The sequence below is a fragment of the Amblyraja radiata genome, chromosome 3 (assembly GCF_010909765.2).
Source record: "Amblyraja radiata isolate CabotCenter1 chromosome 3, sAmbRad1.1.pri, whole genome shotgun sequence".
Taxonomy (NCBI): Eukaryota; Metazoa; Chordata; class Chondrichthyes; order Rajiformes; family Rajidae; genus Amblyraja; species Amblyraja radiata.
Window position 1 is genome coordinate 82,923,697 of NC_045958.1, and position 288,358 is coordinate 83,212,054.

The 288,358-nt window shown below is 42.6% G+C and overlaps 1 protein-coding gene and 1 long non-coding RNA gene across 2 annotated transcripts; both read right to left on the bottom strand.

Moving 5' to 3' along the window:
- Positions 1–33,302: 33,302 nt before the first annotated feature.
- Positions 33,303–159,753, bottom strand: lingo2 (leucine rich repeat and Ig domain containing 2). The gene is made up of 2 exons (XM_033018221.1): positions 159,624–159,753; positions 33,303–36,141 (listed from the first exon to the last, which is right to left on the bottom strand). The coding sequence occupies exons 1-2, from the start codon at positions 159,738–159,740 to the stop codon at positions 34,288–34,290; spliced, it is 1,971 nt and encodes a 656-aa protein (XP_032874112.1). The 5' UTR covers positions 159,741–159,753; the 3' UTR covers positions 33,303–34,287.
- A 61,692-nt stretch (positions 159,754–221,445) lies between these two features.
- LOC116971231 lies at positions 221,446–227,997 on the bottom strand. Its single transcript, XR_004411442.1, has 3 exons — positions 227,960–227,997; positions 221,873–221,876; positions 221,446–221,544 (listed from the first exon to the last, which is right to left on the bottom strand). It is a non-coding gene; the product is annotated as an uncharacterized LOC116971231 (long non-coding RNA).
- Between the last annotated feature and the right edge of the window lie 60,361 nt (positions 227,998–288,358).

The window sequence follows — 288,358 nt, forward strand, 5'->3', positions numbered from 1 at the left end:
GAGAGCTGATCATGATTTATCTGAATGAGTGGTTTCAAACTGACCTGGACAGCACAATCAGTGCACTTAATTAACTTATTTCAGAAGTAAATACTCATTGATACATCAAATTGAATGGTTCTAAAATATTCTAAAGGCGGTGAGAAAGTGAAAGGCAGATTGACAAATTCTTCATTAGTATGGTTGTCAGTGGTTAAGGGGAGAAGGCAAGAGAATAGGGTTGACTTGATGGGCTTAATTCTGCTCCTAGAATTTATGAAATTATGACATACATTAGAATGAAAAATATAAGGATATGGGGAGCATTGGTTACAGTAATAGGGCAAGTAATGGCCTTGGAGAAAAGGGACTTGCTCTGTAAGAAATAGTATTGGTTCAGTGTCTGCCTGAGGAAAAAGCAAAACACTAAAAAAAAAAAAAACACAGAAAGGTCTGGAAATAATCAGCAGATTAATAGCATTTGTGGAAAGAGAAGCAAATTTAAAGTTTCAGTTTCATAGCCAGAAATGGAAAAATTAGTATGTTTTAAATAGCAGTGCAGAGGGTGGAGAGAAGGAATGCCAGCGAAAACTTACAAGAGAACAAAGGGAATGTTAGTGATATGGAGGGAAGAGAACAAAGTCTGAGAACAAGATCTGAAATAATCTTTTCCTTAGTTGCTTCCACAACATACTGATATAGAAATCCACTTTGCATACATTGAATTTATCCTCCACCTTATTACTAATCATTCTGTTTACCCAGTCTGCATGTTATGTTTCCCATGACTACTGCAATACACCTCTATTTTTCTGATTTGATACCACAATATTACTTTGTGCCCTGCAAATAATTCCTACCGATTTCTTTGGTCCACTCAAAATAATTATAGTTCTATATCATTAACTCCCAACCCCAGATCATTTCTCACTGTGAAAGTGGTCTCTCACCTCAGTAATGACACACAATCATTTATTTTGCCTGCCATTCCTAAATGTCAAATGTCATAGGAAGTTGAATTCCCAGCTTTGGTTACCATTGAACCGTGTCCCTGGTGGCATAAAGACCCTGCAATAATTGCAGTAAGGCATTGTTAGTCATTCACACACACGCCACTTGTTACATAGACCACCATAATCTGCCTTCCTAATCTGTCACTGCACTCAATATTGGCAGTGATCCTGGTTGGGGTTTCTGAGTGATGCGTTTTGGCCCAGCAAGTCCTATACATCACTTATATAACATTAATAATGAGCAATGTACAGGGTCCAATTAACCTACCAAGCCACACATCTTTGTAATGTGTGAGGAAACTGCAGCATCCAGATGAAACATACACAGTCACAAGGAATATGTGCTGATTCATGGCACCATAGGGGTTTTATTAGCTGTGGCCTGTTTTCAGTGTTTAATCATTATTTCATTGATGTGCCCTGGCAGTTCTGTGCAAATGTTTGTCAAACTCAGCCAGGAACTAACTCTCAAGATCACAGAAACATTGCCAGGTTACAGTGTGCTAGAGGCCATTCAGCCCCTTCCCTTCTTGCCAGTTCGATGCAGCTAGCCCCACTTCCTGCCCTGTCCCTGTAGCCCCGCCTCTCTGCACCATCATTGCCTGGGCCAGCCCTGCCTCTCACAGTATCACAATTCAGACCCAGCCCATCCATTGCATCCCTGCCCCTTCTTTTACCTCAGTTAAAAAAATCCTCAAATTTACTCTCCTTAAACCTATGTCCTCTGGTCTTAGCTTCTCAACCATAGAAAAGGTTTCTTACAACCTACCTTATCTATACCTATCATAATTTTATGTACTTCTATCAGGTCTCCCCTTGGTCTCCTCTACTCCATACTCCAAACCCAACTTATCTATTCTCACCTTATAACTGCAACATTCCTTCCCAGGCAACATCCCTTTTGCACCTTTTCTAGTGAAATCATGTCCTTCCTTGAGTGTGGCAAGCAGAACTAAAAACAATATTCCAGTTGTGGATTAACCAACGTTTTACAAAATTGTACCATGATCTCTCTGCTCTTATATTGCATGCCGCAGAAGATGAAGGCAAGCATCCTGTATAATTGCTTCACAACCCCGATCTGCCAAATTCGCCCCGATCTGCCAAATTCAGGTATAATTGGACGTACACCTTTTGGTTATTACTATTCCCCAAAGATTCACCATTATTTGAACACACAAACTGCAGCATCTCACATTTATCAGGATTAAGTACTATTTTCCCTTATCCTGCCCAATTTACCAGCTGATCAATATCAATCTGCATCTTAAGAGTTCCCTCACAATTATCAACGCCTTTAATTTTTGCATAATCTGCAAACTTGTTAACCTTAACTCCAATATACACAAAATAAGTATCATAACGATCCGACTGTTAATGTACATAACTAGAACATAAAGGTCCTACTTGATCTGTGTGGTAAACCGTTGGCCACAGGCTTCTAATCAAAACCATTATCATCCACAATCAATCTCTGCCTCCTGTTACCATGCCAACTTTGGATCAAGTTTGCAAACCTGGTTTGGATCCCATGGATCTAAGCTTTATGACGTCTTACATAGGAGACCTTAGCAAAACCCTTCCTGAAGTCCATGTGAACCACAAAAAAACACACTGCCCTCTTCAAAAAGATAATTTGAATTACTCAGACTGGATCACACGACAACAAATCTGTGCTCATTAATCACTCCCTTTCTAAGAGTACAATGATCCCGTCCCTCTGAAAATTTTCCAATAATAGCTCCAGAAGAAAGAAATGAAATGGTCTAAGCAACACTAGTCAGTATACAGAAATCACCCACACAGAGAGAGAGAAACAGTTAATGCAGAGATACCCCTATGAGAGGATCTAAGAGACATCAATGCATAATTATCACTCTGAGAGCGAGGGACTCAGAGACACCAGGGTCCAGCTAATCCCCTGACAGCGATGGACTGAAAGACACTGGTCATTGTACATATATCACCATCAGGGAGAGGTACCAAGAGATGCCAATCAATGTGCAGATATGCCCCTCAGGCAGAGGGACTGAACCATGTCATGACCAAGAGAGTGGGACAGAGAGTTGCCAGTCAGTGTAGAGATAACCCCCAGAAGCACCAATGTACAAGTATTCTCCTCATAGTCCGGAAGTGGTCAAGATGAGAGTTTTAGTAATGGTATAGATAGAAGATGTACGGGGATCGCTGGTCAGTGCAGACATGATGGGCCAAAGGGCCTGTTTCCACCCTGTATCTTTAAACTAAAACAAAACCAATTGGAAATTATGCAATTAAAAAAAGCATGATGTGAGACTTCCGGTGGCGCTAAGTTGGAGTAACCCACGCGCCAGCTAGCTCCGTGTCGAGGGGTGAGTGACGTCATCAGACCGCAACGACGGTTGTTTAATGTCGACTCAAAGAAAGTACAGACAAGGAAAACCCGGGTTAAACAGAAGAAGTAGGTCCGAGTGAAGCTTCAACCTCAATTTCAGCGTCGTCCCAAGAAGAAATTTCTAAACAGGGTCAGAAGGTAAGATCTAAAAAAAACGGAATGGAGGAGTTCCGTAACATTATTTCAGAAGAAATATCTGTCATAAGGGAAGAACTGAACATTTTCAAACAATTTAAACAATTTTTAACAGATTCATTTCGGACTGTCCACACCAAAATTCTGGAAGAATTGTCTACCTGGAAGGACGAAATAAGTGGAAAAATAAACCGACATATGGAAGAGGTAAACACTAAATTTAATAAATTGGAATCCAAGCTTAATTCTAAGTTGGATCCAGTTATCAATACAGTAAATCAGCATACTACAGCTATAACTGAATTAGAGTCAATTGCTCAGACAAGTGCTGACACTACAAATAGGGTCTTAACTGAGTCCAAGCGTTTATCAGAATTATTGAATAAATCTCTGAAAATGTATTGATTTGGTGGGACGTTCGAAACGTCAGAACTTGAGAATCGTGGGAATCAAAGAGGGCAGCGAGGGAAATAAAAACCCTCGTGAATTTGCTGCCGATCTTCTACAAAAGGTTTTAAATTTAGATAAAAAGCCTCTACTGGATCGTGCACATAGGGCATTGAGACCACGTCAGAACCCTAATCCCCCCCCCCCAAAGACATCTGATACTGAAGGTGCATTATGACCATGTTTTGGAAGACATTTTGTTGAAAATTGCTGGCATCAGAAAGCTATCATTTGAAGGCGACAATATCGGTATTTTCAGAGACTATCCCGCAGAGGTTGTCAAGAGAAGAGCGCTTTTCAACGAGACAAGAGGAATTCTCAGGGAGATTTCAGACCTAAGATTTGGACTGTTGTATCCTGCAAAACTCCGAGATACCAACAAGCATAAGGAACACTTCTTTACCGATCACAAGAAAGCATTTGAGTTCGCCCAGGACATTGAGAAATCATTGGAGTGATGAACAACATCGCCACAGGGTCAACACTTGGTGGAGAACAAATTGAACATTAAGTTGTTATACTTAAATGATAGTTGAGCAGTTATCTTGTTATTAATTTACAACTACTATTATTATTTAGTAGTAAATATTACTAATTATCACTAACTATTATTAATTATTATTAATAAGTTATTTTTAGAATTAGTTACAAATAAGATATGTAATCAATACCTAACACAGGTATTTCATTTTATTCTTTTTTTTAATTTTAATTTTTGTCAATAATTGACTAATAATTGACTAATATTGGACTAATATTTTTTTATTAATATTTTTGACTAATAAAAAAATCCCCTTCACTGGATTAAAAATCCCTGACCTAATTCTCTCTTTTTTCCCCCTCCCTTTTACAAATTGTTATTACTGAGAAACACGGAACTAGTATTTTTTTTTAACACGTCCTTAGAATTCTAGCCACGCTAGTGTGGTTATCACTAACTACACTTACTGTAGTTGTAGTTTTTCTATATTTTTGGCACATTGCTAACTCTTTATCTATCTATCTTAGTTTTAATTATATAAATGTTAAATTTAATTATAAGATTTTTTTAAGGATATATGTTCGAGATGAAGATCCATCAAATTTAAAATTCAACGATCCTGTGTTCGGGTGGAATACCAGATGCAAGGTGTTGAACCATTTGCTTCTTTACAGGCCATCCTATCCATAAGATGCAAGATGTTAATATGAAAATCAGATAATGATGGTAGATATATTATATTGGTGGGTGAATTATATTCAGAAAAAGTAATCTTCCTTAATGTTTATGGTCCATATTTTGATAACTCACTGTTTTTTAAGCAAACACTTAATGCTATTCCGGAACTTCCACAATGCAATCTGATAATTGGTGGAGGCTTAAATTGCACATTAGACCCTCATTTAGATAGATCATCAAGGCAAAGGAAAATAAAATCTAAGGCAAGTGAATTTTAAATTCATATATTAATACTACCAATTTTAAAGATGTCTGGAGAATAGAAAACCCTACTATATGAGAATATTCATTTTACTCAGCAGCACATAAAACGTACTCAAGAATTGACTATGTTTAGTGGACTCCAAACTTATCCCATATACATACAATTCAAAATATCATAATATTATAATTCCGAATCATGCACCTTTAACATTCATGGTTAAATTAAAAGGTATAGATAAGAAGCAGAAACCCTGGAGACTCAACCCTCAATATTTAAATGATAAAGCGTGCTGCGAATACCTCACAACACAGATTAATATGTTCTTTCAGACGGACGATCTCCCTTCTGTGGGAAACATTTAAAGCATTTCTACGAGGAGCGCTTATCTCCTCCCAAGCCTTTCATAATAAAAAGAGTCGAGCTAAACAATATGAACTAGAAATGGAAATAAAGCAATTAGATATTGAAAACACGATAGTTCCTTCTATGATAAAACACAACAAATTGGTGCTCTTAAATATAAATTAAATTACATATATTCAGACCAAATTATAAAACTTTATCAACATACTAAACAATTACAATCTGAATTTGGTGATAAACCACAAAAATTGCTTGCTCGTCAACTTCGCAAGTTAGATCAGGAAAAAACAATTCATAAAATTGGATCAGATACGGGAGAAACACTATCATTGCCTAATGACATCAATTACAGATTTTTAAAATATTATCAGACACTTTATTCAGCCAAAAAAACAGATTGTACGATAAGTATGGAACCATTCTTAAAGAAATGTAATCTTTCAGGATTAGATCTGAGAGAGAGAGAATTATTAGGTGCTGAAATTTAAATGAAAAATATCGAGGAGTCCATTAGATCCTTGAAAAATGGAAAGGCCGCAGATGGTCTAAATTCTGAATTTTATAAAAAAAATAATGATTTGATCTTCCCACACCTACAGACATTATATAATTATGCTTTTACACAGCAGGTATTGCCAGAAACTTTGTGAATCAACAATAATACTTTTACCAAAACTTGATAAAGATCATGAAGACCATGGTTCATATAGAGCAATAACTCTTTTAAATACTGATCAGAAGATATTAACAAAAATCTTAGCACACAGATTAGTTTAGTAATTCATAAATTAATACATTCCAATCAAATAGGTTTTATCCAAAAACGCTATTCATTGGGACGACAGATGGCACAATGGGCTAAGTGTTCGGCTGGCAACCGGAAGGTAGCCGGTTCGAATCCCGTTTGGAGTGCATACTGTCGTTGTGTCCTTGGGCAAGACACTTCACCCACCTTTGCCTGTGTGTGAATGTGTGTAAATGTGTGTGAGTGATTGGTGGTGGTCGGAGGGGCCGTAGGCGCAGATTGGCAGCCACGCTTCCATCAGTCTGCCCCAGGGCAGCTGTGGCTACAGAAGTAGCTTACCACCACCGAGTGTGACTGAGGAGTGAATGAATAATTCGATGTAAAGCGCCTTGAGTATTAGAAAGGCGCTATATAAATCCCATCCATTATTATTATTATTAGTATTCTATAACTTGAGACGATTGTTCAATATAATATACTCAAATAGAATAGCTAATGTAGATTTAGCAGTCATCTCGTTAGATGCTGAAAAGGCAATTGATTAGGTAGAATGGCCTTTTCTGTGATGGAAACATTTCAATTGGGTGAGAGGTTTTGTACATGGGTTAAACTGCTATCTGCTAATCCATCAGCTACAACATTGACAAACCAAATGTTATCACCTAACTTCAATCTATCTAGAGGTTGTAGAAAATGATGCCCACTTTCTCCGTTACTATTTGCTTTAGCTATTGAACCACTTTCAGACAGTATCAGAGCTTGCAGAACCACTTGCAGAAAGTATCAGAGATATATTACCATATATATTAATGATTTGGAAGAGGGAATTAGGAGCAACACTAGCAAGTTTGCGGATGACACAAAGCTGGGTGGCAGTGTGAACTGTGAAGAGGATGTTAGGAGGTTGCAGGGTGACCTGGACAGGTTGAGTGAGTGGGCAGATGCGTGGCGGATGCAGTATAATAAAGATAAACGAGAGGTTATCCACTTTGGCGGCAAAAACAAGGGGGCAGATTATTATCTCAATGGGGTTAGGTTAGGTAAGTGGGAGGTACAGCAAGACCTAGGCATCCTTGTACACCGGTCACTGAAAGTTGACAAGTACAGCAGGCAGTGAAGAAAGCTAATGGAATGTTGGCCTTCATAACAAGAGGATTTCAGTATAGGAGTAAAGAGGTTCTTCTGCAGTTGTATAGGGCTCTGGTGAGACCACATCTAGAGTATTGTGTACAGTTTTGGTCTCCTAATTTGAGGAAGGACATCCTTGTGATTGTGGCAGTGCAGCGTAGGTTCCTACGAGATTGATCCCTCAGATGGCAGTACTGTCATATGAGGAAAGATTGAAAAGACTAGGCTTGTATTCACTGGAGTTTAGAAGGATGAGGGGGCATCTTATAGAAACATATAAAATTATAAAAGGACTGGACAAGCTAGATGCAGGAAAAATGTTCCCAATCTTGGGCAAGTCCAGAACCAGGGGCCACAGTCTTAGAATAAAGGGGAGGTCTTTTAAGACTGAGGTGAGAAAAAACTTTTTCACCCAGAGGGTTGTGAATTTATGGAATTCCAAGCCACAGAGGGCAGTGGAGGCCAAGTCACTGGATGGATTTAAGAGAGAGTTAGATAGAGTTCTAGGGGCTAGTGGAGTCAAGGGATATGGGGAGAAGGCAGGCACAGGTCATTGATAGGGGACGATCAGCCATGATCACAATGAATGGCGGTGCTGGCTCAAAGGGCTGAATGGCCTCCTCCTTCAGCTATTTTCTATGTTTCTATGTTTCTAGCTCATCCAGAAATTTATGGGTACAATACTAAAGATACAGTTAATAAAATGTATTTATATGCAGATGATGTATTATTATACATCACAAACTCAGAAACTAGTATTCTGAATTTATTAAATCTTATAACGCAATTTGGGTCATTTTCGGGATATAGAATTAATTGGAATAAAAGTGAAATTATGCCAAATTTATAACGGAACCAAACCCATATATATTGCAACAATCTCCTTTTAAAATAGTTTACGAAAAGATTTAATACCTTGGAATTTATGTGGCTATGAAATATGCGTCTTTATTTAAATCCTCTACTTAATAAACTACATAAGAATATTCAATATTGGAAAACACTCTCCATTTCAATGTTTGGTAGAATTAATGCCATAAAAATGATTTTCCTTCCCCAATTACTGTACTTATTTCAATCAATCCCGATCTTTCTTCCAAAACATTTTTTTTTTAACCTTGACTCTATTGTTACAAGTTTTATTTGAGACTACAAGAATCATAGAATAAGTAAAAAACACCTGTGTCAATCTAAGATGAATGGAGGATTAGTTTTACCAAATTTTCTATTTTATTTGTGGGCGGTTAATATCAAAAATATGAACTTCTGGTTGGAAGATATGGACCAACAACCAGATTGATTAAAGATGGAAAAAGAGGACTGCCTACTTTTTGAAATTGGCGCGATTTTGTTAACACCTACAAAATTGATTTAAAAACTTATAGTGGAAACCCGATAATACATAGTGGTATGGGAACCTGGAAACAATTAAAAAAGACTCTAAAATTGGATAATTTATCACTTCTTCGTCCTATCTTAAATAACCCCTCTTTTAAACTGTCTGTGTTAAACAAAGGATTTGTAAAATGGAAAAACTATGGAATTACAAAAGTGGGACACCTTTATCGAAAGGGGATCCTTCTTTCATTCCAGTAGCGACAACAGAACTATGGACTTCATCAAAATAATTTTTTTAGATACTTGCAATTTAGAGATTATATAAAATCACATACACAAGTGTATAGAACTAAGGACCCAGAAATCCTCGATCATGTTTGAATAAACACAGATAAATTAATATCCTACATTTATAATATCCTGTTAGAAACAGAGGTCCTGTCGACGGAACCACATAGACAAGCATGGGAAAATGAATTGGCTCAATCCATAATGAAGGATATATGGGATGAAAGTGTACAACATATACATAACTGTTCGTTAAATGCCATACACTCTTTACTACAATTTAAATTATTACATAGATTATGTTACTCCGAAACAAAATTAAACAGAATTCTTCCATATATCTCACGTAACTGTGATAAATGTCAATACCTAGATGCCAACTTAACACATTACTTGGTAAATTGCACAAAAATTAAAAATTTCTGGATGGATATTTTTTAAATTATTTCGGAAGTTGTTAATATTCAATTGGATCCCGATCCAAGATTAATAATATTGCGAACATCAGAACAAAGTATAAAACTTACAAATCAAAGAAATGTTCTTGATTACAGTATAATAACTGGGAAAAAATTAATACTAAGATATTGGAAACACCCAACAACCCCCACAATTAAAATGTGAATTACAGGTCTGAGACCTTACATTTGGAAAACAATTGACTTGTCTTAACTGACAAATCAGAACTATTTGCTAGAATATGGTCTCCATTTATTGATTTCTTAAAGAGGTAAATTGGTTCAACACAGAAACTGGACTGAAACCTGAGCTCAGGATTGGATGAATAATCTACGGACCTATCTCCAAAATTGTTATTGGTAATTTTTTTTGTTTGTTTTTCTTGTTTTTTTTTTCTTCCTATTAGTTTATAGACCTTTCTTTTCAGTTCTATCTTTCAAAAAATTCTAAAAAAAAGAATAGAAGCTTTGCATGAATGTAATTGATCAACAAACTGTGTTGTTATTATGTGTTTACGCTTCTAATAAAAATAATTTAAAAAATAAAAAATAAAGCATGATGTTAGTTTATGAACAATAAAATTGCAAATATTTGTGTTTTCTGAATGCAAAACATCTTTAAATTAACCAAAATCACTGAACCATGCAACAGGCGAGGTCTGTTTAACGCAGTTAATTATGATAGGCGTAAGGAAAAGATATCCATTTGTCCTAATCCTCTTTTCTTTCCTACGGTCCAGTAAACATACTTTATTTTCAAGCTTATATTTAATTCCTAATTGTGTTATACTAAACCTGCTACGATCAGACCTTCAAGCCGATGCATTAGTAAAACTATTTTCTTCTCCCCTCAGATTCTATTGCTAATTACCTTAAATCATAAACATCTTTATATCGCTAGCCTATTCCTAGATAAATGAATGCTGTTTTTTATCGTAATTTTCAAAGCAAAAACACCTCTCATGCCATTGAAAAACTTGAAAGTTTATACCATGAATCATACATTTATTGAAACCTATAAATCATGTTCATACAAACTGTAAAAAAAAGCTAGAAAAACCATGGATAAATCTGCACTATGAAGACATATTGCTAAGTTACATTAATCATTTTTGTTTGGGAAATTCATTGCAGTTTTATGTCTTGTTATTCTCAATTTACTAATGTTCAATTTATGATATTTTGTGAAAACATCATTGACTCCTTTGTGCAGGTTTTCAATCCATTTTTACTTTGGTGCCATATTCCATTCAAACTATGTAGCAAGAATTTTACCAGATAGCCTCATATCATTGTTGACTGTATTTTGGTTATGTTTAATTATAGGAAATTATGCAGTCAAGTCAATTACAGCAAACTTCCATAAGCACCAAAGTAGAAATGGCAGATAAATTGTTTTAGGGGGCGTCGCACGATGGCTGTCTTGCCAACGGTCTGTCTTTGTCTTTTTCATTCTTTGTGTTTTCAGTTTGTTGTAGCATATCTTTAGTTTTTGTAGGTGGTGGAAACTTTTTTTATCTCTTTCCTCGACGGAGATGTGATTTTTTCCATGTCATATCTCCATCTGCACTAGGGCCTAAAATCGTGGAGTTGGCGGCCTCTTGTTGGGACTTCTAGAGCTCCAACCGCGGGAGCTTGCAGACTTTAACATCTCGGAGCAGGCGATCCCTTTGCCAGGGCTGGGCCTTTGGTGCTCCAACTTGCGGGAGCTGCGGACTATAACATTGTGAAGCTCGCGGTTCCTGGTTAGGGACCGATTTCGGGAACTCCAAGCCGCAGGAGTTTCGACCGTCTCAATGCGGGAGCTTAGACCGCCCCAACATGGGAGTTCGATCACCGGCTGCGGATGGTTCGACCCCCGACCGCGGGAGGAAAGGAGGAAAGAAGATAAGACTTTATTGCCTTTCATCACAGTGGGAAATGTGGAGGTGCCTCTCTAGTGGATGTTTATATCAATTTGTATGTTTGTCTTGCTGCTTTTTTGGTATGAACGTATGGCAAACCAAAATCATCGTATGTTGCAAAACATACTTGGTTAATATATTACGATTACGATTATGATTATGGTAATATCCAGGAAACGGGGTGAAGCATTAAGCCAGATAAATTTGTAATTGCTTCCAACCACTGGATATGTGATAATAGAAACATAGAAACATGGAAAATAGGTGCAGGAGGAGGCCATTTGGCCCTTTGAGCCAGCACTGCCATTCATTGTGATCATGGCTGATCGTCCCCAATTTATAACCCGTGCCTGCATCTCCCCTTATCCCTTGATTCCACTAGCCCTTAGAGCTCTATCTAACTCTCTCTTAAATCCATCCAGTGACTTGGCCTCCATTGCCCTCTGGCAGAGAATTCCACAAATTCACAACTCTCTGGGTGAAAACGTTTTTTTCTCACCTCAGTCTTAAATGGCTTCCCCTTTATTCTAAGACTGTAGCCCCTGGTTCTGGACTCACCCAACATTGGGAACAATTTTCCAGCATCTAGCTTGTCCAGTCCTTTTATAATTTTATATGTTTCTATAAGATAATAATAATAATAATGGATGGGATTTATATATCGCCTTTCTAATACTCAAAGATGCCCCCTCATCCTTCTAAACTCCAGTGAATACAAGCCTGGTCTTTTCAATCCTTCCTCATATGACAGTCTCGCCATCACAGGGATCAATCTCGTGAACCTGCACTGCCTCAATCACAAGGATGTCCTTCCTCAAATTAGGAGACCAAAACTGTACACAATACTCCAGATGTGGTCTTACCAGAGCCCTATACAACTGCAGAAGAAGATCAATCTGAATGTTTTATAGAAGTGAATACAAATGTTATAAATGACATGGATTAAGTGCTATCAACCAACAGTAAATTTCTCCCATGTTATTAAATTCAGCAAGTTGCAGTAATCCCATATAAAGAAGAATGTGAAACGATTTGTCAAATGGCTGATCATTTTCTATAATTTGGGCCTTCAAAATCCTCAATTAACAAGAATAGAAGTACATATGCTATGCATGATGAACCATGGGATTTAGAAATTGGATTGCCCTCTAACATGTTATTGTAAATCCAACCAATGAATATAAGAATTTAAAAAATCCTGAACAAAGTTGATTTTGATAAAATATTGCAAGCTTGAAAAAGGAACCATTCAGTAACTGTTATCTATATTACTAAATTTCTGATCTTGACCGCTTTTGGCCCACTGTGCTGCGATTTCCGACAGAACGTCGCCACCTACGGCCGTCATTTTTGGCCACCTCGCTCAGAGTCCCCCTCCGCCTTACGGGTGCGGAGGATTTTTCCTATCAATGACAAATCAGAGAGATTAAAGTTTAAAACAAATTCACCATTCTCTCTGCTGCCCCTGCTGGAGGGAGGGAAGGGACTATAAAACCAGGAAGTGGTGTGCCTCACTCACTTTCTGCAAGATGGATGAAGCCAAGGGTCACGTCTCTCTGAGCTCTGAATAATACTGAACAAATGTCTACACAACTGTGAGTACCCTTAATGTGGTTTGAAAATGAAAATATGGTTTGTTTGAAGCAAAAAGGCACTGCCTGCAAATGGTTGTTTGGGTGCTTTGGCTTGAAGTTGAAAGGCACTACTTACTGCAAATGGTGGGTTGGGTGCTTTGAATTGAAGTTGAAAGGCACTACTTACTGCAAATGGTGGATTGGGAGCTTTGGTTTAATGTTGAAAGGCACTACTTACTGCAAATGGTGGCTTGGGACCTTGGCTTGAAGTTGAAAGGCACTGCTTACTGCAAATGGTGGCTTGGGAGCTTTGGCTTGAAGTTGAAATGCACTACTTACCGCTAATGGTGGCTTGGGAGCTTTGACTTGAAGTTGAAAGGCACTACTTACTGCACATGGTGGCTTGGGTGCATTGGCTTGAAGTTGAAAGGCACTACTTACTGCGAATGGTGGAGGGTGATTTGGCTTGAAGTTGAAAGGCACTTCTTACTGCAAATGGTGGCTTGGGTGCTTTGGCTTGAAGTTGAAAGGCAGTACTTACTGCAAATGGTGGCTTGGGTGCTTTGGCTTGAAGTTGAAAGGCACTACTTGCTGCAAACTGTGGCTTGGGTGCTTTGGCTTGAAGTTGAAAGGCACTACTTACTGCAAATGGTGGCTTGGGTGCTTTGGCTTGAAGTTGAAAGTCACTACTTACTGCAAATGGTGGCTTGGGTGCTTTGCTTGAAGTTGAAAGGCACTACTTACTGCAAATGGTGGCTTGGGTGCTTTGGCTTGAGGTTGAAAGGCACTACTTACTGCAAATGGTGGCTTGGGTGCTTTGCTTGAAGTTGAAAGGCACTACTTACTGCAAATGATGGCTTGGGTGATTTGGCTTGAAGTTGAAAGGCACTTCTTACTGCAAATGGTGGCTTGGGTGCTTTGGCTTGAAGTTGAATTGCACTATTTACTGCAAATGGTGACTTGAAGTTTAAAAAAACACCATTCTCTCTGCTGCACCTGCTGGAGGGAGGGGGAGGGACTATAAAACCAGGAAGTGGCATGCCTCACTCACTCTGCAAGATGGATGAAGCCAAGGGTCACATCTCTCTGAGCTCTGAATAACACTGAACAAATGTCTACACAACTGTGAGTACCCTTAATGTGGTTTGAAAATGAAAATATGGTTTGTTTGAAGTAAAAAGGCACTGCCTGCAAATGGTTGTTTGGGTGCTTTGGCTTGAAGTTGAAAGGCACTACTTACTGCAAATGGTGGCTTGGGTGCTTTGACTTGAAGTTGAAAGGCATTACTTACTGCAAATGGTGGCTTGGGAGCTTTGGCTTGAAGTTGAAAGGCACTACTTACTGCAAATGGTGGCGGGTGATTTGCTTGAAGTTGAAAGGCACTACTTACTGCACATGGTGGCTTGGGTGCTTTGGCTTGAAGTTGAAAGGCACTTTTTACTGCAAATAGTGGCATGAGGTTGAAATGCACTACTTACTGCAAATGGTGGCTTGGGTGCTTTGGCTTGAAGTTGAAAGGCACTACTTACTTTACATGGTGGCTTGGGTGCTTTGGCTTGAAGTTGAAAGGCACTACTTACTGCAAATGGTGGCTTGGGTGCTTTGGCTTGAGGTTGAAAGGCACTACTTACTGCAAATGGTGGCTTGGGTGCTTTGGCTTGAAGATGAAAGGCATTACTTACTGCAAATGGTGGCATGTAGTTGAAAGGCACTACTTAATGCAAATTGTGGCGGGTGCTATGGCTTGAAGTTGAAAGGCACTACTTACTGCAAATGGTGGCTTGGGTGCTTTGGCTTTAAGTTGAGCGGCACTACTTACTGCAAATGGTGGCTTGGGTGCTTTGGCTTGAAGTTGAAAGGCACTACTTACTGCAAATGGTGGCGGGTGCTTTGGCTTTAAGTTGAAAAGCACTACTTACTGCAAATGGTGGCTTGGGTGCTTTGGCTTGAAGTTGAAAGGCACTACTTACTGCAAATGGTGGCGGGTGCTTTGGCTTGAAGTTGAAAGGCACTACTTACTGCAAATGGTGGCATGAGGTTGAAAGGCACTTCTTACTGCAAATGGTGGCTTGGGTGCTTTGGTTTGAAGTTGAAAGGCACTACTTACTGCAAATGGCAGCTTGGGTGCTTTGACTTGAAGTTAAAAGGCACTACTGCAAATGCACTTACTTCCCGTTTGCTCTGTATATTCATTTTAGATACAACGCTACCACTTACGGCTGCGATTTTTGGCCAACTTACTCAGTCCCCCCTCCGCTGAGCAGGTGTAGAGAATTCTTCCCATCAATGAAAAATAAAAGTGTTATTAGTGTTTAAAAAATGTTGAGAATCTCTCTCCTGTCAATCACGCCCTGAAAGCCACACCTTTTCTGGTGGGAGGGGGAGGGGTTAAAAAACCCGGAAGTGTGGGTGTGGCTCAGTCTCTGCATGATGGGGGAGGGAGAGGTCATGACTCTGGCTGAGCTGTGAATCAACTGAACACACTGAATGTCTACTGAACTGTGAGTTTGGTGTTTTGTGTGGTTTTATGTTGGTTTCACCCTGCATGAAATGGTATGAAGCTGCATTTGAATTTGGTGTCCTTCGACCCTGCTTGAAGTGGAATGAAACTGCACTTGAATTTGGCGACCTTGCATCCTGCTTGAAGTGGTATGAAACTGCACTGAATTTGGTGGCCTTGCACCCTGCTTGAAATGGTAGGAACATGGATTTGAATTTGGTGGCCTTGCACCCTTCTTGAAATGGAATTTCAAGGAATAGTCATGAGTCAACAGCCAGCCCTCCAGCCGTGAGTGAGCTGCCAGCAGATCAGGCTTGAGGGACTGAGCTGCCACCCCAAGAACCCATACCAGCACTCCAGAAAGCACCCCCACAGGCCACCAATATTGGAATTGGTGGAGAGGTGGAATATTGCATCGGGGGACCAGCCCTCCCTTGTGAACATGGGGCCCAACGGGTCCCACTTAGTCTAGTGGAATATAAAGGGATGGATCTGTTTCCATTAAGTAGTCAGTTGCAAATCTCTCAAGGGAAATGATCCATTTGCATGTCTCATAGAAAGAAACGGTTTGAAGATCAGAAAAGAGGAAAGTCGTTGAAATTTTAAAGGAATAGCATAAATAAATAATTGCCTCATGAAATGCTGAAATTTTCCAGAGGTAAAAGCAATCATTCGGCATACTTGAAAGTTTGTTTTCAATTCGAACAATGACATGGGGAAGGCCAACATTTATTGCCAGTTCCCAATTGCCCTTTATAAATAGTGTGAAACACAGCCTGTGTGGAAAGACAGAAAAGTGAGAAATTACAGGATTTGATCTATGATGATAAAGGATGATATATCTTCCAAATCGTAATGTTGTGAGTTTGTTGGCAACAAGCATATTTCACTACTGCTGATGGCCATGTCCTTCATGCAATTAAAGATGTGCATCTGGGAGAAGTTACTGGCCGGGGGCCAATGGATACTCTCACTTCTGAGTCAGTAGGTTTTGAGATTATTTCACACAAGGAATTTAAACTCGCACCAATGATGACACACTGGTATAGATGGAGTACTGCTATGTGGGAATTTTCATTGGTTGATTTAAAATCAATGGCTATAAACATTAAGTGTAAGAAGGAACTGCAGATGCTGGTTTACACCAAAGATAGACACAAAGTGCTGGAGTATCTCAGCGGGTCAGGCAGCATCTCTGGAGAGAAGGAAGAGGTGACATTGCAGGTCAAGACCTTTCATCAGACTGAGTGGGTATTAACTATTTTGTTCACCCAAAAGTACTGACTATCCCAGTATTTCCTTATTTGGACCTCAGATGTCCAGCATTCATTTGTATCTGGTGTACTGGTGTGCGTGCCTTGGAAATAAAACAATCTGTGAGAGTTTTATTTGCCTCTCAAGGCCAACATAATTGCTTTTTCTACATGCAGCATGACAAGTGAGACACTTATTTTGGCCATATTTCCTGATATACCTATCCCGCATACAGGAACAAATGGAGGGCAGTCTGTTCTCTGACTCATGTCTGTTCTCTGACTCAAAAATGTACAGCATGTCCAACTGCTGTACATTTTTGACAACTACAGTATGAGCAAATTGCAGTACTCAAGTCTCACCATCACCCCTATCGTCAAATTAAAAACTTTTCCATTTCACATTAACTCTGGCAATAAGCCAGTTTGATTCCCTTGCCCTCACAGTGCTGAACTACCATCTTGGTGAACGGCTGCTAGCCAGCAGCCGTCCGTCTTAAATTCGTTTTTTTTTTAGTTTTTAGTGAGTCCTGTTTTTTTGTTTGTAGGGGATATGGTCTTTTAATGTGGGGGGGTAGGTGTTACTTTATTTATAGGTCCCTACCTGGTCAGTGTGGCAGCCTTTTTTCCGGGCTGCCCGTCGACCCGTCCTCGTGGCCTACCAGCGGGCTTGGAGCGCCGTTTCTTGGCGGGAACCACCCAGCACCTCGGCCTGGGTGGCGGCACAGCATTGGAGCGCTGGAGCGGAGCGGAGCGGGCGATGCCTTGCCTGGGTCGCCGCGCTGGAGCTCTGGCGAGCTGGACCGCCGTGAGCAACATCTCCGGGCTGCGGGTTTGCGGAGCGGAGAGGCGGCGTGCGGAGAGACGGCAAGGCGGCAGTGCGGAGAGCGGGCGCCGACTTTTTCATCTGGAGCCTGGGAGATCCAAACCGGCGCGGCCTTGTCGGCTTCGGCAGCCGCGGGCTCCAACCAGGAAGCGGCCGTTCCAAGTGGCCCAGCCGCCGAAAGGACTCTCCCGACGCCGGGGCAAGACCACCCGGTGAGAACGGCCAGGGACATCCGGCCTCCGTACAGGCAATTGCGGTGGCCAAAATAGGCCTGACTTTGGGGTGATCATGGGGTGGGGACTGGACATTGTGCCTTCCTCCACAGTGCTATCCACTGTGGGGGGATGATTTTTTTGTCTAATTGTAGTCCTGTAGGTCTGTGTCCAAGATGGCTGCCGTGAAGAGAGAGTGGACGCTGGCGCGCTTTGGCTGCCGCTGCTCTCTTTTCACACTGTGTTTTTGATTTTCTGTTTTTGGATTGAATTCTGTTTTTAATTTGTGTCACTGTGATGTCTTTAATTACTTGTTTTATTCCGATTATATGTTTTTATTCCGATTACTATGTAAGGTGTCCTTGAGATGTATGAAAGGCGCCCATTAAATAAAATTTATTATTATTATTATTACCTCATTGGTGACCTTCGCGCTATCCTTGATCGGACTTTGCTGGCTTTACCTTGCACTAAACTTTATTTCCTTATCATGTATCTATACACTGTAAATGGCTCAATTGTAAGCATGTTTTGTCTTTCTGCTGACTGGTTAGCACACAACAAAAGCTTTTCACTGCACCTCGATGCACGTCACAATAAACTAAACTGAACTGAACTGATGTAGGAATTTATAATTAACGGCTAGAAACATTAAGTATAAGACGGAACTGCAGATGCTGGTTTAAACTAAAGATAGACACAAAATGCTGGAGTAACTCAACGTGACAGGCAGCATCTCTGGATAGAAGGAATGGTGAATCTCTCAGTCTGAGTTTCTCAGTCTGAAAAAGGATCTTGGCCCGAAATGTCACCCATTCCTTCTATCCAGAGATGTTGCCTATCCCGCTGTGTTACTCCAACATTTTGTGTCAATGAACTGAAGTGATGCCATCCCAAGGTGTTAAAGAATCCCATGCTGTCAAGGAGACATCTGTATATCCATAAAAGCCAAATTTTGGCAAACTAGTTTTGATCTCTGGAACAAGAGCATCAGGGCCAAATTTAAACGTATTATCTTGTCCTCTTTTAATGAAGCACAATGAAACATGAGAAGTTTATTCATATTATAATGAAAAACTGAACCACTTTCACTTGATCAGTGATCATTGGATTAAAAGCAAGATCTCTGATCCCAAAGGTAACATGTCAAACGTAACTTGATGGAAGGTTACAATCGATACCCTGCTGTTTACTAACTTAAGTGGTAAGCTTGAATTTAAAACTTTTCAGTATCTTGTGGCGGCACCTGGTGGCAAGCCATGGGCACAATGAACCCTCGGCTCTGGAGGGCTGCGTCTCGGTGTGGGAGGCGCTATTCATGGGGTTTGTACCTGATTTGGTATTTAAGGCCGGGCAACGCCCGTGATCTTGGAGGAGTAGGGAGCTGTATCGGAGAAAATAAACACGTCTCCTGCACGCAACTTGTGTCTGCTTAAGCCTCTGGCCCACTTACATGTCCTTGGCACGCTAATTACGCGACACCGTGGCCGCGTTGAGCCGCGACGGTACCGCGAAGGCCGCGCGCGATTTCATGGGCCCGCACAGCCGTCCGGAGCGCGTGACGTCATTTGAAGATGGACGCATAATGCAGGAGTAACTCAGCGGGACCGGCAGCATCCTGGAGAGAAGCAATGGGTGACGTTTCGTGTCGAGACCCTTCTTCAGATTGAAAGAAGGGTCTCAACCCGAAATGTCACCCATTGCTTCTCTCCAGAGATGCTGCCGGTCCCGTTGAGTTACTCCTGCATTTTGCGTCTAACTTCAATTTTCTAGGCCCCGCTCTGCGAGTAGAAGTGGGGGCGGATCCGGACTGCAATGGCCGTGCGCCCCAGACCGAGTTCGGTGATCGTTTGCCTGCTTCTGCTGCTGTTGGAGGTGAGACATTGCATCGCGCCAGGGTCTTGGGCCTGTCCCACTTTGGCCGTCAGTTACGCGACAGGCTGTTGGCGTGCGGAGATTTCGTTCGCTACAAAAATTTCGGAGCCCTGCATACTCCTCCGTGCTTCTTAGTGGGACTGGCCCCGCACGGCCATACGATGCCCGTGTGCCTCAACGTGACCACGAGGTCGCGCAATTTGCATGCCAAGTACACGTAAGTGGGATAGGCCCTTTAGTTTTCAGCTGGACTCCTGTGAGTCACCGCTACAATCTAACCACTGTACCAATTGAGAAAAACAATTGGCCATGCATAATGATCTACAGCTACTTGAAAGGGAGGGGAGGAGGAAAATACCAACCCACTGCATGTCTGAAATAACTATGACAGCTGACTATGCTATTCCACAAAGCTTTGTATAAAACTTGACATTCAAAAATTAATTACAATTAAATGACTAAAACTTTGAAAATAAAACATAATTTAAAAAAATTTAAAGCACTTTAAGTAATTTAAACCATTTAAGAAAACACAACAAATTAAAAATGTGAATGACTTTACACCGACAGAGGTCCAACTCTGCTCCACTTCACTGTGGTTTTACTGAATGGGCTTACTCCCCCAGCACTGGTACTGGATCAACAAGTAGATTGCTCATCATAAGTGCAGTCAGTTTGCAGGCTGCCTTTGGAGTTCATGGGGACTAAACATTAGATGGGTGTTTGGGAATCATCAGCAAAGGATAACTGGCAAACCTCTGAACCTAATCCCCACTGATTTCTAGCCCATTATCTCTGCTTTTTTTGTCTGTTGCTGTTTTATTATAGACTGTTAGCATCTACACTTGCCAGTGTTGTAGTACAAACAGCCAAAAGGTAACTTCTGCGGAGATGTTCATGGGCATTTATAGCTACAGGGGCAGCAAAGTGGCACAGCGGTAGAGATGTTGCCTCACAGTGCTAGAGTCCCGGGTGCAATCCTGGCTGCGGGTGCCATTGACTTCGGGAACTATTGTAAATGTAAGATAATGCTACTCTACGGGTGATTGCTGGTCTGAGCTGGATGATATTTGTGGATGAAAAGGCTGTGCGATGCCAACTTTGAGAAACAGCAAATGGACAGGAGTTCATTTAAGATAAGGAAACTTATCAAGAAACAGCCATCAGTCTGAAGAAGGGTCTCGACCCGAAACATTAACTATTTCTTCTCTCCAGAGATGCTGCCTGTCCCGCTGAGTTACTCCAGCATTTTGTGTCTAGCCACAAAGGCACCTTCACCTTCTCCACGTGAGCTTACTAAACACCAAAAGAGAAGAAGTAAGCAAAATCCTCATCTCCAAGTAAAAACCAAAATAACTGAAGATGCAGAGATCTAAAATAAAAACATAAAGTGTTTGAAACATGCAATGGGCTTGGCAGATTTGTAGAAAGAAAAAAACAAGTTGTATATTTCAGTTCAAAGCGTTGTTAATAGAAGTGGGAAAATGAAAATATAAATTAGTTTTTAAGTTGCAGAGAAGGTGGGGAGTTAAAGACAAAAGAACATCTCTTTGCCCAGGTGCTACACGGTCTGCTGACTATTTCCAGCATTTTCTGTTTTTATTTCAAAACTCTGGATATACACTCCTGCTCAGCGCTGACCATCTGAGCAGACCTTGAATTGGCGAAGAATTCATAGTGGGAACTGAGGCATTTATTCTTCCTTTGCCAACTTAGAAGGCAGCAAGAACCAATTCCAAAAATGGGAAATCATTTCAAATGCAATCTGTGCTGCAATGAAGGGCAGTTTTCTTTTGGTCCATTAACCCTGGCACATCCTATAATGGGCACTGCATGGTTGCAAAACATTTCTAGCTTTCTATCAAGCTTACCTCAGCAATGACCCTGGCCCATTTCATCCCCAACCCAGATGGGTAACATCCCAAAAGATACAAAATAACTGCATAGTCATAGAAGAATAATTCCTGAATTGCTCTCTGGCCCAAATGTCCATTGGATCGAAGCGGGCCGGTCTAGCGTTTCCTTTGCACCATGCACTGTGCAAAGGAATTGAAGCAAAAATGGTGCTCTATATCTGCTGCCTGTCCCGCTGAGTTACTTTCTATGGTGGGAAATCTACTTTGTTCCACATCATGCTTATGTACGACATGATAATGTGTGGAAACATATCCAATGCGTGTTTTAAGCTACTTCTGTCAAATTCATGGGCAGAAAATAGTGTGGCGATTCATGTGGATCAGTCCTACACAATGCAGTTGAGGATCAATGCAGATGCGGTACAACACTAGTTTAATATCATGCACTCCTGTGCAAACACCCATCTATTTTAACATTCCTTTTAATATTCTACTCCCTCCTTCCTATCCTTAATCCCTTTCTTCTTCAGACACCGTCACCATCAATCCTGCCCTCTTGACATTAACACCTTCCCCAGGATCCTGACTTCCCAACCTATCACATCACCCACAATGTCTTCACAACCTACAAGATCCCAATTCTTCGCCCATCTGTTTAATCCATCGCCATCTGTGACACTCACCATTACCCGACCCTCTAAGAACTGTGACGTTGCCTAACTTCCTCCAGCTTTTCTGCAAAAGGAGGCAGCATAGGTCTGAGCGTTCCCCTGGGCAGGACTGACTCCATCCTAAATGGTGCCTAGGTCTAAGAAAACAGAAAATTGCAGCTGGGGCCCCAAGCACCAAATAAGTGTGGGTCCACTTGTTTAATCTGCATTTTGAGACAGAGAACAATTTTAGTCTGCCAAAGGTTATCCTACTGAATCCGCACCGACCAGCGATCCCCGCACATCAACACTATCCTAAACACACTAGGGACAATTTACATTTATATTAAACCAATTAACTTACAAACCTGTACGTCTTTGGTGTGGGAGGAAACCGAAGATCTCGGAGAAAACTCACACTGTCACGGGAAGAATGTACAAATGCTGTACAGACAGCACCCATAGTCGAGATCGAACCTGGTCTCTGGCGCTGCAAGTGCTGCAGGTGCTGCAAGGCAGCAACTATACCGTGCCGATCCTAGTTTGGATTTTTTTGTTTTGAATTCTTCATTTTTACATGCATATTGTTTGGACTAATTAAACTGGAAGAAGTACCAGGGAAAATGAATTTGTGGAATATATTAGGGATGGTTTCTTAAAGCAGCACGTTGCAGAAATGTACCCAGGAATACTCTGGAAAAATAGGCTAAAGGAATGGTCAGTGAATGTGTAGCGGCAGATATTTAAGCAGCTATTTTGCAATGCTCAGCAGAAAATTATCCCGGTATAGAAGGGGAATTCCATGAGAAAGAGGAAATCATCCCCAGCTAACAAAAAAAATCAAGGGAAACATTAAATGAAAAACGAGAAAGTGTGAAATATTTTTTTAAAATCTACCATGAGGGTACTGAGAAAAAATAATGGAGCTAAAAAAAGACACGGTCTGCATTTCCAAGGAAATGATTGTGGAGATAATGGACCCATCTCTGAAGATCGGGGAACATAGAGCTTGAAAAGACTTTGGTGAGATTGCATTTGGAATATTGTGTGCAGTTCAGGTTGCCATATTACAGAAAGTATGTCATAGCTTTAGAGAGGGTGCAGAAGAGGCTTAGCATATTGTTTCTTGGATTAGATATTAGCTACACAGAGAGGTTGGACAAACTTGGAATGTTTTCCATGGACCTTCAGAGGTAGAGGGGAGATCTCATAGAAGTATAGCCAATTATGAGAGGTGGAAATGCCAAGGACTAGTGGGCGTAGCATTAAGATGCGATGGGCCAAGTTTAAAGGAGATGTATGGGGCAAGTATACATATCTGTATGTATGCATCTGGAGAGTGGTTGGTATCTGGAACCTGGGGTAGTGGTTCCAGCGTCTGAAGAAAGGTCTCGACCCGAAACGTCACCCATTCCTTCTCTCCAGAGATGCTGTCTGACCCGCTGAGTTACACCAGCATTTTGTGTCTATCTTTAGTTTAAACCAGCATCGGCATTTCCTTCATACACACTGGGGTAGTGGTGGTGGCAGAGACAATAGTGACATTTTAAATGTTATTAGAAACATTGGCACACATGGAATGGAGGGATATAGACAGAGGACATTAGTGTACACCACAGACATTGGGCTGAAGGGGTGATTCCTGAATTGTACTGCTCTCTGTTCTATGTTCTAGTGGATTGGAAAACTGCCATGTGATTCCCTTGTTTAAGAAGGGAAGGAGACAAAAAGAATGAAACCTTAGGGATGTTAGGTTAACATTTGCTGTTGGCAAGATGCTGGAGTCTATTATCAAGGAAAAGGTAGCTAGTCACTTATGGTGCAACCAAACCAAGTCAACGTGCTTTTATTAAAGACGCATCATGTTTGACAAATTTGTTCCAGCTCTTCATAGTTCTCACAAGCTGAGTCAATAGAGGAGAACCTGTAGAAGTAATTTTATCCAGAAGATGTTTAAGAGGTCTGACAAAAAAAGAATGGTGCTTACGATAAGAGGTCGCAATACTGATGGAACTTGGTTAGCATGGATTGAGGAAGTGAGACGTGGAATAAAGTCACACTGGAACTATGTCGTTTGTGCACTATATCCTTGGGAATTATTTTTGGATCTCAATTAGTTACAATCTACATTAATGACCTGGAGAAGAGGCAAAATGTAAAGATTCTGACTTTGCTGATATGAGCATAGGTGGAAGGGCGTGATGCAATTATATCATTTGGGCTTTGCGATAAGATATAGCAAGACTGAGTGAGTGACTTGACAAATAGAATGTAGTGTGGGAAAATGTGAGGTCTTACACTTTTGCAAGGGGAATGAAAAGGCGACCAATATTCAAATTAAAGGGAGACTATGGATGAGTGATATATAGATGAATCTAGCGGTTCTTGTGCAGGAACTACAAAAGGTTAGCAGGCAGGAGATGCAAATAGTGTGGTGGAAAATTGCAGTGGGTTGGACTTTAGAAAAAGTTGAATGTGATTACATTGTACAGGAAGTTACTGAGGCTACACATGATGTACTATGCACAGTTTGGCACATTTATTTAAGAGATATACCAACAATGGAGGCAGTCCAGAAGGTTCATTAAGCTGATTCCTGGAATGAGAGAGTTGACTTATCATAGATGATTAAAGATGTATGATCTGCACTTAATGGAATTCAGAAGAATGAGGACTTGTCTTCTTGAAACAAATAAGAGCCTGAGGAGATCACAACAGCATAGATGTTGAGATTTTTCCAGTTGTGGAAGAGTCTCAAATGAGGGAACACAAGTACAAGATAAGGGGCAGTCATGTAAAACTGAGGTGCATAATAATTTTTCTCACAAAGCGTGTAAATCGCTGAAATTCTCTACCCTATAGTGCTGGGGAGGCTAAATTATTGGACATATTTAAGGAGGAGATGAATACAGTATTGAAAAATTGGGAAATTAAGAGATAGGTGCAGTTTCTCCTGTTCATTCAAAACAAAGGCTAGAAATAAAAGAAAAACAAATTAGAAGCTTTATGATAAAATACTATCACTTTATTTCAACATGCAGTAAACATAATGGTTCCAAAATGTTAAAAGCCCAAACACATCTGAGATTTATTTAATTCTGATGTTTACAACTTCAACATTCATTTAACCTGTACTGACATCACTGGAGGTGATGTATGTTTCAATAAGAAGAAGCATTCTTCGCTCAATTTGATTACAAAAATAATCAGCTGTGTAATAGCTTCAATTACCATGACATCAGCAGCAAAAGTAAGATGTGTTCTTACTGCTGCAGTGTATAATTGCAATTCTCCCTCATTTTTCACAAAATCAAATGCACACAATCCATAGATGGTTTCTTTAAAGGACAATGTTCATGTGTCGGACATAACCAATGATGCGTGGAGCTCATTGACAAATCACCAAGTTGAGGTACACAATTTTATTGATTTTAGAATCATTTAATTTCATGGGGCTATTTGCAAATTGGCAAGATGACCACATAATAGATTAAACTCATAAACATGTATTTTTACAATTATAGATTTGGCTGGGAGCATATGGAAATGTACACTATAAACTCTGTGGCTTCTGCAACTTTTAACTACTAATGCACTCAAATCCTAATACTCCCTTCCAATAAGATTTTGATCAAGCTTTTGCTATGTTGTTATGTTAAAAGCATGTTAAAGACGTTAAAAAAAATGGAATTATACAGGCTTTTATTTGTTCAGTCATAGTTTAAAGTAACTGCAATAGTGCATTACCAGTTTGCATTGTTACATTAGAGAAGAATTGTGCTCTGAACAACTTTTAAAATTTGGCCTCAAGATGTGTATCATACTCTATGTTTAGTATTGTGTGTGACAATGTATTCTCATGTAGGTGCTCGTATTTAAGTCAGATAACAGGGACAGTTTTATTTTACAAAACTCACCATGATAAATAAATCAAATATAGCTGAATATAAAAATTCAATTGCATCAGCTCTCTTAGCAAGTTGTGTGCCTTGCTCTTTCAATATATTTTCCTGTTTATGTAATGGTAGGTTGAAGTCATGTTGACAGAGCAATAGAAAACAGCTTGGTTATGTACTCTAGTCAAGTGAAGCCAGCTTCTTTATCATTCTATCCTCCCTGCACACAGAAGCATGGTGATATATATCTTTATGTCATCAAATTCTGCTAATCCCATTTTTATTTCAACTGTATCTTCATTGCTTGACCTATTACAATATATTTTTTGTCCTGTACCACCATCATCTATCTTCTCTGTTTTCCATAAACCCTTTTTAATCTCTGCTTGCTGTGCATCTTAAATGTGAGATTCTTCAAGCAAATGGATTTTCTTCAGAACCAGAAAAAATTATTCTTCAACTCAACTCAAGGCCATTAGCTTGAAATATTAACTCTGTCTCGCCACAGATCCTGCCTGACCTGCTGAGTAATACTCTATTTTTCTTTTGTGCTCCATCATCGATCTCAGACGTAAGGCACAACTCAAGACCCCCCTACTCATCTCCGGCGAACCCATATCCACCACTGACTCATTCAAATTTCTTGGCACTCACATAAGCAATAACCTCAAATGGAAAACCAATTCAGATCACATTTATAAAAAAGCCAACCAAAGACTCTTCTTTCTCCGTCAGCTCAAGAAGTTCAGAGTGAGGAAACATCTCCTAATCCGATTTTACACAGCTATCATCCAAAGCATGCTCACTTTTGGTACAACAGTCTAGACACTCACTCCCGTAATAAACTACAGCGCATTGTCAACAAAGCATCCAAAATCATCAGCACTCCCCTCCCATTAATAGAATCACTCAATTTCAAACGGTCCGTGTCAAGGGTGAAGAAAATCATTTCTGATCCCTCCCACCCAGCTCACCACATCTTCCGCCTGCTGCCCTCAGGGAGGCGCTACAGCTCACTGCCTGCCAAAACATCACGATTTAAAAACAGTTTCTATCCATATGCAATTCGAACTCTGAACACTCTATGATAATATCACAAAGTCACCTCGTGCATGTACTGTATACTGTATGTTGTTTGTGTTTTATGTTATGTTTGACGGGAATCAGCCTATTGTGTAACATCCTGTACTGAATATGAATTCCACCAGCTTGACTGTGTGGTCATTAAATAATCTTAATCTTGATCTTGATCTTGATCAAATTCTCAGTCAGGGCCTGGCTTTATAAATTATCAGTACGATTCCTAACCAAGGTAATTTATATTACCCCAGCTGCTATTTCTACTGAGACTAAGTTACATCCTGAACTTGATTTAAATTTACTTTTTGTTAACACTAAACATGTTGTCTATGGTTGTGTCAACAAGGCTTTAACCAACCACTTCATTTATAACTTCACTCTAGACAATGTAATTGGCTTCATTTCCTCACACTTGATTTTACCAATAATCCAGCCAAGATCCTCTCGGGTGGCAGAGCAGCCATATTAAACTGGAATGTTAGAGACTGTTATCACCAGCAGAGGTTCAAGTAAACATTACTGGTTGCATGATTTTGTAAACCTGAATCACTTTCCACCCTGGGGTGTATTTGTCACTTTTCAGACTTTAATTACCTTTGAAGGAATGCAAGAATATTATTTTACACTTCCAATCTCTTTTTCCTAATCCCTTATCAGATAGATTATATCAAGAGGCATCAATAAAATATTCCCTTTGAAAATTTAATGGGTTGCATGCATTTCAAACAAGAATAAATGGATTGTCTTTCTAGTGTAACATCCCAAGAATATTATTGGAGGTGATCCAAATACCTTATTAGCACAATATTATTAGGATCATTTTGTGGCTCTATACTGTAAGCTTTATTGTTGTTCGTTCACCAGCTAGTTGATTTGAGACTCCTTGACCATGTTTGGCACTTGTTTTGTAGGGAGCTCAAAACAATGATGGGTGATCTTTATCAAATTCCCAGTATCTCAGGCATAAAGAGGTAAAACACTAATTCAGATTGTTCGTGGAATATAAATTGATGCTAATCCTAGACAATTATTTTTTGTTTTTATTGCAGTGTGTGTTTAAATCAATGTGAAATATCACAGTCACACAACTTGCAAGAGCAGCTTGCATTTCGGTGGATCTTTACTTGGTAAAATATTTGAAAGCTCTTCACAGCTGTGCATCAAATTAAGGTTTACTGTTGGTATCATAAGGGTCTGTTAGGAAGTAGGCCCAAAAGTACGGTAAAAAAAAAAGATTTTTTGGGTGTTCTTAAAGCAGAGAATTTGAAGCAGAGAAGGTGAAGAATTTGAGAGGTACAGCTAGTGTCTGAAGAAGGGTCTTGACCCGAAATGTCACCTTTTCTCCAGAGATGCTGTCTGACCCGCTGAGTTACTCCAGCTTTTTGTGTCTATCTTTGGCTAGGGTTCTCCAGAGTTCGGATCTAGGCTGTTGAAAGCAGTAGCTGGGTGGGCTGCCAATAGCTGGGTGGAGAAATGAATGTACCCTGAAATGGAAGAATCTGGAATGTTCACAGCAATTATAAAGTCAGGGAGGAGGGAGGCCAGCAAGGGATTTGAATATTGGAAAGATACACATAAATTTGAGGCATTACTGGTCAGCATTAACCTGTGAGCACAGGAATGAAAGCACTACCCAACATCCTCTGACACATCACATATTGACTCACACTGTCTTATTTATTAATGGAATTCAACAACTACCCCTTGTTTTTCATTCAACTTCTGAGTATCCGACTGCAGCTTTCTTCTTTTCAACTTTAGCAGATCTTTCTGTTAAAAGGGCTGTTTAACAGCTTTGAGCCCTTATTTACTTCTTCACTTCCTGACTAATGTTTACAAACTTCTTCCAAATTCAACTTCAATATGTTTTTGTGCTCCTCAAACTCTACCATGGGAGGTCAACAGCCATTTTCTAAATTTTTTGAAACCCCATTAAAATACGATGAAAATATATTGCTGTACATCCCAAATTATAAATTTTATAATTTTTGAGGAAAAAAGTGTAAGTGTATCCAGGATTAATTTTAGATGAATAATTTATCATCTTCAGGAATATGCGACACTTAACCTCATCTGCCACTTCAGTGTCGTGCTGAGGGTGCCAGACATATATACAACTGTAACCCAAGCCTTGCCTCCCCTTCCAGGTGGTTAGAAAATAACCCACAGGACCAATTTGAAGGAATTCTCAGTGGTGTGTTTGTCAATAAACCTTCAACAAATCTCATTAAGTCAAGTGATCACGTCACCATATCATTGCTATTTATGGGGAAATCCTGTCAACAGACTGGCTGTTGCGCTCTATACCTTGCAGAGTACACCTGAAACAATAGACAGAATTAATTGTAAAGCGCTTTGAGATCTCCTGACGTCGTGAACAGCACCACAGAAATATGAATTTTATTCAATCTTCGTGTAAAAGAAACTTTCCACCATATGGTCCCTTGAAAAAAGACATCAACAATTTTGGACTGACTTCACCATCACGTAAAATCACCATTATACCCCACGTCTTTGTTATAATCAGATGTAATACATATTTTGTGGACTGTGTGGGTGGAAATTTTGTTACAATTGAATAGATGTGGGAATAATGCAATCTAAATTGAAACAAGTCTCAGGAATTGACTTCTTTCTGGAACATCCCACTAGAGAGCTGGACTCCAAACATTACACATATTGAATCTTGACATGTGGATTAATTTCAAAACAATATAAAATATGATTACACTGCACGACCATTAACAGGCAACCCTAAACCTCAGAAATCTTTGTAACATAGGTTGGATAATAAGTACACATCCAATGAGATTTATCCATATGTTGTCAGTAGCTTGCAATTTCTTCAGTTGAGACAATCTATTTTACAGTCATGGCTCAAACATGGTCAAATCACAACGAAAAATAATCTTACATGTATTTTTGGTATGACTGGGATGATCCTATGACACTTTAAGAAATAAATTTGTAAATAAAAATACGATTTGTAAAGCACATCATTACAACAAAATGTGTTACATACAGTGTATTTGGAAATTGGATAGAATATTTTGTGCTAGCAATCAATGCAGCCACCTCACCCACTACAGCATCATTTAGAGAGTAACAATATGAATAGGCAGTTAATTCATTTTGGATGGAGTGTATCATAGGAGGAAAATTGACCAAGAGAGAAAACAAATTCCCTATCTTCAATGGGAACTTTAGTTTCCATCAGAAGTACCGGGACAGATAGTTGGTACCAAATCTTAACTACTTTCACCAATGTATCATTCATGCAAACCAGCAGGGACTATGGACCAAAATTATGTGGATTCGTTCTGGAAAGTGACTTGGATGGCCTAAATGTCGGAATGTAATTTTTGCAATATCACAAACATTTTGGGGTGATTTGGGTGGATGTTTGTGCTGCATGTTGCAGAGATTTAGTGCAACAAAATATGGGCAGTGGAAATAGCTAAGATTTATCCCTCAAAAATTACTAAAATAAATAATTTGGTCTTTATCATCTTACTCCAGTGAGCTTTGCTGTGTGCAAATTGGTTAGTACATTTCCTACATTACAACATGAGCTGCAATTCAATGTACCTCATCGGCTGCAAAAATCTGTAATAGTTTCAAAGATGTAAAAGTTTGTATATCATTACAAAATTCACCTTTCTTAAAAAAATGCGATGTCAAAGGAATGTAAAAATGGATTTCCTAATCAGTTACCTGTGACTCTGAATGAAGATGAGGTGTATTTGGTATCCTTCATGAAATGCCTCAAATTTATACCTAATCTGACAAAATAAATGACAATGCGGTAATTTCCATTTATGATAAACCTTCTAATACGAGCAGCATTTGAATTGTACAATAAACCCTCGTTATTATGGGCCTCTTTATAATAGTAGACTATCTCTTGAAGAACACAGGTTGCTAGTGACACAGTGGATGCTATTGAACCTGACAAGCAATTGAAATTGACAAGCCATTGCTTCAATTGACACTTAACTCTATTAAGCAAGGTAACAAACAGCCTTTAGTATTTTTAGCTTGCAGTAACAAAAATACATGACCGACAAATGAGGATGGACCACGTGGAAGTGAAGACACCGCTGCTGGGGAAAGGAACAAAGGAGGACTAGGCTTGGGGGGACCACCATGTGGGAGGGGGATGGGGATGGGAATGGGAATGGGAATGGGAATGGGGATGGGAGGGGAGGAGAAAAAGGGGGTCCTGGCACAGGGGTACTTTGTAACTTTGTAAGTGTCCACGATGTGGCAATGATTTGCATACATTGGGTATGCAAGCAAAGAATGTCATTGTGACTTGTCACGTGTGACAATAAATCATTAATTAATGCTTTATTATCACATGTGACACTTAATCAATTTGATTGATTGATTTTTACCTATTAAAAATAACTTTGTACACAGCCTTCTTGGGCGGCTGTTGTATTTGTGGTGAGGGAGGTCCCACTGAGCTCTCAGTGATTGGGCTCCAGGATTCGGACCCAGTGCCAAGCAGTGATGTCAATGGGGGGGAAAGCATTTACTCGGTAACAGTAGACAATCGGCAATAACGGACAACATCCTCTTCCATGGTCCGTTATAACGAGAGTTTACTGTATTACTAAAATCCTACATGTGTGGTTTGCTTGAGTTTGTAAGATTAAGAATTTGTATTTTTAAATTAAGAATTAACTTAAATGAATATAAACTAATTTGCTTTCTGTGAATCAAGAAAAAGAGAACCTGGTAGATTAGTGCTGGTCCCTTCAATAGTGAAAACCACCAACACTTTTCTGTGATTTGCCATGCAGATGGAACCCTTCCCCAAAATTGATGTGTTTGCAGGAAAACAGATTGTTTTCAGAATATATGAATTCAATGGAAGTAAATGGAAGCACATTAAAATAACTAAATCATGAGTCTGAATACTTGCTTTGAATTCAAAATAAGTTTGTTGATGGATATTTAAAAAAATTGAATCCTACCTAATTTATCAAGGTGTTAATATATTTGTTTCCTGTGTGCTGCATTAGCTTGTATAAATGTAATGGTCTTCCGCTTCAATTTTACTCAAACATGACTGCTCCTTCTTGGTGTGAACTACTTTTCCTCGAAAGTATAAGCAATTTTGTGTTTGCTTCCAACTTGGATGAGGTATTTTCTCAAAGATATTTGCAGTTAGCCAAAACAATTTCAAATCTCTTTTAATTTAAGCCTCCCTGCATTGTCTGGAACTAGTGTTTGGACAGTTCACAATTATGGATGACAAATACTACATCAAGACAGCTGAACGCATAATATTCTTTCCATTCACAATCATAATTTGGCTGATGGTATCTGAATATAAATCATGCTGTTTCCTTAGGCTTGCTGAGGTTGGGTTTCAATTTGTTTGGAGAAGTAGAAAATATACAGGTCCCTGCTTTCAATGTGAAGACAACTTATAAAGGTTATTTTTTTTTCCCCCCAAATTCTTTGCTTGTTCTCCCAAGATACTGAATCATACTAGGATATGTTTCAAAAGATACCAACAGTACTTAACAACCTTCTGAACCTTCTGAATTTTTGTAGTTGGCAAGACAGTACTCTGCATATCGCCAACTTGGGCAATTTTACATTTTTATCAAGCCAATTAATCATGCCAATTAACCTACAAACCTGTACGTCTTTGGAGTGTTGGAGGAAACCGAAGATCTTGGAGAAAACCCACGCAGATCACGGGGAGAACGTACAAACTCCATACAGACAGCACCCATAGTCGGGATCGCATCCCGAATATATATGAAAAAATAAGCAGGAAACTGTCCCTTCAGAGATGGGCTTGAGATGGCAAACAGCAGAGCTCTGGTCATTTTATGGTTATTTTAATAATATGCAGTGGCATTTCTAGTTGGACGCTTCTATCATAGTCTCCACATCTTATGACTTGTAACAAAAATTAATAGTGAGAAAAAAAAGACATATATATATATAGGTGATGCCAGTTTAAAAAAAAATCTTTACTAACTTTTCAATTTTGTATTTGATTTTACAATGAAGTTATAATTTTACATCGAAATAATGTCATTGTAAGTCAGCCTTATGAATTTAGAAGTATACAAAGCATACATTTTGGGGCATAATATAAAGAGAAAATGCTAGGAATATTCAACACGTCAGTCAGAATCAGTAAGGCAAGATATTTCCAATTGATTACTTTTTATGAAAAGCATTTGGATTATCAGTCAGTGACTGTAAATGTTAACTTTATTTATTTTGCCAAGGATGCTTGCTGATCTGCTGAGTACTTCCAGCACTTTCTATTATTCTAGATGTACAGTATCTGCAGTTTTTTGCTTATTGAACACATTTTGGGCCAATGTTTCCGCACTGATTTTTATGCCCCAAACAGAATCTGGCAAGTCTTGTACACCAATGAACACGTTATTCATATTGCTTAAAAAAAATGACTTCCGTTAAAAACGAGGGCCCCAGTCCCACCCTCCATTTTTTTTCCTCACTTCCCAACCTCCATCCCTCAGTATTTTGTAATTAGATCCTCGCTCATGTGGAGTTCACCAACAGTGATATATTTGCCCCTTGTGGAAACCTGCAGGTAGCTTTGTAAGGGCCTACTCCTTCCAATTCTTCCCGACTGTTAAGGTTTTGTATAAAATGTCTAATGATTTTTCTCTTTCACTTGACCAACTGGTTCAACAGTGAGATTAGTCTTTAGAGAGGTGCAGTCATTAGTGCAGGAACCCAATTGTTCAATGGCACTTCCTCCATTTAAATTCAAGACATGGGCACCATGAAAGCAACTCCAAATCCCCAGTGGCCACCATTTCCCACATTTTTTGTATCGTTAGCTGTTGCAGACTCTCTGGCATGTCAGAGAACTTTAGCTAAGTGAAGATTTAGCCCCATAATGAGCAGCTTAAAGATTATCTTTCATTTTGTTAAAAAAAAGAGTACAGCCTTTTGCCATTGGCATTAAATCATCTTCATGTTGAACCTCCGCGGACCTCCTTGCTCATTTTCGACTGTGGCTCCGTTGCTCTTGCGGGGAATGTACTCAATATCGATGTTGCTCTTGTGCTTACCCTTTCCCCGACTCCAGACGAAGAGGAGCAGGAAGCAGAACAAGACCACACCGAGGAAGGTGAAGCAGCCCATGGCGGTGGATACCAGTATCGTCTTGAGGTCCAGGGCCACGGTCATGTGCACCTGCGTCCCATTGGAATGGGTGTCGTTCAACTCGGTCAGATACTGAGAGGTCCTGTTTCCACGCAGGTGCTCAGAAAGTCCCTTGACCTGCAATGTGGCCGACGTGGTGTCATTCCCGGCCGCATTGCTTGCGATGCAAAGGTAGACTCCACTGTCGAGAAACTGGGTGGACCGGAACTTCAGGGTGCCGTCTCTCAGGACAGTCATCCTCCCGTTCGACTTGAGGGTGATTAGCCTCCTGCGCGGCGATTGCCAGGAAATAACCGGGAGGGGGTCACCATCAGCTTGGCATTCGAACTGAGCCACCTGACCCTCCTCTACCATCAGGATCTGTGGCTCCTTGTCTCGGATTTGGGGTCTTTGGCAGGTGAAGTAGCTGGGAAGGAACAGGTTGTTGAAATCCTGGAACTGCTTCCCCTTCAGGGTCTCTGGCGATGCACAAGTTGGTGGGTCTCCCGAGAACCTCAGCGTCTTCCTCCTCTGCAGCACCCACAGCAGCCGGCAATCGCAGGCCAGTGGGTTGTGGCCAATGCACAGCACCTGGAGGCTCCTGCCGTTCTGGAAGGCACTCTCCTCCAGGGAGTCTAGCAGATTGTGTGACACGTTCAGCACACGCAGGGCCTGTAGCCCTTTGAAGGCACGGACCTCGATGGCCAGCAGCTGAGCATGGACCATGTGCAGTTCCTGAAGGCGCATCAGGTCCTGGAGCATGCCTGCTTCTATAGTGCCGATGGGGTTGAAGGAGAGGTTGAGATGCACAAGGTACACAAGGTGCCTAAGGGCACCGTAGGGCATGGCAGACAGGTTGGTGTTGGTAATGGACAGGGAGGTGAGGTTTAGACCATGCAAGCTGTTCACGGGCAGTGTGTCCAGCAGTGGCCAGTGGTCGATCTCCAGGTGCTTCAGGCGGTACAGTTTCTTGAAGGCGTAGGCGTGGACGATGTTGATGTGGAGGTGGCAGAGCCGGAGGCGGACCAGATTGTGGAGGTGCGACAGGGCTTCAGTGGGCACTACAGTGAGGTTGCACTTCTCCAACGTCAGCTGCTGCAGTGCCAGCAAGCCGCTGAAGGCTCGGTGGGAGATGTAAACCAAGTCGTTGTCCCCCACCTCCAGAGACCTCAGGTTATGCAGATCCTGGAAGGTGTAGTCCAGTAAAATAACAATTTTGTTCTCACTGATGTCCAGCCTCGTCAGGTTAGACAGACCAGCAAAAACACCAAGAGGTATCAACTTTAGTCGGTTGCTCTTCAGGCGTAGGGAGCGCAAGTTAAAAAGATTACTAAAGGAACCGGGTTCTAAGGATGAAATGATATTTTCACTCATGTCAATTACTTCCAACAAGGTATATGATGCAAACTCATCCGGATTAATGTACTTCAGCTTGTTCTTGCTCAGGTCCAGTAATTTGGTCTCAATAGGAATGCCCTCTGGGATCACAGTCAATCGCCTCCGATGGCAGGTGACAGACTTGTTCTGGGCAGAACATTCACATCGAGCTGGACATCCCACTGTAGATCCTGTGAGGACGATGATCAGAGCCAGTCCCAGGAACGGCTGCCAAAATGATATGGCCACATGAAGCATGACTTTGCTGAAGCAGTCCAATATTCTGTCAAGGGCCTATGACAAAGGGGAGACACAAAAAAAACATATTTAGCTAATGGACATAAACACACAATGTTGTTGCTAGGGGGAAAAAAATATATAGTACAGTTTGGTACAGTCCCAATTTGTATCTCCTTATTGTCCACTAAACCACCAATTTTGATGTCATCTGTGTACTAACTATGTTAACTGCATTGTCATTACGTGTGGCAGCTCCCCAATCAGCCATACTGCCCTCCAATACCATTCCCTGATTCTGTGCACCAAGCTAATTTTGATTCCAGAATGCAGAAACATGCCACTGCAGATGCTAGTATACAAAGAACAGTCTGAAGATGGGTCCCAAACCGAAACATCACCTAACCATGTTCTCCAAAGATGCTGCTTGACCCACTGAGTTACTCCAGCACTTTGTGTCTTTTATTATATATTGTAACAAAGCTTGGTTTCCATTGAAATACTTCCGTTGCTCATGACTTAAAATTTATAATCTTTAATAAAAATAGCTTAGCAAGTCAAAGTAATTTTAGCTGGCTAAAAACAAAGAAATGTTTTATTTATTTAGTTGTACTAGTGCTCCTCTGCTGAAATATCAGACATGATGCCCAGGGGAGCGTTGCAATTGTACTGTAGTTGCGCTCAGTAATAAATCTTTTTTTTTCAAATTTACACTTTGGGCAACACTGACAGAAGAAACATTTATTGTTCATCTTTGCTTTCCCTTAGGGCAGTAAGGATTAACTGCAAAGCAGTGCATAAGAGTCAGAGGAGGGCAGATCATGGAGAGGTTGGAAAGTTCCCCGAAGTGCATCAATGAGTCAAATGGGTTCAGAGCAGCAGAATTTGTAATTTGTTTTTAAATTGGTACCATGCCAAAGTTAGCTGGTTGCATTCAATTACGGTGTTTCATCATAAAAAAAAGGTTCATACTTAATTTACATTACAATGTTAAGTTTTGAAATGCAAACCACCTGAATCTAAATCTAATTCTAATTCTCACATTGGTTAGGTCTCCGCGGTGTACCGGCTTTAGTAAAGTGCTTCTCGTAGTGCAGAATAATATGTTACAATTTAGAGTAAACAACCCACACCAAAAACCATGCAAATGTTAAATATCTGTTTTATGCCAGTAATTTTTGTAGAGATAGAGAATATTGTGATAGGCAGATCAAACAAACAAAATTGATAAAGACTGGCTGTAGACTTTAGATTTTAGATATACAGTGCAGAAACAGGTCCTTCAGCCCCACGAGTGCGCCACCAAATGATCATCCCGTACATTAACACTATCCTACACACTGGGGACAATTTACAATTTTACCAAAGCCAATTAACCAACAAACCTGTACGTCTTTGGACTGTGGGGGGAAACTGGAGCACCCGGAGAAAACCCAGGCAGTGACAGAGAGAACGTATAAAATCTGTACAGACAGAACCCGTAGTCAGAATTGAACCCGGATCTTTGGCACTCTAAGGCAGAAACTCTACCACTGTACTTCTGTGCCACCCCTACACCAGATATTTAAGTGATGGAGCAGCAGTGGGAGATTTCAAAAGATAGTTATTGGATTGGCTAATTGATTGGTCAATATATTGGCTAATTGAGCAGTTAATATAGAGGTCCATGTGTATCTGAGTGCCCTATTGGGATTGGCCATGTTTTGGAAGAGGCTGTGTGGAGGGTAAGTGCTGTGTGAACGGTAAGAAAGCTGGGCAGAAGGTAAGAAAGTTGAGCAGATGGTAACAGGCGTTACATGTATGGTCTGCTCTTTCTTGTGCGTAATTGTTGTGTTTTTTATGTGCCATGTACAGGTAAGTGTGACTAAGAAGTTGGCGCTTTTATGGAAGCCTGGCTTAGGGAGGGACGGGACTGGCAGCTTAATGTTACAGGGTACAGATGCTACAGATGAGATAGAGGCAGGAGAAAAAGGAGGTGAGGTTGTTTTATTGATTGAGGAGAATGTCAAGACATTAGTCTGAGATGACATTTTGATGGTTCATTCAGTGGGGCTATGTGGGTGGAAATGAGATAAAATTGGGTGCCAATCATACACTCCTTGTTGGAAGTGTATTATTGGCACCCAAATAGCCAAATATTTAAATGCCATTTGGGCAGGTACATGGATAGGAAAGGTTTAGAGGGATATGGGTCAAATGTGGGAGGTGGAACTTGTGTAGATGGGGCATCTTAGCCGGCATTGTCAAGTTGGGCCAAAAGGCCTGTTTTCATGCTGTATGAATCTATAACTAACTTTTCTTTTGAAAGGACTACCTTTTAGGCTATTTTTATGTTTTGGCCTCTGTGGGTTCCTGATCTATAATGTAGTACCATTCAGTGTTTGAAGGTACATGGAGGGCTCCAAAAAACCATGACTACTTAATTCAAGATCCTTTTCAGGTTCACAACTGTGCACAATAATATCAAGCACACATGATCAAATATGTCATGCAGTGACATAAAACACATTACATTTTCCCTTTAAAAAATAAGGAATATTTTAAAAATGTGATAATATTTATAAATTTACTAGATTAACTGATTGATTCCTTCAAACTTTGCATTGAATGGAATTTGCATCTTCTGCATTGGTGTTGCATTTATCCTGTAGAGTAGACTCTCTACTCATTGTGTGTGTCACTCATTGGCTCCCTGCTGTCCTGTTCTATGTCAGTTCTTCGTCAACAATTGTACGATTCAGTTCAGGATTATGTTCAAAATAACAATTCTCCTCTCCTAAAGGGCCTGTCCCACTAACGTGACTTTTCAGCGACTGTCTTCGACCTTCAAGCTCGAGGGCACTCGCCTGAAAAACCTCAAGCTGGATCGACCATCAGAGATGAATGCGAGTTGGATCGACCGTCAACACACACACACACACACAAACGCATCGCAAAGGCGGGGGCCAGGGAAAGGGGCAGCGCTGTCTGAAATTCACACCCGCAATGAACAGGAAGGTAAAACAGTAAAATTCACACCCGCGATGAACAGTTTCAGTGTCCTTTAGAGAGTGCGAGGGAGGGGGAGAGAAGGGGAGCGAGGGAGAGAGAAGGGGGGGGTGGGGGGGGCAAGGAGTGGAGACACTTTTAAGAAGCCAGACAACTTTTAATAAAGTTTAGCGGGCATTTAACATTACCGGTCAGTTTTCCTTGGTTCTGAGCCAATTAAATTGCCCGGTCAGCAAAGGAGATTGCCAACGGCTACCTCGACTGCTTAGCGACCCCACTCCAATGCACTACGAGTTCAAAAGAATCATGCCGACCAATTATTACTCGACCAAACTGAGGCCGCGAGTATGCGGGAACTTCCCTCGAGCATGAAGGAGAGTTCAGTGACCTCCAAGGACCGCCTAGGACCACGTGTCGACCATGCCGCGTGTTTGATTTAAGAGCAAACTCTTCTAAGCTCGCAAATTAGGTCGCTGCAGTGGGACAGGCCCTTAATACTTTTCCCTTTGATATTTTCTTCTGAATCGTGCTCTCTTTGATATGCTTCTGAATTATCGTGTGATCTGAATCTCTTCCCTTTTATAGTATGTGTTAAGATGCTGGCTTTGTTTCATCTCCCTTTTAGGTTCAGCTAAGCCTGACTATGCAACATCCCTTTCCTTCTGTGCATCAGCATTTCTAAAGGAGTGTTTCCTATCCAGCAGAGTGCTGTTGATCTGTAATTCATATTGAAATGATGTGGATTGTTCCTTCCTCATAAATCCTCTAATCTGCCTTGTGTGACTTGGTTTTCCAATCCATTTTTCAACATATGTTTTGTTCTCTTAGCTTCTTTTGTTGAATATTGGATGATTAGGGCTTGTGAGTTGTTGTCTGGTCCTATTTCAGGTCACAGTCTGACTGAAATTGTGGACTGTTATCAGATACAATTGCCAAGGGAGACTATGTTTAGTTTGGAGATACAGCATGGAAACGGGCCCTTCGGCCCATCAAGTCCATGCTGACCATTGATCACCTGTACACTAGTTCTACGTTATCCCAGTTTCGCATCCTACACACTAGGGGTAATTTTTAGAAACCAATTAACCTACAAAACTGCATGTCTTTGGAACGTGGGAGGAAACCGGAAGAGCAGCTGGGGAAAACCCACATGGTCACAGGGAGAACATGCAGATTCCTCTTGTTGCAATGTATCCAACTACTGTTGTTGCAATGGACCTATTTCAGCAATGTAGCTAAGCTCTGTGCTCATTTAATAATGATTCTTGACCCTCTGCGCTTTACGTTAATCATTTTGATTGGTTGTCCACCAACTCCAGGAAGTTCTCCATACCACTTTTTGCTAACATACACTATACCAACATGTTCACAATATATTTCACCCAGTTTTGTAAATTTACAAGATTTTGCTGAAGGAAAAGATTTCCAGTAAAACACTCCTTTATATCCAAGATATGATTGTAGTCTCATCGAGAAAATAAAGTATTTATCATCTGTTGCTTAACCAGGTTACCCAATTGCATAGAACAGTATAGCACAGTACAGCTCATTCCATATACCCACCATCCTCTGTGTGAAAAAGCTGCCCCTTAGGTTCCTATTATATCTTTCCCCTCTCACCTTAAACCTATGTTCTCTGGTTTTTGATTATCTGGGTAAAATACTCTGAGCATTCATTCTATGTATTCCCTTCATAATTTTATACACCCCTATAGATCACCCCCCAGACTGCTGTGCTCCAAGGAATAAAGTCCTAGCCTGCTCAACTTGTCCCTTGAGCTCAGGCCCTCAAGTCCTGGCAACATCCTCACAAATATTCTCTGAACTCTTTTCACCTTTGCAACATCTTTTCTACAACAGGGTGACCACAACTGAACGCAATACTCCAATACTCCTGTTCTAGTTTGACTTCTCCAAATACTACACCTCACATATATCTACTTTAAACTCCATTAACCGTTCCTCAGTCTACTTGCCCATCTGATCAAGATCTGCGATCATTTTTGATAACCATCTTTGCTATCAATAATAATAATAATAATAATAATAATAATAATAAACTTTATTACGGGCTCGAGGTCCTGACAAGGGGCAACATTACATTTAAAAAAATGCATTGCATTGCATTAAATATCATAAAGTACATATAAAATCTTAGTATATCACGTATAAAAGCATCATAAATTATAATTTAAAAAACCCACAATACATAAATTAAAAATCCAGATTAAAAGAATGATCAATGTCCTACAACGAGACAACGATACCAGTGACTCCACAGCTGGAATTCGTAGCGTGTAGTGCTAACCCTTATGTTTGACAAGGCCACAATAATCACATTTTTGAGTCATTTATCCTGCAAATGAATTTATACATGTGATGTCTTAGGATAGCTTCTAAAGTACTGACTCCTGCAGCCACAAACATATTACTGGCACTACACCATCTAGGTTTCCTTAGCAGTGTTCTCATGGCATCGTTATATGCCACCTTTAGTCTCTGCAAACTTGTCTTTCCATAGTTTGACCACAGGTGCGCAGTGTAGAGTGGTGTGCAGTATGCTCTAAATAGCAACATCTTCACCACATCTGCACACGCACCAAATTTACGCAAGAGAATATTCGCCAGTACATACAGCATGCGTCGTTGCCTATAAATATCCTCATCATTTGTCATTTGTTCTGTAATAATATGCCCTAGATATTTTACCTTATTACAGACACTAAGATTATTGTCAGACAATTTAAAATCGGGAAATGTTAGACATTTATCCTCTTTGGTGTTACAGATCATAACAGCACTCTAACTAGCATTATATTTAATGTCATGTTCCACACCATACACAGAACATATAGTAAGGAGCTGCTGGAGACCAGCGCTAGATGGACTAAAGACCACAAGATCATCTGCATACATAATATGGTTCACTAAAATATTACCAATCACGCACCCAGTGTTAAAGACAGGCTTTCAATTGTTTAGACAGATCATCAATATATAGATTAAAAAGGACTGGGGACAAAATTCCCCCTTGTCTAACACCATTGCTAACCCCAAATGGGGCTGAGACCCTATTGCCCCATTTTATTTGCATAGTTTGGTGGGCATACCAGTAGGCCAGAATTCTAAATAATGTATTTAGGCACCCCTCTTTGACTCATTTGACCAAATGATACCACTTTAGTGTCATCTGCAAATTTACTAATCATGCCTTCCACATTCTCATCCAAATCTTTGATATGAACTGCAAATGACAATGGCCCCTCGGATATATCACACAGTGCCCTCGGATGTATCCGATTATGATAATTTTGGAAATATCCCCACATATAATGGGTGATAGTAGTTGAAAGTCTTTCATGAATGGAAAATGGTGCTAGATAATTAGATCATTTTACAATAAATCTGAGATCATGGGAGTATTTTATTGCCATGATGTAGTCCATCCTTATACACAGAGATGTTCTACTCCACCTGTATCTAAGCAGATAGGCATACTGTGATCCTGTTGGAAGGTAGAGTGTTGTGGTGCATCTACTTTGTGACAATGACACTGACTGAAATATAGCCTGTAAGCAGAAATGTGAAAACTCGCACATATGAAGGTTAGGTGGTTAGCCTCTTTTAGACTTTATATAATGTATCTTAATCTATGAAAATATTACACATGGTGCTATTGGATATTCCGCAAAGGCATGTACATAAAATTAGTTCACAGTTCAGTGAATCTCAGTGAATGATTGTACAGGTTCAAGGAGTAAAGTGGTCTGCTCCATATCTTACGCTCCCATGTTCACAGAACTACAAAATAGTAACAGCATTCAAGTTGTGATTTATTACTTTCATTCAAGAAGGTCACTATTGTAACATCTCTTGCAAATATTTATGTATGTTTTATGACTGGTAGATAATTGCCTCTTTATCAATTATTCAACAGATGTTGAAATGAGACTAATAAAGAGGTGACTAACATTCTAAGGTCACACAAAAGGACACACATGGTGGATTTATTACATGCACTAACTTACACAAGCATTATCATTTTATTAACACATTGGTTATCAAAAGTATACAGAGGTTAGTGAAGACAAACTCAAGAATAGAAGAAACAAAATCTAAGTATTTTGTACACAGAGGAGAAAGGTGCATTAAGAAATGCTGTACATCTTTATCGAATTAATGTACAGTTTTACTTTACTGTGGATCTCAGTATAGGAACAGGAGGCAACTTGCACACAGCATACACAGCTGGATCCATAATGCAGTCAAAAATCAGCCTTGCTAATCAAATTTCTAAACATCCATTTTCTTTCATACCCTTTATTTCAAAGCAAACCTAATTGGAAAGAAATGTTGACTAAAGCATTTAGCAAACCTAATTGGAAAGAAATGTTGACTAAAAAATTTGCACTTGCCACAAAAAATATATTCTCTGGTTTGTATCCAGGCATAGATGTCAGCCTTTAAAAAAAGAGTTGCCTTAGACAAGGCCATTCCCACTTGTCTGTCCATGTCCCAAAAAGTAAAATGGTTAATGAAAGGTTGTCATTGTTGTATTATTAGAAATATTGTGGTCAATTTTAAACAACAATGCTTTTCATCAACATCAAAATAAATGTAGTCTGAAGAAGGGTCCTGTCCTGAAATGTCACCTATGCATGTTATTCCAGCACTTTGTATTTTTTGTAAACCAGCATTTGTACTTCCTTGTGTTTATATTCAGTTAGGTTTGCAAAGTTGAAGAATAATGAATCAGCATGACATTGGGCATAATTTTGAAATGTTCACCTTGGGTTTTCTTATCTTGCTGGACCAAGAGCCATAGGCTTCTAACTCAGATGCAAGAAAATGGTGACAGTCTTCTGAGGAGTGAGTGGGGATGTTGGATCCTCCAAGCAAGCTTTGAGTACACCATGAAACATTTTCTTTGTCTATCAGGTAATCTCTCCCTGTAGCTCCAATGAACAGAGCACATAGTTTGAGACCTAGGCCAGACTCCAAAAACAGACACTCTTTTCCGAGATCTGTTGCAGGAAAGAGTTAACAATTTAGTCAGCTAAGATTTGGGTCCCAAGTTTCAATCTCAGCTCAGAATCAGAATAATGTGCGCTTCAGATATTATAGAATCAATGAAACAGCACAGAAAAAAAGCCAATCAGCCCATCATGTCCATGTAATTTCTCTGCCAGAAACCCTCACTGGTTCCACCCACCCGTTCCTTCTCCACAGTCTTGCAATCTTTTCTTCACCATTTAAGTAATTCTCCCTTAAAGGGCACAACGATACTTGGCTCACCATATATGCATGAAAGTAATTTTTAGATTCCAACCGTACATTGTGTTAAAATGGATTCCTCATGTCATTATTAATCCATCTCTTTATTTTATACATGTGACCTACGCTCTGTTTCCTCCTCCGACAGGCACAGCTTCTCACTATCTAGACCCCTCATTATTTTATCTGTTTTATCTACCATCAGCCTTCCTTTTTGTAAAGAAAACTCCTTCAGCCTCTCGCATCTGTTGTATTTTATCCCAAGACCATGTCCTTTCAAGCCTTCTCTAATGCCTTCACATCCTTACTCTAAAGAGGCCAACACCATACTACAGGATTAGTGTTTTAGAAAAATGAAATATTAAGTTCTATCTTTCATTAATAAAATCCAGAATTGCACTCGGCCTATTATCCGCCTTCTCAAATTGTTCTGACCTTCTAATGTGTACCCATATCCCATATGGTTCTGTACCCCTTTTATAACAGTACCGTTTATTCTGTATTGCTTATCCTCAGTCTTGCTAACAAAATGCATCGCCTCACCTTTATCCATGTTAGACTTTATTTATCATGTCTTGCCCATTCCACCAGCCTGCTGCAATTTATCAATATTGTCAGCAGTTCATAACACTGCCGGGATTAATGCCATTCATAGATTTAGAAATGTAGCTTGCATTCAAAAGATAGCTCATTAATATGGGTAGAAAACATCAACAGGCCCATCATTTTGGGGGAAATGTATTTTCCATCAATCGACACTTTGCATTTTATGGGTCCAGTGTGGTAGCTCAAGGTATTGGGGCCCATTCCATGCTGGTTCAACTCTGGGTGCACCTGGACTCGTATTGCTTGTGTTTCTTCCAGCACAAGCTATTTGGTCAATCAAGTTCATGCCAGCACTCGTGCACATCCAGCACTCCCATGTCCTTACCTATCTCCCAATAATCTATTCTTACAAGAGCATCAAGCCTCCTGATTTTCCTGCCAAGGAAACACACGTCTGAGTTATGCCCCTGTCCCACTTAGGAAACCTAAACGGAAACCTCTGGTGACTTTGTGCCCCACCCAAGGTTCCGTGCGGTTCCCGGAGGTCGCAGGTGGTTGCCGGAGGTTGCAGGTAGTGGAAGCAGGTAGGGAGACTGACAAAAACCTCTGGGAACCGCACGGAAACCTTGGGCGGGGCGCAAAGTCTCCAGTGGTTTCCGTTCAGGTTTCCTAAGTGGGACAGGGGCATAAGTGGGGCAGGGGCATTATGCTGAAATAACCCAGCTGGTCAGGCAAGATCACTGGAGAACATGGATCGATGATGTTTTGGGTCAAGACCATTCTTCGCACGTCTGATTCTCCTGCCACCCATTGACAGCCAATTTACATCACACAATTAACCACACATTTGCTATAAGGAAGGCATTCAGTAGCTCTGGGGAAACTCATGCAATCACAGAGGAGGTGAGCAAGCACACAAAAAAAAACATTGAGCTTATTGTATCTTTTATTTAGCCTATTTTGGGACACAATACCTACTGAGGTACAACAGATTTAAGAAACTGTAGTGTTTTTGTTAGAAAAAGGAATCTAGATTTGATCCCCCTTCCACTTGTATTCTGTTCATTTCTTTCCCTCCCTCAGTAAATCAAATATTCTGCAACCGATTAACTTCTTGAGCAATTTTGTGGTTGGTGCTGAGTTTCAATCCTCAGCTGCCTCAAGATTAAGCTGTAAAAACAGAGTCCAAATCACACCAGTGCCATGGATCACCTTATGTGCAAGTATATATGGTATGAAATATTTAGTAGTCAATATTAATTATTTATCAAAACAGTATTTCAGCTGCATAGAGATTAAAAAAAAAGATAATACTGCTGATGCTAAAAATTGGAAATAGTTACAGAAAATGCTGGCCAGTCAGCAGCTGAAAATGTTTTGGGTTGAGATGTGTGATGACCTGCAATTCCCCTGTGTGTCAAATCATGCCGGTTGCCTGCCTCTATAACAAGTGTATAACATTCCTCCTTCACCTGCCCACACTCTTTATGTATTCCCCCCAAGAGCAATGGGAAGAGGCAGAACTGCACTTCCAATACAGGGAACATTTATTTATTCAGTAAAGACTTGCTTCTGAGTGTTGGTGGACATGGAGTGCCCTTAACACTTTTACAGCATAATGAAGTGTTAGGTTGACCTCGTGGAAATGTAGCAAAGGGTATACTTTAAAATAAAGAATGCTGTCAGTCTCATCAAGTCTCATAAAAACAGCTGTTAAGAAGACCAATTTCTTCCTAAGTAAAGTAATTGACTTAAATGTCAAATGTTGAGAAAGTCTGTTAAATAACATTAGAAACAACAGAAATAGAAGCATCTTGTTTCTTCCAGAGTTGAATCCACAGAGAAGAAAAGGTCTATTTTTGAGGAGATTTCAGGGTATGTTGAGCTTCATTATTTTGTTTTGGGCCAGTGCAGCGGCACAGGGTATTGGAACTGTTTCTTGCTGTTTCAGCTGGTGTAGCTGCACTCGTATTGCTCCCTACAACACGAGCCATTTGGCCCATCAAGTCCATGCCAGCCCACACGGCACATCCATCAGTCTCTTTCCCCTGCAATCAATTCTCACAAGAGCATCGACCCACCTGATTCTCCTGCTAGCATTGAAAGCCAATACTCCTCCCATTTGGAATAAGGAAGATATTCAGCAGCCCTGGACGAACCTGCGCAGTCACAGGGGGGTGTGGAAGCTCCACACAGCACCCACACTCAAGATTGATCCCGAGTCACGAAAGCTGAGCAGCAGCAGCAGCTCCTATGCTTTATCATTATGCCATGGGTGTCAAGGTTACTGAGGGAAACCAGGCACTTTTTGGAACATAGGGTGTACAACATCACCAAGGGCGTCAATTTTCTCCCCCCCCCCCCTCTCAATTATCTCATAAAGATTAGGAGATTTCTGATACATTTGAAGAGTGATGGAATCAAGGAAAAGGCATCACAATCTTAAAATTAGTGAGGCCATTTTGAGAGATGCTGGTTTACCCTGGAAATTGGGGGATATTAGACCTTTTTCCGCTCAAAACTATAATTGAAACTTTAAGGAGTCTTCCACCAATATGCAGACCGACAGTCTAGCTGTAGCTCAGCTGCTGAAGGAGGAGCAGAAAAGTGCTTATTTTGGTCAGAATGTTACTTTTTATGGCTAGAAGAATTGAATATAAAAGTATGGAAGTTAATCACAGTGAACAACACCGATCTCCTCATTTAAGGAAAGATCTCTTTAATTTATTTTTTTTCTTTTAAAATCTTTTTATTGTTTTTTTTTCCTCAGAAAAAACAAAAATAAAACATAAAAAACAGAGCAAAATGAATAATGATAAACATAACAATGGTATTAATACATAGGGATACATAGGGATCAGGATTACATTAATAACAGGTATAATAATAATAATAATAATAATACATTTTATTTATGGGCGCCTTTCAAGAGTCTCAAGGACACCTTACAAAAATTTAGCAAGTAGAGGATAAACATGTAAGGGGAATTAAATAAATAGTAGAGACATGACTAGTACACAAATTAAAAACAGAACCTAACTCAAAACACAATATGAGGCAATTCAAGCACAGATGAAAAGGGAGGGGGACGTGGGGCTAAGGATAGGCAGAGGCGAAGAGATGGGTCTTGAGGCGGGACTGGTAGACGGTGAGGGACACGGAACTGCGGATCAGTTGGGGGAGGGAGTTCCAGAGCCTGGGAGCTGCCTTGGAGAAGGCTCTGTCCCCAAAACTGCGGAGGTTGGACTTGTGGATGGAGAGGAGACCGGCCGATGTGGATCTGAGGGACCGTGAGGGTTGGTAGGGGGAGAGGAGGTCAGTGAGATATGGGGGGGCCAGATGGTGGAGGGCTTTGTAGGTGAGGACCAGGACCTTGTAGGTGATCCGGTGGGAGATGGGAAGCCAGTGAAGTTGTTTGAGGACTGGAGTGATGTGTTGCCAGGATTTGGTGTGGGTGATGAGTCGGGCGGCTGCGTTCTGGACCAGTTGGAGTCGGTTTATGTAGGTGGAGCTGATGCCAAGGAGAAGTGAGCTGCAGCAGTCCAGTCGGGAGGAGATGAAGGCATGGACGAATCCCCCAGCAGCGGGAGGTGTGAGAGAGGGTCCGAGTTCGGCGATGTTGCGGAGGTGAAAGAAGGAGGCCTTAATGACATGGCGGATGTGAGGCTCAAGGGAGAGGGCGGAATCAAAGATCACGCCAAGGCCACGGGCCTGGGGAGATGGGGAGACAGTGGTGCCGTCGACGGTGAGAGCGGGGCCATTGACCCTGCTGAGCACGGACCTGGAGCCTATGAGGAGGAACTCCGTCCTATCGCTGTTGAGTTTGAGGAAGTATATACCTAATATGAGACCAGTGTCAAAATACACAATGGATATAGACCTCCCGGTCTCTCTGTAAATATAGTTAAATCTTTAAAAGGAAACTTATAAATGTAAAAAAAACCACAAAGGTAAAAAGACAAAAAGAAAAAGAAAAAAGGAAAAAACAAAACCCCCCTAAACTAAAGAAAAAAAAAATCTGAACAGAGAATTTCAACAATTTAAGTCTGTTTGTTGTCAAATCCGTTCCACCCTATAGAGGTAAAATAATTGTTATAACCGTTAAAGAGGGAACGGTTTAAGAACGATCTTAAGGCAAGTTAGCAGTTTAGAGATGGATTTCTGGGCTGATACCTGGTATGGAAAGGTGGAAAGGTTGGACAAGGTAGGCTGTCGTCCACTGGAATTCAGAAGATTGAAAAGCAATTTGATTGAAACACAAGATCTGGAGGTATCTTGACAGGTTGGACGTGGAGAGGATGCTTTATCATTTGGAGCAAGTCTAGAACTAGGACTACTGTTTAAAAGTAAGGTATCACCCAGTTAAAACAGAAGAGGAGAGAATCTTCATTCATAGGGCCGAATCTTTGGGAAAATTTTTCTTCAAAGGACGATGGAAGCAGTCTAAGTATCTTTTAGGTGAATTATATTCCTGATAAGTAGGAGGGTGAAAGAATACACCATTGATTCTTGATTAGTACGGGTGTCTGGGGTTATGGGGAGAATGCAGGAAAATTGAGTTGGGAGGGAGAGATAGATTAGCCATGATTAAATGGCGGAGTAGACGTGATGGGCCAAATGGCCTAATTCTGCTCCTATTACCTATGACCTTATGATTATTGGTCAACAGTAATACGAGCTGAAGTTACAAGCAGATTTACCATGATCATTATTAACCAGGCTCGAGGGGCCGAATAGTGTAGTGCTGCCAGGTTGAAGGTTGGTACGTTTGTATGTATCACTGTGCAGGAGGTATATTAAGTATGTTGGCTTAAAGAATTATCAAATAATTAACTTTAGGAAATTTTAAGAAATAGAAATAAAAACAATCACACTGCACCTTATCCTCCTCCAACATTCAATATGATCATGGCTGATCTTTGACCTCAGTATCCCTTCCCTGCAGTAGCATCCTTTATTATAAAAACACTTTTTGACCTTTGTCTGCAAACACTCAGCGGTGCAAGAATAGGCAAGAGCCCAGAAATGGAGGAGAAAATGGATTCATAAGCTTGTAGGGCACTAAGAGTTCTCAGAAAAAAAAACTAAGAAGATGAAGTTCAAAAGTGAAATTAAATCCATTTGCGCACATGAATTTAGTATATAATTTCCAGAGAATTCAGAAATGCTTTGGGCATATCCTTGAAATACCAATTTTGAATTCATTCTCAAGACAGTAATGGAACATTGACACACAATAGGGAAGTGTAATCAATCCATTTTATCACTCAAAAGGATAAGAAAGCAAATCATCTTTTCTAAAGTTATCTGTGACCTTTATAGTTATAATTTCTTCTGAATCGCTTTTTAACCCAAATTCCCAGCTTAATAGCGAGTTTATCTTCTTTCACAGATCACACACCACAAATCAGCTTGTGAGATCCTTGACTTACTTAATCTAGACTTATTTGGTCTATGTGACCTGGAATAAACATGTAATATTGTAACAAAAAAACTGTGTTTTAACACTTTTTTAAGATTATTGAACTGAATTTCAGAAGTTGGGTACAAGCTGAGGCATTATTGCATAAGGCACAAGTCATTGAGGATCGATTTATATCCTGAGCTATTTCGGACAAATCAATCATAGGAAGTTGTTTTCTCAATCTTTCATTCTGTTCTGTGGATTATATCATGAGGATAGGATACTGAAAAATTGTAACGGACAATTTTGAATCTTTGGACCCATACCCATGACATAAGGTGCTAATCCATAACACCATCAGCTTCTTATTTGGAGATAATGAACCAGCATCGATTGAAGTAGATGTAAACTACTTCTTCAACATGAACAGAAAGTGAATGAAAATGCCATTATACTCTGATCAATGAAGAGGGAAAGGAAATACCTAGTAATTTCAGGTCAATTAACCAAAAGTGCACAGTGGGACAATTTAAGAGACAGTACTCCAGATAGAATGAATTGTGACTTTGGATCAATATGGAATAATGGCTCAGATTTTCCTAATAAATACCTAAAATTCCATTTGGAATTGCCAGAAGCATTAGGAAATTAGGACTCCTGTACAAGCTGGCATGAATTAGGAAACCGCAAATTTCCTGTGTGCTCAGCGACAGTTTGGCAATTTTGGACTTGTCAGGTAGTGCAGTATAGACAGTATCTGAGCATGACTCGGCGTGACAGGCAGCATCTCTGGAGAGGAGGAATGGGCGACGGTTTCGGATTGAGACCCTTTTGACATCAGTCTGAAGAAGGGTCTCGACCCACAACGTCCTTCCCCTGACAACAGTCTGAAGAAAGGTCTCGACCCGAAACGTCACCCTCCCCTGACATCAGTCTGAAGAAAGGTCTCGACCCGAAACGTCGCCCATTCCTTCGCTCCAGAGATGCTGCCTGTCCCGCTGAGTTACTCCAGCATTTTGTGTCTACCTTTGATTTAAACCAGCATCTGCAGTGCTTTCTTGCATCATCTTGCAGTAGCTGTCCACAAATCACATTGGAGATGTTCACTGAACCAGCACCAGCCTAAACTCACTGTAGGTTCTATGATCCTATCTATTTCAATGAACAGTTATGACACTTAAGGAACTGCGGAGAGCTTCAGGAGGCTTAAGCATTTTGAATAACTTGAGTGCTAATAAAGAATCAAAAATGCAATTTGTTCATATTTAATTTTAAGCTTTTTTATTTTATAACATTCTCTTGGTAATGTGAGTAATTTTTTTATAGTTATTGAACATTTGTGAAAGTCAGAGACATTTATAATTCTTTAAACTGTTTGACAGTCAGTTCAGCGTGGCAGCAAAGCTTATCCTGCTGTGAAATGTTTCTTAGAAGTGGGCGTGTTTAGACTGGATAGCCTGGGTATGCACAGGTCCTGCTGCTTGAGAACTGGCAAGCCTCAGTGACTTTTTACTGCCAAGAATTTCCAAGCTAATAAGTGAATGCCAATATTAATAAGCTACATTTTACTGATGTAATTGGATTTAGGGAAGAGGTTGTCCAAGAAAATGCACTGCATGCTATGCAAATGGAAAATCAAAAGCTCTTTGGAAAAAGGCCATAGCAATAAGCAGCTATGAATCATCATTAGACACATTGGAGTGTGGCTAGCATCTGTGGTAGGTAAATTACTGGAGAATATATAGAGGGATGTACATATATAGAGAGAAAGATGGAGGGTAATAAGGGATAGTTAGCATTATTTTGTACATGGGAGGTAGTGTCCCATAAATGTTATTAATTTTTTTGAAGTAACCAATAAGGTTGATGAGGAGAAGGCTGTAGATGTTGTCCATATGGGCTTCAGTGCATTCTTTGATAAAGTTCCGCATAGTAGGCTACACTGGAAGGTTAGATTGCCTGGGAACCCAGGAAAGCTAGCTGTCTAGATACAGAATTGGCTTCATGGAACAAAGCAGAGGATATTGGTGGGAGGATATTTTTCAGACTGAAGTGCGTTGGCCCAAGTGCTGAGTCCATTGCTGTTTGTGGTTATATCAACGATCTGCATGAGAATGTACAAGGTATGCATATCACACTAAAGTAGGTGGTATCGTAGACAGTAAAGATGGTTATCAAAAGTGACAGCAGGATCTTGATCAGCTAAGCAAGTGGGAAATGGAGTTTAACGTAGATATGTGTGAAGTGTTGCATTTCTGGAAATCAAACCTGGGCAGGAGATTTACAGTGAATGGCAGGGCCCCGGGGAATGTTGTAGAGCAGAGGATCTAGGATTATAAGTACATAATTTCCTGAACTTGGCCTTCATCAGTCAGGATATTGAGTTTGAAGTTGGGTTGTTATTTTACAGTTGTACAAGATGTTGATGAGGCTGCATTTGGAGTATTATGTTGTTTTGGTCACCCTGATATAGGTATGATGTTGTTAAACTGTAAAAAATGCAGGGGATATTTACGAGGATGATACCAGGACTCAAGGGTCTCAGTTATAGGGAAACGTTTGGCAAGCTAGGACTTTATTCCTTGGAGTACAGGAGGCTAAGGGATGATTTTGCTGAGCTGTATAAAATCAAGAGGCGAATTGATAAGGTGAATGCACAGAACCCTTTACCGAGGATAGAGGAATCAAAATTATAGGTTTAAGGTGAGACGGGAGAGATTTAATAGGCACCTGAGGGGCTACATTTCCTCCGAGGCTTGTGGGTATATGGAACGCACTGCCAGAGGAGATAGTTGAGGCAGGTACTATGATGGCATTTAAACAACACTTGGCTAGGCACATGGACAGGAAAGGTTTTGAGGGATATGGGCCAAATGCGGACAAATGGGACTACCATGGGCCTTTTTTCAGGCAGTATGACATTATGGCTCTCGTACAATTGAAACCCATTGGAGTGAAGGAAGACAGTGTGACCGCATTTTTGGCCAACAAAAGGAATGAAGCAATAATGAAAGACGGGTACAAGGGATGATATTCAGGGGTTGAAAACACCATTTGTTTTGATATATGTTAACATCCTGAATTTGATTTTAAAGGCTGTTATTTTAAAGTTTGCAGATAGTGTGAACGTCTGAAGTATGTTTAATTGTAAATAATTTAATAGTGGTCTTCCAGAGGACAGGCTGGTTAAACGGTAGGTATGCGGCAGATGTAACAATATGCTTTGAAAAAATATTGAATTAACACAATTGATATTTTTTAAACTGATGGATCATAGCGTTGATCAGGGAATTTAATGGGATTAAATGTAGCAATTCTGTGAAAAATCTGATCGATCGGGTTACTTTATCTTTGTGACAAGTTCCCAGAACCACATTACCCATTAATCAAGACATGCAATCTCATTCGAGCTATGGAGATCACTGGAATGCCTGATAGAAATGCACCACTGGTGGAGGGAAAGGAGATATTTTTCCGATAAATTATCTCATGTGCTTCCTTCTACAAATAACCAAAAGCTTGACATACTCAAAGCTTTTGCTATAGTTTTATCTTTAATTTTCATTTGCCCAATAATTTCCCTTGGGTTTTATTTCTACTTCATCCATCCTATAAGCAGGAGAAGAAGGGATGTGTGGCTAAAATATCATGATCAATAGCTTGTCCACAATTAGACAATTCTTTCAGTAACTCTCAAATCTGTGATCTTTACCACCCAGAAGGCCAAAAGCGGTAAATCACCATGGCCTGCAGATTTCCCTACAAGCTGTACCATCCTGACTTGGACATTTTTTGCCATTCATTCATCATCACTAGATATCAATACTGGAATGCCGTAGCCAAAAACAAACTGGTGAGGGACTCGGTGGGTCAGGCAGCATTTGTGGAAGGAAATGTTCAGATGACATCTTGGGTCGGGAGTAGGAGATGACTGGTAGAAAATGGTGAGAAAATGGAGAAGGGGGGGGGGGGGTATTGAGTTAGAAAACAACAGGTGGATCCTGGAAAGGTCATTGATTGATCGATGAGTGAAATGGGAGAGGGAGGGGCAGGAAAAGTAACCATGGCTGGAGGTGATATGGAGAAGGCAAGGGTTGCAGAAGGTGAAATCTGATAAGGAAGGAAGGTAGGGAGTGAAATATAGAATCTGAGGGAGGGATGGTGACCAGAAAGGAAGGAGTGTAGGGGGTGGGAAGAAAAATAGGGAATCTCGAGTGGGGAGGGGTGGGATTAGAAGAGAGGATAGGGCAGAGGGAGTGGAAGAGTGCAAGCAGTATGGGGGTAGCTAAGGGTATCGAGGTGGGGATTACCTTAAAGTGGAGAATTCAATGTTCATGTTGTGTTGTAGGCTACCCAAGAAGGATATGAGGTGCTGTTCATCCAGTTTCCATGTGGTCCCACTCTGTCAATGGAGGAGGCCGAAGAGTCGGTATGGAAATGGGAAGGGTGATTAAAATGGCGATCTAATAACAATGGAGGCATCCCTTCACCAGAAGGACTGCATTGATTCAAAGTGGCGCACCATCATCTTTTCCAGGGTAATAATGGATGAGCAATAAATATTGACCTTTTCAGTGAAAATTAAATCTGTTGCGGGTCATTTAATTTTGTTTGGAACTAATCAGACGGTTTACAAATCTCCTGCAGAATGCAAAGATGGTGAAATGGGGGGGTGGAGGTTCAGAGCATGTGCTCTGCACAGGCCTGAGTCACACTCAGGAGGTCATGTTTTGACAGCCATAAAGCAGCACTAACTGAAGCTTGGAATAAATCAGAGACCCAGACTGCTGTCTTTCTGACAATAGATCCGCGCAGAGTCAGACCAAGTTCTGGAGATCCGCTCCTTTCTGTGTTCCCTGAGAGAATGATATTGCTCATTGCAGGGCTCACAGGTGTGATCAGGGCACGCTGCAAACTTAATCGCGGCCCAAGGCCTTCTGATGCTCCGGTTGCTGGTGAAAGTCCTATTGCCGTCTTCAGGGAATTGATATTCCTGTTTCCAAGCAATCACACAATACAGAATCCTCTTTATCTCCCTGCTGGTGATCCAGGCCACAAGTCAGTCACAAGACCTAATCCACTGAGCAGGGGAATTATTCCGGCTGCTCTGAACTATATTCACTCCATCGGGTGTTGCCGCGCACGGCAGCCTCGCCAGCAGTCTGTCCGTCATTTCTCCCTTTTGTTATTTTTTAGTGTGTTAATAGTATGTTTTAAAATATTTCTTAGTCTTTTTTATATGGGGGGGTAGGGGAGGGGAATCAGAATCAGAATGCTTTATTGTCATTGCATGTGTCACATACAATGAGATTACTGTGTCTCTCCATTTAAAAGAACTTCAAACATTCACCTACTCATACTTTTTACACTCCCTCCCTCCCCAAACTCACCCATGGATTCACATTTACATAAATTAACATAAATTAACACTGTCTCCCACCCCCCCTCCTTCCCCATAACCCGCTCCCGAGACAGAGTTCAGTTCCAAGATTGCTGATTGGTAAAAGCTGTTCTTGAGTCTGGCAGTGCGTGACTTTAGCGACCTGTGCCTTTTTCCTGAGGGCAGCAGTGTGAAAAGGTGGTGACAAGGATGTGTAATGTCTTTCACGATATTACAGGTGGGGATACCAATTTCCAGTCACTTCCTGGTCGAGGAAGTGTCTTTTATCCGAGTCACATCTTCACGCCCCCCCCCCACCTCGCGGCCTATCATCAGGATTAGCGTGGCCTTTCCGGCCGGAGATCGGCCAGAGCTTCAGCAATGGCGCAGCACTGAAATAAGGGGATGATCGCCATGTTGGGACTCCGAAGTGTTGGGCCTGCTGCTTTAACACCTTGGAGCTGTGGTTTGCGGAGCTTCCAGCCGTGAGCGGCGCTGAATCTAGCATTGCGGAGTCCTGGGGTCCTTTGCCGAGGGTCGCCAGCATTGAATCTCCGTCCAGCTCGGCCTGTAGACTTCAGGAGAACGGGTGAACAAAGAGGAAGCTGACTGAACTTTTTTGCCGTCCCTCACAGGGAAACGTTGAGTCTGCTGTGGGGGATGTTCATGTTAAATCCTATTGTGCATTGTGTTCTTTTTATTCGTATGGCTGTATGGTAATTCAAATCTCACTGTACCAAGGGTGCGTGTGACAATAAATGTAACTTGAACTTGAACTCCTCACCCAGCATTGTAAAGTCAGATTGTAAGGTCATTATGGGATTGCTGTTAGTGGGAATTTGCTGGGAAAATTTGGCTCCTATATTACAACAGTGATTGTTTCACAGGACTCACTGCAAAGTGCTTTAGGGTACTCTGAAACGTGAACTCTAACTTTCTTTCCATTGGAGATCCCAGACCTGCTGAGTATTTCCAGGACTTTCAGCTTTTGTTTCAGTTTTCCAACATCTGCATTTTTGGGGGGGGGGGGTTCAGCTGCAATATGGCTAGCAGAGCGTACATATCATAGACCTTCCTGGAACTTGTTGTTGCCACTCAGACTGGCAGCTCTGGTAGAACATGTCCCAGAGATGACGACTTTCCAATTACCTTGACATTGGTCCCCTGCCTCCATCCTCATCCACTAATTGGAAAGCAAACAGTCTCCAAAGTTACCATGTGGTTATTGACATTTGGTTAAACATCTTTTTTGCAAAGTAATTAACCTGTAGTTATATCATTGAAATCGCCCCGATGCGGAGGTCTGACCGCTGGTTACGGGAGCCAGGATCGTCTCGTCAATGGAAAGCTCGAGGCCCCCGAATGCGGCAGAACAAAGAAGGGAAGAGATTTAACTTTTTTTTCACCTTCCATCACAGTGAGGAATGTGGAGGAGTCACTGTGGTGGATGTTTATGTTAAAATGTATTTTGTGTGTCTTATTGCTTTTTATTGGTATGACTGTCTGGCGAATCAATTTCCTCGTATATTACAAAACATACTTGACTAATAAAGTATGATTATGTTTTATTTCGAAGTCACGTAAGTGACTACGTGAAGAGCCCGCCAGCCCACATGCGGGTCAAAACGTCTAACGCATGGCGCGAGTCGCAGTTCGAAACTGCTCTGGCAGGTAAGTCAATTTTATTTCCAGCGGGCCTCTCTGATAGCGGGCTTGGAGTAGCTATGGAGGCGGCCGGTGTTTGGGCCGCCGTGGAACTCCATAAGGAGCTAGAGAAAGATTTTGCACCGCCGTTCGAGCTCCGCACAGGAGCAGGTGGCCGAAATTGGAGACCGCCGTGGGGCTCCATAGGAGCTGGGATTGCGGCTGCCGCCGTTCGAGCTCCGCACGGGAGCAGGTGGCCGAAATTGCAGGCCGCCGTGGGGCTCCTTAGGAGCTGGGATGACGGCTGCCAGCATTAGAGCTCCGAACGGGAGCAGGCAGCCAGATTTTGAGGCAGCCGTGGGGCTCCGTAAGGAGCTAGGATTTCATAAATTGCGGCAGGAGGTTTAGCAGCCGGTGAGTTAAAAATAGCTGTGGCCAGGAGCTACCGCTCAGGTAAGCTCAGCTGCCGTAGCGCCGAGCAATTTTAAACATAGTTCAGCTATGCTGCCGCAGCATATAGTGTATGCTTTATTTTTGGGCGGCTATAAATAGAGTTGGCATTAATAGCAGTTGCCACTCGGTCACGTTTGTGACTATCGTAATCGATAGCATTCAAAGGTCATGTTAATTCTTTGGCAATATAACAATATATCTTATCATGCCAATAAACTTTATATTAAAATGATAATTACAAAGGAATTTTTTTATCACATACACCAATGGTGTAGTAGAATTGGTCTTGCCATTGCAGTCCAGAGCTCCTGGCTTAGGAAGCCTTTTTTGAGCTGTGCCATCAGACACCTGTGGGAACTACACCTGGTGGCGTCATGGTAATTTCCGCTCACTAGAGGGGACTGTTGGAGATTCTTTTATAAGAGACTCCAACTATGTGGATATCGATAGAGCAGTCGAATCTCTGATTTAATGGGGATATGTTTCTTTTAATCATATGAACGTAATTGCCTATGACAACACCTGGCAGGGTTGCAGTATATCTCCCACGATGTCTAGCGGACTATCGGGAAGAGGTGACTCCGATTATAATGCTGGCTCATCCGAGTCATATGGGGGCCAGAGGTGCTCCAGTCCTTCCCTGTAATACTCCGTTGGGGCTCCAGAAGGGAGCAAGGACTCGGAGTCACTAGCAGGTGCAACCTGTCTGGTAAGTATAATGATGATACCAACAGATCTGCACAGCTAGTCCCGGTTGGCTGATGAAAGGAGCAGCCTGACAACCCCGAGTCGGGGCAAAGTCAAAGCCAAGTCTGTGGGTCAAGTCTTGTTGGATGATTTGGGACATCTATGACAGATGTGATTGGGCATTTGTCTCAATTAAAACATCTGGTGAATCAGATGGTGGCACAAGAAATGCTCTGTGTTACGAAGGCATGTCAGGCAGCAGCTCCTGGTTCAGGGTTGCAATATTCCTCCCACTCGGATGAAAGGAGTGGTGGAGATGGTGCCAAAGTATATGCACATATGCCTGAAGCAGCTCCTGGTTCAGGGTTGCAATATTCCTCCCACTCAGATGAACGGAGTGATGGAGATGGTGCCAAAGTATATGCACACATGCCTGAGGCAGCTCCTGGTTCAGGGTTGCATAAGTCCTCCCACTCGGAGGAATGAAGTGATGGAGATGGTGCCAAGTATTATGCTCCGTATTACGGAAGCATGCACTGGCAGTTCAAGTCATATTCATATTCAGATTCAGATTCAACTTTAATTGTCATTGTCAGTGTACAGTACAGAGACAACAAAATGCAGTTAGCATCTCCCTGGAAGAGCGACATAGAATATGATTTAAATAAATAAATCTATTTACATGCATACAGTCATAGTGTTTTTCCTGTGGGAGGAGAATCCGGGGGGGGGGGGGGGATTGGCAGTCACCGAGGTACATTGTTGAGTAGTATGACAGCTGCAGGGAAGAAGCTGTTCCTGGACCTGCTGGTCCGGCAACGGAGAGACCTGTAGTGCCTCCCGGATGGTAGGAGGGTAAACAGTCCATGGTTGGGGTGAGAACAGTCCTTGGTGATGCTGAGTGCCCTTCGCAGACAACGCTTGCTTTGGACACACTCAATGGAGGGGAGCGAGGAACCGGTGATGCTTTGGGCAATTTTCACCACCCTCTGCAGTGCTTTCCGGTCGGAGACAGAGCAGTTGCCATACCATACTGTGATACAGTTGGTAAGGATGCTCTCGATGGCAGCGGTAGAAGTTCACCAGAATCTGAGGAGACAGATGGACCTTCTTCAGTCTCCTCAGGAAGAAGAGACGCTGGTGAGCCTTCTTGACCAGAGTTGAGGTATTGTGGGTCCAAGAGAGGTCATCGGAGATGTTGACCCCCAGGAACCTGAAGCTGGAAACTCGTTCCACCTCCGTCCCGTTGATGTGGATGGGGGTGTGCGTGCCGCCCCTAGACTTCCTGAAGTCTACAATGAGCTCCTTGGTCTTCTTGGAGTTAAGGGCCATGTTGTTGTCAGCGCACCATGCTGCTAGGAGCTGGACCTCCTCCCTATAGGCCGTTGCTGATGAGGCCAATCACCGTTGTACATCTGCATACTTGATGATGGTGTTAGAACCATGTACAGGTGTGCAGTCGAAGGTGAAGAGGGAGTAGAGGAGGGGGCTCAGCACACAGCCCTGTGGAACGCCGGTGTTCAGGGTGAGGGTTGAAGAGGTGCGCTTATCTAACCTAACAGACTGGGGTCTGTTGGTTAGAAAGTCCAGTATCGAGTTGCAGAGGGAGGGGTCGATGCCCAGGTTACCGAGTTTGGTGATCAGTTTTGATGGTATAATGGTGTTGAATGCTGAGCTGTAATCGATGAACAGCATTCTTACGTAAGTGTCTCTGTTGTCGAGGTGGGAGAGGGCGGAGTGAAGTGCCGTTGAGATGGCATCCTCCGTACTCCTGTTCTTGCGGTAGGCCAACTGATAGGGATCCAATGTGGGGGGTAGGCAGCCTTTGAGGTGTGCCAGGACCAGCCTCTCGAAGCACTTGGTGATGATGGGAGTAAGTGCAACTGGGCGGAAGTTGTTGAGGCTTGCCGCAGTGGAGTGTTTTGGCACCGGCACGATGGAGGTGGTTTTAAGGCACGTGGGGACTACTGCTTGGGCAAGTGACAGGTTGAAGATGTCAGTCCAGACGTCTGTCAGCTGCGCAGCACAGGCCCTGAGGACACGCCCGGGGATGATGTCAGGGCCAGCAGCCTTACGTGCATTAGTCCTACTCAGTGCCACGTACACGTCGTAGGGGGTGAATGTGAGGGGTTGGTGATCAGCAGGGAGCACAGCCTTGATGGCTGTCACTAGATTGTCCCTGTCGAAGCGGCCATAGAAGTGGTTAAGCTCCTCAAGGAAGGAGGTGTTGCTGGATGTGGGGGTGGTGTTGGTGGGTCTATAGTCCGTGATGGCCTGGATGCCTTGCCACATGCGTCAGGGGTCGGAGTTGTTGTTGAAGTGCTCCTCAATCCTGAGCTTAAGGCAGTGCTTGGCCTTCTTGATGCCCCTCTTCAGGTTAGCCCTGGATGAACTGTGGGCTCGAGCATCGCCTGACCTGAAAGCGGTGTCCCGTGCTTTCAGCAGTAGCCTGACCTCGCTGTTCATCCATGGCTTCTGATTCAGGAATATGGTCACCCGTTTGAGGGAGGTGACACTATTGATGGTGGAGTTTATAAAGTCCAGAACAGAGGATGTGTAGGAATCAATGTCCGTGTGGGAGTCAAGGGTGGCCTGGGCTGCAAACGCCTTCCAGTCAGTGTTTCCAAAACATTGCTGAATTGTGGAGTCCACTTCCTCTGACCAGACTTTAACTGTCCTCACAGTGGGTTTAACACGTCTGATGAGTGGGGAGTACTTAGGGGGCAGGAACAATGAGAGGTGATCAGACTGACCAAGGTGGGGGAGGGGGACGGCTTTGTAAGCTTCAGCCATGTTAGTGTAGACTTTGTCCAGTGTCTTGTCTACTCTAGTGGCGAAGGAGACATGTTGGTGGAATTTGGGGAGTACAGTCTTCAGGTTGGAGTGATTGAAGTCACCCACAACAAGGAAGGCTGCCTCGGGATTGTGAGTCTGTTGTTTGCTAATGGCAGTATGCAGCTCTTTCATTGCAAGCTTGGCATTAGCATCAGGAGGGATATAGTCTACAGTCACAACAGTGGAGGTAAACTCTCTGGGCAGATAGAACGGACTGCATCTAACCAAGAGGAACTTAAGATTAGCTGAGCAGTGACTCTCGATGATGGTGGAGTCCGTGCACCATGCTTTTATTTACATAAATGCACAGACCCCCACCTCTGGTCTTACTGGAGTCTGTTTTCCTGTCCGCTCGGAGTAAATTACGCCCCGATAGCTGGATGGCGCTATCAGGAACGTCAGTGTTGAGCCAAGTTTCCGTGAAGATCAGGATGTTGCAGCCTTTGTGAGTTATGTGAGTTAATTTTAAACGGAAGTAACAGAGGTTTGGGTGGCTTCCGGTTTGAGCCTAGAAAAGCGTTTATGTGATAGCACAATTGACATTGCTTGTGCTGCTTTGTCATTTTCTGTAGTACCATAAGTGGGACAATAAATGATTGGTTATTCACCCGCTGTTCACTAACGTTATGCAGGGTGTCTTGTATTTGACCACTCTAATAGCCTACACTCATTGTAGTGTGCGAAGTATATCAGTAAATTATTATGCAAATATTCTTTTACTTTTTCTAATGGGACCAGTATTTTAAGATGATTATGCTTTCAGCAACTGATCTCAGCAAAAAGAACTCAGCCTTTACTCAATCTCTGGCTTGGTCTCTACGTCATAACTGACATTTGGGTAGCTTGTTATAGGAATTATCTCATACATAAATGAGCAGGATTGCGTACATTTGAAGTTGACAGCATACCCACCAGAACAGAGATCGGGGATGTGATTAGGTATACAAGTGCACTCAGTTTGCTAGTACATATGAATTGAAAGATAGTTATTTTGTTATTCAATAGTCTCAAGATATTGCTGATGGCTCATTAGCAGTCAATAGAATGGGTTTTCCCTTTCATCATACAGCATGAGGTTTATATAGTGTGGGTTAATAAATTATAAAATTTGGTTGAATATGTCTGGGTATTTGCAGATAGAATTCTGCACAGTGTTGCATGAGTTATTGTCTAACTCAACAGTCTATTGGGACTATGGTCCGATTAAGAACAATGGCCATGTATGCAAGTTAGCATCATGATGTTAATAACCCATGTTTTTTCCTACCATTAATGGTTTAAGTGTTTCACGCACATTGGGTTACTGCATGAAACCACAGAGCTTTGAAGTCTTCACGTAGTCACACACGTGACTTCGAAATAAATAGAAAGATTAAACGAGAACTTACCGTTTGAAGTTTGATCTTTATTTTATGAGAAGTTGAAGTGATGGATTACGTGCCCTCCACTCCCAACCCTACTTCTCATAAAGATCATTCTGTACTTCTAAGCTCGTTAATCTTCCTATAGCTTAGGTCAGCAACTATTCTGTGGTTTCATACAGCTGCTTTGAAGATTGACGCACATGCGGGCTGGCGGGCTCTTCACGTAATCCCTCAGTTCAACTTCACATAAAATAAAGATCAAACTTCAAACGGTAAGTTCTCGTTTAATCTTTCTATTATGATTATTATAGAACAGGAACAGGCCTTTTGGTCTGCAATGTGTTTGGCGAACACGATGCAGTTAAACTAATCTCCTCAGTTTACACGTGATCTATATCCCTTTTTTCCTGCATATCCATGTGCCTATTATAAATCTTTTCAAATGCCGCTATCATTTCTGCCTCCACCACCAACCCTGAGACCAATGTTCCAGGCACCCACCAATCTCTGTGCAAAACAAAAATTGGCCTGCACATTTAACTTTACCCCTCTAATTTTAAAGCTGCACCATCTAATCCCAGGTAATCATTGGGGAAAAAAGCTCTGACTGTCTATGTTATCTCTGCCTCTCATAATTTTATATACAGTACTTCTATCAGGTCTCCCCTCGACATCTGATGTTCCAGAGAAAACAATCCAAGTTAGTGGAGGCTGTAGCTTTCCTTTGTCCTTTCTATAGAGAATAACTGACCAGTTATTGCAACTCAACCATGCTATGATTACAATATAGTATGAAACATAATGTGAGATATTTATTGGAAACTACAGCAATTTAAATTTCTTTGCAGAAGAGTTCCACGGCTGATTACCTAAGCAACAGCTGTTTCATTGGTTGTGTGTTAATTACTTTGGCATGCTTTGCTTCACACCTTCCAACTTCTGCAGTGGGGGCTTTCAAAATGTTTATCGCTGACAAGGAAGGCAGGATTTCATACACTAGTGACACTCCTGCTGTGAAATGTGTCACAAAGTGACTGTGTGGCAACAGCTCAATCATCCTTGTGAACATTTATGGTGTTTCCTATGAATTAATATCAGTCAGGCTGTTCCTTAACTCAGGGAATGATAGGTATGTGGAACCTAGTGCAGGTGCAGTGGGGCTGAAGCAATTGGCTTTGATGCAATAAAAAAAGGGCACTTGAGAAGAAGAAAAAGAAGTGTACATGATGAATTAAGTTGGGAGAGGAGTTGGGAAGGAGAGTTATATGGATCAACACGCAGAGTAAAAATCATATTGAGCTGAATGAACTCTTTACGGAACATTAAACTCAAACCAATTTGATACATGTGTGAAGATATTTAACAATCTCTGGATGCTCTGTGAAATGGAAAGATTCAAAGCAAATGTTAGCTGCGGAATTTATCTGATCACTAACTGGTTCAGCAATTATTACCCATCCCTGATTGCACTTGAGAAGATGATAATCAACCATTTAATAATAATAATAATAGATTTTATTTATGGGCGCCTTTCAAGAGTCTCAAGGACACCTTACAAAAATTGAGCATGTAGAGGAAAAACATGTAAGGGGAATGAAATAAATAGTAGAGACATGACTAGTACACAAAGTAAAGACAGAATTCAATACAAAACACAGTATGAGGCAATTTATGCACAGATGAAAAGGGACGGGGACGTGGGGCTAAGGATAGGCAGAGGTGAAGAGATGGGTCTTGAGGCGGGACTGGAAGATGGTGAGGGACACGGAATTGCGGATCAGTTGTGGGAGGGAGTTCCAGAGCCTGGGAGCTGCCCTGGAGAAGGCTCTGTCCCCAAAACTGCGGAGGTTGGACTTGTGCACTACTTGTGAACTACTTGTGAACTACGGCAGTCATTCTGGTGAAGATACTCACATTAATCCTTAAAGATAGTGTGTCCCAGGATTTAGCCTTAACAACAAAGGAGATGCAGTAATGTATTTACATGTTCTGGCAAAATGCAAATTGGGCATTGGTGAATAAGTGATTGGTGAGTAAATGTGGTTTGATTGTTATCAGTGATAACTTACACTGCTTTTCATAATTGGGCTAATTTTTCATATAGTAATGTTCCAGGAAGGATATAATTCTCAATTCCCAGGTCGAGCTAAATGTCAGAAATCTATTTCAAATAAAATTCCTTTAGGTCAAAGAAAAATACTAAGGATGCTGAAAATAAAACATAAAATGTCAAATAAAAACGCGCAGGAGCGGGCAGTGTCTGAGGAGGAAGAAACAGAGCAAATATTTCTGTCCTGGGCCTCCTCCATTGCCAGAATGAAGCTGCATGCAAATTGAAGGAACAGCACCTCATATTTGCATGGGTAGCTTACAACCCAACAGTATTGAATGTTAAATTATCCAATTTTACTTCGGAGTCACGTAAGTGATTCCGTGAAGAGCCCGCTCAGCACGCATGCGCGGCATTAACGCCAGCAGTGCAACAGCGGCGCATCGGGAGTCAGGCGCTCCCACTACGAGCCTGAAGGAAAGGAACGTTAGGTAAGTACTTATCTTTAGTTTAAAGTCAGTCTTTGCATTTGTTTTTGCTCCAGGGAGAGCAAAGCAGCAGAGGGAAGCGGCCCCCGTTCGACTCCAGGGGCCGACAGTGGAGGGGGAGAGGCGGCAACAGGACCGCACACGCTGCGGTCCACAGACACGGGTGCTGCGCTGATGCCAGTCCGCTAAAACAGCTGTCTGACCAACAGCAGCGGACTGGAGGGAAATTTAAAAACTGGCCGGCACCCCTGCAGACTCCCGACAAAGAGACTCGCCGCCCGAGAACCGCTGAAATGCCGCACGAAAACAGCAAGGTCAGGACCAACCTCAGGCTGGAGACAGACACGGAAGATGGAATCAGCACTTCAAACAAGAAACAAGTGTCTGTTTCTCCAAGCCAGAGGAAGGTCATGGAGCTAAAAACTCCAGTGAGACGGCCTCAGGAGCAGGGGCAAGTCCGCCAAGGGAGCTAACACTCCCACTCCAGTGCCTAACAGCACTGGCCATCTCCCTTGTCGAGGGATTGATGGGAACCAGAGCTGGGCTGGTCAAGAAGAGGGGTCACTGGCTGAACAACATCGGGAGTATGCTTGAGGTACAGGATCAGGAAGAGCTGCTGGGTGTGGCCGCTATGTGGCTCCACCACTAGCGAGATGGCTTTTCAGTCTCAACTGGCGGCCAGCTTACTACCTGTTCTTTTCAAAAAACCTCTCCAAGACAGGTAGTCATGAGGTGTTGGATTCATCACGCCTCCCCTAAATTGCATTTACTCAAAGTGCCCACCGTTATTGGGGGGTACATTGAGCACAGCTTTTAAAAACCCAAATGTCTTAAAATGAATTTGATATCCCTGACGTCGGTTATCATTTTCGCTTGCTCTTTCCAGAGGGTCAGGGTAGTATGGCAAAACACCTGACCTTACTGTTCGCAGTGCTCCGCAACTTCTCAGGAAGTTATAAAACCTGCCCTCAACTCAAATTTTTTTTACAGGACTGTGAGAACGCCGACCTCACAACCACAGATCCTGCTGTCTGGCTAAGTTACCAAACCAAGCCTAAAAAACTGGACGAAGTGTCCAAAATATTCGGTGCAAGAGGGCAGGGTCTGGAATAAGCACCACACGTAAACCAGTCAGCAGTACCTCTAACGCGTCCACCAGGAGGGTCTACCTCATGGTACTGGTGAAAGCTCGGGGCCTGCATGCCAATCCCGTAAGCCTTTCAGGCCAGGCCCCATGGAAAATGCGCCACCCCCCAACATCACCGCCACGTCAGACAATGTGAAAGACTCGTTGGACCGGCAGGAAACAGAAGAATACCCATAACCATGGAGGTAGGTGGGTCTGGTTCCTACCAACGTATCGAAAATAGGGGCTTAATACTAACAGGGGGGAGATTACACCTGTTTTAGTAAGCACGGGAGTCTATCACGAGTGATCATTATATACTCAATGGCTTTAGTGGATACAAAATACAATTCATACTAGAAAAATTGCCACCAGTTCAACATTTACCCCAGAGGGTATTTTCCCTCTCCATTAAAGAAACGAGAGGGACAAGCTGAACTGGTGAGACTAATTACAAAGGGTATCATGGGAAACATGAACCCTTGGAATTCGTATCAAATATTCGTCACTAAACCCAAAAAGATGGTGGATGTCGCATCATCATTGACTTAACTTCACTAAATATGTTTGTTAAGTATATACATTTCAAAATGGAAACGGTTGTTACTGCCAAACAACTAATTTCCAAAGGATACTTCATGGCAAGCATTGATCTTAAAGATGATTACTATTTAGTACCATTCACAAGGATCATCGCAGATACCTGAAATTTACCTGGATGGGGCAGATATGGCAATTTAAAGCATTACCCAATGGGTTCACATCAGCCCAAGATTATTCACCAAGATACTAAAACCAGCTCTGGCAATATTCACAAGACAAAAACATATTGTCATGGCATATCTTGATGATATCTTAAAAAAAAAAAAAAAAAAAAAAAAGGCAAGACCATGGAATTGACTATGTTAGCTGTATCAGCTACCAAACAGTTATTCGAAACCCTGGGATTGTCTTACATCCAGATAAATCTAAGTTGAAGCCATCCACAATCATGGACTACTTGGGCTTCACAATTAATTCAGTCTATGTGACTGTAACATTGCCAAGAGACAAAACAGTTGAATTGGCACAATCATGCAACAATTTAATGGTCCACGTACTCTCAACTATTCGACAAGTAACAGAGTAATTGGGGAAATGGTAGCAGCATTTCCGGCTACACAATTCGGACCTTTGCACTGTCAAAACTTACAAAGAGCAAAGGTACAGGCACCAAAACGACATACAGGTCATTATGATCGTGTCATGAAGTTACCCACTGAAGCAATATCATAAACTACAGTGGTGGGCAAAAAACGTTTGGCATAATTTCAACCTATTATCATCACTAACAAGTAGTAGATGGACTAACCCAGAGACATCGTTACCACTTACACTGGGCATTAATTATCTACAGATGTTGGGTGACTTTTATGGTTTAAAAGCATATGCACAAATATGCATCACTTGCATGTACGGTTACAAATAGATAATACTACGGTGGTGGCCTACATTAACCATATGGGCGGCATAAAATCGGTATCATGCGACAAGTTTGTCAACACAATTTAGCAATAGTGTGTCGAAAGACACATTTGGCTATCAGTAACTTACCTGCCAGGTAAGCTAAATACAGTGTTCAAAAGGGAACTGCAGATGCTGGAATATCGAGGGTACACAAAATTGCTGGGGAAACTCAGCGGGTGCAGCAGCATCTATGGAGCGAAGGAAATAGGCGACGTTTCGGGCCGAAACCCTTCTTCAGACCGAAGAAGGGTTTCGGCCCGAAACGTCGCCTATTTCCTTCGCTCCATAGATGCTGCTGCACCCGCTGAGTTTCCCCAGCAATTTTGTGTACCCAAGCTAAATACAGTGGCAGACACCAGACGTAAATTTAATGACAACATCAAATGGATGTTAAACCCCAAAAAATTTGCAAAAGTTATCAAGCAATATGGCACGCCAGATATCGATTTATTTGCATCAAGGCTAAATCACCAGGTACCTATGTATGTCGCTTGGGAACCAGACCCTGAGGCAGCAGCAGTAGATGCGTTCGCGCTGGATTGGGTAAATTCTTCTTCTATGCATTTCCTCCCTTCTGCCTCATCAGTTGGGGACTACGCACAATACAAATGGACTCTGCTTCAGGTATTTTGATAGTACCCGACTGGCCTACGCAGCCATGGTTCCAAAAACTCCATGACATGGTTGTTGAAACTCCGATGGTATTCCCCAGTGACCCAGAGTTATAAACACCCAGTGTCGGGCACAAGCCACCCGTGCCATGAAAAAAAAAATCAAACTCCTGGGTTACAGATTCTGCACAAACCACTTCTTGGACTGGGATTATCAGAACAAACCGTCGACACCATGTCAGCATCCCTCCGAACATCCACTAAAAAACAGCACTTGTCCAGCATCAAGAAATGGGAGAAGTACTGCTTGGATACAGGGACCACCTACATACCACGATGAAGGACTCAGCTACAGAGCCATCAACACAGCTAGAAGTGCCCTGCCTGTCTATTTAAAACCAGCTCCAGGACAACAGGCCATGGGGTCCCACCCGCTGGTGGTCAAACTAATGAAGGGTATTTACAACTCTAACCCCGTAGACCTAGGTACACCCATACATGGGATGTCAGTGTGGTCCTGACATACCTCAGGGGATGGCCACTAGCCAGATCCCTCAACCTGGAACAATCTATGCTCAAAACACTCATGTTGATGGCACTTGTATCTGCACAGAGGGTCCAGTCACTACACCTATTGCAACTGGACAGCATGCTCACAGCTCCAGACCAGATCTCTGTCATTATCCAGGGAATGATCAAACAGAGCAGACCAGGAACACCTAATCCAGTCGTGGAATTCCGGGCTTACCCGCCAGAACCACGGTTATGTGCCATGACCCACCTACAATCCTACATAGACACAACCAAAATATTCGAGGGAGATGAAAAGCCTTGTGGGTCAGTCATAAAAAACCTTATGGTCGGGTGACGAGCCAAACCATTGCGAGATGGCTCAAGCAGGTGCTAAAAACTGCTGGGATAAACACTAACATGTACAAATTTTATTCCACCAGGGCAGCATCCACGTCGACGGCTAAAAGAATGGACGTGCCTATAGACCACATCCTGGCTACAGCAGGATGGTCGGGGGAAAGACCATTCAGAAATTTTATAATAAGCCGTTGGCAAAACCTGGCAGGAAAGATTTTACAGACTGCAAATATTTAATTTAAGCCCAGGGGAGCAATTTAATTTCTTTGTTGTTATTGTTAAAAAATACCATTGTGTTTTTCTACAAACAGATTCATTGGTTGATTACGATAACACACTTCCTCCCTCAAAGACTTCGGCAGTGCGTGAAGTAATAATTGTTACACGGTTTGAAATCACAGAGCTTTGAAGTCTTCACGGAATCACTTACGTGACTCCGAAGTAAAATAGTAAGATTAAACGAGAACTTACCAGTTTGAAGTTTGATCTGTATTTTATGAGGAGTCACGATGAGGGATTACGTGCCCTCCGCTCCCACCCTCAATAATATGGGTCAAACTGATAAACTGATGTCTCCTTGTCTTTACTATGTTTACTTCAATAACTGTGTCTATCTGTGATTCCACACCGCTGCTTTGAAGTATGCCGCGCATGCGTGCTGAGCGGGCTCTTCACGTAATCCCTCATCGTAACTCCTCATAAAATACAGATCAAACTTCAAACTGGTAAGTTCTCGTTTAATCACTATTTTAGATAATGTCTACAAAACCTCCCTTTCTCCCTCTCTTTCTCTACGAAAAGTCAGTTAACTAGTTCAAAGTTCACAACTGTGTATCCCTCTTGGGCTCACACCTGTCTCTAGCTAACAGTCAGCCTATCGGGGAACTACATTGCCTGATGTCATCTGTTGCCAACCCCAATTTGTCCTGTTTATTTCTTTGCTTTCAGTTTTTGCCCCCACTCTCCCTACTAGTCAGTCTGAAGAAAGGTCCTAACACAAAATCCATTTTCTACTGAGATGATGTCTGACCCGCTGAGTTCCTCCAGCATTTTGTGTCTATCTTTGGTATAACCAGCATCTGCAGTTCCTTTTTATTATATTAAACATTTTAGGTCCTTGATTGTTGATTGAAACAAAATCAGAAAGGTGAAGGAAGGTCAGTGATATTAAATATTTTCTCTGTTACTCCCTGTCCAAAGATATCCCAATGTATTGTGTGCATTGCATTTTCTGTATCCATTCCAGAAGCTCGGTTAATTTATTTTAAACATGCCATGGATGGCAATCATTTATATATTTTCATTGCAGATGGGTTGAAAATGATTTTGTTGAAATTTTGTGTATTTATTTCATAATTTCTAACCTTACACATCTCCTTAAGTTCTCAAATCCACAGTGAACAAAAGATAACTTTATGCAATATTTTCTCGAGACCAATGTACCTCTGTGATCTGTGCTTTCTTCCTTTTTTTGTTAAGAGAATAATGTCCAAGAAATAATAATTCTCCTTTGCTTGGAACCTACCATCAAATTTAAGCTCCTTTGGATTCCTGTTAATAATTTCAATATCTTAGAATCTTATGGGCCTGTCCCACTTAGGCGACTTTTTAGGCGACTGCAGGAGACTATGCAGTCGCCACATGGTCGCCACATGTACACGGGTGGTTGCCGGGGATTCGTCCATCATAGTCGTCAGGAGTTCCCGCATTTTGGAAACTAGTTGGTGAGAGGAGGACTTACCTGGAGCTGTGAGGAACCCAAATCTGCAACGTTCCATCTCACTTCCAGAGAAGGATTCTGATTCTGGTGGAAGCCTCTGATTGGTGGAAGAGGACCAGCGGAAGCAGCTGATTGGCTTGTATTGTATTTGTATTGTAATTGTAAGGCTTTATTGTATTTGGATAAGGGGGAGAATGAGGGCCAGGGCAGTTTACTGTTCTGGATGTCAGATGTGGGAGGTCATGGAGTCGGAGTGCCCTCCAGACGTCCACATCTGCGCAAGGTGCGTCGAGATGGGGCTCCTAAGGGACCGTGTCAGGAACCTGGAACAGCAACTCGATGACCTCTGTCTGCTCAGGGAGAGCGAGGAGGTCATAGAAAGGAGTTACAGAATGCTCGATCAATGTACGACATACGCTTATCCAATTCAAAACATTACATAGACTATATTATTCAAAAACTAAATTAAATAAAATCTTTCCTAATGTTTCACCAATCTGTGATAAATGTCTGTGTCAAGAAGCTACCATAGCGCATTCTTTTGTTTTTTGTACAAAAATCCAAAAATTCTGGCATGGAATATTTGATATTTTTTCAAAATTAATTAAAATAAAACTGGTACCAAAACCAGAATGGATCATTTTTGGGATATCAGAAGGTATCCCTGAATTAAACGTGTATCAGAAGAATTTACTCAATTACGGGCTAATAATGGGAAAAAAGCTCATACTTAAATTCTGGAAAAATGCGCCCACACCAACAATAAAAATGTGGACATCAAATATGTTTGAAACATTACATCTGGAAGAGATGAGATTCCTCTTAGCAGGTAAAGCAAACCAATTCCAAAAGACGTGGTCTACGTTTATGGACCTATTACAAGCATGAGGTGCAATAGTAATTTTAAAAATAAATAAATAAATAAATGGTATCAGGACCTGGCAATGGGAGGTAAAACAACAAAAACAGACTTGGTTGGTAGTCTTTCTGCGGAGTTTAATGTTATAATAGAGCGATTGTCCTTACTTTCTTTTTCTTTCTTTTCTAGGGTCTACTTTCTTACTTTACTTCCTTCTCTAACTTCTTTTCTAAGGGGCTTTCTTTTCCCAACACTCTCTTGCACTTCACGACTCTTGAATGCCTTCTTTACTTTCCTTACTTCTATCTTTTTCTTAAAGCTTAAAAAAAAAATGAAGCGGTACAAAAAATGTATTAAGATATATGTGTTGTGTGTTATTGTAATTTACCGTACTTCTAATAAAAATAATTAAATAAATATAGAAAGGAGTTACAGGGAGGTGGTCACTCCAAGACCACGGGAGACAGAAAACTGGGTCACAGTTAGGAAGGTCAACGGGCAGAGGCAGGGACTGGTGAGTACCCTGGTGGCTGTACACCTTGAAAATAAGTACTCGTGCTTGAGTAAGGGTGGGGGAGACAGCCTACCTGGGGGCAGCGACAGCGGCCGGGCCTCTGGCACAAAGACCGGTCCGGTTGCTCAGAAGGGTAAGGAAAAGAAGGGGAGGGCAATTGTAATAGGGGACTCTATAGTCAGGGGGTCGGATAGGCGATTCTGTGGACGCAGACAGGAGTCCCGGATGGTAGTTTGCCTCCCTGGTGCCAGGGTCAGGGATGTGTCTGAACGTGTCCAAGAAATACTGAAATGGGAGGGAGAGGAGCCTGAGGTTGTGGTGCATATAGGTACCAACGACATAGGTAAAAAAAGAGAAGAGGTCCTGAAAGAAGAATTTAGGGAGTTAGGTAGAGAGTTAAGGAGAAGGACTGGAAAGGTAACAATCTCAGGATTACTGCCTGTGCCACACGACAGTGAGAGTAGGAATGGAGCGAGGTGGAGGATAAATGCGTGGATGAGGGACTGGTGCAGTGGGTATGGATTCAAGTTTCTGGATCATTGGGACCTCTTTTGGGGAAGGTGCAACCTGTACAGAAAGGACGGGTTGCACTTGAACTCAAGGGGGACTAATATCCTGGCGGGGAGATTTGCAAAGGCTACTGGGGAGACTTTAAACTAGTATGGTTGGGGGGAGGGACTCAAATTGGGAAAGTTAGCAGTCAGTGTGTGAAGCAGGGGGCAGAGAATGGTAGCACTCTGACCCAAAATGTAGGGGAGAGAGAAGAAAAAGAAAATAATCAGAGAATAAGAGAGGGTGGGTTTCTTAAATGTGTATATTTTAATGCTAGGAGCATTGTAAGAAAAGTGGATGAACTTAGAGCCTGGATTGACACCTGGAAGTATGATGTTGTGGCGATCAGTGAAACATGGTTGCAGGAGGGCTGTGATTGGAAACTAAATATTCCAGGATTTCGTTGCTTCAGGTGTGATAGAATTGGAGGGGCAAGAGGTGGAGGTGTTGCATTGCTTATCAGGGAAGATATTACAGCAGTGCTTTGGCAGGATAGATTAGAGGGCTCGTCTAGGGAGGCTATTTGGGTGGAACTGAGAAATGGGAAAGGGGTAGCAACACTTAGAGGTGTATTATAGACCGCCAAATGGGGAGCGAGAATTGGAAGAGCAAATATGTAAGGAGATTGCAGATATTAGTAGTAAGCACAAGGTAGTGATTGTGGGAGATTTCAATTTTCCACACATAGACTGGGAAACACATTCTGTAAATGGGCTGGATGGGTTGGAGTTTGTAAAATGTGTGCAGGATAGTTTTTTGCAACAATACATAGAAGTACCTACTAGAGAAGGGGCGGTACTGGACCTCCTGTTAGGAAATGAGATGGGTCAGGTGGCAGAGGTATGCGTTGGGGAACAGTTCGGGCCCAGTGATCGCAATACCATTAGTTTCAATATAATTATGGAGAGGGACAAAACTGGACCTAGGGTTGAGATTTTTGATTGGAGAAAGGCTAACTTTGAGGAGATGCGAAAGGATTTAAAAGGAGTAAATTGGGACAGTTTGTTTTATGGGAAAGATGTGGAAGAGAAATGGAGTACATTTAAAGGTGACATTTTAAGAGTACAGAATCTTTATGTCCCTGTTCGTTTGAAAGGAAATCGTAAAAATTGTAAAGAGCCATGATTTTCAAGGGAAATTGGACACTTGGTTCGGAAAAAGAGGGAGATCTACAATAGTTATAGGCAGCATGGAGTAAATGAGGTGCTTGAGGAGTATAAAGAATGTAAAAAGAATCTTAAGAAATAAATTAGAAAAGCTAAAAGAAGATATGAGGTTGCTTTGGCAAGTAAGGTAAAAGTAAATCCGAAGGGTTTCTACCGCTATATTAATAGCAAAAGGATAACGAGGGATAAAATTGGTCCATTAGAGAGTCAGAGTGGCCAACTATCTGCAGAGCCAAAAGAGATAGGGGAGATATTGAACAGTTTCTTTTCTTCGGTATTCACCAAGGAGAAGGATATTGAATTATGTGAGGTAAGGGAAACAAGTAGAGTAGCTATGGAAACTATGAGGATCAAAGAAGAGGAAGTACTGACACTTTTGAGAAATATAAAAGTGGATAAGTCTCCAGGTCCGGACAGGATATTCCCTAGGACATTGAGGGAAGTTAGTGTAGAAATAGCAGGGGCTATGGCAGAAATATTTCAAATGTCATTAGAAACGGGAATAGTGCCGGAGGATTGGCGTACTGCGCATGTTGTTCCATTGTTTAAAAAGGGGTCTAAGAGTAAACCTAGCAATTATAGACCTGTTAGTTTGACGTCAGTGGTGGGCAAATTAATGGAAATAATACTTAGAGATAATATATATAAGCATCTGGATAAACAGGGTCTGATTAGGAACAGTCAACATGGATTTGTGCCTGGAAGGTCATGTTTAACTAATCTTCTTGAATTTTTTGAAGATGTTACTCGGGAAATTGATGAGAGTAAACCAGTGGATGTTGTGTATATGGACTTCAGTAAGGCCTTTGACAAGGTTCCTCATGGAAGGTTGGTTAAGAAGGTTCAATGGTTGGGTATTAATGGTGGAGTAGCAAGATGGATTCAACAGTGGCTGAATGGGAGATGCCAGAGAGTAATGGTGGATGGTTGTTTGTCAAGTTGGAGGCCAGTGACGAGTGGGGTGCCACAGGGATCTGTGTTGGGTCCACTGTTGTTTGTCATGTACATCAATGATCTGGACGATGGTGTGGTAAATTGGATTAGTAAGTATGCAGATGATACTAAGATAGGTGGGGTTGCGGGTAATGAAGTAGAGTTTCAAAGTCTACAGAGAGATTTGTGCCAGTTGGAAGAGTGGGCTGAAAGATGGCAGATGGAGTTTAATGCTGATAAGTGTGAGGTGCTACATCTTGGCAGGACAAATCAAAATAGGACGTACATGGTAAATGGTAGGGAATTGAAGAATGTAGGTGAACAGAGGGATCTGGGAATAACTGTGCACAGTTCCCTGAAAGTGGAATCTCATGTAGATAGGGTGGTAAAGAAAGCTTTTGGTGTGCTGGCCTTTATAAATCAGAGCATTGAGTATAGAAGTTGGGATGTAATGTTAAAATTGTACAAGGCATTGTTGAGGCCAATTCTGGAGTATGGTGTACAATTTTGGTCGCCTAATTATAGGAAGGATGTCAACAAAATAGAGAGAGTACAGAGGAGATTTACTAGAATGTTGCCTGGGTTTCAGCAACTAAGTTACAGAGAAAGGTTGAACAAGTTAGGGCTTTATTCTTTGGAGTGCAGAAGGTTAAGGGGGGACTTGATAGAGGTTTTTTAAATGATGAGAGGGATAGACAGAGTTGACGTGGAAAAGCTTTTCCCACTGAGAGTAGGGAAGATTCAAACAAGGGGACATGACTTGAGAATTAAGGGACTGAAGTTTAGGGGTAACATGAGGGGGAACTTCTTTACTCAGAGAGTGGTAGCTGTGTGGAATGAGCTTCCAGTGAAGGTGGTGGAGGCAGGTTCGTTTTTATCATTTAAAAATAAATTGGATAGTTATATGGATGGGAAAGGAATGGAGGGTTATGGTCTGAGCGCAGGTATATGGGACTAGGGGAGATTATGTGTTCGGCACGGACTAGAAGGGTCGAGATGGCCTGTTTCCGTGCTGTAATTGTTATATGGTTATATGGTTATATAGTCGCGGCCTCATTATGGTTGCCGTGAATTTTTCAACATGTTGAAAAATTAGCGGCTACTAGAATGAAGCCGCCATGGAGAGTAGCGGTATTCATCGCGTCTGTAACACCTTGGCTTTGCAACGTGTGAATTTCAGACAGCGCTCCCCCCGCTTGCCCTGTCCCCCGCCTTTGCGATGTGTTTGTGTGTGTTATACTCTAACAGTCGCCATTCCAGTTGCCGGTTTTTCAGGCAACTGCCGGCAACTTGACAGTCGCCAGCAGGCCTTAAAAATTGCCTGAGTGGGACAGGCCCATTAATGTTCATGATTTGTTCAGAACAAGTGTCTCGACCCGAAACGTCACCCATCCTTCTCTCCAGAGATGCTGCAAGTCCCGTTGAGTTACTCCAACCTTTTGTATCTATCTTCAGCTTAAACCAGCGTCTGCTGTTCTTTCCTACACATGATTTGTTCAGGGGTCTCTGAGTAATATAAGAGGCATAGATATAAGGTTATATTCCTCACCCATAGTGGTCCGATCATTGCTGTAACGGCATTTCACCCTGGAGGGACAGAGAAAGAGTGTTGAGGCTTGGTGCTATAAGCATTGTTTGATGCTGGAAGATTATCACCAAGCTGGCTACTGTATCATAATCACCAGCTCATGCTAGCTGCACCTTCTTGCAGTTCTAGGAAAGCTTCCTGTTTAATACCAAATGTTGTGGTGTAGATAAGATTGTAATTTTGTCTTGGCTAAAAGCAATTTATTCTTTCTTTTCTCTTCATTACATTATTAATTCCTTTTGGATGAGACTGCACAATCAGCAGCACTTTTGTCATTTCTCTGTGTGATTTCTAACCTTGGGGCATCGTAAGGAATAAATGGCGAGCATTAGAGAGATGAAGGAAGTCCTTATCGTTCTCCAGCAGAAAAGAACAGTAAGGAACGGTTGGACTTCACCCAATTTATGTAAAATAAACAATTACACATTGACTGCTTTCCCAAACAATCCTTTGCTGAGCCTTAAACTGCTGTAGCCTCTGAAAGTATCAAGGACTGCTTACTTTGATAAGCAATTATTGCTTAGGAAGCTTAAGGGAGATAAGGTTCTCTGGCTGACAGAAGGCAAAAAAAAGTTTAGGATTTATTTCAACAATTTAGCACAAGGGTCAGCAAATTGAAATGAAAACATATGCGAGGTGGCGATCTGGAATTAAAAGAGAAATTCTTGAAATATTTAGCAAGTTAGACCTCATCCTGAGTTTAATGTTCACTTTTGAGAACAATACATTTGCAAAGGTGTTGAGACCTTGGGCAGGGTGTATTAAAGCTTTAAATGGGCAAGCGATGACAATATTAAATGATGAGACTAGAGTAGGTTTCTGCCTAGTTATTGCAAGGGGGTTAAAGGTTTCCAGGGGTAATGGCAATGTGCAGTTGAGGATCTACCATAATCTTATTGAATGATGGAGAAACTTGAGGGGCCAAGTGGTTTGGTGAAACCATCCATAATTTCCGTTCTGATGTTGCTCTTGAGCACACCTTTCACCAAATATTGCTGAAATTTCAATAGAGAAAATGTAATATTATTGAAGTCTTTGTGCCGTGCTTACAATGCAGGGAAACATAACATAACTAATTGAAACGGGCAGGAAATGGTGACGTGACCTCCTAGGCTTGCTCTACCATTCAGTGAAAAGCTTTTGTTGCATGCTACCAGTCAGCAGAAAGATAATACATAATTACAATAAATCAATTTACAGTGTATAGATACATGATAAGGGAATAATGTTTAGTGGAAGGTAAAGCCTACAAAGTCCAATCAAGGATAATCTGAGGGTCATCAAAGAGGTAGACAGTAGTTCAGCACTGCTCCCTGGTTGTGGTAGGATGATTCAGTTGCCTGATAACAGCTGGAAAGAAACTGTCCCTGAATGTGGTGGTGTGCGTTTTCACACTTCTATACCTTTTGCCTGATGGGAGAGTGGAGAAGAGGGAGTGGCCAGGGTGCGACTCATCCTTGATTATGATGCTGGCCTTGCCGAGGCAGCATGAGGTATAAATGGAGCCATTAGGTTGGTTGGTGTGATGGTCTGAGCTGCATCCACAATTCGCTGCAATTCCTTGCCATCTTGCATGGAGCTATACATCAGTCAATAGACACATGCCAGCATCATCAGAATGCAAAATATAAGATCCACTTCCATAACAACTCGTGCCCTTAAACAATTAAAAAAACAAACAATTGTATAGAATGAAATGAGTCTGCATTGCGTGCTTCCATTTTCTTCCACGTCCCAGAAATGGTAGATTAATTGACTTCTGTAAATTGCTAATGTAGGTAAGCAGCCAAAGGATCAAAGGTGATTTGATGTGCATGTGAAAATCAATACATTACTGGATTCCAGGGAAATAAGGAGAGGGATAATGGGATTTGATAGATTTGCTCCCTTGGGAGCTGGCATGGATCCAATGAGAAGTATTGTGTTTTTCTGTATCACAATAAGCAAGTAAAATTAAAAATCCAAGGGAGGGGAGAATGACGGTTGAAAAAATGATCAGTACATCACAGATGGATGAACTTGTCTCTTCATCTGCCTATTATTTTATTGGGACCTTCCAAATCAGGAATCTCTACAACCGAGGACAAGAGTTGATGGGAAAACTACCTTCCACAGACTGCCTTTCAAGTCAACTTCTATCCTGGCTTGGAACACAACCCTGTTCCTTCATCATCAATGGATCTTAATCCTGAAACTCCCTAACCAATAATATTAGGAACACCTTTGCCAGAAAAACAGAAGTGATACAAAATGGAGGCTAATCAGCATCTTCTCAATGACAATCAAATATGGTTAATGGACCCTGACCTACTTAGTGATGGCTGTATCGTGTAAGGGAACAAAAATATACACAATGGCTAAAGAAGATGAAAGATCTCGATGTGAAACGCCACCCATTGCTTCTCTACAGAGATTCTGCCTGTCCGCTGAGTTATTACAACATTTTGTGTCTATCTGATGTAACCCAGCATCTGCAGTTCCTTCCTACACAATTGTTAAGTCTGTCCGCTTCACCTCTTCCATCTTCCTTAAAGTAGACCCATGCAGAACTGTTGCGTGTATCGATCTCATCTTCTATCACTCCAATGCTCAATGATCCACATGGCACATCATCCAACAATGCCTCAGATTTAAAATTCACATCCTTTTGCTCATATCCATTCATTACCTCACCATTAACACTGCCCTCAACCACCAACTTGATCCAATGTGCATGAAATGTGATTTTAGATTGCAGTTGATAATACACAGACCGTGTGTATCAGTCTTAAGTGTTCTATGTTTAATTTTCTTTTAAATCCACTTAAAATTGCAAAGCTGAGGAAACACTATTGGTTTTGGTGTCTACAGTAGGAAAAATGCATGGAACTGAAGGACTGAAATGTCTCCTTTGTTTATGCATTAATTGTGCAATCATTTCCATTGACATCAGGGAATTTCAGACTGAGTACCAACATGTATTTCAATATTACATGATTAGTGCATGCACCAGGGGACAAACGTTTAAGTGTTGGAATAATTTTTGTAGGTTAAATGTCAAATGATAATGTTATGACATTGTTAGGCCTGGGCATACTCTGTGAGGACAGAAACATATTTTGGACTTTCCTTTCCATTCAATTTCTTACAAACAGTGCACGGCATAAGAATTAATCATTTGGTTCACTAGTCTGTGTAAGTGTTAATGCTGCATTTGAATCTCCTGTCATCCCAATGCCTGAATCTAGCTATACAACCTTTCATTCATATATGTTTGATTTGCTTTACCTCAAATACACCATTAGAAACATAGAAACATAGAAAAATAGGTGCAGGAGTAGGTCATTTGGCCCTTCGAGCCAGCATCGCCATTCAATATGATCATGGCTGATCATCTAAATCCAGTATCCCGTTCCTGCTTTTTCCCTATATCCCTTGATTCCGTTAGCCCTAAGAGCGAAATCTAACTCTCTCTTGGAAATTATTTACTTGAATATCTGCATGCATACATGGATATGGATGTACTCTACAGCCCATGGCCCATTACTTCATCCAACTGGTACACAAAAAAGCTGGAGAAACTTAGCGGGTGCAGCAGCATCTATGGAGCGAAGGAAAAAGGCAACGTTTCGGGCCGAAACCCTTCTTCAGCCTGATCGGGGGTGGGGGGGCGGGGAGAAGAAAGCAAAAAGGAGGAGGAGCCCGAGGGCTGAGGGATGGGAGGAGACAGCAGGAGGGCTGAGGAAGGGGAGGAGACAGCAAGGACTAACAAAATTGGGAGAATTCAATGTTCATGCCCCCAGGATGCAGACTGCCCAAGCGGAATATGAGGTGCTGTTCCTCCAATTTCCGGTGTTGCTCGCTCTGGCCATGGAGGAGACCCAGGACAGAGAGGTCGGATACGGAGTGGGAGGGGGAGTTGAAGTGCTGAGCCACCGGGAGGTCAGGTAGGTTCTTGCGGACCGTGCGGAGGTGTTCGGCGAAACGATCGCCCAACCTCCGCTTGGTTTCACCGATATAGATCTGCTGACATCTAGAGCAGCGGATGCAATAGATGAAGTTGGAGGAGATACAGGTAAACCTCTGTCGCACCTGAAACGACTGCTTGGGTACTTGAATGGAGCCGAGGGGGGAGGTAAAGGGACAAGTGTTGCATCTCTTGCGGTTGCAATGGAAAGTGCCCGGGGAGGGGGTGGTACGGGAAGGAAGGGAAGAATTGACAAGGGAGTTATGGAGGGAGCGGTCTTTGCGGAAGGCAGATATGGGGGGAGATGGGAAGATGTGGCGAGTGGTGGGGTCACGTTGGAGGTGGCGAAACTGACGGAGGATTACTTGTTATATGTGACGGCTGGTGGGGTGAAAGGTGAGGACTAGGGGACTCTGCCCTTGTTGCGAATGGGGGGATGGGGAGAGAGAGCAGTGTTGCGGGGTATGGAAGAGACCCTGGTGCCAGCCTCATCCATGGTGTAGGAGGGGAACCCCCGTTCCCTGAAGAATGAGGACATTTCAGATGCCCTGGTGTGGAACGCCTCTTCCTGGAACAGATGCGGTGTAGACGGAGGAATTAGGAGTAGGGGATGGAGTCCTTTCAGGGAGCAGGGTGGGAAGAAGTGTAGTCCAGATAGCCATGGGAGTCAGTAGGTTTATAGTGGATGTCGGTCAGAAGTCTATCACCTGCAATGGAGATAATGAGGTCAAGGGATGGTAGGGGAATGTCGGAAATGGTCCAGGTGTAATTGAGTGCCGGATGGAAGTTAGTGGTGAAGTGGATGAAGTCAGTCAGTTGTGTGCGGGTGCAGGAGGTGGCACCAAAGCAGTCATCGATGTAGCGGAGGTAGAAGTCGGGGATGGGGCCCTGGTACATATTGAACAAGGATTGCTCGACGTAACTGACAAAGAGGCAGGCATAGCTGGGGCCCATGCGTGTGCCCATAGCTACGCCTTGTATTTGGAGGAAATGGGAGGAGTCAAACGTGAAGTTATTGAGGGTAAGGACCAGCTCCGCTAGGCAGAGGAGAGTGTCAGTGGCCGGGTATAGGTTGCTTCTCTGGTCGAGGAAGAACCAGAGGGCTTTGAGACCATCCTGGTGGGGGATGCAGGTGTAGAGTGACTGGACGTCCATGGTGAAGATGATGGGGTGAGGGCCTAGAGAATGGAATGTGCGGAGACGACGGAGAGTGTCTGAGGTGTCTTGAACATAGGTAGGGAGGGATTTAACCAAGGGGGATAGGATGGAGTCAAGGTATCATCCAACTGGTTAGTTTACATGGGTAAATTAGTTTTAAAAATTAGTTTCCATTGGAGCGTGCCACATCTATGCCTACTACATGGATTCACACTGGGTCAATTGCCAACATGGGTCACTGAATAATGACCAAGAAGGGAGCACTGACATAGTTGTCTCCTTTAGTTTTTTTTAGTTTACAGTTACGATGCGGAATCAAGCCCTTTGGCCGACCGAGTCCGCACAGACCAGCAATCCCCACATAATAACACTATCCTGCACACACTATGGACAATTGTACACTTTACACCAAGCCAATTAACCTACAAACCTGTCATAAAACTAGAGGTTGTACATAGAATGGATTACGGTATGACATAGTTGGCACCTAAAATTAGGTGCCACTGTATTGTTTTGTATTGTATTAACTTCTAATAAAATAAACAAATTTAAAAAAAAAAAGGATAAACCTACAAACCTGTACGTCTTCGGAGTGGGGGAGGAAATCGAAGATCTCGGATAAAAACCACGCGGTCACACAGAGAACGTACAAACTCTGAACAGATGATGAAGCCGAATTTTAGTTAAAATATAAGAAGATATTAAATTGGCTTCTGGGCTAGCTTACAGCTTATATTTAGTCTCAAATTAGGCTTGCCTCAGGTTGCGGGTGTGTGAGATAATAAATCCTATAACATTGTCTCCCAAGTGAGGAAGTGACAGAAAGAAACAGCTAGTCACATCTTTGAAGTAAGATGCCGTAAACCAAATGACCAATGTTTATGGGGGAGGAGGCGATAAAGGAAGAGTGAAACAGCTAGGCACATCTTAGAAGATAAGATGCCATAAACCAAATGGCCTATGTTTATGAGGGACCAAGTGACAGAGAGGAAGCAGCGAAAGAGCTAAGGTGATCTCTTTGAAGATAAAATGACCTAAACCAAATGGCCAATGTTTTTAGTATATCTTGTACCATGTGACAAAATGCCTTTGATGTGATGCCTTTTCCTGTACCTCTGACCATGACTAATGTCTGTGGAATGTGCTAAGGGGACAAAAAAACCCTATTTAAGGCAATGTAATTCTGTTGTTCAGAGAAGTGGATGGAGGACGGTCAAGTGTCTGTATTGGTCACTTGACTGGAGTTCTCCCTCCCTTCCATCGGCCGATAATAAGTAAAGTTGTGAACTGGTCTACCAAACAGTTTGCGTGGTGTCTGTTTATTAAGAAGCGAACCTGGTTTAGTAGTTATAAAAGTAGCTTTTTCACAGACAGCACCCGTAGTTGGGATCGAACCCGGTTCTCCAGCGCTGCAAGCGCTGTAAGGCAACAACTATACCTCTGCACCGCCGTGCCATCCATAAAACATGGCTTCTCCTTATATCACGACACTAGGCAGAAGTAACCTTGGTAATACGAAGATAGAAACAAAAAGCTGGAGAAACTCAGCGGGACAGGTTGCCCCGAAGCATCACCCATTCGTTCTCTCCAGAGATGATGCCTGTCCCGCTGAGTTATTCCAGCTTTTTGTGTCTATCGTCGGTTTAAACCAGCATCTGCTGTTCCTTCTTACACATTTAGCCTTGGTGATACCTCATATTGAGATTAGCTAATACATAACAAGCATTATCTCTCTTTGTAAAGGTAAGCAAATGAATGGAGAAGCCAATTTCCCACTTTTCACTGGGGACTATTTCAATTACATAAGAATATATTGACCCCTCGTCTTGTGTGATTTCCTATAATGAATTGTCTATGTATGAACACTGGCCACTGCTTCAATTTACTGTGCAACTAGCACATTAATGCAGCAATCATAGATTGCTCAATGATTTTCAAAACCAATATGTGGATACTGATTATTTTTAAATGTAATAACCAAAGTACTGGTCCACCACAACTGCAGAATGCTATTGTATAAGAAAATGATTTCACTTAAGTCTAAGGTAGCAGCAGAGAAAAAAACACTGAGGTAGATAGAAATTAGAAGTACAGAATAAATTGCATTTGGACGCAGCATGTATTGCTGCAATAATCTTAGCTGCCAACTCTTAGGTTCCTCCATGGTCCTGACTCTCCCAATATCTCTAATTACCTTCATTCCTGCAAACCTCTCCAATCTTCTGAAGCCAGCCTCTTTAGATTTTGGCTGGTACTATTATTTTGGCGGGTAGTTCTGGCCTACTAAAATCTTTCCAATATTCCACCTCTTTCATCTTCAATATGCTATCTAAAATCCACCTGTTTGATCATGTTTGATAATTTGCTCTGATACTTCTACATGTGGATTTTCAGCAACAATTTATAAATTTGATTCCAACCCTGAAAATGCATCTTGAAACATGGTTACGTTAAAGGTACTGTATAACTTTAAATTATTGCTGTTGTATGTTGGTGTTGTCCCTAAGTAACATCTTATTTTAGAAAACACATAGTAATCACTGAATGAGCTGCTAAGATTGATTAAATCTTACAAAATGGGCAGGTGGCAATTTGTAATAGATAGCCACTTATGCTTTTGATGCCCATTCCAATTAACCCTATTATACACAACTTCATAACACATCAGCAAATGTTGATGTTTTTCTTGAAAATATTATATCTAACCCTTGCTTGATCAATTCACTAGCTTGGTTATAAGGAAGGTAAGTTCCTTTGGGTGTGATTTCAGATTTTGAAAATTAATCATCAGGTTTTGATTTAGATTCTTATTCTCTATCTACCAGCACTCAACCATGTAATCTCCAATGGCTCTCAAATATAAATCACACACAATACATTTAAATAGGATGAAATAAATATGCGTTGCTCTGATTTGTGGTGGGTAATTACATTTGAAGGATTGCTCTCAACACTGGAGAATGTTCAGGGAAATTGCAACAACCATGTTTCTGCAAAAGTAAATTTAGTGAATTACACGCAGAACTGGTTAGTTTGACTTCATGAACAGGAATGCATACAACTACACACATGCTCTATTGAAAGAAATGTAGGGATTGCATGAATGCAAATAAATATTTTACTGGGATGAATGTAGAGTCATACAGGTTGGATATAGGCCCTTGGCTACATATATGGGTTATATACCAGCTGAGGAAGCTATTAGCCACACTTTCCTTTCACTGCCTGTGTGCTAAATGACATCTAAACTGTTTTAAGTTCGTACCTTTCTCCATAAACGTGTTATCCACAAGTTCATTGTACATATTTTAACAGGTATACAATTCCATTAATTCATAACATATTTTAACATGTATACAATTCCATTGGTCATAACATTTTTTAACATGTATACAATTCCATTGATTCATATTGGTGGTGTCCCAATAATAAAATTCTCATTCTTGTTTTTCAAGCACTCCAATCCATATCTATGCAACTTCTGGTCTCCAATCCTATATTCTTCCAAGAGCTCAGCACTTCTTTAAATTTGATCCATTGTGCTCCTCTTATTTTGATCACTCCCTTGCATCTTTAATTAATTTGCCTTTTAAACTCTGGAATCTCCATCCTAAAAAGTCTATGCTCTTCTGGCCAGAATCTTCCCTGCCTCTACACTCCACATTGCCTCTCTCAATCTCTTTCTTCTTTGATATATCTTAAAACCAACTTCTATCCTGGTTCTCTACTATATGTATCATGTGAGTTAGAATGTTGCCCCATGATTTATAATGTTTCCCTATGATTTATAATGTTAACCTATGATTTATAATGCTTCAAGGGATTTTGTACTAAGGCAAAGATGTTACTTAAATAGTTGGCGATGATGCATGTAGGTTTCAAGTTCCACTATCCTGCTGTACTTTTAATAAACAAAAAGTTGAACACAATTTATCATCCATAAAATTATACTCACTCAGCTGTATAATTATTCTGTTACCATTTCTTTCATTTCCTAACAAACTGTCCTGAAGTCATTTTCACCCCCAATATTTCCAGTATTTTGCTGTCTTCCTCTTAGCTGGGACATTTCCGAAATGCAAAGTCCAATAGCTATATATTTAAGCAATATTATTTTATTAAATCTGATCTGTGGTATTCATAACACAACAATGATAAAAACAAATCTTTGTTTTGATTGCTCCTACCAATATGCATACATTATTATATTACAGTCAATATGTACCAAGGGCAACATTTTGTTCCAATGCTCCCCATTCCCAATTACTTTTACATTGAAGTGATTGAAATCCAAGTGAAGTTTAAATAGCATCATAAAAGTCAAACCTCCGGAATGGATAATATTCATTACGTGGTTGGTTGGGATCAGTATCAGTACAATTACTATATTAAACTTTGAATCTTCAGATGTCCTGGTTCAAGCTAAAACTAAAGACAAATAATAATCTCCTCACACATTCCCCTGCAAGTATCTCTGTCCCCTTCTTTGAATAAGCTCTTAAATATCGCATCTGAATCAGTTTCCATCTGATTACACTCCTTGAGGATGTTCATCGACGTGTTCAATTAATAAAGCAACGTGATTGGGGACATTTCTATTCAACCTGTCAAAGGAATTTGGCGGGGGGGAGGGGGGGTGGTGGTTAGAAGTAGTCAGTGAGGTAAACAAACATAATATTTGATTGGCAAATGACAATAGTGCTACCTTCCCAATATTTAACTGAAGGAAATAATGGGTTATCGGGGCTGTAGGTTGTGACAGACAGCCTGACACCTTGCATGTAATTTTAATATTACACTTATCCCATCCCCCTGAATATTCCAGATTAATAAATTAAGGTTTTGTCAACTAATTAGAAATCAGGCTAATTACAAATCAATAACATTAGCCAACTCCGAAACATGAAGCGCTGGGCATTGGGATCCAGACATCATGGACAACTGCCCTCAGTTCCCTGCTCACATCTGGCAGTGTTCTCCATCTGAACCAGGGACTGCGGAGCGTTTTTTAAAGTGGGGAAGCTGAGCGATCACTGATCACTGGCTTTGGAGGTGCCCGGTGAGGGAGTGGAGCAACCGAGTGGGGAGAGGGAGTGGAAGTGGGGTGTCCCTCCTCCCAGGGTAGGGACTTTTTGAAATTTGATGTATTAAAATCATGTTTTAGTGCATTGTAGAAGTATGATTTCAATGTTTTTTGAATGAATTATTTTTAAGAGGTAACTTTTTAAGGGGTAACTTTTTCCACTCAAAGGATGGTGGGTGTATGGAACAAGCTGCCAGAGGAGGTGGTTGAGGCAAGGAACATCCCAACATTTAAGAAACAGTTAGACTGATACATGGATCGGGCAGGCTTGGAGGTATGGACCAAAAGCAGGTGGCGTAGCAGGGACATGTTGGCGGGTGTGGGCAAGTTGTGCCGAAGGGCCTGTTTTCACACTGTATCACTCTATGACTACATTATACCTCCACCATGCATGAATGCTTCAAAATCAAGTGATTGAGTTTTATTGCCATATACTCAAGCATAGAAACATAGAAAATAGGTGCAAGAATAGGCCATTCGGCCCTTCGAGCCAGCACTGCCATTCAATATGATCATGGCTATTCATCTAAAATCAGTACCTCTTTCTGGGTTTTTTCCCCATAACCCTTGATTTCATTATCCCCAAGAACTAAATGTAACTTTCTCTTAAAAACATCCAGTGAATTGGCCTGCACTGCCTTCTGTGGCAGAGAATTCCACAGATTCACAACTCTCGGCGAGAAGAAAGTTTGTCTTCATCTCAGTCCTAACTGGCCTACCCTTTATTCTTAAACTGTGACCCCTGGTTCTGAATTCCCCCAACATTGGGAAAATTTTTCCTGCAGTTACAGTAAGTGAAAATCTAGCAGGCAAGCAGGATGCTTTCTCCAACCACTCCCATTTGAAGTCCACTATCTTCCACCGTTTCTATCCAGTGCTTGGTACTTACTTCCAGCAGCCATTGGTTGTCCTCCAGGTTGCACTGAACCGCAGCCTGATCCATGCTGGTCACCTGGGCGAATTTGGCACAGAGACTCTCACGGCAGCACCAGCAATGTCTGCCTCGCCAACAGTCTGTCTGTCCCTTTCTTCTTCGTTTATTTTTGTAGCATGTGTTAAATGTATGTTTTTAGTGTTCTTTAGCTTGTTTTATGTGAGGTGTTGGGGAAACTTTTTCTAATCTCTTATCTCGATGGAGATGTGATTTGTTTTCCATATCGTATCTCCGCACTGTGGCCTAACATCGAGGGGTTGTGTGTCTTGTTGATTTTTTAGTATGGCTGTATGGTAATTTGCATATCACTGTACATTAATTGGTACACGTGACAATAAAAGACCTTTGAGACCTTTGAACAATTAATTGCTCTAGTGTTCTGCAGACTGACAAATTCTCCTAAGTTATAACTTAGGCAGCACTAGAGACAGCTGTGCAAAGGTTAGTCAAAAATGTCTCCAGTTCTACACAAACTCTCCTCATCAGTCTCCCATGGTCCACATATTAATACACTTGCGTGTTTGATGAAGAATTCTTCTTGAATGTACAATGCATCAACTCTCCAGGCCATTGCCTGATGTGATCAATACTAGTTGTGTTCCATTCATCTCTGTAATCGTATAGAGAAGGAGACTGCAATTAAGTGCATTGATTTTATTCTGGGCTGTTGGTGAAACTTGCATGTTGGAGTCCCAGCTGCAGCAGAGAAACAGATCCTCAGGGTCACATAAGAAAATACTACAGCTAACTACATCGGTAAAGCAGAACTTTTGGAGTTGTTAATTCAATGCCATTGTTCTCTGGGATTATAATCACAGTCCCAGTTAAATAGTTTGTGTACAAATAGATGATGTGCTTCATTCCAGCATATATTTTACTTTATCATAACAGGTTCTTAGTTTGCAATCAGTCAGGTAAAACCTTCACATCCTGATTACCTTGTAGGACAAAAAAATTATAAGAGGAGTAGTTATTGACCATCTCCCAAATGGCTTTCTGAAGGTAACAATGACAACTTAATGACAACAAGGTCAGGGCAGTAGGGTGAAAGTTAGGCTTTCACAGAATGGTTCAGAGTCAAACACATTGCCTTTAATTGGTGCGGGAAACAAATAGATTTTCACAACAATCGCATAGTTTCTTGGTTACCTTTACTGATGCTAGATCTAATGAAATGACCTGAATTGGAACGCCCCACTGACAATGGTGGGTTTAGAATTCATGTCTCTTGAACATTATTCCATACTCTAGATTAGTAACATGCTCATGATGGGCACCATACCATCTCCTTGATAACATTCATAGTTAACCCAAGGTGATAAGTATAGAGGCATGGCTGTCAGGTTGAAGACCAAAGAGGCAATTTGCAGGAGCCTACAGCTGCAAATTGACAGAGAATCAATGTATAGAGATATAAATGTATGGTTCAAAGACTGGCAAGGAAAAAAAAAGTTTAAATTCCGAGGCATTGGTATTTGTCTTGGAGAAGGAGGGAGTTGTTTCATTGGGATGGACATCTTTGAATCATACAGGGACAAATATCCTGACAGATTGCATTAATCGGAATGCACAAACGGTTTTAAACAAATTGAATGTGTGTGTATGCGTGTGTGTGGATGCGAGTGGGGTTAGTTGACAAGGGTGAGGTTTCTCACAATGAGAAGCGCGAAAGATTGAAAAGAGAGAGAAAGAGAAAGAGAGAGAGAGAGAACAATAGTGAAGGGGAAAATGAACATGAAAGCATGACAGGATGAGACAGGAAATATAAGCAAAGCTTGAGTGGCAGAAATCTGGAGTAATGACAGTAAAAACTCAAGGTTTAAGGCTCTTAATCTAAATGCAAGTAGCATTCAAGCAAGATAGATGAGTTGACAGTGCAAGTAATAACATAGGGGAATGATCTATTAGCTATTGCAGAGATGGAGTTGTGGGATAACCAGGACTGGGAATTCAATATTTCAAGTTATTCATAGTTCTAAAAGAATAGGCAAAAAGGGAAGGGAAGTGGGGTAGTGTGGAAATAAGGAATGGGCAAGCACTTTGCCGGGGGTATCCTTCAGGCCATTTAACAGTTAGAGAAAGATAGAGGAACAGACATTGAGGCAAATCACAGGAATATAAATGTCATGGTGTAAAATTTCAAAATCGCCACGATTAACTCAGATCACTTTAGCATGAAAAGATTAGATGGAATTAAAATCATCCAAGAGAGTTTTTTTGTGAATTGTCCCACAGGGGAGGGGCAGTACTTGATCCAATCTTGGGAAAGAGCAATGCAAGTAGATGAAATGCCATCTGGCATCCACTTTGAGAATGGTGAGCATAAATCAGCAAATCTCAAAGCAGTTCTAGAAAGGGATTGGGGCATTTGATTTATTGACATTTTGGTTATTATATATTATCTATGTGTCTTACAGGCCTCCTATGCTGCTGCCCAAAATAAGATTTTCATTGTTCCATTGTGGTGCATATGATACTTAAACACTCTTGACTCTTGAAACCAGAAAACCCGTTCGGGAGTATAGAAATTTAAAGGGAATGGCTTAGTATTTGTGTGGCACAGTGGCTCAGTTAGTAAAGCTACTGTGTTTAATCCTGTTCAAGAAGGAACTGCAGATGCTGGAAAATCGAAGGTACACAAAAATGCTAGAGAAACTCAGCGGGTGCAACAGCATCTATGGAGCGAAGGAGATAGGTAACGTTTCGGGCCGAAACCCTTCTTCAGACTGAAGTGTTTAATCCTGCCCTTGGTTAGGTGTTGGCTGTGTGAAGTTTGCACATTGACCATCTGTTTTTCCTTCTATGTGTGTAAATGAGTGGTAAAACCCGGGAGCAGTTAATAAGAATGTGGAGAGAATTAAATATGGTATTAAAGTAAGATTAATGTCAATTGTTAATGATGGATGACATGAATTCACCATGCTTGATTTGTGCAGTTTCTGTCAATGATTCTATGGGCAAATAAAAAAGGAATTAGGAATTAGGAAAAGGCAAAGAAGGGGCAGAAAATGTCACTGGGAAAAAGGAATCAGGAAAATCCAAATGCATATTTTACGTTTTTAAACAGGAGGGCAACCACGGAGAGAGTGGAGATCATTAAGGACCAAATGGGTAATCTATGCCTGGAACAGAAGGACTTGGGTGAGATCTGAGAGGTGACGAGAGAGAGATATAAAATTATAGGAGGCATATATAACAAGTTGAACAAGTTAGGTCTTTATTCTTTGGAGCGCAGAAGGTTAAGAGGGGACTTGATAGAGGTCTTTAAAATGATGAGAGGGATAGACAGAGTTGACGTGGATAAGCTTTTCCCATTGAGAGTAGGGAAGATTCAAACAAGAGGACATGACTTGAGAATTAAGGGACAGATGTTTAGGGGTAACATGAGGGGGAACTTCTTTACTCAGAGAGTGGTAGCTGTGTGGATTGTGCTTCCAGTGGAAGTTGTGGAGGCAGGTTCATTTTTATAATTTAAAAATAAATTGGATAGGTATATGGACGGGAAAGGAATGGAGGGTTATGGTCTGAGTGCAGGTAGATGGAACTAGGGGAGAATAAGTGTTCAGCACGGACTAGAAAGGCCGAGTTGGCCTGTTTCCGTGCTGTAATTGTTATATGGTTATATAAGGTAGATGGTAATGATCATTTGTTTCCTCATGGGAGCATTGGTTAAAAGTGAAAGGAATGAGATTTAAGGTTTTTCACAGAGAAAGTGGTTGACATCTGGGGGTGGAGCTATTGGACCTAATAGACAAAAGGTGCAGGAGTAGGCCATGCGGCCCTTCGAGCCAGCACCACAATTCAATGTGATCAGGGTTGATCATCCACAATCAATACCCTGTTCCTGCCTTCTTTTCATATCCCTTAACTCTGCTATCCCTAAGAGCTCTATATAACTATCTCTTGAAAGCATCCAGAGAACCAGCCTCCACCGCCCTCTGAGGCAGATAATTCCACACACTCACAAATCTCTGTGTGAAAAGGTTTTTCCTCATCTCTGTTCTAAATGGCATACCACTTATTCTTAAACTATGGCCCTTGGTTCTGGTCTCTCCCAACATTGGGAACATGTTTCCTGCCTCTAACGTGTCCAAACCCTTATTAATCTTATATGTTTCAATAAGATATCCTCTCATCCTTCTAAATTCTAGAGTATACAAGCCCAGCCGCTCCAACATATCAACATATGACAGTTCCGCCATCCCGGGAATTAACCTCGTGAACCTACCCTGCACTTCCTCAATAGCAAGAATGTCCTTCCTCATGTTTCGAGACAAAACTGCAGGTGTGGACTCACTAGGGCCCTATACAACTGCAGGAGGACCTCTCTGTTCCTATACTCAACTCCCCTTGTTATTAAGGCCAACATGCCATTCACTTTCTTCACTGCCTACTGTACCTACATGCTTACTTTCAGTATACATTTACTACTATACATTTAAGAGACTTTTAATAGACAAGGTTTCAAAAATTATGGATCTTATGCTGGCAAATGGAATTATTGTAATAGCCCTGTCCCACGGTACGAGTTCATTCCAAGAGCTCTCCCAAGTTTAAAAAAAATCAAACTCGGGGTAAGCACGTAGAATGAACATAGCGGGTACGTCGGAGCTCGGGGACGTCTCTTACCAGCTCGTAACACTAACAGCAGGTACTCGGGAAGACTCGCAAACAGCAGGTAAGCACGGGAAGACTCGTGAAGATTTTTCAACATGTTGAAAAATGTCCACGAGAGCCCCGTGTACCGACGAGTTGCCATTACCGTAAATCTCCAAGTTCGAATCAGGGCAAACTCAGGAGAGCTCTTGGAATGAACTCGTACCGTGGGGCTGGGGTTTAAGATGGGCAAAATGGATAGCGTAGACATGGTGGACTGAAGAGCATATTACTGTGTTGTACAACTCTATAATTTTATAAATGACGTATGTAGGAACATCCTGCAGAGGGTGGTGAATCTCTGGAATCCTCTATGCTGAAGGTTTGAGGAGGCTGGGCCATTACAGGTATTTAAAGAGGAAGTACAAGAGATCATTTTGTTTAAAGATCACACAATTGAGGGTAAAGGGGAACTGGCAGTAAAGAGATGGGACCTGGGCAGTTCAGCCATGATCATATTGAATGCAGGGCATGGGTGAAGGCCCAAATGTCTACTCCTGCTCCCATATTTTATTGTATTCATATTGGTGATACAGATGATTGTTAACAATGATCTAGTCATTTCATAGATGCCATTAACAAGATGTGTTTTAAATCCATCTATGTTAATTCATGAAGATTAATAGAAAGATTAAACGAGAATTTACCATTTGAAGTTTGATCTTTATTTTATGAGAAGTTAAAGTGAGGGATTACGTGAAGAGCCCGCCAACCCGCATGCGCATCAATATTCACAGCAGCTGTATGAAACCACAGAATAGTTGCTGACCTAAGCTATAGGAAGTTTAACGAGATTAGAACTACTGAATGATCTTTGTGAGAATTAGGGTTGGGAGTGGAGGGCACGTAATCCCTCACTTTAACTTCTCATAAAATAAAGATCAAACTTCAAACGGTAAGTTCTTGTTTAATCTTTCTATTTTATTTCGAAGTCACGTGAGTGACTACGTGAAGACTTCAAAGCTCTGTGGTTTCAGGCAGTGATCCAATCTGTGTGTGAAACACTTAAACAGATAAACCATTAATGGTAGGAAAAAACATGAGTTATTAATATCATGATGCTAAATTGCATACATGGCCATTGTTCTTAACCGGACCGTAGTCCCAATAGACTGTTGAGTTAGACATAACTCATGCAACACAGTGCAGAATTCTATCTGCAAATACCCAGACATATTCAACCAAATTTTATAATTTATTAACCTGCACTATGTAAACCTCATGCTGTATGATGAAAGAGCATATCCATTCTATTGGCTGCTAATGAGCCATCAGCAATATCTTGAGACTATTGAATAACAAAATAACTATCTTTCATTTCATAGGTACTAGCAAACTGAGTGCACTTGTATACCTAATAACATCCCCGATTTTTGCTCTGGTGGGTATGCTGTCAACTTCAAATGTACGCAATCCTGCTCATTTGCTTATGAGATCACTCCCATAACGCTCGTTTCGTGATGGGCAACACCACCCCAGGTCTGCCGACTATCGACAATACCGCCAGCGGGCTGGCTAACGAAGCTGAAGGGAGGAATGCGCACACATTCTCGCTGTTTGAGCACAATGTGAGGAGGGCTCTGACACGGGTGAACACGAGTAAAGCTGCAGGCCCCGATGGCATTTTGGGGCGATTACTCAAGCCCTGTGCTACGCAGCTAGCTCCAGTGCTCACTACAATATTCAACCTCTCCCTGGACAAGTCAGTGGTCCCCGCCTGCTTCAAAAAATCCATCATGGTACCGGTACCTAAACATGCCTCCCCAGCCTGTCTGAATGACCACCGTCCGGTGGCCCTCACCTCGGTCGTCATGAAATGCTTTGAGAGGCTGGTGAAGAAACATATCTGCGCCTTCCTCCCTCGCAACATGGACCCGTTGCAGTTCACATACCGTCCGAACAGATCCACGGACGATGCGGTCTCCCAGTTTTTGCACACCGCTCTCTCTCATCTTGACAGCCAGAAGGGGGGCTACGTGAGGATGCTGTTCATAGACTTCAGTTCAGCCTTCAACACGATAGTCCCCACCAGACTGGCCGAGAAGCTACTGGAATTAGGGCTTAACACCCCCCTGTGTGCCTGGGCCCTGGACTTTCTCACCGCCAGGCCCCAGGTAGTCAAGATGGGAGGGAATACATCGAAGTCCCTCACCCTGAGCACAGGATCCCCCCAGGGTTGCGTCCTCAGCCCCCTATTGTACTCCCTGTACACACATGACTGTGTGGCAAGGTTCAGCTCCAACTCAATAATCAAGTTTGCTGATGACACTGTGGTTGTGGGCCTGATCTCAGACAACGATGAGAAGGCCTACCGGGAGGAGGTGGCTGATCTGGCACTCTGGTGTCAGGACAACAGCCTCCTCTTGAACATCAAAAAAACTGAGGAGCTGATCGTGGACTTTAGGAGGGCACATCATCCGAGGACGTACACACCATTGAGGATAAATGGGGATACTGTGGATAGGGTGAGCTATTTTAAATACCTGGGAGTCCACATCTCTGAGGATATGACATGGACATCACACGCCGCAGCACTCGTGAGTAAGGCAAGGCAGTGCCTTTACCACCTCAGTTAATTGAGAAAATTCAGAGTGTCTCCGAGGATCTGCCAATGCTTCTATTCAGCGGCTGTGGAAAGCATCTTGTCCGGAAAGATTACAATCTGGTTTGGGAATTGCTCTGCCCAGGAGAAGAAGGCTCTGCAGAGAGTAATGCGTTCGGCCAAACGCACTATGGGAACTTCACTCGCCCCTCTGCAGGAACTATACATCAGGAGGTGCAACACCAGAGCCAATAAGATTATGGGAGACCCCTTCCACCCCTGCAACGGACTGTTCAGGCAAACGCCTCCGTTGCCATGCTGTGAGAACGGAGAGGTTGAGAAGGAGTTTCTTCACAGAGGCCATTAGGACTGTAAACTCCTATCTCACCAGGGACTAACTTTACTGTACCACTCTACTGCTTTTTTTTAAATTGCTGTTTTTTGCCCTTTATCCTTCCGCCCACAATATTTAATATGTAAAATAATATGTGATTCTGTTCCATTCTGTTTGTAGTTTGTTTGGTTGTTTGTTTGTTTGTCTTTTTGCACAAAGTCCGCGAGCATTGCCACTTTTCATTTCACTGCACATCTCGTATGTGTATGTGACAAATAAACTTGACTTGACTTGACGTGACAAGGTACCCTAATATCAGTTATGACGTAGAGACCAAGCCAGAGATTGAGTAAAGGCTGTGTTCTTTATGCTGAGATCAGTTGCTGAAAGCATAATCTTCTTAAAATCATGGTCCCATTAGGAAAAATAGAAGAACATTTGCATAATAATTTACTGATATACATCGCACACTACAATGAGTGCAGGCTATTAGAGTGGTCAAATTAAAGACACCCTGTATAACGTTAGTGAACAGTGGGTGGATAGCCAATCATTTATTGTCCCACTTATGGTACTACCAAAAATGACAAAGCAGCACAAGCAATGTCAAATGTGCTATCACATAAACGCTTCTATAGGCTCAAACTGGAAGCCACACAAACCTCTGTTACTTTCGTTTAAAATTAACTCACATATGTTGTTCACAAGCTTCTCATACAATCGTGCAGAGCTAGCTGCCCGAGAAGACAGGCTGCCCCAGCCGTCACTCGTGACTGAGTAAATAAGAGTTGCTTCAGCCGCCTACCATGGCGTGAATGAATAGGCAAATTGGCACTGTTAAATTTCATGTGGCCTCATTAGTAATATCGCAATAGGTATCTACCGAAAACCCATACGTTTTATCAGCTGCAATTTTTGCATATTACATAAAACTCGATGACACAATGCCCTTTAATCTGAATAGGGCAGCATAGGCTTTCACCACTAGCTTTGTTATCAAAACAGCAGAATCTGTGCCTCATGTGTATAGATATGACAGAGTATGCAACTACAAGATCGATTCTCTGAATCAGTTAAATTGCAGAAACCCAATTATCCATCTTAAACTGGGTAAGTAAACCCATAATCCGATTAGCCAAATGCTAACCCGATTCGGCAAACACCCTATTTCTGTAATCTTGAGAAATATCAGAAATATACCCTTCTAGTCCTTGGCCAGACCACTCATCCTCGGATGAGCTGTCACTGATTGCACTCGGAACCCTTGTTCCTCTATTGATCCTACGGACAGAAAGTTTTGGCTTTTCTACCCGCAGAAGATGCATTATCTAGTTATTCATATATTTTGCTGATAACATATAATCAGAACCTAATGACTAGAGCTGAAACCACAGTCTCCCTTTGATATGGGAATATGAGTTCCCTGTCAACTCTTGAGTAAGAGTCACCACAAATACTCAGCGTTTTCCCTCAGAGTGGAAATTAGTATAATGCAAGGCTGAATCAGGAATTACCTCGCAGTCATTTGACTGAAACCACATGTCTAAGTTGCCAGTAATACATAACACAATCTCTTCGACCCGCCACTCAATCAGGAATACTGGTATTGAGAGCCTATGGATTATTATCAATACATTGTTGATTCCCAACATGAACCTGCAAGTCAGATAAAATTATATTATATGCCAGACCAGCTTCCTGCTGGTAACTACCTATCCCAGAAAGGATGGTAATGATGATTCCAATGAACCAGCAACTCTACTAACTGAGGAGAAATAAACCATATGTTGAGGAAGACTTCAACTACTTCATTCTACTGAGCAGTCTGATAACCTCAATCACAGATGATGACGCAGTGCTTCCGTGGTCACTAAGACCCCTATGGCCAGCCAGTTCCATGATGGTCTACACTGACCAGGCTAACCAAACTGTTCATACTTGGAACTTACAGAGGTTACTATGCAAGTTCCTGCCAATGTCTCTACATCAACCTGATCTATCCCAGAGACATTGAAAACCACTAGGCAGCCCATGCTGCCAGTAAACCAAACCTGGGTCGACAGACTGCTCCATTTCGGAGTTTACGGAGGTTAATAACAAGACATTACTTACCGGCGTCTCTGACCCCGGCTTGATTTGCTCGCTGGAGCTTCAGCGAGGTTCCATTTGCAGACCTTGTCTGTCAAGCTTGTTATATCTGTTAGATAGCTGATGTCGCTGGCCAACTCCTCTTGTAGTGGCTTGTCCATCCCCGAGGGAACAGCAAATTTAGAGGCAAGAGCAGGCAGCTCTTCCTTATGCGATTCTCGCACATCATGCATTAAAGCATGGCACATAGTCATGTTTGGGGTCATGTTTGGAGTCAGATCCACACTGATCTCTGACACTCTTTTAGTGGGAGAAATATTGCACCCCGAACCAGGCGTTGTCACATGCGTATGCATCGGACTACCTGTGCATGCTACCATAACACAGAGCATGTTTTGTGACACCACCTCCAATCGTCTTTCGGGTGGGAGGAATATTCCAACCCTGAAAGCAGGGTAGCTACAGGCATATGACTTGAACTGCCTGTGCATGCTTCCGTAATACTGAGCATAATATTTGGCACAATCTCCATCACTTCATTCATCCGAGTGGGAGGACTTATGCAACCCTGAACCAGGAGCTATATCAGGCATGAGTGAATATACTTTAGCACCATCTCCATCACTCCGTTCATCCGAGTGGGTGGAATATTGCAACCCTGAGCCAGGAGCTGCTTCAGGCATATGTGCATATACTTTGGCACCATCTCCACCACTCCTTTCATCCGAGTGGGAGGAATATTGCAACCCTGAGCCAGGAGCTGCTGCCTGACATGCCTTCGTAACACAGAGCATTTCTTGTGCCACCATCTGATACATCAGATGTTCTAATTGAGACAAACGCCCAATCATATCTGCCATAGATGTCCCAAATCATCCGACAAGATGATTGGCTTTGACTTGGCTTTGACTTTGCCCCGACTCAGGGTTGTCAGGCTGCTCCCTTCTGCAGCCGGACCGGGACTAGCTGTGCAGATCTGTTAGTATCATCATTATACTTACCAGACAGGTTGCACCTGCTAGTGACTCTGAGTCCTTACTCCCTTCTGGAGCCCCAACAGAGTATTACGGGGAAGGACTGGAACGCCTCTGACCCCATATGACTCGGATGAGCCGGCGTTATAATCGGAGTCACCCCTTCCCGATAGTCTGCTAGACAGAGTGAGGGAAATACTGCAACCCTGCCATTTGTTCTCATGGGCAATTACGTTCATGTGATTAAAAGGAACATCCCCATTAAATCAGAGATTCGACTGCTTTATCGATATGCAGATATTTGGAGTCTCTTATAAAAGAATCTCCAACCGTCCCCTCTAGTGAACGGAAATTACCATGACGCCACCAGGTGTAGCTCCCACAGGTGTCTGATAGGCACAGCTCAAAAAAGGCTTCCTTAGCCAGGAGCTCTGGACTGCAATGGCAAGACCAATTCTACTACACCATTGGTGTATGTGATAAAAAAATGTCCTTTGTAATTATTAATTTAATATAAACTTTATTGGCATGATAAGATATATCGTTATATTGCCAAAGAACTAAACATGACTTTCGAATGCTGTCGACTACGATAGTCACAAACGTGACCAAGTGGCAACTGCTATTGCACTCATCCTTCTAAACTCCAGAGTGTACAAGCCCAGCCGCTCCATTCTCTCAGCATATGACAGTCCCGCCATCCCAGGAATTAACCTTGTAAATCCACGCTGTACTCCTTCAATAGCAAGAATGTCCTTCCTCAAATTAGGGGACCAAAACTGCACACAATACTCCAGGTGTGGTCTCACTAGGGCTCTGTACAACTGCAGAAGGACCTCTTTGCTCCTATACTCAAAACCTCTTGTTATAAAGGCCAACATGCCATTCGCTTTCTTCACTGCCTGCTGTACCTGCATGCTTACTTTCATAGGCTGATGAACAAGGACCCCCAGGTCCCATTGTACTTTCCCTTTTCCCAACTTGACGCCATTTAGATAGTAATCTGCCTTCCTGTTTTTTATACTAAAGTGGATAACCTCACATTTTACTTCGGAGTCACGTGAGTGACTACGTGAAGAACCCGCCAGGATGCATGCGTGTCATTTCGTCTATCGCATTGCGTGACGACTGGCAGGTTGGACGTGATTCACCTGCCAGCAACAGCCCTGAGGTAAGTTTTTAAAAAACTTTTCAGGTTAAATCTTCTTGCAGAAATCCCTACTTGAAGGTCCTGCTAAATGTCCGGGGCAAAGTCGGGATGGAGGGGAGACCCCAGTCTCGAACTTCAGGGAACCCCGGTCACGGGGAATCCCGCCCACGGACCTAGGCGCTCGGAAAACCGCGGAATGCGGGTTGCGAGCGGCGGTGGATTCGCCTTCGAGCCGCTGGCGGTGGAGCCAGCGGCTTCATATTGGTGTCAGGGGCACCTGAAAAACCGCTCCGGAGACCGCGGAACACGGGGAGCGGGTGGCGGTGGATTCGCCTTCGAGCCGTGGTGACTAAACACTTTGTGGTGGCTATCCCTTTTATAGGGACCGCGGGGATATCCCGGCTGCAGTTACTGCGGGGATACCTAGATCAGGGCGGGAAGCCCCGACTGGAGAACATCGCGGAGAAGCCCTGCTATAAGGGACCGCGGAGAGAAAGCTCAGGGGAGAAATACCCGCAATGGAAGCCTTTCTACAAGGACCACAGAGGGAACCCCAGCTGTAACAAACTACGACCACGAGACCAGGCTCAGGAGGAGCTTTGACCCTGCAGCAGAAGGTTTAAAAAGGACATGCAGGTAAATTCATTACTCGAAGGGCGTTTTATGCTATTTTGTGAGAATATGTTACAAGAATGGACCACATCCAGACTGACTGCAGAGGACCGCGGAATTGCGGGCAGTCAGCAGCGGTAGACTGCACCTGGATCGCTATTGATCAGCAGTCTCCGACCTGGCACTTGCACAGTCAGAATCGACACCACAGACTGGTGGGAAGGCCAAGCAGAAGTCAGACAGGCCGAAGACTCGGACGAGTCGGGCTGCGAAGACTCACCGCCGGTGGGAGCAACTGTGATTGCATATCCCGCATGGAGCGGTTGATGGAGCAGAAGCTCCAATGTGACATGCTCCGGTATATGGAGTTTAGTCACCATATACGCCCAAGGCAGCACCTTATTGAGGGCTGCATAATGCATCTCCCTCGACAGAGGGGAGCATTAGGAGTCACTTCTGGGCTGATTGTGAAGACAGGGGTTTGGCTGAAGATACCACAAGTGTGTAGGGGGTGCAGGAACAACACAACCAGCAGCAGGAGCTCGACGAGGGCCATTGGGCTCAGGAAGGCCACATCATCACACAAGACCTCACATCTCCGGCGGCAGCACCCCTACGCACCCACCAGCAAACCACGATGCTCTGAAGCTGGTGAAAGCTTGAAGGCCGTACAACCAGAACAAAGGTCTTTTTTAGGCCATAGCCCAGAACGGCCTTCCTGGAAGATGCGCCAACCCCGTACTCGAGCTCCTCTACCTCCCAGGAGCAGAAGAGCAAAATCAAGCACACATGGTTGAGGCAGATCCTGGGTCAGGTTGCATAAGTCCTCCCATCCGGATAAAGGTATGGAGCCACATCGATGACGTCTCCCGTCACGGATACAAGTTGGTAATCTTAAACTGGTTTGAATATTTACATTGGTTTGGGATAACATAAGATTAGTTTATACTGCACAACAGGTATGGTGGAGTTTGCCTTTCAAGGCAGGCTCACAATATGGGATGTGGACTGATCAATGTCAACAGCCTCAACCCGCATGTGCAGCTTAGACATTTCTGAATAACTTCCGTGATCATTTCCTTTCACAGAAGATATTTCAAATTTAACTGGATGAGGCAATGATACACTCAGTAGCGTTGCAAAATGGGCCAACTTCAGTTTCAAGATTATTACTAAATCACTACAATCAGTGCTTCGACTGCACAGAGCTAACAAATAAGTGGCTTGGCCAATCTGGATGATATTGAACATACTGTATTTTACTAAATTAGCCTTATCAGCCACATAGCTATATTTGAGAAATTGAGGTTCTCACCCGTCCAGTTAAATTCAAATTAAGTTGATACCAACTGAAACTATTGATTATTGGGATACAATCAAACCATTTATTTGTCTGGGATCAGCTCTGAGACAAACGATTAGACCTCTGCTATTCTCAGCTGTAACTAAGAAAGTCACAATGATGGACAAACAGTATTTAGCGTTGCTCCTCTAAAAACCTCTCATCTGTAAAACTTCAGTTATTTCCAAACTGATGCTATTGCCCAAAGATGGGAAATCTACTAATACCATCTCTAGTTATGGAGGCAGATGGGATTAGCATGAGTTATCAAGTGTTCAGTTATGGTATCAACTGCCAATGGACACAAGGTGCATTTTGTGCATTAAAGGGCATGTGGATATGCATAATCTGCATGCACAAGTCCAAGGTGATACACTTTGGTGGTGATATATGTTAATCACAAAGGTACAATCAAATCAAAGTATCCGGTGATAGTTTTACCTAACCGCATTTAGCACTGGTGTATTATCATGCAAAATCAATGACAACACAGAATGAATGTGTGATCACAAAGCATTTAATAACATTGTGGATCGATGGAACACTAACGATTGAGATGCTTGCATCCAGGTTCAATCAACAGTTGCAAAAAATAAAGGCATATTAGTGGCAAAGAGTGCAATCTTGCTACACAAGGGAGGAATGTTCTTTATGTCTTCCTCCATTTGGCCTCAATAGACGGGTCTTGCAAAATTCAGCAAGATTCCCGCTTCCAGGTTTCATAGTCCCTGCCTGGGTTATATACCCATGATTCCTGCTAATGTGGGGAATGACCATAAAACCACACATGGTTATTTCCGGATAAAAAATATGCTGGTTCAGTTGTGATGTTGAAACCATACTCTGCATGATATAATCAATTCATAATAATAATAATAATACATTTTATTTATGGGCGCCTTTCAAGAGTCTCAAGGACACCTTACAAAAATTGAGCATGTAGAGGAAAAACATGTAAGGGGAATGAAATAAATAGTAGAGACATGACTAGTACACAAAGTAAAGACAGAATTCAATACAAAACACAGTATGAGGCAATTAATGCACAGATGAAAAGGGACGGGGACGTGGGGCTAAGGATAGGCAGAGGTGAAGAGATGGGTCTTGAGGCGGGACTGGAAGATGGTGAGGGACACGGAATTGCGGATCAGTTGGGGGAGGGAGTTCCAGAGCCTGGGAGCTGCCCTGGAGAAGGCTCTGTCCCCAAAACTGCAGAGGTTGGACTTGTGGATGGAGAGGAGACCGGCTGATGTGGATCTGAGGGACCGTGAGGGTTGGTAGGGGGAGAGGAGGTCAGTGAGATATGGGGGGGCCAGATGGTGGAGTGCTTTGTAGGTGAAGACCAGGATTTTGTAGGTGATCCGGTGGGAGATGGGAAGCCAGTGAAGTTTTTTGAGGACTGCAGTGATGTGATGCCAGGATTTGGTGTGGGTGAGAGGCCGTTTCCTGCGGCTCGGGTTGTCTAACCATAAGCATTAGGAGTACCCACTGCAGATTGCAGGGATAGCACCAAATAGCAACAAACCGAATAGGAGATGGGAAGTATTATTTATTCTTCTTTACGTTTAACACGGCACAGATGACTGAAACGTTAAAATTCCATTTACTTTGCCTGAAGTACCTCCTCATCATTTGGCTGTGGAGAATATAAACCACTCTTTCCAGTCTCACCCTTTGACGTCTAGATTATGAAGGGTATCTTCAACTAAAAAGCTCCTAGGCCTAGGGACACAGAGATATGCGTTTTTAACATTGTGCTACGTCACTTCGCCGATAGGCACCTGCAACATCCCTGTCCTTGGTCAAACTCACGTACTAGTGGTTATGCCATGGCATTGAGTACAGCGCTATGGGTCCAGTCATTGCTACACTGGATAGAATGATCATATCTGTGGGCTATAATAACATGTTTTGTTTATGATTAGTCAAGCAGAGTAGACAGGGACACAGACCAAACTAGATGTTGCATATCCCATGGACCTTGGGTTGCGTGTGAACACGCATCTACACCAGTATGTCAAGGTCCCTAAGAGCCTCATAGACTCTGACTAGCAATATTGTTAGTTACATAAAACCTCGTTAGAAGGAATCACTACAAATCTTCTCCAGAGGGTTAAATGGGTCTGGCATATACAGGAGTGTACATTGAAATTGAGTCCCACTCTACCAGGACCGCTATACCTCAGCAGCAGGCTTATGGACCACATCCTAGCTGCTGCAGGATGGTCAAACTATTAATCTGTACAAATATTCTGAATAAACCCATTGCCAGATCGGGGGGTATTTGCCAACTCCATGTTAGGTATGGCATACTTCCTCCAGGTTGAGGGAGGTTACGATTCCCACTATTGTTCATTAATAGCATCAACATGTCTATATCTATGTCATGTCTGAATGCTATATTAATGTTCACTCATCATTGGCCCACTTATGCTGTGTATGACGCCTGGACGTCAGGCATTTCAGTGAAAAAATCCAAGCCAGTTGAATTTTCCTGTAACTAATAACCCCTAATCCAGATGTTATTCTGGTAAACCTCTTCTGCATTTTTCCCAAAGCTTCCACATCCTACCTGCAAAGGGACAGCCAGATCACACGATATACGAAATGCGGCCTAACCAAAGTCCTATCAAGCTGCATACTCAGTGCCCTGACCAATGAAGCCAAGCAGACCATAGCCAAGCAAGACCATCTTAGTGTTGCCACTTTCATGGAGTTGTGGACTTGAACCCTGAGATCCCTCTGTACACCAATGTTGTTAAGGTTCTTGTAATTATATTGTATTTTTTGCCTTTATATACGACCTCCCAAAGTGCAACACCTTATACTTGCTTGGAATAATCTTCACCATTTCTCTGCACATTTCTGTAGCTGATCTATATCCTGCTGTATGCTTTGACAGCTTTCCTCACACACACACATATATATACACACACATATAGAAGAAAAAAAAATATATATATATGATCTACTGTGTAGAAAGCCGTGTTGACAGTCCCTAATTAACCCAAACAGGTTTAAATCCTGCCCCAAAGAATCCTCCAATAGCTTTTCTACTACTGACGTGAAGCTCACCGGCCTATAATTCCCTGGATTAACTCAGCTACCCTTCTTAAATGAAGGAACAACTTTAGCCAATGTCCAGTCCTCCTGCCTGTGGTTAGAGAAGGCACAAAGATCTTTATCAAAGCGCCCACAACCTCCTCTCTTGCCTCTATCAATAACCTGGGATAGATCCCAAAAGGCCCTGGCGATTTATCCAACCTACTGCTCATCAATAACCCAAACACCTTCTCCATCTTAATCTCAAACTTCCCTTGCAGATTAGGAGTTTCTACACTGATCTCACTAACCTCCATGTCCTTTTCCATGGTGAAAACAGATGTAAAGCCCTCATTTGGTATTTTGCCTACATCCCCTGACACCAATTACAAAGTATCTCCTTTATTCTTGAGTGGTCCTACTTTCTCCCTGGTTATTTTCGCGATTTTAAACAGGTATGAAAAGCCTTGGGGTTTTCTTTAATCTGAATCACCAAAGTCATTTTGTGGCACCTCAAGTCAAGTCAACTTTATTAGTCACATACACATACAAGATGTGCAGTGAAATGAAAGTGGCAATGCCTGCGGATTGTGCAAAAAACAACAGAACAGAATAGAACAGAATCAGTATTTACATGTTAGAAAAAATAAATAAATAAAAAAGGCCCAACACAACAGTAAATTAGTACAGTAAATTAGTACAGTAAATTAGTCCCTGGTGAGATAAGAGTTTACAGTCCTGACGACCTGTGGGAAGAAACTCCATCTCATCCTCTCTGTTTTCACAGTGTGACAACGGAGGCGTTTCCCTGACCTTGGCAGCTGGAACAGTCCTTTGCTGGGGTGGTAGGGGTCCCCCATAACGTTGCTGTCTCTGGATCTGCACCTCCTGGTGTATAGGTCCAGCTGGGGGGCGAGTGTAGTTCCCATAGTGCGTTCGGCCGAATGCACTACTCTCTGCAGAGCCTTCCTGTCCTGGGCAGAGCTGTTCCCAAACCAGATTGTGATGTTGCTGCACAAGATGCTTTCTACAGCCCCAGAGTAGAAGCACTGAAGGATCCTCAGAGAGACACTGAATTTCCTCAGCTGCCTAAGGTGGTAAAGGTGCTGCCTTGCCTTACTCACCATTACGGCAGTGTGTGTTGTCCATGTCAGATCCTCTGTGATGTGGACTCCCAGGTATTTAAAGCAGCTCACCCTATCCACAGTAGTACCATTTATCTCCAGTGGCGTGTACGTCCTCGGACGTTGTGCCCTTCTAAATTCCACAATCAGCTCTTTAGTTTTAGTGACATTCAAGAGGAGGCTGTTGTACTGACACCAGAGTGCCAGATCAGCCACCTCCTCCCGATGGGCCTTCTCATCGTTATCGGAGATCAGGCCCACCACCACAGTGTCATCAGCAAACTTGATGATGGATGACAGTCATGTGTGTACAGGGAGTACAGTAGGGGGCTAAGGATGCAACCCTGGGGGGATCATGTGTTCAGGGTGAGGGGGTTGGATGTATTTCTCTTCATCTTGACCACCTGGGGCCTGGCAGTGAAAAAGTCCAGGGCCCAGGCACACAGGGGAGTGTTCAGCCCCAGTTCCAGCAGATTCTCAGCAAGTCTGGTGGGGACTATGGTATTGAAAGCTGAACTGGTGTCAATGAACAGCATCCTCACACAGCCCCCCTTCTGGCTGTCAAGGTGAGAGGGTGGTATGCAGAACATGGGAGATCGCATCATCCGTGGATCTGTTCGGACGGTGGGCGAACTGCAGCGGGTCCATGTTGCGAGGGAGGAAGGCGCAGATGTGGTTCTTGATCAGCCTCTTGAAGCATTTCATGACCACTGAGGTGAGGGCCAATGGTCGGTAGTCATGCAAGCAAGCTGGAGAGGCATTATTTGGCACTGGCTGCCCTTCCAATCAGCCACTTGACTTTTTTCCTCCTTAATTTGAGATATACTAAGGTTCTGAATGTTTCCCTAAAAATACAGATTTATTTTACTTCCCTTCTTTGACGAACAATCCCAGTTCCTTGTAATCTCCATCTAACTGATATGACAAACACGACTTGTCTCTAATGCCAATGTACTTCGCACCCAATCTGACATTTTGATAACACACTTACAGTAAAGTGTGGAATCAACAATAGTCTTAAAGAAGTGGTCCTCAGAATTGAAACAATAAACTGCAGCATTGATTTCCAAATGTTTACCATCATGCCTGGGCTTGTGGATTGATGCCTCTGTTGAGAAAGCAAAGGCCCTGAATCTTTTATCAACTCGCAACGGCAGCTTCAAAGGTTTGTTTAAGTGATGCCCGCAGGTCTCTCTGTTCCTACGGCAACATTCAAAGAAGTATCACAGTATACTCCTCGGCATTATTCTTCATGCATTTGTCCATTTCACCAGCCTGTCGCTATCTTCTTGAAGTCTGCTACCAATTCTCTTGCTGTGTACTAAATGCAGACTTTGAAATGATGCCTTCTGTGCGATGGCCAGGTTGTATATATAGATCAAAAAGAGCATAGGTCCTAAAATAACAACTCCCAGGAAATGTACTTCAAACACTCAGCACATACTCATTAGAAGAACTGTGGGATCCTTCTTGGATGCCAAAAAATGAACGGGACTAGCCACTTATTCCTTTGTAGTGCCCTTCTTCTTTAATCTTGCAACAATCTGTATGATGAATTCATATATTTTGAATGTTTCATGTACTGTAGTTCCTTTCATGCACAATGCAGAATGTGAAGAAGGTAATTAAACTTTGTGTCATAACACACAGCAGGGGATGGGAAATCTGTGATCTTTCCATATTATTCCCAATTTAGTCAGAGAGTTGTATAGTTATAGGTCTTTCCAGCATGGAAATAGTAGCTTCAGCCTAACTTGTCCATGCTGACCAGGTTAGCATTCTGAACTGGTCCTGTTTGCCTTCATTTGGCCCATATATCTCTACGTCTTTTTGATCCATATATCTGTCCAAATGTCTTTTGAAAGTTGTAATAGTCTCTGCTTCTATTGATTCCTCGGGCAGCTTGTTCAAAAGCTGGACTACCATCTGGGTGATAAAGTTATTTCTGAGGTCCCTCTAAAATGTCTCCCCTCTCAACATCCGTCAAAGCCATCCAGTTTTAGAATCCTCTATCCCAGGAAAAAAGAGGTTGTGAGTTTCATTTTATCCATGCCCTCATGATCTTGTATACTTCAGGAAGGTCACTCCTCAGTCTCAAACACAAGTCTTGAAGTCAATGATTTAACCAAGCCACTCCGCTGATTGTGTCCATTCCTTATGCAGACCCGGTACAACTTCCTCTGCAGTGAGCTTTGCCGAATCAATTTAAGTTTTTGAGGAAAGGTTTAGTAAGATTTTCCTTGCAGTGCTTCCACCATCCAATTCCCCAATCCCCAATACAAATTAAACCAAATATCGAAATTTCATGATTCATCCAATGATTTGATTCATAAGATACCAACAAGAGAAGAATTGTTACATTATACTCACCCTTTTTACTTCACGTATAACCTGATCGTATCAAATATTCAATTAATGCTTTCTTAAAGTTCACTATATTAACAGTCAAAAATATATCTATCCAGATGCTTTTATTGTGCTTTTATTGCTGAGGAAACCTTCCAATTTATCCTTAAGGCTTGTTCATTGCATCGTTACATCTCCTTGTTGCTACGGTGACCAATAACATCTGAATTTATCAAGTTATTATCATACCCCAACAAAACTGATTGAAATAACTGCCAATCTCTCCTGCGATTTCAAAATAAGGAAAATATTCAGTAGCATTTGACAGAAGAGAGAAAGGGAGCACAAAGGATAAGTATTGGTTCGAGGTTCATATCATTCAGAGCAATCTATCTATCTAGTTGCGCAAAAACGGTACATGATAGCGCTATGAATTTTCACCGCCTTACTCACCATTCTCCTGTGCTGCAGTGCACAAGTTTTGTTCCGATCGATGGTATATTTTAAAAGTTATTAAGGTTTAAAAATCTTCAAAAATGTGCATGGGCAGATTGGTCTCCTATCCTGTCAGTCACCGCCACGCAGATGAGTCTCCTCTCCTGTCAGTCACCTCCACAGCCGGGACGGCGATGCCCCTTCCTGCACCATCGCAAGAGAGAGAAAGCGAGAAAGAGAGAGGGAGGGGGAGGGAGAGAGAGGTAGGGTGGGGGAGGGAGAGAGAAGGGAGAAAAGAGAGAGAGGGGAAAGGGGAGGGAGATAAAGGTAATTAATTCTCTATTGAGATAATTCTGGAGGACATGGATAGGAGAGATATTGGGTCAGGACCCTTCTTTAGACACCCTGTTGCCTCCAAATCAACAATGCTGGGACCTACTGTCTTTCCCCCTATGCTAACCACCCCACTTCTTCAACTCCCCAGCTCCCCATCCCCCATATATCATTCCGCATAACTCTCTCCCCTTTGAGTCTTCCCTCCTCCATCCATGGTAGCTCCACTGGTGCTCCCTTCCCTCATTTTGCTCTCTTCAGTGTCTGTGTTCGATCCCAGTCCTAACCCATTTCATGTTGTCATGATACCCCCCCACGCCCCCCCTCCCCCAACATACCACACTCCAATGCAGAATGGTCTGTCCTCAATAGAGACCATAACTTTGTACCCCTATGGCCTATCTCAACGAGCGTCAAACCAGTCATGATATCGAGCCATCGCCCCCTCCTCCAAGCTTATTTCTCTGGCAAGGAGACCTCACCACCCAGTGATGATCCAACTCCCATCTCCAACATTCCTCTGCATCACAGACTCCTCCTGCCAGCCTTTTACCCTCTCTGGACCTGTTTACATCAAATTGCCGGTGTACCATCTAGTCTGAAGAAGGGTCCTGGCCCGAAATGTCACCTATCCATGTCCTCCAGAGGTGCTGCTTGACCCAATGAGATACTCCAAGATTGTAACATCTGTAGTTTTTTTTGTATTGAATGTTTAATCTACCTTACTTATAAAATAAGTTTTTATAGTGGATAAAAAACAATCCAAGGTCTTTTATAGACACAAGAAACTGCAGATGCTGGTTTCCATACAAAGACCCAAAATGCTGGAGTAACTCAACAAAATGTTCTTCCCCTTGGTCCCATCTATTTGTTTCTTCCCAAAAAAAATTCCGCAAATCAGCCATTCAATCAATCCTAGACTCCACCAAATCATAGACATTTCACTTTCTAAAAACAAGATAGATTTTAAACTTTTCCAATTTCCGATTAAACATTTTTACCTGACATGTTAACTTTGTTCCTCTCAACAGATACAACAGCGGTCTGATTCGCTGAGTATCCCTACCATTTTTGGTATTTGTTTCAGATTTCCATTGAAATGATCACTAGTACTAGAATAACTATTGCCTTCATCTGACCAGTTATGGTAAAACTGAACTAACCACATGTGTCTCAGTGTTCCATTGGTCTTCAGTTTGGCAATACAATGCTACTAATTGGCAGGTAGATTATGAGTCCATCTCTTAATTTTTTACTTTTCAAATATAGTTTTTCCCAAACCAAGATATCTCAGTGATTTTTTTGTCAAGTTGACTTTATTGTCATATGCACAAGTAACGTGAGATAGAGGGATAATGACAATCTTGCTTGCAGCAGCTTCACATTCACATAGACAAACAAACAGAAACATAAATGTTATATAAATAACATATAAAATTCCTCAAGACGGTTGGGCAATGCATAATGGACAGTAGAAAGAAAAAGGAGACTGTAAAAAAGATTAGTGAAAAACGCAATTAGAAATAAAATAAAGTCCGTGGTACAAAGGAAACAAAAACCTGTCATTTCTCTTTCTGGCATTCATCCATCTCAGAGTTATGGCAACCACTCTGACACAGATTAGGCCTCATTGTTACATATATCACTCCATTGCCATCAAACATCCTAGAGTAGGAACCTTGGATGACTTTTACCCTCCAAATGTACCGAGGTCCCTTGCAGTGATCATTTGATCAAATCCCAATCTCGATCCAGCAGCAGTCTGCTTTTATAATCCTCAACCCTGCTTTTGAAATGCTTGATGTCTTATTCCCAATTAGCATAACTTCTGACAGTCAGCCAGTCCACTGAGAGCCTCCAATTGTGTTCCTCCAATTGTGACCTATTGTGCATCACTGATTTTAAACACTCCACTACTGCTGCCCTTGCTTTCAGATGCCTTGGCCTTAGGATCTCCCTGTATCTCTGCCTCATATCTCTTGCACTGATTTTGATTAAATGCTTGATTTTAGATTAATTATCCCACATATAGTAATTATATCTCTCACAATATTTAAATTTAACTTATGGCAAAGTGTTAGTTAAATATTAATTCACCACCTGTTTGTCCAAAGCCCTGCTGATTTCTGCCATCTGTTCCCTTAGCAATCCTGTCTCTCAAGCAGCAGTAATTTGAACTGCCATATCCTTCAATACGTGAGCATCCCCATGCCAGGATAACATTTGTGGGGAGACAGGGCAGGGTGCATCAATGGTGGGTGCTTATGGAAGTAGCGATGTAGTAGATGTAGTGAAGGCTGATGGTGAATCAAACTAAAATAAAAAGTAAGTAACATTCTGGTAATAGACTCCATTAAGCCAGTTGGCCAGTCTGTCAGAGCCATTACTCTCTGTTCTACACATTCCTCCCCAGCTTCTTTCCTTCTGGAAACAAATTTACATTTCTCTCTTTCCCAGTCCTGACTTGAAACGTTACTGTTTTCTCTTTCCACAGATGCTGCCACACCTGTTTCCAACATTTTCAATTTTTATATTACAGGTATATCATGTAAAAACCCCTTACCAACTTTCCCTGCCACAGATTTATGCAGCAGACTTGCGACATGAGGTCCTATGATCTACAAATTGAAGGGCTAATGCTCTGTTTAGAGGGTTCATACATTGGTTTTGATTAAGATGTGAACTACTGTATTTTAAACAGGTCATCACAGATTTCATATTAATAATAATAATGGATGGGATTTATATAGCGCCTTTATATTGATGTGGGTTGTTTCTCGCTGGGCAACTCAATGATTTCAAAGTGTTGCCTTTCAAAGGTCCTTTGGAGTTTTCTAGTGACAGAAAACATTTAATCTGATTATGTTGGTCCATCTTTGTTCCACAGAGAATTGCAAACCACTGGTATTCACAAAATATTCCTCAACACTTTTCCACTCAAATCATCTGATCTGTCAGATCTATGGCTGTTTGTTACTTCAATTTGTTTTAATATTGCTGGTCTCTCCGTCTTCCGACAATTTTTAGATTTAACCACATCTCTAACTTTTTTCCTTTTTTTTAATGCACACATTCTACTTTGCCAGCAACGGATTTAATATTTGGTGGCTCAAAATGACTAAACATTGATGTCTGTTCCCATTCTGTCTAATAGAATCTCTTGATATTGGTGGAGCTTATTTATAACTAATTAATTTATAACCAAATACCTACACTTAAAATACTGTAACACATTTACTCCAACTCATTTGATTCTCTGGCTATGGGCCATCAAAATGCAGAAGATGCCTTTAAAAAGGCATTGAATTTCTTTGTTGGGAGCAGTTAGTGATAAAAGAGCGTTAAATCCCATGCTACTCATCCACACAAAGTCAGGCACCTCCTGCCCCACCTTTGGGAACTCCGCGGATCATACTTTGGGCTCATCACTTCACAATGGTAGCAAGACAACCTCAGTCCCAAAGAACCACCAGAGGACTACTGTGGATTAAAGCATTGGAGTGATGGGGAAAGTACAGGTCCTAAATATTGGCTGCCTGATGAGCATGTCTGATTCAACAAGTTTGCTGGGCCTCCTTAGACTAACAAACTATATTATACATGCAGCACAATGATATTTAATTGAAGTGGGAAAAGGAGGAAGAACAAACAAAGATCCTATTGTAAGGGTTCCTGGTGGAAATGATGTTCAGTTAGTCTTTGATCCAGTATTTCAACAAGCATTTAGGGGAAAATAATCACAAAGCTAGTGATCCCATAAACATTTCCATCTGCTCCACCTTGTCTATCATAGAGTTATGGGCCTGTCCCACAGGCGATGTTTTAGGCAACTACAGGCGACTAGTTTGTCGCCACATGTTCGCTGGTGCTCGCCGGGAGTAGTCTCCTCAGTCGCGCAAATGTCTTTCTGGTCGCCGCTAAATTTTCAACATGTCGGCGACAGTGGGTTTTACGCCAATGAGCGTACCTTGACTACTCCTGACGTAGGTGCCATCGTAGATTGTCGCCGGGAACACGACAATCTCTTCATAACTAAAACTCTGATCTTGTGCTCTTTCGATTGCGCTGTTTTTCTATTTGTGCAAAAATAGTACATGATAGAGCTACGATGTTTTGTCAGGTCACTCGCCGTTCTCCTTTGCTGCAAGTGCACCAAGTTTTGTTCCGATCGGTAGTATGTTGTAAAAGTTAGCGAGGTTTAAAAATCGTAAAAACCACGCATGCGCAGATCGATCTCATCTACTGCCAGTCAGCGCCGCGTGGATTGGTCGCTTCTCCTGTCACTTCCCAGGACGGTCCGCCCCCTCCTGTGCCATCGTGTCTTTACTGGAGCTGACGGTGGCCGGCGAAGGTCTCCAACCGGACACAATTTTCGGAGGGACCGGGCACGGCGCAAAGTCGCCAATGCCACCAAACGGAAAGCGGAGAGTCTGATCCCGGTGGAGGAGAGCGTCCAGCGCCCGCTGTGAGTCCCAAACGCACAGCCATCGTAACGCCCCGCTGCTCCAGCTCATTCCCCCTCGCTGGCTCCTGCCCCCCTCCCTTATGGCTCTTCCCCCATCTTTTCTCTGCGCTCTCCACCCCCCCCTCCGACCACATGCCGGCGCGGCCGTAACTGCTGGTGCTTCCGGGCCGAGCCGAGGCCTGGCTCTGAGGGCGTCGACGGCTGATGCTCCTCCAGGGCATGCAAGAAGGGAGAGATCCTGGGGAGGGAGAGGGGGGGAGGAGAGAGGATAGAGGGAGAGGAAGGGAGTAGGAAGGGGAGAGGATTTATGGAGGGAGGGAGTGACTGAGGGTAGGGGAAAGGAGAGGTGAGGGAGGGATTGGGGAGGGTAGGAGGAAATGGAAAAGAAGAGGGAGGAGGTGAGTAGGGAGAGTGGGGAGGAGGGGGAATAGAGGCAGAGAAGGGGGTAGGAGGGGGGATCGGGGAGGTAGGGAGTGGGGAATAGAGGGAGAGGAGGTTTGTGGGGGAGGTGGGGGGTAGAGAGATAGGAGGGGGGTAGAGAGGGGAGAGTGGTTATGGAGGGATGGAGGGAGTGACTGGAGGTAGGGAAAATGAGAGGGAGAGGTGAGGGAATGATTTGGGGCGGAGGAGAGAGGAAAGAAGAGTGAGGGTGAAGAGGAGGAGTGAGTGCTAGGGATGAGGGGAAATGAGCTGCGCCTCTGCAGTTGGGGATTATGGGCGAGTGGTGGAATATTGCGATGGGGGACCAAGCCTCCTGTGTGACAGGTATCCAATGGGTTCCACTTAGTCTAGTACTATTATAAAGCTGATTCTTACAGAAAAACAAAGTGCTGGTACAACGCAACAGGTCAGGCAACCACTGTGGGGGGAATGGGCTGACAACATTTGGCTCAGGACCCTTCTTCAGACTTTAGTCCTGTCCACCAAAGGCCAGCCTAATGCAAAATGCAATCCCCAGAATGAATTTGAAGTAAAACCTCCCCATGACTACATTATAGGTTCATATTTTATGCACTTCATTTATAGCACATAGTATAACAACCCAGGGTTCTTCATGGCGTATTATCAACAACATTTGGCATTGAACTATGTAAAAGGATAATAGGACATTTAATGTAGGTTTTACAAATGCTTCTCAATGTGCAGGATGAGGAATAGCATCCACAAAGAAGCGCAGGTGCATTTCAGAGTTTTGGATAATTAGTTATTAGAAAGTAAAAACTGGGAATGATCAGAGCATAACAAAATTGAGTTAAAACAATGCCAAGAGGTTTAGGACTGGAGGAAATTAAAGGGGTTGTCACCACTGAAACAATGGCAAAACGGAATGAGACAACCATTTCCTCCGAGATAGAGTCCAGATCATAGGTGCATAACCTTAAAATTAGAACCATCCATTCTGGAGGGTTCACAAGAAGGACTCCTCCTCACAAACTTGCAATAGTTTACACTGAAACTCTGGAATCTTCCCCACAGAAAGTTGCCAGGATTGGGAGCCAATTTTCAGTTATGTAGCTACTGACTGAAGGAATTCTGTTACCAAGTGTGTTAAGGAGTGCAGAACAATGGTAAATAAATGGAATCAGGTTCATGGTTCATCCCCAGATCCAACTGAATGGCTAGCCAGGTTTACATGAATGAATGGCCCACTCCCATCCTCCCTCAATTTCTTTCCATTGTCGAAGACCTTCACCTTGAATCTTAACACAAATGTGAAAAGTGGCATTTTCCTGAGAAAGGCTGGGAATTCTAAAGGATGTGCTGGCATTTCCATCTTTAATGGTCTCAAAACTCCAGAGTCATACATAAGTGTGAGCAAATGCAAGTACAGTATCTGAAACTTCTGCCAGGTACACAACAGTGGTGTCCAGAATGTGCTCCATTATTGGGTATCTTCTGCACTTCCTTAGCAGTTCTGCAAGAGGATCTGCCTGCTGCAGCATGGCCAGGTTAGATTCATAAGTGAGTTATTCAGAAACCTTCATCATTTTTAATAACCTTGGTAGCCAGCAAAGCTTGAGCCTAGCTGGATGTGAAAGTTCTCTAAGCAGTACTGTGGATGAGGCCTATTCATGCCTTGTTATGATTCTATTTATGTCCAGCTGTAACACACTGCATGATGTGTCACAGGCCAATTTGGAACAAGCTTTGTTAAAGAAGTTGCCACTTGTATTTACTCAAGGGAACAATGGACTTAGGTTGCAGATGCACCGCAAATGTGCGTGGGCCATCACTATCAGGAAAGGCTGATTAAATAATAAAATAATAATAAAATAATTGTTTCTGTAACATCAGAAAAAGAGTCCCTTGAATGATCTGAACACAAACTCAGCAACAAAGCCAATGAGCATACAGAATGTCACAACTTCGAGCATCACTGATACTAAAGGTATCCCAGCACAGTTGGGGTTGAAGCTGTAATGTGACAAGTTGTTTTATAGCAGAGATTGATGATATCATGCCTTTCCTTGAATTGCATAAAGAAGTAATTGGGCAGGTTGGAAAATAAAATAATAGTAAAAATGTCAATGGAGAAAACATTGCAATATTCTGCAAGTAATGGAATGGTGCAAAATAATATGATATGACACATTCACATGTACTTTCAGGTTTTAGCGCACTCAGTTATTGAATTATTTTTCAAGATGTAATTATTTTCTTATAAAATCTGGAAAAAATTGTATCATCTGCTAATCTGGGAGACATGCTTGCAGTATATATATAAACCATTGCTCCAAAAGTTGTGCTTAAACTACATAAAGACACAAGAGACAAAACAATGTTAGTCTTATTGCTCTTTGTTCTTTTGGGTTTATGTTGTGTGCAGAAATATTGCACCATATTGGGTGTAGATTTGTCTACCTCCCTATGTGAACGCTTGCAATATCTATAAAGTCTTCAGAATTTAAAACTTTTTCTGCATCTCTATGGCACATGTTCTCACAGTTCAATCTATCATCCGTGTTCAGCTCTGCAGGTAGCTGCCATCATCTGTCACTGAGTATAGGTACAAAAATCCACAATGTCCCACAGAGATATCTATAGATGTCTGAATCAATCTAAGTTTTATTTAGCTCTGAGTCATCCAACCAAGTTCTAATTCATTTTGATTTTGTATTCATGTGACATTTGTGATTTCTTCAAATCCTAAAGCATATTTATATAACAATGTTCATTGTTTTCATATTTTTAAATTTTTTTTTTTAATGTATTTATTAGAAGTAAGTACAGTGGTACAAAAATTATGTTAATATAAAACATTCTCTGTACAACTTCCTTTTTTTTTTTTTTACAGAGAAAAGTAAGAAGAGAAAAAGGAGAAAGAGGTTATAGAATGAAGGATAGACTAGTGAGTGTGAGTGAAAAACAGATAAAGAAAATAGTGGATAAAAAAAAGAATAAGTGAAGAAGGAGAGCAGGAGGGAGTTTATTCAATCGCCAAAGATTTTTAAATATTAAGGCAATATGCTTTGAAGTGTATTGACAGTTATCTGAAAACTTGATTATAATAGGCCTTGCCTCACAATGTAGCTACAACTTGAAAAGTTGAAAAATGCCAAATCTGTCTGAGATGATGCAAATCTGTTTGTCCTAGAAATCTGATGTATTCATATATTTATGCATATGCAAGATAAGAAGTGTTTGAAATATATTAGAAACAGAAGGCCATTCGGCCCTTCGATATGATCATGGCTGATCATCCAAAATCAGTACTTCGTTCCTGCATTTTCCACATATCCCTTGATTCCGTTAGCCCTGAGATCTAAATTTAAATCTCTCTTGAAAACAATATTAAAAGCAATTTGTCAATATTTGACAGTTGAAAGTGGATGTTGGAAAATTTTGCTCAGCATGTCTTAAGATTTCTGCACCAAAGCAGAATCCCAAATTGTCAGGCAGGCTATGCTTATCTTGGCTGCACTCATCATTGGAGTCCAGTAGCAGAATACAAGCTTATGAATTCACCAACACTATGTGGAGAGAGTGGCTCGATTAAGCTTAATGCAAGTTAAGTAAGCCCACCCTCTTGAATGGTCAGGAACAGATGTGAGGGAGATTAGTAAACATAACATAATTTACATTTCTTTTAACTCTAATTACTTAGCAGTATTTTTTGGTTATGAGATGATTTAATAATATGAAACCTGACATTTGTTAATTTGTTTAATTGTATTTTAAAAGTTTTTAAAATCATTTTTAAATGCCAGTGATATATTAAACAAAACATTCAAGATATTTGACAAACATATCATCCACCAATATGATCATATTCCATGTTCACAGTCGTGGCACCATTCTGATTCTCTTACTGAATGCGATCTTGTCGTTGGAACTGAGTGAGATGAAGACACAGTCCAGTGGATGGACAAACAAGAAGCCAGAAATGGAGGACCAAACAGTGAAAGGGTGGAACTGGTCATGGAAAGGGACAAGGCCACAGAAAGACTGGATAACATGAGAAGAATTTTTAGAATCAAGGTTCGCATTTGCAAACTTTGGAGTGATGGAGAGGATACTGATTGAGCATCACTGTACAGGGAGCAAACTGCCTGGATCCGTCTGAGAATCCAACAGGGGAGATGGATGGAATCGATGACATTAATAGAATATGGAAGGAAGACTGAACACAGATGCTCTGATATGTTTTCCCAGAAGGTGTGGAAATCTATGTTCACAGGATACTTGATTTGCATGCAGTTATAAAATGGTGTGGAGAGCCAGATGGTGCTCGACAAAGCAGCTGCATGATGAAAATCCAAAGTTAATGTTCTTTATGGCCTATGTGCATTGAATTATGGACGGTGACTGTTCCAGAAACTAGAAGCTCCTATGCATCTCCACTGAGGACGCTACTCTGAGCTGGATCAACAAAGGATGGTTGTACGAGCATCCTTCTCTGCAAATGTCACCAAACCTTCATCATTTTTTAACTAAAAATTCATTCTTACCTCACACTGATGACTCAGGATGGTACTCAGCTATTATGTGGTTAATAGTTAAAGAGGTAGCTGAGCTAGAAAATTATATTCAGTCTTAAGCTAAACCCAAATATGTAGTTTGTATTCCACTTTTGAAATTTTGCTCCTTTGACGTAGAAAGCAACCAGTTTTTCAGAAGCAGAATCGAACACCCATTAGCCGCTGTATTGTATACTTTACATCTGCTACCAAGGTCAAACTTCTTTACCATTCAAGCGAAAATTGACTTCAGAACAATTCAATTGAGTTGAAAAAAAGGTGAGACTCATTTCCTGTAGTTGAACAGTTGTGACTAGCTGTCTTCTTGTAAGTCCTGAGATGTACTTTTACTTTAACATACCCATGCTTTTTTGGGTCTTTCTTCTGAATCTTAACAATGCAGCATCAAGGTTATATTAAGGCTGTATATTATTTCAACTGTGCTGCTCAGTCTTGTAGATTTTTGTAACACAGTAATTAAATTAAATGGCATTCACTCTGAGATGCCAAATAATCTCCTTGATCATACATCTTACATCAGCCACGTTCATCTGTTATAGTGAGATAACAAATTGAAAAGATTGGAATAGGTCTTGTTTAATACCAGTAAAAAGTAATAGCTATACAGATGCTATTGTTACTGCTTGCAATTGTTCAATATTCACTGTAAATGTGGCATTTGCTTTTTTATTTAAAATAATTGGTAGTCTTTACAGCTCCAGGACTTCATAATTGTGCATATATTTCAAAACAAACTTGTTCTTTGAGTTGCACTAATAAAACGACACTGTACAGTAAAACAAGACATAGTACCTTTTAAAACAGCATCTCATGCCCTGACAGTCTGCTTTGATTATCAGTGACTCAGCTCATTAATTCCTCTCCCTCCATCAGATGTTCAAACATCAAGATAACATTTCTAGTCTCATGGGTCAGGCATCTCTCGCTACTTCTTTTTTCTGTATGAAATCTGCTGTAAGTTAGAATCTGCAAAAGTGCACATCCCTCTTGTCATTTCTGCTGTAAGTTAGAATCTGCAAAAGTGCACATCCCTCTTGTCATTTCTGCTGTCCTTGCTAACACCGACTGATAGTCAGCAGAGCGGTGCATGACATATTTTAATTAGAGCAGGGTCCAAAGTGTCTCCGACATAGAACTTGGTAACCTAGTAAAAAAGATCAATGGTATGGCAAACCACAAACACAGAACATTTCTGCGTGATAGGACATCGCGTGGCAGGGCAAAAGAATGCTGTAGCATTGGTGATAAATTAAAGTGTTCTGTCTGACACACAATTTAGGTGCTGCCTCACTCTATAATTAACCCCCCTGAGAGCTGATTGTGGAGTGCTTGGATTCTGCAATCTAATGGCATTGGTGTGCAGACTATTGTCAAAGGAACCATGTCACCAACATCACATCTTGCAAAGGAAATAACAGCTTGGAAGAATTCCAGGTCTTGATAGGACAATTTAATTAATGACCAAGCAATCACTGCAAATTGCTTCTGATTTAGGAAAATAATGAACACAGGAATGTGTGCATTAAGTTGAGATTGACGCAAATCATGAATCTTCAATATATACAGGAAAGGAAAAACAAAGCAATGAAGCATTGTTAATTTTGCTTGAATCATTCAACTACATGTCAAAGTAAATTGCCTCTGTTCCTTGTTCTGATGTGGAATGCTAGAGAAAATGTTGGCAATACATTTTTAAACATTCAAGTAACTAATCGGACTGTTTAATTCACTTCAGAAATGTATTAATCCAAGCAATTCAACTAAAAATGGCATTACACTGTTCTTTTTTTAGTGAATTAGTGGGTGAATAAACCTCGTAGCATGTCAACAGACCATAGAAATTTAAATTATGATCTTTATTTTTATTTATTTTTTAGTTTATTTTTTTTTAGTTTATTTGTATAGCACCTTTCAACAACAAGGTAATTCAAAGTGCTTTACATAAAACATTAAAAGCATTGGAAAGAAACATATGAAATGACATTTAGATGTAAAACGATTATTAGATTATTCAGGTAAAATAATTACAAAATTAGAAGCAATCAAATAAAATATTTAAAATAGAATAAAACCAGGAATAGACTGGTTTCAGTTGATCTCAGATTGCATGAGATTAATGGCACTGCAATTGTCCCCAATGGGAAACCTGTTGAATTTGTGTAATACAATGTGTGCAATGTTTATGAGAGCATGCCAACAGGCTGCTTTGTATATCTTCTCATTTTTATTTCCATTTTCTTTAATCATAAAATATGTCAAACAGGCTACCTGTTCTCTGCCACATATTCTTTAGAATTAACTGTAGAAGCAAAATATATGTCAACCCTGAATAAAACTTGGATTGCATCTCTCTCCATGGCCTTTACTCATCTTACCTCTGTAATTTTCTCTACCCTACAACTTTTTTGAAATTTGTTGTCCATCATGATTTTAATTGCTTTTTCATCCAGAGACGTCCTTTCATTGACTGAACCCCCAAATTCTAAGATACTTTCCTCCTCTTCAAAGCAACATGATTTTAGTATATGTGCAGGAAGGAACTGCAGATACTGGTTTAAACTGAAGTTGACACAAAATGCTGAACTCAGCGGGACAGGCAGCATCTCTGGAGAGAAGGAATGGGTGACATTTTGGGTCTGAAGTAGGGTCTCGACCCGAAACGTCACCCTTTCCTTCTCTCCAGAGATGCTGCCTGTCCCGTTGAGTTACTCGAGCATTTTGTGTCTATCCATGATTTTAGTGAATATAGACTAAGTGGGACCCGTTGGGTCCCAGCATCACACAGGAGGGCTGGTCATCCAACGCAATATTCCACCTCTCCACTAATTCTAATATTGGTGGCCAGTTGCGGGGGGGGGGGGGGGGGGGCTTTCTGGAGTGCTAGTATGGGTGTTATGGGCTGAAGGGACTGGTTTCCAGAGGGCTAGTATGCAAATTGTGCGCCAAATGGATTCTTGGGCTGGCGTCTCAGTCAATCAAGCCTGTTGTGCTGGCAACTCACTCACTCACGGCTGGTGGGCTGGTAGTTGACTCAAGGCTAATCCTTGAAATTCTATTTCAAGCAGGGTATAAGGCCACCAAATTCAATTGCAGTTTCTTACCACTTCTAGCAGGGTGCAAGGCCACCAAATTCAAGTGCAGTTTCATACCATTTGAAGTAGGGTGCAAAGCCACTAAAGACAGCGAGTCGTGACTTCTCCCTCCTCCATCTTGCATAGACTGAGCCACACCCACATTTCCTGGTTTTATAACCCCACCCCCCCACCGGAAAAGGTGTGGCTTTCATGGAGTGATTGACAGGAGAGAAATTCTCAACATTTAAAAAAAAACTAATAACACTTTTATTTTTCATTGATGGGAAGAATTCTCTGCACCTGCTCAGCAGAGGGGGACTGAGTAAGTTGGCCAAAATCACAGCCGTAAGTGGTAGCGTTTTATCTAAAATCAATATACAGTGCAAACAGGAAGTAAGTGCATTTACAGTAGAGCCTTTTAACTTCAAGCCAAAGTACCCAAGCCACCATTTGCAGTAAGTAGTGGCTTTCAACTTCAAACCACACCCAAGCCACACCCAAGCCACCATTAGCAGTAAGAGGTGCTTTTCAAATTCAAGTCAAAGCAACCAAGCCACCATTTGCAGTAAGTAGTGCCTTTCCACTTCATGCTACCATTAGCAGTAAATAGTGCCTTTCAACTTCAAGCCAATGCACCCAAGCCACCATTTGCAGTAAGTAGTGCCTTTAAACTTCAAGCCACCATTTGCATTAAGTAGTACCTTTCAACTTCATGCCACCATTTGCAGTAAGTGGTGCCTTTCAACTTCAAGCCAATGCACCCAAGCCACCATTTGCAGTAAGTAATGCCTTTTAACTTCAAGCCATTGCATCCAAGCCACCATTTGCAGTAAGTAGTGCCTTTCAACTTCATGCCACCATTTGCAGTAAGAGGTGCCTTTCAACTTCAAGCCAAAGCACCCAAGCCACCATCTGCAGGAAGTAGTGCCTTTCAACTTCAAACCAATGCACCCACGCCCCCATTTGCAGTAAGTAATGTATTTTAACTTCAAGCCAATGCTCCCAAGCCACCATTTGCAGTAAGTAGTGCCTTTCAACTTCATGCCACCATTTGCAGTAAGTGGTGTCTTTCAACTTCAAGCCATCATTTGCAGTAAGTGGTGTCTTTCAACTTCAAGCCACACCCAAGCCACCTTTTGCAGTAAGTAGTGCCTTTCAACTTCAAGCCAATGCAACCAAGCCATCATTTGCAGTAAGTAGTGCCTTTCAACTTCAAGCCAAAGCAACCAAGCCACCATTTGCAGTAATAGTGCTTTTCAACTTCAAGCCAAAGCTCCCAAGCCACCATTTGCAGTAAGTAGTGCCTTTCAACTTCATGCCACCATTTGCAGTAAGTAGTGCCTTTCAACTTCAAGCCACAATTTGCAGTGTGGTGCCTTTCAACTTCAAGCCAATGCACCCATGCCCCCATTTGCAGTAAGTAATGCATTTTAACTTCAAGCCATTGCACCCAAGCCACCATCTGGAGTAAGTAGTGCCTTTGAACGTCAAGCCACACCCAAGCTTTAGAACCAAGAGTGATTTTTTTAAAGCTTTAGAACCAATAGAGACACTTTTTGCAAGCTTTAGAACCAATAGACATATTTTTGCCAGCTTTCGAACCTATAGACATATGTTTGCCAGCTTTCGAACCAATAGACATATTTTTGCCAGCTTTAGAACCAATAGACATATTTTTGCCTGCTTTAGAACCAATAGACATATTTTTGCCAGCTTTAGAACCAATAGACATATTTTTGCCAGCTTTAAAACCAATAGACATATTTTTGCCAGCTTTAGAACCTATAGACATAATTTTTGCAAGCTTTAGAACCAATAGACATATTTTTGCAAGCTTTAGAACCAATAGAGACTTTTTTGCCAGCTTTAGAACCTATAGACATATTTTTGTAAGCTTTAGAACCAATAGACATGTTTGCAAGCTTAGAACCAATAGAGAAATGTTTGCAAGCTTTAGAACCAATAGGGGCACTTTTTGCAAGCTTTAGAACCAATAGAGACACTTTTTGCAAGCTTTAGAACCAATAGACACACTTTTTGCAAGCTTTAGAACCAATAGACATGTTTTGCAAGCTTTAGAACCAATAGACACATTCTGCAAGCATTGTAGAACCAAAAGAGACACTTTTTGCAAATATTTTAGAACCAATAGACACTTTTTGCAGACATTTTAGAACCAAAAGACACATTCTGCAAGCATTTTAGAACCACTAAGGACACTTACATTTGACTAGACATGTGTTCAGTGTTATTCACAGCTCAGAGAAACGTGACCCTCTGCCTTCCTCCATCTTGAAGAGACTGTGTGGCACACCACTTCCTGGTTTTATAGTCCCTCCCCCCTGCCGCCAGCGGGGTCAGCAGAGAGAATGGGGAATTTTGTAAAAACATTAATATCTCTGTCATTTTTAATCGACGGGAAAAATCCTCGGCACACATGTGGCGGAGGGGGGCTCTGAGCAAGGTGGCAAAAATGACGGCCGTAGGTGGCGGCGTTCTCTCGGAACTCGCAGCACAGATGGCCAAAACCGGTCAAGAACAGACTTTTAGTAATATATAGATTATTCCTTATTTAACTTAGGGTTACTAATATAATGTTTAATAATGTCTGTGAATTTCCATCAGACTTTTCATTACCTTAAAGATGCTCTGAACATGCCAGAATCTGCTCTTGGTTTTAAGAAGGCAATTTAAAATTCCAAATTCAAGATCAATATCTAGTTTGTAGCTGTGTACAGTGGGAGGATGGATTGGGTTAGACATCTCAGGTTTAGGTACAAAATAGTCTCCTGACTCTTACTCTGAGGAATGATTCATTAGGTGAAGAATTGGCAAAGCTCAGTATAATGGTGATCATTTCCAAAAATGAGTGCTTATAAGCAGAGACAAATGGGGATATTAGTTTTGATCTTATTGATTGATACTTTTTGCATTTGCTTTCCATAAACCCACCATTCCCTAAAATATTGCCGTAAGATCAGTCTCAGGGGACGATGGATAAATAATATGGCTTAAGGAAAACTGGATTTCATCCAAAAGTTAAAATATGCGTTTCAATTTGCAAATAAAAGCTAATAATGTGTTCCTTTGCTCCAGAGATGCTGCCTGTACCACTGAGTTACTCCAGCATTTTGTGTCTATCGTCAGTTTAAACCAGCACCTGCAGTTCCTTCCTACTAATAATGTGTTTCACAGGCATGCCTAATTTTGGCCTTTTTCACATTGTGGCTTGTAAAGCTTGTGTTCCATTAATCACTAAAATTCATTAAAAGGAATTTAAGGCGAATGGTTGGATAATTAAGGATAATGGTTGGTAAATAGTTGCATATTTTGCTATTCTAACAGAAGAACCACACCTAAAAATTGTCCTGGTTGCTAAATGCAGCTGCAGTGCTCTAAATCTACCTAATGATAATGACCAGGGTTGAGAAGGAAAGGTAGATTAATCATGGTCAAATGGCAGAGCAGGCTCAATGGGCCAAATTGCCTAATTGTGCTCCCATGTCTTAGCAAGAACTATGTTTAGCCTGTGCAAAAAGTCCATGTATCACTTTTTGTGTGGTAGAATGTTAAATATCCTTATATGCTTACTAAATATAGTAAGATACAGTAACAGGTGCATAATGCACTCCACGTCAATACAGGTTCCTACTTTTGTTGACTTCAATCTACTTTAATTGCTGCTTAGCATGTGCAACCAAGCATAAATCTCTACTCCTTAAATAATGAAGTCTTGGTTTAGCCTAAAATCAGGATATGTAGCCTTTTTGGCATGTGTTTGCTTTTTAAAAAGTTATTGAATTAATCACATGCTCCTGTTTTTCCCCATAGCCCAGGATATTATTTTGCATTAAGTATTAAGGCAGTGGAGATGAGAACTGCGAAACACTCCCTATCAAGAATATGTATACATGGTGCATTTCATCACATCTTCCCTCCTGGGCAGAACTGTATATATTTGCTGTTTACATTCTCTCACTCAAGCAGCTATTGATATGGCGATTAATGGGAATACTTTGATGAAGCTTTCATTAAGCTGTGGTCAGCCCTGATCCCTTGCCCCCTCCCTCTTGGTGGTCCATTTGAATGAAGCTAGTTTTGCCTTGCATCTCTCATTTGCCAATCCACATGTTAAGCAATCTCACAGGAGAAAATGTCTGGGAATTGCATCTTTTTGCCATCGTTATCTCACTCACATTTCATCACAACTTCTATCTGCCATCATCACTGCTCTACCTAAATGGTGCATCAGATCATAGTTCTGCTACTCTCTCAAGCTGCAACATCCCAAACTTGTTGCCGACTCAGTGTCTATAAGTTGTTTACTTGGGTGAATCAGATGTAGATTCATCATCAAGGTATCTACATTAAAGCAGTAACTCCCAACTGAAGTCAAGTGTCTGGTACAATAATGTATGCAGAGTCATACCACACAAAACCACACAGTCCATAAAGATATAATTTAGATAGATATAATTTATTTGCCACACAACCATGGCTGGTGGAAATTTGGGTTGTCAGCAGCAGTACAATAATAAAGAACACACAATAAAACTGTAACACAAACATCCACCACAGCATTCATCACTGTGGTGGAAGGCACAAAAATTTGGCCAGTCCTCCTCCATTTCCCCCCCCGTGTACAGGACCAGAGTCCAGTCAGTCCAGGATCAGCTCTTCCTCACCGGAGACCGCGGCTTTAGATTGTTGTAGGCCGCAGGCCGGCGGTCGAGATTTAAAGTCCCCGCCGCAGCCAGAAGCACCGTAGACTGCAGGGCCGGCGGTCGAAGCTCCCCTCCAGGGGTGATGGTAAGTCCATGCCGGCCCCGCGGTAGAAGTTGGCCGCGGGCCGGCAGTGATGGCTTCTTCTTCCCCCGGGTCCCCAACGTGAGATTCTGGGCTGTAGACGCCGCACCAGCTGGAGCTCTGCAGACCGCGGCTTCAGGCTGCGACTTCAGGCTGCCGGCTGCCCCGGGCCAGCGAAACGGAGCGCTCACCCATTAGTGTACACTAATGGTACACTCCGAAGGTACACTCACCCTCATTAGTGTACATTCTATTCACCCCAGATAGACACAAAGTGCTGGAGTAACTCAGTGGGCCAGGCAGCATCTCTTGAGAAAAAGGTACCCATACTCCCCATCCTTCTTCTCCAGAGGTGCTGCCAGACTTGCTGAGTTACTCTAGCACTTTGTGTATATCTTTGGTAAATTCAGCATTTGCAGTACCTTTCTCCTTATTCTCTCTACCCCAGTCTGAAGTAGGGTTCCAACCCAAAATATCACCTATTCTTTTTCTCCAAAGATGCTATCTGACCTGCTGAGTTACTCGAGGACTTTGTGTCTATCTTCACTCCATGATCCTGCTTAAACCGCCCAAAGGAGTAAAGATGTTTTTGCCAGATGTTCATGGTTAAGGCAGCATCCAATTATCTGCTGATCATCTTCACTTAATCCATTAACATAATTCACAATTTCGAACAGCTCCTTCATATCAAATTCTTGTCCATATTTTCTCTGAAGAAACCAAACTCACCTTCACCATTAACTCCAGATAACTGAAAACCTTCATCCATGTTAGGATTCCAGTAACCACTTGAAAGGCAAACCTGGGAGAGCTGGGAGGGTCTACAAAAAGCCAGTTTGCAAATGCTGATATTAACTGTATAGTGATGTTTTTACTACTTTCTGTCATCTAGCAATTGAATTGAAAATCAATACCTCCAATTTCACTTTGAGTAACAGGCATGAGTGAAGTAGAATGTTCACCACAAAACCAAGGACTACATTGTTGTATGAAAATTGATGGCTCATGTAGCGATTCATCAAAGTTTCCAATATAGTTTTTGTTGTGTGACCACAGACCAATGCAACACATTTTCTTATTAAAGCTTCAAAAGGAGAAGAGCAATGTGTATGCTTGAAATGCTCTTGGCTGCAAACTGAACCAACAAAGTCAAGGAGGATAAGGCTCAGGCAGCCACAAATGTCAGACAAGAATTCCCCAGTGGAAAATGTACATATCTGCATGTTAGGAACAGGTTCAATCACAAAGTCCACCATGATTGGTATATTGTACACACTTTAAGACTAAAAAGGATACACCACTTGAGGTTTCTGGATGCTCCAGCACCTAAAAATGAATGGGACCTATAAATTGACCTATTACTGGCAGCGCAGTGGTGCAGCTAGTAGAGCTGTTACCACACTGCACCAGAGTATAAGTCCTAACCCGAAACATCACCTATCCATGTCCAACCCTGCCTGACCTGCTGAATTACTCCTGAATTGAGTGTTCTTTTTTGTGGTCCGATTAAGGGCAATGTACATGTATGTAAAGTTAGCATTGTGTTGTTAATAGCCCATGTCTTTTCTACCATTTGTGGTTTATCTGTTTAGTGTTTTCACATACAGATTGGTTTACTGCATGAAACCACAGAGCTTCGAAAGCTTCACGCAGTCTCATCACGAGACTTCGATATAAAATAGAAAGATTAAACGAGAACTTACCGTTTAAAGTTTGATCTTTATTTTATGAGAAGTTGGAGTGAGAGACTACATGCCCTCCACTCCCAACCCTGAATCTCATAAAGATCATTCGGTAAGTCAAGCGTTATTAATCTTTCTATAGTTTAAGTTGGTGCCAGTGGTCTGTGGTTTCATACAGTTGCTTTGAAGATTGACGCGCATGCGGACTGGCAGGTTCTTCACGTAGTCTCTCATTCCAACTTCTAATAAAATAAAGATCAAACTTCAAACGGTAAGTTCTCGTTTAATCTTTCTATTTTTAATGAGTTGCCTCATCTGATATGGTCTTTGTAATCACACAGTGCTAAGAAAACAATTAACCTCAATGGTATTTGTGCTAATTTGAGAAAGACTCCTGAAAATTAGTTTCAAATTTTTGAATTCATAATACCACTGTAGAATGTTGGGAAAATGTGGCAACAGCAATGAGATCAGTTGGTCCAGAAAAGTCATCCCTGGTTCGTGATATTAAATATCCGAAAAAGGCTCATCAGCATTCTGCCTCCAAAATGAACTCCATTTGTACAATATGACGCATCAGAATGGAGGCAAGACACAGCTCTTAGTAATGGAGAGCTATTCAGCCCTTTGAGCTTGTTCCCACAATCAACTTGGTAATGACTAAGCTGTACCTTAAATTTAGTGCTGCATTCCGTTTAACATTGAATAACAGAAATCTATCAGTCCCAGTTCAGCGATTAAAAAAATAATAATATAGCAACAAGAGTGAAAATGTTCCAGGCTTCTACCTCCTCTCAGGCCAGCGAACTCCAAATATTATTGTTGCTGGTGAAATAATGTTTAGAGCGAGGGTCACTCCAGGAAAGCCCTCACATCTGATTCTGGCTATACCCAATAGGAGGTCAGCATTCTGTCGATCTCCCTGGTCTTTCAGAAGGTATAGATAAGGATGCAAAAAAAAATCACTCATGGAACAGGTCCACCCTTATTAATCTGTGCCAGTATGCTTTTCATAAGTATGTTTGATTATCATACAGATTAGATCTGCTCAGAACTATTTTATGACTACTATCAAGATTTGCTAAGCACTTCATTAGATGTTCTCCACATGGAAGCACGAATGATCATTTAATGCCCAAGGTATCTGTGTAATTCTCCAAAATCATTAACCATAACCCATTTTAACACTTTAGTGAACAAACAGGCAGAGTCAGGACAGAGGTTTATACCCAAATCTATAATAACTTTTTCCATTACTTATTCCAAATTATTTAGAAATATTATTTTTGCCAATTAATTACTGGCTGGTATTATCTGCAAACTGCAAAGAAGGAATACTTTCTTCTGGAAGGGGTGGATATAATTCATCTTAGTAATATTTTTATTGCAATGAATGTGGTTAATTTCCTTTAGCCGGTCCTATGCAGGCGTCACCTGGATATTGATTGTTTCTCCTTTCATGTGAAAAGCTGGATGCATTTGAGAACTGAATCATAATAGCTCAAACTGTCAAATCTAGCTTTGTACATGAAAGAGTGAATTCTTAGTAACTATTCTCCCAATTACAGCAGGATCATTTCTCCTAAAAAACGTAGCCACAAAGTGGAGGATAATTCTATATAAATTACATGCATAAAATGAATCTTAATCCCTTATAGCAACAGACCGAGAAGCCACTATATCTTCAACTCGGGCAGAATTTGCAGTTATTGTTAAAGGTGAGGGCACCATTGAAATGTAGAATACCCAGTGTTAAAATTGTAGGTCTCAAATTCCCTCAGTCAAATCCTTGTTATCACTGAATAATGTTTAGTTGGTGAGAAAATACCCACAGTGATGGCAGATGATGGTACTGGGTTAACATGCTGAGGTTACAGTACATCATTGTTATGAACTGGAGTTTTGCCTACTTGTTGACAAAGAGTTTTGGTGCCTGACTATTAATATGAGCAATGGCTGTTCAAGGTTCAAGGTCAAATCATGGACTCAAGTTGCTCAGGCTTTGCAGCACTCAAAGCACCACAACGGGGTCAAAACAACAACGATTAAAATGAAAAGAAAAAAGCCAAGAAAGTGAACTTTCCTGGATTATAAATTATTACACATTCTGAAGTGCATTTCAAGGCAACAGCGCTTCTCCAGACTGGGGTGGTGTTGATAAATCACTCAGCTTCTCCCCTGTGATTTGTGACAACTCCTCATCTCTTCAGTGTGCTGCTGCCTTATCGTGCGTTCCATAGTGCATTTCTCTCATTTCTTATTGATCTCCTACAGGCTTACATTTTTATCAGTGTTCAGCATGTATTCCAATGCTCCACTGCTTCCCAGCATATCAGTTATCACATTGTTGGTTACAAAAGCTCTTGCAGGAATCCCATCGTTAATTCCTCCAATGAGTTACTTTTTTTTAATTGCAATGTTCCTTACTTTAATAAACACCGCAGCAAAATTGCTCACAGTGACAACACCACCAAGAAGTAAATGAACAGTTCATAGATCATCCGTTTATTTTTGTGGATTTGTTTGGGGTACTGACTGTTTATGAACACACCATAACTGTTCCTCATCAAATATTGCCATTAGACTTCATTGTTTCCATGGAATATTAAATTGGAGTTCCATGTTTTGTAGAAAATAGAGCGAAACTCCGTTTCCAGAAAGGGAAGAAACATCTATTCTGACGCATTTTAGTTGCATGTTTCAATAAAGGTGTACATTTTCAAAGCTTTATTTCAGAGATGTGCTTGGAAAATATACCAGATTGTTTGCATTGAATGATCAGTAGAGGCATCTCATATTCCTCAAGCTTGGCGGTAACTCCTACGATGCAGATTTATAGGCTGTGTGGAAACCTGCAGGCAGCCCTTGTCTGATGCACAATTGAAAACCAAGTTATCTGTAGTAGCTGTCACCATTCAAGTACTGCCCAATTGAAAAACATTTTCCGAATACCATTACAGTCCCCATCCCAGCACGTTAGCTGAACGTAATGGTCTGGAAATTAGTTGTCCACCATGCTTGATGATTGGTAATGGCAAGTGATATGTATATATATGTAATTATTGCTCATCAATTGTGCCTTGAAGCACCAAACAAATGGTACTTCTTAACTGAAAACAGACACAAAATGTTGGAGTAACTCAGTGGGACAGGCAGCATCTCTGGAGTGAAGGAATGGGTGATGCTTCTTCAGTCTGAAGAAGAGTCTCGACCCGAAACATCACCGATTCCTTCTCCCCAGAGGTGCTGCCTGTCCCGTTGAATTACTCCAGCATTTTGTGTCTATCTTCGGTTTAAACTGCAGTTAAACCTTGTGTCTATCTTCGGTTTAAACGGTCTATCTGCAGTTCCTTCCTACACACTAATATTTCTTACTGATGGATTCTAAAATTGATCAAAGACCAATTATTTCTGTCAGGTTCACTTTTCCCCATTTTTCTGCTTGGTTGTCACTCTCTGATGTCATGTCCTGAGTTTAACACTGACTTTTTTCCACCCTTTTGTTGTCTGACATGAGAGGCATAACCCAGTCTAAAAAAAACAAGCAATACCAAAGAGGGATCTGAAACACAAAGTCCAGCTTTTCATCAGGGCGTGGAACCTTAATATTATCAGCAATCAGTGTTCTGAAGATAAATCATAGGTTTAACTGGATATTTAGGCTTTGCTGAACTATTTGTTCAGTTCAAATGTTCTAGGCAAATGCAGCAAAGTAGAGTACCGTTTTACATCTACTAACGTTTCAATCACTAGAAATACAACTATATCTGTTCCATTGCAGTAAACAATATTAAGATAAGTATACTTTTGCAGAACACAAATAAAGCACCACCAACATTTGAAATTGAGATGAAAACAAATGACCAGTGGCTGTGTTGTTTGTTAGCCAATATATCATGGATATCATGGATATTTTAAATGATGTGAACTTTTGTTTCAAGTCAAAGACCCTTCATCAGAATGTTTTCAAATTGAAATAGTAACTCAGTTTCTAGTCCAGCGAATGCAATCTGAGTTGATGAGAATTTTTCCAGCATTTTCTGTTTTTATTTTAGACTTCCTTGGTCATTTTTGATTTTCTGGAAATAATGATTGGACTCAGAACATTAATTTGATTTTTTTTCTGGGTTGGAAAGGTTGCCCAGCAGTAATTATCACGTAATATGCCAAAATGTTTAAACTCCAGCTGAAACTACCATGCATTTATGCAGACTGCAATATTACAGCATGTTTTGGATTCCAAAGAGTAACAGATACAAATGAAGTTGCTGTTGTTTCACAAAGAGAAGACGTCACATTCTAAATGATTTATTGTCATTTTAACCAGTTCCATTCTGTAGAAAAAAAGGATACTGCTATGTTGTAGCGTTACATCAATAACAGCATGATCTTCCGTGGCATCATAGGGTAAGGGAGGAGCATGATGTGACGTGAATGATGAAACTGATTGCTCTTTACTCAGTTTGTATTCGATCAAGCAAAGCCTTGTACAGGTCCTTCAGGAATTGTAACATCCCACTGGAAATCTCTGGCGCAAGACTGCTCAAAGTGAAGAAGAGGCGTTCGGGGCAGTATTGAGGACCACAGGGTCATGGATTGAAGCATTAAAAAAACATAGCATAACCAGCAGGAGAAATACACTACCTCAAATTAAAATTCTACCGCACTGCCACATCTATGGAAGAGTCTGCGGTTCCCAGATTGACCTCATTCGCCACCTCAGAACCCACATAAAATCCCGAGAGATTGACTGCAAAGAATGACAGATCTGAAGTCAATACACAATGACTAAACTGCAGAAATAAAGACAACACAGCTTTCAGTTATGGTGATATTTTTGGAAAAATACAGCCATACTTGACTGTTCAATGCATAAACCCAAGGCAGGAAATAATGTGCATCTCTGTGTTGGTGAATAATTAATAAATCTCACCAGCCCCAACCAATCTCAGTTTCAATTCAATGAAATACTCTTATAATACACTTAGGGTTTCAAATTATTTAATATGTTTCTCCAACTATATTTCACTGAGACAATGCTTCTCTGCAACTTCCATAGGTCACAACATCTGCACTTTTGGGTTTAAATTGCAACATTAAACATTGAAAGATAGATCGTGGAAAAGAATTTGCATTTTGGTCAACAGGGATCAGAATGATCCAACTTCAAATATATTTTATGAACAGAAAGAACTGTGCTGCAGAAAGAGATGCCATGAGAAATTGATCTTCGGAAGTTAAGTAATGATTTCAATGGAATGAATTTCACACACCGAGTCTAACTTGCTGATGCCACCATGAAATTTGTTTAATGATAATATGCGAGGATACATTATCAGAGATCATATGGTATAGTTTCAGTAGATCGCAGAGCATATCAGAGGCACATTATCTCCCTTCCTCAATTAATACCTTGAGGTTTAATTATAAATACCTCAGCTTTTTCTGTTGAAACTCAATACAAGCCTGGAATAAATACATAACCATAAAATCTGGAAATCAGTTGCATTAATCAATGGAGTTTCACCCATTACATCTTTACATAACCATACTAAATAGTTATTACATCAAAAATGAAGGCTGTTTTTACAAAAGAAAAAGTAATACAGGAGCCCAGACCGCATGGTGAACACCATTTTGAAGCAAGTCAGAACAACACGGAAACAATGTTTGAACTTTATGTGTTATAACATAAAGCAGTTCAACACAGGAACAGGCCTTTCAACCCACCGTAACTACGCCAAGCATGATACCAACCTAAAGTAATTACATCTGCCTGAGCATGGTCCATATTCTGCTATTCTTGCCTGTTTATTTGTCTGTCTGAATGCCTCTTAAACATTGCAATTGCATCTGCTTCCACCACCACCCCTGGCACCACTACCTCCACCCCTTACAGGCACTGACTACTCTGTGTACCAAAAAAAATGCACCTCACAAGCCCCTTTAAAATTCTGCTCTCCTCACCTTTGCCCTCTAGAATTTGGCATTTACACCCTGAGAAAAAATACTTTATTACACCCTGAGAAAAATACTTTATCTGCCCTTGATTAGAACGTGTGTCAGACGCCATGGGGAGACGGCAAGAGAACGGGGTTAGGAGGGAGAGATAGATCAGCCATGATTGAATGATAAAGACTTGATGGGCCAAATGGTCTAATTCTACTCCTATTCCTTATGACCTTAAGTCCTATCTATGCCTCTAATGACTTCACATTCTTCTATTAGGTTGCCACTCAACCTCTGACACTCCAGAGAAAACAATCCAAGTTTGTTCAACTCTTCTTATAGCTAAAATATTCCAATCCAAGAACATCCTGATTGACCTCCTCTACAACCTCTCCAAATCCTCTACATCATCCCTATAGAGTGGTGAAAAAGTGGTGCACACAATACTCCAAATGTTGCTAACCAAAGTTTTATGCAGTTACAACATGACTTGCAAACTTTTACACTTAATGGCCCAACGAATGAAGTCGAGTGCACAATACACCTTCTTTATCACCCTATCCACTTGTGTTGACACTTTCAGGTAACTGTGGACTTGCACTTCAAGATCCCTCAGTACAACGCTTCTAAGGGTCCTGCCAAATACCGTAAACGTACTTCTTGAATATTACCTGCTAACATGCAACAACTCGGGTGGTGCGGTGGCGCAGGGGTAGAGTTGCTGCCTTACAGCACCAGAGGCCCGGATTCGATCCTGACTATATGGTTGTACGTTCTCCCCGTTACAGCATGGATTTTCTCCGGGTGCTCCAGTTTCCTCCCATACTCCAACGGCGTACAGGTTTGTGGGTTAATTGGCTTGGTATAAATGTAAATTGTCCCTAGTGTGTAGGACATTGCTAGTGTATGGGGCGATCGCTGGTCGGCGCGGACTCGGTGGGCCAAAGGGCCTGTTTCTGCACTGTATCTCTAAACTAAACTAAACTAAACTAAACTAAACTAAACTAAACTCAAACTTGTCTGGATTAAACTCCATCTATTTCCCTGCCCAAATTTCCAATTTATCTATACTCTGCTGGGTCCTTTGACAATCTTTATCACGATTCATAACTCCACAAAGTGCTTCTGTTCACAGAAGCACTGGTCCTATCAAAAGAAAAATGTTGCTCACTGATCTGGTGCAACAATGTACAATACAATGACAGACAAATTATTGTTACAATGAAAGGAATTCATAAAGCATTTAGCTCGACCCTATTACCATGTCTGCCAACTCCCTCCAGCATTCTCTAATTGAATATTAGCCTAACGAGGTCTTGGAAATATATTCCAGTATCTTAATCATCATTTGATCTACATCTTGGAATTTTCTCTCCATCAGCACGTTGGGAACACCTTCACCAGAAGAACTGCAGTGGTACAAGAATGCACCTCCACTTTCTCTGGGGTATTTGGGAATGGATAATAATCGCTGGTCTTGCCAGCTATACCCAGATCCCCAAAATGATTGAAGTTAAATTGCTACACTCACTAAGCTTACCAAGATAGGATCCTAGCTGACTTGCAATGGCCAGATGGGCAAACATGACCAACTGAATTAGGATAAATAACCCCAAACTCTTCAGGTATTGAGTTGAGAGCTTTCAGTTGTTTCAGTAAGAAATTAAGAGTCAGTGAATAAATAAACAGGCTACATTAATGATAGAACAAAGAAAGCTGGAGTAACTCAGCGGGTCAGGCAGCATCACTGGAGCGAAGGAATGGGTGACATTTCGGGCCGAGACATTTCTTCAGACCAGCATCTGGTTTAAACCAGCATCTGCAGTTCCTAGATACAGAGACGGTCTTGACCCGAACGTCACCCATACAATTTCTCCAGAGATGCTGCTTGTCCCACTGAGCTATTCCAGTATTGCGTGCCTTTCTCCTTTCTACAGATTACATTAATGTTTCAGTTTAATTTGGGGCATAAATTTCTCTTTATTCTTTTCCATCTCCTCTTTTCCCCAGAATCACAATCCAACTAGGAATGAAAGCTTTTGTGAAAGACCTTCTTGTGCCACTCAGTGCAATGGGGGAAAAGGTCACATCTAGAAACCTGAATCATTCAGTACATTCAGTTATTGCATCTGTCATTACTCATTTGGAGAGCTTTCCAATTATTCCCACTTCTCTGTTCCTTCTTCAGTTTGTTTTAACCTTCAAGTGCATTTCTTACCTCCTTTTGAAAGTTACTGCTGAAGCTGCTTCCATGATCTTTTCAGATACAACGTTCCAGCTTTTAACAATTTGCAGTGTTATAAACTAAATATTATTTCCCCTCAGTTGTTTTACCACCGATGAACTGTGGTTCGAAAAAAATTTTGCATTGGAAAAAGTTTCTTCTCATCTATTCTATTAAAACCTCATGTTTGCGGAAAGGTTTTAAAACTTTGCGATGTTCAGCTACAAAAGCAGTTAAATGAGAAGAGACTTTATTCATTCAATTGGAGAAATAGAGGTAAATCTTGAGCAAGCCAAACTGTACTTAGTTTAGTTTAGTTCAGAGATACAGCATGTAGACATGCCCTTTGGCCCACAGTCCACGCCGACCAGTGATCCCCACACACATTAACACTATCCTACACACGCTATGGACAATTTACACGTACACCAAGTCAATTAGCCTATGGTACATACGTGTACATCTTTGGAGTGTGAGAGGAAACCGAAGATCTCGGAGGGAACCCACGTGGTCACGGGGAGAACGTACAAACTTTGTACAGACGGCACCCGTAGGCGGGATCGAACCTGGGTCTCCGGTGCTGAAAGCACTGTAAGGCAGCAACTCTACTGCTGCACCACCGTGTACTCACTGGAAAATTGAATTGTGCACAAAAATCTCCATATGCATTGCAAGCCAATTCTGTATATTTACAAGAACAAGCAAGCAATATCCTTTATCCAGGTGTAATACATGTATTACACAGATAAAGGCCCTGGCTATTGTTTGACATTCCTTCTGCATTCTTGGTTTACCTTGATGTATTCAATTGCCGTCCATAAAGAAAACTAGGTTTAGAAAGTAATTAGCTTGAAAGTTAAAATGCTGCAGATGTTGAAAATCTGTAATAAAAACAGCGAGTTTTGGAAATATTCCACAGATCAGTCGGCATGTGTGGAAAGAGAACCAGAGCTAATATTACTGGTTGATGACCTCTCATCAGAACTGCTTCCTTGGATGTAAATTTGGAAGGGTGATCTTTTGTTTGAAGGACCTAGCTAATTACTATGGTTAGTTTAAGCTTCTTCTGCCCCAGACACTGGAATGTCCAACTCCCAATATCCTGTTCTCTCAACTTCTGGTTTTCCACTCTTGCCACCATCACCCATAAATCTCCTTTGCTATCTTCCACCTCCATTCAACTTGTAGCCCCAATTTCCCACTCCTAACCCATATGACTCCCAATCTTATTTATTTGTTCCTCCCAATTCCTCTACCTCAGCCTTGACAAAGACTGATATCCCCACACATTATCCCATTCCTGCCCTTGACCAGGTATAAATGTGGTATCAATAGTGACCAGCTTTCTATTTCCTCACCTGTGGCATTCCAACTTGGTGACCATCAGTTCTGAGCTCTGATAACAACAATGCCTGGATACAGGGTACAAATTTGACTAAAATAGAGCTCTGACAAGCATGTAACTCTAAACATGTTGCCTTGTTAGATTATATTGGGTTAAATAATTAAATAAGTGAATGGCCTCACTTACATACAAGCTTCCAGTTATGTTGAATGATTAGCTTGCTTAATATTCTCTTTAATCTCTAATATCCAGATTTATTCCCAATGCTAACAGCTCTTCTGTCAGTAGCACCCTCCCACTGTGAAACAGTAACAGAAAGGACCCAACAAACCTCAACTGCCTCATGATGCATTCAAAAGAAAGTTAAATATAGCTCTTAGGGCTAACGGAATCAGGGGATATGGGGAGAAAGCAGGAACGGGGTACTAATTTTGGATGATCAGCCATGATCACATTGAATGGCAGTGTTAACTCAAAAGGCCGAATGGCCTACTCGTGCACCTATTTTCTATGTTTCTACGTTTCTATCTCACACTGTATCAGTTCCTCAGCACAGGGGCTGCCATGTTCAATCATGAGGAAATTAGCTCCGGCTGTGGTGAAAAACAACAACTTTTCTCGTTACGTTTGAAAAATCCTGGACGCAATCGCAAATGCTGAGTGTCTGTGCATTGAATTTAACTTCATTCCCAGGCTCCGCTTGCTTAGAAGGGATTTGTACCAAATCCTCCAGCAGGGATGGTGTAATGCTCCAACTTAAAATGGATCGAATTTCATTTTATCCTATTTGGTGATAGACTAGAATAATGTGGAGAAAATGAAAGGGATTCATTTCATTGGGTGCTTGCAGAATAATCTACTGTGGTTTAGCAGTTTGATTAAACTCTGATTCTAATTTAGATTTTGGATACCTTTGAAATTCATATAATCCATTTGAGATTTGTAGAGACAACTTTTCATGTAAACATGTTTAATCTCTGCCTTTTTTTAATGGACCTTCTCACATTATACATTATACACAGCTCGTGATTTTGTGACTCAGGAATTCTGCAATGTTTTCCCATGCGATTGCAAAGAAATGTGTGGGATTGGGATGGGGGGCTCTTGTCAGTGTGGTTCAGATCACAGAGCAAGTTGTAATTGGCGGCTGAGGCCCAAAGTGAATATTTCAAAGGAGCAGATCAAACAGGAGCTTAGGTTGAAAAGGCATTAGATTCTTGTCAGCAGTTGAGGTAAGTTCAGCCCTTTAACAAACACAACCACATGATTTAACCCTTAAAGAAAAATCAATTCCTGTGTCATTAAAAAAAAAACATTCAGGCAATGTTAGTACTGCAATTGATACAGTATACAGTATACTTGTTGTTTGTTTTGCAACATGTGAAGGCACATTTCCAATATTTCTTGTCCATCTATAAAATTAGCAGTTGATTAAGATTCAAACTCCATTGCTGTGACTACATCACATATAAGTCAGAAGGGGTAAAGATGACAATCTAACGGACAGGAGTGAACCATGCGGACATTCACAGCAAGCTAATGGTTTCATGGTTAGTCACTGAGGAAAGCTTTAATGCAGGATTTATTTCATGACTTGAATTTAAATCCTTCACCTGCCAATCCATGTCCCTGCATCAATGGTCTGGTCTGCTGCTTGCTAGATGGTAGCTTAACCATTCCATCATCAAAACCTTCAAGAGCCACCAATGCATTTGCCCTCATAGGCACATAGGACCAGTGCAGAAACAAAAGAAGGGTGCAATGTGCTCACATTTTGTCTGAACTCATAGAGTAATAGGGGTTTTAGGCAAAATGCACATCACATTGCACCAGAGAATATCTATGATTATGAAGACATCAGGGCGGCGAACATAGGGTGAGAGTTGGGAGTGAGAAATTGCGAGAGACCAAGCCCGAGGGAGCGTAGCGACTGAGGAGGGGGGGGGGGAGGGTATGGGAAGGGGGGGAGGGTGTGGGAGGGGGGTAGGGTGTGGGAGATGGGGGGGATGGTGTGGGAGGGGGTTGTCCCCCATCCCATTGGTATTTAGCTTTTGTATTTTTCAGCTTGAAATTGTGCAATCTGGTGCATAATGTAGCAAGTCTTTTAACTTACACTTGAATGCAATATTTATGCTTTAAATTGGATTAGCTATCAATAAAATTAGGCTAAATTACATTCCACAGTAGAGCCAGGCTCTGACCAACAGGTGCAGCACATGAATGATCTTAGTGTATTCATGTATGGAAATCAGATTATAATCAAGCACGTGGCCCATGTTGACCAACCTGGGATCACTGCACACCTGGTACTACTCCTGAACCTGACTCCAGTTGCATTATTTCTCTCATTCCTGACCTTGAGTCCAGCCTTACACCTGGCCCCCTATTCTACCCTAATCATAGCTGCTTACCTGCTTAGGTTACCAACACTCCCATTGTCCCAGCTTTGACTGCACACCTAGTACTATTCCAGACCTTGACTCTGCATTTGGCCTTGCTCCTAGCCCCTCGGCACTGAAAATATATTTGGCCCACACATAAAACCACATATCTGACCCCCTGGACTTAACCTATTATGTTCAATTCCACAGGTGCTTAACTAATGCGGTAATCTTTTATGGGGCACTTCACAGACCAAATTTTAAAATCTCCTCCCTGCATGGGAGTCCCGACCTTTTTCCTGTCGGGTCTCCATTGTCGTTGGGGCCTAGCACCGTGGAGCGGCCTCCAACTGGAACGCCCTGGGGGCTCCAGTCGCTGAGCCTGCGGAGCTGCGGACTTACCATCGTGGGGCTGGCCAGCTTCGGAGCGTGGGGACCGGTGGTGGCTCGCTGCTGCGGCCCGACTGCAGAGCTCGGAGGCTCCAGCCGCAGGTCGGCTGGACTGTGATATCGGGAGCTCGCGGGTCCGGGTGGGAGACCGCTTTTCGGAGCTCCCGCAACGCAACTTCTCCAGCCCATGTCGCGGGGTTGGAACGAACCGGAGCGGGGCCGTACATCGCCCGGCGCAGCTTTAATGGCCGCGGGACATTCCAACTCACGGCGGGGGCTCCAACTTTGAGACATTTAGACCTGGAGGGGGGCCGTACATCACCCCGCACGGCCTTAATGGCCGTGGGACTTACCATCACCCGCCTGGGGCTTCAACATCGGGAGAAAAATGGTGCACAGGGGAGAGAAAAGACTTTGCCTTCCATCACAGTGAGGAGGAGATTCATTGTGATGGATGTTTGTGTGAATTGAATTGTTTATGTGTCTTGTAAGAATTGTTGTTTGTATGGCAGTAGAAACAGAGTTTTGTTTGAGCCTCACTGAGGTTCAAATGACATTGAATAAATATTGTATTGTATTGTATTGTATATTCTATTTAATGTGATCTTGAGAGTACATTATATTTCCTGTGGTGTTCAAAACACAACAATGATAAAAAAGATCTTTGTTTTGATTGCACCTACCAACATGCATTATATTATATTACAATTAATATGTACCGAGGGCAACATTTTGTTCCAATGCTCCCCATTCCCAATTACCTGTACATTGAAGTGATTGAAATCCAAGTGAAGTTTAAATGACATGAAAAAAATAAAACCTCCGTAATGGATGATATTCATTACGTGGTTGGTTGGAGTCAGTATCAGCACAATTACTGTATTAAACTTTGAATCTTCAGATGTCCTGGTTCAAGCAAAAACTAAAGACAAATAATAACCTCCTCACACATTCCCCTGCACGTATCTCTGTCACTCCTTTAAAATATGCCCCTTCTTTGAGCAAGCTCTTAAACATCGCATCTGAATCAGTTTCCATCTGATTACACTCCTTGAGGATGTTCAACTACGTGTTCAATTAATAAAGCAACGAGATTGGGGACATTTCTATTCATCCTGTCAAAGGCATTTGGGGGGGGGGGGGGGGGGGGGTTAGAAATAGTCAGTGAGGTCAACAAACATAATAGTTGAGTGGCAAATGACAATAGTGCTACCTTCCCAATATTTAACTGAAGGAAATAATGGGTTATCGGGGCTGTATGACATCTTGCATGTGATTTTAATATTACACTTATCCCATCCCCTTGAATATACCAGATTAATAAATTAAGGTTTTGTCAACTCATTACAAATCAGGCTAATTACAAATGACAACTGGCCTCAGTTTCCCCCTCACATCTGGCAGTGCTCTCTGTCTGAACCAGGGACCACGGAGCGTTTTTGAAAATGGGGTGGCTGAACGATCACTGATTACTGGCCTTGGGGGTACCCGGCGAGGGAATGGAGCGACCAAATGAGGGGAGGGTGTGAGAGTCCCACGGTATGGACATTTGAAATGTCATGTATTAAAATCATGTTTTAGTGCATTGTAGAAGTATGATTTCAATGTTTTTTGTTTGAAGTATTTTTAAGAGGTAACTTTTTAAGGGGTAACTTTTTCCACACAAAGGGTGGTGGGTGTATGGAACAAGCTACCAGAGGAGGTAGTTGAGGCAGGGACTATCCCAACATTTAAGAAACAGTTAGACTAATACATGGATAGGGCAGGTTTGGAGGTATAAGGACCAAAAGCAGGTAGTGTAGCTGGGACATGTTGGTGGGTGTGGGCAAGTTGGGCCGAAGGGCCTGTTTTCACACCGTATCACTCTATGACTACATTATACCTACACCATGCATGAATGCTTCAAAATCGTGGTCGACTTTTATTGCCATATACTCAAGCATAGAAACATAGAAAATACGTGCAGGAATAGGCAATTCGGCCCTTCGAGCCAGCACTGTCTTGAAAACATCCAGTGAATTGGCCTCCACTGCCTGTGGCAGAGAATTCCATAGATTCACAACTCTCTGGGTGAAGAAAGTTTGTCCTCATCTCAGTCCTAAATGGCCTACCCCTTATTCTTAAACTGTGACCCCTGGTTCTGAACTCCCCCAACATCGGGAACATTTTTCCTGCAGTTACAGTAAGTGAAAATCTAGCAGGCAAGCAGGATGCTTTCTCCAACCACCCCCATTTGAAAGCCACTATCTTCCACCGCTTCTACCCAGTGCTTGATACGTACTTCCAGCAGCCACTGGTTCTGCTCCAGGATGCACTGAGCCGCAGCCTGGTCCATGCCAGTCACCAGGGCGAATTCTGCACAGAGACTCTCACGGCAGCGGCGCAATTCTTCCGACGGCCCGGGACTTTGGCACTGACGCTGCTCCATAGCCTGTCCTTCAGAGAGCTACTCACCAGCCCGGCAAACACTCGCCAGCAAAAACGCTCCCTGTCCACATCTGCCCCCGTCACTGCTTCTGCTTCCATCCCTCCCTCCGCCACAAGGCTTGCATCCCGACATCTCTTCAGAGCAAGTACTTCGACATTGTCCATGGGGGCCATCCCACTGCAGAAATAACCCTTCATCATGCGAAAAGCATGCTGTTCTGTCCAGACATGGCTAACTACATTCTAGAGAATTCTGCTGCCTGCCCGATCTGCAATAGCTTGACCCTGCACCAACAGAAACAACCACTTCTCCCACACCCTACGCTTGACTTACCCTGGTCCACAGTAGCAGCCGACATCTTCGAGTGGCACAGCCAACAATACCTGGTTATAGCTGATTCCTACTCAGGATAGTTTGAAATTGACCTGCTCAGTAGCCCGACCTCAGCCATGGTCATTCAGAAACGAACTTGTCACTTCTCTGTCCACGTAGCCCCCCTAAAGCTACTCTCAGACAATGGACCTCAGTTCTCCAGTTAGCTCTTCAGGGATTTCACGAGAAACTGGGACTCTCACCACACAACCAGTAGCCCCGAGTACCCGCAGTCCAACAGCCTAGCTGAGCATGCGGTAAAAAGTACAAAGGAACTAATGGAACGCTCACACAGGGCCGGCTCTGATGTTTATCTTGACTTACTCAACCTACGGAACATCGTCCGCGACCCTCTCCTGGGATCTGCAGCCAAATGGCTCATGTCACGGTGAACCCGCTCCACTCTGCCCATGGCCAAGCAACTACTAGAACCACAAGTTTGTGCACCGTCAGATATCCAGTCCCAGCTCCAACGCCGCCGCAACATACAAAGAAATATACTACGATAAAACCAGTTCTCCGCTTCAACCGCCCAACAAGAGACAGGTTGTCCGTTTGCGTTACGACTGCCTCAGTGTCATTCTGGGGTCCACCGCAGAACCACGCTTGTATTTGGTCAATATTGGTCAACGGCATTTATCGGTGAACCCGCCAACACCTCCTTTCAGTTAATGAATCAGCACCTCCCCGTCCACACCCGGACCAGCCTGCCAATATTCCCTCACGATCTGCGAATGCTGCTCCTGCGATTCCTCTGCCGGTGCCAGCGCCATCCCTGCCTTCCCCGGTGCCCCAATCTCCACCAGTGTCTTCTCCTCCGCGTTCACCCCATATGGGACTTACTTCCCCAGCCAAGGATGAGGTGTTTGTTGGAGGTTATTATCATACACGTGCAGGTCGTGTCTGTAAACCAAACCCGCTATTTGGGAAATTTACTGTCTATACCTGAACTGTGCTTAACCTGTTTAGTTTTATGTGCTCTCATATGCAGTAAAATAATAAATGCTGCACCTTATACTGGTGTTTTATATATGCTCCACTAACCACTATGTATGCTTTACTTCTTTAAGAGGAAGGATATTGATTAACCCTTATTAATTCATGCCATTCATAACCTTCACCACACATATGTGCAAGCCACCCTTTACATGGTATTACGGTACTACACAAAGACTCTCTCTCTCTATCGCTCACAAGCCAGTGAAGCCAGACGCGAGCAACTGGCTGTTTGAATGTTCCTGTTTGCATAATAGAATAAAGTTGGATTTCACCATGTGTGTGCATTTCATACGGGTCCCCAATAAACAGATACCAGAGGTGAATTATCAAATTATTCCTGTTATAGTATGCAATGTAAAGTTATTATTTTATCTATGAAATTTATTTTATCACTCACATAGGTGATTTGATCTGTAAGGGCTTTTGATCTTACCTGTACAATGGTATAACTGTAGTGCATTATTCTGCCATGACTCATAATTTTAATCACTTTCATTGAGCAGGCTGGATTATTTTACTTGAACATTTGGAGTTAAGGTGGAATTTGTGGATGAACAGACATAGAAATAAAGCAAGATAATAGAGCTAGGGTTCAGATCATTCATGGTCTAAATTGCAGAGGAGGCATAGTCTATATTATTAAAAGTCTGATCTTGACCACTTCCTGTTGTTCTGTATATTGATTTTAGAAAAAAGCTGCCACTTACGGCTGTGATTTTTGGACATCTTACTCAGAGTCCCCCTCCGTTGCGCAGGACAAGTGGATTTTTCTCATCGATTAAAAATAAAAGAGTTATTAGTGTTTAAAAAATGTTGAGATTCTCTCTCCTGAAGGCCACGCCCCTTCTGGAGGGACTATAAAACCCAGAAGTGTTGAGTGCCTCAGTCAGTCTCTGCAAGATGGGGGAGCGAGAGGGTCACATCTCTCAGTCTGAGCTGTGAATAACACTGAACACATGTCTACTAAACTGTGAGTGGTTTTACTAACCTGTCAGTGCCCTTAATGTGGTTTGAAAATATAGTTTGGAAATGCTAAAGCTGTGTTGCCTTTGGTTTAGAAATGTTAAAGCTGTGTTGCCTTTGGTTTGGAAATGCTAAAGCAGTGTTGCCTTTGGTTTGGAAATGCTAAAGCAGTGTTGCCTTTGGTTTAGAAATACTAAAGCTGTGTTGCCTAATTAAAGTTGCCTTGCCTAATTAAAGTTGCGTTGCCTAATTAAAGTCGCCTTGCCTAATTAAAATTGCCTTGCCTTCTATATAATTAAAAGTCAAATCTTGACCAATTCCTGTTTGCGCTTTATATTGATTTTAGAAAAAAAATCACTTACGGCTGTGATTTTTGGCCATCTTACTCAGTCCCCCTGCGCTCATCAGGTGCTGAGGATTTTTCCCATCGATGAAAAATAAAAGAGTTATTAGTGTTTAAAAAATGTTGAGATTCTCTCTCCTGTCAATCACGCCATGAAGGCCATGCCCCTTCTGGTGGGAGGGGGGATGGACTATAAAACCCAGAGGTGTGGGCATGGCTCAGTCTCTGCAAGATGGAGGAGGGAGAGGTCACGACTCGCTGTCTTTAATGGCCTTGCACCCTGATTGAAATGGTATGAAACTGCACATGAATTTGGTGGCCTTGCACCCTGCTTGAAGAGGTAAGAAACTGCACTTGGATTTGGTGGCCTTGTACCCTGCTTGAAATGGAATTTCAAGGAATAGCTGTGAGTCAACTGCCAGCTCACCAGCCGTGAGTGAGTGAGCTGCCAGCACAACAGGCTTGAGTGACTGTTTCGCCAGCCCAAGAATCTATTTGGCCCACAATGGCCATACTAGCTCTCTGTAAACCAGTCCCTTCAGCCCACAACACCCATACTAGCGCTCCAGAACCCCCCCCCTCCTCCTCCCCCCCCCCCCCCCCCCCCCCCCCCCCCCCCCCCCCCCCCCCCCCCCCCCCCTCCCCCCCCCCCCCCCCCCCCCCCCCCTCCTCCCCCCCCCCCCCCCCCCCCCCCCCCCCCCCCCCCCCCCCCCCCCCCCCCCCCCCACTGGCCACCAATATTGGTATTGGTGGAGAGGTGGAATATTGCATTGGGGGACCAGTCCTCCTGTGTGATGCTGGGACCCAACGGGCCCCACTTAGTCTAGTACTGACTAAATTTACCTCCTTTATGCCTTTATTAACTAACACATCGTTTTAAAATAAAACTTTTCCCCTTTGATTTCAGTTCTCGTCCTAATCTTGGCCTAGGCCTCCAGACTTAAAACTTTCAAAATATCTGTGATCTTCCAGCTTTGGCTTCTTGATCTTCATTGGAGGTACCTGCTTGACCTTTGTTCGGTATGATTTCAGCCACCATGATGCTAGCCATTGAGCTACCTGTCCTAAACTACTACATCTCTCTAAACTATTTTAAGGCACTGATTTTCATCATCTGACCTAATCAGTCCTGCCACTCAACATAAAATCACATGTCCTATTTTAACTCATCATCACTCTCCAGCAATAACTATATCCCCTAATTCTCTGAATATCTAAACATTTATTTTACTCTGTTTTGAATATGCCCAGAGACTTTCTCCACAACCCCCTTGGATAGAGAATTCCAAAGAAGAAATTTCTCCTTGTATCAGTCCTATATGGCCACATTACTTTTGAGTCTTTGACTCCTGCTTTTTGTGACCTCAGCCAAGGGAAACAAAGCCCTTACGAATATTTTATATTACCTTATATTTCCTTTTTTTTGCTTACAAACATAATTGTGCAATGCGTTGATATTGCTTGCTTAACAATGGTGGTACATAAATGGGGGCTGTAGTTATTACTGCCTACTTGGTGCTGGTGCTCTCATCTGTTGTGCCTCAACACAGCACACAGATGGTGATGCAGGGACCAATGCTGTCATATGCAATCTATGGATTTTATGAAAAGTCGCACAATAAATACACATGTAGTTTCATCAGATCATGTCCCTCTCTGGTTCCTAGTACATTATGAAGAAGTTCTTAAACTCATTATAGGTCCTTCCTTCGAGGATACTGATGAGAAATTTGAATGACTTCATTGAATAACCTATTAAATCAAACACATTAACCAGCACACTGTCCCCATTGAGAAAATGGTAAAATGTTACTGTTTAATCTGTTGGACACTTGAAAGTCAACCACATGACATTGCTAATCTGTTTATTAAAAAAAATATCTCCTCAACAAACAGAGTTTTTGTTGAATAAGGTTGCTTGCTGTTAAAACTGATGACTTCATATAACAGTATAACTTTAATTATTTAATAAATCAATGCTGCAGCACTTGGCAAATTAACTGATCCCTTTGGTACCATTTATCTGTCAGCTGCATTATTACAATATTTAAAATTAACTCCACAGGAAGTTCATGAAAAAATAATAAATATATTTTGGAAACACCTCAAGATGCGCTATTGAAATAATTAGCCATGAATTTACAATTGTAATCTTAGTGAAATTGTCAGCATTCACCCATTACAATGGAAAACTGACATAAATCTCCAGCACCTAAACAAATGCAGTTTAAAATGAAAATCTTGATGTTGCAGTCAGTGAAAACCAACATCCTCAGCTGTATTGTTGAATGTGTTTGCAGATGATTGACCAATATTTTTGCAAATTATCTTGATTGCAAATTCTATGAAAGTATGAATTGTTGCTCAATAAAATGTAACTTCTTTTCACCAAATTCATGTTTGAACAATCTCTCTGGCCTTGGAAAAAACGTTGATTTTATGAATAGAGCTTAATTCTATCAGAATAACACTAAAGCAAAATGCTAGATACTGGAAAACTGAAGCAAAAACAAAAAATGATGGAACCATGCATCAAATTAAGCAGGTAGACAAAAAAGCTGGAGAAACTCAATGAGTGAGGCAGCATCTACGGAGCGAAGGAATAGGGGATGTTTCGAGTCAAGACCCTTCTTCAGACTGATACGATACGATACAATGGCACTTTATTGTCAGACCGGGGTCCGAAATTAGTTTTTGCATACAGCCCTACAATAAAATAAAGAACACAACACACAATAGAGTCCAACATAAAAATCCCCACACCGCAGAATGAAAGGTTTCCCACTGTGAGGGAAGGCACCAAAGTCAATCATCTTCCTGATGTTCACCCGTGGTCGGGGCCTCCGGAGCCCTCCGCAGTTGCCGCTACGGGCGGCCCGCCGCTCAGGCCCGCTCGCCGGGATGATGGAACTCCGGTGTTGGAACGGGAGGCCAACCTCAGCGGCTTGGACCTCCGAAGCGGCCGCTACCCACCGGAGTCCGCGGCTCCCTCGGCAAAGGGCCCCAGGGACTCCGCGGTATTTTTCAGCGCTGCCCGTGCTGGGAGCTCCGCCAAACCACAGCTGCACGATGTTGACGCTGCAGGCCCAACAATCAAACGGCGATCCAGATAGGTATCGCCAGCTCCGTGGTGAATCCAGCGCCGCGCCGCCACTGCCGAAGCGCTGGCCCGGCCACCAGTCTCAGGTAGGAAAGGCCGCTCCAATCCAGCTGGTCGGCCGCGAGGTGGGGGGCGAGGACGGGACCCGGAGAAATAGTCGCATCCTCGCCAGGAAGCGACTGGTAAGCGGTTTCCCCCTTACCCTACCCCCCTCCCTCACAAGAAGTCTCCCAAACAAACTATTTAGACAAACTAAAATTAAAAAAAGATAGAAAAAACGGACAGGCTGCAGGAAGAGGCTGCTAGCAGTGCAGCACCCCCTTCTGTGATGTGGGGGGGGGGCGGGAAAAAGAAAGGAAGAGGCGGAGACAGTAGGCTGTGGGAGAGCTGGGAGGGAGAGGGGAAGGAGGGAGAAAGCAAGGACTCCTGAAATTGGAGAAGTCAATGTTCATACCGCTGGGGTGTAAACTACCCAAGCAATATATGAGGTCCTGTTCCTCCAATTTGCGGTGGGACTCACTCTGGCCATGGAGGAGGCCCAGGACAGAAAAGTCGGATTCGGAATGGGAAGGGGTGTTGAAGTGCTGAGCCACCGGGGGATCAGGTTGCTTACTGCAAACTGAGCGGAGGTGTTGGGCGAAGCGATCGCCAAGCCTGCGCTTGGTCTCACCGATGTAGAGAAGTTGACACCTGGAACAGCGGATGCAAGAGATGAGGTTGGAGGAGGTGCAGGTGAACCTCCGCCGTGCCTGGAAAGACTGCTTGGGTCCTTGGATGGAGTCGAGGGGGGAGGTAAAGTGACAAGTGTAGCATTTCCTGTGGTTGCAAGGGAAAGTACCAGAGGAGGGGGTGGTTTGGGTGGGAAGGGATGAACTGACCAAGGAGTTATGGAGGGAACGGTCTCTGCGGAAAGCAAACAGGGGAGGAGATGGGAAGATGTGGCCAGTGGTGGGATCCCGTTGGAGGTTGCGAAAATGTTGGAGGATTATATGTTGGATGCGACGGCTGGTAGGGTGGAAGGTGAGGACAGTGGGAGAGTGGGTGAGTGGGAAAATGTATGGCAAATGCAGTATAAAGTGGATAAATGTGAGGTTATCCACTTTGGTGGCAAAAACAGGAAAGTAGACTATTATCTGAATGGTGGCCGATTAGGAAAAGGGGTGATGCAACGAGACCTGGGTGTCATGGTACACCAGTCATTGAGGTTAGGCATGCAGGTGCAGCAGGCAGTGAAGAAAGTGAATGGTGTGTTGGCATTAATAGCAAGAGGATTTGAGTATAAGAGCAGGGAGGTTCTACTGCAGTTGTACAGGGTCTTGGTGAGACCACACCTGGAGTACTGCGTACAGTTTTGGTCTCCTAATCTGAGGAAAGACATTCTTGCCATAGAGGGAGTACAGTAAGGTTCACCAGACTGATTCCTGGGTTGGCAGGACTATCATATGAAGAAAGACTGGATAGACTCGGCTTGTACACGCTAGAATTTAGAAGATTGAGGGGGGATCTTGTAGAAACTTACAAATTTCTTAAGGGGTTGGACAGGAAGATTATTCCCGATGTTGGGGAAGTCCAGAACAAGGGGACACAGTTTAAGGATAAGAGGGAAGTCTTTTAGGACCGAGATGAGAAAATCATTATTTACACAGAGAGTGGTGAATCTGTGGAATTCTCTGCCACAGAAGGTAGTTGAGGCCAGTTCATTGGCTAGATTTAAGGGGGAGTTAGATGTGGCCCTTGTGGCTAAAGGGATCAGGGGGTATGGAGAGAAGGCAGGTATGGGATATTGATTTGGATGATCAGCCATGATCATATTGAATGGCGGTGCAGGCTCGAAGGGCCGAATGGCCTACACCTGCACCTATTTTCTATGTTTCTATGTTTCTATGACAAGGGGGACTCTGTCCTTGTTACGAGTAGGGGGATGGGAAGTGAGAGCAGAGCTGCGGGATGTAGCGGAGACCCTGGTGAGAGCCTCATCTGTAGTAGAAGTGGTGAACCCCCGTTCCCTAAAGAATGAGGACATCTCCGATGGCCTGGTTGGAACACCTTATCCTGGGTGCAGATGTGGCATAGACGGAGGAATTGGGAGTAGGGGATGGAGTCCTTACAGGAACCAGGGTGAGAAGATGTCTAGTCCAGATATCCATGGGAGTCAGTGGGTTTGTAGAAGATTAAGCAGCATCCGTTGAGAAGGAAACAAAACTAAAGGAAAAAATTGGAAGGAAAAATGGGGTGATAATGAAAAATATGAATTTCAGGATGTAGCAAAGCGTTTTGCATGAAAATTTCTGACTATTTATAGGATAGCTTATAATTGGAAGTGGAGCCAAAATGATCTAATCGAAGGTCATCAACCTCCCTCCAGTTGCTGCTCAAGGAATATGGGGAGAAGGCAGGAACAGGGTACTGATTGTGGATGATCAGCCATGATCACATTGAATGGCTCGAAGGGCCAAATGGCCTACTACGGCAATTATTTTATATGTTTCTGTGGCTTACTGAATATCCACACCTCCCACCTCACATTTGCTTAAAAAAGTGTTCAAAATAATAAAACATTTTTCATTATTTTGTAGCCTGTTTAGGACATATACTTTAATATTTCAATTTTATACATTGGGCCCTTGATTTATTTTGCTTTTTAAAATGTGTAGGTGCATAAATCAAATTAGATTAACATTTGTTTTTTTCTTTAACTACCTGCTTTGCCATTCTGTGATTATTCTTTATTCTGTTGGCTACTGAGCCAGCATGGTGACACAGTCTACAGAAGACTCCTGACAGCAAGTCCCAAACGTAAAGTAAAAACACACTGTACAGGATCAAGTTTTTGAAATGCCATCACACTAATTCAAACATCTGGAGCTATTGGTTTTACATATTTTTTTTAATAAATGCAGAAAATTAGGTCAAACTGCAAAATATCTCTATAGAGTATATATTTGTCCACACTGACAAATACCTTGTTCTTGATAAATGACGTTCATGATTTAAATTGAATCCCTTTTGGAAAATTATTATTGTTTCATTGTTCTGACTCCGTTGGTTTGTGACACTATGGTTTGGAGACATCCTGCAGGTGAGAAACCCAGGAATGCTAACACGGTCAATAGCAACTATGAGACTATATCATCAGACATACTGGTGCAGAAACAACTCAAGACAAAACAGTGCAGGTTAAAGGTGGGAAAAATCGCATTCCATACAGTATCCTTCTATAATTTTTAAGTTAAAATATTGCAGATGCAATTTGAATATCTAATTCTCTCTTGAGAACATTCAGTGAATTGGCCTCCACTGCATTCTATGACAGAGAATCCCACAAATTCACAACTCTCTGGGTGAAAATGTTTTTCCTCATTTCATTCCTAAATGGCCTACCCCTTATTCTTAAACTGTGACCCCTGGTTCTGGACTCCCCCAACGTCAGGAACATTTTTTCTGCATCAAGCCTGTCCAATCCCTTAAGAATTTTATATGTTTCTATAAGATAACCTCTCATCCTTCTAAAGGGCCTGTCCCACTTAGGCATCATTTGCGCATCACACAGGTAGCGCGCGGGGATTTTGAGAATCCCCAAATCACTGCCTACGCCACCACGTCTCACCACGTGCCATGCGCGTAATGCACACCATGCGCATGTCGTGCTTCGTGACGCGTAAATGATGTAGCGTAAATTTATGCGTAAATAACGCCCGTGGGACAGGCCCTTTAATTCAAGTGAATATAAGCCTACTCGATCCATTCTTTCGTATTTCTCCCACTTTATTTTATCTAATGCTATGAATATATTCATGCCATTCACCTTCATGTGTTTACCATCCTCTCCGTTAGTGTCTCTATACAACTTCACCTCAACTACTCCTGGAGGAAATGAGTTCTGCATTCTCATGACTTTCAAATTTTTTTGTAATTCTGCATTGGATTTACTAATGATTATCTTTTGCTGTATCTGTAGCTCCTGCACTTGTTAAATGCTATATATTTATTTACTTATGATATTTTTGTAACACACGCTTCATTTAGTTTAGTTTAGTTTTAGAGATACAGCGCGGAAACAGGCCCTTCGTCCCACCGGGTCCACGCCGAACAGTGATCCCCGCACATTGACACTATCTTACACCCACTAGGGACAATTTTTACATTTACCAAGCCAATTAACCTACAAACCTGTACGTCTTTAGAGTGTGGGAGGAAACTGAAGATGTCAGAGTAAACCCACGCAGATCACGGGGAGAACGTACAAACACCGTACAGACAGAACCTGTAGTCAGGATCGAACTCGGGTCTCCGGTGCTGCATTCGCTGTAAGGCAGCAGCTCTATCGCTGTGCCACCGTGACCACCAGTTAATACTCAAAATGGATTTCAAAATTGGGCCAGAGGTTTTGTGGCTTGCCAATAGTGATTAGTTGCAAAACTAGGACTGCGAGTACACTCTTCAGTATTTCACACCATTATGATAAATGGTTCTCTTGTGGCATCTTGGAGGTCTGGTGATTTTTCATTTCCTTTTCTCCAGATCCATCTCGAGCTTGACCCGTGCCACAGCACCACACAGATTTTGCTTTTGGTCAGCATTTGACAGCTTTATGGTTCTCTCCCCACCCCTTAGTCCCTCAATGCCACTTCATAAAAGGGGCTTTTTTTTACACTTATGGGCCTGTCCATAAGGGGGTGGGAGAAGGGGGGGGAGAGGGGGTGGGGAGAGGGGGTGGGGAGAAGGGGGGGGGGGAGAAGGGGGGGGGGGTAGAAGGGGGGGGAGGGGTGGGAGAAGGGGGGTGTTAGATTTTTAGTTTTATTTCCCTAATGAGCATATGAAATTCACTGATCAGCACCAGCTACAACCTATGTGAACCTATGAGAACTTTCAACCTCCTGGCAACCCGCTAGGATCTCCTAGCGACCCACCTACGGCATGAGAATTCTCGCTACTCTCCATGGCAGCTTAATTCTAGTCACCTCTTATTTTTCAAAATGTTGAAAATATTGCGGCGGCCATAATGAGGCCCTGACTTGTTCCCAGAATGCGGGAACCCCTCGCAACCATGAAGGCGACTCCCCGGCAACTACCCACGAACATGTGGCAACCATGTGGGGACTGTATAGTCTCCTGCAGTCGCCTAAAAAGTTGTCTAAGTGAGACAGGCCTTAGAGGAATCATTTTGGCTGATATCTTTGTGGATCAAACATTGGACTTAAAATCTTCTCTCTCTTTCTCTGTCAAACTTAATGGGAGGGCTATAACCTCAGTGTGGCGGCACCTTGTGGCAGTGGCTCGACTGGAGTCTGTCTGTCTTTTCTTTCTTTTTGTCCTGTTAAGTGTATGTTTTTGGTTTTAGTTTTACTTTATTTTTAGCTGTGTATATGTGGGGGGAAGAACGTTTTAATCGCTTCCCTGAATGGGGGACGTTACCTTTTCCCTGTCGAGTCTCCGTTGGGGCCTAAGATCATGGAGCCAGCGGCCTCCAACTGGAATTGACCTGGGGCTCCAGTCCAAGAGCCTGCGGACTCACCATCATGGAGCTGGCTGACTTCGGAGCATGCAGCTGCGACCCGACTTCGGAGCTTCTGAGGCTTCGGCTGCAGGCCCTGTGGACAGTAACATCAGGAGCTCGCAGGTCCCTGGTGGGAGACCTCTTTTCGGAGCTCCCGCAATGGTAACTTCGCCAGCCTGAATCGAGGGGTTTAAATTGACCCGGAGCAAGGCTTTACATCGCCCGGCGTGGCTCGATGCAGCAGTTTGACTGCTTGACTGCAGGAGAAGAATAAAGACCAGAGAACAGGGAAGAGGTAAGACTTTTGCCTTCCATCACAGTGAGGAGGTGTTTGGAGATTCACTGTGATGGATGTTTGTGTGGAATTGTGTTAATTGTGTGTTCTTGTTTTTTTTGCTGTTATGACTGCAGGAACAAAATTTCGTTTGAACCTTGTTTGTTTGAATGACAATAAATGGCATTATATTCTATTCTGTTCCATTCTAACCCAGCCGAGTCAAGATTGGATATTTTTATGATAATTCCCCTTGTGCAATGTGAAAACTTGATAACATTCATTCTTCTATTTAACATCACATACCTAGCTGGCTTGAACATATACTACACTTCATTAAGATGCTCTTCAACTTGCCCATATACAAATAAAAAAAAGCTTTCAGCAGTAGGTGTAATATTTTGTTCAACCTTTTACACAACAAAGATTGCCTGTTCCAATTCCTGGGTCATGTTTTGTTGGATGATACACAAAAAAACATATGATCTGCATCATAGAACAATCTGAACAATCATAGAACAATCCAGAACAAGGGGTCACAGTTTAAGGATAAGTGGGAAATCTTTTAGGACCGAGATGAGAAAAACATTTTTCACACAGAGAGTGGTGAATCTCTGGAATTCTCTGCCATAGAAGGTAGTTGAGGCCAGTTCATTGGCTATATTTAAGAGGGAGTTAGATGTGGCCCTTGTGGCTAAAGGGATCAGGGGGTATGGAGAGAAGGCAGGTACAGGATACTGAGTTGGATGATCAGCCATGATCATATTGAATGGCGGTGCAGGCTCAAAGGGCCGAATGGCCTACTCCTGCACCTATTTTCTATGTTTCTAGGTTTCTATGTTCTCATTGCATAATTTCTTACCCTGATAAGAATGGCCAATGGCAGTAAATCTAATGGAACATCCGGCCAAAATTTCTTGGAACACAAAGTATAATTCCCTGACAAACGTACATTACTTACTTTCCAATTCATGTATACTCATGGCCAATGAAACACGCAACATAAAGTATTGTCAAGCTCAGTAGTCGCACACTCACCTCTAAGTCAAGATGTCATGGGTTCTGGTCACTCCAATCTCTTCCCCCACTCACGTTGATCTTCGCTACAATTCCCTCTCATAGTCTTCTCGCATTCCTGATCTTCTCATGGTAACCTGCAGTCACTTTTCCTGATGACTATGCCGATTATCTACTGCACATCCTAATTGCCTACTTCCAAATCTTCAATAGACAATAGGTGTAGTAGGCCATTCGGCCCTTCAAGCCAGCACCCTCATTCAATGTGATCATGGCTGATCATCTCCAATCAGTACCCCGTTCCTGCCTTCTCCCCATATCCCCTGACTCCGCTATCTTTAAGAGCCCTATATAGCTCTCTCTTGAAAGTATTCAGAGAACCGGTCTCCACCGCCCTCTTAGGCAGATAATTCCACAGACTCACAACTCTCTGTTTGAAAAAGTGTTTCCTCATCTCCGTTCTAAATGGCTAACCCCTTATTCTTAAACTGTGGCCCCTGGTTCTGGACCCCCAACATCAGGAACATGTTTCTTGTCTCTAGTATGTCCAAACCGTTAATGATCTTATATGTTTCAATAAGATCCCCTATCATACTTTTAAATTCCAGAGTGTACAAGCCCAGCCGCTCCATTCTCTCAGCATATGACAGCCCTCCATTCTGGGAATTAACCTTGTAAACCTCCGCTGCACTCCCTCAATAGCAAGAATGTCCTTCCTCAAATTAGGGGACCAAAACTGCACACAATCCAGGTGTGGCCTCACTAGGGCCCTGCACAACTGCAGAAGGACCTCTTTGCTCCTATACTCAAATCCTCTTGTGATGAAGGCCAACATCCCATTCGCTTTCTTCGCTGACTGCTGTACCTGCATGATTACTTTCATTAGCTGATGAACAAGGACCACCAGATCCTGTTGTACTTCCCCTTTTCCCAACATGACACCATTTGGATAATAATCTGCCTCCCTGTTTTTGCTACCAAAGTGAATAACCTCACTTTTATCCACATTAAACTGCATCTGCCATGCCTCTGCCCACTCACCCAACCTGTCCAAGTCACCCTGCATTCTCATAGCATCAGTTCTCATAGCATCACTGCCAGACCCTTGATCATGCTCCCTTTCCATTAATCCACCCACCATCGAAGCCAGCGATTCCAAACATTTTTCGTCCCGTTTACCCCAGACAAATTTAATAGCACATAACAATATTATTTCACTTATTTATGAACAACTGATGATGAACATATACCGGTATACCAGAACCAACACACAGTCAGTCAATGATGAAAATATGTACAAATCCAGAATCAACAAATTTACCCCCGGGAGTAAATTTACCCCAGGTTGGGAACCCTTGATTGATGCAGTTTCCCAATTCCATAAGCTGATTCCCATTACAATCCCTATTGCCATTCCTATACCTTGTACTATTATTCCATTTGTGCCCAGATGCAAATGCCAAGGACCAGAAATGCAAGCTTTAATGCACAAAATAATGTTGAGTTTCATGCACAATCCTATCTTGCTCCCATACCAAGCTGCCATGTTACCTGCATCACACCTTCTCTGCTCCTGTGTTAAAGAATTTAAAGTACTCTGAGTTCATTCCATTAAAACCTTCATTTTTTTAAATGGAATTCAGTTACGCTCTCCTGTTTCAAGGGAAAGGAGCCACACCCAGATTAAAGATCTAGCCTTATTTTTTGCCAACTTCCTTGTGAACCTTGCATCGACACTTTCTTCTATGGCCTGTAGGTGGAGAGAATCAACAACTTCAAGTCCCTAGGTAGACGCAAAATGCAGCATCTTCCGTCTGAAGAAGAATGAAAACAGGCAGCATTATCAGTCTGAAGAAGGTCTCGTCTCGAGACGTCACCCATTCCTTCTCTCCAGAGATGCTGCCTGTCCCGCTGAGTTACTCCAGCATTTTGCATCTACCTTCGATTTAAACCAGCATCTGCTGTTCTTTCTTACACTTCAAGTCCCTATGCAGGCATATCCCTGAACATCTGTCTGAAGCCCAGGTCATTGATGCAATCACAAAGAGAACCCATCATCCTTAGATGATCGTGGGGATTCTGTTTGTCGATTAATGCTCTCTTGAAATTCTATAGGTATACGGTGGAGAGCATATTGACTGGTTGCATCAGGGCATGGATCGGCAATTTGAACACGCTGAACAGAAGGAGATTATAAAAAGGTGTGAACCCCACCTAATCCCTCACAGATACTGACCTCTTCACCATAAAAATAAATTAATAGGAAACGCTACCTCAAAAAGGCAGCCGGCATCATCAAAGAACCACCCACCACCTTAGCCACATTCTCATTTTACTCTTACCAACAGGAAGAAGAAAAAGGAGGGTGAAAAAACCAAGTTCAAGAATAGCTTCCAACATCAGGCTCTAGAAAACTACACAACACTAACTGATGAATTACTGACTGTCTTTGGAAACACATTAGGCTTTTTTTTGTTCTGGTATTGGGGTTACTAATCAATCGAATTTTTGAATTTTATAAATGTGTATCGTGTTATGGGCCTGTTTTAATTGTAACGCTGCTTGGCAAATTCATTACATAAATTTGAACCTTTGAACCTTTGAACCTTATGCTGCTGCAAATAAGGATTTCATTGCTCCAGTCCCTGGCACATATGACTCTCTTGACTCTTAGCTCTCCACATTTACTCCAGTGCATCCATATCCTTTTTCAAATCTGCTCCTTTCTTGTCTCTGTTATAGTGGGTTCTAAGGTGATCAGATCAGGCCAATGTGGGAACTATGGAATCTTCAGCATTCAGGGCAGGAAGTGCCAGAAGATGCCGGGAGGAGAGTGGTGAGGCATGGATGAATAGTCTGTGAGGTGGTTTGCTACTTATACTTCTTGCTATGTGTTCCCAAAGCATGGCCTCAACTTTCTGTGTATTATTCTGGTCATGGACCAAATATTCCCAGGAGTCAGAAGAATTATGGCATTCCTTCAAAAAGGCTTTAAGCACATCCTTCAGTCTTTACAGCCGTCAACCTGGTAAACTTAATTTTGCTAATATTGCAGTTGGAACAACACAAAACACTTCACACCTGGACTGTCTAAGATTTGATGAGAGATGAACACCACTTTTCAATTCTGTTAGAATGAAAAATATAAAATTGTCATTTATACTATATCAATGAATAAATAAAGTGACCTTTTATATCTTCTGATATTTTGAAATGATGACTGCATCATTCAGATCAGAACACTCGCACCATCAAAAGATGCCAACATTTCAGTTTACAGATTACAGGGTTAATTTTAGCATTTTTAACCACAAAATCAAAGAATAGAATGCCAGAACTCAAATAAACACCTGAAGACGAATAATCGTGAAACCAAGAATGATCTAAACACAAGAAACAAAGGGCCTTATATCTGCAATGGTCAATTTTGAACTATAATATTGTATTTAAAGTCAAATGTATCCAAGAACAAGGTGTTACAAGCAGCAGGAGGGTGTATTACTCATTATCTGGTCAGGTTGAATGTTGGCACACTGACCTCTGCATTAACCCTTTCCTCAACAATGGGGTGTAAGGGATGTAAGGAATGTTGGATGGTGGTTGTGGTGGGTTGGGGGGGGGGGGGGGGATGACAGGGGGGATGAGTGGAGTTTGCTTGTTGTATTGTTGTACTTAATGTGCCCATAAAGCAGCAGCAAGCAATATTTTCATTGTTCCAGTCCCGATACATATGACAATTAAATATGCCCGAGATGACTTGAATATAATGTAATAATGTGAACCCAATGCAATTGACATGTTTATTTCTTGGTTTATAGTCTTCCACTCTCCAAAGGCTGCATGGTGATAATAAAATGTCTGTGGAGTTGCTGGTCCTCAGATTCTGACTATTTATTCACAACCACAGACCAAGGCTCTCCAGGCTCAGGAATCCACACTGCTCAGGCAATTATCCAGAAGCAGCAAACCTCTGCCCTTCTCAGCTCTGGTTGCTGGTCAGGAGAAACACGAGTGCACCCTATGTTCCCTCAAGCACATCTGGCATGATCCTCCAACTTCTGCAGCTCGGGTAATCTCCAGACCCAAACTTGGTCTTCCTGGTTTAAAATATGCAACTATCTCCAGAGTTAATTTCAAATATTCAGCAACAACCAATCTTCCTTCATCATATCTCCAAGCAAACTTCAGTTTGGCCATCCTCAGCAACCCCTAATCCTTCCAGTTGCTGGGGACCATCCCTGGTCATTTGGCCACAGGTCAACTATTCATCATTCAACCTGATGGAAATTTGATCAAAGAATAATTCCAATGTAATCCTGCTACAAAACGAGAAGCAAAATTAGCTGTGTACCTGCTCTGCTATTCATTGTGATCTTGCGTGATGTATCCCATCCACACCCATGATCTGACGATGAATCCCTTGCTGCACAGCAATTTAATTCATTTGATGGATCATCAAGGATTTACAAATCAGGATGGGAATATTCCCCATGTATTTAGCAGTTCCCAAAGTCATAATCCATCTGCTCAAGGTACCTGCTATTGTAATTGTTCTCTGTAACCTAAATAGACAACTGAGAAAAAATAAGTTTACCTTCATCATGTCAATCTTGCACGCTTGCTGTAAGATCGCCTGGTTGATACTTCTTCTTATTATAGAACTGTTGTACCAATACTGAGGAGCATGGTTACACACCAGTCCCCATAACATAACTCTGGTTTGCTCTTACCTAGAGAGAGAGCAGAAGAGGATTCTGATGAGCAACTGGAATATAAAGTATTGAGAAAAGTGTCTTGCAATTATATTGAACCACTCAAGGTAGCAAAAGGTCCTCAAAAGCGTGCTCTATGTTTCAGAAGTCAATTTTCCATTCAGCAACTCCTACAAACAGCAATATGATAGACTTGGATCTCCTGCTGATCAATCAATGAATATTGTTCAAGCCATCAGGGATAAATCCCTTATTCATCTCTGAAATAGTGCCATAGATCATTTGGAAAAGTGGAGACCGAGAGGAAATTTAATAATAATAATAATAATAATAATAATAATAATAATAATAATAATAATAATAATAATAATAATAATAATAATAATAATAATAATAATAATATATTTTATTGTCATTGCACATAGGTGGAATGAGATTTGGTATGCAGCTTCCATCTGATGTCATAACTTAAACAACTAAACATTTAGATACCGAGAGAAACATGATTTATTTAAAAAAAAACAGTAAACAGTAAAACAGTATAAAGTGCAAATAGGTCTGTGCCGGGTCGATGTGTGACGTGACCATCAGAAGGTAACAGAAGTATTAAATCTTGAAGAGCATTTTTGGAGTAAATAGGAAGGAGCAGTTTTACTTATCAAATAATAACAACACTGTTATTGTGTAATAATAATCACATATGTTTCATGCGTGATTGAAGTGCATTTTGCAGATATTTTTTGCAGGATCAAAATCGTCATTAGCATTTTGCTCAATGTTCAAAACTGGCATGAAGCATGGTTGACACAAGAAACCGCAGATGCTGGAATCTTGAGGAAATAACAATGTGCTGGAGGTACTCCGCCAGTCAGTCAGCATCTGTTAGGGTTTCTGCTAAACATTTGCTCTCTTTCCGGCCAGGCTTGCAGGAGGTCCTTTTTTCCTGCCCCTTCCCACAATCTGGTGTGCAAATATTTCCCACTATCAGCCACAGCCCGAGTCAACCGACACCTTTCCCCTACTCCATGCACCTAAATTTCATATACGTTCTAATTTTCCTTTTATCTCCCCTCCCCATGTCCACTTTCATCCATATTCCTCCCTCTAGTCTAACTTCACAATTCATTCCTCTTTTTCTTTCTTTATCTTTTGCCTCATTTTCACCTCTAGCTTTTGGCACTTACTTCATCCTTCTGCAATCAACCCCCTCACCTGTATCCACCCACACTTACCAGGCTTCATCCCACCCTCACCACCCTTTTCCAGATTTTTCCCTCCTCCACCGTTGTGTGAAATGGCCTGAGCCACTGAATTCCACCAACATTGTTTATTGCTCATGAAACATTGGAGTTTGGCAGTTAAATTGGAAACACTATCTGCGCAATGGTGATCCCACTGAAGAAATTCTGATGCTTTTTTAAATTGCCGCATGCAGAATAAAAGTTGATTTAAAAAGACTTGACTTGGTCCATTCTAAATTATGTATTCCTACCAGATTTATAAATTAACAATGAGATGGCCTGATTAAAGTTGATTTGATTTCTTCAGTTACTTAAGCCTTAACCTGGCCTTTACATTGTAGCGGCGCCTGCTGGCGCACGCAGGTATCGAACCCGGCGTTCGGAAGCCGCGGTCACGTGACTTGGGAGGGGCTGATGTTTTTCGCGCGGTTTCGCTTTTGCATAGCAGTTGTGTGCTGACCACCGTTGTGGCCATACGTATTGTAAGTACCTGTGAGCTAAGAAGTTATTTTCAGAATAAAATAAGTTTATAAAACTTAGTTGTCGTTCTTGCGACCACCAAATTGGTGACCCCGACCTGTCTAGCCGTCGTTAAACAAGCAAAGATCATGCAGGCAGACTACGTTCCCGCAGAATCGGCCGGCATGAGGCACGGCTCACTGGGCTTCAAACTACCCTCGTTTTGGCCGGATCTACCTCAGGTGTGGTTCGCCCACGTTGAGGTACAGTTTCACCTGCACCGCTTAATGTGGATGACACCATGTACTTTCATGTGGTAGGAGTTCTGCCACAGGAGTGAGCCTCGAGGCTGTTGCCTTATATCAGGGACCCGCCGACGATCGTCATGTATGAAGGTCTGAAGGACCTCCTGCTGCATAACATTGGTCTCAGTCGCAGAGACAGGGCGGCGAAGATTCTACACATGGACAGTGTCGGCGATCGGCGGCCATCCACCATCACGTCAAAGATGTTAGCCTTGATGGACGGGCACCGCCCATGTCTGCTCTTCGAACAGGCGTTCCTAGAGCAGATGCCCAACGAAGTTCGCCTGATGCTCGCCGGGGCTGATTTCAGCGATCCCCAACACCTCACAGAGAGAGCTGATGAGTTGTGGGCCCACATGTGGCGGGACGTTTGTGCTTTCACCCGCTCCCCTGTCACAGCGCGGGTGCATCTGAGACGACATCGGGAGGAAGAGGAAGTCCAGCCCAGCGCCGAAGAAGCATAGCCGCTGCCGGAGGTGTACAGCCGACGACGTTGGTGCTACTACCATCTTCACTACGGTACCGGTGCAAAGATGCTGAAGCCCCTGTTCGTTTCAGGGAAATGCCTCGGCCAATTGCCCATAGAGGCGAACGCGATCGGCCCAAACGAACGCCTCTACGTCCGTGATTGCCACTCCGGCCACCGTTTCCTGATTGACTCCGGTGCCATATCCAGCATCCTGCCGCTGACCGCCCGAGATACCCGCGTCGGTAAGGTAGGACCCGTCCTCTCGGCGTTAATCACCCCGCAAATAGGATCATAAAATTTGCGGACGATACAACCGTGGTGGGGCTCATCTCAAATGGGAACGAGGTCGCCTGTAGAGAGGAGGTGCACAGACTTTGAGTGGTGTGCTCACAACAATCTCTCTCTGAACACTAAAAAGACAAAGGAGATCATCACTGATTTCAGGCGACATAGAGCGGAGCTCAGGCCACTGGAGATAGGGGGCGAGGAGGTGGAGAGGGTGCCTAGTTTTAAATTTCTGGGGATCAACATCAGTGAGGATCTTAAATGGTGAACTCTGCTATAGTCGTAAAAAAGGCACAACAGAGACTTTACTTCCTCAGAACACTGAGGAAGGCCCATCTGTCTGCTAAACTGCTGGTGTTTTTCTACCGCTGTTCGGTAGAAAGCATACTGACTTACTGCATAACTGCCTGGTTTGGGAACTGTTCAGCAGCTGACAGAGCAGTTCTCCAGAGGGTGATAAAAACTGCCCAGGGTATCATTGGACTCCCCCTGCCCCCTCTGGAGGACATTTACCACTCCAGATGCCGCAGCAGGACCTGTAATATCGTGAAAGACATTACACATCCTTGTCACCACCTTTTCACACTGCTGCCCTCAGGAAAAAGGTACAGGTCGCTAAAGTCACGCACTGTCAGACTCAAGAACAGCTTTTACCCATCAGCAATCTTGGAACTGAACTCTGTCTCGGGAGCGGGTTATGGGGAAGGAGGGGGGGTGGGAGATTTATGTAAATGTGAATCCATGGGTGGGTTTGGGGAGGGAGGGAGTGTAAAAAGTATGAGTATGTGAATGTTTGAAGTTCTTTTAAATGGAGAGACACAGTAATCTCGTTGTATGTGACACATGCAATGACAATAAAGCATTCTGATTCTGATTCTGATTCTAATGGGAGCGACATTCGCACTTACGGTACTTGGACCCTGGACTTAAATTTTGACTCCCACCCGTTCACCTTTGCTGACGTCGCCCAATCGATATTGGGGGCCGATTTCTTGCGCGCATTCTCCCTGTTAGTCGATGTGCGAGGCGGGCGCATGGTTCCAGTGTCGGACCTGTGCCCTGTCAAGCCGTTTAATCTGTTCACGCCCCTACAGCAACTCAATGAGGTAGCTGAGATCCAGCAACCTTTCGCAGCCCTTCTCACCAAATTCTCAGAGTTGCTCACGCCCAGGTGCGACGGGGCTGCGCCTCGTCATGGCATGGTCCACAAAATTCCCACCGAGGTCCCACCGGTTCACGCCCGCGCGCGCCACCTCCCGCCCGATAAACTGTGCATCGCATGAGACGAGTTCCAGCTTATGGAGGACATGGGGATTGTCCGGCGGTCGGATAGCCCTTGGGCGTACCTGCTGCACATGGTACCCAAAGCGTCCAGGGGTTGGAGACATAGATACATAGATACATAGAAAATAGGTGCAGGAGTAGGCCATTCAGCCCTTCGAGCCTGCACCGCCATTCAATATGATCATGGCTGATCATCCAACTCAGTATCCCGTACCTGCCTTCTCTCCATACCCCCTGATCCCTTTAGCCACAAGGGCCACATCTAACTCCCTCTTAAATATAGCCAATGAACTGGCTTCAACTACCTTCTGTGGCAGAGTTCCAGAGATTCACCATTCTCTGTGTCTCAACGCTGTAACCACGGCAGATCGGTACCCTGTCCCGAACATCCAGGATTTCTCGGATCATCTGGAGGGTGCAACCTTCTTCTCGCAGGTCGACCTCATTCGCGGGTATAATCCGATTCCGGTCCATCCCGACGACGTCCCTAAGACGGCCACCATCACCCCTTTCAGCCTTTTCCAATGGCTAAGAATGCCTTTTGGGCTGAAGAACGCTGCTCAGGCGTTCCAAAAGTTAATGGATCAGGTCGGTCAGGGTTTGCCGTTCATATTCATATTCATCTACCTCGATGATATTCTGGTGGCCAGCAGTTCGCAGGCAGAGCATGTTAAGCACCTGCTCTTCGAATGGCTGCGCAAACACGGGTTGGTGATCAACCCTGCGAAGTGCCAGTTTGGATTGCGCTCCATTTCCTTTTTGGGTCACAGCATTACCTGCCACGGCGCACAGCCGCTGCCCGAGAAGGTTGATGCAATCCGTCGCTCCCCGAGGCCACTATCCGTCAAGGGCCTGCAAGAATTCATTGGAATGGTCAATTTCTACCACCGATTCGTCCCGTCAGCAGCCACCATCATGCAACCGTTGTTCCAGTGTCTGGCGGGCAAGCCTAAGGACCTGGTCTGGTCCAAGGAGGCAGAGATAGCTTTCGAGAGGGCTATGACAGCGTTCACCAATGCCACTATGCTGGTACACCCTAGGGCATCGGCCCTAACGGCCTCCACCGTGGACGCATCTGACGTTGTGGTAGGTGTTGTCCTCGAACAACGGATAGGTAGCCGCTGGGTGCCGTTGGCGTTTTTCAGCAGGCAGCTGCGGGCCCCCGAGGTCAAGTACAGCGCTTTCAATCGGGAGCTCCTCGCGCTTTACCTAGCGATCCGCCATTTCCGTTATTTCCTGGAAGGGCGCGCGTTCACCGCACTCACGGACCACATGCCACTCACATTCGCTTTGACTAAGGTGTCCGATCCTTGGTCCGCCAGGCAACAAAGACACCTCGCCTACATATCCGAATTCACATCTGACATTCGGCATGTGGCGGGGAAGCTGAACGTTGTGGCTGACGCGCTGTCCCATCTGGCAGCCACCGAGGTTTCCGCTTTAAGCCTAGGTGTGAATTACGCGGAGCTGGCCGCTGCCCAGCAGGCTGATGCCCGCATGGGGGATTACCGCAACGCTGAATCGGGCCTTAAATCGGCCGAGGTGCCCTGCAGCGCCGCCGGCGTGTGGGTCCTTTGCAATGTCTCAATGGGCAAAGCCCGCCCCATTGTCCCGCTTGCCTGGAGGCGTCGGATTTTCGACACCATCCATAGCCTAGCTCACCCGTCCAATCGCGGCACCTCTGCCCTGATCGCGGCCAAGTTCGTCTGGCATGGGTTACGAAAGCAGGTCGCAGCATGGGCCCGCTCTTGTATCCCCTGTCAGACTTCCAAGGCGCAGAGGCATGTGCGCCCGCCCATGCAGGATTTTGCTGTTCCAGACGGCAGGTACCGGCACATCCATGTTGACCTGGTGGGTCCCTTGCCGTGTTCGCGTGGGGCCACTCACTTACTAACTATCGTGGACAGGTTCAACAGGTGGGCGGAGGCAATACCGTTAACTGATACCTCCATTGAGGCTTGTGCACGGGCTATTGTCTCCCATTGGATCGCTCGTTTCAGGGTCCCTTCAGATATTACTACTGATCGTTGGGCCAAGTTCACGTCCTCCCTGTGGGGTGGTATGGCGGAGCTGGACGGTGCAAAACTGCACCGGACCACTGCGTATCATCCAGAGTCAAACGGTTTGGTTGAGCGTTTCCACAGACACCTCAAGTCGGGGTTGAAGGCTCGGCTCACCGGCCCCGATTAGGTTGACCAGTTGCCGTGGGTTCTCCTAGGCATCAGAACTACGCCTAAGGAAGACCTCGACGCCTCCTCGGCCGAGCTGGTTTACGGCTCAGTTTTGCGGGTACTTGGGGATTTTCTGCCCGTCACCCGCGATCAGGAGGTCCCGGCTTCGGCGGTGCTAGCTGACCTTCGCGAGCGAGCGCGCGCTTTGGTCCCGGTTCCCACTTCCCGACACGGGTCGTCCGCAGTGCATGTGCCTACTATGTTACGGGATTGTGCTTATGTTTTCCTTTGTAGGGATGCTCACCGCTCGCCGTTACAGCTGGTGTGCGAAGGTCCGTACAGGGTGCTGAGGACTGGTACCTCGACGTTCACGTTGGACTTGGGTGGCAAGGAGGAGTTTGTCTCCATCAGCCGCCTTAAGCCAGGCCAAGTCGACGAGGATAGCCCGATGGCGGTGGACACTCCGCCGGCCGTTTTGCCACCCTCTGCACCTATTACCCCCGGTTATGTTTCACCGGTCCCCTCCGTTACGCCAGTCCCTCGTTCGCATTTGTCGCGTCCCTCTGGGTCTGTTTTGCCGGCCCCCTACTGTTACGCTCGGACTACGCGTTCTGGTCAAACCGTCCGGTTACCCGTGCGTTTCCGTACCGCGGATTCTGGGGGAGGGGGGGGGCATGTAGCGGCGCCTGCTGGTGCATGCAGGTATCGAACCCGGCATTCGGAAGCCGCTGTCATGTGACTCGGGAGGGACTGCTGTTTCTCGCACGGTTTCGCTTTCGCGCGGCAGTTGTTTGCTGACCACCGTTGTGGCCAGACGTGTTGTAAGAACCTGTGAGCTAAGAAGTTATTTTCAAAATAAAATAAGTTTATAAAACTTAGTTGTCGTTCTTGCAACCGCCAAAACATACTCATTCTAATGGCCAACTTTTCAGTGAATAGTTAAAATCATGCATTTATGAATCACATATGAAAAACATCATTTTTGCAGACTTCATAAAACATATTATAATGTAATAAAAAGGAACTGACTGAAGAAGGGTCTCGAACCGAAACATCATCTAACCACTTTCTCCAGAGGTGCTGCCTGACCTTCTGAGTTACTCCAGAATTTTGTGTCTATCTTTCGTTAAATGTATTTCCCAGTAAATCAAATATCCTTTCATAAAATACAGCACATTCCATACAGCAGAACTTCAACAGAGGAGACATGTGAATAGTTATTGTTGACTTCCATAAGATATAGGAACAGAATTAGGCCTTTCAACCCATTGAGTCTACTCCTCCAGTTAATCATGGCTGAACTATGTTTTTCCTCTGTACTACATTCTCCTGCCTTCTCCTTGTAACCTTTGACATCCTTCCGAACAAAGACATTTTCTTTTGTCTAAGGTGTTTCTTTTTCCTTTCCTGTACTATTGATGACTAATTCTGAAAACCCAAAACAGTGAATCATTATGTTGCACTTTCAACCACATTAGAAGCAACTGAACATAAAAGTTCTCAGATAACTTCTCAAATGCCAGTTTTATGTAATTCATACCATCCCTAGCTTAATTTCATACTTCATTTCTGGTAGACTACATTCTTCAGTGGGATTGATTTATTGCCACAGAGCTGCTTCATCTTGCTTTTGTCAATCTGATCTTGAATTGGAAAGTAAATAATTAATTCCAAGGACTTCTGGTTTGTTGTCATTTGCAAAGGAAATCTGTTCCTTCTGATTTACTTAACAGGCTCTTGAAGATTTTATACATTACCATTCAGTCTCCTCTCTATCTCCTCTGTTCCAGCCAAAACAAACCTCGCCTGTCCGATCTATACATTAGTACATTTTCCAACGATGGTCTCATAAATCTCTTTAACCTCCCATTCACTGTTTTGAGAAATATATGTGCAAATTTACCTCATCAACAGTATGCTTGCAAAACACAGAAAATAATGTCTTAAATAGATTTTGAAAACTGAAAGGGAATACTACATTGGTGTTGAATAAGGAAGCTTGTAATTGCGAGGAAAGCTCAGAAAAATCCCAGAGATGATAAATATTTGCCGTAAATTGCAGAAATTAAATAAGTTAACCTGTAGGCTGGAAGTATTCTGTTTTAACTTTAGTCATTTAGATGCTAAAAAGTAATGGGCTGATTCTTTTCCAGTATTTAGCTTCCCATTCACACTTAGTGTTTGTAAATGTATTACTCAGTCACTTTACCCACTAATCACACATTATGTGACATCGGAGTTCAAGGGGATTGCAAAAAACATTATATTCCAGTTATCATCTCCCTGGGCGACACAGTGGCGTAGCAGTAGAGTTGTTGCCTTACAGCGCCACAGTCATTGGTTCAATTCTGCCTACATGTGCTGTCTGCACGGAGGTTGTGCGTTCCCCCTGTGACCATGTTGGTTTTCGCCGGTTTCCTCCCACACTCCAAAGACATGCAGATTTGTAGGTTAATTGGCTTTGTTAAAGTTAAGGGCCTGTCCCACTAACGTATCTTTTCAGCGACTGTCTTCGACCTTCAAGCTCGAGGGCACTCACCTGAAAAACCTTGAGCTGGATCGACCAACCACACACACACACACACACACACAAACTCAAACACATCGCAAAGGCAGGGGCCAGGGAAAGTGGGGGAGCACTGTCTGATATTCACACCCACGATGAACAGGAAGGTAAAAGACGGCTGCACAGTGTATGGTAAGTCCTTTAGAGAGTGCAGAGTGGGTGGGGGGAGAGAGAGGGGGGGAGAAGGGGGGGAGAAGGGGGGGAGAATGGGAGAGAAGGGGGGAGAAGGGGGGGAGAAGGGGAGGAGAAGGGGGGAGAAGGGGGGAGAAGGGGGGGAGAAGGGGGGGGGGAGGGGGAGAAGGGGGGGAGTAGGGGGGGAGTAGGGGAGGAGCAGGGGGGGAGGAGACACTTTTAAGAAGCCAGACAACTTATAATAAAGTTTAGCGGGCATTTTACTGGGTCCTGAAAACACCAATGAGTCAATTAAAATGTGATGGAATTTGCATGCTGTCCTTGACTGCCTGTAACTACATAGTGACCCCACTCCACTGCACTACGAGTTCAAAAGAACCATGTCGACCAATTTTTATTTGCAGAAACATTTTCAACATGCTGAAAATGTTTCCATCACCCAGCTGAGGCCGCGAGTAGGCGGGAACTTCCCTCGAGCATGAAGGAGTGTTCCAGTGACCTCATAGGACCTCCTAGGACCACGTGTCAACCATGCTGTGAGTTTGTGTCAAGGGCAAACTCTTGTAAACTCGCAGATTAGGTAGCCGCAGTGGGACAGGCCCTTTATAAATTGTCCCTAGCGTGTTGAATGATGTTATTGGGGTGATCACTGGTCGGTGTTTATTCGGTGGGCTGAAGGGCCTATTTCCACATTGTATCTCTAAATTCTAAAGTAAAGTCTATATTGTGACTCAGACTAAACATTTTTGAAAGATGCATTCTTGCATTTTGCCCTGCTGGCTCCTAGATCAAAGAATTAAATCTTGTTTTGGCAGGCGATGTTGGGGAAATGGGTGGGCTGTGCAGGTGGTACACTGTGCCCAACTTCATTGTCACCCTATTTACGGAAACTGCTTTACCTTCTTCCCGATTCCTGCAGACAAAACCGGGACGTTGGTTGCAAAGCCCTCACACCTGATGCTGGAAAATCATCTAGCTCAGTGCAGTGAAGGGATAAATCATTCTTCAGATAAACAGCCTTTCCTGTTTGTGATAGATCTGGTCAGTTCTGATGCAAGGTATTTCTCTGCATCATTAACCCTGTGCAATTCCCTGCACAAATCCCTACCTGATCTGTTCTTTCCAACATTATCTTAATTCCATTGTTTTCAGCACAAATTCAGATTTCTTGGTTCCAGCACTTTTTCTCTCTACTGCACTCAATTACATGCCTTCATACAGATCAATGTTGATCAACGAGTGTTTATCACACTCTCCCAGAAGACACCAACATCATTAGTATCACATAACCAACCTTGGCCTCCATGGTATAACCAGCAGTCTCTTTGTTGGCTCCATCACCATCTCCCCATCTCTGCAACTTAAAACTCACTTATTTTCTAACTTGTGAGCTGAAGAACAGATGGAGGATGGGAAAAATGAAGGAGAATCAGCAACGCACTGATGGCCCTGATATGTAAGGGATCTTCAGTATTATCAAAGTCATGTACAGTTCAAATACCAAAGGACCCAACTGACGTAGAACCAAAAATGGAGGTAAAATTATTCAGAACGGAACAGGTTGTTAATGGCCACTGGAAGGAATATCCTCCTCCCTGCTGCTACATCTGAGCTATAAGAAATGAATATAACCCAAGTCAAAAATATCCAGGCCTCGGGAGAAGATGGTACAGCCCCAGAAATTCTAAACCTCAGCAGTGAAGTGCTTAAGCCATGATCCAGTTATCTTCATCTGGGAAAGGGATGGCATACCAGCAAATAGAAACATAGAAAATAGGTGCAGGAGTAGGCCATTTGGCCCTTCGAGCCTGCACCGCCATTCAATATGATCATGGCTGATCATCCAACTCAGTATCCTGTACCTGCCTTCTCTCCATACCCCCTGATCCTTTTAGCCACAAGGGCCACATCTAACTTCCTCTTAAATATAGCCAATGAACTGGCCTCACCTACCTTCTGTGGCAGAGAGTTCCAGAGATTCACCACTCTCTGTGTGAAAAATGTTTTTCTCATCTCGGTCCTAAAGGATTTCCCCTTTATCCTTAAACTGTGACCCCTTGTCCTGGACTTCCCCAACATCGGGAACAATCTTCCTGCATCTAGCCTGTCCAACCCCTTAAGAATTTTGTAAGTTTCTATAAGATCCCCCCTCAATCTTCCAAATTCCAGCGAGTATAAGGCGAGTCTATCCAGTCTTTCTTCATATGAAAGTCCTGACATCCCAGGAATCAATCTGGTGAACCTTCTCGGTACTCCCTCTGTGGTAAGAATGGCTTTCCTCAGATTTGGAGACCAAAGCTGTACGCAATACTCCAGGTGTGGTCTCACCAAGACCCTGTACAACTGCAACAAATCTCAGGGATGCCAACATGAAGCAAGCATTAGATCAAATTGAATTTCCTGCGGGCATATCAATTTGAGGATTCAAAGGTGGCCCTCAGTTACTGAAAGGAAAGGTTCTGGTGTGACCACCAAAGGACATGTTTACTGGAAGGAGAGGGCAATCTGTGGCAACCACTGAGGCATCTCATTGCTTCCTGCCCCAGGGGAAGTCAATTCCAGTGTCCTCATCAATCACCATATCCCAGTGGCCAAAGTGCTGCGCCTTGAATCAGTGAGGATTTTGATCATTTGCACTTCATCATGGGACAATTAGAAGAAAATGTATGGAGAAAAATCAGCCACTATGCATGACCTTTCTCAACTTCAATGAAACCTTTGACTGTCAGATGAAAAGGAATTTGGAACACCCTTCTCAAATTCAGAGATCCACATAAAGTGTTATGTCTTCGTACATTTAGTTAATGACTGCTCAAAAAGGATTAATCTAACAAATAGGCCAACTGCAGAGCGAATCTCCATGAAGATCAGATGCAAACAAGGCCCTTAAACTGTACACAATCTTTATCAGCACATTGTTGCATCTCTGACAACTCTGACAAACTTCCTGCCAGACTTCAATGGGAAACTATTCTACCTGCGGCATCCAAACTCCATAACCAAGTTCACTTTAACGTAGTCGCGGAGATGATGGTTGTGGCTTGGAGGCCGAGCTCGAGCCCTTCATCAACATGGTTACTGAAGCATGTAAGAGGATGGGTCGGAAACATAACATTGATGAGACAAAATTCTTCTACCAATGTGCTTCTGCCATACAATTGTCTGACGATAAATATTTTATACAACATCCTGGAAAACATGAATCAATTCTCACATCTCAGCAGCAACTTCAATAAGGGTGTGATGATATTCACCATTCTATCAAAGTGTCAGTGCGACCTTCGATTGGGAAAAGGGAAAAAGGAAGAGAAAAAAGGTATCAGAAACTGAAAACATAAGAAATACATGGTCTGCCAACCAGGCGATTTCTGCTATCCAACATGCTTCTGAGACATGGACTAACTACAGCAGACACCTCAAAGTCTTTGAAAAATAACCACTGAAATCCCCCACAAAATTCTCGAAATCCGCTGGAAGGATAAGTGAAGTTAAGTCATGGTCTTCTCCTAGAAAAATATCGCTAGTGTTGAGGCTCTAGCTACTCTCAGTTGTACAAGGCACAACATTTACATGGCCAACATCAGACTCATAGTCAACACACTTGTTCAAAGGTCTGTTATGAGAAGAGCCTACAAGTGGGGCAATAAAAAGTTCAACGGATCTGATCATAGCTTCATAGATTAAATGCAAAAACCCCATTGATTGAGTTCTGACCATCTACCTCATCTGTGCCTCTTATAAATTTATGTCATTTTATCAGATCTCCACTCATCATCAGACTTCTCAGAGAAGACAATCCAAGTTTGTCCAACCTCCCCATCTAGCTAATACCCTCTAATCTAGGTAGATTTCTGCTAAACCTCTTATGCATCTTCTCCAAAGCCACCACATCCTTACTGTAATGTGTTGACCAGAAATGCAGATAATACGCCAAATACAGCCTAACCAATGTCCTCCAAAGCTGCAACATGACTTCCTGACTTTTGTACTCTGTGGCACAACTGATGAAGACAATCATACCATCTGCCTCCTTTACCATTTGATCTACCATTTGAAGTGCCTTGAGTATTAGAAAGGCGCTATATAATCCCATCCATTATTATTATTATTATTATTACTTGTGTTGCCATTTTCAGTGAGCTGTGGATCCAAAGATCCCTTTTCTACATCAATATTGTTAAGAGTTACCATTAACTGTATACATTCCCCTTACATGCAACCTTCCAAAGCACAATACCTCACACTTGCTTGGATTTAACTACATCTGCCATTTCTCCACTCATTTCTGCAGCTAATTCATATCTCGCCGTAGATGTTGACAGCCATTCTCACTATTTGCAACACCACAAATGCTGGTGTTGTCTGCAAACTTACAACCAACCTATCCACATGTATGTCCAAGTTGTTCATATCTATCACAAACAACAGAGATCAAAGTACAGATCCCTGTGGAACTCCGCTGGTTACAGACCTCCAGCTCGAATAACACCTTCCACCACAACACTCTGTCTTCTACGAGTAAGCCAGCTCTAAATCCAAATGACCAAGAATCCATGTATCCCATGCATTTTAATCATCTGGATCAGCCTACTATGAGGGACTATATCTCAGTGGTGTAGCTGGTAGAGCTACTACTCGACAGCACCAGAGACTCGGGTTCGATCCTGACCTCAGGTGCTGTCTGTGTTGAATTTGTACCTTCTACATGTGATCACTTGAGGTTTCTCTGGTTGCTCCAGCTTCCCTTCCCATCCCAAAAACGTGTGGGTTTGTAGGTTAATAGGCCTCTATAAATAGCCTCCAGGGAGTGGATGCAAAAGTGGGATAACATAGAACTAGTGTGAATGGGAAATCAATGGTCAGTGTGGACTTGTAGGCTGAAAGGCCTGCTTCAATGCTGTATCTTTTTTATATTGCCTTACTAAATCTATATGTTCAACATCCACTGCCGTGTCCTCATCGATCATCATCATTATCTCTTCAAAAATCGCAATCAGGCTCTGAAAACATGACCTCCTATAGACAATGTTCATGCTGACTGACTGTCCATAATTAGCCCATAGTTTTATAAATGAGAGTGAATCCTATCCCAAAGAATACTTTCCAATAGCTTCCCTACCTCTGACATGAGGCTCACGGCCTATAATTTATTGGATTATCTCTACTTTCATTCTTAATCAAAGAAACACCATTGACAACTCTCTAGTCTTCCAGAAAATCACCAGTGGCTACAGAAAAAAACAAATTCTTTGTCAATGCCCCTGCAATCTCCTATCTTGCCTCTCTCAGTCACCTGGGATAGATCCCTTCAGACCCTGGGGACTTATCCCGCTTAAAAGTCACAAGAGCTCCAGCACCCTCCTTCTTTATCTCAAATTACCCCAGCATATTATTATTCCCCACAATTATCAAACTGTCCTACATGACATCCTTAGTGAATACAGATGCAGAGTACCTGTTTAGTATCTCACCTACATCCTGTGACTCCACGCATAAAATTATCTCCTTTAGGCTTGAGTGCTCCTACCTGGTTATATTTGTGATTTTAATATACATATAAAAAGCCTTGGGATTTTCTTTAATTGGTCTCAACAATTATATTTCATGACCCCTGTTGGCGCTTCTCAATACCCACATGAGTACTTTGACACTGCTTTACATTCCCCAAAGACACTGTTTTATTTCACCTTTCTAAACCTTACATACGTTTCTTTGTTCTTTTTGAGCAAATTTACAATCTCCGTAGTCATGCGAGGCTCACTTATCTTGCCATTTATATCCCTTCCCCTCACTGGAACATTTAACAATTTCTGCCTCATTGAAACCTTTTGCACTGAGTAAATCCCAGTCAATATTTGTGAAATTAAAGTCATTCACTATGACAATCCTGTTGCTTTAACATCTTTCTTTTATCTGTCTACACAATCTGGCGGCATCTGCAGCTGGAAGAAGTGACCAATGCCACTGAGCGAGGGGGGGGTCCCACACCCTCAGCGGCTCTAGCGGTCGATTGTGGGAGGCACAGTCATGTCACGGAGGCCCACTCTTGTACTTAGTATGATTGTGCCTAACATACAGTATGATTGTCACCAAACTGTATGTCAAAAATAATTTCAAGGAACTCAGGTACACGTGACAATAAAGTACCATTGAACCATTGTTCCACTATCTCCCGCTGGCTATTGGGAGACCGAGAGTATAATCCCTTTATATTTTTAAGCTCTACCTTAAGCAGCATGGAACTAGATCATTTTAATCCTGAGAGACTGCCTGAAAATAAGCTAACCAGCTAAACTTTCATATCATTGCCTGCTCCGCAGCCTCTTGATTTGAGGTTGGTTGATTTTTTTAAATCCAAACTCATCTCTATGCTCCTGGACCCAGGAGTCAGCATTCCCTCTGCCACTGGATTCTTGACTTTCTGACCCACAGGCCATAATCAATGAGGATAGATGACAACACATTATCCACAATAATTCTCAACATTGATGCATTCTCATCCCCTATCATACTCCTTATACACTCACGACTGTGCAGCCAAATTCTGATCTGACCATCTACAAGTTTGCAAAAGGCACCACTGTGGTGCACTGGATCTCGAACAATGATGAGATAGGAAGGAGATAGAGAGCTAGGTAACATGGTGTCAGGTCAACAACTTCCTCCTCAATGTCAATAAGATGAAGGAGCTAGTTATTGTCTTTAAAATAAACCATTGTGGAGTACATGCCTAATCAACGTTAATGGTGCCAAAGTGGAAATGGTTGAAAGCTTAAAGTTCTTTGGGTGAATATTACTATCTATTACCGTTATACTCCTCGACCAACCACATTGAAGCTATATATCACAGTGCCACTGTTGACAGAGCTGCTGCCTCACAGCACCAGAGACCTGGGTTTGATCCTGACCTTGGGTACTCTCTGTGTGGAGACTGCTGTCCTCGCTCTACTTTACTTTAGCCTATGATTTTTTTTCCAGTTCAGGGCAGCTACTAAATGTGCTCCAGTGGATACGATATTTTCACCACAAACTCACTACTATGATAGTGAAGCTTGCCATCAACTATGCCTGTACTGTGAACACTGAACTTTCGTTATTTTTCTCAATTGTAAAAACAACCTTTTGATTTTCAGCAATATTTCCCATCCCAGTTTAATATGAATATTAAAAATAGGTATCCGAATCTCAGTTGAAGCCTGAATTAATTTCCAGTTTACTTCATTGTAAGTAGAAGTTATATCATTAAATTAATATATATTAAGCCATTTATTTAATTTCAGCTAACATGTTACATTGATGTCATATTGCAATATCTCCAGCAAGAATGAATCTAATCACCTCCCACATATTTTTTTATTATCAATGAACCCAGAGGATTCCATGTTAATCAAACAGTTACATCAATACTATCACCACACAAGCTTCTCTTAGCAACATAGGAAGAAAGGAATATAAGTATGACATTAAGAATCGGATAAGACCATGGCAGATATGTGATTAAGTTAATATATCACCAAGGCAAATTCTTGGACATATAACACCAGTCCTTCATTGTCATTGGGTTGATGTCCTGGATATTAAACACCGTCCGTTTATAGTTACTTGGTCAAACTCATGGATATAAAATGTGATTCCTTCACTGTGACAAAGTACTGCAATTTCTTACCCAAAACACAGTGGAGAAACCTTCTCCTGTAGTCTCCAATGATTCAAGAAAATTGCCATCTTCAACATTGTACTCTGCTCCCTGGACCTGAGATATCTTATGGTGAAGTCATCCCTTTTACCGGCTGTGGGAATTCACTTAATCTATCCTGTCATCAGTCTACATCCCACCCCATGCTGGTGTTAAGCCTGCACATGAGGAATTATGCACTGTTACCAAAAGATTTGAAACAAAGTACCCTGAGGCTTGTTCATAATTGACGGGGACTTCAATCAGGCTAGCTCCAAGAATGTTCCACCAAAATACTATCAGCATGTCTCTTCTCTAAACAGAAGCCTAAACACCCTCAACCACAACTACACAACTATCAAAGACGCCTACCACTTCATCTATCAAACGCACTTTGGAAGATCTCACCACTGGCTGTGCTTCTACTCCCTGACTATAAGCAGAAACTGAAGCAGGAGGACCTGGCTCAGACCTACTATCTACCTCATTGGAGACCCTCAGAATATCTTTAATTGATTTTACTGGACTTTATCTTGCACTAAACCCTTTATCCCCTTTATCCTGTATCTGTACACTGTGGAAGGCTTGATTGTAATCATGTATGGTTTTTCTGCTGACTGGATAGCATGTAACAAAAAAGGTTTTTCACACATGACAATAATAAACTAAACTAAACTGTTAAAGTTGTGCAGTGCTGGTCAGAGGAAACATAATGAGATCCTTTGTGATTGGTTTGAGTCAGTGGATTGATCCAAATATACAGCTTCCAACCTGCTGTCACAGACTTTGTCAGCAAGTGTGCAAAGAAAAGCATTGCAATACTCAAATTTCCCCAATTGGAAATCATGGATGAACTACAAGGTCCACTCCCAGATGGGAGTCAAATTATGCAAACATGCAAGTCAAACCATCCCAAACGTTACAATAAATCAATTTATGACATTCATAAAGGCATCAAGGATGCCAAAAGGGAATTGCAGACCAAGTTAATCACAAAGCAGTGGCACAGATACCTGGTGATTGTGGCAAGGCTTGCATGCTGTAGTGGGTTATAATTAATATGACTGATAATAAGCAACTCAAAATTCACTGTTGCATGGAACTGTTCATGTTGATGGGGAGAATGTACATGGTATCTTTCGTATCTTCAGGATATGCTATATTGTCTCCCAGCAAAGGAGTGACTTTATAGTATTGTTGTTGTTATGATTCCAGTCAATTCCCTCTCTCCATTCTTTAAGCCCTTGACATGTTTCCTAAAGAATTGTAAATGTTCCAACTGAATGTTCACTCGTAGGTTATGAAGATTTACCCTGCATTGCTTGCTTGGGTACTCTAAGATTCTATTTTTAAAGTCAAACATTTTTTTAATAGCAACCCCTGAAAACAACGTAAATTTTAAATTATCATCAGCAAGTAATAAATATACGTTTATGATTTTAATTTTCTTTGAACAGGAACAAGGATACCAAAAGTTGTATTGGAAGGCTTAAACTGACTAACTCAATCTACACGTTTGTTGACGACACCACTGTGGTGGCCAGATACCAAATAATGACAAGACGGAGTACAGAAAGGAGATTGTGAACCTCATATCCTGGTGCCAAGACAATAACCTCTTCCTCAATGTCAACAAGACAAAGGAGATTATGGTTTACTTCAGGAAATGAAGCAGTACACACACCCAATATACATTAATGGCACTGAAGTAGAGATTGTCAAAAGTTTCAAGTTCCTATAAATAAATATCACCATCTATTTTTCCTGGACCAGCCACATTGAAGCTACGGCCAAGAAAGCACACCAATGCCTCTACTATCTTAGTAGGCTTCGGAAGTTCAGCATGTCCCCAACAACCCTCACCAACTTCTATAGATGCACCATTGGAAGCATTTTATCAGGATGCATCATAGCCTGGTTCAGAAACAGTTCCATCCAAGACCACAAGAAATTGCAGAGAATGCGAACGTAGCCCAGACCATCACTCAAACCAACCTCTCTTCCATTGACTCCATCCTACAATGTTTGTTTTGACTGGATAGCACTCAAACAAAAGTTTTTCACTGTACTTGACACTTAACAATAATAAATTAAACTAATCTAAACTCAGGCCATTCGAGAGATCATATGTAGAATGTTCTTAATTGTGGAACTGCTTACTAATTAAACAGTTTGAGGTCATCTCATCTTATTGTTTTTCAGTATTCAATTAACAACTGGTGATCTCTTATTATATTGCATTCCTTTCAAAATCTGTGAATCTAGAACTACCAACACCATTTAATTTTCACTCAACTGGAATGAAGTGCTTTATTGCCAAAAACCTTAAGGACACAAGCTGTGTATAAACTTGAACTGCTTTGACATCCAGGCTCCTGGATTATGTAGACACAAGTGCTGGAGAAACTCAGCGGGTGCAGGAGCATCTATGGAGCGAAGGAAATAGGCAACGTTTCAGGCCGAAACCCTTCTTCAGACTGATGGAGGGTGGGGCGGGGGCGGGGGAAAGAAAGGAAAAAGGAGGAGGAGGAGCCCGAAGGCTGAGGGAGAGCTGAGAAGGGGAAGAGACAGCAAGGGCTAATGGAATTGGGAGAATTCAATGTTTATGCCACTAGGGTGCAGACTTCCCAAGTGGAATATGAGGTGCTGTTCCTCCAATTTCTGGTGGTGCTCACTCTGGCCATGGAGGAGACCCAGGACAGAGAGGTCGGATATGGAATGGGAGGGGGAGTTGAAGAGCTGAGCCACCGGGAGGTCAGGTTGCTTATTGCGGACCGAGCAGAGGTGTTCAGCGAAACGATCACCAAGCCTACGCTTGGTCTCACCGATGTAGATCAGCTGACATCTAGAGTAGCGGATGCCATAGATGAGGTTGAAGGAGATGCATGTGAACCTCTGTCGCACCTGGAACGACTGCTTGGGTCCTTGAATGGAGTCGTGGGGGGAGGTAAAGCACCAAGTGTAGCATCTCTTGCGGTTGCAAGGGAAAGTGCCCGGGGAGGTGGTGGTGCGGGAGGGAAGTGAAGAATTGACAAGGGAGTTACGGAGGGAGTGGTCTTTGCGGAAAGCAGACAGGGGGGGAGATGGGAAGATGTGGCGAGTGGTGGGGTCACGTTGGAAGTGGCGAAACGGACGGAGGACTATTTGTTGTATGTGACGGCTAGTGGGGTGAAAGGTGAGGACTAGGGGAACTCTGCCCTTGTTACGAGTGGGAGGATGGGGAGAGAGAGCAGTGTTACGGGGCATGGAAGAGACCCTGGTGCGAGCCTTATCTATAGTAGGGGAGGGGAACCCCCGTTCCCTGAAGAATGTTATTATGTAAACAGGAGTTCAATCGGTTGGAACTAAATGTGATTAGGGCAGGAATTTATCAGGGTGCAGCATCTCACAACAAATCCTGCAGATTTTCCTGCACTTAGCACACTATATGTGTTTGCTGAACTGCTGCTGCACCATAGCCCAAATAAGTACTAGAACTAGAAGTACTAGAAGCAGAAAATGGCAACATCTGTGTAAATTATGCAGAACAATAACTTAGAGCCAGTTTTAAAATGGCCAACACTGCTTGTAGAGAGGCTGTAATTTGATGTCTGCAGCCAAGTCTGTAGTAGTCTCATCTAGCTTCCATTATCCCTTTGAATATTTTTCTTCTACCACAATTAAAAATATCCCACTGACCCATTTTGTGATTTATCACAGGCTGAGTTAATAGTTCCCCAGAGCCCAGAACAAAATGATGGAACTCCTTATGTCATTATTTTTTTCTCATAATTACTCAAAAATATTGATGTCTCTTTCATACATTTTTCTTGCTGTTAAAAACATAATGTGAATGTGCTCAATTCCGCAGGGTATACGAACAGCATCTAAGAATCCATTGTTCCAACCTGGTGTGCACCATGGCTACTTTGGCCGCATAATTAATGTTTTGTTGCAATTCCTCCAAATAAAAGCTTGTCGGACATCTCCAGGGCACGGTTACATTACAGGGTTGTAAATTAAACTTGATCACATGCTGGCTAAAAAGAATGGTAATTGTCGTTATAAAAATGAAGGTTCCATCTGTTTGCTTTTTGGTTGACTTGAGATTGTTGGTAATTTGGCACTGAATCAGGGGTTATTGATAACTTTGTGACTCTGACTTGAGTATGATGTAAACGTTTTATCCTCGGTGAATTATAAAGACCTGAAGTTCTTCATTTCACAGGAAATGGATAATTTCTTTAATTAATGATCCACTAAGGTAATCAGAAAGAAGAGCAATTATGAGATGGTGATTCTTCTATTAGGTCATTAACAATTTGGTTGATTAGCCTTGATGACTGTGGTAAATCAATGGCAAGCACAGAAATTGTGTTCAATTTTACTGAGGGAAGCGTATACACATAATCTTGAGAGCAATGTTAAAAACAATTACAAGTAGATAATCCTTTCAATTTATAAATGGAATTGGTACAATGCTCAGGAGTTTCCATTTGATTCTTTTACTTTTTGGGCAGTTATAATTGATGAAAATAGAGGAAAAATGTAATCAATTTTAAGCACAGGTACAGTAAAAATCAGATTTCTGTACCTTTGGTGCTGCTTTAAAATCATTGCACTGGAAATGAAATCACTCATACTTCAACTCAAATTGGATTAAGCACGATTGGCAGATTTTGTTAGTATCTGTTTGCTGGCTGGCCTCAATGTTAAAATTCAGTTGGACCTGTTGGATATAATGACATTTAATGGGAACAATAAAGACTACTTTCAACTTTATAAGTACTAAATTTCCCCGTGGAATGTGGGTGACATTGTCGAGGCCAGGATTTATTGCCTGCTTAGATAGGGAGGATTTTGATAAAATAAGGTTTTAATGCAGTGGCAATGAATGGTGAAATATTTCCGTGTCAATATGGTGTGTGACATGAAAGGAGCTTGCCAGCTGTGGTGGTGTTTCCAAGTTTCAAGATTCAAGAGTGTTTTATTGTTATATGTCTCAAAGCAGAACAATGAAGTTCTTACTTGAAGTAGCATAAGAGATAGGTAAACATAGTACTCTGTATACACCATCATAAACAAAAAGAAAAGAAGTTCAGTATATATTAAAAAAACACAAACATACAATAATAGTGCAAAGACAAGAACAGTCTTCCCCCAATTGTCTTGGTAAAAGGTGATACCAGTTTTTTCCTGTCACTCATTAATGAGATTGCAAAATATTACAGTGGTCAAGACATCTTCTCTTTACAGGGACATCTGCTTGTGAGTAAAGCATTGATCTTGGTTCTGAGTGCCTTTTACCTTATGCTGAAGACTAATGCCCCGGTCCCACTTAGGAAACCTGAACGGAAACCACTGGAGACTCTGCGCCCCACCCAAGGTTTCCGTGCGGTTCCCGGAGGTTCCCAGAGGTTTTTGTCAGTCTCCCTACCTGCTTCCACTACCTGCAACCTCTGGCAACCACCTGCAACCTCCAGGAACCGCACGGAAACCTTGGGTGGGGCGCAAAGTCTCCAGAGGTTTCCGTTCAGGTTTCCTAAGTGGGACAGGGGCATAAGCAATTCAATGTCACCCGCAATAAAAACACTGCACTTGGTAGAAATTGGAAATAAAAATAAAATGATGGAAATAACAGTTTAGGCTGTGGTTTCGGGTAGTTTGTTTCTAATTCAAAGTTATTAATGCTGGAAATGTAAACAGGACCTCTGGAATAAACTGAGATTTTTCTGAGATATTTTGTCAAGACTTCCCCAAACCTCAAACAAAATTTCCTTTGGCGATTGCAAGTGGAGCTCATTAAAAAAAAAAGTGACATTTATGTTCTCCTGCATATTTGGCATACTATATGAATTAGTATATTGTTTAAAAGTCCAAGGTCTGAATGGGGATTGGGAAAGAATGTTAGAGCAACAACTAGAGGGAAAGACAGGATGACAAAAATGTGGTGGTTGAGGAAAGAATGTGTTTTTCTTTCCCCTATTTTCCAAACCAGTAAAACCCACTTTTCCAAAGGTTTGTGCACTAGGAGAATGTGTTGATACACTGCAGCTGTCTCACAGATATAGGGCCTCCTGGGCCTCCTCCATTGTCAGAGTGAGGCCCAACGCAAATTGGAGGAACATCACCTCATATTTCGCTTGGGTAGTTTACACCCCAGCGGTATGAACATTGACTTGTCCAACTTCAAGTAACCCTAGCTTTAAGTAACCCTTCCCAGTTCTCCGACTAGTCTGACTGTTTCTGACTACATTGCATTTCTGTTTGCTTTGTTGTTACCTTCTCCCATCTAAAAATGATCTATTCTGCATTTTACTTGATCTTAATCCCCTTTAGCCTGTTTTCACAGCTTACACTTCCTTATCTATGTAGCTCCCTCTCCCCTGACATCATTCTGAAGAGGGGTTTTGACCCAAAACGTCACCCAATCCTTTTCTCCAGAGATGCTGCCTGTCCCGCTGGGTTACTCCAGCTTTTTGTGTCTATTACAGATACAGTAACCTGGGTACAATTCTGACCGCTGGTGCTGATTGTGTGGAATTATCACATTCTCCTTGCAATTGAATTTCCATTGGGTGCTTCCGTTTCCTTTGTGCTAGAAGTTAGTTTAATTGGCTATTACAAATTGTGCCCTGTATAGGTAGGTGAAAGGAGAATCAGAATGGTTTTAATATGCATGTGTGAAAGAATGGTTGCAGGCGTATGTAGAGGAATGGGATTACTCTGGGAACTGGTATAGACTTGGAGGGCATTTTCGCCTCCTATGTTATGAGGAAACACAAACCCATGAAAACATTATGTTCTTGCACGAGTATTGGTACAGTTTTAAATTGTATTTGAAGTTAATCATAGAAAATAGAACTTGGATGTAAATTTTAATTGAAAAACATATAACTTGAAGGTTCTTTGTGGGTTTCAATTATTTCAAAAGGCTCGCTATGATAATTAACATTACAGCTGTAAATATACATATAAGTTCTGAGAACCTATATATAAAACATTTATATATAAATTCTGTATGAGATAATCTGGTAATCCTTGATATGCTGTTCCAAGTGACGTAGGAATCTTCCATTCGTATTATTTCTGAGCCATCCAGCAGCATATTGTTGTAAAATAGCTATCGATTTCTGCATTTTCAGGAGAAAATGCACTGCTCCTCAAAATTGATGCCTCACCAGCATTTAGTTGGAGATTTCCAGTCAACATCTGTAGGCATGTTCAAAGCATACCAATGATCAATTAATCTGAAAACTGCCTGCACCATCCAAGCATTCAAACAGCATTTCCTCATTGCGCAGCCTTCATTTGATGATTACTTTCACTCATTGGCCTAATTAGCTCTGCTGAGCCCAACTTTAATTATATTAATCAAACTACACCATTTAAAAAAAAAATAACAGCATAATGTTTCACTAGCAGTGGGTGAAAATTTTTTATATTGTTTGCGACTTAAGTAATTTTGGCTTCAACTTACATTCAGATCACTGGCTGTATCCTAAATGGAATCTTTATCTTCAGATATCAAAATCACCTATCTTTTTCAACTCAGAAGATTGGGTTTGAAACTAAACATGGATGATGCCTAAGTTTTCATCTCATTGTAAGCTGTAGGGGACCAACCTGCTCCTAACCCAGTTGTCAACAGTTCTAGTCAATAGTATAGTGTCTATTGTTAAACTGCTGACAAAATGTAGTTTGTGTTAATATCACATTATTATCACAGGATGCTTGTGATCACAGGATATAAATTAATTTCAAAGTCATTGACCTTTAGAAATAATCAACTGCCATCTAATGATAACTAGATATAACGTTTAATTGGAAAATGGTATATGTTGAAAGCATTTCATTTGTGGATTTTATTTCCTTTTGTGAAATGAGATTTCCATGGAAATTCACATTGCATTTATTTTTCTATCTGATCCACTGGATTTCATGTAAAACACAATCATCTCCATTTACACTTTTGGAATAACCTTTTATATCCAGATTATATTTAAGATAATTAATTGCAATAGGAATCTCAAACCTGCCACCAGGTGTTTTAATGCATTTAAAGTATTTGTATGCAGCCATCTTGTCAACCAACAAACTGGGGAGAGAAGATTCATCACTTCAAATTGCAGCAAAACCTTTTTGTTGAAATATAATTAAAGTAAAACTGGACAAGCCACCCAATATCAACCTAGGGACTGAATTCAGACAATATAAAACTGTTCTCAAATAGCTGAATTATTTTGCAGCCATGGGATACCTGTGGGGGAAAAAAGTATTTTTGAGAGTGTATGGGGTGTTGACTGGTCAGTGCGGACTCAGTAAGCCGAAGGGCCTGTTTCCGCATTATGTCTCTAAAGTGTGAAGTCTAAAGAGAGTGGGTGTGAGTCAACTGTAGTCCCAGAAGTAAGAGTCAACTTGAGAATTGTGGAGGTCCCACTGTACAGGAGAATATCTTTTAGCTGGTGAAAACACATGAGGTGTTAGAATATGGAAGATTGATCTCTCCCCTTTCACAGACAATCTTTATTCTCTCTTCTCTCTCTCTTTATCTGAAGTTTAACCTGCATATTCCATCTCTTCCAGTTCTGATGAAAGATCATCACCTGGAACATTAACTCTTCTTCTAACTGCCCAATGGCTGATGAAACATGACTTTCATTAAGCTACTATGAGATTAATTCATCTTGCCTTTACAGCAGTGGGCAGCCAGCTCTACTGGGACATTTTACTCAGTACCAGCTCTACTGGGACGTTTTAAACCATTGAATGAAGCCTGAGGATGTAGTGCTGTTCCTGGGCAAGTCAAGGTAACATTGACTCTAAAATCTGGAACTTGGAACAGATGAGAATTTAAAAATGAAGTAGGAAAATGCACACACATCCATGTGGAGAGAGGGATAAAATTGAAATTACCTGAAATTTAGTCAGATTCAGTTTTGAATTCTATGGGCTCCACCAAATTGAACATTGTTGGATAAAGGTAGGAGGCAAAAGACAAAGAAAGCAGGATGGGAGTGGTTAATCTGGAAACCATTCATCTAAACCAGATTTAAACCAGATCACCCAGTTGCTTTAATTCTCCTTCGGATTCCCTAAATCTCTCGTTTCCCTTTCCCTTCAGTCTAAAGAAGGGTCTCGACCCAAAACATCACCCATTCCTTCTCTCCAGCGATGCTACCTGTCCCGCTGAGTTACTCAGCTATTTGTGTCTGTCTTCCATCGAAACCAAAAGTTTGATAGCTGTTCAAAAACAGCCCATTAACAACTTTTCGATGACAATGTGGAATGAGATGCCATTATTGGGGCAAACAGTCAATTTATAATGTAGCAAAGGTAATTGCAATGATATAAGTGTATAAAACTACCGATTCCTAGACATATTATTGTAGGGTTGTAGTAATTACTAGACTAAGTGGGACCCGTTGGGTCCCAGCATCACACAGGAGGGCTGGTCATCCAACGCAATATTCCACCTCTCCACCAATTCTAATATTGGTGGCCAGTTGGGGGGGGGGGTGGGGGGCTTTCTGGAGCGCTAGTATGGGTGTTGTGGGCTGAAGGGACTGGTTTCCAGAGGGCTAGTATGCAAATTGTGCGCCAAATGGATTCTTGGGCTGGCGTCTCAGTCAATCAAGCCTGTTGTGCTGGCAACTCACTCACTCACGGCTGGTGGGCTGGTAGTTGACTCACGGCTAATCCTTGAAATTCTATTTCAAGCAGGGTATAAGGCCACCAAATTCAAGTGCTGTTTCTTACCACTTCTAGCAGGGTGCAAGGCCACCAAATTCAAGTGCAGTTTCATACCATTTGAAGTAGGGTGCAAAGCCACTAAAGACAGCGAGTCGTGACCTCTCCCTCCTCCATCTCGCAGAGACTGAGCCACACCCACATTTCCGGGTTTTATAATACCTCCCCCCCCCCCCCCCCTACCGGAAAAGGTGTGGCTTTCATGGAGTGATTGACAGGAGAGAGATACTCAACATTTATAAAAAAACTAATAACACTTTTATTTTTCATTGATGGGAAGAATTCTCTGCACCTGCTCAGCGAAGGGGGAACGAGTATGATGGCCGAAAATCACAGCCGTAAGTGCTAGCGCTTTATCTAAAATCAATATACAGTGCAAACAGGAAGTAAGTGCATTTACAGTAGTGCCTTTTAAGTTCAAGCCAAAGCACCCAAGCTACCATTTGCAGTAAGTAGTGCATTTCAACTTCATGCCACCATTTGCAGTAAGTGGTGCCTTTCAACTTCAAGCCAATGCACCCAAGCCACCATTTGCAGTAAGTAATGCCTTTTAACTTCAAGCCATTGCATCCAAGCCACAATTTCCAGTAAGTAGTGCCTTTCAACTTCAAACCACACCCAAGCCACACCCAATCCACCATTAGCAGTAAGAGGTGCCTTTCAACTTCAAGTCAAAGCTCCCAAGCCACCATTTGCAGTAAGTAGTGCCTTTCAACTTCAAGCCAAAGCAACCAAGCCACCATTTGCAGTAATAGTGCCTTTCAACTTCATGCTACCATTAGCAGTAAATAGTACCTTTCAACTTCAAGCCAATGCACCCAAGCCACCATTTGCAGTAAGTAGTGCCTGTCAACTTCATGCCACCATTTGCAGTAAGTAGTGCCTTTCAACTTCAAGCCAAAGCTCCCAAGCCACCATTTGCAGCAAGTATTGCCTTTCAACTTCAAGCCAATGCTCCCAAGCCACAATTTGCAGTAAGTAGTGCCTTTCAACTTCAAACCAAAGCACCCAAGCCACCACTTGCAGTAAGTAGTGCCTTTCAACTTCATGCCACCATTTGCAGTGCCTTTCAACTTAATAACAAAGCACCCAAGCTACAATTTGCAGTAAGTAATGCCTTTCAACTTAAAGCCAAAGCACCCAAGCCACCATTTGCAGTAAGTAGTGCCTTTCAACTTCATGCCACAATTTGCAGTAAGTAGAGCCTTTCAACTTCAAGCCACAATTTCACGCCACCATTTGCAGTAAGTAGTGCCTTTCAACTTCAAGCCAATGCACCCACGCCCCCATTTGCAGTACGTAATGCATTTTAACTTCAAGCCATTGCACCCAAGCCACCATCTGCAGTAAGTAGTGCCTTTCAACTTCAAGCCACACCCAAGCCATCATTTGCAGTAAGTAGTGCATCATTTGCAGTAAGTAGCCCCCATTTGCAGTAAGTAATGCATTTTAACTTCAAGCCAAAGCAACCAAGCCACCATTTGCAGTAAGTAGTGCCTTTCAACTTCATGCCACCATTTGCAGTAAGTGGTGTCTTTCAACTTCAAACCACACCCAAGCCACACCCAAGCCACCATTAGCAGTAAGAGGTGCCTTTCAACTTCAAGTCAAAGCTCACAAGCCACCATTTGCAGTAAGTAGTGCCTTTCAACTTCAAGCCAAAGCAACCAAGCCACCATTTGCAGAAATAGTGCCTTTCAACTTCATGCTACCATTAACAGTAAATAGTGTCTTTCAACTTCAATCCAATGCACCCAAGCCACCATTTGCAGTAAGTAGTGCCTGTCAACCTCATGCCGCCATTTGCAGTAAGTAGTGCCTTTCAACTTCAAGCCAAAGCACCCAAGCCACCATTTGCAGTAAGTAGTGCCTTTTCTACTTCAAGCCAAAGCTCCCAAGCCACCATTTGCAGTAAGTAGTGCCTTTCAACGTCAAGCCAAAACAACCAAGCCACCATTTGCAGTAAGTAGTGCCTTTCAACTTCAAGCCAATACTCCCAAGCCACCATTTGCAGTAAGTAGAGCCTTTCAACTTCAAACCAAAGCTCCCAAGCCACCACTTGCAGTAAGTAGTGCCTTTCAACTTCAGGCCACCATTTGCAGTGCCTTTCAACTTCAAGTCAAAGCTCCCAAGCTACAATTTGCAGTAAGTAGTGCCTTTCAACTTAAAGCCAAAGCACCCACGCCCCCATTTGCAGTAAGTAATGCATTTTAACTTCAAGCCATTGCACCCAAGCCACCATCTGCAGTAAGTAGTGCCTTTCAACTTCAAGCCAAAGCAACCAAGCCACCATTTGCAGTAAGTAGTGCCTTTCAACTTCATGCCACCATTTGCAGTAAGTGGTGTATTTCAACTTCAAACCACACCCAAGCCACACCCAAGCCACCATTAGCAGTAAGAGGTGCCTTTCAACTTCAAGTCAAAGCTCCCAAGCCACCATTTGCAGTAAGTAGTGCCTTTCAACTTCAAGCCAAAGCAACCAAGCCACCATTTGCAGTAATAGTGCCTTTCAACTTCATGCTACCATTAGCAGTAAATAGTACCTTTCAACTTCAAGTCAAAGCTCCCAAGCCACCATTTGCAGTTAGTGCCTTTTAACTTCAAGCCAAAGCAACCAAGCCACCATTTGCCGTAAGTAGTGCCTTTCAACTTCATGCTACCATTAACAGTAAATAGTGTCTTTCAACTTCAAGCCACACCCAAGCTACCATTTGCAGTAAGTAGTGCCTTTCAACTTCAAGCCAAAGCAACCAAGCCACCATTCGCAGTAAGTAGTGCCTTTCAACTTCAAGCCACAATTTGCAGTAAGTAGTGTCTTTCAACTTCAAGCCAATGCACCCACGCCCCCATTTGCAGTAAGTAATGCATTTTAACTTCAAGCCATTGCACCCAAGCCACCATCTGCAGTAAGTAGTGCCTTTCAACTTCAAGCCACACCCAAGCCACACCCAAGCCATCATTTGCAGTAAGTAGTGCCTTTCAACTTCAAGCCAAAGCAACCAAGCCACCATTTGCAGTAAGTAGTGCCTTTCAACTTCATGCCACCATTTGCAGTAAGTGGTGTCTTTCAACTTCAAGCCACACCCAAGCTACCATTTGCAGTAAGTAGTGCCTTTCAACTTCAAGCCAAAGCAACCAAGCCACCAATCGCAGTAATAGTGCCTTTCAACTTCAAGCCAATGCACCCACGCCCCCATTTGCAGTAAGTAGTGCCTTTCAACTTCAAATCAAAGCTCCCAAGCCACCATTTGCAGTAAGTAGTGCCTTTCAACTTCATGCCACCATTTGCAGTAAGTGGTGTCTTTCAACTTCAAGCCACACCCAAGCCATCATTTGCAGGAAGTAGTGCCTTTCAATTTCAAAGCTCCCAAGCCACCATTTGCAGTAAGTAGTGCCTTTCAACTTCAAGCCAAAGCAACCAAGCCACCATTTGCAGTAATAGTGCCTTTCATCTTCAAGCCAAAGCTCCCAAGCCACCATTTCCAGTAAGTAGTGCCTTTCAACTTCAAGCCAAAGCAACCAAACCACCATTTGCAGTAACAGTGCCTTTCATCTTCAAGCCAAAGCTCCCAAGCCACCATTTGCAGTAAGTAGTGTCTTTCAACTTCAAACTAAAGCTCCCAAGCCACCATTTGCAGTAAGTAGTGCTTTCTTCAAGCCAAAGCACCCAAGCCACCATTTGCAGTAAGTAGTGCCTTTCAATTTCATGCCACCATTTGCAGTAAGTAATGCCTTTCAACTTCAAGCCATTGCACCCAAGCCACCATTTGCAGTAAGTACTGCCTTTCAACTGCAAGCCAAAGCACCCAAGCCACCATTTGCAGTAAGTAGTGCCTTTCAACTGCATGCCACCATTTGCAGTAAGTAGTGCCTTTCAACTTCAAGCCAATGCACCCACGCCCCCCATTTGCAGTAAGTAGTGCCTTTCAACTTCAAGCCACACCCAAGCCATCATTTGCAGGAAGTAGTGCCTTTCAACTGCAAGTCAAAGCTCCCAAGCCACCATTTGCAGTAAGTAGTGCCTTTCAACTTCAAGCCACACCCAAGCCATCATTTGCAGGAAGTAGTGCCTTTCAACTGTAAGTCAAAGCTCCCAAGCCTCCATTTGCAATAAGTAGTGCCTTTCAACTTCAAGCCAAAGCAACCAATCCACCATTTGCAGTAAGTAGTGCCTTTCCACTTCATGCCACCATTTGCAGTAAGTGGCGTATTTCAACTTCAAGCCACACCCAAGCCACCATTTGCAGTAAGTAGTGCCATTCAACTTCAAGCCAAAGCAACCAAGCCACCATTTGCAGTAAGTAGTGCCTTTCAACTTCATGCCACAATTTGCAGTAAGTAGTGACTTTCAATTTCAAGACACACCCAAGCCAAGCCAACCAGGTGGGGGTGGGGGGGCTTTCTGGTGCGCTAGTATGAACCATTTTAGAACTAATAGACATGTTTTGCAAGCTTTAGAACCATTAGACATTTTTTGCAAGCTTTAGAACCAATAGTCTTTTTTTTTGTTGCAAGCTTTAGAACCAATAGTCATTTTTTTTGCAAGCTTTAGAACCAATAGACATTTTTTTGCAAGCTTTAGAACCAATAGACATTTTTTTGCAAGCTTTAGAACCAATAGACATTTTTTTGCAAGCTTTAGAACCAATAGACATTTTTTTGCAAGCTTTAGACCCAATAGACATTTTTTTGCTAGCTTTAGAGACAATAGACATTTTTTTGCAAGCTTTAGAACCAATAGAGACTTTTTGCGTTTTAGAACCAATAGACACATTCTGCAAGCATTTTAGAACCACTAAGGGCACTTACATTTGAGTATACATGTGTTCAGTGTTATTCACAGCTCAGAGAAACGTGACCCTCTGCCTTCCTCCATCTTGAAGAGACTGTGTGGCACACCACTTCCTGGTTTTATAGTCCATCCCCCCTGCTGCCAGCGGGGGCAGCAGAGAGAATGGGGAGTTTTGTAAAAACATTAATATCTCTGTCATTTTTAATCGACGGGAAAAATCCTCAGCACACATGCGGCGGAGGGGGGCTTTGAGCAAGGTGGCCAAAAATGACGGCCATAGGTGGCGGCGTTCTCTCGGAAATCGCAGCACAGATGGCCAAAACCGGTCAAGAACAGACTTTTAGTAATATAGATACTCTAAAATAATCTTTCATGCCATTAGTGTAACCTAGAACTATTTATTATTTAAATTGCTTTTTTGCTTGTATGCTATTAATTGGAGCAGACAGTATTCCCTCTGAATAGTTATACTTTGTTGAGTAATCACATGTCAACTGAGAGAACAAGAAGATATCCTTGCTGAAGTTATAAAGACTGGCAGAAAGAAACTTCAGCGACAAAGTCACAGCTTCATCTTTCTTAAGAAAAAGGAGACCCCCAGTGGAATTTAGGGAACTCAAAATCTTGGGCATCTCCAAGAACATAGAACAGTACCGCATAGGCCCGTTGATTTCCCCGCCATATATGATGTCATGTCTACTTTGCTTGCTTATGATTCACACCCCATCCACCCCTATATCAATGTGCCTATAAAAAGCCTCTTAAAAGCCACTATCATATCTGCCTTCCCCATCACCACCCATGGTAACATGTTCCTGGCACCACAGATTCTGTGTAATAATCCAAAATGCCCCACACTTTAAACGTTGCCCCTCTCACCTTAAAGCTATGCCCTCTACTCTTAGACATTTCCATTCTGAGGCAAAGGTTCTGACTGCCTACCCTATTGTTTGCCTCTCATAATTTTATATACTTCATTCAGGTCTCCCCTCAGCCTCTGATGCTCCAGATAAAACAATCCAAATGTTTCCAACCTCTCCTCATAGCAATAGCTTCTAACCTATGCAACTCTCTGGTAAACCTCTTCTGCACCCTTTCTAAAGCCTCCATGTCTTTCCTCTAATGGGGTGACCATAACTGCACACAAAAAGAAAAGTGACAAATGCTACTGTGATAAGTACAGATGAATCTTCTTGCTGTATCAAAAAACAGCAGAATGGATTTCATCCATCTAGAAGCACAATGGACATGATCTGAACTGTACACCAACTGCTAGGAAATGTAGAGAGCAGCATCAACCTATACATGACCATTCGTGATCCCACAAAAGTATTTGACTCTATCAATTGAGAGACAGAATGGGACCATCCTCCTCAAATCCGTTCCCCTCAAATATCCATGCATATATATATATATGTGTGTGTGTGTGTGTGTGTGTGTGTGTGTGTGTATATGTATATGTATATGTATATATCTGTATTTGTATGTATGTATATATATATATGTATGTATGTACATGTATGTATATGTATATGTATGAATATATATGTATATATGTATATGTATGTATATGTATGTATATATATGTATGTATGTAATGTTATACACACACACACATATATATAAATAATATATAATATATGATATATATTTATATATATATTTATATATGTATATATATATATATGGTGTGTATATATATATATATATATATATATAAATAAATATACAATGCATATATATATATATATATATATATATATATATATATATATACTTGCCATTAGGGCAGAGTAATAAAGACCCCACACCAATTCCTGGCGTTTCAGGACTCCTCTAAGGACTACCACATTTGTATTCTTGGGAGTTCATGGAAGAACGAGATGGAATTTTACTGAAATTTACAAAATTCTGACAAGGCTCAACAGATTGCATGCGGGAAGGATGATTTCCCTCTGCGGTATGCCTTGAATAAGATGGCACAGTCTCAGGTTATGACAAAAGATGAGATTACATTTCTGCACTGAATGGATGATGAACCTCAGGAATTCTCTACCAAAGAGGGCCATAAAGGACAACACAAAATATTTCTAGAAGGAAATAGATACTGTACATTTCTATTTAAATATGTGGAGAGCAAGCGTATAGACGATAGGCCACAACTGTATCGATAGTGAAGGAGGCTTGAAGGGCTGAATAGCCGATGGGTTCTGCTCTTTCCTGAGTTATGTGCCAACCACCCCATGCAAGTACTAGCTCTAATTAATGTATCTGCAACAGAACTAAGCCCAGCTCTATTATGTCCAGGATATCAAACCCCGAAAACAGACAACTTGCCCTAAATTTTACCACAGCAACGAAGGACTAGAAGGACAATGAAAATGATTCCAGGATGTTCTCAAAGCCTCTTTGTAAATATGCCGTGCTCACCTACTCATAAGCAATCTCTAGCCCTCAACCCCTCCAAATGGAGGACCAGTATTGGAAATGGCACTGAAAGTATTCAGTCACTTGGTCAGGAGAAGGCGGAAATAAAAATTGTGTGAGGATCTCACATCCTTCCAAACAACCCACCAACCAACAGTAAGCCAATTTTGTTTTCAGGAACGGGCCGCTGCGGTACAGCGGGCCCGGAGTAGCTGACGGGCGCAGCCTGTGCAGCTGTCACTGTTGGAGCTCCAAACGGGAGCAGGTGGACAGATTTGAAGGCCGTCGTGGAGGCTCCGTAAGGAGGTGGCGGGATACAAAATTGCGGCTGCCGGCGCGGCCAGGTCAGCGACCGCTGCAAAGGATTAGCAGCAGCTGGGGGGGTTTTAAATAGCCGCGGCCAGGATAGCGACCACCATGGAAGCTCAGCTGCGGGGTTTCCGCAGCAGCTAGCATTTTAAACATAGATGCTGCCGGCTGAGGTCAGTTCAGCATACGCTGTAGAGCATCGTATAGCGTATGCTCTATTTATAGGGTAGCTATAAATAGAGCTGGCAGTTGATAATAGCGGCTGCCGCTCGGTCACATTTGTGACTATCATGGCAGAATGGGGCTCCACTGGAGCAGGCGGTTGTTCGGAGCATCTCACGGGCAATGCCTGTACAGATTGATGCTCTGAAAGGGAGTCAGCCAGAGGCCTGAGGAGGCAACACCTGATGTAGGGTTGTATTCTATTTCCTCCCCTAAGAAACTCTGTTGAGGCTCCAGAAAGGAGCTCCTGGTTTAGGATGTTTTTGAGCTGTGTCTATCAGACACCTGTGGGAGCAACACCTGGTTCAGGGTTGCGTCATGATAATTTCCGCTCAGTAGAGGGGACTATTGGAGATTCTTTCATAAGTGACTCCAACTATGTGGATATCGATAAAGCGATCGCATCCCTGAACTAATGGGGATATGCTTCATTTTAATCATGTGAACAAAGTATGCTCCGTGCACCGGAGGCGGCTCCAGCCATATGCCTGTGGCAACAGCTGGCAGGGTTGCAGTATTTCTCCCACTCTGTAGAGGGGAGTATCGGAGAGAGGTGACTCCGATTATGATGCTGGCTCGACCGGGTCATATGGGGGCCAGAGGCCTGAGGAAGCAACACCTGGTTCAGGGTTGTGCTCTATTTCCTCCCCTGAAATACTCCGTTGAGGCTCCAGAAGGCAGCAAGGACTCGGAGTCACTAGCAGGCCCAACCTGTCTGGTAAGAACAATAAATAAATGAATATGCAAACAAACACATATTTAAAGGGGCTGCTGAGAAACCAGCAGCAGAGTGAAAAACCGACGGCCATTCGTTTCCACTTCGGAGTCGCTGGCAGCGCCGGTCTGCACAGCTAGTTCCGATTCGGCTCCTAGAGGGAGCAGCTTGGCAACCCCGAGTCGGGGCAAAGCCAAAGCCAAGTCTGTGCGACAAGTCCTGTTGGATGATTCGGAACAAGAGGATTCTGTCCCCACATCTATGGCAGATGTGATTGGCCGTTTGTCTCAATTGGAACATCTGATGGAACAGATGGTGGCACAAAATATGATCCGTGTTACGGAGGCATGCACAGGCATTTCGAGCCATATGCCTGTGGCAAAACCTGGTTCAAGGTTGCAATATTCCTCCCACTCGGATGAGAGGAGTGTTGGAGATCAGTATGGTGCTGACTCCGAATATGAGTATGTGCCTGAATCCCATGCGTTAATGCATGATATGCGGGAGTTGCATAAGGAAGAGCTGCCTGCTCTTGCCTCTAAATTTGCTGTTCCCTCTGGGACAGGCAAGCCACTACAGAAGGAGTTGGCCAGCAGCATCAGCTACCTAACATCACGCCAGCTGAAGGAAGATGTTATGCTGGAAACGGCTGGGAGATATCCCAGTCCGGGAAATTGCAAAACCTGGGATGTTCCCATACCCAATGCTACCATGGGAATAAATGTAGCGTGGCCTGCACAATAAAACTCCAGCAATGCCTGTAGGTCGAAGAAGTAGTCAGCCCCATTCGGCTCAGGAATGTTGGCAGATGTGCCTTGCACAGCAATATCACTTTTGAGCTCTGGAAATGAGCTGTTGGCAAGCATGGGGCTGAAGATGTGGTCAGAGAGGGTCTGCAAATGGAACTTCGCTGAAGCTCCAACTAACAGGTCAACCAGGGTTCAGAGATGCTGGCAGGTAAGGTTTCTTTATCAACCTCCGTAAAACTCCGAAATGGAGAAGTCTGTCGGCCCAGGTTTGGATTTACTGGCAGCATGGGCTGTTAGTATCTTTTCACTGTCTCTAGAGTAGGCAGATTGAATCAGAGACATTGGCAAGGTGTCTTGCATACTAACCTATGAAATTTCCAAGTAGGAACAGCTTGGTTACCCTGGTTCAGGGTAGACCCTCCTGGAACTGGCTGGCCATATGGGTCATATTGACCAGGGAAGCACTGCCTCAACATCTGTGAAAGAGATTATCAGGCTGCTGAGTAAAGTGAAGTAGTTGTAGTCTCCCTCAAAACATGATTAAAATTCTTCTCAGTTAGTGCAGTTGCCAGTTCGTTGAAAACATCATTCCCATCCTCTCTGGGATAGGTAGCTACTAGCAGGAAGCCGGTCTGCATATAGTATTTTATCTGACCTGCAGGTTCATGTTGTGAATCAAAAAGGTATATATAATAATCTGTAGACTCTCAATACCAGTATTCCTGATTGAGTGGCTGATCGAAGAGATTGTGTTGCGCACACTGGCAACTCAGACAGGTGGTTTCAGTCAGAGGACTGCAAAGCAATTCCTGGTTCAGGCTTGCATTAGGCTATTTCCCACTCTGAGGAAGAACGCTAAGGATTCGTGGTGACTCTAATAGTCAAGAGTTGACAGGGAACTCATATTCCCACATCAAGTGGATACGGCGTTTCAGCTCTAGTCATAGGTTCTGATTATATGTTATCAGTGAATTGAATGAATAACTAGATAATGCATCCTCCGTGGCAAGAGAAGCCAAGCAATTTCCGTCTGTATGGTCAATAGAGGAACGGTGGTTCCAAGTGAAATCAGTGACATCTTACAGAGGATGAGTAGTTTGCCCAAGAACAAAAGGGGTATATTTCTGATATTTCTCAAGATTGTAGGAACATGGAGCATGCCAAATCAGGTTAGAATTTGGCTAATCTGATCATGTGTTTGGTTACCCAGTTTGAGATGGATAATTGACTTTCAGCAATTTAGCTGATTCAGAGAATCAATCTTGAAGATGCATAATTTGCCATATCTATACACAAGAGGCACAGATATTTTTGGTGTTTGATAACAAAGCCAGTGGTGGAAGCGTAACGTTGAGGGATTACGTGAAGACCCCGCCAGTACGCATGCGTGTCAATCTTCAAAGCAGCGGTGTGAAATCACAGACAACAGTAAATTAACTGAACATAGTAAGATTAGAGAAATAGTATACCAGTTGAACTTTATGATCGAGGGTGGGTGTGGAGGGCACGTAATCCCTCAACGTTACTCCTCATAAAATAAAGATCAAACTTCAAACTGGTAAGTTCTCGTTTAATCTTACTATTTTACTTCGGAGTCACGTGAGTGACTACGTGAAGATTTTAAAGCTCTGTGATTTCATGCCGTGGAAACGAGTCCAGGCGTCATACACTGCATCAGCAGGCCAATGATGAGTGAACATTAAGAATGTATTCAGACATGATATAGATATAGACATGTTGATGCTATTAATGAATAATAGTGGCAATAGTAACCTCCCTCAACCTGGAGGAAGTATGAACCATACCTAACATAGAGTTGGCAAACACCCCTGATCTGGCAATATGTTTATTCTGAATATTTGGACAGATCAATAGTTTGACCATCCTGCAACCGCTAGGATGTGGTCCACTCCTGCTGCTGAGGTATAGCGGTCCTGGTGGAGTAAGACTCAATGTCAATGTACACTCCTGTATATGCCAGACCCATATAACCATCTGGAGAAGGTTCGTAGCGATTCCTTCTAACAAGATTGTATGTAATTAACAATATTGCTGTCAGAGTCTATAAGGCTCTTAGGAACCTTGACATACTGGTGTAGATGCGTGATCACACGCAACCCAAGGTCCATGGGATATGCAACGTCTAGTTTGGTCTTGTGTCCCTGTCTAATCGGCTTGATTAATTATAAACAAAACATGTTATAGCCCGCAGATATGATCACCCTATCCAGTATAGCAATGACTGGACCCGTAGCGCTGTACTCAGTGTCATGGTATAATCACTAGTACGTGAGTATGACCATGGACAGGGATGTTGCTGGTGCCCATCGGTGAAGTGACGTAGTACAATGTTAACAACCCATATCTCTGCGTCCCTGGGCCTGGGAGGTTTTAAGTTGACGATACCTTCATATTCTAGATGTCAGAGGGTGAGACCAGACAGAGTGCTTTATGTTCTCCTCAGCCAAATTATGAGGAGGTACTTCAGGCACAGTAATGGAATATAACTTAATGTTATAATCCCATAAAACTGAATTTTAATGTGTCAGTCATCCGTGCCGAGTTAAACGTAAGGAAGCATAAACAATGCTTCCCATCTCCTATGCAGATTGCTGCTATTTAGTGCTATCCCTGCAATCTGTAGTGAGCACTCCTAATGCTTATTGTTTGACAACCCGAGCCACAGGAACGATCTCTCAGAGTCTGTAAGTCTATGAATTGATTATAACATGCAAAGGATGGTTTCAACCACAACTGAACCAGCATTTTTTTTATCCGGAAATAACCATGTCAGGTTTTATGCTCATTCTTCGCCTCAGCGGGAGCCATAGGTATATAACCCAGGCAGGCACTATGAAAACCCAGAAGCGGGAATCTTGCAAGTCCCGTCTATTGAGGCCAAATGGAGGAAGACATAAAAGAACATTCCTCCCTAGTGTAAGGAGAATGCACCCTTCACCACTATGCCTCGTTCACTGTTGTTTGAGCCTGGATGCAAGCAACTCAATAGTTAGTGTTCCATCGATCCACAAAGTAATTAAATACTTCGTGATCACATATTCATTCTGTGTTGTCATTGATTTTGCATAATAATACACCAGTGCTAAATGCGGTTTGGTAAAACTATCACCGGATACTTTGATTTGATTGTACCTTTGTGATTAACATATACCACCACCAAAGTGTATCACCTTGGACTTGTGCATGCCGTTTATGCATATCCACACACCCTTTAATGCACAGAATGCACCTGGTGTCCATTGGCAGTTGATACCATGACTGAACACTTGATAACTCATGCTAATCCCATCTGCCTCCGTAACTAGAGATGGTATTAGTAAATTACCCATCTTGGGGCAATAGCATCAGTTTGGAAATGACTGCAGATTTACGGATAAGAGGTTTTAGTGGAGCAAAGCTGTCCATCATTGTGACTGATAGTTTCAGCTAAAAATAGCAGAGGTCTAATTTTTTGTCTCAGAGCTGATCCTAGACAAATAAATGGATGATTGTATCCCAATAATCAATAGTTTCAGTTGGTATCAACTTAATTTAAATTTAACTGGACGGGTGAGAACCATTTTCTCAAATATAGCTTTGTGGCTGATAAGGCTAATTTAGTAAAATACAGTATGTTCAATATCATCCAGATTGGCCATGCCACTTATTTGTTAGCAATGTGCAGTCGAAGCACTGATAGTAGTGATTTGGTAAATAATCTGGAAACTGGAGTTAGCCCATTTTGTAACACTATTGAGTGTATCATTGCCTCATCCAGTTAAATTTCAAATATCTTCGACCCTGTGAGCGGAAATGATCACATGGAAGTTATTCAGAAAAGTCTATACTGCACATGCGGGTTGAGGCAGTTGACAATGATCAGTCCACATCCCATTCTTGTGAGCCTGCCTTGAAAGGCGACTCCAACCATACCTGTGTGCAGTATAAACTAATCTTATGTTATCCCAAACCAGTGTAAATATTCAAACCAGTTTAATATTATCAACTTGTATCCGTGACAGGAGACATCATCGATGTGGTTCCATACCTTTATCCGAATGGGAGGACTTATACAACCTGACCCAGGAGCTGCCTCAAGCATGTGTGCATGATTTTACACCTGCTCCTGGGAGGTAGAGGAGCTCGAGTACGAGGTAGGCGCATCTTCCAGGAAGGCCGTTCTGGGCTGTGGCCTAAAAAAGACCTTTGTTCTGGTTGTACGGCCTTCAAGCTTTCACCAGCTTCAGTTCATCGTGGTTTGCTGGTGGGTGAGTCTTCACAGCCTGACTCATCCAAGTCTTCGGCCTGTCCGACTTCTGCTTGGCCTTCCCACCAGTCTGTGGTGTTGATTCCGACTGTGCAGGTGCCAGGTCGGAGACTGCTGATCAATAACGATCCAGGTGCAGTCTACCGCTGCTGACTGCCCGCAATTCTGCGGTCCTCCGCAGTCAGTCTGGATGCGGTCCATTCCTGTAACATATTCTCACAAAATAGCACAAAGCGACCTTCGAGTAAGGAATTTACCTGCATGTCCTTTTTAAACCTTCTGCTGCAGGGCAACGCTCCTCCCGAGCCTGGTCTCGTGGTCGTAGTTTGTTACAGCTGGGGTTCCCTCCGTGGTCCTTGTAGAAAGACTTCCATTGCAGGTTATTTCTCCCCCGAGCTTTTTCTCCGTGGTCACTTATAGCAGGGCTTCTCCGCGATGTTCTCCAGTCAGGGCTCCCCCCACCCCCCCTCCCCCGATCTGGGTAGCCCCGCAGTAACTGCAGCCGGGATATCCCCGTGGTCCCTATAAAAGGGATAGCCGCGATTTACAAAGTCGGGGGGGGTAGGGCGGGGGGGGGTTATATGAAGCCACTGGTTTAACTGCCAGCGGCTCAGTAGGTGACTTACCGCCGTCCGCTCCTCGCATCCCGCAGTCTATGGAGCGGGTTTTCCAGGTGCCTCCGGCACCAATATGAAGTCGCTGGCTCCACCGGCAGCGGCTTGAAGGCGCATCCCCTGCTGCCCGCTCCCCTTATTCCACGGTCTCCGGAGCGGTTCTCTAGGTGCCCCCGGCACCAATATGAAGCCACTGGCTCCACCGCCAGCAGCTCGAAGGCGAATCCACCGCCGTCCGCTCCCCGTATTCCACGGTCTCCCGAGTGGGTTCTCCACCAATATGAAGCCGCTGGTTCTACCGCCAGCGGCTCAAAGGCGAATTCGCCGTCGCTCACTACCCGCAATCTGCGGTCTTCCGAGCGCCTAGGTCCGTGAGCGGGATTCCCCGTGACCGGGTTCCCTGAAGTTCGTGACTGGGGTCTCCCCTCCGTCCCGACTTCGCCCCGGACTTTTAGCAGGACTGTTGCTGGCAGGAGAATCACGTCCACCCTGCCAGTCGTAACGCAATGCGATAGACGATATGACATGCATGCGTACTGGCGGGGTCTTCACGCAGTCACTCACGTGACTCCGAAGTAAAATAGAAAGATTAAATGAGAACTTACCGTTTGAAGTTAGATCTTTATTTTATGAGAAGTTGAAGTGTGCCATACACTCCCAGCCCTGATTCTCATAAAAGATCATCCGTTAACTCTAGTCTCGTTAATCTTTCTATAGTTTAAGTTCTGCAACTGTCCCTCACTTCAACTTCTCATAAAATAAAGATCAAACTTCAAACGGTAAGTTCTCGTTTAATCTTTCTATTTTAAATTGTTCAGTTTTGGTCTGGATTGTGTGAACAGTAAATAACGTTATTTACTTCTTGTCAGATATTCAAGTCAAAACATATTGTATTTCATACGTTTTCAACTAGTTCATTGTCAAGAGTACTATTCTCAGCATTAGGTAGCTCTCCTTCAAGCCTACTAAATCTGTTGAATGAATGCAGCCTGAAAATATATTGATTATTTACGACCCATTAGTTTCCATGAAAGCCTAACAGACGAAATGATCTACTATTGAAGGAACTGAGCAGTGTGTCTCTCAGCTTCTCTCTACTCTTGATAAAGTAACTCTGAGGCACCAGTGAATTAGCCAATAATAAATTTTCCTAAATGCTAGCCAGATTTTTGTAACTTTACTGTGTAATTTTCCTGAGATATTCAGAAGAGATTTAGATTCTTCAAATAAAAGCAAAATTGGTGAGTTTCAAAGCTGATCCAGGCACACAGTCACACAGCATCATTTCCCTTCATTAACTATTAATCATTTTACAATGCGAAGTTATTTCAAAGTGTGTTGTCTGCCTCTTGAGACTTTATTGCTTTTCATTGATTGAAACTGCCTGCCATTTCTTTACTGTTTCTCATTATCACTCCTTTGGGATGCCAATAAACTTAACGAAACAAAATAAACCTCCTTGACAATGTTGAATATTGTAGTATTTAAGAACTGCTCTATATCATAGCTCTGCAAATAGATCATTGTAAAGTAGCAGGCAAATCTTTCCCATATCTGATGACATTCTTTGTCCTTGATCCAAGCACTTTGTTTGTTTCAAGACACACTCTATGTGTACCAGTTCATCTCAACATTAGAATTCACTGATAGAGAAGTAAGTTGAAGATCTAGAAAAACACTTTTCAAAATAATTTCAGTTTTAGGTGCGATTTCCACAGGAATTGTTAAATGCATTCAAAGCAGATAATGTTCTAATTTGTACTGGTCATTTGCGCATAAATATAATATAATATAACACCATGTTTTTAGTTAGGTGCTTATATTGTTGCTGTAAGGAATTAGATATCTCAACAATAATCTTCACAATTCCAATATCCTTCCAGCAGGGAATGTTTTAAATAGTATAAGCTCAATAATCTGTAAAACTAACAACTGTGTTTATAATCAGCTCATTACATGACAGAATTCCCTCCAGCCAGTTTGGAAGTACTGATTAGACAAATTGCAAAAGCTGAAATGTATTTTAGTAGATATATCCCAATTGTTGTTGGTTACATTATTTGCATAGGCCTAAGTCTAATAATAACTTACAAATAGTAGTTACACTTATCACAGTCTGCAACATCCAAGGAATTAGAATATCTCCTGATGATTTCAATTTTTTACTCCATTAAGGGGACTGAAGATTTGAAACATATTAAATCATTCAGATTTTTTTAAGCCCAGCAATGGCCTTAAGTAGCTGAGATGCATTGCAGTCTCTACGGCAATTTATTGTAAGAAGATTATTTAAAATTGCCCGCCCCCCCCATCCATCATATCCCCCATGTTATGATGAATGACATGAAGAACATCCATGTTCTTCCCTTGGCTGATAGTTACTGCACTTGCCAGCTGATGGTTCATGGCATTTAATTGGGTCAGATATATAAATATTGTGGCAAATGAGTCAGTTGGAGGCTGCCAATTCTGCCATGAGTGTCTCACTTTCTGGTTCTTTGAAGATGTTCCATCATCCGCAAGGCACGTCAGGAATATGATGATGAGAATATGTTGAATTGGGGATACTTTAGGACTAAGGTTTAAGTATTCTGAGTTAAGTTGTAATTTCTTTATTTTTACATCATTTAGTTAAGTTTCATTATCCATGTGATACTGTAGTTATTGGTCTAGAATCACCACCCTTTGTAAGTTACCTCCCACTGTATCAACCATATATATATGCTAATTCCTTTGTTTGAGCACATGTGTTTCTCCGTGATCCACTGGGAGAGCTTCCCAGGGTGGTACAGAGAAACATGGTCACCATGGTGAAATAAAGGATGATTTAAAGTATTCTAGTCGGTGTTTTCACTGAACGGACTAAGGGATATAAATACCGGAATTATCATTTGGGGGCTCATCCGGGATCTTAGAGGAGGCCCATCGAAGGTTTGCGGTAAAAGGGTTGAGTTGTTAGGTCAGGGAATCTAGGAATTGGGCCCCATTGAATGATTTTACTCCATCAGTTTTCCTCCAATTCGCTAATCCAGCTGCTTGGTAATTCGCTGGCCTTCAGGAGGCTTCCCGAAGAGACTGAGGTTAGTAGTCTGAAGAATACTGATATTAGGTCAGTTATATTGATAAAGGGGTTCAGCTGAGCGAACATTTCAGTATTGAGGTAATTGGAAATACATTTTGGGTTGAAGTGATAATTTGACAAATTACTTTAAAATCAGCTTTGCGGTAGAACGTCAGGATAAATTGATAAATTACTTTGCGAGCCTGTACTGTGTAAAATGTTGGAAAGGGGTTTTGGGCTGAAGTAAAAATTGACATATTACTTCAAAACCAGCGCCAAGGTGGGAAGGGGTGTCTGTGGTATTTCAGGACTACGATCAAAAAATTTCAGCTCTAAATTCTGTTAAGTCAAAGTGTTTTATTGAATGTTTTTGTTTAAGTTTGTGTGATTTACTTGTGTATATAGTGACTTATTTTTTGCTTAAGTTCGCTTATATTCTTGCTTAAATTTGCTAACGCTTTCATTTAAGTTTGTATGATTTTGCTTTAAAATTGAAGAAGTAAGGAGGATACCACATTTTTCTGGATAACAGCATTCTTTTGCTGATAAGGATTCTGCGCCAGTGGTTTCACTTAATTAGATTAGATTAGACTCCTTTATTTGTCATTCAGACCTTTCGGTCTGAACGAAATGCCGTTGCCTGCAGTCATGCATATAATAATAAACAACAAAACACACAATAAACACAAATTAACATCCACCACAGTGAGTTCACCGGGCACCTCCTCACTGTGATGGAGGCAAAATTCTTAAAGTCACTGTCTCTTCCCCTCCTTATTCTCCCTCTGCGCTGAGGCGATCCAGGCCTCAGATGTTGTTACCCCACCGGGCGATGGTAAGTCAGTCCCGCGGCTCAACCGAGCTCCACGGCCCGGGGTGGTCGAAGCTGCCGAGATGTCACCCTCCAGACCAGCGGACGCAGCTGTTGCCGCGGGAGCTCCGGAAAATCAGGCACCAACCTGTGACCTGCGAGCTCCCGACTATGTCGTCCACTGGCCCGCGGCTGAGCCCCGGATTCAGGTCGCCGCCGCCGGAACGCTCCCTCAGCCACCGGAGCACCGCCTCAGCCTCGAGTCAGGCTGTCCTCACCGGAGCACCGCCTCAGCCCCGAGTCGTGCTGCTGCACCGTCTCAGCCCCAAGTCGTGCCGCCCTCACCGGAGCACCGCCTCAGCCCCGAGTCGTGCCTCTGCCACCGGACCACCGCCTCATCCCCGAGTCGTGCCGCTGCCACCGGAGCACCGCCTCAGCCCCGAGTCATGCCGCTGCCACCGGAACGCCGGAACGCCAGCACACCCCCGAACTCGGCCAGCCTCACGTTGTAAGTCCTGGCTGGCTCTGCCTCCGGAGCCTCAAGGTCGGTTGCAGTTGGAGGCCGCCAGCTCCGCCATTAGGCCTCAGCGCAGACGGACGCAGAGAAAGGGGGATACGACAGAAAGAGTCGCATTCCCCCGAAGGGAGAGACAGAAAACCATGTTTCACCCCCCCCCCCCACACATAACATAACCTAATATCTAAAATTTGACTAAAACAAGACAAAAAAAACAACAACAAAAAGTAAAAACAGACGGACTGCAGGCGAGCCGCAGCCGTTCAACAGCGCCACCACTTCCGGATCTGCGGTACATACAGATTCTTCAAATTTACTATTGAAATCATTGTTAACTTTTGTCATTCTAAAATACTCTGAGTTTTGTGGAGGGGTATTGTGGAGTTTATTTTATTGTGGAATTGATTTGGATGTGCAAATGTTGTGTTGTGGGAATCTAAATGTTCTGTGTGAAGTTTTTGGCCAAAATGAATCACAAGGCATGAAAGAGCTAATTGCTATTACATTGCTTACTGAGATATTTCACAAGATCGCGTGGCATGTATTTCTCTCAGACAGGCTTTCTCTAGTGGAGCAGATAAAGAGCTAGAACTGATAAGCAGCCAGATGGCACAGAAAAACAAGCCCTTGGCTGATGCTTCTTGGGACATTACTTAATGTCATTGGTATTCTGCATTGTTAATTTGAGTGGACCTGCATTTTTATGGCAGTTGTTTCACATATGTGGAGAAAAATAAACGCTGTTTCTCCATGTTTAGTTCTGACTGGTGACAGAGAGCACCTATCCCAGACGACCTCAGAGGTCTGGATGGTTCATAATGTAGCAGAAGATCAAATGTGTTTTTGCCCTAGACCATTGTGAAAAATATATATCTTCTAGATGCGCTGGGACGCATCCTCAGTGATGTGACCTGGAGTCATTGTGTGTTTCGAGTCTCACAACATCAGACACCCTCACCCAGGCAACCCAGTCGGGGTTGATCAGGCCCCGACTAGCATCCCAGCAGCAATCACACATGGATCAGCCATCTTAATAACTATTCTGCAGGGGTTGGGAGACTAGTGCGTGGAAGGACTGGGCTCTGTAGGATGAGTCCTGGCCAGGCTCCTCCTTCATCTCGCCAGGTTCAAGGCCCGTGCACTGCACCTCTTTCTCCTTCTCCGAGCATTTCATTCTCACCTGATGGATTTTTAGGCCATGGTGGTTCATTTGGCCTTTCTGTAGCTTTATTGATAGTATTGGTGGCATCCCCAGTCGCGCTCTGTACCAGGAGTAAGACTAACAAGAGCCAACCCATAGCACAAGTTCTAACCCCAGTAGAACACGCAAGATTCCTAGCTACCTTGGGGTTCCGAACCCATGATGTGCTGGTTAATTAACATGCTCAGAATAAAGCCAGAGAGGAAACAATCCTTACCGCCCTTACTACCACTGTTCAAAAACCTATTGATATATCTTAAATTCTGGATACTAAACCCAGGAAAGGTGAGGGGGCAGAAGAATTTTTGGAGAGATATACATCAGTCAGTCGGGGGATGCTAAGTGTCGACACGGTCAGAATTCACCCCAGTATTGTGCTATCCTAGTACATTGTCTACCAGCTATTGTCACAGAGGCAATAAAACTAACAATATGGACTGGACAGAGCCAAATGGTCTGTGCAGTTAAATGATACTTTAATAGTATCCAGCAATGCCATTGGAGTAAGGAGTGCCCATGGCGGAGATGAGCGGGAGGAGGTTATCAGCAAGAACAAAGGGGAGGTTGGCATGGATATCAAGGACAAGGGAGGTACACAGAATTCTCCCAGGCTGATCAATTTCCTCAATGCTGACTAGCCAACTTAGTGGTGAACGGGTGCTACACTGACAAGGAACCTGTTCTGGTATTACACGTTGCGGGAAAACAGTGTACCTTCATAGTGGATACAGGGGCATCCATTAAGTCCACTTACAAACTCCCCAAATCCGACAAGACTCGGAGATTATCTGGATTTCAAGGTCAGATCTATCAATACCCCATCTCTATGCCAGTCGAAGTAACAACCCAGAATGAGACGGTGCAGCAACAGCTTGTGATCACCACAGGCCTAGACTGTAATCTGCTGGTCCGAGATTTGTTATGTACAGTGGCTTGCAAAAATATTCATACCCCTTGAACCTTTCCACATTTTGTCACGTTACAACCACAATCGTAAATGTATTTTATTGGGATTTTATGTGATGGACCAACACAAAGTGGCGCATAATTGTGAAGTGGAAGGAAAATGATACATGGTTTTCAAATTTTTTTACAAATAAAAAACTGAAAAGTGTGCAAAAGTATTCAGCCCCCTTTACTCTGATACCCCTAATAAAATCCAGTGCAACCAATTGCCTTCAGAAGTCACCTAATTAGTAAATAGAGTCCACTTGTGTGTAATCTAATCTCAGTAGAAATACAGCTGTTCTGTGAAGGCCTCAGAAGTTTGTTAGAGAACATTAGTGAACAAACAGCATCATGAAGCCCAAGGAACACACCAGACAGGTCAGGGATAAAGTTGTGGAGAAGTTTAAGCAGGGTTAGGTTATAAAAAAATATCCCAAGCTTTGAACATCTCACGGAGCACTGTTCAATCCATCATCCGAAAATGGAAAGAGTATGGCACAACTGCAAACCTACCAAGACATGACCGTCCACCTAAACTAACAAGCCGGGCAAGGAGAGCATTGATCAGAGAAGCAGCCAAGAGGCCCATGGTAACTCTGGAGGAGCTGCAGAGATCCACAGCTCAGGTGGGAGAATCTGTCCACAGGACAACTATTAGTCGTGCACTCCACAAATCGGGCCTTTATGGAAGAGTGGCAAGAAGAAAGCCATTGTTGAAAAAAGCCATAAGAAGTCCCATTTGCAGTTTGCCACAAGCCATGTGGAGGACACAGCAAACATGTGGAGGAAGGTGCTCTGGTCAGATGAGACCAAAATTGAAGTTTTTGGCCTAAATGCAAAACGCGATGTGTGGCGGAAAACTAACATTGCACATCACCCTGAACACACCATCCCCACTGTGAAACGTGGTGGTGGCAGCATCATGCTGTGGGGATGCTTTTCTTCAGCAGGGACAGGGAAGCTGGTCAGAGTTGATGGGAAGATGGATGGAGCCAAATACAGGGCAATCTTGGAAGAAAACCTGCTGAGTCTGCAAAAGTCTTGAGACTGGGGCAGAGGTTCACCTTCCAGCAGGACAACGACCCTAAACATACAGCCAGAACTACAATGGAATGGTTTAGATCAAAGCATATTCATGGATTAGAATGGCCCAGTCAAAGTCCAGACCTAAATCCAATTGAGAATCTCTGGCAAGACTTGAAAATTGCTGTTCACAGATGCTCTCCATCCAATCTGACTGAGCTTGAGCTATTTTGCAAAGAAGAATGGGCAAAAATTTCAGTCTCTAGATGTGCAAAGCTGGTAGAGACATACCCCAAAAGACTTGCAGCTGTAATTGCAGCGAAAGGTGGTTCTACAAAGTATTGACTCAGCTGAATACTTTTGCACGCCACACATTTCAGTTTTTTATTTGTAAAAAAATGTGAAAACCATGTATCATTTCCCTTCCACTTCACAATTATGCACCACTTTGTGTTGGTCTATCACATAAAATCCCAATAAAATACATTTACCTTTGTGATTGTAACGTGACAAAATGTGGAAAAGTTCAAGGGGTATGAATACTTTTGCAAGCCACTGTATATTTCAGTTGAAGACTGTATGTGCAAATACTGGAATAACTGTGACCCCTTGGACAATAAAGAGACAGTGTTACTCCCTGGTGGTCCCTAACACTGGAAGATGAGCCCCTGTTCCATATCACCTTAGCCTATTACCGGAGTGGCGGGAACAAAGAGCTAGAAACATTTGTTTAATCCCGTGAAGGAACTAGATGGGATGTAAACCTTTTGGCATTAGTAACTGGCCCACAGGAACAGCAAAGTATGCTGAGGTGCCTTCGGAATTGTGGAAGCAGGACTATGAGGTTTCCCCGCATATAACAAAGAAAGTGAACTTCCCATCTCATGCAAAGGATTTAGGAGCTATGGTCAATGTGATTAGTGATTGGTGTGGCGAATCAAAACACGAGCCAGGAACAAGAACTGTCTAATAATTTTACTGTTCAATTTTATCAGTCACCAAGGATGGTTACTACACAGCTACGCCATCATCTGGGGAGTGAGGTAACAGAGTATGTGGACCCACAGGTGTGGACAGAAGACTCTACTCAGGTAGGATGCGTCCAGATTAACCCCATCCAAGTAGCTCCCCAGAAAATGTAACACTGCCCTCTATATGACAGTACTCGCTGAAGCAGCAGGCAAGCTTGCAATATAAGTATTGTACCATCAATCCGGCATCCTTTCTCACCAAACGAGGTTTTGGCCCAAAACGTTGCCTATTTCCTTCGCTCCATAGATGCTGCTGCACCCGCTGAGTTTCTCCAGCTTTTTTGTGTACCACCGGAGGAACAAGCTGAGTCAGGGCACGACTGCCTATTTGTGATTAAAGAAGATACCTCGGTTTGGGAAGATTTAACAGATATTCCCATGACAAACCCCGACTTAACTCTGTATGTAGATGGGAGTGCATCAATTGGATCTCTAGGTGAAAGACTTTCAGGATATGTATTTATAGATCAGGATGGCAATGATGTGGAAGCGGCAGTCTTTGAAACACCATTGTCTACCAAACAAGCGCAACTGTTTGCCATAAAATAACAAATATTTTAATGTGAAATAATGTGCACGCTGCGCACATCATGAGCGTGAAGCGTGAAGTCCCTCGACGCCGGGGTCCAGGGCCCGCTTAAGGCTCTGAGCCTTATTTTGGAGCATTTTTGCACCAAATTTATGACCAATATTTCAGAAATTAACAAGAATCTGAGGTAGCTTTTTCACACAAAGTATGGTGGGTGTATGGAACGAGTTGCCAGAGGAGGTAGTTAAGGCCAGGGACTATCCTAATGTTTAAGAGACATTTGGACACGTACATGGATAGAACAGGTTTAGATGGATATGGGCAAAATGGGTGTGAATGGGACTAGTGTAGATGGGACATGTTGGTCGGTGTGGGCAAGTTGGGTTGAATGGCCTGTTTCCACACTGCATCATTCTATGACTAAAAGGTTAAGAAGAAAAATGCACGTAGATAAGTAGAGCAGATTTGAAAGAGGAATGAAATGTAAAGGCAGAAATGTAAAGGCAGAGGCCCCCCCCCCTTCGGACGGCCATGCAAGAGTCTGCATCTTAGGGAAGAACTTGGGAATCAACGTTTATACTGACTTCAGATATGGAGTGATCTGTGACTTTGGTCAGTTGTGGAAAGATAGGGGATTCTTAACTTCAGCAGGAACACAGACATCCCATCAGAAATTTATATCAGACCTTTACAAGCCCTTATGTTGCCAAAACAAATTGCCAAGAAGCTAAGGAAGTGTCCCAAGGGCGCAAAGTGGTGGTACCTAAAATAATGAGGCAGACTAAAAGCATAGACAAAGATAAGTCATCCTCGGAAAATCCAATGTCAACCATTCAAGATGTCGTTAGATTACAGGAGGATACTCCAGGTCAAGATATAGAAATGTGGAAACAGCTCGGTTGTAAAGTTGATTGCATGTTGGGATATGGCCGGGGCAGGGCAAACATGTATGTCAGATGAACTTGCGATGTGGGTTATTGAATGTATAAACTTTTCAACTCACTGTGGTGCCCGAGCAACTGGTGATATGCTTTTGGATACATGGTGGCATCCAAAGTTACAGATTCTGGCACAAGGGATAGGTAGTTGTCTGACCTATCAGCAATATAACCCCGGGGAGGGTATAACCTGCGAATAAGGGAGAACCATTTTACCCATGGATCCCTTTGAGACCTTCCAGGTGGACTACATTGAGTTGGAAAGATGTCAGTTTTATAAATATGTATTAGTTATTGAAGATGTCTTTAGTAAATTAATTGAAGCTTATCCTACCACGGGCAACAGCGATTCTACGGTTGTTGAAGTACTTATGAAATAAATTTTATCCAGGTATGGAATCCCAACTGGGCTGAGTTTGGATAATGGCCCTCATTTTGTGGGAAAGGTGACCAAAAAATTCTGTATTCAGATGGACATCCAACAGTAATTACATTGAGCCTATCGGCCACAGGACTCGTTGAATAGAGCCAATCAAACATTGAAAACTAAACCTGCCAATTTACAGATTGAAACAGGGACCATTCCGGATGTGTGGTGCTATTCCGGATGTGTACCACCCCAACAGGAAAGGCTCGGTTGAGTCCAGCAGAGATTGTATATGGCCGTCCACTAACAACCCCATGGAACCAGAATACTACAAAGGCTGTTCACTTTCTTCTCATGACAATGGAAATGACTAACTATATTTTATCGTTAACCAGGACATTGAAAGATGTATACTCTAACCACTACATCTAAAATTGGACCTGGTACTTATGTAATGATCAAGAATTGGATGAGGAAGAGACTGGACATTCGGTGGGAAGGGCATTACCAGGTCTTTCTAACAACCCCTACCGCAGCCAAGGTGGAGGGGAGGGACGCGTGGGTTCATTTTCACCATCAGTTTGGTGCCTAAGACATAAAACGCTAACCTCTTCTTTATTTTAAGAAATCCCTTTCTTGGATAAATCACGATGGACATACCGTTGTTGTTCGCCTATCTTGGGACGTTGAAAGCCATCGGATCTGCGAAAAACAGAGTATGCCGATGTAATCTATCACCTATGTGAAGGAGCTGTACGGCAATAGCAAGGAAGGAGAATCATAATTATGGAGTATTGCCATGTTACCATGCTCCTTGTAAATTTGATTACGCATGTCAAAAGAAGGGAGTGAAAGTCCATGTGCCTATTTACATGAAGGGATTACAAGTAACATTAGCAGATTTGCAAATGACACAGAGCCGGTTGGCAATGTGAAATGTGAAGTGGATTCTATGGGAATGCAGGGGGACTTCGATAGGTTGGGTGAATGGGCAGATGCATGGTAGATACAGTATAATGTAGATAAATGTGAGGCTATTCACTTTGGTGGCATGTTGACCTTAATTGTGAGAGGGTTTGAGTTTACAAGTAATGAAGTCCTTCTGCAGTTTTACAGGAACCTAGTGAGACCACACCTGGACTATTGAGTGCAGTTTTGGAGAGCTGGACTTGTATACTATGGAGTTTGGAAGGATGAGAGGGTATCTTATTGAAACATATAGGATTGTTAAGGGTTTGGACACGCTAGAAACAGGAACGGGGTACTGATTGTGGATGGTAAGCTATGATAACATGGAATAGCGGTGCTAATAAGAGAACAATTGGAGACATGAAGGAAGCAAGTACTGGGGTAATTGGGGATTTAGAAGCTGGTCAGACTGGCTAATCAACATGGCTATGTACCTAGTTATTGTGATTATTTGTTTTTTTACAGGATTAGCAGTTGTAAAATGTGTATTGGGGAGGGTGCAGACAGGAAGGCATAAGTGCTCCAAGAATGTTATTGGTAAGACAGGATGAAGTGTGTGATAAAGCAAAGACTGAGTATGTTGATAGGGTGCAGGAAGAGTTTGAATGACTGGGAAGGATAGAAATAGGTAGGAACATGGGGAGTTATCATGGAATGATAAAAGGCAGCAATGAGAATATGTCAAATTGGGGATACTTTAGGACTAATGTTTAAGTATTCTGAGTTAAGTATGTATTTCTTTATTTATACATCATTTAGTTAAGTTTCATTATCCATGTGATACTGTAGCTGTTGGTCTAGAATCACCATCCTTTGTAAGTTACCTCCCACTGTATCAACCATATATATATGCTAATTCCTTTGTTTGAGCACATGTGTTTCTCCGTATCCACTGGGAGAGCTTCCCAGGGTGGTACAGAGAAACCTGGTCACCATGGTGAAATAAAGGACGATTTAAAATATTCTAGTCGGTGTTTTCACTAAACGGACTAAGGGATATAAATACTGGAATTATCAATGGAATATGTTTTGCTTATTTTGATGAGTATAGCTTCAACACTCTTGTAGCCTCAGAATATTTGATACAAAGCCACCAAGTTGATAAGCACTCAGTCACTGTTCAACAGTTTGCATCTGTGGTGTGAAGTCTTCTCAGTTAACACAGCCAATCTATGATCTCTACAGCCAAGCAAAACCAGGCAAATGGAACCTTCAAGTTCCACTCTATTCCATAAGCATACACCGTTGCATACATTGCATAGCAGCAGTCAAGATCATGGAAACTTGTAGAACTAACCTATTTATGTAAACAAGAGGGTTTCATGAAGATGGTTCAGTACCAATTTTGCATAAGCAAGTGGGATAGGGAAGAACATTTTGATCTTATTAGTGATAAGTGAACCAAAATCAAATCAAAACTGCTATGCACAAGCCAGTGAGAGTTTAGTTGGAAAAGGTGTAAGTAACATAGCTCTCATTCCAGGATGGAAAAGATGGCCGATCAAAACCCAAGGAAGCTGGTACTGGACTCTTGGGTTAGGAGCGTGTCAACTGAGTGTGCCCAAAGTGAGGACACTGGCAAATCTGAACATCATGTGAAGGGGACCATGCATGGAGGAAATTGTCATCTTCTGTTGACTCAAAAATCCCAAAGGACTAGTGTGCTGTCGCTGTCTTTACCTCTTGATTTGACTTGACTTGACCTCTTGTTTTGACTGTAATTCTAATACAAGATGTCATACTGAATAGTACAAAAGGAGGAGAGTCTCCCATTAAATTCCACCTACAAGTGATGAAATTAACATTACGTCAATTTGTTGTTTCATAGAATGTGGAAACAGTTGCAAAAATATATGGACCAATGATAAAGGGTCTATAATATATGGGTAGATTTTGATAGATAAAGAATAATTCAGGATACAAAAAGACCCTTACTTTAATTATTCTGCAGGAATCACGTCAATTCATCATCATGTTTTATTTAGATGATTCTTACAATCTCATAAGAAACCAAGAATAACATCATTTCTTACAGGTCTCTGCTGAATTTCTGGCAGACAATTAAAAGAAACGCAAAGGAGATCAATACTAACTCACCATCCAAAGCGGGATTCAGGTGTGATTATTGATTATAATCATTAAATCATGAAGCTTTTATTATTGCCAGTTAGAGCATTGTCAGTGCAAGTGTGTAAGGTAATCCCATAGCTATGATTATAAGGGAGGGGTAGGACGTGGATTACAGGGAGCCACCAAAGGTTATTTGTGCATCTTCTGAGATCAACATGAACAAACCAAGAGTAAAGCCATTGCTAAGTATTATCATACCGACAGGTTCCAAATGGGAAGTTAGTTTGGAATAGTAACTTGGTTGATTATTGCAGAAATATCAAGAAAAATAAAGTGGAATGAACCCCTGTGATTGTTGTTATGAAAGATATTATGGATGATGAGAAGGCTTCTCTGCTGGAGTGCTGGCGTCACAGGGCTGAACATGGAAAGCTGGTGAAATGGAGCCAATGATTGATTTGGACCATTGATGAAACGAACAAATTAAAATGTTTCCAGTAGTTGAAGGAAAACGAACGGTTAAAAACGGAGTCATTGCAGCAGTGGAAGCCGACAAGCGAAGCGGCAGAAGGTTTCCCGGTGAGCTGTGGCCATAGCCGACAGCAGGCCTGGCTCACCTGCCACAGAACTGGGACCCCCCCCCCCTCCCCGGAGTGGGATGCCACCAAGCCCGGCCCCTGTTCACCCCAAGGACTGGAGAGGAGGGAGTCACCACAGAGGGCCAGTAAGCGGGAGGCAGTGCAGTAGACCTCGGTGTTGGAGTGGGCTGCTGGAGGTCCTGCAGCAGCCTGGATTGAGGCCTAGCTCCTAGGCCAGACTCGGCCTGCATCGGCACAGATCGGTGGAGCATACCAACCGCCATGCTTGGCCAGGCCGACCCTGCAACAATGCCAGGACAGCAGGCCTTCATGGGCAGGTTAAGAACTCTACACGTATGACAACTGGGTCTTGAAAATGGCACCAAATCTGGTGACTGTATACTGTCTCAGTGTACTATTCCTCTGCATTTGTACTATAACTAAGATGTGCTTATGTACAGTGATACTTGTACCAAACTGTATACAAAGAGAGAACAATAGATTGAATGGCAGAAGAGACTTGATGGGCCGAATGGGCCAATTCTGCTCCTAGAACTTAAGAATTTATGAAAAATTAATTTCACTACACCTCGGTACATGCAACAATAAAGCACAATTGAACTATTGAACATTGACAACATGTTTTCCATTTCCCAAAGTAGGTTATTACTGAAAATCTTAAACAACTTCGGTTTCAGATTTGATCCACTCATTGCCTTTTATGTGGCTCAAGTAATGTAAATGTATCCCAAGCAGAAAATACTTCCGATATTAAAGGCTAATCAATTCTCTAGAGTTACACTTGCGGTTAAAAAAAAAATCGATAATCTGCAATGAAAATTGACAAGATCTGAATCCTTGGATTAGATTACTAAATGTTCTTGGGTATGTATTAATCTCTCTTTACTATAATATGATAAGAAGAATTTAAGATTTTGACATTATTCGTGATTGATTAAGGATGCAAAGGAATCAACTTATTGTTGAAAGCTTTTAGGAAGCCCTGGTTTGTCATTGATTACCAAACATGTGATATGGCCCTGGCTAAATCCCTGTAGAAACAAAGATTGGCACGACGGTGATTTGTTCCTTACAACGCCAGAGACACAGATCCTGGGTTCGATCCTGACTACGAGTGCTGTTTGTATGGAGTTTGTACGTTCTCCCCGTGATCGCATGGATTTTCTCCAAGATCTTCGGTTTCCTTCCACACTCCAAGGACATACAGGTTTGTAGGTTAATTGGCTTGGTCTAAATATAAAATTGTCCCTAGTGTGTGTAGATATTGTTAATGTGCAGGGATCGCTTTTCGGTGCGGACTCGGTAATCCCCTCTCTCTCTGTCCTTCCCCTACCCTAGTCATTGTACTGGTTTCACTGTCGTCCTGTTGAGTTCCACTGTCTGTATAACTCATTATCGCCTCGCCCACAGCCAACAATGGACCAGTGTGAGCTCCACATTTCCTTGATCACCGTTACTTTTGGCACAGCTTTAATTCATTTGTTCAATATCTCTCTATGTCATTGTCTATATCTCTCAGTTCCTCTGGCTCTCAATCTGAAGAAAGGTCTCCTATTCACCTATTCACCTATTCCTTTCTCCAGAAATGCTTCCTGACATGCTGAGACTCCAGCTTTTTGTGTTTATCTAGGGTTCATAGTTTTGAAAGTCTATGATCCATCAGAATAAGATCAATTCACAGAGATATGTGAGAGTGCATTCCCACCATCTCATCAGCCAAAGCTTGGACAGACACAGAATTTAGTAGCCGATAACCACATGGCATTATCACATTGAGCTCCGATTCATCTTTTGCATAAGCACATTTTCATTTCAAACATCCAGATAACATCTCCAGCAGCTGTCATTTTAAGTTTCAGTATGTCTTTCTTAATGGCAGATCCTGTGTGGCCTCATTTCCATTACCCCAATCAACTTGTTATTCAACAGCCATCCTAATACTGTTCCACAACTTCAGTTAATGATATAGTTGCTTCAATCTGCATCTTCATCTCTTTTTTATATTAAACTCTGTACTGTTAAGAAATCAAGCAGGCAATTAGAAGGTCCAAAAGAGGCAATTAAATGTCATTGATGAATCAGTTTAGTTTAATTTAGTTTAGTTTAGTTTAGAGATACTGCACGGAAACAGGCCCTTTGGCCCACCAGGTCCGCGCCGGCCAGCGATCCCCGCACATTAACACTATCCTACACCCACTAGGGACAATTTTTACATTTACCAAGCCAAATAATCTACAAACCTGGCGTTTCAGGAAGGTGGGAGGAAGCCGAAGATCTCGGCGAAAACCCACGCAGGTCACGAAGAGAACGTACAAACTCCATACAGGCAGCACCCGCAATCGAGATCGAACCCAATATCCAACAATATCTAATGTTGTAAGAGAACATGAAGACTCACCACTACTATAAACTCATTAAGAAGCACATAATTACTCATCAAGAACTTAACCTAAATAAATCAATTTAATTACAGGTATTTACTTTTTACCTAATTGGACCTTCCATAAACTAAAATGCATCTATTGATATGCAAATTAACATACTTTACCATCTCCTTTCTCCTGGTACACAAAAATGCTGGAGAAACTCAGCGGGTGCAGCAGCATCTATGGAGCGAAGGAAATAGGCAACGTTTCGGGACGAAACCCTTCTTCAGACTTCCTTTCTCCTGGTGATGCTTATGCTTGTAGAATTCAGACAATCTCGTACATGCCCTTTCATTATATTGAAAAATAACGGAATGAAGGAATTGCGCTGGTGTTTGAATCATAGTAAATGATCCACTCAATACACTTCATTACTGTAATTGCAGAAAGATTCTGACACAGTTTCAAAAGGAGTCTAGCTCTTAGGAGACTGGTAGTATCTGATCAATCAATTAGTTAGTGTGGATTTATTAGTCTGTCGCGGAAGATACTCACTGTGGACAAGGCAAAACTTGTTAAAATATTCATTCACATTCACTCAGAGACAATCTTTATTTGCACTCAATTCAATACTTCATTATTAGTTTCAGATATAGTAAATTCATATTCTGCGAATAAGCTTAATGCTGTTAGAATGATTTGTTTGTTTGTGTGTGTGTGCGCATGTGTGCCCGCTCGTGTGTGTGGGCGCGTGTTTGGTGATATGTGTGTTTGTGTGTGGGGGCAAGCATGAACATAATGGTAACGAGAGAGCTGTGATGCAAACCAACTGTATGCCTCCTATGGGTACATCAGTAGAAGTTTGGACGAGTCATTGCAGACAAATTAAATTTCCTCAGTCTCCTCAGGAATTAGAGGCGTGCCTTATTGGATGTCACTCAATATGGTTGGTCCATGACAGATCATTGGTAATATTTGCGCTAAAAACTTGAAACTCTCAACCAATTGCACTTTGGCACCATTGATGCTGATTGAGGCAAATACTCCACCATGTTTCCTGAAGTCGATAGCCAACTCCTACGTCTTGCTGACATTGAGGAAGAGCTTGTTGTCCTGACACCATGTTACTAATTTCTCTATCTCCTTCCTGTACGACATCTCAACTTTGTTCATGTGGCATTATCAACAAACTAATAGATGGAAAGTAGACAAAAAATGCTTTTCATTACTGTAATTGCAGAAAGATTCTGACACAGTGTATGTGCTTTTTTGTCTACCTTCGATTTTTCCAGCATCTGCAGTTCCTTTTTAAAGAAACTAGTAGATGGAGCTAGAGCCAAATTTGACAGCACAACCCTGAGTGTTTTGGGAATATAGTAGGGGACTAAAAACACATTTGTGTGGGGCACCAATCTTGAGAATTATTGTGGAGGATGTGTTGTCACCTATTCTCATTGATTGTGGTATGAGTGTCAGAAACGAGGATCCAAAGGATGTTGATGGAAGGGGATGTCAATTCCTAGGTATAGGAGTTTTGAGATGTTTGGATGAAAATTTGGAGTTGCATGCATAACTACAGTTGATAAATTGAGGTCTAATGTAGGTGTCCTTATTGTCAAAGTGTTCCTGTGATGAATTTACGGCCAGGGCTTAGACTATACGTGATGGTAGGCAACGGCAGTGAATCAAGGTTACCTAGGAAGCTGAAGTTATTGTGCACCATCACCAGTCTCTCATGAAGTACTTCACGATGCTGGATGCTAGAACCACTGGACAATGGTCATTAAGGTACGCTACCTAACCTTTCTATGGTATTGAGACGATAGTGGTCTTCTTAAAGCTGTTGCTGATATCAAATTGTAGTGAGAGGTTAACAATATACATGAATACCTCTGCCAGCTGGTTCCAAAGAGGCGGCTGTGGACTCCATCCAGGCCAGTTATTTTCCGCTGATTCACTCTCTGGAAAGCCGACCTTATGCCTACCACAGGAACTGTTGGTACTGTTGCAGCTGAGACCAATGGGGTGGCTGATGTGGACCTTCTGTTCAAAGCAGGCATAGAATGTATTGGGCTCATCAGGGAGGGATCCGTTGTTGCCAAAGAACCTGCACAACCTTTCTTTGTAGTCCATCACAGCATGCAAATCTTGCCATAATCTATGTGTGCCAATGTCACTTCTCCAGGACTAGCTTTGCCTAGAATTCCTTCTTGGCATCCTCAATGGCTTTGCGAAGATCGCAGATAGATTTTGGGTGCCGCTCGGGATTGCTTGACTTGAGCGCCGCAGAATTGGACTTCACCCGGGAGAGAACCTTGCAGTTCATCCATGGTATCCCGTTGAGGAACACATGTATCATTTTGTTTTGGTACGTATTCCTCTAGACACTTGCTGATGAAGTCTGTGACAGCAGTGGGATTTCATCTTTTTTTTTTTTTTTGCACTAATGCTTATTTTTTTGTATTTAGTTTTTTAACCGAATCGCAGAATGTATGTGTAATTTATGTATGATTTAAGTTTTTGTGTGTTTGAGTATATGTGCTTGTGTTGCTGCAGCAAGCAAGATTTTGATTGTACCTGTACTTCACCGCACTCATGCACATGACAGTAAGCTCGACTTGACTTGAAATCACCGTTAATCCACAGAGTCACATGTGTCCTGACTTAGACCTCATCAAATGGATATCATATGCCCAGGGTTAAGGAGCACCACAGTAACCTGGTGATATAATTAAATGAAAAAATAGACCAGGGAGTGTAACAACAGTATCCCTCAATGAAAAGACCTTTAGTTCACCAAGTCTGTTCTCTGTTCTTTCACAGAAAGAACAAAAAAGTACAGAAAAGTACTGATGTGTAAAAACCCCCCAAAAATGCAGGAAATACTCATCAGGAAAGAGCGCATCTGTGGGAATAGAAACAGAATCCACTTTTCGGGTCAGGAATGAAAATGAGACAAAAGACGTTTGTAAATCTGCAGGGAGGGTGAGGACGGGGAATGTCTGATAGGATACGACAATAATATGAGGTAATTGTCAATCAGGAATTGGCTTGAAATTTATTTGACTCCATGAAGGAACACGAGTAAGCGTCTAGATGAGATGCATCTATTTTGTCTTTATGCATCCCGTGATAATGCGGCAGGTGTCGTTGAGGGCTGTGTCAACCAGTTTGGTGTGGTGGGAGCGGCTCCAGCTTGAGCACGCATATTCAGCTGTGGAGAAGCACAGGGCTAGGGCAGTTGCATGGATGGTTGGTGGATCAGCGCCCCACTTTGAGTTTACCAGTTTGTGCAGGATGTTGTTGCGAGTGTTGACCTTGGCTTTGGTGTTCTGAAGGTGGGTTTTGAAAGAGAGTGTCCTGTCGCGTGTGACTCCGAGGTACACGGGGTGGAAGTGGTTGGAGAGTTTGTGGCCATCCCATGAGACGCTCAGTTGTTTTCCTGCATCTCGATTTTTAAGATGGAAGCTGCATAGTTGGGTTTTTGATGGGTTGGGTTTCAGGTGGTTGTTATTGTAGTAGGTTGTCATCTCTTGGAGGGCGCTTTCCAGGACAGACTCGATCTTCTGGAAGTTCTCCTGTTGGGTGGTGATGCAGAGTTCATCAGCATAGATGAAGCGGCGGCATTGTGGGGGAAGTGGTTGGTCGTTGGTGTAGATGTTGAAGAGGAGGGGGGCCAGTACGCTGCCTTGTGGTAGGCCATTCTTTTGGGCTTTCCATTTGCTCTTCTTGTCGTTTAGTTGAACGAAGAAGCGCCTGTTGTTGAGAAGGCTTTTGATGACTTGGCACAGGTCGAGGTCACCAGTCATGTCAAAAAGTTTCCTGATCATGGTGCGGTGCTGGACAGTGTCGTAGGCAGCGGTGAGATCTATGAAAGCTGCTCCGGTGATGAGTTTGCACTCAAAACCGTCCTCAATGTGTTGGGTGAGGTCCAGTAGCTGCCCGGCACAGGAGCGGCCAGGGCGGAAGCCAGCTTGATCTTTAGTAAGCTTGGAGTCTATAAGTGGCATAAGGCGTTGGAGTAGTAGCCTCTCGTAGAGCTTGTAGGTGATGCAGAGGAGGGAAATGGGTCTGTAGCTCTTTGGGGATGATGGGTCCTTTCCAGGTTTGGGAATTGCGACAGTCTTGGCCTTTCTCCATACAGGTGGGGTTGTTTTCTGTGCCATGCATGAGTTCAGCATTGCTAGGAGCCAGGTCTTTGCTTTAGGTCCAAGGTGCTGTATCATTTCCGTCAGTACATCATTGATTCCTGCCGCTTTCCCAGGTTTCAGCATGCTCATTGCAGCTTCGAGTTCTTCTAGGTCGAAGGGCTTGGTGAGAGCGCTGGCTGGTTGTAGGCGGTCTGTTACCGCTGTCCTGCGGTATTCTCCTGTGGGTCTGCGCCGGTTTTGGCTACGACCGTTTGCCACCAGCTGTGCTGCAACTGAGTTTGCTGTGACTGTTGTGAGCATGGGCGGTGTGGTATGGTCTTCACCGAGGCGGCGGATTGTGGCCCATGCCTTCCTGCTGTTATTGGTCATGTTGGTGTTTTCTATCAACTCCTTCCAGACTTGCCTTCGGTCCTCCCCGACTGTGTTCAACAAGATCTCTCCGAGTTCCATGGTGGTGGAGGAGAAAGGGTCCTCGTGGTATGCCCTGTGGTAGGCTATCAGTAGATCGCTGGATGTTTCCGACAGCCCGGGGATGTACTCGGTCTGGCATCCTCTTGGCATATGTCGCCTGGCTGACCTTTTCAGCAGTTCTGTGAACATGGTATAGTTGTTGGGGTGTGATGGAATGCTGGGGATGGAGTCTTCGATTTCCTGTTGGAATGACAGCCAGTCGGCCTTTCGCAGATTGAACCTTCTGCGGAAGGGAACGGTTGTTGCTTGGAGAGCGGATCGGATGGTTATGGTGATTGGCCGGTGTTGCGTTTGGGGGATAGGGTCCAGGACCTCTTTCACAGCTCTGGATGATAGTTCGCTGCTCACACAAACAAGGTCTGGGTTATATCCTCGTTTCCATCTGGCACTGTGGAAAGATTTTGGCAGTTTGGCGTCATGGATCAGGGTCAGGTGTTTCGACTCGAGCCAGGTTTCGACTTCTTCCCCATCTTGATTGTTCACTTCATAGCCCCACAATGAGCTATGGGCATTGAAGTCCCCAATGCTAATGTGGTATTTGCTCTTGCATCTGTCTGGCAGTTCAGAGTGGAGGAACGGACTTTGGGGGGGTTTATACACTGATGTGACAGAGATGTTTGGGAGGGCAACTGTGATGGTTTCCATTTGCCCTTCGGTGGTGTGGGTACAGACCTCTTCGATCGCGATGTTTGGTCTGTGTGTCGGATACTGTCTGTGTCGGATCTCGGCCACCAGCTTCATTCCAGGGATGGCTGGTCGGTGTTGTGTAGGGCCGGTGTGGGTTTCCTGCATGCACACTATGTCGAAGCGTTTGGCCGCTGTCGCTAGTATGTCTGCCTTGCATCTGGAGAAGCCTTCAATATTGATTGAGGCGATTGACAGTGCAGGCCCCGAGGAGGGCGAGTGTCTGTGGTGCTTCGGCATCGTCATCGCACACTAGCTAGAAACGTGCAATGTAATACAGTGGTTGCCTGCTGTATAATGCTCATGGAATTCAGTCCCAATGTGTTCAATTGAACCAAACCCTCTGGTGTAGGGTCTATGGTGCAGCCGCTATTTATGTGTGTGTGGTGCAAGAGATTGAGTGCACATTTCTCTTTTCTCCAAATCTTGTGCATATCATTAAATAGGCTGCTGATCAGAGAAAATACCATGAATAATACGGCATCCTTCATTATGTGGAAGGTTGACAAATCTGCATTGTCTATTCAGCACAGATCTTTTGCCGGGGGCATTGAATAAAAATTCCTTCTATTGAAAAGACATGAAATGTCTGTGTTCAGGCATCAATAAGCCTCACTGTTTCAAACTTCATAAAATATGCAAAAGTGCATGGTCTGTGCTGGCCTGTTTAGTATTCCACCTAGTAATCAGCCTTTCTAGAGTATTATATGACTTCTGTACTTGAGGGAAAATCCTTTCAGCTGCTTCAGTAGCAAACATGAATTAAAGCAAATACCGATCTCACTAATGAGATGTTAACCTTAAGACATTGCGGGTACTGATTTTAACCTAATTCTGTTTTCTAGATGAGATCATGTTCACTGCTAGTTTTACAACCCAGCCCCCGTGTTTCCAATGTTCTCTCGATTGACGTCAATGCCAGTCGGGATAAAAATTTGACATTTTATCTGATTTCCGACAGTTCCAGACCAGTGAATTAATTAAACATTAATCCGTCCACATTTGCATCACAGATAATGATGTTTAAGAAGGAACTGCAGATGCTGGAAAAACGAAGGTAGACAAAAATGCTGGAGAAACTCAGCGGGTGAGGCAGCATCTATGGAGCAAAGGAAATAGGTAACATTTCGGGTCGAAACCTTTCTTCAGACTGATGTGAGGGTGGGGGTGGGGGGGAGAAGAAAGGAAGAGATGGAGACAGTGGGCTGAGGGAGAGCTGAGAAGGGGAGGAGAAAGTAGGTACTACCTGAAATTAGAGAAGTCAATGTTCATACCACTGGGGTTCAAACTGCCCAAGCAAAATATGAGGTGCTGCTCCTCCAATTTATAATGGTCCTCACTCTGGCCATGGAGGAGGCCCAGGACAGAAAGGTCGGAATCGGAATGGGAGGGGGAGTTGAAGTGCTGAGCCACCGGGAGATCAGGTTGGTAATTGCAAACCGAGCGGAGGTGTTCGCCAAGTATGTGACGGCTGGTAGGGTGGAAGGTGAGGACAAGGGGGACTCTGCCCTTGTTACGAGTGGGGGGATGGGGAGAGAGAGCAGAGTCACGGGGTATAGAAGATACACTGGTGAGAGCCTCATCTATAGTAGAAGAGGGGAACCCCCATTCCCTGCAGAATGATTACATCTCTGATGCCCTGGTGTGGAACACCTCATCCTCGGTGCAGATGCGGCATAGACATAGTCTCAGCTTTGATTTCATTGCAAGCACCACTTCAAGGGGAATTGATGAAAACACCTCCTATCCGATGTACCATGTAGTTCCCACCCAATCCCTTATCCCACTATTGAATGCAAGCTGTATTGTGAAAGCTTAACAGTCACAACTCACAGGATGGATGCCTGGAGGACCACTGCTGGAAGCAGATTGCACACCAGCTCAGCCTCCCAGGGAGTGAGGGAAGCGACAGATTCACTTGGCTAATTGGATCGGATGGGACATTTGTGTGCAACAGTCCATAGGGATGTCTGAACATGGTTTAGAGCGGCACCCGACAGCTGCCAATACCTTCACTGTGTGATATTCCCAGTGGATAATCAAGATACAACCTGACGCCTAACCTTCCCGTTTATATGGTGTACACCTGGCAAGCCGTCAGCATTTATGCAGATGAAAGTTAGATCATCTAACAGGCTAAGCAGCCCCGTAGATCTGTTCTGGTGTTAATGCTACATACAAGCCCCATTCACATTTGTTTAATCTCCCTCGTATTGAATGAGGGTGGTTTAAGAAAGCCAAATCGGGGCCCTGCTACTAGCGATAGACACAAAATGTTGGAGTAACTCAGCGTGTCAGGCAACATCTCTGGAGAAACAGGAAGGGTGACGTTTCGGGTCAGGACCCTTCTTCAAAATTTGCTACTAGCAGTTAATGAGCAACTAATAAAAGTCACCGTCAAGCCAGCTGCGATTTGCTGGTTTGAAATTGACTTCTTCTCACCTCCTCTCAATTGTTTGCTCACCAGGTGTTAAAACTCAGGGTTAACCGTTCTCTGCCACTTTATTACTAACCAAAGCTAATCCAAATAATGTGCAGAAAAATTAAATAGTAATCCTTACTCATGAAACAGATAACCTCTCTGCTCCACAATGAGGCCAATTTCAGCTCCCATTTCCAGACTAAATAAATTGTCTTGATTAATGAGGAGTTCTAATGAAGAGAAATAATCTATTTTCATGAAAGAAAGAAACAAAGGCTAGAGGAGAGAGATATAAAGTAATTGGGTAAAAAAGCCAGGAGATGTATGAGTAAAATGTATTTGATGCAGTGATTTGTTTTCTGCAACTAAAGCCAAGGCTGAAAAATCTCTATCTTTAGCCAAAAGTGTGAAATGTATGATTCATCTCAGCTTAATCCCAGGATGCCCATCATTGTAGAAGCCAGCCTCCAGTCAATTAAATTCTCTCCACATGATATCAAGACACACCAGTGAGCACAAAGTACAGAAAAAGCCCATGGGCCCAGTTTACAAAGTAACTGTAGCATGTGGGACCTGTGCTCCCACACCAGTGAATCTCCATCCAAGCTGTGCAACAGTGGAATTTACCTATAATGTGGAGGATTGCCCAGATATGTCCAGCCCACACGATGCAGGACAAATCCAATGTAGCAGATCAGTCGACTCATATTTACTAGAATAATGAATGAAGCTGTCACTCCTTCACTCACTCACTTAAACCTCCACTGATGCCTGGTTTGGCTTTCACCTGGACTATTGTCCCAGATCTAGTCCTAGCACTGGTTCTAACATGTCACAGAGTTCAATTCAAGAGTTGAGTTGAGCACCTAAATGCAGCACTGAAGACATTTGCAAGCTTGAAGATAGGCCATGGATCACAGGTCCTTTAGTCCACAATGCCTGTGCTGAACATGATGCCAACTCCTATCTTCCTGCATGTAATCCATATCCTTCCATTCCATGCATATCCATGTGCCTATCCAAAAGTCTCCAACATGTCACTATTGCTTCAGCCTCATTCACCACACTCAGAAGCACATTCCAGGCACTCACTACCATTTGTTTAAAAAAACGTGCTTTGCACATCTCCTTTAATTCAAATTTTGCATCCTGGGAAAAAGCTTCTGACTCTATATCCTTTCTCTGTTTTTCATAATCTTATATATTATTCTCAGGTCTCTCCGCAACCATCGGCTTGCATGTTCTTCTAACAATTGAATATCAGTAAACGCCAAGGGAGGTAGTTTATATCAGTCTTATGAAAGGAGAAAAGTAAGGTATGTTTGCATTAAATTATGCAAATTAATTGACCACGTAACAAAGTGACACCATCATTTAAGCGACTTAAAAGGTCACTTGTTAATAACAATAAAGTATGCATCTTATTAATAAGTTTCTGGTATTTCCGAACACTTACCAGTACTTCAAAATGGGTTTATAAATCACTTCCAGGTAGAGTATGGAAAAGGAGATAAAGTGCAGAGACATTAAATTTAAAACCAGCCTCAACCCAATCAAACCAATGCCAATTCAAACCTGACCAGCCTCATAAGTTATTTAGTACCTGACGCAACACTTCTAGTAAGGTGCCCAAAATCAAAGAACTGTAGATGCTGCATATCCCAAAGGAAAGCAGTAAATGCTGTAAAATGTCAGTTGGCTAGGCAGCATCAGTGGGAACCAAAACAACGGATCTTTTGTCAGACCATCAAACTGGGTGAAGAGATTCTAATTAACACTATGTCAACAATGCCATACCAGGGTTAGGGTTAATGAAACTAATGCAGGAGTATCCGGGTACATATGTGACAACAACATGGGAAGTAGATGAGATTTAGCAAGAGTTAGATTTTAAAACACTGTGGCACCTGTACATTAAACCAACATCTGATGTTGGAAAAAGATTAAGACTACAGCACTGCCACACATTTGTCTAACTCAGGTGAGCATTAAGATTGAAGATAGATGCAAAAAGCTGGAGTAAATCAGCGGGTCAGACAGCATCTCTTAAGAAAAGGAATATGTGACATTTCAGGTCAAGACCCTTCTTCAGAGTCAGGGATTGAGACTGCCCCTCAGTCTGAAGAAGGGTCTCGACCTGAAATATCACCTATTCCTTTTCTCAGGGTTGCCAACTTTGGTTGAGAGTTGAGAGTGAGAAATTGCAAGGGAGCACAGTGACCGAGGGGAGGAGGGTGTGGGAGGGGGGTGTCCCCCCCTCCCACGGTAAGGAGCTTTTGCATTTTTCAGCTTGAAATTGTGTAATTTGGTGCATACTGAGGCGAGTCTTTTAACTTACACTTGAATGCAACGTTTATACTTTAAATTGGATTAGGTATGAATAAGGATAGGCTAAATTACATTCCTAATTACATTCCACAGTAGAGCCAGGCTCTGATCAACAGGTGCAGCATATGAAAAACAGTGAGATAGGTACAGGTTTAGAGGAATATGGGCCAAATGCAGGCAGGTGGAAGTAGTGTAGATGGGACATGTTGTCCGGTGTGGGCAAGTTGGGCTGAAGGGCCTGTTTCCACTGTAAAACTCTATGACATACAAACATGCTGACCAAAAAGAAAGAGAAGAACAAAGAGAAGGTATTCATGAAAGGAAACAAATTTTCGGAGTAATTTAGCAGGTCAGGCAGCACTCTCTAACTGCACTGGTGACTTTACCTTGGAGTTAAGACAGGAACAAAATATGTACAACATGTAGAAACCAGGAACTGCAGGTGCTAGTTTACAAGAAAGCAAACAAAGCTCTGGAGTAACTCAGTGGGTCAGGCAGTATCCCTGGAGAACATGTTAGCTGTGAGGAGGATGCTAGGAGACTGCAAGGTGACTTGGATAGGCTGGGTGAGTGGGCAAATGTTTGGCAGATGCAGTATAATGTGGATAAATGTGAGGTTATCCATTTTGGTGACAAAAACAGGAAAGCAGACTATTATCTAAATGGTGGCCGACTAGGAAAAGGGGAGATGCAGCGAGACCTGGGTGTCATTGTACACCAGTCATTGAAAGTGGGCATGCAGGTGCAGCAGGCAGTGAAGAAAGCGAATGGTATGTTAGCTTTCATAGCAAAAGGATTTGAGTATAGGAGCAGGGAGGTTCTACTGCAGTTGTACAGGGTCTTGGTGAGACCACACCTGGAGTATTGCGTACAGTTTTGGTCTCCAAATCTGAGGAAGGACATTATTGCCATAGAGGGAGTGCAGAGAAGGTTCACCAGACTGATTCCTGGGATGTCAGGACTGTCTTATGAAGAAAGACTGGATAGACTTGGTTTATACTCTCTAGAATTTAGGAGATTGAGAGGGGATCTTATAGAAACTTACAAAATTCTTAAGGGGTTGGACAGGCTAGATGCAGGAAGATTGCTCCCGATGTTGGGGAAGTCCAGGACAAGGGGTCACAGCTTAAGGATAAGGGGGAAATCCTTTAAAACTGAGATGAGAAGAACTTTTTTCACACAGAGAGTGGTGAATCTCTGGAACTCCCTGCCACAGAGGGTAGTCGAGGCCAGTTCATTGGCTATATTTAAGAGGGAGTTAGATGTGGCCCTTGTGGCTAAGGGGATCAGAGGGTATGGAGAGAAGGCAGGTACGGGATACTGAGTTGGATGATCAGCCATGATCATATTGAATGGCGGTGCAGGCTCGAAGGGCCGAATGGCCTACTCCTGCACCTAATTTCTATGTTTCTATGTTTCTATAGGTGACATTTCAGGTGTGGACCCTTCTTCAGACTGATGAAGGGTCCCGACCTGAGACATGACTTATCCATGTTGTCCAGGGACACTGCCTGACCCACTGAGTTACTCCAGAGCTTTGTGTGCTTTAAGATAAGACTTTTGGTCACAGCAGAGTGAAAAGAACAATGAGGGAGGCTGGGTGTTGAAGATGGGAGAGAAACAGCCCGTATACTAGCACTATACTACACTCTGGGGACAATGTACAATGTTTACCAAAGCCATTTAACCTACAAACTTGCACGTCTTTGGAGTGTGGGAAAAACCCACATAGTCACAGGGAGAATGTACATACTCCATACAGACAGCACCCAGTCAGGATGGAACCCTGGTCTCTGGCGCTATAAAGGGGCTGTCCCACTTGGTCAACCTAATTGGCGAATTTAGAAGAGTTTGAAAAAACAACATGTTGAAGACCTCCTTCGACTATGTAGAAGACCTCCTTCGACCTCCTTCGACTATGTTGAAGACCAGCTTCGACTAGCTACGACTAACTTCGGGAAAATTGGACATCAAATAGTGGAGAGTGAAGACGACCTCCTTCGATCTCCCTCGATCTCCTTCAACCTCCCTTCGACTATGATGAAGACTATCTATGACTACCTTCGACTACCCTCGATTACCTACGACTAACATGCCGACCTACTACGACTAAACCTACGAGTAAAAAAAGTATCTATTTTTTTCCATGGCGACCTTTTTTTACTCGCTTGCATTTTTCAACATGTTGAAAAATATGCCACGACCTAGCTGAGGCCTCGAGTACACGGGGACTACTCTCGGGCGTGAAGGAGAGTTACAAAGACCTCCTACGACCTTGTGTCGACCATGCTGTGAGCATGAGTTGAGGGCAAACTCGCCAGAACTCGCGGATTAGGTCGCCGCAGTGGGACAGCCCCTTTAGGCAGCAACTCTGTTGCTGCATCACCATGGTGCCCCGTTTTTTTTTCTTTCTTCTTTTCCGGAGAGAGAGGAAGAGTATTTCTCTTTGTTCTATGTTCTATCAGGACAACTAAATGCAACACACATAGCCTCTGATGCTGCTTAAGCCTGGTATTAACGCAACAATTACTGAAGCTACATTGTTTAAGGCAGCTTTTACAACACCAAATAAGTTCTGCTGCTGCTTCACTTCTTCTGGGAATTAATAAACTGAAAAAAATATTTATTGCATCTGGTCCACATCCTCGCAGAGAACATACTGGCTACACTTTGGCTTAATATTTACTCATGGTATGTGACATCCTCCAGCATTGTAAGAAGTAAATCTTGAAAAATGTAACCACTGGACTAATGATCAAGTTTCTTTTGATGCACTGGAGCTGATCGCTGAATGTGTCAAGGTTAATGTCCCTCTCACTCTGAGCAAACTTCCACTGAATTCCACCATAAGTTATGGCTGCAAAAATAGAGAAGTCAAAAAGCAGAAACAAGGAACTGATTAATACACAAAAGGACACAGATTCTGGACTGACTCAGCCCAGTTGAGCCCAGACCAGGTTATGAATCACATTTCCACTGCACGCATATATTAGCATGGTCCTTATGTATCGCCACACGTAATGTGGCCGGTGATATCAGGAATATATTTGCATCTTACTTTTCTCGTGGAATGGAAGCAAAACTGTTCAAGTTGCAAGCAGTTGTAAAGCAGCATCCTCATCACGTTCCTGTGGAAGGTCCTTATGCATATTAATAGTGTGAGATGGGCTTAAGCCAATCAAATTGCTTGTTCTTTACGGGAAACCCGCCGACAGAAAACTATTCTCATTGGTCATTGCAGGGCTCTCACTTAACTTTTTTTTCTCTGTTGCCAGCCGGGCAACCTTGACAGCTTTTTAGGTTGCCAAATGACAGTTTAGGTGGTCATTTAAGACGGTTTGCATGACGCGTGCGATAATGTGCTTGGACGAAGTGCGTAGTTACCAGTCGGAATTATGCTCAATGAAGCATTCACATATTATGTTCAAGAAAGAACTGCAGATGCTGGAAAATCGAAGGTAGGCAAAAGTGTTGGAGAAACTCAGCGGGTGCAGCAGCATCTATGGAGCGAAGGAAATAGGCAACGTTTCAGGCCAAAACCCATCAGTCTGAAGAAGGGTTTCGGCCCGAAATGTTGCCTATTTCCTTCGCTCCATAGATGCTGCCACATCCGCTGAGTTTGTCCAGCACTTTTGTCTACATTCACATATTATTTCTGCTTCAAATAACTCACAAACTAAACATATTCACTAATCAAGACATATATACCACAATGACATGCAGCAAAATTATAATACAATATCTCAACTCTTTTTACACATTTCAATTAATGCAATTTCTATTATTTCTTTCCACTTCCAAACAAAAATGTGGTTGGATTATTCAGCATATGATCAACCTGTGTCAATAAATCCTGTACCATGGTAACATATATGCTTAACCATGCACACTACAGATTGATGCAAGTATGTTCTCTGTGAAAGACTGAAAATTATCATGACATGGCCTTAGCATGGGTCGTTATTGCTATTGGCACTGAAACACTCTCGCTTCCCAACAAATATACAGGTTGCAAGGAAATTTCTAAAGGCATTTTATGATAATAACTGTTAAAACCGATTATACCCATCTGACAGGTTAAACATTACACTAACTGACAAGAGATGGCCAAAGTACATAACTGCAGCAAATGTTCTTTTGGTAATATGTTTAAAGGTGTCAAAACAAATAATAACATTGGGAATTAAAATACATTTGATTGCATTCCGTTAACAAACATAGTCAATGTTCGCTCTGAAGTCCATGAAGCACAATAGGGTCATGGGGTGTGTGAATAAATGCGGGGTGGATAGATGGTGGGAGGGGGGGTTGAGAAGGCAATTGGTGTGGAATGGATGGATTGAGGCAGGTGAATTAGTACGTGTTGGTTGGAGTATGTAAAATTATGAGGGGAGAGCACGGGGGATGTCAGTGGTGTTGAATGGGATGGATGGGGGGGGGGGATCAGTACAGGATGAATGGGGGGATCAGTTCAGGACGAATGTGGGTAGACAAAAATGCTGGTGAAACTCAGCGGGTGAGGCAGCATCTATGGAGCGAAGGAAATAGGTAACGTTTCGGGTCAAGACCCTTCTTGACTGTTCCCCCCATTCTTCTTGAATGGGAGGATCAGTGCAGGATGAATGGGGGGAAGATCAGTACAGGATGGATGGGGGGAGTGTGGGGGTCAGGACAGTGTGGATCGGAGGGCCTGTGTAGGATGAATGGGAGATCACTACAGGATGAATGAGGGGTTCAGTATAGGATGAATGGGGGATCAATATGGGATGAATGAGGGGTTCAGTACAGGATGCATGAGGGGTTCAATACAGGATGAATGGGAGATCAGTAAAAGATGAATGGGGAGATCACTGCAGGATGGATGGGGGAATTGGTGCAGGGTAAATGGAGGGTGGGTCAGTACGGGATGAATGGGAGGATCAGTGCAGTATGAATGGGTGGAGAAGTGTAGGATGGATGGGGGGGGGGGGTGGCAGGATAATCAATGTGATGTGGGTAGGGTGATGATTAGATTGGGGGGGAGCACAGGGGATGTCAGTGAGGACTGAATAGAGGAGGGAATGGGGAACAGTGCAGGATGGAGAGGAGGGGTCCCAGGATAAGAGGGGTGGAGGGGGCGTACGAGAGAGAGAGAGAGAGAGGGGGGGGTGGGGGGTGGGAAGGGGCAGAAGAGGTGGGGAGGAAGGAAGGTGAGCGCTCCTCGGACAACATCGCCCCGCTGACTTGGCCGTCCCTGTCCAACGCCAAAGTGACACTGCCTCCTCGCCACCGCCTCCCCTCCTCCGCCAGCCGACAGCAAGGTGCGGGGCCGAACGGTGCAGCTTCAAGATCCTATAGCTATAGGATCTTTGGTGCAGCTGCTTCAGACTGCGGATGGAGGCCTACCCCCCTCTCTCTCTCCCTCTCTCCCCCTCCCCCCCCCCCTCTCTCTCTCTCTCTCCCTCTCCCTCCCTCGTCCCGGCCTCAGCGTGTGAGAGGGGTTGTTTTGAAAGTGCCGTTAACGGATTTGCAAGCCGCCATTAACAGGGCGATAGCGACCGCTGCTTGCCAATCCGTTAATGGCACTTTCACAACAACCCCTCTCGCACGCCGAGGCCGGGAGGAGGGAGGGAGAGAGGGAGAGGGAGGCCTCCTTCCGCCGGGCGGGGTGCGGGAGGAGGAGGCGGTGGAGCCGCTGTCGCGGCCGCTGTTGCCGTTGTTTGTGGCCCATCATTCACTCCGACCCTTCGTCACCACAAACCTAGTATATTTGCCCCCGCACAGCTGCCGCCGACACGAAAAGTCACATTCCTATTCTCCAGAGATGCTACCAGTTTTTTGTGTCTATTCCCATTTGATCATCTTCTTGCAACAGCAGGAGGCTTACATAGTACGCTTTCAGAAGTTATAAAATTTGGTTGAATATGCCTGGATGATTGCAGATAGAATTCTGAACAATGTTGCGTGAGTTATTGTCTAACTCAAAGCCAATTGGGACTGTGGTCCGATTAAGGGCAATGGCTATGTATGCAGGTTATGTTAATAACCCATGTCATTTCTACCATTTATGGTTTATCTGTTTAAGTGTTTCACACACAGATTGGGTTACTGCATGAAACCACAAAGCTTTGAAGGCTTCACGTAGTCACTCACGTGACTTTGATATAAAATAGAAAGATTAAACAAAAACTTACCGTTTGAAGTTTGATCTTTATTTTATGAGAAGTTGAAGTGAGGGATTACGTGCCCTCCACTCCCAACCCTGACCAACTAAAGATAATTCGGTAACTCAACGGTTATTAATCTTTCTATAGTTTAAGTTTGTGCAAGTGGTCTGTGGTTTCATACAGTTGCTCTGAAGATTGACGTGCATGCGGACTGGCGGGCTCTTCAAGTAATCCCTCACTTCAACTTCTCATAAAATAAAGATCAAACTTCAAACGGTAAGTTTTCGTTTAATCTTTCTATTTTGTGTGGCTGCTACTTGGTTGAGAATGCCTTGTATTCCAATGATAAAGGTCAGCCAGCCATTGGTGTTTCTAATTAGTTTTTGTATCTGACCTTGGCAGCTAAATGGTCTATGTTTAAGACTTTCATGACGTTAACCTTAATTATAAAGTTTAGCAATTAACTGATGATAAATATTAAACTAAATGATTTGCAGATAGTCAGCTTCCATCTCTAACTAGCCTTAAATAATTGACTGACATTCTGTGTCCCAGATAACTGCTTTTGAATTGAGAGAACTTTGGTTAGTGATGAAACAGCAAATGCTAGAAAATGGAAAAGATACTAAAAATGCTGAAAATGCTCCGCTGCCTGAACTGTTGAGTCATTTGAGTCAGAGTTTAGTTTAGTTTATATTAATTTAGAGATACAGTGGAGAAACAGGCCCTTCGGCCCATCAAGTCCACACCAACCAGCAATCCCTGCACATTAACACCATCCTACACTACAATTTTTACATTTATAGCAAGCCAATTAACCTACAAACCTATGCATCTTTGGAGTGTGGAAGGAAACTGAAGTTATCAGAGAAATCCCACGCAGGTCACGGGGAGAACGTACAAACTCCGTACGGACAAGCACCCGTAGCCAGGATGGACCCCGGTACTCCGGCGCCGTAAGCGCTGTAAGGCAGAAAATCTACCGCTGCACCACAGTGCCTTTCTATTTTAGTTTTAGAAGACAATGGTTAGGGCATCTGCAATATTCTCAGCTTCATCCTGTAAAACACTGGGATTCGATTTATTTTAAACAGCTGGGGTGGGCAAGTGCAATCATTTGCTTCTGTCAATCACCTTTGTTTTTGGTCCATGATCAAAATCAGCTTCCTTAGATTTTCTAATTAATGCCCAGGAAATATTTGACCCCTTTCCCCTGCATCATCAAAATGAATCTGTAGTGATACGACAACTAAACTATCGCAATGGGCCTGTCCCACTTGGCGATTTTTTAGCCAACTGCCGGCGACTGTCATAGCCGTAGCAGGTCGCCGAAAAACCGGAGAGAACCAACATCATCCTGGCGACAACCCACGATAGCACTTACGTCAGGAGAAGTCAAGCTACGCTCATTGACCCACTGTCGCCAAAAAAATGTCAACAGCGACCAGAAAGACGCTACAACTTTTTGTGCGACTGAGGAGACTACTCCCTGCGACCACCAGCGAGCATGTGGCGACAAACGAGTCGCCTGTAGTTGCCTAAAAAAAAATCGCCTAAGTGGGACAGGCACATTACTTTCTGAATGATTCAATTAATTAAATAAACCTGGGCTATAAAGATAATGTCAGTAATGGTACTATTAGAATACTTCACATTCAGCTACTTTATTACTCTCTCTGGAAGCAATCTGCCATCCAGTCTGTGCCTCCAGATTCTGCTAGGCTTGCACCTTGCACAGTGTTGTTATTAAAAGATTAAAACACGGAACTGCAGGTGTCGGTATTAAAAATAGGACACAAAATGCTGGAGCAATTGACCAGCTGAGTTACTCCAGCTCTTTGTGTCCTTTTTCGTTACAAAAAACACCAGGTTTAGGTCGAAGCCTGCACAAGTGGACCAGCTGCTCAAAGTGCTGGCACTGCCGAGAGCAGACCGACAAGGGGGTCGCCGAGATCGAAGGGGGGACACGATGAGGGGGCCGTCAGCTGCCATGTGCAGGCAGGCCTGGTTCGCCGCTGCGAGAAGATAAGGCTGTGCAATTAACTTTTCATAACTTTGTCGGCGTCAGAAATATGGCAACTCTTGTGTGAGATCCTGCCTTGGTGAGGTCTGCTATATGATGTTACCAGGTTGCATGCAAAACAAAGCATTTCACTGTACCTAGGTACGTGTGACAATAAAGTATCATTGAATCATTGAATATAAATTAAATCTTGTCCTTGGTATGAAGTTTGCATGTTCTCCCGGTGACCACATGGGTTTCCTCCAGATGTTCTGATTTCTTCTCGCATCATTGCTACACTGCAGTGTTAGTACACTGTAACATGCCTCTGGAAACATTTTGTTGAAGCAAATATAGGAATATTGGAGTAAGATACGTGCTGATACATTCATGTTGCATGTTTCGCCTGATCAGAGATAGATTTCAAGGTATATTTAGACTTTGGAACTCTCTCCCAGATTTTACATGTTGGAGGAAACTGAGCATCTTGAGGAAACACACACAGGCAAAGGGAGAATGTGCAAATTCTACACAGATACAGAAATATGGGAGGGAGTAGGAAGGCAGGAAGTAACAGTGAAAGATTTCCACTGAATTTTCCAGTCTCTGAAAATGGTATGGGAATTGTTGCATCTTGGGAGCAAGTTCAATGATTCTCCTCGACAGGTAGGGAGTTAAAATGATCGTGGACACTTAGTTCATCATTTCTGCTGCCTTGTCACAGTTGCAATCCATTCTCCAGGTGTGAAGCATTTGCCTGAAGGAGCCGAGTCCGTCCCTTTATTATGTTGATGCAAAACTTCAATTTAGACCATAACGCCCATCCCACTTCCAAGCATAGTTCCGTAAAGGGCTGTTTGCTTTCTTCTAAGAAAGGAAGGGGTTCAATGGCTCTCTTTTCCCAAACAAATAATGGCTATCCTCCAGCTCCCAGCCTATTTCAATCAGCAGATCACTGGGGATCATTCGATCCAATTACTAAAGTTGGCAGTTGTTGTCCACACTGACATTCAATCAGGAGCCTAGACATTGCTTTGCAGTGGGACTTGAGCCGCTGAAAATCTGTGGTCTGAAAGTTTTCAGAGTCTGTCCAGTGGACAAATCCCAAGGCATCAGCAAATGTATTCTCGATTAGTAACTGTCCTTAGGTAATCAACTTTCAGCAAACAACCAGTGTAAGTACATTTACCACGTATTTCATTATATATTTGCCACAATCTGTGCACATAGGATTGAAGATGAGAAAAGCAATATGAACTAATAGTAACGCGCTATTCTGCAGGTGAACCCTTGGTAATTCACATCAACCACACAGATGCAGATAAAGGCATATCTTCCCTTTTCTCAAACATTTACTTCTACCAAACAATTCTAACTGTTTAAGTTCCATCCAGCATTGCAGCTCTCTATTAACCTTTGAAGCAAGGAATATATGCACCACAGCCCCATGTGTAATTCAAGAAAATTCAACGGCAACCTTCAACAGCTAAGAGCAAGTTTTTAATTAAAACTCAAGGTGATATCATCATTACTAACCAGGGATGACTGCTGTAAATCAGTTTTCAAATGAAGCATACATATCTATGAAGAGTCATGAAGCTGCCACACCGACCACAGTACGTGCGGCTCTTAGAAGGTACTGAATATACATTGTGGATTAAATGTCTGTTGTTGGGGAGGAGAGCAGACACATCAATTGTCAATCCAGTTGGTTTACATAAGGTCATAAGGTTATAAATTTATAGGAGAAGAATTAGGTCATTCGGCCCATCAAGTCTACTCCGCCATTCAATCATGGCTGATTTATCTCTTTCTCCTAACCCCATTTTCCTGCCTTCTCCACCTAACCCTTGACACCTGTACTAATCAAGAATCTATCTGTCTCTGCTTTAAACATATTCATTGATCTGGCCTCCACAGCATGCTGTTGAATGGTGGAATAGACCTGATGGGCCGAATGGCCTAATTGTGCTCCTATCATTTATGACCTGATCTTATCACACGTGGCAGAGAAATGTGCCATCCATGTTGAATGCAAGTGCTTATGATCTCCACAAGCGCTCTCTCTATTCCTTTCTCCCTCAGTTTACTGGGCATCTTCAGTCAGTGATTACATACTGGATGGGAGATGTCATCACATTTAACCACCCACTCCACCCTGACTCATCATTAAGTCCAGCCATGTTCAGTACCACACTGAGTGGAAGCTCCAGAAACACATCATATCTGGTAGGTGAATCGACCTTGTCCCCATTCACCTCAAAGACTTTGCCACCCTTCACTCCAAAAGCAAGTGAATTTATATTCACTTTTTTTGTTTTTTAATTTTTATTATTTATATGTTTTGTAGTCGTTTCCATGTGATCATCAAAAAACATTTAGACGCAGTAGAAAATAATCTCTGTAAAGTATGAACTATCATCAGCCATGCATCCATGCATGCATTAATCCATGCATCCACACGTGCATTACGTTCATTCACCTGAGTATTAGTCATGGCAAGAGGACTGTGTAGGAAGGAATTGCAGATGCTGATTTAAACTGAAAATAGACACAAAAAGCTGGGGTAATTCAGCAGGACAGGCAGCATCTCTAGAGAAAGGGAATAGGTGACATTTCGGCTCGAGGCCCTTCTTCATACTACTTCAGCTAGAGGACCTCTCTGCTTCATGCGACACTTGTTTCCGAGGAGATGCAATCCTGGAACCGTGTAAGAGGGAAAGGTGTGGCATTGGCAAAATCCAGCATGAACCAACCATATTTCCTCTTAGACATGGTTATTATTGCCTCAAATGCCTCTTGTGGTGGCAAGTTCCATACTGTAGTATAGATGGGGAAGTGATATTTTTTATGGATTTGGCATATACAATATTGAGAGGGAAATGCGCTTACAAGTTGCTGAAGAGGCACAATTTTGAATTGTGTTTAATTTTCAAGAAAGTATATCCACAGTTCAGAGTGGCTCAGATTATAATATGATAATAGCAGTAGTAATCATTTTCTTTTTAATTACTGGGTCCCAGTTTTCAAGAAGAGAAAATGTTTAGAGAGAAATCCATCCCGGAAAACAATAATGGCTTCCCACTGTACTGTGGATCGAAAGTTCAGTTTTATAGAGGTCAAAGCAATAAATTTAAGAAAGGGAGTACAATTCAAAGCGACAACATTGCAAATGAATAGAGACATACTGTATGACTACCCTCTGCTCCAGCTCCTCTCTCAGTTCAGGCTCTACTACTGAACAGCAACAGTGGCGGAGAGTGTTCACCAGCTGGCAGAGAGAGAGGAATCTCCTTTGAGATAATATGTATAAGCTTTTCTGTTGAAGAAAGGAGGGAGGAATCTTAATTCACAAACTGTCAAATTACTACAGACAAAAAGTGAAGATATAAACGTTTAAAAATACCATTCACCAAGAAAACATGCTGGGCCTAGTATGATAAGGTGATGATTGACAAAGTAATTAATTATACATGTTACAGAAAATGTATTTCAATCCAATTACTGTCTCAATAAAACGATGAAAACCCTATCCTTTTATTTCCCTGAAAGATACAAAATAAGAAAGAGTAAAATAGACCACCTGTTTGCCACCAAATTCATTGAGAGTTTTATATATATTTATATGGCTACAGTGCTTCAATATAAAACACCAAACTCTATAAGTATGGCAGCTACTCCCTTTATTCCCGAGTTAGAATGCTTTTGGTTTGAGCACTAAAGGTTTAATCACAAACCACGGACGATAATTTTCCACTGTCAGAATTTCTTGGCATAGAGATTTACATTCACCTGAAAGCTTGTGTTAAATTGGCATATGGAGCAGAGGACATTCGTCAGTTTGTTCCAGTACCACCAACCAACATTTGATTCCCCAGAGGTATGAATATTGACTCCTCTAACTTCAAGTAACCCTTGCTTTCCCTCTCTCCCCCTGCCCTGTTCTCCGACCAGTCTGACTGTCCCTCTGATTACATTGTATCTCTGTCTGCTTTGTTATTACATTCTCTTAGCTAACAATTGTAGATTTTCCTTGCTCTGCATCTCTTTGGATCTCTTATCCTTATCTCTGTAACTCCCTCTCCCCTGACGCTCAGTCTGAAGAAGGATCATGGCCAAAAACGTTACCCATTCCTCTTCTCCAGAGATGCTGCCTGTTCCGCTGAGTTATTCCAGCATTTTGTGCCTAACATTTGATGACAGAGTGGACATTGCCTTGTCTGTATTTGCAACGTGATCTGCGAGTTTTGCATCGTTCACTGTGTTTGCTATGTGCAAATTTGGGATGCAGCTCTAAAGTTTCAACTACTTTGAAATCCATTACTGATCCACAGAGCTAAACATGCTACATTGTCATATCAGCATTTTGCATTTTACTCCAATATTCACTGCCAGAAGGAATTCAGAACAAGAAAGTCCAATATAAATTGCTTCTCTAAACATTATAAAAGCTGACTTGAATTTTTTTTAACAATCCTCATCTACCCATTTTAATGAGCTAGGGAGCACAACAGCAGAATCAAATTGCCCGAAGTACCTTAGAAGCATTTGTTTGCAGTTCTCACCATTTATACAGTACACAGACAAAATGCAGCAAGAGTTACCAGCACGGTCTTTCAAGTCTGTAGAGAAAACCAAACAGCAAGAGGAGCTGGGAACTTAATATTCAGGGTTATACATCATATAGAAAGGACAGGCAAGTGGGCAGAGGAGGTGGGGTAGCTCTGTTGGTGAGGGATGGAATTCAGTCCCTTGCGAGGGAAGACATAGGGACTGATGAGATAGAGTCACTGTAGATTGAGTTGAGGAATTGTAAAGGCAAGAAGACATTAATTTGTGTTATCTACAGACCCCCAAATAGTAGCCCGGATATAGGGTGTACGTTGCAGCAGGAGTTAAAACTGGCATGTAACAAAAGTAATGCCACTGTGGTGATGGGGGATTTCAATATGCAGGTAGACTGGGAAAATCAGATTATTTCAGGATCCCAAGAAAGAGAGTTTGTAGAATGCCTCCGAGATGGATTCTTAGAGCAGCTTGTAATGGAGCCAACCAGAGAAAAGGCAATTGAGTGTTGTCTAATGAACCAGATTTGATAAGATAACTCGAGGTAAAGGAACCATTTGGAGGTAGTGATCATAATATGATTAGTTTTAATCTGCAATTTGAGAAGGAGAAGGTTAAATCGGAAGTGTCAGTGATGCAGTTGAACAAAGGGGACTATGAAGGCATGAGAGGGGAGCTGGCCAAGGTAGACTGGAAAGGGATCCTAGCAGGAATGACGGTGGAACAGCAATGGCAGGAATTTCTGAGCATAATCCGGAAGACGCAGGATCATTTCATTCCAAAAAAGGAAGAAAGATTCTAAGGGGAGTAGGAGGCAACCGTGGCTGACAAGAGAAGTTAGGGATAGAATAAAACTAAAAGAATAGATGTATAACACAGCAAAGAGTAGCCGGAAGCCAGAGGATTGGGAAACTTTCATAGGACAACAGAAGGAAACAAAAAGGGCAATACGGGCTGAAAAGATGAAGTACGAAGGGAAGCTGGCCAGGAATATAAAAAAAAGGACAGTAAAAGCTTCTTTAGATATGTTAAGGGAAATAGAGTAGGAAAGTCAAATGTGGGTCCCTTGAAGACAGACATGGGTGAAATTATTATGGGCAACACGGAAATAGCGGAAGAGTTGAACAGGTACTTCGGATCTGTCTTCACTATGGAAGACACACACAATCTCCCAGATGTACTGGAGGACAGAGGATCTAAGGGGGTAGAGGAACTGAAAGACATTTTCATTAGGTGAGAAATTGTATTGGGTAGGCTAATGGGACTGAAGGATGATAAATCCTCTGGATCTGATGGTCTGCATCCCAGGGTCCTCAGGGAGGTGGCTCTGGAAATAGTGGACGCATTGGTGATCATTTTCCAATGTTCAATAGATTCAGGATCAGTTCCTGTGGATTGGAGGATAGCTAATGTTATCCCACTTTTCAAGAAAGGAGCGAGAGAGAAAACGGGGAATTACAGACCAGTTAGCCTGACTTCGGTGGTGGGAAAGATGCTGGAGTCAATTATTAAAGAGGTAATAATGGGGCATTTGGATGGCAGTAAAAGGATTAGTCCAAGTCAACATGGATTTATGAAAGGGAAATCATGCTTGACTAATCTTCTGGAATTTTTTGAGGATGTGACAAGTAAACGGGATGAAGGGGTGTCCGTGGATGTAGTGTATCTAGACTTTCAGAAAGCCTTTGATAAGATCCCGCACGGAAGACTGGTGACTAAAATTAGAGCACATGGTATTGGGGGTAGGGTGTTGACATGGATAGAAAATTGGTTGGCAGACCGGAAGCAAAGAGTAGGAGTGAAGGGTCCTTTTCAGAATGGCAGGCAGTGGCGAGTGGAGTGCCGCAAGGCTCTGTGTTGGGGCCGCAACTGTTTACCATATATATTAATGATTTGGAAGATGGAATTAGGAGCAACACTAGCAAGTTTGCAGATGACACAAAGCTTGGTGGCAGTGTTAGCTGTGAAGAGGATGTTAGGAAGTTGCAGGGTGACCTGGACAGGTTGAGTGAGTGGGCAGATGAGTGGCAGATGCAGTATAATATATATAAATGTGAGGTTATCCACTTTGGCGGCAAAAACAAGGGGGCAGATTATTATCTCAATGGGGTTAGGTTAGGTAAGGGGGAGGTGCAGCGAGACCTGGGCATCCTTGTACACCGGTCACTGAAAGTTGGCTTACAGGTACAGCAGGCAGTGAAGAAAGCTAATGGAATGTTGGCCTTCATAACACGAGGATTTCAGTTTAGGAGTAAAGAGGTTCTTCTGCTGTTGTATAGGGCTCTGGTGAGACCACATCTGGAGTATTCCTAATTTGAGGAAGGACATCCTTGTGATTGAGGCAGTGCAGTGTAGGTTCACGAGATTGATCCCTGGGATGGCAGGACTGTCATATGAGGAAAGATTGAAAAGACTAGGCTTGTATTCACTGGAGTTTAGAAGGATGAGGGGGTATCTTATAGACACATATAAAATTATAAAAGGACTGGACAAGCTAGATGTAGGAAAAATGTTCCCAATGATGGGCAAGTCCAGAACCAGTGGCCACAGTCTTAGAATAAAGGGGAGGCCATTTAAGACTGAGGTGAGAAAAAACCTTTTCACCCAGAGAGTTGTGAATTTATGGAATTCCCTGCCACAGAGGGCAGTGGAGGCCAAGTCACTGGATTGATTTAAGAGAGAGTTAGATAGAGCTCTAGGTGCTGGTGGAGTCAAGGGATATGGGGAGAAGGCAGGCACGGGTTATTGACAGAGGATGATCAGCCATGATCACAATGAATGGCGGTGCTGGCTCGAAGGACCGAATGGCCTCCTCCTGCAACTATTTTCTATGTTTCTATGTGCTCAGTGGGTCAGGAATGTGTCTGTTCATTTCCCTCCACAGATATTGCCTGACCTATTTTAGAAAACCCCTTTATTCCCCTTTCTCTTCCGCACTCCCTCTTTCTCCCCCCCCCCTCCATCCCGTGCCCCACCTAGATGCACACCTATCTCTCTCCTCCCTACCCCCCCCCTTTACCTATATTTCTCCCTCTGACAACTACTCAATAGTTTTTGTTCACACCTTTTTATAATCTCTTGCCTTTGTTCAACCATCTGCCTGTGAAAATGTCCCCTCACTTGTGTTCACCTATTCCCTCCCATGCCTATTCCTGCCACCCCCCCCTCTTCTTGTTTTCTCCCCCCATTCTGCAATCAGTCTTAAGAAGGGCCCTGACTTGAAACATCACCATGTTCTCCATGGATGCTGCCTGACCTGCTAAGTCACCCTAGCACTTTGTGCTTTTTTAAAATTGTTGATCAGATGTTGGCTTCCACTTCCCAGCAAGTTACTTATAACCCTTAAATCCCTCAATGTCTAAAAAAATTAACAAGCTAATTTTAAATTGATAATCTACAACTGATGAACATTTGCTGAGGTGGGGGATATGAGCAGTATGTGTAACTCTTGTGCAACCTACTGAAGAACATTATTTATTTCACCATCTCTACTATGTCCTCAAAGTCCAAATATATCTTATGTTGAGCTCTGGGATCCCCTTTACACATAGGAAATGGAAATGCATGTTATATTAGAGATTCGCATTAAAATTAGTTGTTGTACATTAATAGATTCCTAGATTCCTTAAATGTGTAATGTAATGTGCATATAATATTCAACACTGAATGCTAGGTTCAACACTGAATTCAAGGTTTCCAAAATCATGAAAGATTTTGGTGGTAAATTGGAAAACATTGTCTGGGACTACACAAGGAAGGACATCATGAATTTAAAATTGATATTGAGAGAAAACTCAAGAAATATTTGGGGTTAAAAATGAGCCACTGGAGGAACTCAGCGGGCAGGCAGCATCTGTAGAGGCAAAGGGATGGTCAAATATTTGGGTCGAGAATCTGCATCAGGAAACATCTCCCAAGAAATGGAGAATGGTGTGCTTTGTAGGATGGAACAGCTGCGATAAAGACCATTATTTCATTTGATATTCTGGTCCGGTACAGTAGTCATATTACAAATAAACCAACAAAATAATGAATCCAAAAGTGAATCCAAAATGAGAAACAAGTATACAATCTACGATGTGGATAGCACAATAGCACAGCTAGTAGAACTACTGCCTCATGGTTTCAAAGACGGGTTCAGTTCTAACTTTGTGTGCTGTCTGCATGCAACTTGAATAATAATAATAATAATAATAATAATAATAATAATAATAATAATAATAATAATAATAATAATAATAATAATAATAATAATAATATCTTATATTGTCATTGCACATAGTTGCAACGAGATTAACGGATCCCGTTAACAAGATCCATCCATATTAACGGGACGGAGGTGGAACGTGTTTCCAGCTTCAGGTTTCTGGGGGTCAACATCTCTGATGACCTCTCTTGGACCCACAATACCTCAACACTGGTCAAGAAGGCTCACCAGCGTCTTTTCTTCCTGAGGAGACTAAAGAAGGTCCATCTGTCTCCTCAGAATCTGGTGAACTTCTACCGCTGCACCATCGAGAGCAACCTTACCAACTTATCACAGTATGGTATGGCAACTGCACTGTCTCCGACCGGAAAGCACTGCAGAGGGTGGTGAAAATTGCCCAACGCATCACCGGTTCCTCACTCCCCTCCATTGAGCCTGTCCAGAGCAAGCGATGTCTGCAAAGGGCGCGCAGCATCGTCAAGGACTGCTCTCACCCCCTCTGAATCTGAATCTGATTTGGTATGCAGCTTCCATCCGATAGTCATAACTTAAACAACTAATAACATTTAGATACCCCGAGAAACATGATTTATCAAAAAAAGAACAGTAAAACAGTAAAACAGTCTAAAGTGCAAATATGTCTGTGCCGGGTCGATGTGCGTGAATACAGTTCATGGGTGTGGGGGGGGGGGGGCACTCAGCAGGGCCGGTTCAGAGCAGCGATAGCTCTGGGGATGAAGCTGTTCCTGAGTCTGGAGGTGCGGGCGTAGAAGGCCTTGTAACGTCTGCCGGAACGTAGGAGTTCGAACAGACTATACAAGGGTGTGAGGAGTCTTTGTGGATGCTGACGGCCTTCCTGAGGCACCGTGTGTAGTAGATGCCCTCCAAGGCTGGTAGCTGTGTCCCAATAATATTCTGCGCCTTGTGGACGATGCGCTGAAAAACTCTCCTCTCCACCTCCGTGCAGCTGAGATACCACACAGAGATGCCATGCGTTAGTATGCTCTCTGTGGTGCTGCGGTAGAAGGTTGTCAGCAGCTGTTGGGGCAGACAAGTCCTTTTCAATGTTCTTAGGAAGAACAGTCATTGCTGTGCCTTCTTGACCAGCGCAGCGGTGTTGGTGGACCATGTGAGGTCCTCCGAAATGAGTGTGCCCAGAAACTTAAAGCTGGACACTCACTGTACACTGTCCCCATAGATAGAGCTTGAGGCGTGTTCCCCATTTTGTGTCCTCCTGAAGTCAATAATCAGCTCCTTGGTGTTGGAGGTGTTTAGTGACAAGTTGTTATGTGAGCACCAGTCCGCCAGGTTCTGCACCTCCGCTCTATAGTTTGTTTCATCACCATTGGTGATCAGCCCGATCACCGTTTTGTCGCCTGCGAAATTGACGATGGTGTTGGTGTCGAATGCAAGAACAGTCGTGTGTGAAGAGGGAGTAGAGCATGGGGCTCAGTACACAGCCCTGTGGTGTGCCGGTGATAGTGGAGGACAGGTGCGGGCCCTGTCTCACTGCCTGCGGTCGCTCGGTCAGGAAATTCAAGATCCAGTCGCATATCGGCAAGCTGAAGCCTAGCTGGTGAAGTTTGGTGGTGAGCTTGGTGGGGATGACCGTATTGAAGGCAGAGCTATAGTCTATGAAGAGCATCCTCACATACGTGCCCTGTCTTTCCAGGTGAGTCAGGACAGTGTGAAGAGCCAGAGGGATGACATCCTCTGTGGATCGATTTCAATGTGTATTCAGTATTCATTGTCGTTGATGGGTGTTTCCCAGGTGCTTGGTTTTCACCCACATCCCAAAGGAGTGTAGGCTGGTAGATAAATTGACCACTATAATTTGTCCTCAGTGTAGAATCCATGGTGAGTTGATAGGATTATGAAGAGAATAGGTTATGGTAAAATGGGTGAATGGGTTGGGCCCTTGAGCTATCAGAGATTCAATGCACTAAAATGCCTCTTTCTGTCTTGTGAGAAAGTCAGAAAAATTTGAAATCTGCCGGTATGAAGCTTGAACCAGCATGGAAAAGGATAGGCAAATACTTTAAAGTGTTTTATGAACTGATGAAGGATTAAGATCCCATTATCATTTTATTTGGCTTAGCAGTAAAGAGCAAATTAGTGATTTTAGAACAAAGAGTGTGATTAGGAGAAATTCCTTTATGTAGTAAGTCACTGGAGAATAAAATTATTTCCTGAAGTGGAGACCTGATACAGGGGACAACGCAACTATTAAGATAGAATTGGATAAATATTTGAAGCAGAGTAACATTGAGCTGTGGGCCAAAGGATATGAGCATGTGATTAGGTTTGTTGTATTTGTTTCAAAGCATTGGCACAGATGTGATGGCCTTGTTCTGTACTGTGAATCTCTAGGGTTCTATGGCATCATATTTCAGAGCCAGGTAGAAAAGCTTCAGGATAAATGAATAAATTTGTTATGATTATTGAACGTCTTCAAATATGATACTACCTGTTGCTATTAGTTTTATTCTATTACTAGACTAAGTGGGACTAAATAGTTCTGGAGCGCTAGTATGGATGTTGTGGGCTGAAGAGACTGGTTTCCAGAGGGTTAGTATGGGCATTGTGGATCAAATGGATTCTTGGGCTGGCAGCTCAGTCACTCAAGCTTGTTGTGCTGGCAGCTCACTCACGGCTGGTGGGCTGGCAGTTGGCTATTCCTTGAAATTCCATTTCAAGCAGGGTGCAAGGCCATCAAATTCAAGTGCAGTTTCTTACCACTTCAAGCAGGGTGCAAGGCCACTAAAGACAACGAGTCGTGACCTCTCCCTCCTCTATCTTGCAGAAACTGAGCCATGCCCACACTTCTGGGTGTTATAGTCCCTCCCCCTCCCACCAGAAGGGGTGTGGCCTTCACGTCATGATCGACAGGAGAGAGAATCTCAACATTTTTTAAACACTAATAACTCTTTTATTTTTCATCGATGGGAACAATCTTCAGCATCTGATGAGCGGAGGGGGACTGAGTACGATGGCCAAAAATCACAGCCATACGTGTTAGCGTTCTTTCTAAAATCAATATAAAGCGCAAACAGGAAGTGGTCAAGATTAGACTTTTAATTATATAGAAGGCAAGGCAACTCTAATTAGGCAAGGCAACTTTAATTGGGCAAAGCAACTTTAATTAGGCAAGGCAACTTTAATTAGGCAAAGCAACTTTAATTAGGCAACACAGCTTTAGAATTTCCAAACCTAAGACAACACAGCTTTAACATTTCCAAACCAAAGGCAACACAGCCTTTGCATTTCCAAACCAAAGGTAACACAGCTTTAGCATTTCCAAACCAAAGCCAACACAGCTTTAGTATTTTCAAACTAAAGGCAACACAGCTTTAGCATTTCCAAACCAAAGACAACACAGCTTTAGCATTTCCAAACGAAAGGCAACACAGCTTTAGCATTTCCAAACCAAAGGCAACACAGCTTTAGCAATTCCAAACTATATTTTGAAACCACATTAAGGGCACTGACAATTCAGTAAAACCACTCACAGTTTAGTAGACATGTGTTCAGTGTTATTCACAGCTCAGACTGAGAGACGTGACCCTCTTGCTCCCCCATCTTGCAGAGACTGAGGCACTCAACACTTCCGGTCTCTTTTATTTTTCACCAGATATAAACCAGAGTGAAGATTGGGCAGCTTACACCCCAGCGGCATGAATATTGACTTCTCTAATTTCAAGTTACCCTTGCTATCTCTCTCTCTCCATCCCCCCCCCCCCCCCCCCCTCCCAGTTCTCCGACCAGTCTGACTGTCCATATGATTACATTGTATCCCGGTCTGTATTGTTGTCACCTAGCTAACAATGCTCTATTCTACATTTTTCTCGTTCTACATCTCTTTTGATCTCTTTGTTGAGGAACTAAAGGACCCACATTAGGCAGGAAATGTAGACTGGGTAGTCTACATTAAAGGAAATGTAAAAGGGTAGACTGATGGGACTGAAGGCTAATAAATCCCCAGGGCCTGATGGTCTGCATCCCAGGGTACTTAAGGAAATGGCTCTAGAAATCGTAGATGCATTGGTGATAATTTTCCAATGTTCTATAGACTCAGGATCAGTTCTTGTGGATGGAGGGTAGCTAATGTTATCCCACTATTTAAGAAAGATGGGAGAGAGAAAACTGGGAATTATAGACCAGTTAGCCTGACATCGGTGGTGGGGAAGATGCTGGAGTCAATTATAAAAGATGAAATAGCCGCACATTTGGATAGCAGTAACAGGATCGGTCCGAGTCAGCATGGATTTACGAAGGGGAAATCATGCTTGACTAATCTTCTGGAATTTTTTGAGGATGTAACTAGGAAAATGGACAAGGGAGAGCCAGTGGATGTAGTGTACCGGGACTTTCAGAAAGCATTTGATAAGGTCCCACATAGGAGATTAGTGGGCAAAATTAGGGCACATGTTATTTGGGGTAGAGTGCTGACATGGATAGAAAATTAGTTGGCAGACAGGAAACAAAGAGTAGGGATTGACTGGTCCCTTTCAGAATGGCAGGCAGTGACTAGTGGGGTACCACAAGACTCGGTACTGGGACCGCAGCTATTTACAATATATACATCAATGATTTGGATGAAGGGATTCAAAGTAACATTTGCAAATTTGCAGATGACACAAAGCTGAGTGGCAGTGTGAACTGTGAGGAGGATGCTATGAGAATGCAGGGTGACTTGGATAGGTTGGGGGAGTGGGCAGATGTATGGCAGATGAAGTTTAATGTGGATAAATGTGAGGTTATCCACTTTAGTATAAAAAACAGGAAGGTAGATTACTATCTAAATGGCATCAAGTTGGGAAAAGGGGATGTACAACAGGATCTGGGTGTCCTTGTTCATCAGTCTATGAAAGTAAGCATGCAGGTACAGCAGACAATGAAGAAAGCTAATGGCATGTTAGCCTTTATAACAAGAGGAGTCGAGTCTAGGAACAAAGAGGTCCTTCTGCAGTTGTACAGGGCCCTAGTGAGGCCACACCTGGAGTATTGTGCGCAGTTTGGTCCCCTAAGTTGAGGAAGGACATTCTTGCTATTGAGGGAGTGCAGAGTAAGTTTACAAGGTTAATTCCCAGGATGGCGGGACTATAATATGCTGAGAGAATGGAGCGGCTGGGCTTGTACACTCTGGAGTTTAGGATGAGAGGGCATCTTATTGAAACATATAAGATTGTTAAGGGTTTGGACGCGCTAGAGGCAGGAATCATGTTCCCCATGTTGGGGGAGTCCAGAACAAGGGGCCACAGTTTAAGAATAAGGGGTAAGCCATTTAGAACAGAGATGAGGAAACACTTTTTCTCACATAGAGTTGTGAGTCTGTGGAATTCTCTGCCTCAGAGGGCAGTGGAGGACCGGTTCTCTGGATACTTTCAAGAGAGAGCTAGATAGGGCTCTTAAAGATGGCGGAATCAGGGAATATGGGGAAAAGCCAGGAACGGGGTACTGATTGTGGATGATCAGCCATGATCACATTGAATGGCGGTGCTGGCTCGAAGGGCCGAATGGCTGGATGAGTGCACCTATTGTCTATTACACTTCCTTATTTCTGTAATTCCTTTTTCCCTGACGCTCAGTCAGAATGGTCTCGACCCGAAACGTCACCCATTCCTTCTATCCAGAGATGCTGCCTGTCCCGCTGAGTTACTGCGGTATTTTGTGTCTATCTTCAGTAAAGAATAAAATACTTGCTTTTTGAAAAAAAAATATTATTTTGTGAGTGATTTAATCCATGTGATGAATTTATATCAATAAAAGGCAGTGATGCTGAGACATAGCACTGAAAATCAAGATGGATTGAAATACACAGTGTGAGACGGCCAATGATATAATTACACCATACATTGATTTTTTTTTAATAAAGGAGACCATTCAGCTCAATGTGGCTGTGCCTTGAAAGACTTCATTTTGAAAGAAGAACATAATTTCCTACACCCCCAATCCAATTGATTTTGAAAACTCCCAAGGAATCTGATTCAGGTAATTTGTTACAGTTTTAAAAAGCTTAATACGAGGGCGTTAGTGTACAGCGAATGCAGTAAGACGTGCTTTCAAGAGCTCCCCTCCGTTCAGTTTAAAATTGTTTAAAATTACCATCTTTCAGTCAAGGTCGTTCTCAGAACTTTTCACAGCTTATTTATCCACCTCGGTGTGGTTCAGACCTGCATAAAAAGCCCTGCAAATGCCAGACACACGCAAGGGAAGAGCTAAGCAAAAACCGCTAGCAACCTTGGCTAACAAAGGTGAAGACAGTGAATCTAATAGCAAAGCAAGCGGCCATTCCGCACCAACAGGTGTAATGCTGAGAGAGGTGTCAGATGCGATTTTAAAGGCCATCAACGACCGCTTTGACCAATTTGAAACCAAGTTTGCATCTCTTCAGTCCTCATAAAATGCCTTGACGGTCCGAATGGATTCCATGGATGAGATAGCTGGAGAGCATGACACCCGCCTGACGCTAATGGAGAAAAACATAAGCGAAATATAAAGGGAAAACACCCTTCTGCGAGTAAAAATCAACGACCTAGAGGGCCGCTCGCGTCGAAATAACATTAAAATCGTGGGTATTCCAGAAGGAGAAGAGAAGGGGAAACCAACAGAGTTTATCAGTGCCCTCATCCCAAAACTGCTGGGTGAGACATACTTCCAAAAACCACTTATCATTGACTGTGCACACTGCACACTACAGCCGAAGCCCGCGGAGGGAGCCAGGCCTCGCACACTCATCACCAGGGACCATTTCTTTCACGAGCAAGATATGATAATACGACTTGGTCGACAACGGACTCTGGAATACAACAGGCTGTGAGTCTTTATCTTCCCGGATTACACAGCTGAGGTAATGGAACCGCGACGCTGGTTCCGCGAGGTAATGCAGACCCTGTGGGAGATGGAGGTGAAGTACAGTCTGCGTTTCCCAGCCAAACTCCAGCTTCAACACAACGGGCAACCGAAGGACTTCACTTCTCCCGGAGACGCAAAGAAATTTGTGGAAGGGCACCTGAGACAGCAGTTGAGTTTACAACATATGCATTACTGAATTCAAATGATTTTCCTCGGGCTCTGGTGTTTTCCAAACTTTTCATCAGAATTAAGGAGAATAACATTGATTTAAAGCAGATCGACTTAGTCCAAATAGTCTTGCTGTAAAATCCACTAAAAATATCCTAAAACTTTGCTGCATGGTATTGAAATGAGATTTTATCATTAAACTAAGCCATGAATAACAGTTAAGGGGCTGTCCCACTTGGGCAACCTAATCTGCGAGTTAAAAAGAGTGTCTTCGACCTTCAAACTCGAGGGCACGCGCCTGGAAAGCCTCGTGCTGGATCGAATGTCCGCGTTGAAACCATGAGCTGGATCGACCGACCGCACTCACACTCGCACTCGCACACGCGCACGCATGCGCGCGGGGGAGAGAAGGGGAGAAAGGGGGGGGAGAAGGGTGGGAGAAGGTAGGGAGAAGGTGGGGAGAAGGGGGGGTGAAGGAGTGGAGACACTTTTAAGAAGTATAATAAAGTTTAGCGTGCATTTTACCTACCGGTAGGCTTTCCTTGGTCCTGAAAACTCCAATGAGCCAATCAAAATGCCCGGTCAGAGAAGGAGATTGCCTAAGGCTGCCCTCGACTGCCTGTAACTAAACAGTGACCCCACTCCACTGCACTACGAGTTCAAAAGAAAAATGCCGACCAAATTTTACTAGCTGAGGCCACTATTCGGGAACTTCCCTCAAGCATGAAGGAGAGTTCCAGCGACCTCATAGGACCTCCTAGGACCATATGTCGACCATGCTGCGAGTTTGAAGGTCGAAGACACTCTTCTAAACTTGCAGATTAGGTCGCCCAAGTGGGACAGCCCTTTTAGCAACTTTCCTGTCCCAAACAAAATAATTTTCGATTTATGTTTTATATTTCCCCAAGATAAACACTTCAAAGATTATTATTATGTGTAATTAAATTTATTTATGGTGTTTCAGATTTCACCAAATCGTATGAGTGTTTCACACACTTAATGCAATGTCATTTAACTCTTCAAAAAAATAAAAGGACATGCGCCTCCTTTAACCTCATCATCTGCAGTTGATGCTCTTGATTTGGCCACCTTTACATCAGCAAGGCCATGTGTGGACGAGGCAATCTTATTGCCAAACATTTGCACTCAGTCATCTGGCACATCTGGATCTCCTGGTTGCTAACTACTTTAACTCCCCCTCCCATTCCCATACTGACCGTTCTGCCCTGGGCCTCCTCCAATGTCAGAGTGAGACCACACGCAAACTGGAAGATGAGCACCTCATATTTTGCTTGGGTAGGTTACAACCCAAAGATATGAACATTAAATTCTCAATTTTAGGTAATACCGCTCTCTTTTTCCCTCTCTCTTTCCAGAACCCACCCTGACACCACGTATTTCCCCACTATCCCCTCCCCTTCCCCATCCACCTGTATCCCACTGGCTTTACATCCCACTCCTCTCTCTCCTTATCTGACACTGTTTTGTCTCTCTTCATTCCTAGCCTTTGACCTCGCATTCACCATTCAAAGTCTGCTCACCTGTATTCAGCTATCACTTGCCATGCTTTGTTCCCCCCCCACCCCCCCCCCCCCCTCCCCCCCACCAAAATATATAATTTACCCAGTTCCGCCAGAGATGCTGTCTGACAATAGACCTGCTGAGTTACTCAAAGCTTTGTTTTGTATTGCTCTCAGGATGTGATGGATTTTGGTGCTCAATTGCTAGCTCTGCAACATCCGTTGCACTGTTACCTTTTCCAAGCAATCTGTGGTGCCATGTGATGTAATTCTGGCTAATCAACCAAAGATACTGAATAATTCTAATATGTGGCAAACCAGGAATCAAAAAGCCCTACTTATAGATCAAATTTTAACAGGGTCATAGAGAGTCATAGAGTGACACAGTGTGGAAACAGGCCCTTTGGCCCAACTTACCCACAACAGCCAACAAAATCCCAGCTACACTAACCCCACTTGCCTGCAGTTGGTCCATATCCCTCCAAACCTGTCCTATCCATGTACCTGTCTTACTGTTTCTTAAACGATGGGATAGTCCCAGCTTCAGCTATTTCTTCTGGCAGCTTGTTCCATACACCCACCACTCTGTGTGAAAAAGTTACCTCTCGGATTCCTATAAAATATTTTCCCATTAACCTTGAACCTATGTCCTCTGGTCCTCGATTCCACCTACTCTTTGCAAGAGACTCTGCATCTACCCAATTTATTCCTCTCATGACTGTGTACACCTCTATAAGATCACCCTCATCCTCCTGCGCTCCATGGAATAGAGACCCAGCCTACTCAACCTCTCCCTATAGCTCACACCCTCTAGTCCTGGCAACATCCTCGTGAATCTTGTCTGAAACCTTTCAAGCTTGACAACATCTTTCCTATAACATGGTGCCCAGAAGTGAACACAATATTCTAAATGTGGTCTCACCAACGTCTTATACAACTGCAACATGACCTCCCAACTTCTATACTCAATACACTGACTGATGAAGGCCAAAGTGCCAAAAGCCTTTTTGACCACCTTATCTACCTGCGAATCGACCTTCAATGAAACATGCACCTGCACTCCTAGATCTCTCTGCTCTTCAACACTACCCAGAGGCCTACCATTTAATGTGTAGGTCCTGCTCTTGTTTGACATCCCAAAATGCAACACCTCACATTCTCTGTATTAAATTCCATCAACCATTCCTCTGCCCACCTGGCCAATCAATCCAGATCCTGCTGCAATCTTTCACAACCATTTTCACTATCTGCAAAACCACACACTTTTGTATCTTCAGCAAACTTGCTGATATTGCCCTGTATGTTCTCATCCAAATCATTGATGTAGATGACAAACAGTAACGGGCCCAGCACCGAACCCTGAGGCACACCACTAGTCACAAGCCTTCAGTCCGGTAAGCAACCTTCCACCATCACCCTTTGATTCCTTCCATGGAGTCAATTTGCTATCCATAAGCTTAGGGGTTTATGTCCTAGAGCTTAGGAAAAATGGTTATAAAATGTCAGTTGCTGCCTTAATTTTAGGTATTATCCAAATATTTAATTAATTCCCTGCAACATGCAGAGATTAATTAAGGCAGCAACTGAAATTTTATAAACAGACAAAAAAAAAGGAATTAATCTCCATGTCATTTTGAATTGATTTTTTCCAAGGAAATGAGACCCTATACATATGTCAGGTGTTGGACCAGTGATATTTCATCATTATTTATTTGTTGTCATGGCATTAAAATTCAGGTAAACCTAATTCCACAAGGTGCAACAATATCAAGTTTGTTCTACAGTTTGAATTGTCCAAATTGTTTGGGATCCACACCAGATTGTGGTTTTGCAGTCTAGTTATATCGGAAAACGCTGCACCATCAGTTACTCAGGAGACCCCGGGAATTGCTAACAGCAACTTTTGGATATCTGCATTGCACTGGACTTGTGCTGTATTCTGCAATTAAATTTCCTCATTAAAAAGGTGTCCACTGATGCTACCATCAATGGAAATTCCTGACCACTGTGATAATGGAAATATCACTCAAGCTTCACTTTTTCACTGACCAGAGATTTGGGCTGAGCATTATCAGTTGCAAAATCTACATGTAATTAGTTGTTCATTTATCTACAAGACTGATTCCGCGTTAGGTGAATTATAATTACCTTAATTAGAAATATTCCAGCAAGGTTAAAAGCCACCAGAAACCTTCCCTTGACATAATATTATGTATCAAGTTTAATACCAACAATGCATTAATTAATCTTACAACATTTTAAATAAATCTTTGTGTGTTTTCAAGTGTATTTCAACATAATAGAGTTGATGGTGGCACTTTGTGGACATTCATTTGTGGAATGGTATTCAAAGAATAAATAAAACTAAACTGAATCTGAGTTTATCAATGAAAGATAAATGCACACGTGTGCAGGCTGACTTTGTATTTTATTCCAGGGCTGTAAGATATTTTAAGAACAAAGGTTTAGTTATTTTTATCCATTCATTGAGAAACCACATTACAGACAATCCCTGTGTTACAGGATGCGGGGTGACAATGGTGGTGAGGATTATGCTCCTCGTAAACAAGCCATGTACGATTTCTATAAGGTGAGGTTGCATCATATGCACATGTGTCAAGAAATGTGAATTGAAAAATAAAAACATTATTTGTTTATTTATTTACCTTTTTCACCTTTTTAATGAGGATATTGTCATTTTTAGACTGAATTTTTATTCTGCACACAAATGTCTTGGTAGTGATTTGTGAATTGCATTCGGGGAAACTTCCATTATGCCAAACAGCAGTAAAGAACCTAACCTCACAGTGCAATCCATTGCTCAAGATTAAATACTGTTATTACTTGTCTGCAAAGGCTTGGGCTCCAAAATTCGGCTGTTTGTGGAGGGAAAGAAACACAAATGCTATTACCATTGGCCGTGCAGGAATGATTTATGTTGTTCTTTTTGCTGACAGATGCACATAAATGTTTTGCAGGCTTATTAACGAGCACTTGTGCTAATCTGATGCTTTTTATTTCCCAGCTGCTGCCCTCTAGTGGGGCTCAGAGATATGTGTGAACAGATGAAGAAACAGACGCATCAAACAAATGGACTGGAGAATTATCACTGAGCCATACGGTTGTGTTGTGCCAGTTGTTTCCACACTGTTTAAAGTAAAAATGGTATTCAATGTCTATAATAGTGATGTGATGTTGTTAAACAGGTGAACATCTAAATATCTGAGGACAGAAGAATCTGTTGATGTTGAAATTTGGCAAAACACAAAGTGCTGGAGGAACTATTGATTGGTACAGGTGGCAATAGACAAAAGACAATAGACAATAAACTATAGGTGCAGGAGTAGGCCATTTGGCCCTTCGAGCCAGCACCGCCATCACTGTGAGCATGGCTGATCATCCACACTTAGTACCCCGTTCCTGCCTTTTCCCCATATCCCCTGACCCCGCTATCTTTAAGAGCTCTATCCAACTCTCTCTTGAAAGCATACAGCGAATTAGCCTCCACTGCCATCTGAGGCAGAACATTCCACAGATTCACAACCCTTTGTGTGAAAAAGTTTTTCCTCATCTTTGTTCTAAATGGTTTACCCCTTATTCTTAAACTGTGGGTACTGGTTACGGACTCCCCCAACATTGGGAACATGTATCCTGCATCTAGCGTGTCTAACCCCTTAATAATCTTATATGTTTCAATAAGATCCCCTCTCAACCATCTAAATTCCAGAGTATACAAGCCCAGTCACTCCATTCTATCAACATACGACAGTCCCGCCTTCCCGGGAATTAACTTGGTGAAACTACGCTGCACTCCCTCAATAGCAAGAATGTCCTTCCTCAAATTTGGAGACCAAAACTGCACACAATACTCCAGGTGTGGTCTCACTAGGGCCCTATACAACTGCAGAAGGAGCTCTTTGCTCCTCTCCACATGCCATTCGCTTTCTTCACACCCTGCTGTACCTGCATTTTTACTTTCAGTGACTGATGAACAAGGACCCCCAGATCTCGTTGTACTTCCCCTTTTCCCAACTTGACACCATTCCGATAATAATCAGAACTCAGTAAGCAATTCCCTACTCAAACCACAGCAAGAATCAATGCGTTAAGTCATTCGTAGATTACCAGGGAAATTTCCATGGAAATATGTCACTTGATCCAGCCACTAAACTTAGATCAGAGCATAGTTTCTTACCAATGACATCAAGGTCATTGTGGCTGTACAAATCCTTCTAGACTGTGGCTGGACAAACATGCAACATCTTGCACAGTATCACTCACTCCTGAACATGACCTTTCATTAACTCCCACTGCTCCAAGAGCTCTAAGCATATTTCATTCTCCCTCGAGTTAAGTAGCAAATTTCACAGGGTTGGTAAACTTCCCCGTGATGCACGGTGACATTGATTGTACACAAATTACTTTGTAAACATCACCCTACACTCCAATCTTGTACCCCAGCTGCATTGGATTTCACTCTTTCGATGTCCAGCTGGTTTGTGACCGTAAACAAGCAACATTCTGATCAATGACGTATCCTGGCAGTAGTCCCGATGTTGGCAATCTGCTGTACCATCTGCATATGATCCTCTGTGCCAGACATGGATCCTGAATTCACTGTGCAGCCAATGCACAGGGGGGGGGGAAAGCATCATTTATATACAATCCAATGTCAGACTGTCACTCGGATTGATAAAACACAAAACCGCAAATAGTCCAACAAAAATGCACAACCTCACGCTCATGAGTGCTTAGCACCTGCCATTAGCACAAGAGGGGACGAGAAGAGGAGGGGGTCTCTTTCCAGCTTTGCCATTGTCAACTACCTCATAAGGAAGCCGTATGAGTAAACATAACCTCATCTGCTCAATTCCTTGTTTTCATTCATACTATTCATAGGGGTTCTCTGAAAATTTGAAACCAGCACGTATTCCAGACACGATTTGTATTTCAAAGAATGCTGAAAAATCTCCAAATGTTCAGTCATCTTTCTATGTATCCCCTTGTGATGCCTTGCAAGCTCTTGTCTATCTTAGTGCGTCTATACATTGTCCCCCATTGATTGTAGTGTTGCAATTAACTTTCAGTAGTGAAGATCACTCACTGCCTTAGCTGGAGATGGCACCGTCTCAACATGGTTGGTGGCGACCTGAACTTGGTGGATTCTAGGTATGGAGAGAACCAAGCGGAAAGATAGTATTTGTGCTCCATGGGGCTAGTACCAAGTTCCCAGGGTGGATTCTGAACACTCCTTGTATCCAGCCCACAAGACACGTTTACAGCCATGATAACACCACACTCAACTTGCATGACAGCAGTCTGAGCCTCCGCTGCAGCACACAATGTTAGTTGGCTGCATGGCTGCTGGTGTCATCCTTCACTTGTATGAAGGGAAGGAGGAGCTCCAAGCTCCACAAAACCCCTGTGCTGCATTGATATTTGTACTGCACCAAGCATTTTATTTTGCATACCCAGCAGCCTTATCTTCCAAATGTAAGCATTTCAGATAGTTCTGTAGCAGAACTTGAGTAATCACTTAACAAATCACTCAGAGATTAATCACTTAACAAAGTCATCTTTGTGCGAATATCTGAGTTATGGGTGGTGTTGCTATCTGTTAAAAATTGATCATCATAGACCTCACCCGCATCTCCTGTGTGTTATGATTTCACTCTCACTCCCCCTCCTCCCAGATACATTAAAGGTAGAGTTCCCCTGGACTTTACCTTTCACCCCACCAGTCTCTACATCCAACAGGAAATGTCATCCTCTACCATTTCCGTCACTTCCAACACGATCCCACCACGAGTCACATTTTCCTAACTCGACACCTTCCTGCCTTCTGCACAGATCGCTCCCTCCACAACTCCTTGGTTTACTAATCTCTTCTCACTTAAACCACCCCCATCTCAGGTACTTTGCCCTGCAACCACAGGAGACATACCACATGGAGTTTGTACATTCTCCCTGTGACCATGTGGGTTTTCTCCGCGTCCTCCAGCTGCTTCCCACATTCCATAGGGGTACAGGTTTGTAAGCAGTTGTAAAATTGTAAAGTATTGTTTTTGGTAAGTAGAAACATAGAAACATAGAAAATAGGTGCAGGAGTAGGCCATTCGGCCCTTCGAGCCTGCACCGCCATTCAATATGATCATGGCTGATCATCCAACTCAGTATCCCGTACCTGCCTTCTCTCCATACCCCCTGATCCCTTTAGCCACAAGGGCCACATCTAACTCCCTCTTAAATATAGCCAATGAACTGGCCTCAACTACCTTCTGTGGCAGAGAGTTCCAGAGATTCACCACTCTCTATGTGAAAAATGTTTTTCTCATCTCTGTCCTAAAGGATTTCCCCTTTATCCTTAAACTGTGACCCCTTGTCCTGGACTTCCCCAACATTGGGAACAATCTTCCTGCATTTAGCCTGTCCAACCCCTTAAGAATTTTGTAAGTTTCTATAAGATCCCCCCTCAATCTTCTAAATTCTAGCGAGTACAAGCCAAGTGGTAGAATTGGTCCTACTGTGTTTGGAAAAGCATACGGGGGGATTGCTGATCAATGCGGACTCGGTGGGCCGAAGGGCCTGTTTCCATGCTGTATCTCTAAAGTCTGGTATAACCCAGCATCTGAAATTCCGTGTCATTACATGACTATCGAAGTTGGTGGCTGTCGATACCCAAACGTGGCTTTACCATCACTCACTGCCTGCTGTTCTGACAGAAATCCAGAACCTAGGTTAAATATTTCACAAATGGCAACAGCCTTTGATGCATTACAACCCTTGATGTGGGTGACTGCAGTGGGTCAGCTCAGTGCCTTTGAAAGTCTCCAGGAGAAAATAAATAAAACAAATCCCAGTGAATGTAATAGCGAGACTCAACAAGAGTCCCCACAGCAGTCTGCACTTTGCCGTCTTTTTAGTGCGCTTACAACTCTTCCCATCGCTGTAACTATGGCAACGATGTTTAGTGACTGCCAGTTATCCAAGGCATTGGCTGAAGCATGGGGCTCAGCAGTCACACCCCTTGTCCTATTTCCACCTGCACAAGAAACCACGCTTCACTCACAGTGCAACAGCAGCAGACCAGCACTGGAAGAGAAGAAGTGAGCAGATGCCACATCCTGACTAGGCAATACAGAACAGGAGGTCACATTTGCAACGAAAGACATGGTCATTCAGGTCATAGATTAAAATAACTTTCCTTACCCAGAATGGGTTAATTCTTTAAAATTCTCTACCCTAGTTGGCTGTGGAGGTTTAATCAGTGAGTACATTCAAGTTAGGTTTTGGATATTGACAAAATTCAGGGAAATGCGGTTAGAGAATGAAAGTGGTACTTAAGTTAATGGCCGTATGTGAATCATTAAATGGCAGAACAGACAGAAGGTCGTACATTCCGCGCCCTCAAGATCAGTTGCAGGAGGTGCCCCCTGGGCACAAAGGTAGCCAGGCTAGGAGAGGAACGCTGAATGGCCAGACAAAGGCTGAAGGTCCTGCAGAAGTGCGGTGCTCGCCCTGATCAGACGCTGCTCCATAAGACCTAGCGTGTGGACTGTACTTTGGAAATGGTGCCAAATCTGGCAACTTGAAAAAGAATTTCACTATGTTTTGCACATGCGACAATAAAGCCTCATTAAACCATTGAACCATTGATTTTGTGTTAAATGGCTGTCCCCAGCTTCTGTTTCTAATTCAGTGCTTGCCCTCTGCATCAGAACCTATGTGTGGCCTCACTCTATACTGAAGAAGTTCAAAAAATGTTAGCAAGTTATGTTTTGTAATTGCACCCCTTTTGCAGTCAGTAATTGCACAGCTGCAGTCAGACAAAAATTGATTAAAATATCCTTCCATTTCAAAATAAAAACACTTTACCTCAATATCGACTGGACATCTTTAAGACTTCGTGACACCACACACAGTGCACAATTTGTGAATATTTCTATACACAGCCATAGGTCTGTGAATTCCGGAAAGCCAACGTGCAGGTACACGATACCTGGACTACCTTCCTCTTTTAAGGGCAGGCTTTGTTACAAGATGCTGAAAATGTAAACATCCACACTGCAGTGTTGTGGAAACCTGAGATGAAGAACATTTGACCCATTCTGCCTGCAGAAGAATGACAAGCAATCCAATCACATGTACATTAATTAAATGCTCGTGCAGCAACAGCACTCCTTGTAAACTATATCACACACTAACATCTTCATTGTTACCTTCTCCAGAAAAGCCTTCATTAGAGTGGATATGACACACTCACTGAATTTGACACTGCTGAGAGGAAGTCGGCAGCAGATAAACATCATTAACCAATTCTAGAGAGAGATGTTATTTTAAAAGTATAAGATGCAACAAATCGATTTGAAATAAAGATATGTCAGGCTGTGAAGTTTATTATTGCCGCTGTCATTTGAGCAGGATTTGAGCAAACTGGAGGACAATGATAGACTCAGATGGCAATGATAACAAACATTTTGAAATCTTGATATTCAAAATATATAATCAATTGGCAGAAAGAGAAGAAAAGGAACTATAGACTGCTTATGACTCAGAAGAAAGTCTCTCTGTGATAGTGCTCTCTGCATACCAGCCCTGCCAGCCATTCAAATTTAATTTAAGTGCTATAAATTTGCTTCAATGTGAGAATTAAGGATACATTCTTTGTCCTTGTAACAGTTATTCAGTGGGGTGGGAGATTGCAACCTTCACGTGGTCCACCTGTTTCGATTAATGCAATCAACCCGACGTGCACAAACAAATAGATCAAATAGAACAAGTTGACCTGCAACTTTAGGCTGTGCACGCCATACGCAAGAAGTAGAAGAAGTTATTCAGTACAGGGGCAAAGCAACTAACAAATGTACAGAAGCACAAGCCATTGAGCTCGTATATGCTGAGTATGTGCTATGAGAAATTGAAACAGTGTGTACACTTTGTTTGCACGGGGCTCTGCACATGCATATATGGGCTATGCTGCCCAACTTTGTGCAAGTGCATGTGAATGGGGGTGTCTGACTCAACATTGTCTGCCACCATCCTAATGACTCCTTGCAGTTTCAGTAAAAAAAATAACAGGTTGGAGCAATTTGTCATGTTCCGCCAGCATTAGCAAGTGCATGAGGAATAAGTATCAACTGTCTGTAACAAGCATCAACTAACTATTCACTTCTGTGTGTTTGGCTCATCACTGGGACCAAATGTGCAGAGGTGAATGCAAAGGATAATTGATTTGGATTTGGCAGCCAAGGATACACTTGTATTTTTCTATCCCAGGAGACTTGAGAAAAAGGGTGGTAGGAGTATGCTAAAAAGATTAAAAGACTACAAGAATAAAAAGGACCGTTGAGGCAATAATTGAATGCTCTATTGTAAGCATTGTGGATCAAATAGTTTAGCTCCATTTCTATGAAAGTGTTTCCAGGTTTCAGGTAAATTGATGATATCTATTTGATTTGAGATTTCACAGACAGTGTAATCTCAGGTCACATTGCATCTACTAAGAAATAAATACAAAACCAAAGAATTATGAGCAGAAGAAAAGCAGCCCTCAGTCATAGGTTCAAGTGAAGTTTTACTGGAGGAAGGGGAAATGGAGAGGGGAGATGTTAGTGAAGGGAATTTCAGTGGCACAGCGGTAGAGTTGCTGCCTTATGGCGCCAGAGACCCGGGTTTGATAATGTCTCGGAGTTTGTACATTCTCCCCGAGATCTGCGTCGGTTTTCTCCAGGACCCCCGGTTTCTTCCCAAACTCCAAAGAACGTACAGATTTGTAGGTTAATTGGCTTTGGTAAAATTGTAAATTGTCCCTAGTGTGTGTGGGATAGAGCTAGTGTACCGGGATTGCTGGTTGGCACGGGCTCGGTGGGCCGAAGGGCCTGTTTCCCTGCTGCATCTCTAAACTAAACTAATCACAGGGTTCTACATACTGTAGCTTGAGGATAACAGTGATGATACAACAGGTAGAAATATGAAAGATTAGAATCAGTGGAGAGGTCTGAGAGATGTAACCCCTGAGAGGTTCACTGCAGGTACTGTACATGCGCTAGACTGGGCCATAAGAGCATACACGTCTACTCCCATACCATGTCCAACAAGTAAATTATTTGTAATGTGAAGGGACTGCAACACTTTGATAAGTTCACCCTGGAATTACAATTTATAAATACTAATACTGGAATAAGATGGAAAATGTCAGGAGTTCCTTTTCCTCTTAATTGAAATTTCTCATGTTTGTTGGATATTCACAAAATATGTGCTGCATCTCATACAGGAATGATAAACATAACAAAAATCAATAGTCCCTCTCGTGTTTTCTTTTTCAATATATAAAAGGCACCAAACAAATAGATAGCCTATTAGCAATTCTCATTGAACATTTGCCACTAATTTTCTGTTAATGTTTCACAGCACAATTCCAAACCAATAAATCCTTGTAGCTTCAGAAGAGAAGCCAGTGAATGCAAAGTTAATCTTGCACACATCTGCGCCTACTGCTGTTATGCATTGGCCTATTATCCGACTCTTACAGATTGTGCAAGGCTCCAGAAATTGAGAAATTGGAATATGGTTGGAGGATAGAAACATAGAAGCATAGAAAGTAGGTGCAGGAGTAGGCCATTCAGCCCTTCGAGCCATTCAATATGATCATGGCTGATCATCTAAAATCAGTATCCCGATCCAGCTTTTTCCCCACATCCGTTGATTCCATTAGCCCTAAGAGCTAAATCTAACTCTCTCTTGAAAACATCCAGTGAATTGGCCTCCACTGCCTTATGTTTTCCACAGATTCACAACTCTCTGGGTGTGACTTTCCTCATCAGTCCAAAATGGCAATAGACAATAGGCAATAGACAATAGGTGCAGGAGTAGGCCATTCGGCCCTTCGAGCCTGCACCGCCATTCAATATGATCATGGCTGATCATCCCCAATCAGTACCACGTTCCTGCCTTCTCCCCATATCCCCTGACTCCGCTATTTTTAAGAGCCCTATCTAGCTCTCTCTTGAAAGCATCCAGAGAACCTGCCTCCACCGCCCAGAGAACCTGTCTCCACAGCAGAGAATTCCACTTTCTATGAGACAAGGTGTTTCCTTGTCTCCGTTCTAAATGACTTACTCTTTATTCTTAAACTGTGGCCCCTGGTTCTGGACTCCCCCAACATCAGGAACATATTTCCTGCATCCAGCCTGTCCAATCCGTTAAGAATGTTATATTTTTCAATAAGATCCCCTCTTGTCCTTCTAAATTCCAGTGAATACAAGCCCAGTCAACCCATTCTTTCATCATATGTCAGTCCTGCCATCCTGGGAATTAAGCTGGTGTACCTACGCTGCATTCCTTAGCAAAGTACTAAAAAAAAAGCACAGAAGAAATGAGAACATAAATACTTTAGAAAATAGGCGCAGAATTAGGCCACTCAGTCCATCAAGCCTGCCCTGCCATTCAACATGATCATGGCTGTTCTGTCTCAGGCCTTGCATCTTTTTCTGTGTGCTCAAGTCCATGATCTTTCTAAAAATCACTCTTTAAATACTCTCAATGATCTCGCCTCCATGACCCTTTTGTGTAAAGAGCTCCAGAAATTCACCACCTTCTGCAAGAAGAAGCCCCTAAATATCTCAGTTTTAAATTAAATCTTTTAAATAAGTCCCCTCATATGATTTATTCCTACCCACGGAAACAAGTCAACATCTACCCTGTGAAGCAATGCTGGTAAATGGAAGGGATCTATCTGAATTGAGATTTTACAAGGAATTATCTAAGGTCACATTGCATACACTAAGTAATAAATACAAATACACAGAGTTATAAGTTTCAGTAAGACATTCCCTGGATCTTGGAAATGCTGAAGAAAATACATTTAATTTTTTTGACCACTTGTGATAGAACAACCCTCCCGTCCCAGCAATTAGCCTATATGTTTCTTCTCTGAATCTCTTTGGGACTGCTTCCATTACAAGTTTCCTTTCTTAAGTAGAAGAACCAAAACTATGTACAGTATTCCAGGTGAAACTCAACGGGTGTGGCAGCACTATGGAGAAAAGGGATGGAAGGAGGGTCTCGACCCGAAATGTCACCTATTCCTTCTCTCCATAGATGCTGCCTCACCCGCTGAGTTTCTCCAGCATTTTTGTGTACCTTCGATTTTTCCAGCATCTGCAGTCCTTTCTTAAACAGTATTCCAGGTGTAACCATGAGCACTCGATGCAAGTGTAACAATTCTTTCAGAAATCTCAATTCCTATCCTCCAACAAAGCCCAATATGTCATTATTCCTCATCAACTTCCTCATCAACATCCTCATCAACTTCCTCATCAACAGAATGAATTGGTATGAATTGGCAGCAACACTTCCTTCTCGATAACCATCAGCACAGGAGCATCTCAAGGCTGTGTGGTCAGTCCCCTGTTCTACTTACTCTATACCCATGACTGTGTAGCCAGACACAGTTCCAACTACATTTAAATTCACCAACAAAACTATCATCATTGGATGAATTATAGATAATGATGAATCAGAGTGTAGTGGAGCGATTGATCATCTGATTGAATGGTGCCAGAACAACAACCACGCTCTCGCCATTAGCAAAACCCAAGGAAGTGCTTTGATTGTTGACTTTAGAAGAAGGATCCACAAATCTGTCTTCATCAAAGGATTGGTAATGAGAGAGTCTAAAACTTCCAAGCTGTGCCTATCACTGAAGATCTGTCCTGGACCCAGCACATTGATGCAATCATAAAGAACGGCCATCAATGCCTCTATTACCTTAGAAGATTGAGGAGTTTTGTCATGACAATGAATACTCGCCTGAACTTTCACAGGTGCATAGTAGAGAGTATATTGACTGGTTGCATCACGGACTGGTTTGGTAACACAAACACCCAGGAGATTACAAAAAAGTGGTAAACACTGCCCAGTCCATCATGGTTACTGACCTCCCCTCTATCGAAGGGATCTACTAAGAGGTGCTGACTCAAAAAGGCAGTCCGCATCTTCAAGGACCCACACCACCCTGGCCATGCTCTCTTTTCACTCCTGCCTTCGGAAATAAATCATAGGAGCCTGAAAACTTAAACGTCCAGGTTCAGGAGCAGCTTCTTCCCAACAAACCCAACAGATTATTCCACACTACAATCTACACTAAACTTTGAACTACAAACTGCCCTGATTGCACGAGGGACTTGAGGCTTTGGTTTTGTATTTGTATGATATTTGTTTTTATATATCAAATTTCTTTATGTTATTAATTGTGGTGTCTACTGAATACTATGTTCACATTTCCATTGAGCTACTGAAAATAATAATTTTATTGTTCAGTTTTGGAACATATGACAGTAAAACACCTGACCCTTGACTTCTGACTCTCAAATACCCCTGATAAACTGGGCTCCATGACCCCCTGGGGTAATTAACTCCAGAAATTCACCAGCCTCTGCAATAAGGTCCTATACACTCCATCTATATAATTAAAAGTCACATCTTGACCACTTCCTGTCTGCGCTGTATATTGATTTTAGAAAAAAATGCAACCCTGTATCACAGTGATTTTTGGTCATCTTACTCACAGTCCTCCTCCGCTGAGCCAGCCCCGAGGATTTACCCATCGATGAAAAATAAAAAAGTCATGAGTGTTTAAAAAACCTTGAGATCAGCTGATTGGTTCTCTCACTTGTCAATCACCACAATGAGGGTAACGCCCCTTCTGGGGGGGGGGGGGGCAGGACTATAAAACCCCGGATACCTGGATGTGAGTCAGTCACTCTGCAAGATCGTGAGGGAGAGGCCACGACAGTCATTCTAAGCTGTGAATCAACTGAACTGTAAGTCTGCAATGTACTTGCAATAAATGATTTGTTAGCCCTTAATGACATTGCCATGATCTGTTGGCCTGCTGCCCTGCCTGTGCTTGAAAGTGCAATGCTTAATTGGAAATTAAATGAAATGACAATGCGATGAGGTGTGTGTGTGTGTGTGTGTGTGAGGGTGTGTGTGTGAGGGTGTGAGGGTGTGTGTGAGGGTGTGTGTGAGTGTGTATGTGAGTGTGAGTGTGTGTGAGTGTATGTGTGTGAGTCTGTGTGTGTGAGTGTATGTGTGTGTGAGTCTGTTTCTGTGAGTGTATGTGTGTGTGGTTGTGAGTGTAAGTGTATGTGTGCGTGTGTGTGAGTCCATGTGTATGTGTGAGGTTGTATGTGCATGTGTGTGAGTGCATGTGTGTGTGTGAGTCTGTGTGCGTGTGTGTGAGTGTGAGTGTGTGTATGTGTGAGTGTATGTGTGTGTGCGTGTGAGAGTGTATGTGTGAATGTATGTGTGAGAGTATGTGTGAGTGTGTGAGTTAGTGTGTGTGTGAGATGGAGGGTGTGTGTGTGTGTGTGTGTGTGTGTGTGTGTATGAATCTGTGTGTGTGTCTACATTGGAATTGGTGGAGAGGTTGAATATTGCGTTGTGGAACCAGCCCTCCCGTGTGAAGCAGGGACCCAACGGATCCCACAGTCTAGTTTTAAATGAAACCCCTCTAATCTTGTTACAATGTCCCTTCATTTGAGTCTGTCCTACCAATTCAACACCTACCCTGTTTTGCGATTCAGGTAAATGGATGTGATCTATTTGAGTTGAGACTTGTCGGACAGCACGACATATTCTGCTTAGGTGAACTACAGCCCAATGTTATGAACATTGAATTATTCAGTGTTAGATAAGTAACTAACAAATCCCCTTCTCCCCCACTGATCTTGTACGAATTTCTCCCACTATCCCACCCCCTTTCCCCTCCTCTCTGTCCCCTTCCATCTATATCCCTTCATCTGACATACATTTTGCACCTCTCTTTATCTCACTGCCATTTTTCTGCTTGTAATCTCTGGCTTCTGTCCACCCATCTGTCAAATCAACCCTCCTTACCTGTATCCACCTATCACTTACCTGGCTATTTTCTATCTCCACCTGTCTTCTAGCTTTCTCCCCTCCTGTCTGAAGAATCAGTCTGAAGAAGGGTCCTGACCTGAATCATCACCTATCCTAGAGATGCTGCATGACCCGCTGAGTTACTCCAGCACTTAGTTATTTGCTCAAGATTCTAGCATCTGCTGTTGCTTGTGTCCCTGATATGTAATTTGCCTTCCTAACCACTTGCTGCACTTCCCTGTTTATATATTGCAATTCATGCACAAGTACACTTGGATCCCTCTGTACTTTGTTCATCGCCAATCTTGCTCCATTTAGATAAAAGTCTGTCTCCAGATTCTTCTCACTGTGGGTTATGACCCCACATTGTGCTATATTAAGCTTCGAGTTTCCACCCACTTACTCAAACTATATATATCCTGCTGCAGACATGTCCTCCCACCTCTTTCTGTGTTACTGGTAAACGTGGACACTTAACTTTGCGCCCCTTACTCGAGGTCATTAATATACAGAGAGCTAAAATGAAAACTAGGAGTAAGACAATGGACCTACATTTCCTCCTCTGTAACCTCCCATTGAGAAAATTTGACAAAGGACTCTCCTGCTAAATAAGCAACCACTTCAGTGCTAACCAGAATACTCACTGTAACCTTCTTTCTTGTTACTTCTGTATCATGTTTCAATTAAACATAAGCCAATCAACAAAATAGACCAGACATTACGAGGCCAGTACAGACCACCAGCCCACTTTTTGGCTTCCTGATTTAGTCCCATGGCAGCTATTCACTTTATATACATCCATTTTATTTCCTTGTTTAATGTGTAAAATGATATATGTTAGCTTACTTAATGACTGAGGATTGTACTGTTACATTAATTACCCATGCTGGGTGCTTGATCTAGTCAGCTCTCTTTTGTATTTGCACTGCAAAGAAATGGCTGTTGTTGGTGGTGGTAACTTGACGACTTCCTGTTCGCACTCTATATTGATTTTAGATAAAACGCTGCCACTTACGGCTGTGATTTTTGGCCATGTAACTCAATCCCCCGCTGCTCATCAGGTGCAGAGGATTCTTCCCATCAATGAAAAATAAAAGTGTTATTAGTGTTTAAAAAACTTTGAGAATCTCTCTCCAGTCAATCACGCCATGAAGGCCACGTCCCTTCCGGTTGGAGGGGGAGGGATTATAAAACCCAGAAGTGTGGGTGTGGCTCAGTCTCTTCAAGATGGGGGAGGGAGAGGTCACTACTCTGTCTGATCTGTGAATCAACTGAACACACTGAATGTCTACTGAAATGTGAGTGTGGTGTTTATGTGGTGTTTTGTGCGGTTTTATAGTGGTTTTATGGTGGTTTCACCCTTTTGAAATGGTATGAAACTGCATTTGAATGTGGTGGCCTTGCACCCTGCATGAAATGGTATGAAACTGCACTTGAAATTGGTGGCCTTGCACCCTGCATGAAATGGTATGAAACTGCACTTGAAATTGGTGGCCTTGCACCCTGCTTGGAGTGGCATGAAACTGCACTTGAGTTTGGTGGCCTTGCACCCTGCTTGAAGTGGCAGGAAACTGCACTTGAGTTTGGTGGTCCTGCACCCTGCTTGAAGTGGTATGAAACTGCACTTGAATTTGGTGGCCTTGCACCCTGCTTGAAATGGCATGAAACAGCACTAGCATTTGGTGGCTTTGCACCCTGCTTGAATTGACACGAAACATCACTTGAATTTGGTGGCCTTGCACCCTGCTTGAAGTGGCATGAAACTGCACTTGAATTTGGTGGCCTTGCACCCTGCTTGAAGTGGCATGACACTGCACTTGAATTTGGTGGCATTGCACCCTGCTTGGAGTGGCATGAAACTGCACTTGAGTTTGGTGACCTTGCACCCTGCTTGAAGTGGTATGAAACTGCACTTGAATTTGGTGGCCTTGCACCCTGCTTGAAGTGGTCGAAAACTGCACTTGAATTCGGTGGCCTTGCACCCTGCTTGAAGTGGTAAGAAACTGCACTTGAATTCGGTGGCCTTGCACCCTGCTTGAAGTAGTAGGAAACTGCACCTGCATTTGGTGGCCTTGCACCCTGCTTGAAGTGGTAGGAAACTGCACTTGAATTCGGTGGCCTTGCACCCTGCTTGAAGTGGTAAGAAACTGCACTTGAATTCGGTGGCCTTGCACCCTGCTTGAAGTAGTAGGAAACTGCACCTGCATTTGGTGGCCTTGCACCCTGCTTGAAGTGGTAGGAAACTGCAATTGAATTTGGTGGCCTTGCACCCTGCCTGAAGTGGTAAGAAACTGCACTTGAATTTGGTGGCCTTGCAACCTGCTTGAAATGGTAGGAAACTGTATTTGAATTTGGTTGCCTTGCACCCTGCTTAAAATGGATTTTCAAGGAATAGCCATGTCAATTGCTAGCCCACCAGCCATGAGTGAGCTGCCAGCACATCAGGCTTGAGTGACTGAGCTGCCACCACAAGAATCCATTTGGCACACAATGTCCATACTAGCCCTCTGGAAACCAATCCCTTCAGACCACAGTACCCATACTAGCACTCCAGAAAGCCCCCCCCCCCCCCCCCCAAATGGACACCAATATTGAAATTGGTGGAGAGGTGGAATATTGTGTTGGGGGACCAGCCCTCCCGTGTGAACATGGAACCCAACGGGTCCCAATTAGTCTAGATTACTTCTATTATTAGCCTTCAATTCCTTTAGAAAGGAGGTGAGGAGGAATTTCTTTGGTCAGGGTGGTAAAACTGTGAAATTCTTTGCTACAGAAGGCTGTGGAGGCCAAGTCAGTGGACATTTTAAGGCAGAGATAGATAGATTCTTGATTAGTACTGGTGTCAGGGGTTTTGGGGAGAAGGCAGGAGAATGTGGTTAGGATAGATGAGCCATCATTGAATGGCGGAGTAGATTTGATGGGTTGAATGGCCTAATTCTGCTTCTATCGCATATGACCTTATAACTCAGTATAATACCTAACAAACGACTTCTAACCTATGCTATTATCATTATAAAATACATTACAAGGTATCTCCTCCTCTCTCTTATGCACACACAACTACAGAATACAAAATAAACAATTAAGGACAGATTCATCATGGAGCAAGGAAACTGGAAACTAGGGTAATGGAACCGATTCTTAGGTTGTATATTCTCTTTCAATGTTTTTGTGCTTCCATGACACCCACAATCCATTCACCGGTAAACAAAGTTAAATAAACTAAGTTATCACTCATCCAACTCATCTGACAGGTATCCATGCAGCTATTTATATCTATATTATAATAAAACTCTGATCATGGATGTTTATGTATTGTTTGTTTGCTTGTGAGTTTACTGGTGTGTTTGATTCTCTTTTTCTTTGATTCACATCTCCTCGAAAACCCGACGCGCTAAAGGTGACATTTTTACATATTCCGGTGAAGATTTACCTCATGATCTCGAAAATCGCCTCATCTGAAAATTTGATTAATTATTTCTTGAGTTATTTCTTCAAATTCTTCACCAATCTGAGATCTTTTATGAAGTTAACGAGCTTAAACTAATGTGCTGATGAAGTCACAATGGCTCTGCTCCTCACGGCCAGCTGCGCAGAGCTTTTAACGCACAGCTTACTGGCCATTGTTTTCCACAAGCTGCGAGTTACGTAACCCCCCCGCCACCTAGCTGGAACTCGGCCGGACGGCCGCAGCACCCACCTCCCCCCCCCCCCCCACAAGGGCTATGGAATGAAGCCGTTTGACCGTCCTCAGATTACGCCTCCATCGAGTCTCTGCCGCCCGCTCATCATGGGCCCCGCAGCCCGCTTGCTCACAGCCCACTCGTCCACCCGGCTCACCTCCCCCTCTCCCCCCTCTCCTCCTCTCCCCCCTCCTCTTCTCCCCTCTCCTCCTCTCCCCTCTCCCCTCTCCTCCTCTCCCCCCTCTCTCTCTCTCCCCTCATCGCCCCCTCTCCCCCCTCTCCTCCCTCCCCCTCTCTCCCCCTCCTCTCTACCCGCCTCCTCTGCCCATCCTCCTCTCTCCCTCCTCCTCTCTCCCTCCTCCTCTCTCCCCCCCTCCTCCCTCTCTCCCCTCTGCTCTCTCCCCCTCCCCCCCACCGCCCTCCTCTCTCCTCTCTCTCCCCCCTCACCCCCTTCCCCCCTCTCTCCCCCTCCTCTCTCTCCCCCTTCCCCCCTCTCTCTCCCCCTTCCCCCCCTCTCTCCCCCCTCCTCTCTCTCCACCCCTCTGCTCCCCCTGCACCTTCCCCCTCTTGCAGAATGTCATGAGCTCACACGTGATACATTGCCAAGAAGTTAAAGGAGCATCAATACGTGGATTAAATTTATCAGATTGTCACTGTTTCAATACAGAACCTCTGCCCCAGAGGTCTTAGAAATAATCTTTTGGAACGAGATTTTATATTTAGCAAAACAGATTGTACTTCAATCGAGAGCTGAATGATAGGATCTCTAAATTTTAGGATACTTCAATTTTAATTTTGATACCTTTGTAAAGAGGGAATATTGTGTATGCACCAGCATACAGTATACCTGAATCTCACTAAGCACAGTGCTGACTCTGTATGATTTCTTTCAAGGCAATTAGACCCATCCAGTGGCAAAAAGGTTTCTGGTACTGGCTGAAACATTACCTTTTATCCAGCACAGAAAGGGAAATAATTTCCCCTCAGTGTTATAAATAGCTTTCATGTCATCCGATCAATTGTTGGTGGCTTGTGCATAAATGAAACAGAAATTAGCTGCTGTTTGTTAACAGTGGTAATGGTCCTGGTAACCTAATGGTACCCATAATGGTACCTAATGGTAATCCCGATGTCTCCTACAGTGTGTTGTTGATTGTTCAGTATTTTTCTGACCAGTAAGTGTCTAAGAAGGAAAGTAATTCCCCCATAAATGATTTTGCCACTGAATCCTGTTCAACTTTAATTGACCAGCCCCCCCCGAGTTCAATTATTACAGACCTCCGAAAGGTTAGGCCACATCTGTGGACGGAGAAACAGCATTAAAGTTTCAGGTTTAAAGACTCCTCATCAAAAGTGGGAAGTTAAGGAAATAAAATAGATTACAAACAGTAGGTAACAGGGGACCGCTCAGAGATAATGAAGAGAATTTTTGCTTGGAATCAGAGGATGTAGGTGAGGAGCTAAATTACTATTTGCATCTATATTCACCAAGATCAAGGAACAAGAAAGAAGTGGTGTTAGTTATCTTGAACTGCAATATAGTCCCAGGATCTGATGTGATTTATCCAAGGTTATTGAAAGGAAAGATCACAGGAGTCTTGATGTGATTTTTTTGCATCTTCTCGAGCCACAGGCGAGGTCTTGGAGGACTGGAGAGTAGCCAATGTTATTCCTGTGTTTAAGAAGGAAGGTCGAGATAATCAAGGGAATTATTGGCGGGCGAGCCTCACGTTAGAGACAGGAAAGCTATTGGAGAGGAATCTTTGTGATATGATTTATTTGCATTTGGATGAGAATGGGCTAATTAGGCACAGTCAGCAGCCATTCATGCCTGATGAATTAGATTACGTTTTTGGAGGAGATTGCGAAGGTGATCATGGATTTTTGTATTTTCTTCATGGATTTTAATAAGGCATTTGATAAAGTGCCTAATGGTAGGCTGGTCCAGAACATTATTATACACAGGATCCAGTAATTTTGTCATGGATTCAGACCTCCCTTACTTATTGCAGACAACGGTTTGTGGTGGCAGGGTGGTATTCTTGCTGGTGGTCTATGGCCAGTGGAGTTCTGCAAGGATTTGTGCTTGGAAAACAAAACAAACAATAATAGTGCAAAGACAAAAACAATGTGATGTGTATAGTTAGTTGGCATCCATCCATCTGCGCAAGGTGATGGTGAATATATATATAGATAGGTTGGTCAGTAACTTTGCAGATAACATCAAAACTGGTGGAATTGCCGACAGTGAGGAAGGTTGCCAAAGTAAACGCAGGATACAGATCAGCTATAGAAATGGACAGAGAATGGAAGATGGAATTTAATTCAAGCAAGTGTGAGATATTACACTTTGGGAGGTCGAATGTAAGTGTGAAGTATACCGCAAAAGGCAAGACCCTTAACAGCATTAAAGTACAGAGGAATATTGGGATCCTCACAATTCCATGAATGTACTTTCAAAATGCGGCAGCTCAGAGTTCACTTTAATAGCAGCTCCCAAAGTGAGAGATTAAGGATACACAAGAGTTTGCAGATACAAAGTGCTGGAGGAATTCAATGGTCAGGCAGCATCTGTAGAGTGTGGACATAGAACAAGTCAGGTCTGTAGAGTGTGGACATAGAACAAGTCAGGTCTGTAGAGTGTGGACATACAACAAGTCAGGTCTGTAGAGTGTGGACATAGAACAAGTCAGGTCTGTAGAGTGTGGACATAGAACAAGTCAGGTCTGTAGAGTGTGGACATACAACAAGAACAAGTCAGGTCTGAGGAGGTGTCCCAATCAAAAATGTTGTCCCTCTATTCCCTCCACAGATTCTGTCTGATCTGTTGAATAACCCTAGTACCTTGCTTTTTGGGAGAATAAAGATATCAGCTGCATAGGCTCGGCACACTTGAACATTCCTCAGCACAGTAACTAAGTAGTGAAAGACAAATCACTACCCTACCTGCTAAAGGCATTAAATGCTGGCCGTGTTAGAGTTCCCTACACATGTCAAAGAAAATCTTGAAGAAGTGACTATTCCAAGGATACTCCAGTTTCACAATCCATCATCAATTAGCTAACTATGTACCATATGACAACCCAGTCTGCTACTGGTTTTACTCCAGCAAAGCAGTTAATGCATCATAATCCTTTCACATGGTTTTGTCGGTTAGAGCCTAGCTTAGAACAGACAATGGAGTGACAGCGATTGAAGAAAAAGGCAATGATTCGAAAAAGAAAAAATCAATTTTGTTTGAATGAGGGTTAGAGTCATCAGACCAGTGAGCAAATATGAAAATTGGCAATAAAACCTTTGAGAAGTAGTCCAAATGTGTCAATCAAAAAGGTACTGTGTTTATCTTGGAAATTCTGTTAAAAATTGCCATATGAATCGCAAGTAAGAATTTCATCGATCCGTTTCGGGCTATATGACAATTAAACACTTGACAACTCTTGATAACCATTGCCAGACACCTGAAAACACAGAAGTACATGAAGGTGAATTGGATCCAAATATCAGCACATCATAAAGTACTACTGTAGGGTACAAGAACGACAACATTCAAGAGGTTGTAAATTTCTCAGTTCCAGGAATGATTATGTCAGGAGGTAACATCAACTCAGGAATCAGGTCCACAGATTGAATCTGTAACGGATGTGCATGACTATGTGAAGTTGTCACACACATTTTGTTCGCACAAGCCAGCTTTAGTGAGTAAACTAAATCAACAAGGTGGACCTTGATAAAAAGAAACAATGTTGACAGTTACAAAAACAGAAAATGTGTCCTTGAAACTGATGTGCGAAATAGACCATGAGTTCTGCCTGCCTGCCAGGACAAGAGAACATGGGAGATGCATCTTGACGACCCCGACTCCCGAGTCATAATCAGTGGAGAATGGATGTTGGACAATGTCTGCTTACCTGATTAAAACGTAGCAGCATACAGACATACAGACAAATGAACATATGAAGTAGGGCCAGTCGCCCCTTGAATCTGTTTCTCCATTTAATAAGATTGCAACTGACCTAATTGTAACCTCCTGTCTACACATGGTAATCTTTTACCACCTTGCTAATCAAGTATCAAGTAGCACGTGGATCTGTGGAATTGTGTTCTTGAAACATTCTACAGGTTACGTTATTGCAAGATGACATTATAACAATACATTGTAATGAATGAACAAGAGACAAATCTCTGCAAAAGCCTGAATAAATCCCCAATCTGTGTTTATTATTCACTCGAACAGCTGTGGGTCTTCTGACAACTGACAGTCTATGATCAACTGCTGTTGGTCCCCACATAATACTGGCATCAGATGTCCAAGCCTGCACTTGGCAGCCATGCAATGCGTTGACAGCTAGCTGAAGCCAGGTTGAGATTCACCAGCTTTAATGAACCAGCAACTGTGTGAACAAACATTGGTCCTCATCAGTGCATTGTTACGTCCGACTTGTCATCAGACTCCAGGTTTTGGGAAGAACAAATTGTTAATGCGATGTGCACAGGGTGAGATTAAACGTGTACACATTCCCTTACAAAGCACTGGAAAGGCAGAGAGTAAAATGGAAACAGAGACATTTCCATACAGCAAAGCAGCAGTAAAATGTTAAGAGTGCTGGAATAAAAGAATGGGCCAGGCAGCATCTATGGAGAACATGAATAGGCAACACTTTCAATCAGCAGTTGGTGGGGGTGTGGGGGTGGGGGGGGGGGAGTCAGTGGGAGGGGGAGATAGCTGGGTGGGGGTTGATAAAGCCTGGTTGATGAAAGATGGATATAGATAAGGGAGAGGGTAGGCTACTTGATCTATGGGTTACTAACCATTTTAATTCCCCTCTCATCCACATACTGTCCTTTCTGACCTTGGCCTCCTCCATTGCCAGAGTGAGGCCACAATTAAACTGAAGTAACATTACCTCATATTATGTTTGAGTAACTTAAAACCAACGATGTGAACATTGAATTATCCAATTTCAGATAAACAATCGCCCACCCCCTCTTTTTCCCCCCCTCTCTTCCCTGTGCCTCACCTGGGTGCACACCCATAACTCCCTTTCTCATTCCCTCCATCCCTTTCCCTGTATATTTCTCTGGCTTGACATTGCACTCCACTTTTATCCTTATATCCCACTTATTGTCTTATCATCTCTGGCCTTTGTCCAGCCATCTGCCATTCAAATATCCCCCTCACCCGTATCCACCTATCACTCGCCCGGCTTTGAACTGCTCTCATCTCTCTTCCAGCTTTCTCTCCCCTACTGTACTCAAGAGGGCCCAACCTGAAATGCCATCTATCCATGTTATCCAGAGATGCTGTCTGACCTGCTGAGTTACTGAGTTGAGAAGAGATATTTTAGAAGTTTATCATTGACCATTACGTATTTAAACCATGAAAAATAATTTCTAAATGGTCTTAAGAAAATAGAAGAGGGAGGCTCATTTTATTTTGTAAAACAGCATCTATAGTTCCTTGTGTCTTGCTGTAAAATATGTTAAAATATTATGTTTAAGAAACAGCTCATGGATAGATTGTAGAAAGAGAATATTTCATAGTGCAGCAATTTGCCTAAATTAATTTATCCTTAGTTCCCATTAATAAAATAGCAATGTCACTACATAGACAAATAATTCCCCTGCCATCTATCTGCTCCCTTTTGTTAAGAGTCTGCTGGAAGAATATTGACTTTGGGATATTACAGGGTTTGCAGTTCAAAATGCCAGCTGATGATTTACTTCCAAAGGCCAAACAAGCTGAAGAAGGGTCTCGAACCAAAACGTCACCTATTCCTTTCTCCAGAGATGCTGTCTGACCCGCTGAATTACTCCAACTTTTTGTGTCATAAATTGTCATTCCTGAGTAAATTGTTGCATTTTGTTTATTCCAAGTATTTAAAGATTGATGCAGAAAAAGGGTATTACTCCTGTCCTGGTCTCTGAGAGAATGAGCCAAATAATCCCTGGTCCCTGCTCTTTCTCCCGATCTCTGATGGGTTCTACATTTCAACAATTTGCTCAATCCCACTTTGCAAATTACAAATGAAACTGCTTTCATCATTCTAGCTGCCAGTGCCTGCCTGATCATAAGAATTTGCTTTGTAAAAAAATCTTATTCTCTCTGCTAGTTAATTTGTCAATTATCTTAAACCTGTGACCCCCATTTATCAGCCCAGCTGCCAACTTATTTACTGTATGAAAACACACAATTAAATCTGTCTTTGATGTTCTTTGCATTGCGAATAGCAATACTAGCTGGTCTGGTGAAATATCAGTCTGGTGAAATGGACATAGTAAAGAATTACAAAGAATACTTCATTATCTTGCTGTGAGACTCCAGACATGTCGTTAGCTTCCATCTGTAATAACAGTTGGAATGCTGACCATGATCATTTTACAGACCTATCTTCTCAGCTAGAAAATGCTAGAAATTGGTTAGATTATGCTTGCTGTTGAGGAAGAAATTCACTCCCAGTTACAAGCACTAAATATGCATGATGGTGCAGGCCATTCCTGGGTTGCCCAACCATGGACACGCTTTACATTTGAACGAGCGCCAATAATATTATTATTTTTTAATCTCCGATGTAAATACATACACTCATTCCTGATGAGGTAGTTTCCTCTCTATCTACACTTTTAATAATTGTGCTTTCTTATCAGTCGTATGTACTTTTGAAGTCATGTGTTATATTACGGTGGAGGTATTTGTCACCATAGTGAATGATTTTGCATATGTTCCAACATGCACAAAATTGATGTCTGTGAAAACGGAAGGTAGACATAAAATGCTGGAGTAACTCAGTGGGACAGGCATCATCTCTGGAGAGAAGGAATGGGTAACATTTCGGGTTGAGACCCTTCTTCCTGACGTTTCAGCTTCGAGACCGTTCTTTCTTTCTTTTCTTTCTTTTATGTGTAAACAGAACCAGTTCATTACATGGGGGTGGCCTGCGTGGAATATGCATTGTATCTGCTTTCAAAAATCAGTTCCAGCGAAATCATGGGAACAAATTGGGGGAAAGGATACAGCATGCAATTACTGCTCCATCAGAAGCAGCCAAGAAATAATTTCTATCCTTACCTATGAAAATCTGTTTGACGGCTATTGTTGCTGTCACATTTGGGGGATGGACATTTTCAGTTGTGTAAGAGAGACATAGATAGCATTTAGTGACTGAACATGGAACTCCCCAGCATCTCTGGAGAGAAGGAATGGGTGACGATTTGGGTCGTGACCCTTCTTCAGGCTGGCTATTCAACCAAGGTATTTCCATGTTTTCATCTATTCAAAGTCAATATAATTATTCCTCCTGTCTTGTCCTCCTTTTAAACCATATTATCTTGTTAATGTTTTCTGAAGTGAAATATGTTCCCAGCCATTATGCCATAATTTCTGTCAATCATTTTGGGAGTTGGTGAACTATATTCTGTCAGAAAATGGATACAATGCGACAAAGTTCCTTGGCCATTAAACCAGACAATCGTAAGTTGCATTATTACACTCTCAATGTCAGCAAAGCCACTAAATAATGACCAAAGAAAACCAATTAACAGGTCAATGAACTGTTGCAACAAGCTAAATATTACTTGAGTAAATTCTGTCTGGTGCTTTATTATCATTGTGACATTTTGCTCTAGTTGCTATTACAGTCACAGTCTACAGTTAACATTATGGATTATGCTATCAGCAGTGAAGCGACAGTGCATCTCAGTGACCTCAAAGAAAGGAAGCAGCAGTCTCTGTTGTGCAGGAACTGGTGGAGGATATTTAATCGCTGAGGGCACGTTCCTGATTTACACATTAAGCAATATTAAATGAATCTTGAATTTGCTGTCACTTTCACGGTGTAATAACAGTAATTGCTGCCAGGTCTAAGTACTTTATACATAGTTGGGAAAACTAAAATGATACAGAATGATGAGTGGGTGGAATGAGTGATTGCAAAGAGAATGGTCTCTTTAATGGGCTTAGAGACAACTGAAATAGTGCTCTTGTAGTACTTTTAACTTAATCCTTATGTGAGCGTTGGTTATACAACTTTGCCTGCATGTCACAGTGTCTATTGATTATAAAGCACTTAGGGTTAGGCTGAAACGGTGAAAGGGATTAAAGCTTTCTTTTTTTAAAACATGTAAAATGCCAAGGTTGGCTAACCTGATGAAATACAGGCCTTTTGCTTACCACAATCATTCTTCACTTAAATTATCTTTGTAACCTTCTCTCTCAGAATGAATTATTCCGAAGCTCTGTCCATTCCTGCGTAAATGACTCCGTAATTAGATGAACCACACGTACTAGGAAGACCTTGAGCTGAAATTCTGTCCTGACCTCATTGAGGACACGGTACAGGACCATGGATAGCCTCAGTAATGCTGGTTCAGGAGAGGGAAATCAACAATGAGAAAGATCCCCACTGATGTCATGTGCTTTCAACACAAATCCCGTGTGGTAAAATATCATAGTGCTCCTTTCACATTTCCTGCAGAATATTCCAAAATGTTTTACAACCAAAATATGTATTTTACCAATGTAGTCATATTGTGAACACCATTTGTACATAGCATTCTCCTACAAACAGCAATTGTAAATTTTATATCAAAGTCACATACGAGTGACTACGTTAAACGTTAAGAGCCCGCCAGTCCGCATGTGCATCAATACGCGGACGCATGGCGCGCGAGTCCGAGCCGTTCAAAACTGCTCTGGCAGGTAAGTTAATTTTATTTCCAGCGGGCCGCTGCAGACAGCGGGCCTGGAGTAGCTGATGGAGGCGGCCGGTTTTGGGCCGCTGTGGAGTTCCGAAGTGGAGCAGGCGGCCAAAATTGGAGGCCACCGTGGGGCTCCATAGGAGCTGGGATGAGATATTGCGGCTGCCGGTATAAATAATAATTTATACCGACAGAGCGCCGATCTGCACAGCTAGTCCCGATTCAGCTCCTAGAGGGAGCAGCTTGGCACCCCGAGTCGGGGCAAAGTCAAAACCAAGTCTGTGAGACAAGTCCTGTTGGACAATTTGAGTCAAGAGGATTCTGTCCCCACATCTATGGCAGATGTGATTGGCCGTTTGTCTCAATTGGACCATCTGATGAATCAGGTGGTGGCACGAAATATGCTCCGTGCTATGGAGGCATGTACAGGCAGTTCGAATCATATGCCTGAGGTAGCTCCTGGTTCAGGGTTGCAATATTCCTCCCACTCGGAAGAGTATCGGAGATGGTGCCAAATAATATGCTCCATGTTACGGAGGCATGCACAGGCAGTTCAAGTCATATGCCTGTGGCAACTCCTGGTTCAGGGTTGCAATATTCCTCCCACTCGGAAGAGTATCAGAGATGGTGGCACAAAATATGCTCCGTGTTACGGAGGCATGCACAGGCAGTTTGACTCATAAGCCTGTGGCAACGCCTGGTTCAGGGTTGCACTATTTCTTCCACTCTACGGGAGTGTCAGAGATCAGTATGGAGCTGACTCCGAACATGAGTATGTGCCTGAATCCCATGCTTTAATGCATGATGTACGAGAGTCGCATAAGGAAGAGCCTGCTCTTCCCTTTAAATTTGCTGCTCCCTCGGGGACGGGCAAGCCACTAAAAAAGGAGTTGGCCAGCGGCATCAGCTATTTAACATCACACCAGCTGAAGAAATGGCAAGCATGAAAGACAGGGTCTGCAAATGGAACTTCGCTGAAGCTCCAACAAGCAGATCGACCCGGGTTCAGAGACGCTGGCAGGTAAGGTCTCTTTATTAACCTCCATAAAACTCCAAGAAGGAGCAGTCTATCGGCCCAGGTTTGGGTTTGCTGGCAGCATGGGCTGTCTAGTATTTTTCACTGTCTCTGGGATCAATCAGGTTGATGCAGAGACATTGGCAGGGTGCCTTGCATAATAACCTCTGTTAGTTCCAAGCAGGAACAGCTTGGTTACCCTGGTTCAGGGTGGACCATCATGGAACTGACTGGCCATATGGGTCATATTGACCAGGGAAGCACTCATCTGTGATTGAGGTTATCAGGCTGCTCAGTAGAATAAAGTTGTTGAAGTCTCCCTCAACACATGTTTAAATTTCTGCTCAGTTAGTAGAGTTGCCAGTTCATTGGAAACATATTTGCCATCCTCTCTGGGATAGGTAGCTACCAGCAGGAAGCTGGTCTGGCATATAATATTTTTTATCTGACCTGCAGGTTAATGTTGTGAATCAACAATGTATTTATAATAATCCGTAGGCTCTCAATACCAGTATTCCTGATTGAGTGGGGGGTCAAACAGATTGTGTTGTGCACTCTGGCGACTCAGCCAAGTGGTTTCAGTCAGAGGACTGCGAAGCATTTCCTGATTCAGGTTTGCATTATGCTAAATTGACAGGGAACTCATATTCCCACATCAAGGGGAGATTGTGTTTTCAGCTCTAGTCATAAGGTTCCGTCCGTATGGTCAATAGAGGAACGGTGGTTCTGAGTGGAATCAGTGACATCTCATCGGAGGATGTGGTCTGGCCAAGAACGAGAGGGGTATATTTCTGATACTTCTCAAAATTACAGAATCAGGGACCATGCCGAATCAGGTTAGCATTTGGATAATCTGATCATGTGTTTAGTTACCCAGTTTAAGAAGGATGATTGGCTTTCAGAAACTTAACTGATTCAGAGAATCAATCTTGAAGATGCATACTTTGCCATATCTATACACATGAGGCACAGATTATCTGGTGTTTTTATAACATAGCCAGTGGTGGAAGCTAATGCTGCCCTACTCAGATCAAAGGGCATTGTGTTATCGAGTTTTAGATAATATGCAAAATTTGCAGCTGATAATTCTTGGGGGTTATCAGTAGATACCTCTTGCGATATTAAGAATGATGCAACATGAAATTTAATAGTGCCAATTTTGCCTATTCATTCAGGCCATGGTAAGGCAGCTGAAGCAACTCCTATTTACTCGGTCGCGAGTGATGGCTGGGGCAGCCTGTCTTCTCGGGCAGCTAGCTCTGCACGATTGTATGGGAAGCTTGTGAACAAAATATGTGAGTTACTTTTACTGAAGTATCAGGTTTGTGTGGTTTTCAGTTTGAGCCTAGAGAAGCGTTCATGTGATAGCACAATTGACACTGCTTGTGCTGCTTTGTCATTCTCTATAGTACCATAAGTGGGACAATAAATGATTGGTTATTCACCCGATGTTCACTAACGTTATGCAGGGTGTCTTTTATATGACCACTCTAATAGCCTACACTCATTGTAGTGTGCGATGTATATCAGTAAATTATTATGCAAATGTTCTTCTACTGTATTCCTAATGGGAGCAGTATTTTTAAGATGATTATGCTTTCAGCAACTGATCTCAGCACAAAGAACACAGTCTTTACTCAATCTCTGGCTCGGTCTCTAGGTCATAACTGACATTAGGGTAGTTTGTTATGGGAATGATCTCATAAGCAAAATGGGCATGATTGCGTACATTTGAAGTTGACAGCATACGCACCAGAGCAGAGATTGGGGGTGTCATTAGGTATACAAGTGCACTGAGCTTGCTAGTACCTATGAGATGAAAGATACTTTCTTTATTGTTATTCCATAGTCTCAAGATATTGCTGATGGCTCATTAGCAGCCAATAGAATGGATAGTTTCCTTTCATCATACAGCAAGAGGCTTACATAGTGCGTGTTAATAAATTATAACATTTGGTTGAATATGTCTGGATATTTGCAGATAGAATTCTGCATAGTGTTGCATGAGTTATTGTCTAACTCAAAATCAATTGGGACTATGGTCCGGTTAAGAACAATGGCCATGTATGCAAGTTAGCATCATGGTATTAATAACCCATGTTTTTTCTTCCATTAATGGTGTATCTGTTTAAGTGTTTCACACACAGATTGGGTTACTGCATGAAACCACACAGCTTTGAAGTCTTCACGTAGTGACTCGCGTGACTTCGAAATAAAATAGAAGATTAAACGAGAACTTACTGTTTGAAGTTTGATCTTTATTTTATGAGAAATTGAAGTGAGGGAATACGTGCCCTCTACTCCCAACCCTACTTCTTATAAAGATCATTCGGTAGCTTTAAGGTCGTTAATCTTTCTAAGCTAGGTCAGCAACTATTCTGTGGTTTCATACAGCTGCTCTGAAGATTGACGCACATGCGGACTGGCGGACTCTTCACATATTCCCTCACTTCAACTTCTCATAAAATAAAGATCAAACTTCAAACTGTAAGTTCTCGTTTAATCTTTCTATTTGCTATTAGCCCGAGCAAGACTATTTTACCCAGTGTAAATCTTCTGAAAATTGCATTTAAATCATCCATTCATTTGTTCCAGGCCAGGATTAAGCTGCTTGTTTACATAACCATGAATGTTTAGACGCACAGCATAGAAACAGGCCCTTCGACCCACCGGGTCTGCGCCAACTAGCGATCCCCACACACTAACACCATCCTACACATACTAGGCACAATTTACAATTTTGCCCAGCCAATTAACCTACAAACCTGTGCGTCTTTGGTGTGTGGGAGGACACCGGAGGTCCCGGAGAAAACCCATGCAGGTCACGGGGAGAAAGTACAAACTCCGTACAGACAAGCACCCGCAGTCAGTGTCGAACCCGAGTCTCTGGTGCTGTCAGGCAGCAACTCCTCCACTGCACAACTATGCTGCCCAGAATGTGTTATGTTAAAATCTATTGAAAACAATAAGTTTATGATATGAATGAGATAATCTATTCCATTGAATGATGACTGAGGAATAAGTAATTACCAGACCACCAGATAGAATTCTCTTGCTCTTCCTCAAAATAATGCCCTCATGAGAGAGCATCAGTTTAATATTTTGTCAGAAGGGAAGTACTGGGCCTTCCCCTTCTGTTTTCTGAAGACCACCTAGAAATAAATTTTCATGGTCTGAATACTTGACAGCCAATGATAAACTTCTAAAATATCAATGTACATCAGCTAGTTTGCACACAGCAGGGTAATATTGGCTGTATAATCTGTTTTAGTGTTGTTGGTTAGGAGATAAATGTTGGCATTATTATAAATCTTTTTTTCAAGCTTCATTTACCCTGGAGAGATAAACAAATCTCAAAGTGCCGGATAATATCTGTGCATATCAGAGTGCTCTGGAGCACTCATCCGACTCTGGCATTGAGGATTACGCACACCGCTCCCGAGTATATTCCTTGTAAATCTACGTTCTCTCAACAACAAAGTGGACAAACTGCAACTCCTGTGCCAAACAAATAAGGAAATCTCGATCCGCTGCCCCGTGCTTCACCGAGACCTGGCGGTGTGAGTCGACCCCGGACAATGCGCTGCAACTGGCTGGCTTTTAACTACACAGGGGAGCGGAGGCAGCGGGGAAATCAAGAGGCGTTGGAATATGCACCATTAAATTCCTTGTATGTACACATACTTGGCTAATAAATTTATACTGATTCTGATTATATATCAGGTCTATCAAAATGGACACTAACAATAAGACAGTCTGAAGAAGGATCCAGACCCAAAACGTCACCTGTCCATGTTCTCCAGAGATGCTGCCTGACCCACTGAGTTACTCCAGCACTTTGTCTCTTTTTTCTTCCTTCGCCCTGTGAAACCCTGCATTGCAGAAATAGACTGCACTTATTTGTGGATCTTGAAATTTTTTGACTTATTGTCAGTGTCCATTTTCATAGGCATGATATATTATCTGGCACTTTCCCATGGTGGGCTTTATCTCTGTGTAAGTATTGACAGTGAGTTAGTGATAACAGGCTTTAAAATAGTCCAAAGATTATGGACAGGGACATAATCTGTTGGGCAATACTGTAACTGAGCTTTACCAAGAACATAAAACATTGTTAAAGGTGCAGTATTTAATCTAAATGAGATTTGTTTATCTCTCCAGGATAAATGAAGCTAGAAGATATATTTACAATAATGCCAAAGTTTATCTCTGAACCAAGAACATTAAAACAGATTATCCAGCCAGTATTACCCTTCTATGTGCAAACTGGCTGATGTGCATTGCTTTTTCAGAAGTTCAGTTCAGTTTAGTTTATTGTCACATGTACAGTGAAATGCTTTTGTTGTTTGCTAACCAGTCAGCAGAAAGACAATACATGATTACAATCAATCCATTCACAGTGTATTGCCACATGATAAGGGAATAGAGTTTAGTGTAAAGTAAAGCCAGCAGAGTCCGATCAAGGATAGTCCGAGGGTCACCAAAGAGGTAGATGTCCCTGAATCTGGTGGTGTGTGTTTTCACACTTCCATAACTAGAAGTTTATCATTGGCTGTTGTACTTAGACCATGAAAAATAATTTCTAAATGGTCTTATGAAAATAGAAGAGGGAGGACCAACTTTTGAAAACCAGCATCTGCAGTTGCTTGTTTGTAGGGTAAAGAAAGACATGGTTTATAGTAATATGATTATACTCAAATTCCTACGTTCAATTTTAAGCATTTATCAAAACAGGGAAGTTAGTTACAGAAATGCAAAACATTTTCAGAGTTATAGAATAAAAGTGGCAGCTAGTTAATACAAAAGATAATCAGTCTCCAAAAACAAACTGCTTCATTGTAATCTCCCTGCAGTAATTGTAACATTGTAACATCCATTAATACATTAAGACCATTGAAACTAGCCATTTGACATAGAAAATTCTAATCATGTACCATGCACTGCACAGAGAAAGACAATAGACCAATGCTAGTGTTATTCAACCCTCATTGAAATTGTTCTTACCTAACATATGGAAAAAATGTCTCATGGACAATTCTCAGGAATATACCACTAACATAACCCAAGGATTGCCTGTGTGGGTGACTTTTTTCTTTAGAATATTATCAGTTTAAATTTATCATGCAATTTATGATATTAGTTCCAGTAGTATAAGATCGAACAGCCAGTATCAAGCTACAAGACACTGATGGAATTATTGAATTCAGTTGTAACCAATTTAAATCTTACTAATTCTTATTGTGAACCAGAGGAGATATATGAAGATTTATTTTCCACTGAGTGTTATCACGAGTTATTATCTGGTTAGCCCTGCTTAAAAATATGGTATATATACGCAGATTCAATGGCAACTCTCAACAGGGCATTGGACATATAATTAATAAGAATCATTAGGGCCAGGAAGTGCAGTGGGATACTTTGGATAACTTTTTATACTGAACCAGTGAAGAGATGATAGGCTGAATGATTGAGTTTGTACTGTGATACTTATGATTCCAGAAATACTATATCCTCAACACAGCAACGCATTAGAATAAATATGTTTTTCTGCTTGCAAGATGTTGGTTGGGCAAACATTAGCATCTGTTTCATAAAATATGCTAAATGGAATGTTATATTAATAAAGATTTTCTTTCAACATGCCCTTACTGGATTTAATTGATATTCTAGTGATAACATGATTTTGTTTAATATACTGTATGTGGTATATGTTGTAATATTGGTGCTTACGTGGGTTAAATAGTAAAGCAGCATGTTAAATTAGCTGTATTGCCAACGAGTTTCTGCAAAAATATAATTCAAATATGTGACCTATCAAAGCCAGTCATGTTGACAATTTATTCCTTCCCGTACCATCAATTTGTAGTTAAAAAAAACATTGTCATTAATATTTCTATAACCCACAGTCCTAATGGATTCTATCCAGCTCCATTTCAATGGTCCAATTAACCACAAATGATCTTCTGTGGTAGGTTATTCAATATCTTTTATCCTGAGTAAGGTCATTTTATCCATAGCTAATTCTTCTGAAAATTGTACTTCTCTGGTCCAAGTTAAATTGCCTGTTTACTTAACCAGAAATGAATCCATTATTGGAAATCCTATTACAAATAGTATTTTGTTTTTGTTTTGACCGTCACTGACTTTGTTTCTGTAGCCTGGTCTCCTGAAGAGGTTGACCGCCGATTTTCCGGAAACTAATGGTCCGACACCTTCTTTAATCTGGACAAAATTACGAGCCGGCACTTGAAATCCCCCTGGATGTCCCCCTGAAAATGTGGTACCTAGGCCAGATTCCAACCTCATTGGGATTTCCGCGGCCGAACAGTGGGTCGAATTTGCCCCTGCGACCAGGGCTCTGAGACTCTGGTCTGACCGATGGATTGATTCCCATAGCGGACAATCGTCAGGATCAAATTTGCCCACTGCAGCTGCGGCTGGAACTCTAGCCTGGCCGGAGCCAGCAGATGAATTATCTTATTTGATTAAGAGGCTACAATGGTGGGCTGGTATCTCAGCCGCTCAGGGCCAAGGTGGACCGTTCCAGTACCATTTGTCTCCTCTTGGTGGCTGTGACCTCTGTTGGTCCAGCAAAAGGCATAATCCAGAAAGATTGGAACCAAAGGTGCCGGAAAATCGATGGTGGACCTGCACTCTTAAGGACCCTTCGATGCCAAGACTATGTTGTAGAATTGATGACCCACAAGATAGGTCCAAAAAATAATTTGATTTTCAATTTTTCCCAATTGACACAAGGATATGTTTAGTTTCTTTTAGTTTATTATCGTCACGTGAAGCGAGATACAGTGAAAAGCTTTTGGTTGCATGCTACCGAGTGAAAGAAAAGACTATACATGAATAACCACAGCACAAGTTTATTATTCTGAGCACGAGGTCAGCAGGGAAAATTGTTAGTCAGTTATGAAGGATAAAGGTGGTGGGATGCATTGGTGTAAAATCCTAACTGTGGGCTCAAAACAAACCAGATCCTGCCAAAGTGCCAACCCAATCCAACTTAGCTTTCGTTTGGAATGCAGGTTGTTAATTATGCTTGCTGTGAACCTAGCAGAGATGGTCATCTGGAAATATTGTGCAAAACATGAATTGCTGTAACCACGCATGGAGCAGAGCTAACAGGCTAAATCAGCGGAACATCTGTCTTGGTAATTTTATTGCAATGTACAAATAAAGGACAAGATACCCAAGAAACTCCCATTAGTTGCTTCGTGCGGTAAAGCCACAACTCATGTCTAACTTTGGGAGTTATTAAAACATAATGAGGATAAACAATTCACGTCCTCTTGATTGATGAAAAACCATGCCAAATCATTTTTGGCATGTTGACTAAACTTTGCTTCCAAGGAAAACCTTGCATTGGACTGGGTGTTTAAAAAGTGGTCAGGGCAAAACATAATGTTGAGTGCCAGAATTTAAACCTTTTCTGTTTGACAAAGAGGCGAGATTTTTGCAAATTGTAGTTCCTCAGATGAGGCAGGAGGTGATGATGGGATGGGCAAATGGGACGTTTGGGAGTCGATGCATTCCTTCTGCCAGGGCACCTGAGACTTCCAAACAATAATCTAAATGCCATCCTGAACGCTCCTTCTTCAAACATTGTGGGCCGAAGGACCATTTCCTGTGCTGTACTACTGTTCTATGTTCACTTTGAGGAGCCAGGGATTCCAAAGACTCAGTGAGGATATTGCAACTTTTAGAGGAGGATTAGAGAATATCCTTGACCACTTGCTAATCTGTTTTCTTGACAGAATCTGGAATAGAATACCTGTTTTAGGAATCTGATGGAATCTGGATGCGGTGCATACCTGGAGTATAATATCAACAATGGCAAATCAGAAGCTGTTTGACAAAGTATGTATTCCCAAACCTGAAGGCTTCGTTCTTAAGTTTTAAAGTAATAAACACAAAAATAAAAAGGGTTACCAACACAATGTGAGGAAGA

Coding starts and splice junctions, on each gene's coding strand:
- lingo2 (XM_033018221.1), bottom strand. CDS start 159,740: ATGTTATGGGGACTGGTGTGTAACCATGCTCCTCAGTATTGGTACAAC. Junction 36,142..159,623: donor GCAAGATTGACATGATGAAG/GTAAACTTATTT, acceptor CCTTTGTCATAG/GCCCTTGACAGAATATTGGA.